The sequence below is a fragment of the Vicia villosa genome, linkage group LG4 (genome assembly GCF_029867415.1).
Source record: "Vicia villosa cultivar HV-30 ecotype Madison, WI linkage group LG4, Vvil1.0, whole genome shotgun sequence".
NCBI classification, from domain to species: domain Eukaryota; kingdom Viridiplantae; phylum Streptophyta; class Magnoliopsida; order Fabales; family Fabaceae; genus Vicia; species Vicia villosa.
Window position 1 is genome coordinate 180,744,150 of NC_081183.1, and position 247,808 is coordinate 180,991,957.

Genomic DNA, 247,808 nt, shown 5'->3' on the forward strand with positions numbered 1-247,808 from the left:
ATTCTGTGGTTTACTGACGATTGAATATGTTGAATGATGTGATATATATATGAACATGCTTGTTGTTGATAATGGTGATGATGGAATGAGTATAGTTGATGCTACTCATAGATTGGTAATGATGAAAGTATGTTATATATATGTTACATGCATTCATAAACATGAGTTGAATCCTATATGATGAGAGGATTCATCGAGGGGCAGAATTCCCATTGTGTGGAATTCGTGCCGGCAGGGCCGTTTCTGAATTGATGATAGATCGGTCGGTGGATGATTCCACTGGTGATAATTGGTACCACATGCATAGTGTCAGTTTCATACATGTGCATGATTTGTTATAATAGGATCGTATATGTTATGTGATGATTGTCTGTTTATCTGGGGATATATGAATGGTGATTGTCTGAATATGAAACGATTGGGTGAATGATATAACTATGATATGTTATTATTTATGATGCGATAACATTGGTTAACTGTGATGAGACTCACCCTTACTTGTTGTCATTTTTCAGATTGAGGATAGCGGCGCGACTTGGTGAGGATTAGCTCATAAGTCGGTTGTTAGTTATAGTGTCGGTGTCATGCTCTGGTAGATGTAACACTGGGAACGCGTTGTCTTTGAGTTGGTTATAACTCTATTTGGTTGTTAATTAAGTCAGATACATTATGAGGAATGTTGACTCTGTGTGTTTTCAATTCCGCTGTGTAAAACATGATTTATTTAATGTGTTCTAACTTCAGTTGTTTTCAGTGAATGCATGACTATACTGACGTGGTGTTTTATTATTTATGAATTGTGATACCCCTTGCATGCTTACTCTGATTTAATAATTATTATTTGCCGCGGGTTATTAGAGGGGTGTTACAATAGTGGTATCAGAGCATAGTCGGTCGTTGTGACCAGAGTCTTGTGTCAGTCTTTTGTGTATGCGACTAATACGGGTTATTGTCGATACTTTTGTTCTGACTGGGTTATTTGTGGTTAAGCAGAACAATGGCTGGAAGAGGAAGAAACGATGATGCACTCGCTGAGGCTCTGGGCATGATTGCTGGTGTGCTTGGAGGAGGGACTGTAGGAGCAGGGATTGGTGCTGATAGGCAACTGGGGAATTTTCAGAGAAACAATCCTCCAATGTTCAAAGGCACGCATGATCCAGAGGGTGCTCAGAAATGGCTCAAGGAGGTCGAGAGGATTTTCCGAGTCATTGACTGTGCTGAGAACCTTAAGGTGAGGTTTGGCACTCACATGTTATCTGAGGAAGCTGACGACTGGTGGTTGTCAACTAAGGCTGAGCTGGATGCTGGTGATACGGCAATTACCTGGACTGTATTCAGGAGAGAATTTCTGAGGAGGTATTTTCCTGAGGATGTCAGGGGAAGAAAAGAAGTTGAATTTCTGGCACTGGTGCAAGGCAATATGTCGGTGCCGGAGTATGCTGCCAAGTTTGTGGAATTGGCAAGGTACTATGTGCACTATAATGAGGACGAAGCCAGTGAGTTCTCGAAATGTGTCAAATTTGAGAATGGTCTTCGTGACGAGATCAAGCAAGGTATCAGGTACCAGAGAATCCGGAAGTTTGTTGACCTGGTGGATTGTAGCAGGATTTTTGAGGAAGATAATATCAAGCTGAAGTCATCTCACTCTCGCGAGTTGGTTGACAGAAAGGGTAAGAAGCCTATGGATAGAGGTAAGCCATATGGTAGGGGTAAACCTGTGGATTGGAAGAAACCCAGTGGGGGAGATTCCAGTGCCCGTATCAGGTGTTACAATTGTGGCGAGATGGGACATCGTAGGAATGAATGCAAGGTTGATCAGAGGAAGTGTTACAAGTGTGACCAAGTGGGTCATATTGCGGCTGACTGCAAGAAAAGGATTGTGACTTGTTTCAACTGTGGAGAAGAAGGTCACATCAGTCCTAATTGTCCTAAGCCAAAGAAGAACCAGTCAGGAGGAAAGGTTTTTGCTTTGACCGGATCAGAAACTACTCCAGAGGACAGGTTGATTAAAGGTACGTGTTTCATTCATGGCACACCTTTAGTTGCAATTATTGATACTGGGGCAACTCATTCTTTTATTTTTTTGGATTGTGCTATGAGATTGAATCTAGAGATATCTGATATAAATGGAAGTATGGTTATTGACACTCCTGCGTCGGGTTCAGTAACTACTTCGTCTGCATGCTTGAATTGTCCGGTTGACATTTTTGGTAGAGAATTCGGGATGGACCTAGTGTGCCTTCCGTTGAAAGAACTTGATGTAATCCTGGGAATGAACTGGTTGGAGTTCAACCGCGTTCATATCAACTGTTTTACAAAGACGGTAATTTTTCCTGAAGAGATTAGTCATGGTAATCTGGAGATGACCGCTAGGCAGGTGAATGAGGCTATCGGTGATGGTGCAGCAGTGTTTATGTTGTTTGCATTGATGAATGTGAAAGGGAAAGTGGCGAGTGGCGAATTGCCTGTGGTGTGTGAGTTTCCAGAAGTCTTTCCAGAAGATGTGAATGAATTACCACCGGAAAGAGAAGTGGAGTTTTCTATTGAATTGGTTCCGGGAACTAGTCCAGTGTCGATGGCACCGTACCGTATGTCGCCGTCTGAATTGGCTGAACTGAAGAAGCAGTTAGAGGAATTGCTTGAGAAGAAATTTATTCGTCCTAGTGTTTCGCCGTGGGGTGCGCCTGTGTTATTGGTAAAGAAGAAAGAGGGTTCAATGAGGTTGTGTGTAGATTACAGACAATTGAACAAGGTTACTATCAAGAATCGGTATCCATTACCGAGAATCGATGATTTGATGGATCAACTGGTTGGAGCACGTGTATTTAGTAAGATTGATCTGAGGTCTGGGTATCATCAGATACGTGTGAAAGATGACGATATTCAGAAGACTGCTTTTAGAACGAGGTATGGACATTATGAGTATTCTGTAATGCCGTTTGGGGTTACTAATGCACCTGGTGTTTTTATGGAATATATGAACAGGATCTTTCATCCTTACCTCGATAAGTTCGTGGTGGTATTTATAGATGATATTCTGATATATTCTAAGAATGAGGAAGAACACTCAGAGCATCTCAGAACCGTGTTAGAATTGTTGAAAGAAAAGCAACTTTTTGCCAAACTGTCGAAGTGCGAATTCTGGTTGGAAGAAGTCAGTTTTCTTGGACATGTGATCTCTAAGAATGGTATTGCTGTGGATCCTACAAAGATAGAAGCTGTATCTCAGTGGGAAGCTCCGAAGTCAGTATCAGAGATTCGTAGTTTTCTTGGTCTTGCAGGTTATTACAGAAAGTTCATTGAGGGATTTTCAAAGTTAGCATTGCCGTTAACTAAACTGACCAGGAAGGGACAAGCCTTTATTTGGGATGCCAAGTGTGAAGAAGGATTCCAAGAGCTTAAGAGGAGATTGACTAGTGCTCCTATATTGATTTTGCCGATTCCGACAGAATCATTTGTGGTCTATTGTGACGCATCACTGATGGGTTTAGGTGGTGTATTGATGCAGAATCAACAAGTGGTCGCTTATGCGTCGAGACAACTCAAAGTGCATGAAAGGAATTATCCGACTCATGATTTGGAGTTGGCAGCTGTGGTGTTTGTTTTGAAGTTGTGGCGACACTATTTGTATGGTTCGAGATTTGAGGTGTTCAGTGATCACAAGAGCTTGAAGTACCTCTTTGATCAGAAAGAGCTGAATATGAGACAGAGAAGGTGGTTAGAATTTCTGAAGGATTACGATTTTGGTTTGAATTATCATCCGGGTAAGGCAAACGTCGTGGCTGATGCATTGAGTAGGAAGACTTTGCATATGTCTATGTTAATGGTGAAGGAATTGGATTTGATTGAACAGTTCAGAGACTTGAGTTTAGTGTGTGAAGGTACTCCTACTAGTGTTAAATTGGGTATGCTGAAGTTGACTAGTGGTATTCTTGAAGAAATCAGAGAAGGTCAGAAAGCTGATGTTGGATTGATTGATAAGTTGACTTTGGTTAATCAAGGCAAGACTAATGAATTCAGAGTCGACGAGAATGGTATACTAAGGTTTGGTGACAGAGTTTGTGTTCCTGATGTTGATGAACTCCGAAAGCGTATTTTGGAAGAAGGACACCGTAGTGGGTTGAGTATTCATCCTGGTGCTACTAAAATGTATCATGATTTGAAAAAGTTGTTTTGGTGGCCGGGAATGAAGAGAGAAATTGCTGAATTTGTGTATTCTTGTTTGACTTGCCAGAAGTCGAAGATTGAGCATCAGAAACCATCTGGGTTTATGCAACCGATGTTTATTCCTGAGTGGAAATGGGATAGCATATCCATGGATTTTGTTTCGGGTTTGCCGAGAACTGTCAGAAATTGTGAAGCTATCTGGGTTGTGGTAGATAGGTTGACGAAGTCTGCACATTTTATACCGGTAAGAATGGATTATCCGATGGAGAAGCTAGCTCAGTTGTATATTGAGAAGATAGTTAGTCTTCATGGTATTCCTTCGAGTATTGTGTCGGACAGAGATCCGAGGTTTACATCTAAATTCTGGGAAGGTTTGCAGAAAGCTTTGGGTACTAAGCTGAGATTGAGTTCTGCTTATCATCCGCAGACTGATGGACAGACTGAGAGGACGATTCAGTCGTTAGAGGATTTATTACGTGCTTGTGTGTTGGAAAAAGGAGGTACTTGGGATAGTTATCTGCCTTTGATTGAATTTACCTACAATAACAGTTATCATTCGAGTATTGGCATGGCTCCGTTTGAGGCTTTGTATGGTAGGAGATGTAGGACGCCGTTGTGTTGGTACGAATCTGGTGAGAGTGTTGTGATTGGTCCAGAAATTGTACAACAGACTACAGAGAAGATTAGAATGATTCAAGAGAAGATGAAAGCTTCTCAGAGTCGACAAAAGAGTTATCATGACCAGAGGAGGAAGACACTTGAGTTTCGAGAGGGAGACCATGTGTTTATGAGAGTTACTCCTATGACAGGGATTGGTCGGGCATTGAAGTCGAAGAAGTTGACTCCGCGTTTTATTGGACCATTCCAAATCTCTGAAAGGGTGGGAGAAGTGGCTTATCGTATCGCTTTACCGCCGATGCTTGCGAATTTGCATGATGTGTTTCATGTATCTCAGTTGAGGAAATACATTTCAGATCCGTCCCATGTGATCCAAGTAGATGATGTACAGGTGAAAGATAACTTGACGGTTGAGACTTTACCTGTGAGGATTGAGGATCGAAGGCTGAAGCAATTGCGAGGCAAGGAAATAGCTTTGGTCAGAGTAGCTTGGGGAGGACCAGCTAAGGGAAATGTTACCTGGGAGCTTGAGAGTCAGATGAAGGACTCTTATCCAGAACTTTTTACCTGAGGTATGTTTTCGAGGACGAAAACTCTTTTAGTGGGGGAGAGTTGTAACACCCGTATAATTTTAATATTAATTTAATTGGATTATTGAATTAATAATTAGAATTATTAGGGATTTTGTGAAAATAATGATTAAATGATGGTTTATGGCATTTGGGTCATATGAGTAATTAGTAAAAGAGGGAGGGTGGTTTTATAATCCTTTTTACTAAAATATTATTATTTTCATAATTGGGATTTGGGAAGAAGAAAGAACGTGAAAGAGCAAAGGGACTGAGAACACGAAGAGCTGAAGGAGATCTGTAGAGGGAGAGACCAAAGATCAAGGACAAGTATCTGAGGTAAGGGGGGACTCTCCATTTAATCTCTATTATCGTGTTATGAGTAGTAATGTTGATTAGGGATATTGTTTGGTTGATTGATTCTAATTTCTGAAATATTCATCTGTGTTCATTATTTGGGTTTGAACTGTAATCCCTAACAATTGATAGATTTAGGGTATGATGAATAGAATTGGTTAGAGAATCATATGCTATTGTTTGTGGATGAATTCGTACACTGTTAGATGCATTTTTTCTGGTTTTTGGACTCAATTTCGTAGACTGGTATGAGTGGGAACAAATGGGTTTTTGGACTGTGTCGAATTCTGCAGGTTACTGGGCATTTTCTGGTGTTTCGCGTATGAAACAATGCCATACGCGTATGGCATGAGGCTGATACGCGTATGGGGGACACTCCCAAGGGGCTATACGCGTATGATACGCAGTTGCCCTGTCCCAAGAACCATGTACTGGTGTGTTGCGTATGAGAGCGTATGAGGATGCTCATACGCGTATGGGAATAATTAAAGAGGAAAATTATTCTGGTGATACGCGTATGGCAAGGCTGATACGCGTATGGAATTTTGGAAAGAGGAAAATGACTCTGGTGATACGCGTATGGAGAGCTGATACGCGTATGGGATGGTTTACAGGCTATTTTGTGCTCTGGTAAATTGCGTATGATACGCGTATGAGGCAGGGTGATACGCGTATGGACGCGTATGGACCATATGATACGCGTATGGCGTGCTGTGTGTGAAATTTCTGTTTTGTGATTTTTCTGGAAAGTTCGATGATGTGTAACTTTCTGTTGGTATGTTTATTTGTGTACTGTTTAGTACTGTGTAAACCTTGTGATGTGATTCTGTGGTTTACTGACGATTGAATATGTTGAATGATGTGATATATATATGAACATGCTTGTTGTTGATAATGGTGATGATGGAATGAGTATAGTTGATGCTACTCATAGATTGGTAATGATGAAAGTATGTTATATATATGTTACATGCATTCATAAACATGAGTTGAATCCTATATGATGAGAGGATTCATCGAGGGGCAGAATTCCCATTGTGTGGAATTCGTGCCGGCAGGGCCGTTTCTGAATTGATGATAGATCGGTCGGTGGATGATTCCACTGGTGATAATTGGTACCACATGCATAGTGTCAGTTTCATACATGTGCATGATTTGTTATAATAGGATCGTATATGTTATGTGATGATTGTCTGTTTATCTGGGGATATATGAATGGTGATTGTCTGAATATGAAACGATTGGGTGAATGATATAACTATGATATGTTATTATTTATGATGCGATAACATTGGTTAACTGTGATGAGACTCACCCTTACTTGTTGTCATTTTTCAGATTGAGGATAGCGGCGCGACTTGGTGAGGATTAGCTCATAAGTCGGTTGTTAGTTATAGTGTCGGTGTCATGCTCTGGTAGATGTAACACTGGGAACGCGTTGTCTTTGAGTTGGTTATAACTCTATTTGGTTGTTAATTAAGTCAGATACATTATGAGGAATGTTGACTCTGTGTGTTTTCAATTCCGCTGTGTAAAACATGATTTATTTAATGTGTTCTAACTTCAGTTGTTTTCAGTGAATGCATGACTATACTGACGTGGTGTTTTATTATTTATGAATTGTGATACCCCTTGCATGCTTACTCTGATTTAATAATTATTATTTGCCGCGGGTTATTAGAGGGGTGTTACATGTATAAATCTAAAGCTTAATTACTAAAGGAATGCATGCAAATGAAAGAAAAGAAACACGGGGAAAATAAGGTTTTTAAATAGTTGTGCTCGCTTAGGCCCCGCGACCTAATGCCTACGTATCCTTTTCAGGAATCAGAGCGCCGTAGTTCGGCTCTTTAGTTTTTGTTTGCTTTTGTGTTTTTTAGTGGACGAAATTACATTCGCACTCCGCTGCTCGACCTCTAGAGTCTTAAGCTGGGAATGGAGCGGAAGTAACGTGTCCGATTAAGAGAAAGAATGCCCTGAAGGCAAGAGAAAGAATGCCTCGGAGGCAAGAGAGAGAAGAAAGATTTTGAGCGTTTCGAGGAAATCCCTTAAGCAAGGGAAACTCGAGTTACTCTTTGGTTGGTGTTTTTTAGAAGTTGGGAACTTACGCCTGAATGGTACCCTTAAGCAAGGTGTTACGACTGGCTTTAAAATTTTAAGCTATTAACCTAAAATACAGAGTCGCCACCTATGTTTTTATTTTATACTAAGATAAGGGTAAACATGGGAGAAAAACCTAATGTTAGAGAAATTGGGTAAGTTGAGAAATTAGGGTCAAGGGAAGGTGTTAGGCACCCTTAACCCTTCCTTAAGGTTTATAGTGTCTCTAAGATTTGTAAGAGTATTAATGTAAGGTTTATAAAAATTATGGTTAAAGGTATGCAATAGGGTAGAGAATAAAATCTCAAACCTACTTAATTTTAGGGGAAAGGGACTCGTTTCGGTTGCCCGAATGCCTACGTACCTCCTTAATGGAGGATCAGAGTCAACGTAGTTCGTAGTTATTTGTTGGTGTTTTTTATGGGATTGTACACCATTATTTGTATGTTGAAATGTGTTTTTACGTAGTTCGCAGTTACCGTAGTTCGTAGTTGTAAGAATAAATTTTGTGTACAATCCCTTGTTTTTGTATTTTTTTGTATGATAATTAATTAATGTATTTGTTGAATTAGAATAATTATGTTGAATGTGTTAAATAAATTCACACATTCTTAGCGACATGCATTCGATTATCACTCAAGGCGTTAAACAATTGCGCATGATCTTTTAGGGGGTTTTGGATATTTGACCGGTGCGACATAGAAAGTCGACCAATTTGAAGACGGGATGAAATAGATATTCACCCATCATTTATCCGTTAAAGAGAGAACTGGAATCGAGATTTATGTACAATTAGGAATGATTTAATCTGAGAGTAACTAATCTAATAAAATATATTTTTTGGTTTATTTTAATTATTATTGTTTTTTTTTTGAATAATTAAAAGATAAACTAACTGAAATAAATAAATTAAATTACAAGTTAGGGGATGTAAAAAAATAATGGAGGTTGTTTTAGCATGATAATCCAACTAGGACCCGAGTCCAAAGTGAGAAAAAAAAAACCCAATAGTTCTTAATTAATAATAATAATAATAATAATGAAAATTTAAATAACTTAGGAATAATATAAAAAAATAGGAACATGAATAAAGACGTCACCCACTATATTGTTTCTTTGCTACATAATCAAAAGGATGATCATGTGGCCTTTCAAATTTATTACCATTAGCCAATCAATTTGTGACATGTGTCTTTCATTTTATTTATATAAAACAAATACAAACGAAATGCATCAATATAGAGTAACACACAAACGTATACATATAAAACACAACAAAAGAAAAGTCAAAGTACCTCTCACAAACAATACTCACATGAGAAGCACATCCTTATACTCATGAAACAACACAACATTAAATCTCTTTGTCCTCTCATTCATATTAGAAAACAGTAAAAAAAAAATTGACAATAAAGACCTTTTCTAAAGCAACAAAATATATAATAATAATAATAATAATAATAAAACCATTTATAAAAGACAAATCGCGGAAGAATTATCGAAAAAATATGGCGACAGAAGTGGTTGTATGTTCGTCGGAGCGGGATCAGCGATTGGTGGCCATCGATGGTGAGAGGTTTGTCGTACTCAGAATTGCATCGGTGTTTGTCAAAGTTCCACTTTTCTTTGCTTTTTCCTTCTAACTTTGTTCCTGTAAAACAAAATATAACAAACACAAAGAAACAGATAGTGATAGCGGTGTTAGTGAGGAAAGTGTTTTGACAGGTTATGAGTGTTATACGTGAGAGAGATAATAAAAATATTTACAAGTGTTTCTTTGGAGAAAAAAAAATGTGCAATGTGTGTACGTTAATAGTGTAATGTCGCCCCCCTAAGAGTTAGAAATTGTTAAGATTTATAGTGGAATAATAGATTAATTATAAATGGAAAAAATTAAGTCTCGATCAAAAAATTAAATCAAATATATTTTGACTTTAATACCTTTTCAATTCAAATTAAATTTTTCCTAAAGTGTTTTGCTGTTTCCTAAGAATGAAAAATTGCTAAAAATAAGAAACTAACTTTAAAACTTTCATTTTTTGATTTTTGAGATATAAATGCATAAAATTATGATTTAGATGATAAAAAGATATTTTTTAAAAAAGCTAAATAATAAAAAACGAAAATTATCATTTAAATAATAAAAAAGTACAATTTTGTGATTTTTTAATATAAATGAGAATAAAGTTAGTAACACATAAAAAGTGAGAAAAAAGAAAAAGTCAAAATATATGATTCGAACCCGTGACCTTGGACATTAATAAGTTCTGAAATACGCTTTCTTGCCAATTATGCTATTCAATTTATTCAAAATAAAATTGCACTATAAAATATGTAAAGTATCAAGCTAAACTTATTTACTCAGGCTATACAAATAATTTAAAGTAAATGTTACATATATTTTTTTTTAAATAAAAATTACTGTTAGAATGTTAGTGAAATTGAATAAAACTTATAAGACCAAAGTTAAAAATAATTTAAATGTTAGAATTAAGACGGGTAAATTTTGGGGTATGACACAAGGGAGATCCAAGCACTCGAACATTCCCTTAAGCAAGGGATGTTCAAGCTTCCATTCCCTTTTTAAGAATTCTCACTTTGATTATTAGTGTTTTAAGTGTTTTCTTTGTATTTTTTAAGGGAAATTAAGTCAAGTATTTGTTAAGTGTTTTAAAGTTGAAAAGGAAAAGAAACTAGCCTAAGTATGAAGGGAATTTCTACCTAAGATTATCGTGGTTTCTACCTAAGGTTAGGAATTAAAGAAACATGGAAGTTAAAGTCACAATTAGAAACAAAAGTGAAGAATGATACAATGGTACAAAGTTACATACAAGCATGAAGTAACAAGTCAAAATATAGTAAAATGAAGTAAAATACTATTATTTTTATGTTGATTTTTATGAGAGAAAATGTATTACAAATCAAGTAAAAAGACTAGAATAATTAGCCTAAAATCTAATATTTTTTATGGTTATTTTTATATGTACAAAATTAGCACTAAGGTCTAAAAATGTAGGAGGAAAATTAGTATTTTTATCACCTAAAAGAAATGGCAAAAAAATCTAATTAAAATCTAAAAGAAACAATTAAAAACAAATAAGGAAACAGGGGGTGAGAATTGAATTAAGGTGGTGAATAGCAATTAGGCGCATGGCCCAGCCCAAGGGCGTTTTGTAGAGTTTTTGTTACAGCCAAAAAACCTGAGTGTGATGCTGGGCTAAAGGGGGGTACGGATAAGCACATAGCATAGGCGCTGGGCCCAGCAGTGGGTTTTTTGTTCATATTGAAAAAGGGAGGTACGGGCCAGATAAGGGATAAACAGAAGCAATTCGTGGCCCAAGTTCAGTGATCCATATGGTTTTATTTGCTATTATTCAGAATAATAATAATACAAACAATTAATTAAAAGGAATAAAAGGATAAATGAAATTGGATTGGGAAATTAGGGTTCAAAGAGTGACCTTTGAAATCTTCGGAACTCCGACTTCTTCTTCTCGCGGCGGCGTGGCTCTCCGATTGCTCTCTCTCACTCCTTTCGCTTTCGATCTCCACTCTCAACAATCTTATCTCTGAATTTCATTCATTTTCTTCACTTTGAACTCCCTGCTTCGCCTTCGTCCTCTTCGCGATACATGGAGGATTGATGAGGAAGCCGTGCGATGAAGATGCAGGGTTTGATAAAGATTTGCGGCCGTCTTGCTATGATGATTAAAGGTCCGATGCTGAGCAGTGATGATGATGATGAAGATTCTTGCCAATGGAGAATGAATTGTAGGTTGTGTGATGATGATTCGGTGTGGCGCAAAGAAGCAAGTTTCTGCAGATCGACCCGTGAAGGTGATTGTTGCAAACGCGAAGGAGCTTTTGTGATTTTTCTGGATTTTCTTTCTACGAAGATTGAGAGGATTCAAGATGATTGGAGAAGTGAAGATGGTGTTGATTGTGATTGAGGATGAAGGTCGATGGATGGGAGAAAAGAAGTTGCAGAGAGAATGAAGTGAAGAGAGCGATGAAGGTGAAGTGAATTGTGGAAAATGGTGGAGAGTGTGAATGGTGGAGAGGTTCAAAGGATGAAGAATGGTTCTGATTTATAGAGATTGCAAGGTTAGTTCCCTTCTCCATTTCTGATTTTCTGTTAGTGAATCTGTTGGATAATTCTGTTATAAAACTGTTTTAGGTTGTTATTGGCTGTAACTGATTTTTGGTAGTTAGGAGTTTGTAACTGAATGCTGTTTTGGGAATTAGGTGGTTATGACAGTTATATGGTTGGTTACTTGGCAGTTAGGTTAGTTGAAAGTTAAAGCTAGTTCTGTTAGTTATGGCTCTGTTATAGGGTTTGAAAAATTAGTTAATTCTGTTAGTGAATTATAACTGAATCGGTTAAGTGGTTGAAGGTTACAAAGCTGAGCAATTATTTATCAATCAATTGAAAAACAGTCAGGGAATTATAAATTCGAACTGAAGCTGAGTTAGTAAAAATGGTTAAAAACTGAAAGGTTCACTTGGTAAGGTGTTTAACTGGGTTGGTAGAATTGTAAGCTGCAGTAGGTATTGGGTTTGTTAGAAGTAGGTTGAAAGTGAACCGATACGTAGAGTTGTTTTCATTTCGATTTTGTTTTGGATGTGGGGCTGGCTGTTTGTGGTTCATGGATGTTGGTTGTGGTTCTGAATGGTAATTGTGTAAGGACTGTTTTCTTTTTGTATTGAACTAAAACATGATCATGATGAATGCAGCTTAGTATGTTAGTTTTGGATTATGTCAGGAAGTTTATGACACTTTTCTTCTGAATTTTCTCTCTGCAGGTTTGGGTAGTATTGTGGCGGGAAAACAACCATAGAATCGAGGAGTTGATGTGCTGAATACTTGGAAGCTTTCCATTTACGGAGCATGGCTTGGAATAGATATTAAGAACACTTATATTTAGTATAAGCTTGCTGTATAACTTTCCATGTAGTATAATGCATATATGGGATGTATTTGATGTAAGGACATTGATTTGTAATGGCACTGTAGTGTCATCCTTGAACTTGTAATTAACAATCTGAACTTATTTTTTCAATATGCCATTGAATGAAGAAAACCCTGTTAGAATGATAACCAAAGATATGGAATCAACATGGCCTTAGTCAGAAGTCGACCTTCATGGTTGACAAAGTCTTTGCAAATAGATTTGAAAGGTCTTCTCTCTTCAACATGTATAAATAACCATAAGAATCTGAATCTCCCAAGACTTGTCATAGGCTAACCTCTTTGTCTAAGTGAACTCACTAAGCATTACACCATAACATATAATTCAAGCAATGCACTAAATAATTATATCCAAACTTCGTAGGATAGATTCTCTTGATTATTAGACAAATATGGAAATAAACCATGATAAAACTAATGCCTTTAATCCACTCCCCTTGACTTGATGGACCAATATTATTCAAAATGAATGAATGCATGATTTGTTAGATGTTAGTGAATGAATGCATGATTTGTTAGATGAATTTAATGGAGGTATGCAAATGAATTGAAAAGCATAAGCCAGATAGATGTAAATTAGGATGGGCAAATTTTGGGGTGCAACACTGGACAAGCATGCGTGCAGTTGAGGGGACGCCTACTTAGGTAACTGTGCTAATCACTTCTTTTGTCATTATTATCTCTCCTCACGTCACGTAACATTAAATGCTATCCATCATTTCTTTTTATTTCTTTTATATTCTTCAAACGTTTCTTTTTCCCTCTTATATTTAACTCTCTTGCATTCAGTTTCTTTTTCGCTCTCTCTCTCTCTCTCTCTCTCTCTCTCTCTCTCTCTCTCTTGTATTCATATCATAAACCCTAGCGGTTTTCACTATCTGCAACTTCACCATGAATCCTTCGTCAAGCTCATCAAACCAAGCAACAGATCGTAAACAAAAGAGAAAGGCAACCGAGGAATCTGAAAACGAATAAAAAGGACAAGGATCACCTACGATCCTCTCAAGGTGAATCCTTTTGAAGCTATGATGTATAGAAACTACTCTAGACGTGTGTATGAACCCCTTGAAGGCATCCCTCAATCACCTCTCTTTTCACAGACCTCCACCACCTCATCCTCTTCACTCAACTCCCTGCGACCACCATCATCACCATCTGATATCCCATCCTCCTCAACCCATCTCACAGATATCTCCTCACCTCTCTTTGCAACCCCTCTCTCTCACCCCTTTCCCACCAGAACACCCAACCCATATAGCTGTGTGTTTCCTGATTCCAGATTCACCATCAACCCTCCAACACCTACCCCTCACAACTATCTAGAGCTTTTACACTCAGATGTAAATAGCTAGTTGGAGATTCTGGGTGCTGCTCACCGTAACCATCTGGATGAGCCTGCTACCTGCAACCTCTGGGAAGCTTTTCGCCAAAATTTTCTGGTTAGGGCTATGGATGTCCAAAGAAGGATCATGGCTGAAGCACCTGGTGCTCGTGGTCTTCTCTTGGAAGTTGGTGAAAGCAGCTATCACCATCTCATCAGGAACAGAAGAGTTCTTGAAGAGAGGATACCTGCAGATGAGATGGAAGAAGAAAATCCCTGCAGAGACATCATGGTATGGAGACCAAGGAATCCAGTTCTAACTGGAGATTTTCAATGGATGTTTAACTGGTTCAGAATGAACCCTTCTGAAAGTGCTCCTCACATGGTTTTTCCATAAGTGGTTTATCCTGCAGAAGTTGCTGGTCCAACTCCTCCAACAAACCTAGCAGCTATTCTTCAGGCGTTGGAAGTTGGAGCTTCTGAGTTGCCTGAACCAGAATATGCTGAGGCTGCTTCTGAGTCAAACTCAGATGTTGAGATGGAAGATGCACAAGCTGAAGACCTTCCAGAAGATCGCCCTGCTGTGATTGCTGTCCCTGTTGGCAAAAGTTCTGGCGCTTCTTCGTCTAGAGGACCTTCAGTTCTGATGGAGACCTTGGAAGCTCTACATCAGAATCAAGCTATGCTGGCTTCTCGTTTGGACACGCAAGAAGCAACCAATGCTGAGTTTCGCTCCTTCATGGCAAGGCAAACTGCAAGCACTGAAAGGATTCATGACGTTCTGGCGCGGATTTTGTCTAGGCTAGGGTCTTAGGCTTTGTGTTAGAACAAGATTTGTTCTGATCAATTATCTTAGTTTTGATGATAACAATAATATGAATTTTGCTTAAGATAATATGGTACTCTAATCCAATGCAATTTCCTTTTCAGGAAATATATAAAGAGTATGCATAATTCAGCGCTCAGAAGCTTTGTCTCAAAGGGTTCAGCATGCAACATCAGAACATGGTCTGGCAAGACATCAGAAGATGGTCGAAGCAGAATCAAAACATGGGTCTATGGAAGCATCAGAAGAACATGAGATCAGAAGCACTGAAGTTCTGATGGTATCACGCACAGAAGCACTTCAAGGTCAGAAGATCAGAAGATGCTTTGCACCAAGCTGTTTGACTCTGATGATATTCAAACGTTGTATTCACAAACATCAGATCAGAAGGAAGTACAAGTGGCAGGCTACGCTGACTGACAAAAGGAACGTTGGAAGCTATTAAAGGCAACGTCAGTAGACACAGCGTGAACAAGGCTCGAGGTAGTTGACAAAAGCGTGAAACATTAAATGCAATGCTGTACGGAACACGCAAAGCATTAAATGCTCCCAACGGTCATCTTCTCAAACGCCTATAAGTATGAAGTTCTGTTGAGAAGCAAGGTTACGAATTCTACACCTATTCTGTGAACATCAACTTGCTGAAACGCTGTTCAAATCAAAGCTCAGAATCTTCATCTTCATCAAAGCTCACTACATTGCTGTTGTAATATATTAGTGAGATTAAGCTTAAACGTTAAGAGAAATATCACAGTTTGTGATTATAGCTTTCAAGAAGCAATTGTAATACTCTTAGAATTGATTACATTAAGTTGTAAGGAACTAGAGTGATCGTGTGGATCAGATTACTCTAGGAAGTCTTAGAGGTTATCTAAGCAGGTTGTAACTAGAGTGATCGTGTGGATCAGAATACTCTAGAAAGTCTTAGAGGGTATCTAAGCAGTTGTTCCTGGAGTGATCAGTGTGTGATCAGAAGACTCTAGAAGACTTAGTTGCTGACTAAGTGGAGAACCATTGTAATCCGTGCGATTAGTGGATTAAATCCTCAGTTGAGGTAAATCATCTCTGCGGGGGTGGACTGGAGTAGTTTAGTTAACAACGAACCAGGATAAAAATAACTGTGCAATTTATTTTTATCTGTCAAGTTTTTAAAGCTACACTTATTCAAACCCCCCCTTTCTAAGTGTTTTTCTATCCTTCAATTGGCATCAGAGCGCCGGTTCTAAGGTGCAAGCACTTAACCGTGTTTAGAAAAGATTCAGGAAGAGAAAAACGCTTCAGTAAAAGATGGCTGATGAAACTGCAAAGTCTACATCTACATCTGGCTCTGCTGAGCAACACAACGGTAACAATGGTTATACTAGACCGCCGGTATTTGATGGTGAAAACTTTGAATACTGGAAAGATAAACTGGAAAGTTACTTTCTTGGTCTAGATGGTGATCTATGGGATCTTCTGATGGATGGTTACAAACATCCAGTAAATGCCAGTGGCGTAAAGCTGACAAGGCAAGAAATGAGTGATGATCAGAAGAAGCTTTTCAGGAATCATCATAAATGCAGAACTGTCTTGCTGAATGCTATCTCTCATGCTGAGTATGAGAAGATATCTAACAGGGAAACGGCCTATGACATATATGAGTCATTGAAAATGACTCATGAAGGAAATGCTCAAGTCAAGGAGACTAAAGCTCTTGCTTTAATCCAGAAGTATGAAGCCTTCAAGATGGAGGATGATGAAGACATTGAAAAGATGTTTTCAAGATTTCAAACTCTTACTACTGGATTGAGAGTTCTTGACAAGGGATACACAAAGGCTGATCACGTAAAGAAGATCATCAGAAGCTTACCCAGAAGATGGGGTCCTATGGTGACTGCATTTAAGATTGCGAAAAATCTAAATGAAGTCTCTTTGGAAGAGCTGATCAGTGCCCTGAGGAGTCATGAAATTGAACTGGATGCAAACGAACCTCAAAAGAAAGGTAAGTCTATTGCATTAAAATCCAATATCAAGAAATGCACTAACGCTTTTCAGGCTAGAGAAGAAGATCCTGAAGAATCAGAATCTGAAGAAGAAAATGAACTGTCCTTGATCTCCAGAAGGCTAAATCAACTCTGGAAGAACAAACAAAGGAAGTTCAGAGGCGTCAGAAGTTCAAAGAAATTTGAACGTGGAGAATCTTCTGATGACAGAAGATTTGACAAGAAGAAGGTCATGTGCTATGAATGCAATGAGCCAGGACACTTCAAGAATGAATGTCCAAAACTTCAGAAGGAAAATCCCAAGAAGAAGTTTCATAAGAAGAAAGGTCTTATGGCAACCTGGGATGAATCAGAAGATGATTCAGACTCTGAAGATGAGCAGGCTAACTGTGCGCTGATGGCGACAGAAGATGACGGATCAGAATCTACATCAGAATCAGATTCTGAAGAGGTATTTTCTGAACTTACTAGAGATGAGTTAGTTTCCGGGTTAACTGAACTTCTGGAATTCAAGTCTCAGATTAGTCTCAAATACAAAGAGCTGAAAAAGCTATTTGAATTTGAAACAAAGAAGCTTGAGTTGGAGAATTCTGAATTAAAAGAAAAACTTTTAAAATTATCCAATAATGTTGGATCTCCTTCTGATTCAGAAAAATCCACTCCTAGTCTAAACCATATTCTGAAAGAATATAATTTAAGTTTCAGGAAGTTCTTATCTAGAAGTATTGGCAGAAGTCAGCTAGCTTCTATGATATATGCTGTGTCTGGAAACAAAAGAGTTGGCATTGGTTTTGAGGGTGAAACCCCATACAAACTTGAACCTGTTGATGAAATGAAATTCACATACAAGCCATTGTATGATCAGTTCAAGTATGGCCACTCCCATGATATTAGGCACTGATCGGTCACCATTTCTAGTAAGTTTCCGCACCTTTTCCGACTAAAAGTCATAATCTTGGTAATACTATGTGGCATTGTTATAGGTTTTGTTAGCAAGTTTCTTGTTTGTTGATTGTGTGATGTTGTTGCATGATTAGTGTGTTCTGAGTATTATTCAAGTACCGTTTTATGCGTTGGTTGTTAGTTTGTGTGTGGTCAGGTTAATGCACGGGAGAGGTCGAAGTTATGGCGCGCACGAGCGAGAAAAGAAGCCAAAAGAGCCAAAACTGAGGTCAACACGGGCACCCGTGTGTGTGCACACGGCCGTGTCAAAAGATGGCTGGAAAGTTGGTTTTGGATAGAAAAACAGAGGTTTCACACGGGCACCCGTGTTCCTGCACACGGTCCGTGTGAAAAGCTGCGCAGAAAGTAAATTTGTGGTGCTGAAGCAGTTGACCAACACGGGCACCCGTGTTCCTGCACACGGTCCGTGTTGGTAGGCGCGGGCAGATTTCCAACTTTTGATATTTTGAAAGCCTTGAACTCATTAAGGGTATTTTGGACCTTTCGGAGACGGGGGATGACTGCCAACACTACTAAAACCTAACAGGAAGAAGGAATCAGGCATCTTGGATCATTGAGCATAGAGAATTACAGAGAAAGAAGAGTCAAGGGTTTTGGAAGAGATCTTCAAGAGCACTCGCGATTGGAGATCATATCAACCGATAATTTCTTGTAATGACTTCAATTACTCTTGTTATTTTCTTAAACATTATGAGTAGCTAAACTATTTTATGCTAGGGTGATGTCCCTAAATCTTTTCATGTAATGACTTGTTAAAACCGTTGTGATGAATTTGATGTTTTTATAATTTGAGTTTATGATTCAAAGATTTTCATGCTTCATTGTATTGGAAAATATTTTGTTGATCTATGATTAGGGTTAGGCTTGACACACCACTCTAATGCGTTTTGAATCAAAACATTACCGGTAAATCGCTTAGGAATAAGGATTTCACCATAGTGATCATCCATTCTAGAACACGATGCATAATGCCTTAATACTAAAATCAATTATTGAGGAATTGAAATTGACTTTTAAGTATTAAGAAGTTCTCCACTACGGAATTAGGGAAAACTATTTTATGGAATTGATACTCAATTGTGGTCACATCTTTTCATGAACAACGGTGTTTTCAAGGAGTTACATAAGATTTATACATCAACCTTAGCATGCTATCTCATTTGTGAACCAAATCATCATTTACTTATCGTTTTTAATTATAAACAGTTAGTAGTTTTATCAAGCAAATCAAAAACCAACAATAGCTTTTGTTCAATTGAAATTTAGTACTGGCTTATACTTTATTCGCAGTCCTTGTGATCGATACTTGGATTCAACTCCATTTTAATAACTACATCGGTAGCAAAAGTAGTACACTTGCTATTCACCGATCAAGTTTTTGGCGCCGTTGCCGGGGACTGCCAAACTATAAGCCGAACTTTAAGTCAATTGAAATTTTGTTGCTCTGCGACCAAAATTTTATTTTTATCTGATAATTTTAATTTCGTTGCAGTTTTGTATCTGTTCTAACTGTTGTCTAACTGTTTATGCGAGGTCAGACCTCAGCTAAATTTTCCTTTGACACAGAACCAGAAAGAGCTCTGCACGAGAGACGCCGCAAGGCAAGAATTGAAAGACTGGCAGCACCAAGTGCAAGTCTTAGTGTTCCACATCAGGAAAGCAACGAAGAAGTGTCTGTGCATTCGGAGCACAGCGACTCTGATTTTGACAGGGAGGTAGTTCAGGAACCAGTTAACATGGCTGGAAATCAACCTCCTGCGGAGAGATTGTTAGGGGACTATGGAGGGGCAAATGCTCACCCCAACCGGATGACTATTGTTAATCAACCTGTGAATGTGGCACATTTTCAATTGCATCCATCCACCATTCGCCAGTTAGAGAGCAAGCCGTTCTCCGGAAGAATAAATGAGGATGCAAATAAGCATCTTCAGAGATTTCTCACAACGACAACTTCGTTGAAGATCGAAGGTCATTCAGAGGAGGCCAAGAGACTTGTTATGTTCCCGTTTACACTTACTGATGACGCAGAGGAGTGGTTTTACTCACTGCCGGCTGCAAGTATCACGACATGGCAAGAAATGGAAACGGCATTCCTCAATGAATATTTTCCTGCGTCGGTGTTCATCCGAAAAAGATACGATATTGTAAACTTCAAACAAAAAGAGGGGGAATCATTGGGGGACGCATACAAGAGGTTCAAAAGGTGTTTGACTGCATGTCCTACTCATAACTTGGACCCTACCGAGCAAATGCAGAATTTCGTGAATGGGTTGCGACTTAAGACAAAGCAGCTTATTGATACAGCTGCTGGTGGTTCAACCAATTTTGCTACAGCTACAGTTATGAAAAGGATTATAGAGGCGATTGCTGCTAATGAGCATCTTGAGTTGTATGATCGAACCATGAGCCAACCGGAGGGCAAGATTGATTTAAAGTTGCCAGAGCAGGTTGTTAAGATGGAGGATCAAATTGCTGCAGAGGTAGAGAGAAGGTTAAAAAAGATGAATATTGGAACTCAGACAGTAGCACAGGTGGAACCAGTTAAAGCGGTTCTTTGTGAAATATGTGGTGGACCGCACTTTGCTATGCATTGTGTGGCAACTCAAGAACAGGTTGAGCAGATTCATATGTTGAGGCAAAACAATCCTTATGCCAACACATATAATCCGGGGTGGAAAAATCATCCGAATTTCTCTTGGAAAGACCAGCAAGGAAACGTCCAGAAGCCGGTTCAAGGACAACAATCATATCAGCCTCAGACTCAACAATACCAACCACAGGGACAACAATATCGTCCGCAACAACAACCATACCAGCAACCTCAACAACAATACCAACCACAGGGTCCAAGAAAGGCGGAGTGGGAAATTTCCATTGAAAAGATGGCCGCTCAAAGCTCCCAATTCCAAGAAGAGACCCGTAGCAATTTAAGGAACACCGGAGCCTCAATCAAGAACCTTGAAGTACAAATGAGTCAAATTGCTCAACACCTTGCAATTCCGCAAGCACCAGGAGCCCTCCCAAGCGCAACTGCTACCAATCCTAAAGACAATCAAAAAATCAATGCCGTCACTACACGGAGAGGGAAACCATGTGAAGTGGTGGAAAAGGATTCGGAGAGTGAAAATCAATTGCTTGAGGTGGAGCTGGACATAAGAGAGAATGAACAAGTGGAAGAAGAAGTGGTAACACCAGCACCAGTTACGAAAGAAAAAGTATTAACACCAACACCAGAAGTCAAGCTGCCTTACCCTCAAAGAAACAAGAAAAAGGGGCAGCAAGAAAAGAATTTTGAGAAGTTCCTAGAATTATTCAAAAAGCTGGAGCTGAACATTCCGTTGTTGGAGGCACTTGAGCAAATGCCCACCTATGCCAAATTCATGAAGGACATCATCGCAAAAAAGCGAACCATTGCAGACCATCCCATTATTCTAACAGAAACTTGTAGTGCTATTTTGCAGGGCATGAAGATACCAGTGAAAAAGAAGGATAGAGGAGCAGTTACTATCCCTTGCACTATCGGAGATAGATCTTTCAAGAGAGCTCTGATTGATCTGGGGGCAAGTATCAGTCTCATGCCTCTATCCATCTACAAAAAGTTGGGAATTGGTGCAATCCAAGACACTCGGATGACTCTCCAATTTGCAGATCATTCGGTCAAGCGACCTTACGGAGTAGTCCAAGACGTCCTTGTGAAAGTGGATAAGTTTGTGTTTCCGGTAGATTTTGTAATTCTTGAAATGCCAGAAGACGAAGAGATGCCGATAATATTGGGACGACCATTCTTGGAAACGGGGAGAGTCATGATAGATATGGATGGGGGCACTCTGACTTTGAAGGTTTATGATGAAGAGTTAAAAATCAATGTTCATAATACCATGAAGCATAAAGAGGATATTGGCACTAGTAGCAATATACAAGTGCTCCAACAAGTGGTAGAAAGTGATCATGTGGAGAGTGCATTGCAATTACCTCTCGAAAGAGTTTTGAGCATGTCAATCTTTGGAGAAAATGAAGAAGCCAATGATAATGACTTGGAGGTGGTATCAATGTTGGAAACTCAACCTATCTTTAAAGGTTCTCGAACACATAGGTGGGAAGATCTAAGGCAACCGATAGCATTGGGTTGCAATGAAGAAAAGCCAAAAAGTTCAGAATTGAAACAGCTTTCGGAGAATCTTAAATATGTTTTCCTCGATTCTGAAGAAAAATGTCCCGCCATCATTAGCTCGAGCTTGAAAAATATACAAGAAGACAAGTTAATTGAAGTTCTGAAAAAGTTCAAGGGAGCTATGGGTTGGAAGATTGAAGACCTCAAGGGAATAAGTCCTACGATGTGCATGCACAAAATTCTCATGGAAGAAGATCACAAACCGGTGGTGCAGCCTCAAAGGAGATTGAACCCAGTTATGAAGGAGGTAGTGAGAAAGGAAGTTGTGAAGCTGTTAGATGCAGGTCTTATTTACCCGATATCAGACAGTTCATGGGTGAGCCCTGTTCATGTGGTACCTAAAAAAGGAGGTACAACGGTGATAGCTAATGAAAAGAATGAGTTGATTCCTACCAGAACGGTCACTGGGTGGCGAGTGTGCATAGACTACAGAAGACTAAATCTGGCCACAAGAAAAGATCACTTTCCATTGCCATTCATTGACCAAATGTTAGAAAGATTGGCCGGGCATGACTATTATTGTTTTCTGGATGGGTACTCTGGATACAACCAAATTGCGGTTGCACCGGAGGATCAAGAGAAGACAGCCTTTACTTGCCCATACGGTATCTTCGCCTATAGAAGGATGTCGTTCGGGTTGTGTAATGCCCCAGCGACTTTCCAAAGGTGCATGACTTCTATTTTTGCTGATATGCTTGAAAAGCATATGGAAGTCTTCATGGATGACTTCTCGGTTTTTGGTTCCTCATTTGATAATTGTTTGGCTAACCTTTCACTTGTTTTGCAGCGATGTCAAGAAAGTAATCTGATCCTAAACTGGGAGAAGTGCCATTTCATGGTACGAGAAGGCATTGTTCTTGGTCACAAGATCTCCCACAGGGGAATCGAAGTTGATCAAGCTAAGGTGGAGGTTATCTCAAAATTACCACCACCTGTGAATGAGAAAGGTATTCGAAGTTTCCTTGGCCATGCGGGATTCTACCGCAGGTTCATAAGGGATTTTTCAAAGATAGCCAAACCGCTGACCACTTTGCTGGTTAAAGACAGGACTTTTGTATTCGATCAAGAGTGTGCCGATGCATTTGAGACACTGAAAAATAAACTAGTGTCGGCACCCATTGTGATTGCCCCTGATTGGTCTCTACCCTTTGAGATCATGTGCGATGCTAGCGACATTGCAGTGGGGGCTGTACTTGGGCAGCGGAGAGAAAAATTGCTTCATGTTATTTATTATGCCAGTCACGTCTTGAACCCTGCACAGATCAATTATGCAACCACCGAGAAGGAGTTGCTAACTGTTGTGTATGCCTTTGATAAATTCAGGCAATATCTGTTGGGTTCAAAAGTGATTGTTTACACTGACCATGCTGCTTTAAAATATCTCTTTGCCAAGCAGGATTCGAAACCCAGACTTCTGAGGTGGATTTTACTTCTCCAAGAGTTCGATGTAGAGATTCGCAACAAGAAAGGGTGTGAAAACACTGTTGCAGACCACCTTTCGCGAATGTCACCCATTGAAGAGACAGAAGAGCGGCGTCCAATAAAGGATGAGTTTGCTGATGAACACATCCTAGCTGTTATTGGAGTGCCTTGGTTTGCTGATTACGCAAACTACCTTGTTGGCGGTATAATACCTGATGATTTTGATTCTAACCGCAAGAAAAAGTTTGTTCATGATTGCAGGTTCTATCTATGGGACGACCCATACCTATACAAGAGAGGGCTGATAAGACGATGTGTGCCTGAGGAGGAGCAAAAGGATGTGTTGAGAGCATGTCATGACTCGGAATATGGAGGGCATTTTAGTGGGGATCGTACTGCCTCCAAAGTCTTGCAGTCAGGATTGTACTGGCCATCATTGTTCAAAGATTCCCAGGAAATGGTAAAAGAATGTGATAAGTGTCAGCGTACTGGGAACATTTCAAAAAGAAATCAAATGCCCCAGAATTTCATGTTAGAGGTGGAGCTATTCGATGTTTGGGGAATTGACTTCATGGGTCCGTTTCCACCATCATTCGGGAAGAATTACATCTTAGTTGCAGTGGACTATGTCTCAAAATGGGTGGAGGCGGTAGCTTTACCAACTAATGATGCAAAGGTGGTAGTCAAGTTCTTGAGGGAGAACATATTTGCTAGGTTTGGAGTACCGAGAGCACTTATTAGTGATGAAGGAACGCACTTCCTAAATCACCTCATGGAGAAACTCCTGCAGAAATATAATGTGAAGCATCGGATAGCCACCCCTTATCACCCTCAAACAAGTGGTCAGGTAGAGGTGTCTAATAGACAGCTCAAACAAATTCTCGAGAAGACAGTGAGTTCATCGCGAAAGGATTGGGCAACAAAGTTAGATGATGCGTTATGGGCTTACCGAACGGCATTCAAAACACCCATCGGGATGTCACCATACCAACTTGTCTACGGAAAGGCATGTCACTTGCCTTTAGAGCTTGAACACAAGGCATTTTGGGCAACTAAATTGCTGAACATGGACTTGTCTCTAGCAGGAAATTCTAGAATCTTACAGTTGCATGAATTAGAAGAGTTCCGGAATCGTGCGTACGAAAATGCCAAGGTTTACAAGGAACAAACCAAGAAGTGGCACGATAGGAGGATTCAGAAAAAAGAGTTTTGGGAAGGACAGCTGGTCCTTCTGTACAATTCCCGTTTGAAGCTTTTTCCGGGAAAATTGAGATCCAAATGGTCGGGACCATTTGTGGTTCATAAGGTGTTTCCTTACGGTGCAGTTGAAATAAAAAATCAAGCTAATGGAGACATCTTTAAAGTTAATGGGCAGAGATTAAAGCCATATTTCCAAGGTCAACCAGTTGGACAGGTTGATGTCATTCGTCTTGCTTAGTAGGACGATGGACCGTCGAGCCATGCGACGTTAAACGCAGCGCTCCGTGGGAGGCAACCCACGTTTGTTTCCGTTAACTTTCATTTTCTTTGTTTTATTTCGTTTCTTTTGTAGGTGGTAGAGTTTGGACCGGTAGACGCAACTAGAGTAAAAAGGCACGGAGAGTGTCCATTTTGGTGCATTGAAAGCCATCAACACGGGCGCCCGTGTGCAGTAACACGGCCCGTGTTGAAAACTGCCTGAAAAGAAGAAATAAAAAATTTAAAAAAGTGGATTCAGCACTTGCAACACGGGCACCCGTGTGCAGCAACACGGCCCGTGTTGCCCTCAGCACGCCCCAAAATTTCAATCCAGCTTTTTCACACGGCCGCCCGTGCGCAGGGACACGGACCGTGTGAGCTGTGCGGGGCAGAATTTTTCAAATTTTTTTAAAACCCCATGTGGGGCCCATCTCCATTATAACCAATCTTCTTCTTCTTTCCATTCATTCTTTCACTTTTCTTTCTCATCCTCCATTAAACCCTAGCCTCCACCTTCACTAAACTCATCATACCACCATCAACCACCCATCAAAACACCATAGTGCTTTCACAAAAGTTGTTCTACTCTCCATCCTCTTCACTTCTATCGGTTCAGAATTTCGATTTCGTGCAATTTTATTTTTCCGAATTTTTCCTTGTGTTATTTGTGTGTTTTTGTTAACTTTTTCTTGCAGAGCTATTACAATGCCTCCCCGAAAGACAACCACACGCCGTAATGTTCGGGATGATTTTGCCGAACCCTCCCAACCGAGGCAGCGGGTCCGTCGCGCTCCAAGTCGGGCAACCGTTCGTAGAGGGGACCAAGAAGAGAATGCCCATGGCATTACGTTTGCACTTCCTGAACACAAAGCTAGGTATGATATTTTAGTGCAACGTAAATTGCTACCGACTAGATATATTTGTGATGATACTCTTACCAAGTTAGGCCTCAAAGATGAAGTCTACCGGATGTTTCACAACATCGGTATGTTGCCTTTTATGCTGTTTGAGGCACCGACTTATGAGGGCCTAACTTTGGAATTCCTGAGCACTGTAGATTTCAAATTGAGACACAAATGGAATGGCTCCGAAATGGAGTACTTTGGTGATTTAGAGTTTTATATGTTTGGGCATAAGCATGTGTTGTCTGTGGAAGAGGTAGGGGAGGCACTGAAATTACCGTCCTCTGGACCAGGCGCCCCCCCTGAAACTTTTCCTGCTTGTGAATTCTGGAAAGCCATTACAGGTGCAGCTGGGTACAATCCAAGCAAGGCTAAGGCCTCGGGGATTCATAACCCTTGTTTCCGTTATGCTCAGAAAGGTTTGGCTTTCACCTTGTTTGGGAGGGGGGATAGTACAGGGGTCTGTGCGAAAAGAGAGCTATTTTTGTTGCATAACATGATTGAGGTAAGTCAGGTGAATGTCGCTGCTTTTGCTGCTAACCACCTGAAGCAAGTTGGTAATGCTTCTTGTGGAGAGATTTCAGTTGGGGGAATGATCTCTCAATTGGCTGAGCACCTGGATTATGGCCACTTGTTGAATGATGAGCCTTCTTTACCGGGTAAGAAAATTGATTTGCAAACTCTTGTAAATCAGAGGATGATTATAGTCAAGCCTGGGTATTTCTCACTAACTGTCCATGGACAGCATGTTTTGGCATTACCTGCACCTGATTCTGTTTCTATTGCAAATCGTGCTAACTGGCTATATGTAGCTACAGGTGAGTTTTTGGGTGAAAGCCCTCCACATGACCATAATTTTGCAGGTGATGACATGGAAGATGACCTCCCCGCCCAGGATCGCCCTGTCCCGCCCCCTAGACAGTTTTTCCAGCACACTGTTGGATCATCTTCCATGACTCGGGATCAATGGGGGTGGGTACAAACGGAGATTGACGCTCTCCGCACCGAGCAAACACGACAGGGTGTAGAGTTGTTCAGGCAAGGAGCTGTGGTGGATGATGTCCAGGAGATGATGCGACGCCTCATGTTGCAATTTCCTCAGGATCCTCCTCCTCCACCGCCTTATCAGTGAGATTGGTAATCTCCGTCGCACTGGAATTAAAACATTGAGACAATGTTTAGTTCAAGTGTGGGGGAGGATCTATTTTGCTTTGCTTTCTGTTTCTTTTTGAATTCATAGTTTAGTTTGTTTAATTTGAATTTTTTTTTCTTTTGTCTTCCGTTTTTATGTTTATTTCGAGTTTGCAGTGCTGCCATTGTGTTACCAGGTTGGATACAAGTTGGAGGGGGGCGAATGACTAGATAGTGGTTGAACAACACATCTCACACTTGATCTCTACAGGCACCACGGAAGTTGACACAATCATAGAAAAGAAGGTTGGACGCAATGAGGAAAACACTGAACCAAGAGAGAGTATGGTGAACTTTGGAGGAAAGGAAATTGCAGAACACTTAGAGCACTGTGAAGCATGCAAGCTTAACCTACCCAGTGAGATGTCAGAGCCAAATTTATAACATCCTTATGAGAGTTCAGTCAGGTATGGCACTATTCACTTTGATTTTGCGTATTTTCTCATAACACAAGCACACTATGAAAGCACACATTGAGGCAAGTTTTTTCTCCGTAACCCCGAGCCTTTCTAACCATCCCGTATGCATGTTATCCATCGTTAACCCCATTTGAGCCATAATAGTTGTTTTGTTCATTGTGTTAGTCTGTTTATCACCCGTTATCTCATTGTTCATGTCATCGCTCGGTATTCATGATTAATCACTTGAAAGACACTAAAAGGATCTAAGTGTGGGGTTGTGAACCATCGAAAAAAAGGGGGGCAAGAAGAAGAAAAAAAAAAGAATATCTCATAAAAAAAAGAGAGAAAAAGATGAATATGGATCTTGTGAAAACCAACAAAAAGAGGTTTAAATTTCAAAGCAGAATAAGATATTTGCCCCGGTCCACTTGTAATCTGAAAAAGGTTCAAACCCCATTCTTATGATTCATATGCTAATGAGTAGAGAAGTGAATCTTATGTAATGCCGAGCACCTAAACCATTTGTACCTCGTTCCTTGTTTACCCACCAAACCAAAGCCACGTTACATCCCTAAGACCTCATAAAGTGTGTGTAATCTCTGTGTGTAGTGATTTGAGAATTTATTCAAAGTTGAAAGTAATATGCATGCCTTGATTCTATGAGTGTAGACACTTTAACCCGGAGAGATTTTGTGAGAATGTGAAAAGCTTGCAGGTGAAAAGCGTGCTCGAAAGTGGGAATGCCATTGATAGTCTGAAGAAGGAAACTTTACACTCGATTGCTAAGTGTAGGAATCTTGCGAAAAACCTGGTTGTGTTGTGGAGAAAAGAGTCTCGTCGGTGACCTTTGTTTTGACTCGATACATCACTTGAGGACAAGCAATGAGATAAGTGTGGGGTTGTGATCGGTCACCATTTCTAGTAAGTTTCCGCACCTTTTCCGACTAAAAGTCATAATCTTGGTAATACTATGTGGCATTGTTATAGGTTTTGTTAGCAAGTTTCTTGTTTGTTGATTGTGTGATGTTGTTGCATGATTAGTGTGTTCTGAGTATTATTCAAGTACCGTTTTATGCGTTGGTTGTTAGTTTGTGTGTGGTCAGGTTAATGCACGGGAGAGGTCGAAGTTATGGCGCGCACGAGCGAGAAAAGAAGCCAAAAGAGCCAAAACTGAGGTCAACACGGGCACCCGTGTGTGTGCACACGGCCGTGTCAAAAGATGGCTGGAAAGTTGGTTTTGGATAGAAAAACAGAGGTTTCACACGGGCACCCGTGTTCCTGCACACGGTCCGTGTGAAAAGCTGCGCAGAAAGTAAATTTGTGGTGCTGAAGCAGTTGACCAACACGGGCACCCGTGTTCCTGCACACGGTCCGTGTTGGTAGGCGCGGGCAGATTTCCAACTTTTGATATTTTGAAAGCCTTGAACTCATTAAGGGTATTTTGGACCTTTCGGAGACGGGGGATGACTGCCAACACTACTAAAACCTAACAGGAAGAAGGAATCAGGCATCTTGGATCATTGAGCATAGAGAATTACAGAGAAAGAAGAGTCAAGGGTTTTGGAAGAGATCTTCAAGAGCACTCGCGATTGGAGATCATATCAACCGATAATTTCTTGTAATGACTTCAATTACTCTTGTTATTTTCTTAAACATTATGAGTAGCTAAACTATTTTATGCTAGGGTGATGTCCCTAAATCTTTTCATGTAATGACTTGTTAAAACCGTTGTGATGAATTTGATGTTTTTATAATTTGAGTTTATGATTCAAAGATTTTCATGCTTCATTGTATTGGAAAATATTTTGTTGATCTATGATTAGGGTTAGGCTTGACACACCACTCTAATGCGTTTTGAATCAAAACATTACCGGTAAATCGCTTAGGAATAAGGATTTCACCATAGTGATCATCCATTCTAGAACACGATGCATAATGCCTTAATACTAAAATCAATTATTGAGGAATTGAAATTGACTTTTAAGTATTAAGAAGTTTTCCACTACGGAATTAGGGAAAACTATTTTATGGAATTGATACTCAATTGTGGTCACATCTTTTCATGAACAACGGTGTTTTCAAGGAGTTACATAAGATTTATACATCAACCTTAGCATGCTTTCTCATTTGTGAACCAAATCATCATTTACTTATCGTTTTTAATTATAAACAGTTAGTAGTTTTATCAAGCAAATCAAAAACCAACAATAGCTTTTGTTCAATTGAAATTTAGTACTGGCTTATACTTTATTCGCAGTCCTTGTGATCGATACATGGATTCAACTCCATTTTAATAACTACATCGGTAGCAAAAGTAGTACACTTGCTATTCACCGATCAAGTTTTTGGCGCCGTTGCCGGGGACTGCCAAACTATAAGCCGAACTTTAAGTCAATTGAAATTTTGTTGCTCTGCGACCAAAATTTTATTTTTATCTGATAATTTTAATTTCGTTGCAGTTTTGTATCTGTTCTAACTGTTGTCTAACTGTTTATGCGAGGTCAGACCTCAGCTAAATTTTCCTTTGACACAGAACCAGAAAGAGCTCTGCACGAGAGACGCCGCAAGGCAAGAATTGAAAGACTGGCAGCACCAAGTGCAAGTCTTAGTGTTCCACATCAGGAAAGCGACGACGAAGTGTCTGTGCATTCGGAGCACAGCGACTCTGATTTTGACAGGGAGGTAGTTCAGGAACCAGTTAACATGGCTGGAAATCAACCTCCTGCGGAGAGATTGTTAGGGGACTATGGAGGGGCAAATGCTCACCCCAACCGGATGACTATTGTTAATCAACCTGTGAATGTGGCACATTTTCAATTGCATCCATCCACCATTCGCCAGTTAGAGAGCAAGCCGTTCTCCGGAAGAATAAATGAGGATGCAAATAAGCATCTTCAGAGATTTCTCACAACGACAACTTCGTTGAAGATCGAAGGTCATTCAGAGGAGGCCAAGAGACTTGTTATGTTCCCGTTTACACTTACTGATGACGCAGAGGAGTGGTTTTACTCACTGCCGGCTGCAAGTATCACGACATGGCAAGAAATGGAAACGGCATTCCTCAATGAATATTTTCCTGCGTCGGTGTTCATCCGAAAAAGATACGATATTGTAAACTTCAAACAAAAAGAGGGGGAATCATTGGGGGACGCATACAAGAGGTTCAAAAGGTGTTTGACTGCATGTCCTACTCATAACTTGGACCCTACCGAGCAAATGCAGAATTTCGTGAATGGGTTGCGACTTAAGACAAAGCAGCTTATTGATACAGCTGCTGGTGGTTCAACCAATTTTGCTACAGCTACAGTTATGAAAAGGATTATAGAGGCGATTGCTGCTAATGAGCATCTTGAGTTGTATGATCGAACCATGAGCCAACCGGAGGGCAAGATTGATTTAAAGTTGCCAGAGCAGGTTGTTAAGATGGAGGATCAAATTGCTGCAGAGGTAGAGAGAAGGTTAAAAAAGATGAATATTGGAACTCAGACAGTAGCACAGGTGGAACCAGTTAAAGCGGTTCTTTGTGAAATATGTGGTGGACCGCACTTTGCTATGCATTGTGTGGCAACTCAAGAACAGGTTGAGCAGATTCATATGTTGAGGCAAAACAATCCTTATGCCAACACATATAATCCGGGGTGGAAAAATCATCCGAATTTCTCTTGGAAAGACCAGCAAGGAAACGTCCAGAAGCCGGTTCAAGGACAACAATCATATCAGCCTCAGACTCAACAATACCAACCACAGGGACAACAATATCGTCCGCAACAGAACTTGAGAAAATCTAACAAGAAAGGACCCAAGAAGATGTGGGTACCAAAGAAAAAGACTATTTCTTTTGCAGATTCTCTTGGCGACAAAGAAGATAAAAGTCAACATGTCATGTCACCTGGACTCAAGTTGGTCTCAACACTTGAAGGGAAGAAGGACTGTCTTCCAAGTTCTGGTACTTAAATCTGTTGAAGAAACTATGTCTGTAGGAGATCAGAAAAGAAAGTTTATTAGTCTTGAAACCATTTGTTTTGTTTGTTTCTAAAGCACAAAAGTGTTTCCTTCTTGGATATTCTGAACGCTCCAAAGGCTACAGAGTATACAATACTGAAACATTGGTTGTAGAAGAATCAATCAATATCAGATTTGATGATAAGCTTGGTCTTGAAAAACCAAAGCAGTTTGAGAATTTTGCAGATTTTGATATTGATATATCAAAAGCAGTAGAACCAAGAAGCAATGCTGCAGAAGCTGGCAGTCTCAGAAGCAATGGATCAGAAGATCAAGTTGCTGCATCTTTAGAGAATCTCAGGATTTCTGAAGAGCCAACAGTCAGAAGATCACCTAGACTTGCCTCAGCTCATTTAGAAGATGTGATTCTTGGGAAGAAAGATGATCCTATCAGAACCAGATCATTTCTTAAGAATGACGATCAGAAGCAGTGATCGGAATCAGAAGGCGTAAAGCCTATTGAATATTTCACACCTGTCATCCATTATCTGATGATGCACACGTGTCTGTATGATGTGTACAAAGAGTGCAGTTGAAAAGACGTCGACCTAGGTAACTGCTCTAAATCATTTCTTTTACCACGATCTCTCTCCTCACGTCACTCGTCATTTAATGAAAATGATTTCTTTTGATTCTGAAACTTTTCATTTTGTTTATTTATTCTTTTTCATTCTCTATTTTATATTCGTCTCTTTATATTCATTTCAAATCATATCATATATTTTTTTCGCTCCCTTGTCTCTCTTTATTCTTGCATTCTCTCGTTTGATAAGTTCTTAGCCGTTTTCTAAAACCCTAATCGAAAACCCAGTTTTCTCTTCTTGTTCGTCTTTCGTTCATTCTGCATCCATGGCTGCCTTCTCATCCCAAAATGTTGATACATCTGTTCCTCACCATCTCCAAGAAGAAATGTTGCAACTTACTATTGTTGTTGCATGCTCTATTCCCAAGGACAAATTAGAAGTTCTATGTGAACTTATTGTTGATTTTGACAACCTTGAAGAACATGAATTTCATCTTAAAGAAGACATCATCTTTCAAGGATGGACCTCGTTGTTTGCTGAGTTCGTTGGCCCAGTTTATCCGGATCTTGTCAAGGAGTTCTGGGCACATGCTGTGGTTGCTCCAAAATCTATACTTTCTTTCGTCCATGGAAAGTTTGTTGTTATTACTGAAAACATCCTAAGAGTGATGTTTGATCTGAAAAACCCTGAAGGGGCTTTTGAGTTTGATCAAAGGGCAGATTTGGGAGATGTTCTATCCACTCTCTATCCAAATGTCAAGAAAACAAAAAGCGTCAAGGATTTGAGAGATGTCTACAAAATTTGGACAAAGATCCTTCTTGGGTGCTTCTACCATAGGAAAGGAACACATGCCGCGGATTTCATCAATAATGAGCAAAGGTATATTCTTTATTGCATTGCCACTAAGAAGAAGGTTGATGCGATCTACATCATCTTCAACCATTTGTGGAAAGCAGTAAAGGATTCCAGAAACGCTTTCAGAGAAAAAGGTGGAACAATCATTCCTTTTGGAAGGATTATTTCAAATCTTTTGGTGCATTCAAAGATTGTTGAAAGCTTGGAATCTGAAGGTATTGTGAAAGACCTTGCTGTCACATCTGGGGCTTGTCTGAATGCATTTACTTTGAAGAAGATGAAAGTAATTAAGGCTATCAGTAAGACTCCCAAACCTTTCGCTGATACAAGAATCAGAAGAGCACCTGTTCTTGCTGAATTTGAAACTTTCTTCAACTGTGAGGTACCTGTAGTCAAAACTAGGTATCTGTTATCACAAGAAGAAAATAAATCTCTCAAAAATCAAGAGAAGGGTGCTCCAATGAAAATAAATAAGAAGAAGGAAGAAAGGACTAAAAGAAAGCATGATTATCCTTCTGCTGTCTCTAAGAAACAAGATGTTTCTAAAGAGGTCATTGCAAAGGTTGCTAAGTCTGTTTCTGATGAGTTTGAGAAGAAAGGGAAAGAAGCTGTTGAGAAGAAGAAAACAAGAAAAAGGAAGATGATTCTTCAAGAGTCTGATGAAGAAAATGTCTCTCAAGAGGGTGAGAATCAACCAGAAGTTCTGGCATATGTCAGAAGGAAAGAAATCTCTAGCGGCAAAGCAAAGATTATTGAAGAGCCGAAGAGTAAGAAGCAGAAGAAGACTGAGGATGTGGCCAAAGCTTTTCTGAGAGGTTCCAAAGGTATATGCATTTCTGAACCTGATTCTGTTCCTGCTGTTCGTTCAGAAGTTGCACCAATAGAGGTTGTCCCTACACCTGAACCAGAAAAAGCCACATCAGAATCACCTGTTTTTGTCCATGTTCTTACACCTCCATCTTCTCCTATAACCATTCCTTCCTCTCCACCTACCATCAATCCTGTTCTGGATATACCACCCATTCAAACTCTCTTTCCACCACACACAAATATCTCCATCTCTCAACCACCTCCCCATGCCAACTATGAATCTTTTCCTTCCACCACTCTAAATAACCATAGTGACTCTATTCTTCCAACCTCTGCATCACATGAACAGCTGCTCCGTGATTGCAACTACACTCCCAAGCCTCGTCTTGAAGCTGAAGTGGTAGTATTAGATTCTGATACTGAAGCAGAATCTTCTTATAGGTTGAATAGAGAACCTCAACCGTACTTCTTTCCCAATCCTGCCTTTTCAAAAACCCAATTAAAATCCCAACCCACCTACCCTATTGGTGAATTTTTTGAAAAAGTAAAGAGGAATCTCAGAAGTATATTTGATACTCTCAAAATTGCTGAAAGTTCTGGCTTGAATGATGTTGCTATGCGGAACTTCTGGAGGATCTTACGCAGAAAATCAGATGCTCTGTTTTTAGAACTTCAGGAAGCCTGTATAGAAGCTGCCCCACGGCCTCGTGGAATTCTGAGGAATTATGAAGACTTCTGGTTTGCTAGTCTCAAAGGAATACATCTGTTGGAAGAGAAGCCCTTCTTGGATGAGATGGAACAATTAAGACTGGCTGCTGAAATGGAAGCGAATCCATGCAGGGATATTGTTATCTTTATTCCTGATTATCATGTTCTGCTCGGAGACTTCAAGACTCTCTTTAACTATCTGAGGGAAAACCCTTCTGAGAAAGACCCAAGCTTGGTCATTCCAGAAGTTGTTGACCCACCAGAAGTTGAAGGTCCTTCTGCTCCCAGGAATCTAGCTGACATTCTTCAGGCACTTGAGAATGGAGACTCGGAAATTCCTGCTGCAGAATATGGAGATGCTTCTATGCAAGACGCAGATGCTGAATATCATGTTGCTGAATCAGATCCTGTTGAGGAAATCCCTGCAAATGATCTATCCATGGAAGCTACAGATCAAGTTGTTATTCCTGTGGTTGAAAGCGGTGAAGCTTCTTCTGATGAATCTTCTCGTCTTGCAAGGACTCTGGAAGAAATTCAGAAGAGACAGGATGAGCAAAGCTCACTCAATGCTAAGTATAGCGCTTTCATGGTGAGGCAAGAAGGACACAACAATGAGGTTCAAGAGATGCTGGCCAAGATCTTGTCAAGGCTAGGGCCATCTTAGATTGAGTCTGCGTTGTTTCTTTCTTTTCGTTGCATCTGTTTTGTTTTTGTGCATCTGATCTTACTTATCTTCATGTACTTCTGTACCTGCTGTTTGAACTTCAATGAAATCATCTTCTTCCTCCGTGTGTTTCGTTCTGTTTGTCTCTGAATCTTTTCTGTTTTTGATGATATGACAAAAAGGGGGAGAAATATGTGATAAATGATTTGATTTAATCAGTTGCATTTACTAACAAGAACTGCAAGTTAGTTCTATATGGTTTAAGTGTTTTGCAGGTATAAAGAAGTGAAGAGAATCTTCAAAGCAAACACAAGAAGCAAAACCATAAGAAGTGTTATTCTGTAAAAAGAATAAGCTAATGGAAACTGAAGCAAGCTGAGTGCTGTCAAGCTTCAGAAATCAGAAGCAAGAAAGAAGAATGAATCAGAAGCACTGATAATAGAATTTGATCCATATTTGTCTATTTGCTCTGACAAAATTCTATTTGCTCTGATACATTATTTTAGCCTATATGGCTCTGATACATATCATGTGTTCTAATATACATTTTATGTTCTGACTCGTTCATGCTGACTTTTGTCGTTTAGTTTTTGTTCTGTAACATTTCAGGATGTAGAGATGCTCTGATGATGCTCTGGTACATTCAACAATGTTCTGATACAAATCTAGCATGAAGTGATGTTGGTAGAAATTCAAAGCTCTGAAGCTATCCGAGGGAAGCAGAAATCAGAAGCTGTGAATGTTCTAAAGATCCAGAAAAACTCAAGTTCTGAAGCTGTCCTAAATGGAAGCAGAAATCAGAAGCTGTGAATGTTCTGAAGATCAAAGAAACTCAAGTTCTGAAGCTGTCCTAAATGGAAGCAGAAATCAGAAGCTGTGAATGTTCTGAAGATCAAAGAAATTCAAGTTCTGAAGCTGTCCTAGATGGAAGCAGGAATCAGAAGCTGTGAGTGTTCTAAGGATCTAAAGAAATTCTAGTTCTGAAGCTGTCCAATGGAAGCAGAAGTCAGAAGCTATGAATTCTCTGAAGACAGAAGCTTATGTAATCGTCTCTACCGAAATAATCAGGGAAGTCTTTTATTAAAGTTCTTCGAGTATTTATTTCAGGGGGAGATTATTTATCTCAGGGGGAGATTGTTAATCTCAGGGGGAGACATATTCATATGCTTATGCTATAGCTGTGTAATTTGTCTTTTGCCGTCTGCTCTTTCTGATCGCAAATTCATATCATTTATATATGTTTTTGTCATCATCAAAAAGGGGGAGATTGTTAGAACAAGATTTGTTCTGATCAATTATCTTAGTTTTGATGATAACAATAATATGAATTTTGCTTAAGATAATATGGTACTCTAATCCAATGCAATTTCCTTTTCAGGAAATATATAAAGAGTATGCATAATTCAGCGCCCAGAAGCTTTGTCTCAAAGGGTTCAGCATGCAACATCAGAACATGGTCTGGCAAGACATCAGAAGATGGTCGAAGCAGAATCAGAACATGGGTCTATGGAAGCATCAGAAGAACATGAGATCAGAAGCATTGAAGTTCTGATGGTATCACGCATAGAAGCACTTCAAGGTCATAAGATCAGAAGATGCTTTGCACCAAGCTGTTTGACTCTGATGATATTCAAACGTTGTATTCACAAACATCAGATCAGAAGGAAGTACAAGTGGCAGGCTACGCTGACTGACAAAAGGAACGTTGGAAGCTATTAAAGGCAACGTCAGTAGACACAGCGTGAACAAGGCTCGAGGTAGTTGACAAAAGCGTGAAACATTAAATGCAATGCTGTACGGAACACGCAAAGCATTAAATGCTCCCAACGGTCATCTTCTCAAACGCCTATAAGTATGAAGTTCTGTTGAGAAGCAAGGTTACGAATTCTACACCTATTCTGTGAACATCAACTTGCTGAAACGCTGTTCAAATCAAAGCTCAGAATCTTCATCTTCATCAAAGCTCACTACATTGCTGTTGTAATATATTAGTGAGATTAAGCTTAAACGTTAAGAGAAATATCACAGTTTGTGATTATAGCTTTCAAGAAGCAATTGTAATACTCTTAGAATTGATTACATTAAGTTGTAAGGAACTAGAGTGATCGTGTGGATCAGAATACTCTAGGAAGTCTTAGAGGTTATCTAAGCAGGTTGTAACTAGAGTGATCGTGTGGATCAGAATACTCTAGAAAGTCTTAGAGGGTATCTAAGCAGTTGTTCCTGGAGTGATCAGTGTGTGATCAGAAGACTCTGGAAGACTTAGTTGCTGACTAAGTGGAGAACCATTGTAATCCGTGCGATTAGTGGATTAAATCCTCAGTTGAGGTAAATCATCTCTGCGGGGGTGGACTGGAGTAGTTTAGTTAACAACGAACCAGGATAAAAATAACTGTGCAATTTATTTTTATCTGTCAAGTTTTTAAAGCTACACTTATTCAAACCCCCCCTTTCTAAGTGTTTTTCTATCCTTCACTTTGGTCTTTGTAGTTTTCTTTCCTTGTTGCATCTGCTTGTTCTGCATATTTTTTGTACTTTCTCCTTCAAATCAATGAAAAGTTTAATTATGTTTCATTCCTTTTGTCTCTTGCTTTACATCTGAATCTTTTATATTCTTTTTGATGTTATGACAAAAAGGGGGAGAAAATGGTGATAAATGATCTGATTAATATTATCAGTTACCGGGAAGAAAGTCCCTACACCACTAACAGAATTTGCAAGATTTGTGTTTCTAAGTGTTTTGTAGGATTGAAGACAATCTAAAAGGCTCAACACCAGAAGCAAAATCATGAGGGGAAGAAACTCTAAAGAATCAAGCTTTTGGATTCTTGAAGCAGGCTGAGTGCTAAGAAGCTTCATAATCAGAAGCAAGAAGCAAGAAGGAAGAATGCTATAATATTCTGATGCTAGAATGTTCCTTCCTTTCTAATGCTTTATATGTTCTGATGCATATTTTTATATGCTCTGAAACAATTTATGTGTGTTCTGACAAATTGATATATTTAATGAAACACATTGTATATGATCAGAAGCAGTCCATATGCTTTGATACATATTTCATGTTCTGATTCATTCATGATGACTTTTGTCGTATAGATTTGTTCTATAACATTTCAGGATGTAGAGATGCTCTGATGATGCTCTAGTACATTCAACAATGTTCTGATACAATCTAGCATGAAGTGATGCAAGAAGAAATTCAAGCTCTGAAGCTATCCGAGGGAAGCAGAAGTCAGAAGCGGTGAATGTTCTAAAAGATCTAGGAAATTCAAGTTCTGAAGCTGTCTGATGGAAGCAGGAATCAGAAGCTGTGAATGTTCTGAAGATCAAAGAAATTCAAGTTCTGAAGCTGTCCTAATGGAAGCAGGAATCAGAAACTGTGAATGTTCTGAAGATCAAAGAAATTCAAGTTCTGAAGTTGTCCGATGGAAGCAGGAATCAGAAGCTGTGAGTGTTCTAGGGATCTAAAGAAATTCAAGCCCTGAAGCTGTCCTACGGAAGCAAGAATCAGAAGCTATGAATGTTCTGAAGACATAAGCTTATGTGAACGTCTCTAATGAAATAATCAGGGAAGTCTTTTATTATTAAAATTCTTCGAGTATCTAATTCAGGGGGAGATTATCTATCTCAGGGGGAGATTATCAATCTCAGGGGGAGACATATTCACACGTTGTCTATATGCTTATGCTATAGCTGTGTAATTGTTCTTTTCCGTCTGTTCTGTTTCTGATTGCAAATTCATATCATTTATTTATGTTTTTGTCATCATCAAAAAGGGGGAGATTGTTAGAACAAGATTTGTTCTGATCAATATTCTTAGTTTTGATGATAACAAGGATATGAATTTTGCATAAGATAATGTTGTACTCTAATACATTTCAATTTCCCTTTCAGGAAATATATAAAGAGTATGCACAAATCAGCGCTCAGAAGCTTTGACTCAGAAGGTTCAGCATGCAACATCAGAACATGGTCTGGAAAGACATCAGAAGATGGTCAAGCAGAATCAGAACATGGGTCTATGGAAGCATCAGAAGGAACTAGAGATCAGAAGCAGAAGCACTGAAGTCATGGTATCACGCTCAGAAGCACTTCAAGGTCAGAAGACAAGAAGATGCTCTGCACCAAGCTGTTTGACTCTGATAATATTCAAACGTTGTATACACAAACATCAGATCAGAAGCAAGTACAAGATGGCAGGCTACGCTGACTGACAAAAGGAACGTTAGAAGCTATTAAAGGCAACGTCAGTAGACACAGCGTGAACAAGGCTCGAGGTAGTTGACAAAAGAGTGAAACATTAAATGCAATGCTGTACGGAATACGCAAAGCATTAAATGCTCCCAACGGTCATCTTCTCAAACGCCTATAAATATGAAGTTCTGATGAGAAGTAAGGTTAACGAAATTCTGACTAATTTCTGTGAATACAAACTTGCTGAAACGCTGTTCAAATCAAAGCTCACAGACTTCATCTTCATCAAAGCTCACTACATTGCTGTTGTAATATATTAGTGAGATTAAGCTTAAACTGTAAGAGAAATATCACAGTTGTGATTATCGCTTTTAAGAAGCACTTGTAATACTCTTAACTGATTACATTAATTTGTAAGGAACTAGAGTGATCGTGTTGATCAGGAAACTCTAGGAAGTCTTAGCTTGTGTCTAAGCAGTTGTAACTAGAGTGATCACGTGGTGGTCAGGATACTCTAGAAAGTCTTAGAGTGTGTCTAAGCATTTGTTCCTAGAGTGATCAAGTTGTGATCAGAGTACTCTAGAAGACTTAGTCGTGGGCTAAGTGGAAAGCCATTGTAATCTGTTGCGATTAGTGGATTAAATCCTCAGGTGAGGTAAATCATTCCGTGGGGGTGGACTGGAGTAGTTTAGTTAACAACGAACCAGGATAAAAATAATTGTGCAAATTGTTTTTATCGTTCAAGTTTTTAGACTACACTTATTCAAACCCCCCCTTTCTAAGTGTTTTTCTATCCTTCATATTTGACTCAATCAACTCCTGAGATATTATAAAGTAAGAATGGATCGATTTTCATAGAAAAAGCACTCTGAATTGTACCATGCATGAACACTATTTATATCTTTTTTTTTCTTGAATTCATATTCTTTATTATGTGAATTTTTGGTTGAAGCTAACATGTCTAACGCGTTCATGAGGTTAATTAGATCAGGTTTGACCCATAATATCGAAGCTTTAACGTGAGGATCGATTGACACCATGGCAAGGGCATAAACGAAGCTCACCTTCGTTTTCATTGTTTCATGGCGTTTCAGGCCAAAATAAATACACTATCAGGTTCCTGGGACCTTAAATAGGGGATCTGGGTGTTTCCCTTGTTTGTTTATTTCGTGTTTTGCAGGTTCCGAGGTTCAAGGTATGGCCATGGCGAATGGAAGCAAAATCCGCAGGAAATATCGTGGGTGATTCCGCAAGAGAATCCGTAGGTAATCCAAGGAAGAAGATGAATAGTAACGAGGACCTCTTGACTTGCGGCGTGGCATCGTTTAACTGGTGGATTGACCACCGTCCTCTCTCTCCTCCACGCGTGTGCATCCGTATTGGTGGGTCAAAGGTCTTCGATCCTCTCTTCGCATGTGATTGGTTGGCCAAGCATCCAGGGGGTCCACGTTTGACTCTCTTATTCTAAATAAATTTTGTTTTAATATATCACTTGATTCTTGTTAATGTTATTGAATGATAATGCAGCGCACTTGGTAAAGGAAATTTCTCACAATCGAGGCAACCTGGGTTCGATCCCAGTCTGGGACATTTATTTTTCTTGATAATTATTCGTGGATCCGGTGTTACTCCCCCAAGCGGAGTATCATGCGACCTCAGATACTCACCATCCAATCACATCCAGATGCAGATCTAACGCCCAGGGAGATGCAGCACACCATGGACGCTGCCTGGATATATACGCAGGATAGAAGCCCGTCCAGGTTTTGTTTTCTTGTTTTATTTCTTTATTTTTTTTCTTTTTTGTTAATGAACCCTTTTTTTAGCATTAAGTCTAATTAACTAACTAATTAGGATTAATTTTTAGTTTAGTAATTAAGACTAATTTAGGTTAATGATTTATTTTAGTTTAGTAATTTAATTTAGGTTATTAATTTTAGGTTAATTAAATTAGGGTAATTATATAATGAATTTAATTTTTTAATTTGGTTTTAGATTAATAAAATAATTAGGGTTTAGGCTAATTTATTATTTTTAGGATTTAATAATAATGATTAATTTTGGGTTTTATCACTAACCTTGCCCCCGAATCCTAAATCACATATTTGGTAGGTGTTGTCCGTCAACTAGGATTTTATCCTTAGGTGTTTAGCCATAAGGCTTTTAACCCTGATTTTTCTAAATTCATTTTTGCGCGCAAATTCTCTTCTCATCTCGAAATTCATTGAGTGCCGCATGTATGATTTATTTAATTGTTTAATTACGCTATTTAATTATTTAATTTCTGTCATTATTTAAATTATGCCTTTATTTAATTTTGCTTTATTTAATTTCTGCTTTGATTTTTGCCTTTATTTTTGCCTTTTTATTTTCGCGCTCCTTTCTTCCTCTATAATGTAACTGCTCACAGGTTGTAATAGTTTAATTAGGATTTTTTTAATTCCGCCTTTATTTGTCTGTATTAACAGGTGTTTCTTGTAATAGCGTAGGACCATTAAAACTGCTTTATTTATCTGCCATGGTTAGTAAAATAGGGAGTGCAACCATGAATTGATCATAGATCACTAACTTTTACAAGATAAATACCACTGAATTGAACCACGTGATTGTGCACCCACGCACCTTTAGGGTAATCCTTCTTGTTGCCTGTTGCCTTATATTGTTTCCTTGTTGCCTTAATTATTGTTGCCTTTAAATAGTCAAGTCCCTCGATTCCGAGGATACCTAAAGCAATGTTGCCTGTTTCCTTCAAAGTTATTGAAACTCCCTCGAGGTTGCCTTATAAAGAATAATTGTCCCAATTGCTAAGGTATCCTCGCATGATGCCTAAAATATTAAATGACTATTATATCCTCCCCTTAGACTACCTGCCCTCTTTATGGCATGGGACAGTCTTATGGCGAACCATTATTCTCGATGACCCTAAACATCCAATTGAAAGACTTCCTGCCCTCTTATGGTATGGATAGACCCTTTCGCCTGAAAAGCGAAAAGAACAATTTTTCTAACTTAGGGTAGTTGCTACTAATTGCTTGCTCTAAATTCAAAATCTTTTTCCCACTCTTTTCAAAATCAAATTCAAAAAGACTACGCTTATTTACAAGCTAAAGTTCTTCTCCAAAGTCTTTTCTTATTCACACCTTACTTTTCAAACAATTCAAACAAAGTAAGCTAAGCAATTAAGAGCCCATGGAAAACCATGGATGCAAAGGGTGCTTTTTAAACCTTCCCTTTGTATAACTTACCCCCCGAACTCAAAATCTTTCGAAAGGTCTTTTTCTGTTCTTTTAGCCCTTTCCTAAAATTGGATAAAATAAAAGTCGGTGGCAACATTTATATCCTAGTGTGGACACTAAGCAAGTATGGTTTCAGAAACATGTCCATAGTTGTTGGAGAAATTGGTTGGCCTACTGACAGAGACAAAAGCGCAACTAGTCAACTAGCCCAACAATTTCATCAAGGACTCGTGACCCGTCTTACTACAGGAAAGGGGACACCTAATAGACCTGGGCCTATGGATGTGTATTTGTTTAGTCTATTAGACGAAGATAACAAAACTATTAAGCTAACTAGCTTTAAAGTGGGTAATTTTGACCGTCGTTGGGGATTATTTCGCAACTACGGGCAACCGAAATACCAACTTAACATTGTGTCAGGGGAAATGGGTTAGTAGCCGCTACTTAGTTAAAATACCAGGACAAAAAATGGTGTATTTTGAAACCTTCGGCAAACCCCAACAGTGATAAAGTTGCACGGAGTGTGTCCAAAGCTTGTCAAATTGGAGACTGCAATAGTATTGGATATGAAATTTCCTGTGGCGGTTTAGATATTTGTGGAAACATCTCCTACGCATTTAATAGTTTCTATCAGGTGAATGACCAGATCTCCGGAAATTGTGATATTTCTGGCCTATATGAAACCACAGACAAAGATCGTTCAACAAAAAATTGCATATTCCAAATCATGATCGATTTGGAATCTGATCGAAAAACTAGGCCTTTTAGAATAATAATGTTTGTACTTCTGTTTTTTACTCTTGTCTAATATGAAACACACAATAAAACTGAGGTATTCAGAACAAAATAGCTAACCATCTCTTTACAATGGATAGATTTGATACTATAACAAAAGAATTTTTAGTCACCAATGCCCTCGGTAGTATTTACACTAACTTATTTTTCATAAAATGAATTTCCTTCCTACAAACACAATCCAAAAAGTTATTTTGTTTCTACTAATCCTTTAAGTTCTAACATCAAACGGAAGGGAAAAAACCCGCAAAAATAACTTCTTTGCTTACTTTATAACCATGGAGGGAGGAAAACTTAGAGTATGTGTTTTTCTTATTTTAATTTATATAATATTATCGATCTCTAGAGTTGGTGGATTTTGTAATAATTAGGGAACTGGGTCCACATACCCTTTACTATCAACTACCATTGTAAAAATGTTAAGACACAATGGTATTACAAAAGACTGTAGTATTATCTAGTATGGAACTTCCAGTGGAGTTTAGATGTCAGTGGAAACATCTCCTACGCATTTAGTAGCTTATATATGGTCAATGATCATATATTTTGCAATTGTGATTTTTTAACATGTCGTAAAGTTATTTAACCGTGATGTAAATTAAAACAACAACAAAAATAAAATATCTTTAGTAGACTTTGTTCAACATGGGTTTAAAAGCATAAATGTAGAGATAAACTTTTTCAAAAATAAAAGTTAAAACACTTTCATATTTCATTATGTAAGAGACTAAAACTAAAACTACATTAATAAAAAAAACAACATTGAAATACACATGTGTGCACGCACGCACACATGTATATTAGGTAACTATACCCTAAATAGTTGTTGGAAATTTTTTTAAATCTTTCCATATTCTTTTGTAGATGGTTTCATATGTTGAGTCTTGAATATAAATTCAATATTAATAAAAACTTATACGATTTATATCAAATTTTCCCTCTAAAATAATTAAAAATTCTTGTGTTATATAAAAAATCTAGTTTATTTTTAAAAAAAATAATTATATGATATATTTTATATAAACTTAATATTGAGTATTTCATTTTTATCCAACAAAGAATATATTCTCTTTTTAATCTTTCTTATCTTAAAAAGTGTTCTGATTCTCAATGAACCAGTCAAATTGAAAACATATTGTTTTAATATATGAACCAATCAAAATACTTCAAAGAGTGTTGTCACCTTAACCTTATATATTTAAACTAAATTTCCTCTTCATTCCTCACTTCTTATTCATCATACTAAGCATTCTCTTGCTTTTCTGCTTTAAGTTCTCAAGTCTCTAACATCAAAAAGAAGGAGAAAAAAACCGCAAAAATAAGCTTCTATCTGGTTTAGCTATTACTGATTTTTATTTTTCTTATCTGTTTACTTTATAACCATGGAGGGAGAAAAAATAGAGTCTGTGTTTTTCTTATATAATTTTATATAATATTATTGATATCTATAGTTGGTCGATTTGGTGTTAATTGGGGAACTGAGTCCACACACCCTTTACCATCATCTGCCATTGTGAAAATGTTAAAACACAAGTCAAACTTTTTGATTTTGATCATATCATTCTTGATGCACTCAAGAATTCATCTATTGATGTAATGGATGGTAAACCCAATTCCATGCTGAAAACTTTTGCTACTAGTCCAGAAGTAGCTGCAAATTTTGTTTCCAAGAATATTTCAAGTCACTTGTTTGCTAGAGTAGATATTAGGTAAACCATTTTCTTGAGATTTTATTTCTTGTAAAATGTGATGATTACAAAAAATGTTGGCTATTGTTTCACAAATATTCATGTCTATATTTTCTTACATTATTTTTTGCAAATATTCTAGGTACATTGCAGTGGGAAATTAATCTTTACTGTACCTTTACAAAAAATGTTGGCTATTGTTTCACAAATATTCATGTCTATATTTTCTTACATTATTTTTTGCAAATATTCTAGGTACATTGCAGTGGGAAATTAATCTTTACTGTACCTTTACAACAGTGCCTACTAATCTACCACACTTCCAGCTCTCCAAAATATCCAAATGGCTCTGGTAAAGGCTCGTTTAGGAGAGAGGGTCAGAGTTATTGTGCCTTTAAATGCTTATGTTTTTCAGAGTTCATTAGATAATCCTTCTGACGGCAAGTCTAATACAGAAATCCATGAACTCATGGTTGATCTTGTCCAATTTTTATATCAAAACAACGGTCCATTTATAGTGAACATATACCCTTTAAAGAGTGTTTATTAAAACCCCACTTTTCCGATCGACTTTGCATTTTGAGACGGTTTGAATGATCCTTCAATTGACAAAGGGATGATCTATGAAAATCTCTTAGATGCCAACATTTATACCCTAGTGTGGACACTAAGCAAGTATGGTTTCAGAAACATGTCCATAGTTGTTGGAGAAATTGGTTGGCCTACTGACAGAGACAAAAGCGCAACTAGTCAACTAGCCCAACAATTTCATCAAGGACTTGTGACCCGTCTTACTACAGGAAAGGGGACACCTATTAGACCTGGGCCTATGGATGTGTATTTGTTTAGTCTATTAGACGAAGATAACAAAACTATTAAGCTAACTAGCTTTAAAGTGGGTAATTTTGACCGTCGTTGGGGATTATTTCGCAACTACGGGCAACCGAAATACCAACTTAACATTGTGTCAGGGGAAATGGGTTAGTAGCCGCTACTTAGTTAAAATACCAGGACAAAAAAATTGTATTTTGAAACCTTCGGCAAACCCCAACAGTGATAAAGTTGCACGGAGTGTGTCCAAAGCTTGTCAAATTGGAGACTGCAATAGTCTTGGATATGAAATTTCCTGTGGCGGTTTAGATATTTGTGGAAACATCTCCTACGCATTTAATAGTTTCTATCAGGTGAATGACCAGATCTCCGGAAATTGTGATATTTCTGGCCTATATGAAACCACAGACAAAGATCGTTCAACAAAAAATTGCATATTCCAAATCATGATCGATTTGGAATCTGATCGAAAAACTAGGCCTTTTAGAATAATAATGTTTGTACTTCTGTTTTTTACTCTTGTCTAATATGAAACACACAATAAAACTGAGGTATTCAGAACAAAATAGCTAACCATCTCTTTACAATGGATAGATTTGATACTATAACAAAAGAATTTTTAGTCACCAATACCCTCGGTAGTATTTACACTAACTTATTTTTCATAAAATGAATTTCCTTCCTACAAACACAATCCAAAAAGTTATTTTGTTTCTACTAATCCTTTAAGTTCTAACATCAAACGGAAGGGAAAAAACCCGCAAAAATAACTTCTTTGCTTACTTTATAACCATGGAGGGAGGAAAACTTAGAGTATGTGTTTTTCTTATTTTAATTTATATAATATTATCGATCTCTAGAGTTGGTGGATTTTGTGATAATTAGGGAACTGGGTCCACATACCCTTTACTATCAACTACCATTGTAAAAATGTTAAGACACAATGGTATTACAAAAGACTGTAGTATTATCTAGTATGGAACTTCCAGTGGAGTTTAGATGTCAGTGGAAACATCTCCTACGCATTTAGTAGCTTATATATGGTCAATGATCATATATTTTGCAATTGTGATTTTTTAACATGTCGTAAAGTTATTTAACCGTGATGTAAATTAAAACAACAACAAAAATAAAATATCTTTAGTAGACTTTGTTCAACATGGGTTTAAAAGCATAAATGTAGAGATAAACTTTTTCAAAAATAAAAGTTAAAACACTTTCATATTTCATTATGTAAGAGACTAAAACTAAAACTACATTAATAAAAAAAACAACATTGAAATACACATGTGTGCACGCACGCACACATGTATATTAGGTAACTATACCCTAAATAGTTGTTGGAAATTTTTTTAAATCTTTCCATATTCTTTTGTAGATGGTTTCATATGTTGAGTCTTGAATATAAATTCAATATTAATAAAAACTTATACGATTTATATCAAATTTTCCCTCTAAAATAATTAAAAATTCTTGTGTTATATAAAAAATCTAGTTTATTTTTAAAAAAAATAATTATATGATATATTTTATATAAACTTAATATTGAGTATTTCATTTTTATCCAACAAAGAATATATTCTCTTTTTAATCTTTCTTATCTTAAAAAGTGTTCTGATTCTCAATGAACCAGTCAAATTGAAAACATATTGTTTTAATATATGAACCAATCAAAATACTTCAAAGAGTGTTGTCACCTTAACCTTATATATTTAAACTAAATTTCCTCTTCATTCCTCACTTCTTATTCATCATACTAAGCATTCTCTTGCTTTTCTGCTTTAAGTTCTCAAGTCTCTAACATCAAAAAGAAGGAGAAAAAAACCGCAAAAATAAGCTTCTATCTGGTTTAGCTATTACTGATTTTTATTTTTCTTATCTGTTTACTTTATAACCATGGAGGGAGAAAAAATAGAGTCTGTGTTTTTCTTATATAATTTTATATAATATTATTGATATCTATAGTTGGTCGATTTGGTGTTAATTGGGGAACTGAGTCCACACACCCTTTACCATCATCTGCCATTGTGAAAATGTTAAAACACAAGTCAAACTTTTTGATTTTGATCATATCATTCTTGATGCACTCAAGAATTCATCTATTGATGTAATGGATGGTAAACCCAATTCCATGCTGAAAACTTTTGCTACTAGTCCAGAAGTAGCTGCAAATTTTGTTTCCAAGAATATTTCAAGTCACTTGTTTGCTAGAGTAGATATTAGGTAAACCATTTTCTTGAGATTTTATTTCTTGTAAAATGTGATGATTACAAAAAATGTTGGCTATTGTTTCACAAATATTCATGTCTATATTTTCTTACATTATTTTTTGCAAATATTCTAGGTACATTGCAGTGGGAAATTAATCTTTACTGTACCTTTACAAAAAATGTTGGCTATTGTTTCACAAATATTCATGTCTATATTTTCTTACATTATTTTTTGCAAATATTCTAGGTACATTGCAGTGGGAAATTAATCTTTACTGTACCTTTACAACAGTGCCTACTAATCTACCACACTTCCAGCTCTCCAAAATATCCAAATGGCTCTGGTAAAGGCTCGTTTAGGAGAGAGGGTCAGAGTTATTGTGCCTTTAAATGCTTATGTTTTTCAGAGTTCATTAGATAATCCTTCTGACGGCAAGTCTAATACAGAAATCCATGAACTCATGGTTGATCTTGTCCAATTTTTATATCAAAACAACGGTCCATTTATAGTGAACATATACCCTTTAAAGAGTGTTTATTAAAACCCCACTTTTCCGATCGACTTTGCATTTTGAGACGGTTTGAATGATCCTTCAATTGACAAAGGGATGATCTATGAAAATCTCTTAGATGCCAACATTTATACCCTAGTGTGGACACTAAGCAAGTATGGTTTCAGAAACATGTCCATAGTTGTTGGAGAAATTGGTTGGCCTACTGACAGAGACAAAAGCGCAACTAGTCAACTAGCCCAACAATTTCATCAAGGACTTGTGACCCGTCTTACTACAGGAAAGGGGACACCTATTAGACCTGGGCCTATGGATGTGTATTTGTTTAGTCTATTAGACGAAGATAACAAAACTATTAAGCTAACTAGCTTTAAAGTGGGTAATTTTGACCGTCGTTGGGGATTATTTCGCAACTACGGGCAACCGAAATACCAACTTAACATTGTGTCAGGGGAAATGGGTTAGTAGCCGCTACTTAGTTAAAATACCAGGACAAAAAAATTGTATTTTGAAACCTTCGGCAAACCCCAACAGTGATAAAGTTGCACGGAGTGTGTCCAAAGCTTGTCAAATTGGAGACTGCAATAGTCTTGGATATGAAATTTCCTGTGGCGGTTTAGATATTTGTGGAAACATCTCCTACGCATTTAATAGTTTCTATCAGGTGAATGACCAGATCTCCGGAAATTGTGATATTTCTGGCCTATATGAAACCACAGACAAAGATCGTTCAACAAAAAATTGCATATTCCAAATCATGATCGATTTGGAATCTGATCGAAAAACTAGGCCTTTTAGAATAATAATGTTTGTACTTCTGTTTTTTACTCTTGTCTAATATGAAACACACAATAAAACTGAGGTATTCAGAACAAAATAGCTAACCATCTCTTTACAATGGATAGATTTGATACTATAACAAAAGAATTTTTAGTCACCAATGCCCTCGGTAGTATTTACACTAACTTATTTTTCATAAAATGAATTTCCTTCCTACAAACACAATCCAAAAAGTTATTTTGTTTCTACTAATCCTTTAAGTTCTAACATCAAACGGAAGGGAAAAAACCCGCAAAAATAACTTCTTTGCTTACTTTATAACCATGGAGGGAGGAAAACTTAGAGTATGTGTTTTTCTTATTTTAATTTATATAATATTATCGATCTCTAGAGTTGGTGGATTTTGTGATAATTAGGGAACTGGGTCCACATACCCTTTACTATCAACTACCATTGTAAAAATGTTAAGACACAATGGTATTACAAAAGACTGTAGTATTATCTAGTATGGAACTTCCAGTGGAGTTTAGATGTCAGTGGAAACATCTCCTACGCATTTAGTAGCTTATATATGGTCAATGATCATATATTTTGCAATTGTGATTTTTTAACATGTCGTAAAGTTATTTAACCGTGATGTAAATTAAAACAACAACAAAAATAAAATATCTTTAGTAGACTTTGTTCAACATGGGTTTAAAAGCATAAATGTAGAGATAAACTTTTTCAAAAATAAAAGTTAAAACACTTTCATATTTCATTATGTAAGAGACTAAAACTAAAACTACATTAATAAAAAAAACAACATTGAAATACACATGTGTGCACGCACGCACACATGTATATTAGGTAACTATACCCTAAATAGTTGTTGGAAATTTTTTTAAATCTTTCCATATTCTTTTGTAGATGGTTTCATATGTTGAGTCTTGAATATAAATTCAATATTAATAAAAATTTATACGATTAATATCAAATTTTCCCTCTAAAATAATTAAAAATTCTTGTGTTATATAAAAAATCTAGTTTATTTTTTGAAAAAATAATTATATGATATATTTTATATATACTTAATATTGAGTATTTCATTTTTATCCAACAAAGAATATATTCTCTTTTTAATCTTTCTTATCTTAACAAGTGTTCTGATTCTCTATGAACCAGTCAAATTGAAAACATATTGTTATAATATATGAACCAATCAAAATACTTCAAAGAGTGTTGTCACCTTAACCTTATATATTTAAACTAAATTTCCTCTTCATTCCTCACTTCTTATTCATCATACTAAGCATTCTCTTGCTTTTCTGCTTTAAGTTTTCAAGTCTCTAACATCAAAAAGAAGTAGAAAAAAACCGCAAAAATAAGCTACTATCTGGTCTATTACTGATTTTTATTTTTCTTATATGTTTACTTTATAACCATGGAGGGAGAAAAAATAGAGTATGTGTTTTTCTTATATAATTTTATATAATATTATCGATATCTATAGTTGGTCGATTTGGTGTTAATTGGGGAACTGAGTCCACACACCCTTTACCATCATCTGCCATTGTGAAAATGTTAAAATATAAGTCAAACTTTTTTATTTTGATCATATCATTCTTGATGCGCTCAAGAATTCATCTATTGATGTAATGGATGGTAAACCCAATTCCATGCTGAAAACTTTTGCTACTAGTCCAGAAGTAGCTGCAAATTTTGTTTCCAAGAATATTTCAAGTCACTTGTTTGCTAGAGTAGATATTAGGTAAACCATTTTCTTGAGATTTTATTTCTTGTAAAATGTGATGATTACAAAAAATGTTGGCTATTGTTTCACAAATATTCATGTCTATATTTTCTTACATTATTTTTTGCAAATATTCTAGGTACATTGCAGTGGGAAATTAATCTTTACTGTACCTTTACAACAGTGCCTACTAATCTACCACACTTCCTGCTCTCCAAAATTTCCAAATGGCTCTGGTAAAGGCTCGCTTAGGAGAGAGGGTCAGAGTTATTGTGCCTTTAAATGCTTATGTTTTTCAGAGTTCATTAGATAATCCTTCTGACGGCAAGTCTAATACAGAAATCCATGAACTCATGGTTGATCTTGTCCAATTTTTATATCAAAACAACGGTCCATTTATAGTGAACATATACCCTTTAAAGAGCGTTTATCAAAACCCCACTTTTCCGATCGACTTTGCTTTTTGAGACGGTTTGAATGATCCTTCAATTGACAAAGGGATGATCTATGAAAATCTCTTAGATGCCAACATTTATACCCTAGTGTGGACACTGAGCAAGTATGGTTTCAGAAACATGTGCATAGTTGTTGGAGAAATTGGTTGGCCTAAGCGCAACTAGTCAACTAGCCCAACAATTTCATCAAGGACTCATGACCCATCTTATTACGGGAAAAGGGACACCTATGAGACCTGGGCCTATGGATGTGTATTTGTTTAGTCTATTAGACGAGGATAACAAAATATTAAGCCAACTATTTTGACCGTTGTTGGGGATTATTTCGCAATTACGGGCAACTGAAATACCAACTTAACACTGGGTCAGGGGAAATGGGTTAATAGCCGCTACTTAGGTAAAATACCAGGACAAAAATGGTGTATTTTGAAACCTTTGGCAAACCCCATCAGTGATAAAGTTGCACGGAGTGTGTCCAAAGCTTTTCAAATTGGAGACTGCAATAGTCTTGGATATGAAATTTCCTGTGGTGGTTTAGATGTTTGCAGAAACATCTCTTACGCATTTAATAGTTTCTATCAGGTGAATGACCAGATCTCCAGAAATTGTGATATTTCTGACCTATATGAAACCACTGACAAAGATCGTTCAACAAAAAATTGCAAATTCCAAATCATGATCGGTTTGGAATCTGATGGAAAAACTACGCCTTTTAGAATAAATTCTGAGTTTTGTTGGGGAAAATGGAAATATAGACTATAAAATAAAATGGACAATGTAGGGAGTTGTTACCCTAAGAAAAATTCTAAAGGCAAAGCAAGACACGTGCCCTCAGTAGAAGGGTTTCTCGTTCTAACCAGAAATTGGTAAGAGAAAGAATGAAGTAAAGTTCGACAAAGAATGATGTCGAAACCGTGTGGGTTCGAAGCAGAAGTAAAATTCGAACAAAAGGTTCCCATTCTTAGAATATTTTCAGACAAATCCTTCGATGATGGGTGACGTTTTAGATTGAAGACGGTTACCAGAAACAAATGAAGCGCGAGAATTCAAATGTTCAAAGTTTGAAATGTTAAAGAGACGGTTACCAAGCCAAAATCATGGGTCAAAGGCGCCAAATTCAAAGAAAGATCCTTCGAAGAAGTTACTTCCAGTTTAGATCTTAGCCGTAGATTATTCTAGGTAGTTATTTTATGTAAAGCCTATAAATAGGCCAGAATAATGTAGAAAATGTGTGTTCACTATTACAATCAAACTGCTTGCTTACACTCTGCCTATTTTCCGCCCTTCAAGAAACAAGAGTCGCTGAGAGTTCTGATGTATATGAATCACCATCTTTATTTTCAATGCAATCCTTTTACTTTTTAATTGCACGCTACGAAGCTTTTATTTGAATTGTGTTCTTTAACCAGCATTTACTTTGTCTCTTGATCTTCGTTTCAACCAAGTAAACCGAAATTGGTTGTTGCTATCAGAGAACATCTTTTGAACGGACGATATCTAGTGGTCACGAGTTACCCTAGAAGGTCAGGTCCATAACGCTTACACTCTTACTAAAAATCTGTAAGTTTAGGTTTGTCCCGTCGGTCACGAGTCACCTGTCGGTCGAATCTAACAGTTAGTGTGGAAAAATATTGTATTTGTTATCAGCCTTAGAAAAACGTTTCTTAGGCGAACCCTTCGACGAGATAGATACAATCCCAAAGAACTTTAGCACGTGGTCTTAAGATCAACTGGTCGATCTTGCAAGTAACCCTTAGTTTCGAGGCTTTGGGAGGACCAGCGGTTGTTTACCAATTTCCACAATAAACAAAATGGCACGCCTAGTGGGACCATTGTGCTAACTTTTTTGTTTTGTTGTATGTATGAAACTTAAGAGTGGGAAACAATATCAGAATCCACCCAAAAAGGTTAGGTCTAGGATGGCAAACCCTCCTGACCTAAATAATGTTGATGAAGCTCTTTCTCATTCTCTGGAATCTTCAAATATGGTGATCACTTCAGTTGACCCAGCGACTGGTGCAGCGACAGAGGCACCAGTTCTGAGAACAGGGACAGTAGATACCCCAGTAATACCACCAGGAGGGACTGGAGCAAGAGGAACTCCTTTTTCACCATTTCGACCTAACTTGCCTCATTTTGGGACCCTTGACCCCATGTATGGAATGCCGTATTCCTTAATGGTTGGAAGTCAGTCGACATCGAGTCCTATTTTAGTGTCGGAAACACAAGGATCCACACCAAGTACCAAAAACAGGGCAAACCAAAATAAAGTTGTGCCTTTGTCGAACACGTCTGTGGCTGTGCTTAGGCAACAAATGGATGATAGCAATCATGAGTTAGTAAACATGTTAACTAACCAAATGGGAATTGTTTTTAATCCTATAGTGCAGGAATCAACAAAGTCGAATAAACAGGTGGTCGATCAACTCACTCGACAATGCAACTTCATGGGGGCACCTCAAACAACCGGTCGACAAGCCCATAGGTAAGTTGTTATGCATACGCCTGCAGGAGAAGATCCATTGGATGAGGAAATGGTACAACAGAATCAGGTTCCTAGACTGCGACCAAATCAAGGTGGAGTTCGAGGAAGATATCAACAAGTCATGATGGTGGGTCGACAACAGGATGCTGATCAATTTGTCGAACAATATCAACAAGAAGAAGCATCCATGGAGAATAATCTAACCACGATGATAGAAAGGATTGTGGCTAGAAATGGAATGAATACTCCACTACAAAGGCCAACATACTCTTCCCCATTGGCTGAATACATTGTGCAGACAAAAAATCCTAGGGGCTGGAAAATACCTAAGTACACCAAATTTGGAGGAGAAATTGGAGAATCGACAATCGAGCATATAGCCATATATCTTACTGAATTAGGATACATGGAGAATAACGAAAGTCTCAGGGTCAAACATTTTCCACCATCTCTTACGAAGGCAGCGTTCACATGGTTCACCATGTTACCCCCAAACTCTGTTAACTCATGGCCAAAATTGGAAAAACCTTTCCATGGACTGTTTTATGAGGGCCATTCGAAAATTAGTTTGGTCGAACTGTCGAACATCAAAAGGAGGTTCACATAGACCATCGACGACTACCTAGATAGATTTAGGTCACTCAAAATGTTTCACACAGGTACCCGAACATGAACTGGTTCAGATGGTTGCAGGAGGTTTAGATTATTCCATTTGGAAGAAAATAGACCTAACTTTTGTCAAAAGTATGTCACAGTTAGCTGATAGGGTTCGACACCTTGAACGCCTACGACTAGAAAAAGTCAGGCATACTAAATCCAAGGCTAAGAAAGAAAAGGTAGCCTATGTCAATTATGATGATATGAACCCCATATATGAAGCTGATTACATTTCAACGACAGAGGTGGAGATTGATCTGGCCGAAATGAAACCAGGGCCAGCCTACGATGTAAATCGTTGTTTCCGTCGAAAGGAAAGAATGTCTCTGTCGATAACAATTCGAAATTCACTGCGAAAACTTATACTTTTGATATTAGTAAATGCGAGGAAATTTTTGATGTCTTAGTTAAAGATGGTTAAATTTTAGTACCCCCTAATGCTAAATTACCACCCTTAGAACAGAGACAAAAGAGAGGTTTTTGCAAGTATCACAATTATCTTGGGCATTCAACCTCTCAATGTTTTCTTTTCAGGGATCTAGTCCAGAAATCACTTCAAGAAGGTCGACTGAAATTTACTGCCAGAAGTATGAAAATCGACGCTGACCCACTCAAACAAGAGGAAGCTTTGTTTGCTGAAGCTGTCAACATCAACATGGTGGAGCTGTCTGAGATACCTGATGATATGCTGGAAGAAAGCATTGGGGAAACTCCCCAAGTTCGACTTTTTGATGTGTATCCCAGAATGGATGAGGATTTGCTGGACTTCTTGTTTCGATGCAAGAACCAAGATTCCCAAGTGGGATTGTGCCCTAGGTGCAGCACTTTAACTAACATAGTTGCTGCAGAAAATTTCCAAAAGCTACAATTGGAGCGAGGCAGGGCCCAATGGAAAAGGAGGGACCCTAGAAAGTGTCTCAAAGCAGACCAATAAGATATATGCCTCCAGCTACTACACCTAAGGGTACCTTAATAAAGCCTCAGATGTCGACAAAGAAGCGTGAGGTTGTCGAAGCTGAGAGAGACAGGAAGGGAAAAGCTCTAATGAACTATCACCTAGAGATTCACTCTGAGAGAAAGAGTCACATATCTGAGAATTACATGGGTAAAAACCCCATGAGTCGAACTCAATGGAGGCGTTTCCAAAGGAGGAAACAAGCTGAGAGACAAGCTGCTGCTGCTACCAGACAGAGATCAGATTTACAAAAAGAAGCAGTATAAGGTGAAGGTCGATTCAGATGTTAAGCAACAAATCAAGGAATTTGTTGGTAAACCTGTGGCCAAGGATCCAGACGAAGCAACAGATGACTTTACTTCTGACTCAGGAGAAAGTCTCGACATCCTGGTCAACGTGGTGTCGATTTTGCCTCAAGAATTCAATGTCCCGACCGAAGCTGAGGACGTTGATGAAACTGCTGCTGCAGAAATGGCCTTACATAGGCCTACATGTTACTTTGTGATGAACAATGGCTCCATAGAGAACCAAGATGCGTTTTTTGAATGCCCTGACATGGCAATGAGAGGCCATTTGAAACCTTTACTGATAAGAGCTAAAGTAGAGGATGTGGCTATGAACAGAGTGTTAGTCGATTATGGTGCGACAGTAAACATTATACCACATCATACTCTGAAGAAAATTAGGATGTTCGACACTAACATCAGATCCCATAATGTGGTCCTTTCGGACTATGAAGGAAACACCGAAAATACATTGGGTGTCATTCAACTGAACATCATTTTCGGTTCAGTAACTCGACCAACCATCTTCATGGTCATCAGAGGAAAGCCCAGTTACAACCTGCTGGTTGGGAGAGAGTGGCTATATGGCGTGGGAGTTGTACCTTCACCAACGGTTAATCATCTGGAGGGGAGATGGTATTGTCGAGAATATTGAGGCTGACCAGAGCTATTTCATGGTTGATGTTAACAATGTTGGTAAAAAACAATTCGACATGAAGTTGGCCAACAAAGCCCCTTGCCAGCCAGCTGAAGATGTATACCCACATCTGAGTGAAGCATTTGTCTCCTTGAAGTTACATGAGACCTATGACTTTATTTGGGACGTGGATTCTTTAGAGGATCCATATGTGTCAGACCCTGCGCCATCAGGCTGGGGAAACACAAATGATGATGTCTGAGCTAGAAGCTCTAAAAAGGATTTTGGCATACATTGTTGAAAACAAAATCAATTCGGCTTTAGAAGCTTAAACCAACATGGTAAACGAAGCAAATAAAATTTAAACCACAGAAGATAGTGTCATACCCCAAAATTTAAGGGCTATGGGGTTTAACATATCTATTGTTAAACCCACGATCTTATAAAACTTTTAACTAAATTTAGGTGTGTAATTAGCAGGCATTTGGACCCAAATATTTGGGCCCATCTATTTCATTCTAAGGGTTCTTCGTCATTTTTTATTCTTACTACAATTTAGTTTTAATTATTTCCTCATCTTATTATCAGTTATATTTTATTACTAATATTAGTAGAATTATTATTAATCTTTTTTTTAGTAATTAATTAGGGGTTAATTAGATATTAGTTATAGGATTGTTAATAAAATTATTATTAGTTTATTTTATTAAATATAATTATTTTTAGTCATTAGTATTATTAACTAGTTATACTATTATTAGTTATAAATAGCTTATTAGAATTAAGTGATATAATTATTAGAAATTATTAGGAAATATACCAAAAAAAATAAAAGAGAGAAAGTTGCTCAAAATATTCACAGTGGCCAAACCGATATGAAAAAAAATCTCCAAAGTCCAATTTCAAAAAAGTATTAAAATGGTAACTTTTGATTTAAATCAATTGACACTAAAGTCTTTGATTTGATTTTTCTGTACCTATATAGAAAAAATCAAAGCAAATATTTTTTATATTAATTTTATCATAAATCTTGATTCCTATTTTAATTATTTACCTTTTTTAATTTAACCTATTTTTCTTCAATATAAATGGGACCATTTTCTTACATACGGGGAAGGGGGATTGGCCGCTGGAAAAGGACTTCCAAGAACACTAACAGGATTTGTATCGTATCTCAAAATTCAAGAAAAAGACCAGAGTCGTTTTTGAGTTGGAGATCGATGTAAGGTGTTTTGGAGATTTAGGCATATTCCTGGAGCATTATCAATCGTATCCCAATCGCAAACAAAGCCAGAAGCCTCAAGAATCGGCACTGTTAAATCGCGGTTTGCATCAAAAGGAGTTTACTTCGATTCCATATATATGCGAACTCTTAGCACGATTTGACTGTGCACATATGTTTATAATCATGTTTCTCTTCTTTCTGGATCATTTAATCGAAGTTTGAACGCAGGACAAATCATATGCGATTGCTAGGTTTTTGAAGCTTTAAATTGGGGATATTAGGATAGAAGCGAAATTAGCCCAAATTAATGGTTCCATTAGATTCAGTGAACAATTTCTAATCGATTTGTGTTTTTATCTTGGATTTATTTGACTTATATGATGAGATTCATGATGGCAGGGTCTATGTTGTTTTCACGTTTCTGCAGAAAAGAGCAAAGGAGGAGGAAGGGTGCGCAAGTTCTTTTTTTTAAAATTCATGAGTCAGTTTTGTATATCATTCTTTGCATATATATTTGTATCAGCGAATAAGCACTGGTCTAGTGGAAAGAGGAGTATACAACTTGCCAAGTATAGTGACGTGGGTTTGATTCCCACTTCAACCATTTATTTTATGAATTCTAATGAATTGATAGATCCTGTGCACGCTTCCTATAAATCCCATCGTGTGCCCTCTAAATCTCGGCCCTCAGATCTCTCCAATCTCAGATCCAGCGCGCCACAGTATGAAGCCCTATCATGGACATTCAAAGGCTCACCACACAGGATCACATCCAGGTTTTACTTATTAACATTTTTATTTTCGATTATTTCGATTAATTTATTTAATTAGCTTTAATTATTATAATCACAAAAACCCTATAAAAGCTACCAATATATTAGGGTTTGTCCAATCTCATTGTCCATTTGGCAAAGAAAACATTAACCCTTAATTAATTCTCTTCTCGACCCGACTAAATCTATTAGTCGCATTAGACGAGATAAAAAATATGAAATTTAAAATACACTTCATTTGCTGCCCGTGACGATCCAAACTATCGATCAGAGCAACCAGCGATACATTATTTAATCTGTTAACTATAATGATCAAACCTATTGATCATCGCAACTAACGGTGACATATTAAATCAGGGTTGTGCGCCCAAATCTAAAACATTCAAAACACTTCAAATCAAACTACGGATTTCATTCCTTCGATCAGGCAATTCAAAATGCCTTGCAAAACACAAACTCAAAACTACGATAGGCCATTCAAAAAGCCTTCAAACAACCTCATACTAATTCAAAGGCGTACAACCCTGTGCCCGAACTACGTTGACTCTGATTCTCCATAAGGAGATACGTAGGCACTTGGAAACAAGGCGAGTCCCCCTCCTAAAACTCTTAATTCATTTAAAATCTCAATTTTTACCCTTTTCACTTCCTTAGCTATTAACCTCGTAAATTTTGCCATAAACCTTCATTTTACAATGCAACCCTTAGGAAAGGGTCGAGGGTGCCTAACACCTTCCCTCGACCTGATTATAATAATCTTACCCCGATCTCTAAACTGCGCAGGGTTTCCTATTCGCCCTTCATAATAGGTGGCGACTCTAAAACCTTCAATTTTAGGGCAGGTTGCTACAGATAGTTCGACCATGAAAATAAAAGTATCGAAAGGAGCCACTTTAGAAGACGTCGATAATTAGAGTTTCGACTGTATATATGACGACGAACCTTTGGGGTTCGAAAGAGACCCTATGGCGCCAGAAAAAATGCAACCACAAGATCCTTTAGAAGAAATCGATCTTGGCAAAGAGGGAGATAAAAGACCCACATTCATCAGCGCCAACATAGACCAAGAACTCAGATCGAAGGTAATTTTATTATTGAAAGAGTTTAAAGATTGATTTGCCTGGGACTATAATGAAATGCCTGGTTTGAGCAAGGAATTGGTTGAATTAAGATTGTCAATACAAGATGGAAAGAAACCAGTGAAACAAATACGTCGACGTTTTGCTCCAGCATTAATGTCGAAGATAAAAGAAGAGGTAGAACGACTTCTTAAAAGCAAGTTCATAAGAACTGCAAGGTACGTTGAATGGTTGGCCAATATAGTGCCAGTTATGAAAAGGAATGGGAAGCTAAGAGTTTGCATTGATTTTAGAGATCTAAATATTGCGACCCTAAAAGATGAATATGCCATGCCGATAGTAGAAATGTTAATCGTCTAGGCAGTAGGATTTGAATATTGAAGTATGTTAGATGGTTATCCTAGTTATAACCAAGTTTTCATTGCAGAAGAAGATGTGCCGAAGATAGCATTTCGGTGCCCGGGGGCATTAGGAACATATGAATGGGTGGTTATGACATTCGGCCTGAAGAATGTCGGAGCCACGTACCAAAGGGTAATGAATTCTATGTTTCATGACTTTATCGAAGATTTTATGCAAGTATATATCGACGATATTGTCATAAAGTCGACTTGCAGGTCGACACATTTATAACATCTTAGGAAATCTTTCAAAAGAATTAGGAAACATGGATTAAAAATGAATCCATTAAAATGTGCTTTTTGCGTGCAGGCAGGAGATTTCCTAGGTTTTGTGGTTCATAAAAAGGGTATTGTTTCCTCTCGGTTATAAGAATTCTTAGGCTTAATGAAGTCCTTTGTTGAACTTAATGACAAGCCATCACATAATTCACATACACCTAATCATGAATAAAACTTAGCCTAAACATATCGTTATTTTGCGTATTTTCATGAACTCCTTGCATATCTAGCACTCCTTGCATATCTTGAACTCCTTGGATATAACAAAAAACGTTACTGACTAATTACACAACACTGCATATCAATAAAAGTAATTCAGTACAATTGAAAATTCTGAGTTAAATGGTCTAAAGTTCAATAACTTACCAAAAATTTATCAGGTTTGATGTTGTATATTACTTCCTTTAGTCTTCAAATGAGCTCTCTATGACCTGCCAAAACACCCCCCACAAAGTCAAGTAAGCTCTCTATGAAAGTCAGTAGCCATCAAGATTTAAAGTCAGTAGCCATCCAACTATTTTATTGTAAAAAAGCAGTAGTTCAAACACATTAAACACACATAAAGCAGATAAATTTCAGGTTATAAAGCAGTGCAAGCAGTAATAAGTTTATGTGTTTAATGTGTTACAACTTACAACTACTGAAGCACTTAAGAAGTAACAAATTAAGCTAAGACTAACCACCTGAGTTGCATAAGTTCGTCAAAAATATGTCTTCTCTTGATTTATCTGAAAATATGATAAGAAATAACACATTAAACTCTAAATCATCAATGGAGAGAACGAAAAGCAAAATCACTACTCTAAATACACAGTTTTAACATGAACGATGGGTGCTGACAACCGAATGTTGAAGGTTGAGGCTTGTGGTTGAATGATTGTCGTGATTTTGAAAGCTGATTTCGTGATTTTGGACTTTAAAGGTTGAGGTTGAGAGGTTTGTGATTTCGTGAAATTAGAAAGAGAAAGCTTGAGATTATTGTGAGTTGTGACAATGTTAGGTTGAGGAAGAAAAGGTGTGGATGGAGGTGGCGACGACGGCGTGTGGATGGTGGTGGAGACGACGGCTAGGGTTTGAAGCCATGGATGGAGAATTGGAGATGAACGGCGCTGTGTTGTATTGTGTTTAGGGTTAGGGAAAGTTTTGTGTTAATTGACAAAGCAGAGTTAATGGATTGGGCTGTTGGGCCTATCATTTTACATATTAATGGGTCACTCATATTAATTATTATTAAATAATAATAATAAAAAAAACAACTTTGGTCGGTGCGGGTGTCATACCCCAAAATTTGCCTTCCATATTCCATTTACAATGATGCAAAGTTCAAAGTTCAGTTCCAAAGATTATTCATTCAAAAGTCCAGATGATCCAAAGTCAACTGGTTTGACCTAAAAGTCAACCATAATCAGAGCATAGTCAAAGCCTCCCAATTTTGGTCAACATCAAGTATGTGAAGCATAACCATCATTTGATCAAAGATTGATCATGATTCCATTAATAGAAACTCAGAGATGAACGAATACAAAAAGTTTCAAATTAGGGTTTCTTAGGAGAAAGTCAACCCAACTTTGACTGGGCATAACTTTCACATGGAATATCAAATATTCCCCACTCAAAGCCTATTTTGAAGGAAATTGGATTCCCTACAACTTTGTCTCTCACAAGCCAGGTCTAGAAATGATTCATTTGAGAGATATAGTGCAAAAGATTACAGGTCATTTTCAGGCATACTTCAAAAGCAGTTTTTTTCCAAAGAGGATATGATCAAGATAAAAGCTCCAAATGAAAAATATGTTCCAAAGTGGCTTGTAGAGGACCTCTTGAGGTTTCCAAAAAGTATCAGAACTCAGTCATAGCTTAAAAATTGAGTGAGATATGCTTGATCAAAGTTGGTTGATTTCGGAGGACCAAATATGGAAAAAAGAAGGTTCAAATTGAGAAACCTTGTAAATGGGCCTACGATTTTATGATACAAACTTGGTCCACAAGTCACTAGCATGCCCAGAATAAAATGCCACGAAATTAAAACATATTATTTTATTTTTTAGGAGTTTTATTTCATTTTTAAATGATTAAATTAAATGGAAAATCAAATAATTTGGTAAAAGATGTATTTTGATTGATTTCAATCAACATTTATGACCAAATATGTCTAATTTTCGTGCATAAGTTAAGTGGAGAAGATTCATACAGATTGGGCCAAATATAGTAGCTTAAGATTCAAGAAATAAAATCCAATTTTCAAAGAAGGTAAGATTTGATTCAAGTGAGTATTTGTGGAGTTTTTTAACCTAATACATTCACTATAAGTAAGGGAGGGTGGGCACACGAATAGGGGTTGGAAATTCTGCAGAGAGAACCATACTCACGAGCAAGAAAATCCACCTAAAATCAAGATTCGGTTTTGAGGATTCAAGGCATTCCAAAGAGGTTTGAAGATAGCCACACGTTCCTGGGAGTTTCCTGAATCAATTGGGATTATTACGCGTCATCAAAACCCCCAGAACAACCTCCAATTGGCCGAGGTAAGCAACTCTGAAACTTGGATCGATTCGAGTAATTTACGCATTTTTATCGGTTTTTAATTGTATATTCTATATATTCTGAGTGCTGTGAACGATTCTGGGTTAGTTAATTGAAGCTTATGTGCTTAGAACGAGTGGCGCCATTAGAGACCGCGTTAGGGTTCTTAAGCTCGATTTAGGGCTTTCGTGTAAGAGTAAAATTAGGCTAAAATTATACCATGGTTAGACTCGTGAGAGGGAGACGATGAAGGTGAGGGGGTCGCGCCACATTTATAACTGCACAGGGGCTATTCGTTATTATTGGTGTTGCATTTGCTACGAACAAATTCCTAGCTAAGTCGTAGCAAAATATGCAGGCTTTTACAGGTATGTTGGGGAAGAAGATGAGGTGTTATCCTCCGGTTGGCCCATTTGAACTTTCGCGCGCGAGATTGACCCAGGGTTTTTTGTTTCCTATATTACTTTATGGACGCAGTTCATAAACAGAATTGTGTGTTTGGTTGGTTGGTAGTGAAGCGCGCATATGAGGGGGAGGTCGTGGGTTCGAGCCTCCCCTCTAACATATTTTTTTCTGAAATTTCAATCTTGATTCCATGAGCGCATGTCCATAGGCTGTACCATACACCCCACGATCTGGCCATAGAATTCCCACTAATCTTAGATCCTACGCCGCAGAACTAACCCTCATACCATACACCCTAATAGCTGCAACACTAAATCCTAATCCTAACAAACTAAAATAATTTTAATTAAATATTTGTTTTAATTAATTCTTTTAATATATTATTTCTATATTAATAACTATTTTTATAAATAAAAATTAATATGTGATATTTATATTAAAATACCGATTTGTTGTTCGTGCCGATTAAATCGATTAATCGCTATGGGCAATAATAACTTTAATTAAAATGTTTATTTAATTAAAATACAATTAACTTCCATTTAGTTAAATGGTTTCAACCATCCTCATTGGTTGCGATGATTAACTATTGAATTTCCTCATTTCAAATTCCTTATTCTTTTTAATCGAATTAATCGGTTGCGAGGGATAACGATACAAATTAATTATCTAAAAATATCTTAATTCGTTATTAGTAATAATCAAATTAATTGATTAAAATTGGTAACGATACAATTTCAAACCTGTTAACTATGGCGATCGAATCTTTTGATTGTTGCGGTTAATAGTGCAAAATTAAATCAGGGTTGTACGCCCAAACTTCAAAACACTCTCCAAACATCTTTCAAACTTCAATTTCAAAATACGGATTTTTATCCTCATCCAAACAATTTCAAATACATTCATAATCAATTCTAAAGGCGTACAATCCTGCCCGAACTACGTAGACTCTGATCCTCCATAAGGAGGTACGTAGGCACTTGGCAACAAGGCGAGTCCCCTTCCTCAAAAATCTCAATTTTCCCCCTATTCACTCCCTTAGCTATTAAACCTCTATAATTTTGCTATAAACCTTTATCTTTAAATGTTAGCCCTTAGGAAAGGGTTGAGGGTGCCTAACACCTTCCCTCGACCTGAATATAGTATCTTACCCTGATCTCTTAACTGCGCGAGGTTTCCTATTCGCCTTGGTAGAATAGGTGGCGACTCTCTAAGTTATAAAGTTTAGGGCAGGTTGCTACAGCTGGCGACTCTGCTGGGGAAAACTATAATGGTGAATACTAAGCTCCTATAGGTTTTGGCAGGGTTTAGGTTTGGCAAGTTTTTTTTTAGGCTTTGGCAAACTTGCCATTTTTAGGGTTTGGGGGAGGTTCATCTTTTAATAAATATTAAATCATTTTTTAAATCATTTTTTTATTTTTATTTGTTTTTGTTTTCCTGGAATGTTCATTTGCCTGCCTTAAAATGTTTGATTATATATTATATGCATTGCTGGTATTTTCTATGTTGTGTTAAACCCTAAGTGTGGGAGTTAACTTTGAGATCAATAGGGGAGTATGAATCGCCTACGAGTCTCATTGATAACTCCACTCGGAGTGGGTTGAGTATTCGGAAATGTCCAAAACGAGGCTTGACTTTGTTGAGGGCAGGACTGGATACTTGGCTGATCTCTCCGAGAACCTACCCCAAAAATTCGAACCTCATGGATAAAATGAGTTGTTCTAAAATCCGAAGAGACAAAAAGTTTCGGAGGTTACGAACGACCCCATGAGACCTTCTAGAACCCCCCTATAAAAAGGTTGGCTCCCAAGAGCCGCTACGTCGAACCTATGAACTTATGTGATTATGTGCAATATGTATATATATGTGCTGATCATTATTTTTTTTTATTATTTTTTCTTTTTCCATTCATCATACATCAGGGGCATTCTTGCATCATATTTTATTCAAAAAAGAAAGAAAGAAAAAAGGATATCATACATATCATGCATGGCATACACATCATTTTCATGACATTAAGAGAAGATTCATCTTCTATCTCCAGAACAAGGGACCATTGGGAAGGATAGCCTAACATCCCGACCATCTTATCAAACAAGATTTCAGCAAAAGAAATCAAGGGATCAGCAAAAACAACAGGGTGGCCAACGCCCCTGGAGGTCCAAGCCAAAACGATCATTCACTCCGTTGTACATGCCATTGTCTCAAGCTTTGCAACGTCTGCTCAGTCAGAACTTGATAACTCTGCTGCCTCCATATTCAGCTCCGGCTAACCCCGCTCTCGGGTACAAGCATCATGCTAGGTGCGCTTATCATTCAGATAGTCCTGGTCATGATACAGAGGATTGTGGTCCATTGAAGCACAAGATCCAAGATTTGATTGAAGAACGGCTCGTTGAGTTCGAAGATCCTCACAAGTCTAATGCCATAGGTGGATAGAAGGAGGATTTCTCAAATCATTAGTTTTGTTTTCATTCGCAATTTCTTTCCGTTTGTTTAAACATTAGTCTTATGACATATGCTATGTACTTTACAACAATCATTAATGCATTGCTTACGTTTGTCTTGATTCATTCCTAGTGTTCTCACTATATTCAAAACTGTGTTTTTACTTGGTTTTCTCCTTTGTGGTATTCAACTCTCGATTAAAGTCGTACACCTTTAGAGGGAGAATGGCGAAAACGATACCACAATTTCATACACTACGCTTTCGAACATACCGTGTTGACGATGTACAGGCATTTGTTCAATTCCTAAATAATGGAGATATAAGGATGTTAATCCATCGTTAACCCCTTTGAGCCTAAAGAAGTAGGAGTTTTCCTTCATATAAAATAAAACCCTTCATATATAACCTGGGGTAGGGTAGTTGCTCAGTTAACTTGATTATCCCAAATTGTTCCTTTGAACATAACCACTGATGGTTCTCCGTCATAATTAAGCCTGGCAGTCAATGTCCGCAAAAAAAAAAAAAGAGAAAGCAATGCAAGGGTCTGCTAAGTCAAAACCTATTAAGGAGACTTAGATAAAATTGGGGCATCCCGCTGACTGTAGTTTTAAAACGAACAGTTCAGGCAAAAGTTAGGGATAACAAAGTCAAAAAGAGGTCACTATGTACCTTCGACAAAAGGAAAGATATTACAAAAAAGGAGAATGACTGCCTTTGCAGATAAACCTTTGGTTTTTGAACCATCATAAATGTCAAAGTCATAATTCCCCAAGTTCTTTTGTAGACTAAATGCATAGTTAACTAAGCATAGGACCGGAGGACATCACGAAGATTGGGATGGGTACAAATAAACTTTGAGCCTCTATCTTTTGTTTCTTTAAACCGTGAACCAGGCCACGTTACAACCCTTAAAAGTCATAACTGAAACATGGTTTGTTCGAAAGCATATCGTTACTAAAGGTATCCTAACTCCTTAAGGTCTACTATAACTCTTGAGTTGATATCACTTTCTTACAAAAAAAAAAAAAAGACTTCGTTTTATTCAAAAAAATGTTTTTAAACTCTCAAGACAAACATATGAATTCGCATCTTATGAATTTCATTACAAAGTACATTTGTCTATGTGGATTCAGATGTTTAAACATCAGGGAGAAGTTGCAGGGGGCATGGCTAATGACTAAAAATCCTACTGACTGATGAAGTAGCTTTTAAAAGCTTGTCAAAAAAAAAAAACATCTCTTACGCATGACTGGGATGGCTAACGTGTACACATGGCATAACTCGCCATCATCCCATTTACATGGGGCAATCTAATCAAGATCCATAGAATCTCTCAAAGATGCTGGATAGCCCACGGGGCAAGCCCATTATCTGGGGGCACGTTACAAAGGTCACTCAGTATCAGATGGTGTCAATACCACTCTCACATCCTTTCCAGGAACCTTTATAGGATATTTCTCATTCTATCCATGCAGTCTTCTTTAAGACATGTTCAAACACTCCTTACCCTTTCTAGGAACCTTTTTCAGACAGTCTTTTAAAGACCCGCCTTCTTATCCTTTCTATTTTCAAACCCTTTCAGACAGTCTTCTCTAAGACATATTCATTTCCAAGAACCTTTTCTAGGTAGTCTTCTGTAAGACATCTCTTAACTTTTTTTTAGTTAGTCTTTTAAGACATATTCAAACTTCTCTGACGCTTCCAAGAACCTTGTCAAACTTTGTTTAAAGTACATAGTCTTTTCTAAGACAATTCACCATTCTTTCTAGAGTGATCTTCTTCAAGATGTTTTTCCTAAGTTTTGTTTAAAACCCCACATTCCGTAAAACGGTCTTTATCCTTCATAGGAATGTTTTAACCCTCTGCACAAACACATCCCTTTGAGCTTTGTTTAAAGCGCGATCATATTTAAGACAATCTCCCATTTCTTTCCAAGGACCTCTTCAGGTAGTCTTATAGAAGGCATCATCTCATCCTAAGTACTTAGCAAATCATTGTCCGTCAGGATGCAACCTAAACGCATGACTCATTCTGAAAAGCATCTGCTTCACATTCAAATCAACACTTAGCATCAAGGAGACCTCAAAATTGGTCTAATCAAAGACGATCATTCCTAATAAAGACTCTTGAATGGGGAAACCACATCCAGAGGGTTTTCCTAAAATAGGGGCATACAATCAAGAATCCTATTGACTAGGGGCATTCTTTTTCAAGAATTCAAACACTGGGGCAATGCATATCAGGCAAGACATGGTGAAACTCGAGTTCTCTCTAAAGGTTCCTCCTTCAGATTAAAGGGCACGTCTCTCAAAATTTATGATATTCGGGAGGTCACACTGGCACCATACAAAGAGCATTATTGCATAATTGATCTTCCCACGCTTGTACTATTTACATCCCGCAGTGTGGGATAGGCATACATGCATAATTCTCATTTATTTTGAGAATCTCATTACATGACACATGCATCATGACATTGCATAAAACTAACACTGCCTTTTCAGGTCACTTCATAATCAAGAGGATGTTATCATCACATTACAGCGCCAATACGATCGTATCAACGATTCAATCTCAACATATACAAGTCTAATACCTCATTCCAAGTCTTTCTTCAAAGACAATCCAGAAACAACCAAAGAATTTCTTACCTCTCCAGGTAGTCTTGTCCAAGACAATTATCCTAATCTTTCCAAGCAGTCTTGTTTAAGACATATCCTAACCTTTCTAGGTAGTTTTGTTTAAAATATTACATAGCCTTTATAGGAACCTTTCTAGGTAGTTTTGTTTAAAATGCTTCGTATCCTTTGTAGGAATCTTTCTAGGTAGTTTTGTTTAAAACATTCCACGCCCTCTATAGGAATCTTTCTAGATAGTTTTGTTTAAAACGTATCGTATCCTTTATAGTAATCTTTCTAGATAGTTCTGTTTAAAACATGTTGCGTCCTTTATAGGAACCTTTATAGGTAGTTTTGCTTAAAAACATCCCGTATCCTTTATAGGAATCTTTATAGGTAGTTTTGTTTAAAACGTATCATTCCCTTTATAGGAACCTCTATAGGTAGTTTTGTTTAAAACGTTTCATATCCTTTATAGGAACCTTTCTAGGCAGTTTTGCTTAAAATATCTCACATCCTCTATAGGAACCTTTCTAGGCAGTCTTGTTTAAAACGCTTTCAAATCCTCCATAGAAACCTTTTTAGATAGTTTTGTTTAAAACATACTATGTCCTTTCTAGGAGCCTTTCCAGGTAAGTCTTGTTTAAGATATCCCGTATCCTGTCTAAGAGCCTCTCCAGGTCAGTCTTGTCTAAGACATATCACACCCTTTCCAAATACTTTTATAGGTTAGTCTTGTTTAAGATGTATCATACCTTTTTAGGTAATCTTTTCAAAACATGTATCCAATCCCTCCTCATCCTCTCTAGGAGCCTTTCTAGGTTGGTCTTGTTTGAGACATATCTAAGTTAACCTTCTAGTCTTGTTTAAGGCATATTATATCATTCCCAGTAACCTCTCTAGGATAGTCTTGTTTAAGACGTTTCATACCCTTTTTAGGAACCTTTCTAGGCAATCTTGTTTAAGACGTATCATAATCTTTCTAGGCAATCTTGTTTAAGACATATCATAATCTTTCTAGGCGATCTTGTTTAAGACGTGTTATAACCTGTATAGGTAATCTTGTTCAAAACATTCCCATGTCCTTTCCAAGGACCTTTTTAGGTTAGTCCTCTTTAAGACATTCCATATCCTTTCTATAAAAAGAACCTCGCTATGTGAATCTTGTTTAAGGTGTCTCATATTTTTTAGGAGTCTTTCTAGGTGAGTCTTGTTTAAGATATATCATGCCTTTATAGGTAGCGTTCTTTTAAATGTTTATCCAATCTTTTCTAATACACACTTAGTTCTTTTAAAGAACTCTTCAGTTAATCTTCTCCAAGACATTCTTCCTAAGCATTGTTCAAAGCCTAAGCTTCTTCGCAACAACCTTCGATATACCCTATTCAGGTACCTCTTCAGGTAGTCTTAGGTAAGACATTACTTCTCTCTCCTCATATACAATCAAATGATCCCGGTCTGAAAAGCATATGCTTTAGACAAATATCCTGCCAGGTAAATGGGTGGCATCTATAAGCCCATCTCCCAAGCAAATTTCAGGGCACTTCAGTGTCCAATCATCTTCTACCTCTTCAGGTTCAAGAAGATTGACCAGGGGCAGCTGTCATACCCCAAAATTTGCCTTCCATATTCCATTTACAATGATGCAAAGTTCAAGGTTCAGTTCCAAAGATTATTCATTCAAAAGTCCAGATGATCCACAATCAACTGGTTTGACCTAAAAGTCAACCATAATCAGAGCATAGTCAAAGCCTCCCAATTTTGGTCAACATCAAGTATGTGAAGCATAACCATCATTTGATCAAAGATTGATCATGATTCCATTAATAGAAACTTAGAGATGAACGAATACAAAAAGGTTCAAATTAGGGTTTCTTAGGAGAAAGTCAACCTAACTTTGACTGGGCATAACTTTCACATGGAATATCAAAAATTCCCCACTCAAAGCCTATTTTGAAGGAAATTGGATTCCCTACAACTTTGTCTCTCACAAGCCAGGTCTAGAAATGATTCATTTGAGAGATATAGTGCAAAAGATTACAGGTCATTTTCAGGCATCCTTCAAAAGCAGTTTTTTTCCAAAGAGGATATGATCAAGATAAAAGCTCCAAATGAAAAATATGTTCCAAAGTGGCTTGTAGAGGACCTCTTGAGGTTTCCAAAAAGTATCAGAACTCAGTCATAGCTTAAAAATTGAGTGAGATATGCTTGATCAAAGTTGGTTGATTTCGGAGGACCAAATATGGAAAAAAGAAGGTTCAAATTGAGAAACCTTGTAAATGGGCCTACGATTTTATGATACAAACTTGGTCCACAAGTCACTAGCATGCCCAGAATAAAATGCCACGAAATTAAAACATATTATTTTATTTTTTAGGAGTTTTATTTCATTTTTAAATGATTAAATTAAATGGAAAATCAAATAATTTGGTAAAAGATGTATTTTGATTGATTTCAATCAACATTTATGACCAAATATGTCTAATTTTCGTGCATAAGTTAAGTGGAGAAGATTCATACAGATTGGGCCAAATATAGTAGCTTAAGATTCAAGAAATAAAATCCAATTTTCAAAGAAGGTAAGATTTGATTCAAGTGAGTATTTGTGGAGTTTTTTAACCTAATACATTCACTATAAGTAAGGGAGGGTGGGCACACGAATAGGGGTTGGAAATTCTGCAGAGAGAACCATACTCACGAGCAAGAAAATCCACCTAAAATCAAGATTCGGTTTTGAGGATTCAAGGCATTCCAAAGAGGTTTGAAGATAGCCACACGTTCCTGGGAGTTTCCTGAATCAATTGGGATCATTACGCGTCATCAAAACCCCCAGAACAACCTCCAATTGGCCGAGGTAAGCAACTCTGAAACTTGGATCGATTCGAGTAATTTACGCATTTTTATCGGTTTTTAATTGTATATTCTATATATTCTGAGTGCTGTGAACGATTCTGGGTTAGTTAATTGAAGCTTATGTGCTTAGAACGAGTGGCGCCATTAGAGACCGCGTTAGGGTTCTTAAGCTCGATTTAGGGCTTTCGTGTAAGAGTAAAATTAGGCTAAAATTATACCATGGTTAGACTCGTGAGAGGGAGACGATGAAGGTGAGGGGGTCGCGCCACATTTATAACTGCACAGGGGCTATTCGTTATTATTGGTGTTGCATTTGCTACGAACAAATTCCTAGCTAAGTCGTAGCAAAATATGCAGGCTTTTACAGGTATGTTGGGGAAGAAGATGAGGTGTTATCCTCCGGTTGGCCCATTTGAACTTTCGCGCGCGAGATTGACCCAGGGTTTTTTGTTTCCTATATTACTTTATGGACGCAGTTCATAAACAGAATTTTGTGTTTGGTTGGTTGGTAGTGAAGCGCGCATATGAGGGGGAGGTCGTGGGTTAGAGCCTCCCCTCTAACATATATTTTTTCTGAAATTTCAATCTTGATTCCATGAGCGCATGTCCATAGGCTGTACCATACACCCCACGATCTGGCCATAGAATTCCCACTAATCTTAGATCCTACGCCCCAGAACTAACCCTCATACCATACACCCTAATAGCTGCCACACTAAATCCTAATCCTAACAAACTAAAATAATTTTAATTAAATATTTGTTTTAACTAATTCTTTTAATATATTATTTCTATATTAATAACTATTTTTATAAATAAAAGTTAATATGTGATATTTATATTAAAATACCGATTTGTTGTTCGTGCCGATTAAATGATTAATCGCTATGGGCAATAATAACTTTAATTAAAATGTTTATTTAATTAAAATACAATTAACTTCCATTTAGTTAAATGGTTTCAACCATCCTCATTGGTTGCGATGATTAACTATTGAATTTCCTCATTTCAAATTCCTTATTCTTTTTAATCGAATTAATCGGTTGCGAGGGATAACGATACAAATTAATTATCTAAAAATATCTTAATTCGTTATTAGTAATAATCAAATTAATTGATTAAAATTGGTAACGATACAATTTCAAACCTGTTAACTATGGCGATCGAATCTATTGATCGTTGCGGTTAATAGTGCAAAATTAAATCAGGGTTGTACGCCCAAACTTCAAAACACTCTCCAAACATCTTTCAAACTTCAATTTCAAAATACGGATTTTTATCCTCATCCAAACAATTTCAAATACATTCATAATCAATTCTAAAGGCGTACAATCCTGCCCGAACTACGTAGACTCTGATCCTCCATAAGGAGGTACGTAGGCACTTGGCAACAAGGCGAGTCCCCTTCCTCAAAAATCTCAATTTTCCCCCTATTCACTCCCTTAGCTATTAAACCTCTATAATTTTGCTATAAACCTTTATCTTTAAATGTTAGCCTTTGGGAAAGGGTTAAGGGTGCCTAACACCTTCCCTCGACCTGAATATAGTATCTTACCCTGATCTCTTAACTGCGCGAGGTTTCCTATTCGCCTTGGTAGAATAGGTGGCGACTCTCTAAGTTATAATTTTTAGGCAGGTTGCTACAGCGGGGTCCGACGGGCCCAAATAATCCATCTGAACTCGGGCATGTTTACCCTACTCTAACCACCCATTTCATCCGCCCAACACGCAGACCCGTTACAACCCGACCCGGCGCTTAGTTTTTCATTCGGTTCAGTCGGGTATTGTCGGGTGGTGTTGTGTTGTCCACCCGGAGGTTGGAAGATGCCCTCTGATGGTGGATAAAGTTTAATAATGATTGGGCTTGCAAGGGAGATGATGACATTGCAAAGAGAGATTCTTTTTCATTTGTTATCTTTATATCTTAGAAGGAAGATAGATAAAATATTATATCACAAATGTGAAGAAAGGTCTCTCCTTGATCTTGGATAGGGTTTTGATGTAAACAAATACAACAACAAAATAAAAAAAAACAATGATAACAAATGAAAATAAATAAATAAATAAAGACTATGATCAATCATGAAGCAAATGGCAAAGAACTTAGGTTAAATATTTTGATCTTTAAAATATCATCATTTATCTCTTATATCACTTAAAAGCTTAGAAAGTATCACTCAAATATAAACTAATGTGATTTTAAAGTAAAAACAATCAAAACCATTGAAGCAAGATTTTTAAAAGTGTGATTTTTTTATTAAAAAAAAACAGAGCGATAAACGACTACCATAAAGTTGTAATTGAATACCACCGTTGTGTAATCGACTACCACTTGAACATATGCATTTTTCTATGTATTAGTAGTAGTACATAGTTCCTTTCCAAAGTATTGTCTTGTTTTATAGATGTTTCTATGTGTGTATAAATGTTGTTTTACAACAGAAACCAAATTGACAAAACAACTTTAAAAACCAGATTTACAAGAATCAACGTATCACTTTCATAATATTCTCATTTTTCTAAACATTAACATTGTCCGAGCATTTAAGTAGTATATAGTTGAAAGGTGATATTGATTAGAACCAACAATCCAAATTTGAATCTAATTATTGTATATCTTACATAAGTTCTTCACGTATCATTAAAAGTGAGTGTTATGTGTTTTATTAGTGTTTGGTAAAGATCATCAATAGTATTTGGTGATTGTGGAAAAAAAGTTTTTTGAGCCAGAATGATTCAAACTCCACTATAGTATTTGGTGTTTGTTGTAAACAAGGAAGTAATGTGTCTTCTTGGTTGGGAGATAGGTGGTCTTTAGAGTGTTTGGTGTGAGACTTGTAAAAAGTATTTAATCACAGTATAAATTGTCTGTTTGGTTCAAATGAGGGAGAGGGGAGGGGAGGGATTTTAAAAGAGGGAAGGGGATGGGAGGTGACAGATTTTTTTTAATCAGATAAGTATTTGGTTCAAAATAAGATAGGGGAGGGGAAGGGAGGGTTTTTAATTAAAAACATGTTTGGTTCAGGAGGGGAGAGGTTTTATTCAGAAATTACATTTTTACCCTTATGATCTTATATAAGTGATATAATATTCAAATATGAAAAAATTCATATATATTTTTTTGGTAATATTTTTTTTAATATTGAGGGACTAAAACGTTATAATTTATCATAACGTTAATAAATTGAGTACACTTGATTCAAATTATAACTCTCCGACACAAATGAAACTATATGCTAATAACAATTTTTAAATAGTGATGAATCATCAAACAAAACAAATACATAAAATAAGTTATTGTTAAAACTAATAATTTAAATTTTTTAATAAAATAAATAAAAAAAATAAAATAAAGTGAATTATTTAAAATTTGATATAAAAGAAAATATAATAGAATAAATAACAAAATTAGAAGAAAAAATGAACATAAATAAACATTAAAATAATTATAAAAATAATGCAATGATTATGATTTGTATTAAGTAAAAAAATTTGAAGGTGGATAATAGTTATAATAAGTTGATGGAAATAATCGAGAAAAATCACATAGAAGAGAAGCATTAACACAAAAGAAAAATAAATAATTTTGAAATATTAAAATTAAACTGAAGATATTTTAGTAAATTTAATGATTTTTTACGTATTAAAATTCAGATCCCCTCCCCTCCAAATCCCCCCAATTCGAAGGAACGCAAAAAGTGAGGTTTGGGGGGATTTTGCCCCCCCCCCCCCTCCCCTCCCTTCCCCTCCTTAAATTTGAACCAAACATAATTAATTAAAATTTTCCCCTCCCCTGCTCTCCCTCCATTTACTTCGAACCAAACACACCCTAAAGAGATAGTGAGATTTGATGCACCCTTAAGTTGGCAATGAAACCAGAATAAATATGTCATTTTACATTTTTGCCTTTAATTTTTAGCACATAACTTAATATAATTTGAACAAGTTAAATTCGGACAAAATACTAGTTTCAAAAATTAGCACATAAATTCAAAAAATTCAGACAGCCTAATTAACTCTCCCATCCCCTCTTAAATTACACTTAATATTTACTCCCTCTGTTCCAAAATAAGTGTTTTTTAGCCATAAAAAATTGTCTCACAATAATAGTCTATTTACTTTCTCAATGTAAGTAATCTTGTTTAAAGCGGACTTCGAGAAAGCCTATGATTCGGTGGACTGGAATTTCTTATTAACAGTAGTGGAGAATATGGGATTTCACGAGAAGTGGCAGAGGTGGATATCAGAATGTCTAAGGACAGCATCAGTTTCAGTGCTCGTTAATGGAAGCCCTACCAAGGAATTCAAGATGGGTCGTGGGTTGAGACAAGGAGACCCGCTAGCTCCATTCCTATTCTTAATAGTAGCTGAAGGCTTTAGTCAATTAATGAAGAAAGCTGTGGATACAGGGAGATTCTTTGGATACAAATTCGACGGCGGCGAAAAACGATTCTTTCATCTACAATACGCAGATGATACTATGATCATTAGTGAGAAAAGATGGTCTAATATTCGAACGCTAAAGGCGATACTGCTGCTGTTTGAAACAATGTCCGGGCTAAAAGTAAATTTTCAAAAAAGTTCAATAACAGGGATTAATGTATCACAAGACTGGATTATAGAGGCGGCAAACATTTTACATTGTAAGGTAGGAGCAGTCCCATTCACGTATCTCGGGCTTCCAATTGGGGCAAATCCTAATCGAAAAGATACTTGGAAGCAAGTGATAAACACTGTGAGGTCAAGGCTGAGCAGGTGGAAGAACAAAAATCTATCTATCGGTGGTCGGGTCGTCTTATTAAAATTTGTTCTGTCTGCTGTCCCGGTTTACTATCTTTCCTTTTTCAAGGCTCCTTCAGGTATTATTTCAAAACTCGAGTCTATTTTTTCTCAGTTTCTTTGGGGGGGCAGCGAGGAAGAGAGGAAAATTTCTTGGGTGAAATGGGAGCTGGTGTGCCGACCAATCGAAAAGGGAGGCCTGGGGATTAGAAACCTTAGGCAGTTCAATTCCGCTCTTTTAGGTAAATAGGAGTGGAAAACGGTAAATGAGAGGAAAGGGATATGGTTTAATGCACTAGTTAACAGTTATGGCATGAGTAATGGGTGTGGTGTCGTTTTTTTTATCTCCCCGTTTCACTTGGGAGGACGGCACGCTAGACCCTTCACGCGAAATTTGGAAGGAGAATGCGCCCGTGGTGGGAGGAATTTTGTTTCAGTTCTTCCTACGATATCACACGAACTTTCTTATTGTCCTACGAGTAGGAAAGGGAAAAAAAGATCTCAACTAAACCCTAAGAGTTTGCTAAGTGTGGGGATTTCACCTAGACTAGAAATTCTGGAGTCCGGGGGGTCGGTTATACATAGGGAAGTGTTTAAACACCCTACATATCTGTAGTACTCTACAGGAACCTTCTCTGTGTCATTGTGATTGTGTTTATTGCTAATGATTGGGAAAGTTTCTCCTTTGTATTAGGAGAGAGATTTGAATTGATTAAAGAAAGACAGACAGACAGACAAACTGACTATTTTTGGTATTTTATTAGCTCGCTGAGATTCCTTGTGAACCTCATGCCTACATATCCCTAGTGGAAGTCAGAGCTTAATGTAGTTCGGGGAACTAACTAGGGAAATTAATTGTTTTTGGGTGCCTTGCTTGAAGCTCAAGGTTGAAGCTTTGAATTAAATCTCTGTTTACAGTAAAGAGGCATGAAATCATCTTTACAGAGAGGTATTTGTACTATTCTACCACAAACATTTTGAAAGAGTGACAGAATAACTGGATTCATTTCATTAAGAGAGTGACCTTACTTGTGTGTTTGCAAGTATGCTAGTATCTCTTGAATGAAAGAAAGATGCTCGTCCAAATTAGGGAAAATGTACAAGTCTGGGGATGTGCCAGAGCATGTCTTTCAGAGTCCTAAATGGGAGACTTTGATTGAAATTGAAATTGAAATTAAAATTTTGAAATGGTTGTTTGATTGAATGTGGTAGAGTAGTAAAAATATCTCTCTATAGAGATAAGCTATGTCTATCTACTGTATAAAAGATTTGACTTTATCTGGCTTGCATGAGGCCCAAGCTTGAGGCTTTTTAATTGGTTTATTGACTTATTGAAATGATAACTCTACTGAGGAGAATTTAAACTAAGGAGTTTTTGGTGTTCTGTACAAAGCCCAGAATTGAGGCTGACTCTAGCTAGGGAAAACATTATTTTCTGCCTTGTACAAAGCCCAAGGTTGTGGCTGACTCTTAAATAAACTGAGTATGGATGACTCTATGGGGAAAAGATCCTAGGTGTTAGGAATCTTTGACACATGAAAATATGGTTTAATATGCCTTGTACAAAGCCCAAGGTTGTGGCTACTGAATGATGAAGAACTCATTGGGGAGACTCTATTATCTGCCTTGTACAATGCCCAAGGTTGAGGCTGACTCTTGATAGGGGAGTTTTATTATTTGGTGCCTTGTATGAAGCCCAAGGTTGAGGCTAACTATTTTTGTTAGTTTTGACTCTACTGGAGAGTTTATTTGTTAAAAGACTGTTTTTCTTTGGAAGCTAACCCTTTCCAGGGATTTTGACTCAGCTGGAGAAAATTGTTTGTTAAAAGACTGATTTTATTATGTTTTTGGAGACTGACCCTTTCCAGGGATTTTGACTCTTTTGGGGAAATTATCTCCTAAGAGAATGAATCTTTGGATTTGAAGGACTGATTTTCGAGGCTAACCCTTTCCAGGGGTTTTTGTTGAAATGATGGAATATGTTGGAGGCTAACCCTTTCCAGGGGTTTTGACTTTTTATTGACTGAAGTTGGAGGCTAACCCTTTCCAGGGGTTTTTATTAAAATGATGGCAGAAAGATTATCTAGTGGAGACTTCTTGTTTAAAGCCCAAGATGAAGGCTGACTCTTGCTGAGGATAAACAAACATGGATCCTAGACTCTGCTAAGGAAGATTGATGAAGATAAGGGTGACAGAGACTGTCCATGTCTCTCATTCCAAAAATGTACTCAATATGAAATTGAGACAAACTTAGCTTGTTAAAAGTCTGGTTTAAATTGGAAGAAACTCACCAGGATAGGCTAAAAGGTGACTAAAGACCTGTTCCTATGTTTATAAGAAACCTGATGGGTCCTTGTATACAAGCTCAAGAGGAAGCTGGAAATGCTTTTAAGAAGCCAGTGGTTCCTTGTACAAAGCCCAAGAGGAGGCTAATCGAGGGTCCTTGTTATAGCACAAGAGAAAGCTATGTAGTTTTGAACTTATTTTGGCTCTAAGCAAATGGGTAAGAGGTTTCACCGAGAATAATTCCTCTTTGGGTGGATGTGTCCTATTTTTTTGGATTCTAAAGTTTTTGCCAAGATGTTTCACCGGGAATAATTCATCTTGGGGGTTTGAACTACAGATCTCTAATTAGGAAAGAGCCTTCACCGGGAAGACATTCTCAATCCTAGGCCATATTCCTATAATATATATATATATATATATATATATATATATATATATATATATATATAGTTTAACTATCCTAGGGTTTGCACTCAAACGTAGTCCTAAACAAATATATGCACAGTTTATATTTGACAGTAATTTAAACAAAGACTGTAAATTGAAAGCTTGTAAAGCCTAACCTGGATGGAGTGGAGCCTTTGAAGAAATATGTACAAAGCCCACCAGTAATTTTTATTGTTTTGATAACAGTTGAATATTTATGATAAACAGTTAAGGGTTTTGAAAACAGAAGAAGTGAAGATGGACAAAGGTCACATAGGTATCTGAAGAGTTTCACCGGGAATAATGCCCTTCAAATACCAGAAGAATGTTTTGAAAACAGAAAGAAGATTTTGAAAATACAGTTTTTTTGAAAACAAACTATGAAAAGAAAGAAGGTGTTGGGTCTTACACTCTATTAGAGGCCCACTTGAAAATGATTTACTGTTTATGAGAAACAGTTGAAAATGATTGAAATGATATATAAGGTTTTGTTGTTTGAAAACCCTTAATCATTTGTCTGATCGGAGATTGAAAACAGTTTTTGCAAATTGACAAAAGTCAACTTAATTAAGGCAAAGATGAAATCTATACCTAATTAAGACCTAAATAATTAGGGTTTTATCATAAAATTATTCACAAAGTAATTAGGTTAAAACAAAATGAAAATATATATTTTAAAGTATTTAAGAAAACATTTAAAACATACTATTTTAAACCTAATAAAAATATTTGGAATAAATAATGTTTTTTATGATTTTTTTGATTATTCACAAAATAGATATATTAAATAACAAGTGTGTGAAAAATGAAGTGAAAATGATTTAATTTGATAGGTTAATTAATTGTGTGAAGTTGTGAGAAAAGTGAAGGAAATAAGTGATAAAAAATAATGTTTTGTCACCTAGAGGGATTGAACTAACGCCCTCCAAGTCACTAACCCAAAATAACACCACTGGGCCAACGCGCGCTTGGTGTTATTGTCACACATCCAGTTCATTATATTTTCAAACAAGTGGTAAATCATGGAAAAATAAAAGAAACAAAAAGTCTGGGGCAAGGGGGATTCGAACCCCAGACTTGAGGCATGAGGAGACTAAGAGCGCATGTGTGGCCACCGGGGCAAGTTATTCAGTCGTTTATGAAACACCTATCATTAAATATAAAATAAACTCTACCCTGAGATTTGAAATTTGCGCGCCACCACCATTGTCATCTTCTTCCTCAAGCTCCAACGATTTGAATTTCTGAACTCTCTCAATTCTCAACCATTTGCAACGATATAAAGACCAAACTTGCTCTAAATTCACTCACGATTCTAGATATGTAACTATTATGAATTTATATTAACTATATCTACTGAATTATCTAAAATACGTGAAGAACCCTAAAATTTGGAATTCAAATTAAATGACTATACTGAAGCATAAATGACTGATGATAGAGGGTTTTTAATCCTCTTATGATGCTGAATAGAATGGTGTTGAGTTTTAGCCAGAAAGATACACGGATCAAAGAGATGGAGTTGAGAAACATACCTCTAAAAATGAAGGTCGTGAGGATGTTAGAGAGCACCTGGGATTGTATGAATGATCCCAAAAGCTTCCTTGTGACTCAGTGATGCTAACTGAATGCTTATTGTGACTTCAATTCTCCTGAATTGCTCTATGGACCTCCCTTGATTTGAGCTTCAAGTGGACATGGAGAGTGATGAATCTTGAGTTACAGATGAGCTGCAGCCATCTGAACAGCTTCACTATGACCAGAGGAACGTGTCTGGATGCTTGGCTTTGTTGGAAACCTCCTGAATTGCTCTATGGACCTCCAACTGCAACAGCTCCAAAGTGAGAGCAACAATGGCGTTCCTCCACTTACAGAAGTGATCCAGGTGCTTGGATCACCTCAAATGAACCCCTTTGAGATGTTAGAATGCTTACTTTCCAAAGATAAGCTTTGGTTTGAAGAAAACGATTCTTCTTGCCAAAGAACTTTGAAAAACCATAAGCATGAGAAGAGAAAGAGAAAGCAAGGAATATGGTTGCTTTGGTGTGTTTTTCTACTAAGGTATGCTCTCCTATTTATAGGCAAATGATTCAGTACTGATTGAGAGAGTGAGCTTGCTTAGTGAAGTGAATTTGGTTTCTTAGCCATGAAGAAATTTCAAAGAATATCCAAGTGTGATCATTGCATTTTCGAGCCAGCTCCCTATCCATTGATTCTATCTGATCTTAGGGAACATTTCAGATACAAAGTGAGCTCTAATTGGTTGGTGAGAAGATTCCTTGGGTGATTCATCAATTTGCCATAAATTCTCAAATGTAATCATTACATAATCACATGTTCTTGTTTTAGGAATCTTCCTCAATTATCATGGCATGGTGAAAATGAATGCATGGCATGTTTTCAGATGTGTTATGGGTCGTGTAGCATCCATAATTGAGGTCATGTGCACAAAATTGCAAAGTTCAAAAATGATGGATGACCTATAATTTCACTTCATGAGGCCAACTTTGAACAAGCATAACTCCTAGCTCAAAATGAATTTGGAGAAGGTTGAACACAATTTGGAAAGCCCTAAACATCTAATTCAAATCATTAGTTTGGAGTTTCTTCAGAATCCTTTGGCAAATTTGTGAAAAATGAGGCCAAAGTTGGAAGAAAACTAGGTTAAAACACTTAGAAATTTTTTTAAGTGTTTATGACCTAAAACTCCAAAATTTCCAAAACTCTTAAATGATTGATCTTTTGAAAAAAGTTCCTATGTAAGATGTTGTTTTATTTTGCAAGATCTACAACTTTCATGTTGGAAGTTTTTTGAGTTGTGTAGGTGAAATTTTGAGTTCCCATAATGCCCTCAAAAACCCTAATTCCCGACTTTTTGCTCCTTGGTGAATCTTTTTGAATTTCTTTGGTAAAATGACTTTAATATCCATATATTGATGATATTTATCCTTGAAAGTCATGGTTTGACCAAAAATCTTAAAAGTCAAAGGTGATCCCATACAGTTGACTTTTTCCAGATAAGGTGAGATTTTGGAATTTTGTGTAGAATCAAGATCTTCTCCTCAAATGAGTGATGTAAATGGATTATATTGAGGTAGTAGAGGTTCTTGAATCATGTCTTGAGTTTTGGATCCATGCCCTGATTAAAAGTCAACTATCCTGGTGAATTAGGTCAAAAACCCTAATTGTCGACCATATGAAGATAATGACTGTAGACTTTGAATTGAGGTGTGATGTCCAGTGGATCTTGTCATATGAGCTATTTGAAGATGATTGATGTCTTTGAATGATCCCCTAGGGCTTTTTAGGGTTTCCCAAAGGTGATCCCTGATTTTAGTCCTTGATAGGCTAAAAAGAACCTAGTCTGGTGACCTGAGTAAACCTGTACTCAGATGACTGGGTGTCTAATCAATCATAGGTGAAAAAAATAAAACTCTTGAGTCTTATGATTGTATTAGAGACTAATTCTTCTATTGATTGATCCTTTGCCTGAGCTTTCTTGTCTTTGAACATCCTTGATTGAATGCCAGGCTGCTCTGGGTACTTGGTTTGACTTGATGAAAATCCTGAAGATATGTCATCTTAGGGGGGTCAAAATTAGGGTATGACAATGGGGTCATAAGTCCGAGTCTTAATGGTGCGTCAATATGGTGGATAGATATATGTAATTTGGATATAGGTGGGTGGGTATCAGCTAGGGAATATTCGGTGAAAGAGGTGTACAAAAGCTTGGAGGTAGAAGATCAACAAGCGCGTAGCCTACCATGGTGCAAAATATGGAATAAGGCTATACCATCAAAAGTATCGTGCATGGTGTGGAGAGTGTTACAAAATAGAATCCCTACCAAAGACAATTTATTCAAAAGGGGAGTGTTAACAAATAGCCAAATGGGCTGTGTCGGGGAGTGCGGGAGAGAGGAATCGGTATCTCATATCTTTTTTGAGTGTCCTAAACTTGCAGGTATGTGGAAGTTGTTGTGCAACTGGATAGGAGTGGTTTCAAACTTTCAAAATGCAGGATGGCAACATCTTGAACAATTCGAAGGACTCCTTGGATCACAAAGAAATTTAACCATGAAAATGAGAGTGATATGGGCAGCAGGCGTGTGGTGCATTTGGAGAGGCAGGAATAACAAAGTGTTTCGGGGCGAGGAAATTCAAATGCAAAAGCTGGTTGAAGAGGCGAAGATTTGGAGATGGCTCAAACTTAAATCAAATTCTATAGCCGACGATATAGTCGCGTGGTGTAATAATCCTAAGGCGTGTATCGGGATTCTTGATGGTTGAGAAACTGGGTCTGGGCAGAGTTGGAGTGGGCCTTATCATTGGGCGTCGATCGCGGATATGCAGTAGTTTGTCTAATCTCATCAGATCGATTTATGCAGGTCAGCTCCAGTATAGCAGTCTGAATTCTGACAAGGTAGCTTTTGGTGTTCTGTAATGGTTATTGTCATACGGCATAGTTTTGGTTTCAATTGGTGAGTCAAGTGGTGCTGGTGCGTTTTCGGTTAGTCTATTATGGTGGTTGATGAGGCCTCTTGTTTTGTTCTGCGGCGCGGTTGGTGGAACTAAGCAAGATGTGATTTCAACTGTATACTGGCTTTTCTGGTCCGTAGTCGAGCGCTTAGGCGGTTGCCAAGGTCGCAGTCTGGTGAGAGCTGCCTAGGAATTCATTCGCTCTTTGAGGATTATGCTACTGCTGTTTCGGTGTCGGACTGATATAGGGGAATGTATTTTCTGTATTTTATTCATCCTCCGTAAGTGAGGGGAGTTTATTGTTAGTATCTTTTTCAGGCTCAGGCTTTTAGTATCAGTTATGTAATTTCTGGTTTAGGAGTTTGGGTACTTTGCTGTCAAGAACAATTGTGCTCTGGCCTTGATTGTATGTGGCATATCTTGTGCCTTTTATTTCAGTTTAATGTTATTTTGCTATTTCAAAAAAAAACTAACTCTTACCAACTTTATCATTTATCTACACTCTTTTTAAGTCATGACAATATATAACAATCAATAATAATTAATAGTAATTTTGTAAAAATGATATCTTTATTAACTCAATCATTACTTTTCTTAATCTATATATAACAATCTTAAATGACATTTATTTTAACATTTATTTTGAGTCAGAGGGAGTATAAGAAAAAAATGGAGTTTGCAATGCTCTTCATGCTAAGATGTGTGGCATGTACCTAGGGTTGAATATGACTTATAAGAAGCACATTTCTCATCTCATTGTACAAACTACAAAGCGACTCGAGGATTTGGTATACAAGGTTATAGGTAATTGCAAGTGTAGTAGGATGATTTCTACTTTAGTGTGGGACATTTGAAACTTGTTGGCTTTGGATTGGAGGGAAAACAATCGTTGTTCTGATTGACTAACAAATTTTATCCTCAAATTTTATCCTCTCTGAAGTTATATTTCTAAATTGTGCTTATGCAGAAACTCCTTTTAGAACGCTTCATAAAGTGCTTTTTGATAATATCTCCTAAACTTATGTCTAGGAATGTCCTTTAACATATTTGATGTCATAAAATATTCTTTAAATAATATTGATAGACTCGTACACTATTTCTTTTGAATGAATTGAATATTCTTTTAATTGATATCTCCATCTCAAATTAGATTTATTTTGTCAATTTTTCTTAAGTTATTTATCCCATTAGAATATTAGTGCTAGTAAATGTAAGAGATATAAGTAGTTAAATTCGAATAGTATGCAAAGTTACTACTTGAATAATATAGAACTCATCAATTACACTGTACTTATATGATTGAGATAAGAGATACTAAATGTGTCTAAATGTATGTAGAAGTTTTTTACACTTTTAGTGCTAGTTATTAAACTTACCCTCGAGAAGTGCTTTAGTGTCACCCAACTAATGGCAGATTAAATATAACTACAATTTCACCTCAGTTTGATCCATCTGGATATTACTGGAACTCAATCACCTTTTGTGATGATGGAAACACAGGCCATGAGAAGTGTTCCCTGAGCTCCAACAGCAATAATATAGTATACACTAGAAAGTAGTACCTGATACATATAGTCAGATTAGAAAACTTATCAGCAAAAAACAAAAATTCTCTCTAGAGATATTGATCTTCAGTCACATTTTCTGAATTATGCATGGCTCCAACTAAAAACAAAGACTAATAATCAAGTCACAACCTCTGTAAGGCCACTGGAACTTCTTAATTTAACTCCAGTTGCTGGCCACCTCCTTCGATAAATATCCAAAATGTTGTCAACAAGGAGCTATTTTCTGTATAAAGAACTCCATTAAGTTTTCATATGCTATTGCTGGTTAGACAACAGTTAATCAGTTCAGTGACTATTGTTGTGAAGCCTGCTAATAACATAGGGAGGAACAACAGACATTTTTATACAAAACCCTCTGATTCTCTCCACCCTGAATAAATGTGTTGAATGGATTCCCATGTGTTTCGAACCATCCACAACTGCCTCCCTGCAGGTACTGAGACCTCAAATCTCTCATCTTACATCTGTCTTTTTCTCAATATCCTCTATCAAACAGTTTGCACTTGAGACGGCATCTTTTGATGAACTTCTAAGCTTATCAACTTCTTTGGGGTCCTTCAGCAAATCAGAAAATGCTTTGGCTTTTTGAATTATAGATTTCCTACGTGCATATGCATCCTCTCTGACTTCACCGTATGTATTGGGCAAGTTGGAAGAATGTGGAACAGACGACATCATGTGGCAAAGTTTTCGAGCCATTTCAGTCATACCTTGTTTCTTTAGTTCAACATTCAATTTTTGAAATGTAAGATATTGCGGAACTATACCTCTTCTAATCATGCTCTCGAATTCTGCAAAAGCCTCTTCCAACCTATGCATTTTGCATAGCAAATGAGTTAACATGGTACTCGTAGCCAAGTCCATGTCATGTCCTTTATGCCTCATTTCCTTGCTAACTTGAACTGCCAACTCTAACTTCTCCTCTTCGCATAACATCTTCAACACAAGATGGTAAGTTAGACGATCCGGGCTATGTCCAGATTCAATCATCTTGGTATACAGGTTCATCCCTTCATCAACTTTTCCACATCTTGAAAAGTACCTAAAAAAGTAATTATAGGTAGTGGGGATTGGAAGGAAACCTCTACTTATCATCTTTTTTAGAATCTTACTAGCACCGTCAAGATCTCCGGCCTTACAAAAACCCTTCACCAGAGAATTGTAAGTTGAGAGAGTAGGACCTATTTTCAAAATATGAAAACGCTCAATCATACCCAAAGCCTCTTTAAATCTCCCATCTTCTGTCAATGCATCGATTATGGGGTTATATACAATTGCATTTGGTTCAACTCCCTCTTTGGTCATTTCACCAATCATCTCAAGCGCCTTTTCAACACGGCGCAGCCGACAATATCCTTCCACAAGGGTACCATATGTCACAACACTCGGTCTCACATTCTCCTTCTTCATCTCTTCCCAAAGTCTCTCAGCATGTTTGAGTTTCCTTGCTCGAAACCATCCATTTAACAATATGTTATAAATCCGAATTGAAGGAACCCAACCCAGGTCTGTCTCCTTTCTCCTAAAGAAATACTCTGAAGCTTTCCTAACTGACCCTTTTTTGCAAAGTGAATCAATCAATATCCCAAATAAACTCATTTCTGATCCTGAATCCACAATTGACTTCTTATCTTTTGCAAACTCAAATGTCCTAATAGCTGCCTTGTGCATACCTACAAAAAAGGAGAATAATTGGCAAAACTACACTATCACTTGCTATTAACAAAACTCAAATTAATTATTGAACGGTTTGAAAATTCTAAAATTGCATGGTTTTAGCACCCTACCGTAAACAATGACTTGTTTTGTTATTTTTGAGGCGAAAACAAAATATTCTCATAATTTAATGTTACATCAATACTGTAAGCCTCGTTTGGAGAAACAGCCTCATTAAACGCTTATAATATAAGTGCTTATATATAAACTATTTCTATAACAAAATATAAAATAAAGTCAAATTGTTCGTATTAACTATAAACCATGTTCAAAAGGGTGAAAAATGGGCATCCTCGCCCTGATTAGGCCTGTCCAGCAAAGTAACGGGGAGGGACGGGGATATTTGAGGGTGCAAGCCTACAACTTTGGTCCGTCCAGCAAAAAATGAGGACGGGCGGAGCGGGCATACTGGCCTTGCACCCCTAAAGGCGAAAAATTATTAAAAATTGTGTTAATGCAAATGCTCGCAAAAAAAAAAATGGGACGGACATATTAGAAGTTGCAGGCATAAAACTTTAACTCGTCCTGCCAAAATATGCAGGCAAAACAGGCATGTCCAGCAGGCTAAACCCGTTTTGCCACCCCTATTCACAATCTATTTTGAAGAGCTTAATAAGCTGAAAGCAATTTATGGACTTTGCATAAGTTTTTTTTATAAGCTCTAACAAACAATCTCAAAAGTTTTTATGTCAATAAATAAGCTCAAATAATATGATACAAACCGATACTAACTCAAAAATATTCACATACCACAGTTAATAATTGATTTCCATTGACAAATCCAAACATCTATAAACTCACTTTTTGTATGAACCTTTATATGATTAGCTTATTTGAGTTTATTAACTAACCTATGCAATTAGGAAGAGCTTATAAAAATAGCTCTTGATATATCCATAAGCATTTTTAAGCTTATTTTTCATAAGCTCTCCAAGATAGCTTACAAAACCTCAAATTCATGTAAAATCTCAAATTCATGTAAAATCAAAGTACGCAAACTCTAAACCCTAATTCAAATACACACTTCAATTTGGGCAATAAAAATCCTAAATTGAAAACCGAAACCAAAAAAAGGTTTATACTTTACACTACCTGCCCGAGCGTAGCGTCGAATCATGATAGTAAATGTACCAACAGAAACCAATTTCTCATCTTCTCCACCGTCTCTATCAATGCGATCAAGAACAAGATTCCAAGCGGAGTCAAACTCCCTCATTTTCGCAAGAGCATTAACCACTGAGTCAAATAAATCTGAATCGGGTCTGAAGCCGGGTTGATTCTGAATTATAGATTTCCTACGTGCATGTGCATCATCTCTGACTTCACCATATGTATTTGGCAAGTTGGAAGAATGTGGAACAGACGACATCATGTGGCAAAGTTTTCGAGCCATTTCAGTCATACATTGTTTCTTTAGTTCAACATTCAATTTTTGAAATGAAAGATACTGCGGAACTATACCTCTTCTAATCATGCTCTCGAATTCTGCAAAAGCCTCTTCCAACCTATGCATTTTGCATAGCAAATGAGTTAACATGGTACTCGTAGCCAAGTCCATGTCATGTCCTTTATGCCTCATTTCCTTGCTAACTTGAACTGCCAACCCTAACTTCTCCTCTTCGCATAACATCTTCAACACAAGATGGTAAGTTAGACGATCCGGGCTATGTCCAGATTCAATCATCTTGGTATACAGGTTCATCCCTTCATCAACTTTTCCACATCTTGAAAAGTACCTAAAAAAGTAATTATAGGTAGTGGGGATTGGAAGGAAACCTCTACTTATCATCTTTTTTAGAATCTTACTAGCACCTTCAAGATCTCCTGCCTTACAAAATCCCTTCACCAGAGAATTGTAAGTTGAGATAGTAGGACCTATTTTCAAAATATGAAAACGCTCAAACATACCCAAAGCCTCTTTAAATCTCCCATCTTCTGCCAATGCATCGATTATGGGGTTATATACAATTGCATTTGGTTCAACTCCCTCTTTGGTCATTTCACCAATCATCTCAAGCGCCTTTTCAACACGGCGCAGCCGACAATATCCTTCCACAAGGGTACCGTATGTCACAACACTCGGTCTCACATTCTCCTTCTTCATCTCTTCCCAAAGTCTCTCAGCATGCTTGAGCTTCCTTGCTCGAAACCATCCATTTAACAATATGTTATAAATCCGAATGAAGGAACCCAATCCAGGTCTGTCTCCTTTCTCCTAAAGAAATACTCTGAAGCTTCCCTAACAGACCCTTCTTTGCAAAGTGAATCAATCAATATCCCAAATAAACTCATTTCTGATTCTGAATCCAAAATTGAATTCTTATCTTTTGCAAACTCAAACGTCCTAATAGCAGCCTTGTGCATACCTACAAAAAAGAAAGAGAATCATTGGCAAAACTACACTATCAGTTGCTATAAACAAAACTAAAATTAATTATTGAACTGTTTGAAAATTCTAAAATTGCATGGTTGTGTCAACCAACTGTAAACAATGGCTTGTTTTGTTGTTTTTGAGGCGAAAACAAAATTATTCTCGTAATTTAATGTTAAATCAATACTGTAAGCCTTGTTTGGATAAACAGCCTCATTAAACACTTATATAAACTATTTCTACAACAAAATATAAAATAAAGTCAAATTGTTTTCGTATCAACTATAAATCGTGTTCACAAGGGGGAAAACGGGCATCCCCGCCCCGCAAAAGCCTGCAAAGTAACGGGGAAGGGCGGAGATATTTGAGGGTGCGGCTCTAAGACGTGGGCCTGCCCCGCGAAAAAATGAGGACGGGGTGGAGCGGGCATGCGGACCTTGCACCCCTAAAGGCCAAAAATTGACAAATAGTGGCACTATAGCAATGTTGCATAGAGGAATTTGAACAACCCACTATTTTCGCAATCCACAATTGACAACACCAGTGATCTCCTCCATGCTGTCTATGCGACATGAAACCAAAGAATGCCAGTGGCATTTAGGGAAAGGACTAGCTAGAAATATGAAATAAAATGGAAACATATCATTTAAGCAACAATCATACGCTAAATATATGAAACATATTATAACAAAATATATTAGCATTTACTCACTTTTGCCTCATTGTGACAATGGCGGCAATCAAAAATCTCATTGCAACAGGGGGCCCTGATTCGACATCTTCTCCTGTAGTGTTGGCATCTGCAAATGAAGTATAACTTTATATATAAAACGAGAGCAAGAAATTCAATAATTTGAAGAGTAGAAATGAGCATGTAAGCAAGAAATTACCCATGTTCCATATATCCTTTATCTTGTAAATCATTTGTGTTTATAGATTGACTTGATTCTTCTCCGGGCAAGGATTCTGGATTTGAATTTGGAGGATAGACATCTTCTGTCATAGGTTTGGTGTCATTGCATTCAAAGTGCAAAGGCTCAGAGTGCAACACTGCCACCTCACCCATGATACAAGCTCTCCTCAAATAAGAGTATCAACTATATCTAGAAATAGGCAGTAAGCTTAATGACCTGCAAGTAGGAACATATTAGAGTGATTATAGTTAGCATAGAGCTACTCTTGTAAAACTGCCAGCTGTAGCTTATCTGTTAGTGACTGCCAGCTGTAGGTTATCTGTAAGGTGACCTGCTATAACAGGTCACACTAGGTGCTACTATAAATGCATCTTGTAAAGCTTTGTTGTAACTAACTTTTCACACAATGAAAAACAGTTACACTGTTATGAAGAGTTCAGTCTCTAGTTTCAATATGGTATCAGATTAGCTTCGTTCGTTCCATGGCATCTTCGTCTTCATCGGGATCGCCTCACTCTTCCGCTAACGTCGTTTCTCCGCCGTCTTCTCCGGTAGCCATGTCTACTTCCGACGATCTTCGTCGTTTTCAATTTTCGCTCAAAATCGCACACAAATTGGATGAAAAGAACTTTCATCTGTGGCGACAACAAGTAGAACCCTACATCAACGCGCACAACCTCACGGATCTGGTGGTTTGCACTCGGATTCCTCCTCAATTTCTCACCGACGACGACCGTCGCACCGGTAGATCAACGCTGACTACTCATTTTGGCTTCAGAAAGATCAACTTCTTCTTTCATGGCTTCAATCGACTCTTTCGAGTGAGATCCTCTCTCGTGTTCTTGGATGCACTCATTCGCATCAGCTTTGGGATCGTCTCTTCAATTACTTTCAGCGTCAAACACGTGCTCGAGTTCGTCAGCTTCGTGTTGAATTACGTGCCCTAACTCTTGATAATCAATCTATTTCTGATTATCTTCTTCGCATTCGTACGATTGTGGATGCCTTGGCTTCAATTGGAGATCCTGTGCCAAGTACTCACCACATTGATGTGATCCTTGAAGGTCTTCCTAGTGATTATGCTTCTGTTGTGTCTGTAGTTGAAAGTAAGTTTGGAGAAATGGATCTGGATGAAGTAGAGATTCTCTTACTTGCACATGAACTCAGACTCAACAAATTTAAGAAGCAATCAACACCTGATCTTGTTTCTCTCAATTTGACTCATGCTCCACAACAGACTCCTCCTACTGAAGCTACCACTGGTGATAGTACTGAGTCCTCCCCTGCTTCTCATGCTCCTCAGAACACTGAGCCTGATTACTCCACCTTTAGAGGTGGCAGATCAAATAGAGGTCGTGGTGGCAGAGGAAGAGGTGGTAGACACTCTAATGTTCAGTGTCAAGTGTGCTCTAAGGTTGGTCACTCTGCTCTCAATTGCTGGCACAGGTACAATCAGCAGTTTCAGCCTTCCACCTACAGTGGTGCTCCCTACACAGCTACACCTTGGCATCAACCTCAAGTTGCCTTTACTCAAGTCCCTGCTCATGTCTGGACTAATCCTAAAACTTCTAAAGGCATATTTAGTCACCCCATCAAGCCAGGTAAACACCAAATGCATTGTTGATTTCTTGTAAACTTCTGCAGACCAATTGTAATCAGCAACACAAAATTGTATTATGTAGCTCCAATCACCACTACTCCAAGAGAGGAACACATCAAAAAAGTGTATACAAAAGAATTCCATATATTTCGAGGTAGCACTGGGGTTCTTCACAGCTTCTAGCAATAACTACAATTAGCATTGAACGATCACTTGATTCCTTGAAGAACTCACATAACCAAATCCAAATATAGTGGAGCCAACCAATAGAAACTTCGACCTATTTTGAAAGCAATAAATCACTCAATCAAATGCATCTAAGATAATAAAATATAGTATTTGTGTTGATTTTGTTATCTACAAAGGGCTGACCTACCTTAAAATGATGTTCAACATTGATTCCTCCAAAACCGAAACTTACCAAAACCAAATATATAATTTCCTCCATATCATGTGCACCATGATAAATTCCTTGGGGACACTTATAACACTTTTCTTATTAATAACTAAGTCACTTGAAAGCGAACTATGTTCACTAACAAATTGAACATTCATACTACTTAGGTTAAAATATCCTTATCTCATAGAAGGTTTGCAGCAGGGTAGGTTTGCAGCAGGGTTGTTTTCCAACGTAGACAAAAAGACGGTTGCTAATACAAGAGAGTGATTGTATGCAAGCCAAACTAGCTTCAAAGCCATTCTTTTTGGTTCATCAAAATTCTGCCACCATTAGAACTCAAACCTTCTCTTCTTTGAACATTCACTTATACAGTCAACAACTTTCTCTCATCCAACACAGTTGGACAGAGTGGACTAACCATAAATTAAAAATTGTCTTTACATTTGAAATGGTGTGAAGTAGACTGAAAATCTAATAAATAGACAGAAAAAGTTATTACAACAAAAGTATATGAGCTACAAAGAAAGAACTCAACATAGCAACCAAACAAACTCAAATATCTCTTATTAAAAGCAAAAAGCTTGATACATAACATGGAGTTGATCATAACATTAATAACTAATAATGATCATATTATTTTAATTAACACTTAAATATTAGAACTTAAACTCATTCAATTTTGGCTCTTAGAGTTTGAGTCTCTAGAAGCATAGTACTTAGCTATAAACTCAGAAGCCTTCCTATCTATATCAGGATCTCCAATCCAAGTACCTTTGTCTTCATCACTAATAAAAACCCTATTTTCTCTTCCACTTTCTTCCAACTTATCATAAGTGGTTCTACTAGAAAAACACCACTTAAACAATGTTGTAACTGAATTTGAAGGTGATTTCTTAGCTCCCCCCATGTTTAGTGTGGACTCTTGGTATTAGTTACTAACTAAACACTCTATTTAAGCTCTCTTATAAGCTATAATGCTCACAACAAACTCTATTTAAGCTCTCTTTAATGCATTAAACACTCTACTTAAGCTCTATTTATAGTTTTCATTTACTAAACACAAATAGCAAGCAAAGTGATATGTAGACATTTTAGTTGAAACATTTAAAAAGAAAATAAGCCAAAACAAGGCAATTAAACATCCATATTTTAAAATAGATTTTCATTTCTCAAAATGGAGTGATTTTGATTATGAAGATTTTAGTTGAATGAAAAGCAAAAACAGCAAAAACAGCAAATAAGCATATTAAACTAGAATAGGATACTATACATTGTATGTGAAACTTGCAAAAGTTGCACAATCAATGTATAATCAACCTAAACCTAAAAGACAAATATACTTGATCTAAATAACTTGTTCTGTGTCTGTGTATTCTACCATTCTTTGCCCAGAGAACAGAATTAATGAGTCAAACAAACTGACAATCAATCACATGAAAGAATATATCCTCATACCTTTATTTTATTTCAGAACTTCTCACAACCGACTGACCGGTCACGATGCTGCATCCGTAGATTCCGACCGCCGCTGCTCCATTGCACGATTTCAATCGGAGAAGAGAATGCATTTTACAACTACTGAAAAAGGCAGAGAAATAATCGATTGAAGAAGGAGAAGAGGTCTGTGTTTTCTCTCTCTTTGTGTCAATGCTATTTTATTTTATTTTTTATGTTATAATTAAACCTGCCACGTGTCATTAATCAATTGGTTGAGCCTGAATGTTGAAAAGTCAAACAAGTTACAATTGTTTCTTTTATTTTTGTCATGATGCTGATGGTGCAAAACGGGCTGCGCCCCATTTGAGGTATTTCTATGACTTCTTCTTTATTATTACACCCCACGTGTGCTGATACTACCCGCATGTGATTTAATCTTTGGGCCAGATTGTTGTTGGGCCTTTATTTTTCAGATTTAACCCCATGTTTTTCAGTGCACTAATGGTTTCATTTGTTTGATTACACAAAAAAGGAAAACATCAAATGTTTTTACTATTTAGATTTATCAGATTTCTTCTCATATTAATATATAAAAATCCAAAAATATGGTTATTTGTTTAGTTTAATGTTTATTCTCTTTTTAAAATTTGGTTTTGTCTTTATTCAAATTTCTTCTTTTATTCAAGTTTTTATCAATAATTATTTATAACTTTACTATTTTCTCGTATGTTATTACTAACATTTTTATTTTGATTGCGAGGTACCACTTCATACTAAGGACTCTCGCACTTTATGGACATTTATAATTTGTAATTTTAATTAATTTAGGTCTGTAATAGTTAATTAGGTAAATTTACTTTTTCGCACCTCCTATTATGTAACTACCCCAAAGCCCTGTAATAGCGTAGGAACCTTTACTTTTCCGCAATTTATTTTCTGTAAATATATTAACTGCTAGTAATTAGGATTGTATGGCAAAACTAATAAATCAAACGCTAGCTCACTAACTTCAAGATAATATAATTGAAATTAACACACCCTTTTATTGCTCACACACTCACCTTTAGGGTTTCCCCTCTCAGTTGCCTTTCGGAAAATAATAATCAAGTCCCTTGAATGTAGGGGTACCTATTAGCAAAAGTCCCTCGAGTAAAAATCATTGTAAAGATCATAAGTCCCTCGATGACCCACGATGTTGCCTCGGTAATATGATCTAGTCCCTCGAACGGTTGCCTACTAAACAATGATTGTCCCTTCGAATATAGCTAAAGGTACCTCTACCTGTTGCCTTCAATGACCTCAACGACCCTTCGATGACCCGCACGTCCAATATAACAAGGATTTCCTACTTCTATATAGTATGGATGATCCTGGGAATTGTAAAAAATATAAAAAAGGACCAAGTAATTAGGGTAGTTCTCTTAACCTGCTTGGCTTAACAAAAGACGTATTTTCACTACTATTTCAAAAAAACTAAGGCTACGCATTTACGCTAAAGTCCTTATGTTTCTTTTCAATTCAAAACAAACAAACATGAGCTAAGCAAGTTAAGAGCCCGTAGATAACTACGGATGAAAAGGGTGCTTACACCTTCCCTTTTCATAACTTACCCCCCGAGCCCGTTTTCTTCAAATAAGGTCTTTTTCTGTACTTTTTACCTTTCCTAACATTGGACAAAATAAAAGTCGGTGGCGACTCATGCTCACCGCAACATTGTTGCATATTAAAAATAAAAGTCAGATCACCGAGTTACAGAACTGGCGACTCTGCTGGGGATACTTAAAAAAGAGGGGTTACCTTAGAGTTTTAGTTCACTTCTATTTTTGTAAATTGTTTGTTTTGTGTGCTTTATTTTAAAGGGTTGTTTGGGCATTCTCTTGTGTGAAAGATCCTACACCCGGATCTAGTGTACCTTAGGTATGTGGCATTAGACCAGGGAGGTTGTACGACATGTATCGTTATGGCTGAACTGGTGGCCACTGTTAGTGCGACGCTTTGGTTTGTCCTGATGGCCCTTGAATATGATCGAGGAGACATTTGGCTACCGCGCGGTGTCATAAACACTAATTCGCCCTTAGAACCCTAGTTGAACTTGACTTTGGCCTATAGGAAGTAGCGAGATAGCTGGCTTTGGATTCTTGACTGAAGTCGGTTGATACTCGATGCTACACTCATTGAGATTGGACTCTAGGGATGCTTTTGGCTGGCCGATCGAGTGCCATGTTGAGACAATGCCCGCGAGAAAGATCAGGGATATGAGCACCATAGAACCCGGTTACTCTTTTAGGACAGGTTGAACTAACTAAACTTCAGTGGGGAGGGTACTTAACTATGAACTCCATGCTATCCTTTAAACCTAAGGATGCTTGTGTGACTTGTTTGTATTCATTATCTAACTGTTTGGTTTCCTTGTAGGATTTGTTTATACCCTAACAACTTGATTTCCTTGCAGGATTTGCTTATACCCTAACAACTTGATTTCCTTGCAGGATTTGTCTATACCCTAATAATTTGATTTCCTTGCAGGACTTGTGTATATCTTTTATTTAACAATTCTGACCTCTTTCAGGTTTTTTTTATATCTAACGACTTGAAATTTCTTGTCGGACTTACATATGGTCATTACCTCTTACTTCTAGGGCTATTGTTGTTCGCCACCCTATACTTCTAGGGCTATTTGTGTGATTTGCACTTTCATCTATAGCATACACATGACATTACCTCATCATATGGCATCTTCAACTAACCTTTTTTCAAGGATCCTAGGGATTTATGGCGCACAATTTTAGGTGCTATTATAGGAGGATTATCAAGAACAAAATTCCTATCAAGGGGCAAGAGGATTTATTTTCCTTTAGCCAGAGAATGTTCAAACTCAAGAGTACAATAAACTTCCGTCAAAGGGCAAGAGGATTTATTTTCCTTTAGCCAGATGCCTTCAAACTCAAGGGTACAGTTCCTATTAAGGGGCAAGAGGAGTTATCTTCCTTTAGTCATATGCCTTTAAACTCAAAAGTACCGTACCCCGAATCAGAGGCTATGACCCACTGGATATGGTGAGCTTGATTCTTATAGAAGGACGTCCAAAGATAAAAAGTCAAAGTTCTTCAAGCGAAGCTGCAACCAAGGTTTCCAAAGGACAAGCTTCTCACTTTCTTACTACTTTATTCTTACTATCCATGAAGTTGTACACTTACAACTCCTATGTGGCTTCGTCGGAATCCTCTCCCTAGAAGTAATCTGCGGTTTCAGATGCAAACGCCTGGTTTGTTTTCCACACTGGGAACTTGGCCATTCATTTGATGATTGTCGGTCGTTTAGAGACAAGGTTCAAGACCTGATTGCTGTAATGGTTGTCACATTCACACATACATGCCAGATTTGAAGTTCTTCTTTGACTCAATGGATGTTCTGAAGCGATAAGTCCATACGGAGAAACTCTCCTCAACTTTGACAATCTCTATATCATCATGCATGTTCATGCATAGTCTTTCTTGTTTTGATTCAATACTGTTTATATGTCATACTTGTTTGTTTTTGAACTATAATAATGATGCATTGAATATGTTTGTCTTGAAAAAACCCATTCGCTCTCGCTCTAACATGTTTTTACTTACTGGTGATACCAAACTCTCGGTGCTAAAGCATGGTAACTCCGAAGGGAGAATGACGAGCATATAATACTCATAATCTCAAATGGTGTGCTTTCGAGTAAAACCTTGTTGATGATGTACAGACATTGTTTCAAATCCCCAAATGCTGGAGATATAAGGAAGTTAATCTATTGTCAACCCCTTTGAGCCTTGAAGTAGGAGTTTCTTTTCTATTTGAAAAAACCCTCACATTTATCCCAGGGGCAGGGTAGTGTTCAGTTAACCTGATTGAGCGTTCAAAATTTATCAGGAGGTTGAGGACAGTAAAAAACTAAATGGTTATCCCTCTCAATAGAAGGTCAAAATATGACGATACAACAACGGTTATCCCTCATCAACCAATAAATGAGGTAGTCACAATCTTTCCAACGAATTGAAGACGTCCCAGGATCATACGACTTGTTCAAAAAAAATGAATCGAAAAAAAAAAAAAGAGAAAAGAAAGCCCGCTAAGTCAACATCTTGAAAACAAATGACTTAGGCAAAATTTAGGGCATCCCGCTAGACTTCAAACCTGGAATTTAAAAGAATTTGTCTAGACAAAAGTTTGGGGAAAATGAAAAGCCTGAAAAGAAAGGATTGTGAATAAAAAAAAAGATCCTCAACAAAAGGGCAAAGTCTTGTGACTATAAATTCAAGATTGTATGATCAGACGTCGACAATAAAAGGTAAGTGGATGTCATGTCCAAACACCTCATTGATTCCTCAATCGTCTTAAACTCCTCTTGAAGGATGAATGCTCGCGTCAAGTTAACTGAACTTAGATTGGAGAACATCACGAAGGGGGTGGGCACCAATAAAATTTTGAGCTTAAAAATCTTTTTTTCTAAAACCGTGAACCTGGCCACGTTACAACCCTCAAAAGCCCTAATTGAAACAAGGTTAATTCGAAAGCATACTGTAACGAGAAAACGGTAAATTGACTCCTAGAAGTTTTGCTAAAACGATTGAGTTGGTATCACACTACCTTTCATAAAAAAAATCGATGTTTTGACATCTGTTCAAAAAAATTCTTCTTTAAAACTTCAAGACAAACATGAACTTTGCATTAGAATTATATTTCTCATACTAAACATTCTTTGCATATGAACAAGTACTTGACACCAGAAAAGCTTCCATCATGAGCTGCTGATGAAAAGTTTAATCCTCTCAAGGGACAAGTTGTCTTCAGAACTCCGTTGAGTTCGAGCGAGAATATCTTAAATATTGATCACCCTCAGGGGCACAAAAAAAAGTTGAATACCCTTTTGAGTAAGAATTCATATATCTAGGGCAATCAAGTCAAGACTCGAAGACTCTCTCAGAAGTGTTGATCAATCAGGGGCATCGTTCCTAAACTCATGATACTGGGGCAGGTTGTTTGTGGTAGCACAAAACTCAGAAAGTCCTCCCGACCGACAAAGTTACTTCAAAGGCGCATCAAAAGCAGAAATGTTTGTGTGCGCAAGGTATTTTCATATGCTTTTCATGGTAAAGATGCTTTGTTTGTTCCTTTGCTTCAGCTTATAGAACAGAATATTTAATCTTACCCTTAAAGGTTGAAGCTTTTACTCTGTTGTCACTAATAGAGATCATGAACATCATTTTGTATGAACAAGGTTATGTCGTGTGCTATTAATGTTAAAGATGCTTTGTTTTAATCCATAGCTTGATCTTATACTTTAAAGGTGCCATCTTTATTACATGCATTGCCACAGCTTCCCGTCTATGACATTATTTTTTAATGCTTTGCCCATGGTTCATTTCACCCAGGATGTCAAGACCTCCCATTTTTGTTAATGACTTGGAAATAGGATGCCAGGTTTGGAAAATGGGTATCCGAGTCACTGATTTATGGACTGTCAAAGAGAGGAATGGCAAGTTACATGTGGAGCTAATCATTCAAGATGCAAAGGTGGTTAAAAGATATCCATGCACAACGCATTATGACTTTTCATGATTACTTTGTTTTCACACATTTCATTATTCTGCATGCATTTTTAACGAACAATCACTTTATCAGGGTCAACAGATTCAAGTTGTTACACGTCCGAGAGAATACAACCATTGGATGCAAGTGTTGACCGAACATGATACATATACACTGTATAATGGTGAACCTCTGAAAAATGATATCCAATTGGAGGCATGTGATAACCCAATTAAACTCATGTTCAACCAAGCAACCACACTTTATAAAAATCCGCAACACAACATCCCTCCTCACAAATTTGATTTCAAGCCTATACCTGATTTTATTTCTGGAAGTTTCAAGCATGATATGTTGTATGGTAAGTTAACATGAGTTCTTTTTATATTCTACCACCATCTTACTTGATTGGAGGCTGTCATACCCCAAAATTTGCCCATACATTTTTTTCATCAATACACAAAGTCCTAGAACACCTTCATACCTTAAAAATTGAGAGAAATAGGCCTTGTCAAAGTTGAACGATTTTGGAGAGAAAAATGTGAAGAAACTTGAATATTTTTGCAAATGGGCCCAATGTTTTGTGACCCAAACTTGTTCCTCAAAGCACTAAGACTCTCCAAACCCAACCCTAAGATTATTTGATTTTTATTCTATTTTTATTGAATTTTTATTCATTTAAAATATAATTTCAATCAAATAATTAAGAGAAAATATAAGAGATGTGATTTATTTTATTTCCAATCAATTTTAACCACCCAAATATCATATTCTTTTATTCAAATTCATTTTAATGGAAATTGGGAAGAAAAGATTATATTTTGGCCAAGTTTAGAAGGTTTTGAAACCATATCCAAATCAACTTTCAAATCTTTGATTCAAGAAGATTTACTTGAATTTTGTTAACCTAATGGCTTATACTATAAGTACAGAATACATTCACAAGGTTTAAGGGGACGTTTTTGCAGCCAAGAGAACCACATTCAAACTCATAAAAAATCAAGAACAATTCAAGATCAATTCTGGTGTTAGACGAGATTTCAAGAAGGTTTAAGGATCCTAAATCATTCTCTGAGGATTCCTGAAGCTCTCCAGATCGCTACCTTCAACCCACGCGTCCGAATTCACGAGCGGTCAGCCCCGGTTTGTTCATATTTTTCTTATCTCGATTACACTTATTCGTGAATCATATACAAATTCTAATCATATATGTGTGTTCATATTAGTGATTGCAAGCTTTCTGCATAATTAATTGGATTTTGGTTACAATTTGAGAAATCCACCATGATTAGGGTTTAAGGTATCGATTTAGGAATTCTGTCTCTGGGCGTGAATCGACTGTGATAAGGATACTATTAGGCTCGAGACATCAAGCTTGATTGATTCATGGTTTCCGTTTGCGTTATCATGGCTTGTATGAGTTTTTTAAGATGACAGGTGCTATAGCTATGGAGGTTTTGCCGTAGGTAGAAGGTCCTGCCTAAGACGACGGAAGAGCGAGGAAGATGACCTCGTGGCTTCCGCTGATTGGAGCAATTTGAATCTGGGGTCCAGCGCGCGCGTTTCAGGCTATAGGCATACGTTTCCTTTTATTTTGTTTAGTGACCAGTGCTTTAACAACGAATAGACATTGCCCCAGTGGAAAAGCATGCGCGTCCTAAGGTTGCCATACGCAAGGACCAGGGTTCGAGCCTGGTTTCTTGCAAAGGGTTTTGTTTATTTTCTTCTTCTTGTAACTTTGCAGATCAGGTGCGTGTGACCAACGGATGTTTACGGTGCACCATCGACCACCACTATCAGATCCTGTCCCAGATCAATCCAACGCATCCCGCAGCACAGACATACCATGCTCCATCCACCACCTACTACATAGGATCGTAGCTGAGTTTCTTAACCTTTTTTTTTAGTTTTATTTTATTCAATAATTATGTTTCTATGCTTTGTTTATTTATTTTATTTAATAAATTTTCTTTTGAATATTCTTTTAAAAAACACTTCTTTTGAATTTCTTTTTTATAAAATCATTAATAATTTTATTTTTATAAATAAATAGTTTGATTTAATGGTTAAGGTTAATTCTTGTTTGATTAAATAAATAAGTGGTTAATTTAGTTAATTTGATTTCGTTAATATTTTTTCTAATTATATTAATATTACTTATCAGGTTAGATAATTTAATCAAAAACTTTATTTTTCACCGATTTAATTAATTAGGTTGAAAATCAATAATTAATTAATTGGGTACTTATATATTCTATCAATCATGGTTAATGTGTGCCCTAGTCAGAGTTCGCGAGGTTTATCATTAAATCATGCCTACACTGAAAATATATTTATTTTTCTGTGCCTTTTCAGGGTTGTCTTTCCAGGTGCCTTCCGACTACGCGCCACGTCAAAAGAACGGAGCTAAGTTCTAAATCCTTCTTTTATTATTATTGCTATTTATTTTATGTGATTAGGGTTTAATTTCCTCGTCAATAGAACTCCTCCTACACTTACACTTTTGCCAATTCTCTGATGATCAGGTTCAATGCTTAAAGCTCGAGGCGAACCTTTGCCTATCAACCTGCCGATCGAAGCTAAGTATTTAATTTAATTTTTTCTGTTTCTTTTTATTTTTAGGGTTTGCCCTTTTAACCCTTTTTGAACTGTGCATACATTCACCTATTATTTGTCTTTGCCATTTTTTAGGGTTACCTCTGAGGCTTCCTCCGACCGTCAACCATGTCAGATCAAATTCAAATACAAAGCTAAGTGTTTGCTTATATACTTTATTATTTTAATTTCTTTTTACCTTCTTATTTTAGGGTTAATTTCATTTGCCTCTGAACTGATAAATGCACTCACCCTATTTTTGTTTACTTTTTACCTTTTCAGGGTTTGTCAACTTGTCAAAGCTACGACATCGGTAACCCTAAACCCTGTCCACAATTATTACTTATGTCAAACCCTATTAGGGATCCGCTGGTTTCATTGTCCCCTCCCCCATTATCACTGTTAATATTAATTGTTGTGGTTAGTAGCATCACTTAAATTTACAAGATAATATAACTGAACATAATCACATGATTGGTGCACACACGCACACTTTTGGGGTAACCTCTCTGTTGCCTGTTGCCTGTTGCCTTGTTGCCTGTTGCATGTTGCCTTGTGTTATTTTGCAGAATAGCCAGTCCCTCGAATACGAGGATACCTTAGCCAGTTGCCTCGATTAAGATCATGGTCCCTAATGATGCTGCCTTCGATATGCATGATCTCGACCCTCGGAAGTTGCCTACGAAAAAGGCTAAGGTATCCTCTGGCTGCCTACGAAAAAGGCTATTCTGGTCCTTCCCTTAGACTACCTGCCCTTCTATGGCATGGGACAGTCTTATGGCAAAGGATGCTTCGACGACCCTTCAACCTCCAAACGAAAGGCTTCCTGCCCTCTTATGGCAAGGATAGACCCTTTCATTCTGAAAGGCTAAAAAGGGACCTATCATCTGAGTTTAAGGTAATTGCCCCTAATTGCTTTGCAATGCTCAAACTTTCATTATATTCTTTCTCATAATTTTTCAAAAGGGCTACGCTCATTTACGAGCTAAAGTCCCTATCTCTTTCATCTACATTTTCTGAACAAACGAGCAAGCAAAGCAATTAAGAGCCCATGGAAAACCATGGATGCAAAGGGTGCCTTACACCTTCCCTTTGCATAAATTACCCCCCGAACTTAGATTTCATAAAAGGTTTTTTTCTGTTTCTTTTTGCCTTTCTGATTTAGTTTGGATAAAATAAAAGTCGGTGGCGACTCATGCTTAACCGTACATTTTTCGATCATAAAAGTCAGTTCACCGTATTACAGAACTGGCGACTCTGCTGGGGATTTCGATTAAGAGGGGTTACCTTAAAAGTTTAGGATCACTTAATTGTATTCTATTGTTCGTTTTGCTTGCTTTATTTTTCAGGGTTGTTTTGGGAATTAACTGAAGGACGAATCCTACACCCGGATTCAAGTACATCTAAGATAGGAAGTGGCATAGTCATGGCGACCTCCTTCATGTATGTGGGGGATTGGTCAATATGAGAGTTCACGCTTAAGTTAGGCCTCTATGGGTGTTTGCATGCTTCTCTTGTATGAGGGAGGTTCGTGCGGATGTCCGTGGGTGAGTCGGAGCTTAAGGACCTTTAGTTACCTTTAACCCATCTTGACTTTTAGGAACGTAGTGGGGGGACTACTCTTGATGTATGTTGAGAGCATAGTCGCTACCCGATACTACAGCTCAGATAGGTTCTTTCTCAAAGTATCATTGCATGGTATGTATGTATCATGTTCGAGGGTGCTTTAGGAGGGCTGACAATTCTGAGTCACTTGGTAGAACCCGTTGCTGAAATCTCCTTATCCATAGAAATATCCTTGGGAAGGACACCCGATCAGACTCCATGCAAGCCTTAAGCCAAAAATTGTGTGACTTGTGTGACTTGTTCGTGTTTACTACTAACCTTCATTTCCTCGCAGGTTTTATTGAAAGGACTTGTTTGTCCTTACTATCTCACACCATGACTAATGAACTGCATTTGCATAACATCATGACATCATGACATCATAAGCATAAGATGATCAACTAACCCTTTCAAGGATCTTAGGAATTTAGGGCGCACAATTTCAGGTGCTCTTATCAAAGACTGAATTCCCATCTAGGGCAAGAGGATTTATTTTCCTCTGGCCACGTACCTTCCAATCCAGAGACTCGATACCTATCAAGGGGCAAGAGGATTTATTTTCCTCTAGCCATGTACCTTCAAATTCAGAAATATCCCGAATCAGAGGCGATGACCCACTGGATATGGTGAGCTTGATTCCCATAGAAGAACATCCAAAAAAATCAGAGTTCTTCAAACGAAGAAGCGATCGAATCATGTTCCAATGTTGCTAACTAAATTTCCAAAGATCCTTGGAAGTATTGCATCTGCATTTATAACATTGCATCACAGGTTTCCACCACAGGTTTCTTACCACCTCGCTGTTTATTTCAGCATCATGAATCTCGAGCAATCAGTCAAAGACCTTCAAGCTCAGAACGCCCAGTTTCAAGATCTGATCCTGAACCTGTCCAAGGGGCAAGATGAACTGAAAGCACTCCTGACCAAGAAGAAGAAGAAGGGTAAGAAGACTCTGGGGAAAAAGCTTAGACCGATCTTGCAACTCAGGGATGCTGAACCCTCTGAAGACAGTGATGAGGATGAGCAAGATGATGATGCTAGTATCAAAAGTGATGCAAAAAGTAACCATGATTCTGCCAAACCCTCTGAAGAAGAAGAGGACTATCACCATGAGGATGAACATCCTGATGACAAATACAAGATGTTAGAAGAGCGTCTGAGAAGCGTGGAAATTCAGAAGGTACCTGGGCTGGATTTTGAAGAGCTTGGACTCGTTCCTGGGGTCGTTATTCCTCCAAAATTCAAAACTCCCGCCTTTGCTAAGTATGATGGAGTCTCTTGTCCTAAACTACACTTGAGGTCTTATGTAAGGAAGATTCAGCCTCACACTGCTGATAAGCGGCTCTGGATCCATTTCTTTCAGGAAAGCTTATCTGGAACTCAACTCGAATGGTACTATCAACTGGAAAGTACCAACATTCATACCTGGGAAGATTTGGTTGTTGCTTTCTATAAGCAATACCAATATAATTCTGATCTCGCACCAACTCGCATGCAACTACAAAGCATGTCCATGGGACCTAAGGAAAGTTTCAAGGAGTATGCTCAGAAATGGAGAGATCTAGCTGGAAGAGTCAAACCTTCCTTGACTGACAGAGAGTTGGTAGATACGTTCATGAATACACTGACTGGCCCTTTCTATAGTCATTTGTTGGGAAGTTCATCATCTGGATTCACCGAGCTTATACTGATTGGGGAACGGGTTGAAAGCGGCATCCGAAGCGGTAAAATTCAAGTGGCTACATATTCTAATACCGTAAAGAAAGTGCACAATGAGAGGAATGAATCCAATACTGTGGGATCAATCCTAGCCTCTAATCAAGTGCTGGTACGACAAAAGGGCAACCAGCGTAAACAAGGCGCATCTAAAAGACAATTCACAAAGATCAACATAACTTTGGCTGAAGCGTTACAACAGTTGCTGAAAGCAGGGTTGATTACTTTAAAGGATCCTCCTCTGAAGCCTAATACCGCGTCTCACCAATATAACCCTAATGCAAGGTGCGCTTATCACTCCGACAGCATTGGACATGACACTAATGATTGTTGGCCGCTGAAAAACAAAATCCAGGATATGATTGACGCTGGAGAAATTGAGTTCGACTCTCCTGCAACCATGCCTAATCACAACAAGAATGCTAATACTGTGGATGGCTAGAAGGGTGGACTTTAAGATCATTAGTTTTACTTTCATTTGCAATTCCTTTTTCTGTTTGTTTAAACATTTGACTTATGATAGACATTATTTGTTTTAATAATCATCATCAGTGCATTGCATATGTTTGTCTTGAGTAATTTATCTCGCTATCACTCTTTTTAAATTATGTCTTTACTTTGCATATGTTTTGTGATACTCGACTCCTACTAAAAGTTGTATGCCTTTTGAGGGAGGATGACGAAAACAATACCGTAACCTTATACAATATGCTTTTGAACGGACTATGTTGACGATGTACAGGCATTGTTTCAATTCCTAAACAGTGGAGATATAAGGATGTTAATCCCTCGTCAACCCCTTTGAGCCTAAGAAGTAGAAGTTTTTTCCTTGTACTAATTAAAACCATTGATTATAACCTGGGGCAGGGTAGTTCTCAGTTAATTTGGCTGTGCATTCTATTTTAAGAGAATCATTCAGTACACCTTTCGATAAAGGCTTCAATCACAAGCGTTCATCCGCACACATCAAAGAAGTGTTGGAGATGACAATCAAAAGACAATGATGGTTCGTCAATCATCAAACAAGACAGTCAATATCTTCAAAAGAAAAAATGAAAAATATATATACAAAGAAAAAGCCTGCTAAGTCAAAAATCAAAAGACGACTTAGGCAAAATCAAGGCATCCCGCTGACTGTAATCTCAGAAATAAACAGTTCAGGCAAAAGTTAGGGATATCAAAAAGATGAAAAAAGAGAAGTCAATGTACAACACAATGTTGTGACTACCAAAGGAAGAAGCGACTGCCATTTCAAAAGCTTTCCTTGCTTGTGAACCATCATCATTATCAAAGGTGCAAATCCAAAAGTCTCTTGGAACCTGAATGCACAAGTTAAATTAACTGAGTTTAGGATCGAAGATCATCACGAAGAGGGGTGGGTACAATCAATTTTTGAGCCTTTATCCTTCGTTTCTTAAACCGTGAACCAAGCCACGTTACAACCCTTAAAAGTCCTAACTGAAGCATGGTTAGTTCGAAAGCATACTGTCACAAAAAAGGTATCCTGACTCCTTAAGGTTTACCACAAATGCTGAGTTGACACTTCGTTTTTTACAAACATCACGTTTTTATAAACATCATGCTTTTACATATCCAATTTTAATGTTTTTCAACAAACTCAAGACAGACATATGCATTGCATCTCATGAATTAATTATTAAACATATTCTGCTACATAATTTCAAATGTTAGCATCAGATAGAACTAGCACAGGGTATGACTAATGACTCAAAGTTATCCCAACCAACAAAGATTACTCCAAAGAAGCAATGTATCCTACATATACAAGGGGCATGACGCAGTTTATCCAATCAATCTGGGGCAATCAAGTCAAGAATCGAAGAATCTCTCAAATTCTAAACAGTCAAGGGCATACACCCAAGTGGGCCCGAAGCTACTTCCCGATCAGTCAGGGGCATCATACGATTACTAGGGGCATGTCGCCCATAGTGCACATCTCATAAAGTCCTCGCAAGGCGAATCTTCCCAAAGTTCCTACTAGCAGGGGCAAATCTATGCAAGTCCAGTTCGACATCTTGATTAATACTCAGTGACGTGTCCTAATCAAATCCAGGGATGGTAGTTGCTATAATACTGGGGGAAATATTCAAGGCATCCATGCCTTCCCGCAATTCCGATTTCACAAAATCATATCCCCACAGAGCAATCTTCAAGAAGATATCTTCAAACATACTCGTCCTGACAAAGACATAGCTCCTCAACAAAGTTTACATTTTCAACACTGCTGGTTCTCCAACACTTTGTTCTTCTCCAACATGGTTTATTAATATTTCTTATCCCCAGTCAGGGTACATCAAGTTACTGATCATCCCCAAGCAGAAATCATAAATCCCCAGCTACACATCTTCAAAACAAGATCAAATATCCAATCCACAAGGATACATAGATTTGTTTTCTCAGAACAACATCAGTCATACATCATATACATCACATACATATTCATACTTTGCATACATTACTTTATGATAAACATACAGGAGAAACTCGTCATACAATACATGCATCATGACATTGCATATTTCTAACTTTGTTTTCAGGTTCCGCCTCGACAAACATTCCTTTCAAATATAATCGAGATGAAGATTCGTTCTGACAAGCCTTTTTTATATTCCAAAACTTCATCAAAATAACTTATCAACTGCAACGTACAAGCATTCTCAATCAGATATGGTTTAATGAATAACTCGTTCTGACATCCTTCATCAGATATGGTCTAATGTATGACCCGTTCCGGTATTCTCAGTCAGATATGGTTAAATGTATGACTCGTTCTGACATCCTTCATCAGATATGGTCTAATGTATGACCCGTTCCGGTATTCTCAGTCAGATATGGTTAAATGTATGACTCGTTCTGGCATTATCCTTCAGATATGGTTTAATGAATAACTCGTTCTGACATCCTTCATCAGATATGGTCTAATGTATGACCCGTTCCGGTATTCTCAGTCAGATATGGTTAAATGTATGACTCGTTCTGGTATTATCCTTCAGATATGGTTTAATGAATAACTCGTTCTGACATCCTTCATCAGATATGGTCTAATGTATGACCCGTTCCGGTATTCTCAGTCAGATATGGTTAAATGTATGACTCGTTCTGGCATTATCCTTCAGATATGGTTTAATGAATAACTCGTTCTGACATCCTTCATCAGATATGGTCTAATGCATGACTCGTTCTGACACCCTCCAACAAATACGATCTAATATTCTCCTGTAGATATGGTTTAAAGCATGACTCGTTCTGACGTCCTCTATCATATATGGTCTAATGTATGACCCGTTATGGTATTCTATTTACAAGATCTAAATCTATCATCACAAACAAGGTAGATGCGGTCAACTGTCAAAGTCTAAATCCTGTTACTACGAACAGAAATGACACGATTAACATTCAACAACCACTTCTCAACACTTCAAGTTCAGATATAATCTAACGTATGATTCATTCTGACTTTCAAAACTTATCGAGACAAATGGCATCTTCAAACCCATCACAATCAAATCCCAAGAATCTGGATGGCATCTCCAAGCCCATCTCTGACAAAAATCCCTACTTCAGCTAGGGCAAATTTCTTGGTATTCTAGTGTTCAATCATCTTCCACCTTCAGATACCGACTGGCATACAAACCACTCTACATGTTCAGGTTTAAGATAATTGAACAGGGGCAGCTGTCATACCCCAAAATTTGCCCATACATTTTTTTCATCAATACACAAAGTCCTAGAACACCTTCATACCTCAAAAATTGAGAGAAATAGGCCTTGTCAAAGTTGAACGATTTTGGAGAGAAAAATGTGAAGAAACTTGAATATTTTTGCAAATGGGCCCAATGTTTTGTGACCCAAACTTGTTCCTCAAAGCACTAAGACTCTCCAAACCCAACCCTAAGATTATTTGATTTTTATTCTATTTTTATTGAATTTTTATTCATTTAAAATATAATTTCAATCAAATAATTAAGAGAAAATATAAGAGATGTGATTTATTTTATTTCCAATCAATTTTAACCACCCAAATATCATATTCTTTTATTCAAATTCATTTTAATGGAAATTGGGAAGAAAAGATTATATTTTGGCCAAGTTTAGAAGGTTTTGAAACCATATCCAAATCAACTTTCAAATCTTTGATTCAAGAAGATTTACTTGAATTTTGTTAACCTAATGGCTTATACTATAAGTACAGAATACATTCACAAGGTTTAAGGGGACGTTTTTGCAGCCAAGAGAACCACATTCAAACTCATAAAAAATCAAGAACAATTCAAGATCAATTCTGGTGTTAGACGAGATTTCAAGAAGGTTTAAGGATCCTAAATCATTCTCTGAGGATTCCTGAAGCTCTCCAGATCGCTACCTTCAACCCACGCGTCCGAATTCACGAGCGGTCAGCCCCGGTTTGTTCATATTTTTCTTATCTCGATTACACTTATTCGTGAATCATATACAAATTCTAATCATATATGTGTGTTCATATTAGTGATTGCAAGCTTTCTGCATAATTAATTGGATTTTGGTTACAATTTGAGAAATCCACCATGATTAGGGTTTAAGGTATCGATTTAGGAATTCTGTCTCTGGGCGTGAATCGACTGTGATAAGGATACTATTAGGCTCGAGACATCAAGCTTGATTGATTCATGGTTTCCGTTTGCGTTATCATGGCTTGTATGAGTTTTTTAAGATGACAGGTGCTATAGCTATGGAGGTTTTGCCGTAGGTAGAAGGTCCTGCCTAAGACGACGGAAGAGCGAGGAAGATGACCTCGTGGCTTCCGCTGATTGGAGCAATTTGAATCTGGGGTCCAGCGCGCGCGTTTCAGGCTATAGGCATACGTTTCCTTTTATTTTGTTTAGTGACCAGTGCTTTAACAACGAATAGACATTGCCCCAGTGGAAAAGCATGCGCGTCCTAAGGTTGCCATACGCAAGGACCAGGGTTCGAGCCTGGTTTCTTGCAAAGGGTTTTGTTTATTTTCTTCTTCTTGTAACTTTGCAGATCAGGTGCGTGTGACCAACGGATGTTTACGGTGCACCATCGACCACCACTATCAGATCCTGTCCCAGATCAATCCAACGCATCCCGCAGCACAGACATACCATGCTCCATCCACCACCTACTACATAGGATCGTAGCTGAGTTTCTTAACCTTTTTTTTTAGTTTTATTTTATTCAATAATTATGTTTCTATGCTTTGTTTATTTATTTTATTTAATAAATTTTCTTTTGAATATTCTTTTAAAAAACACTTCTTTTGAATTTCTTTTTTATAAAATCATTAATAATTTTATTTTTATAAATAAATAGTTTGATTTAATGGTTAAGGTTAATTCTTGTTTGATTAAATAAATAAGTGGTTAATTTAGTTAATTTGATTTCGTTAATATTTTTTCTAATTATATTAATATTACTTATCAGGTTAGATAATTTAATCAAAAACTTTATTTTTCACCGATTTAATTAATTAGGTTGAAAATCAATAATTAATTAATTGGGTACTTATATATTCTATCAATCATGGTTAATGTGTGCCCTAGTCAGAGTTCGCGAGGTTTATCATTAAATCATGCCTACACTGAAAATATATTTATTTTTCTGTGCCTTTTCAGGGTTGTCTTTCCAGGTGCCTTCCGACTACGCGCCACGTCAAAAGAACGGAGCTAAGTTCTAAATCCTTCTTTTATTATTATTGCTATTTATTTTATGTGATTAGGGTTTAATTTCCTCGTCAATAGAACTCCTCCTACACTTACACTTTTGCCAATTCTCTGATGATCAGGTTCAATGCTTAAAGCTCGAGGCGAACCTTTGCCTATCAACCTGCCGATCGAAGCTAAGTATTTAATTTAATTTTTTCTGTTTCTTTTTATTTTTAGGGTTTGCCCTTTTAACCCTTTTTGAACTGTGCATACATTCACCTATTATTTGTCTTTGCCATTTTTTAGGGTTACCTCTGAGGCTTCCTCCGACCGTCAACCATGTCAGATCAAATTCAAATACAAAGCTAAGTGTTTGCTTATATACTTTATTATTTTAATTTCTTTTTACCTTCTTATTTTAGGGTTAATTTCATTTGCCTCTGAACTGATAAATGCACTCACCCTATTTTTGTTTACTTTTTACCTTTTCAGGGTTTGTCAACTTGTCAAAGCTACGACATCGGTAACCCTAAACCCTGTCCACAATTATTACTTATGTCAAACCCTATTAGGGATCCGCTGGTTTCATTGTCCCCTCCCCCATTATCACTGTTAATATTAATTGTTGTGGTTAGTAGCATCACTTAAATTTACAAGATAATATAACTGAACATAATCACATGATTGGTGCACACACGCACACTTTTGGGGTAACCTCTCTGTTGCCTGTTGCCTGTTGCCTTGTTGCCTGTTGCATGTTGCCTTGTGTTATTTTGCAGAATAGCCAGTCCCTCGAATACGAGGATACCTTAGCCAGTTGCCTCGATTAAGATCATGGTCCCTAATGATGCTGCCTTCGATATGCATGATCTCGACCCTCGGAAGTTGCCTACGAAAAAGGCTAAGGTATCCTCTGGCTGCCTACGAAAAAGGCTATTCTGGTCCTTCCCTTAGACTACCTGCCCTTCTATGGCATGGGACAGTCTTATGGCAAAGGATGCTTCGACGACCCTTCAACCTCCAAACGAAAGGCTTCCTGCCCTCTTATGGCAAGGATAGACCCTTTCATTCTGAAAGGCTAAAAAGGGACCTATCATCTGAGTTTAAGGTAATTGCCCCTAATTGCTTTGCAATGCTCAAACTTTCATTATATTCTTTCTCATAATTTTTCAAAAGGGCTACGCTCATTTACGAGCTAAAGTCCCTATCTCTTTCATCTACATTTTCTGAACAAACGAGCAAGCAAAGCAATTAAGAGCCCATGGAAAACCATGGATGCAAAGGGTGCCTTACACCTTCCCTTTGCATAAATTACCCCCCGAACTTAGATTTCATAAAAGGTTTTTTTCTGTTTCTTTTTGCCTTTCTGATTTAGTTTGGATAAAATAAAAGTCGGTGGCGACTCATGCTTAACCGTACATTTTTCGATCATAAAAGTCAGTTCACCGTATTACAGAACTGGCGACTCTGCTGGGGATTTCGATTAAGAGGGGTTACCTTAAAAGTTTAGGATCACTTAATTGTATTCTATTGTTCGTTTTGCTTGCTTTATTTTTCAGGGTTGTTTTGGGAATTAACTGAAGGACGAATCCTACACCCGGATTCAAGTACATCTAAGATAGGAAGTGGCATAGTCATGGCGACCTCCTTCATGTATGTGGGGGATTGGTCAATATGAGAGTTCACGCTTAAGTTAGGCCTCTATGGGTGTTTGCATGCTTCTCTTGTATGAGGGAGGTTCGTGCGGATGTCCGTGGGTGAGTCGGAGCTTAAGGACCTTTAGTTACCTTTAACCCATCTTGACTTTTAGGAACGTAGTGGGGGGACTACTCTTGATGTATGTTGAGAGCATAGTCGCTACCCGATACTACAGCTCAGATAGGTTCTTTCTCAAAGTATCATTGCATGGTATGTATGTATCATGTTCGAGGGTGCTTTAGGAGGGCTGACAATTCTGAGTCACTTGGTAGAACCCGTTGCTGAAATCTCCTTATCCATAGAAATATCCTTGGGAAGGACACCCGATCAGACTCCATGCAAGCCTTAAGCCAAAAATTGTGTGACTTGTGTGACTTGTTCGTGTTTACTACTAACCTTCATTTCCTCGCAGGTTTTATTGAAAGGACTTGTTTGTCCTTACTATCTCACACCATGACTAATGAACTGCATTTGCATAACATCATGACATCATGACATCATAAGCATAAGATGATCAACTAACCCTTTCAAGGATCTTAGGAATTTAGGGCGCACAATTTCAGGTGCTCTTATCAAAGACTGAATTCCCATCTAGGGCAAGAGGATTTATTTTCCTCTGGCCACGTACCTTCCAATCCAGAGACTCGATACCTATCAAGGGGCAAGAGGATTTATTTTCCTCTAGCCATGTACCTTCAAATTCAGAAATATCCCGAATCAGAGGCGATGACCCACTGGATATGGTGAGCTTGATTCCCATAGAAGAACATCCAAAAAAATCAGAGTTCTTCAAACGAAGAAGCGATCGAATCATGTTCCAATGTTGCTAACTAAATTTCCAAAGATCCTTGGAAGTATTGCATCTGCATTTATAACATTGCATCACAGGTTTCCACCACAGGTTTCTTACCACCTCGCTGTTTATTTCAGCATCATGAATCTCGAGCAATCAGTCAAAGACCTTCAAGCTCAGAACGCCCAGTTTCAAGATCTGATCCTGAACCTGTCCAAGGGGCAAGATGAACTGAAAGCACTCCTGACCAAGAAGAAGAAGAAGGGTAAGAAGACTCTGGGGAAAAAGCTTAGACCGATCTTGCAACTCAGGGATGCTGAACCCTCTGAAGACAGTGATGAGGATGAGCAAGATGATGATGCTAGTATCAAAAGTGATGCAAAAAGTAACCATGATTCTGCCAAACCCTCTGAAGAAGAAGAGGACTATCACCATGAGGATGAACATCCTGATGACAAATACAAGATGTTAGAAGAGCGTCTGAGAAGCGTGGAAATTCAGAAGGTACCTGGGCTGGATTTTGAAGAGCTTGGACTCGTTCCTGGGGTCGTTATTCCTCCAAAATTCAAAACTCCCGCCTTTGCTAAGTATGATGGAGTCTCTTGTCCTAAACTACACTTGAGGTCTTATGTAAGGAAGATTCAGCCTCACACTGCTGATAAGCGGCTCTGGATCCATTTCTTTCAGGAAAGCTTATCTGGAACTCAACTCGAATGGTACTATCAACTGGAAAGTACCAACATTCATACCTGGGAAGATTTGGTTGTTGCTTTCTATAAGCAATACCAATATAATTCTGATCTCGCACCAACTCGCATGCAACTACAAAGCATGTCCATGGGACCTAAGGAAAGTTTCAAGGAGTATGCTCAGAAATGGAGAGATCTAGCTGGAAGAGTCAAACCTTCCTTGACTGACAGAGAGTTGGTAGATACGTTCATGAATACACTGACTGGCCCTTTCTATAGTCATTTGTTGGGAAGTTCATCATCTGGATTCACCGAGCTTATACTGATTGGGGAACGGGTTGAAAGCGGCATCCGAAGCGGTAAAATTCAAGTGGCTACATATTCTAATACCGTAAAGAAAGTGCATAATGAGAGGAATGAATCCAATACTGTGGGATCAATCCTAGCCTCTAATCAAGTGCTGGTACGACAAAAGGGCAACCAGCGTAAACAAGGCGCATCTAAAAGACAATTCACAAAGATCAACATAACTTTGGCTGAAGCGTTACAACAGTTGCTGAAAGCAGGGTTGATTACTTTAAAGGATCCTCCTCTGAAGCCTAATACCGCGTCTCACCAATATAACCCTAATGCAAGGTGCGCTTATCACTCCGACAGCATTGGACATGACACTAATGATTGTTGGCCGCTGAAAAACAAAATCCAGGATATGATTGACGCTGGAGAAATTGAGTTCGACTCTCCTGCAACCATGCCTAATCACAACAAGAATGCTAATACTGTGGATGGCTAGAAGGGTGGACTTTAAGATCATTAGTTTTACTTTCATTTGCAATTCCTTTTTCTGTTTGTTTAAACATTTGACTTATGATAGACATTATTTGTTTTAATAATCATCATCAGTGCATTGCATATGTTTGTCTTGAGTAATTTATCTCGCTATCACTCTTTTTAAATTATGTCTTTACTTTGCATATGTTTTGTGATACTCGACTCCTACTAAAAGTTGTATGCCTTTTGAGGGAGGATGACGAAAACAATACCGTAACCTTATACAATATGCTTTTGAACGGACTATGTTGACGATGTACAGGCATTGTTTCAATTCCTAAACAGTGGAGATATAAGGATGTTAATCCCTCGTCAACCCCTTTGAGCCTAAGAAGTAGAAGTTTTTTCCTTGTACTAATTAAAACCATTGATTATAACCTGGGGCAGGGTAGTTCTCAGTTAATTTGGCTGTGCATTCTATTTTAAGAGAATCATTCAGTACACCTTTCGATAAAGGCTTCAATCACAAGCGTTCATCCGCACACATCAAAGAAGTGTTGGAGATGACAATCAAAAGACAATGATGGTTCGTCAATCATCAAACAAGACAGTCAATATCTTCAAAAGAAAAAATGAAAAATATATATACAAAGAAAAAGCCTGCTAAGTCAAAAATCAAAAGACGACTTAGGCAAAATCAAGGCATCCCGCTGACTGTAATCTCAGAAATAAACAGTTCAGGCAAAAGTTAGGGATATCAAAAAGATGAAAAAAGAGAAGTCAATGTAAAACACAATGTTGTGACTACCAAAGGAAGAAGCGACTGCCATTTCAAAAGCTTTCCTTGCTTGTGAACCATCATCATTATCAAAGGTGCAAATCCAAAAGTCTCTTGGAACCTGAATGCACAAGTTAAATTAACTGAGTTTAGGATCGAAGATCATCACGAAGAGGGGTGGGTACAATCAATTTTTGAGCCTTTATCCTTCGTTTCTTAAACCGTGAACCAAGCCACGTTACAACCCTTAAAAGTCCTAACTGAAGCATGGTTAGTTCGAAAGCATACTGTCACAAAAAAGGTATCCTGACTCCTTAAGGTTTACCACAAATGCTGAGTTGACACTTCGTTTTTTACAAACATCACGTTTTTATAAACATCATGCTTTTACATATCCAATTTTAATGTTTTTCAACAAACTCAAGACAGACATATGCATTGCATCTCATGAATTAATTATTAAACATATTCTGCTACATAATTTCAAATGTTAGCATCAGATAGAACTAGCACAGGGTATGACTAATGACTCAAAGTTATCCCAACCAACAAAGATTACTCCAAAGAAGCAATGTATCCTACATATACAAGGGGCATGACGCAGTTTATCCAATCAATCTGGGGCAATCAAGTCAAGAATCGAAGAATCTCTCAAATTCTAAACAGTCAAGGGCATACACCCAAGTGGGCCCGAAGCTACTTCCCGATCAGTCAGGGGCATCATACGATTACTAGGGGCATGTCGCCCATAGTGCACATCTCATAAAGTCCTCGCAAGGCGAATCTTCCCAAAGTTCCTACTAGCAGGGGCAAATCTATGCAAGTCCAGTTCGACATCTTGATTAATACTCAGTGACGTGTCCTAATCAAATCCAGGGATGGTAGTTGCTATAATACTGGGGGAAATATTCAAGGCATCCATGCCTTCCCGCAATTCCGATTTCACAAAATCATATCCCCACAGAGCAATCTTCAAGAAGATATCTTCAAACATACTCGTCCTGACAAAGACATAACTCCTCAACAAAGTTTACATTTTCAACACTGCTGGTTCTCCAACACTTTGTTCTTCTCCAACATGGTTTATTAATATTTCTTATCCCCAGTCAGGGTACATCAAGTTACTGATCATCCCCAAGCAGAAATCATAAATCCCCAGCTACACATCTTCAAAACAAGATCAAATATCCAATCCACAAGGATACATAGATTTGTTTTCTCAGAACAACATCAGTCATACATCATATACATCACATACATATTCATACTTTGCATACATTACTTTATGATAAACATACAGGAGAAACTCGTCATACAATACATGCATCATGACATTGCATATTTCTAACTTTGTTTTCAGGTTCCGCCTCGACAAACATTCCTTTCAAATATAATCGAGATGAAGATTCGTTCTGACAAACCTTTTTTATATTCCAAAACTTCATCAAAATAACTTATCAACTGCAACGTACAAGCATTCTCAGTCAGATATGGTTTAATGAATAACTCGTTCTGACATCCTTCATCAGATATGGTCTAATGTATGACCCGTTCCGGTATTCTCAGTCAGATATGGTTAAATGTATGACTCGTTCTGACATCCTTCATCAGATATGGTCTAATGTATGACCCGTTCCGGTATTCTCAGTCAGATATGGTTAAATGTATGACTCGTTCTGGCATTATCCTTCAGATATGGTTTAATGAATAACTCGTTCTGACATCCTTCATCAGATATGGTCTAATGTATGACCCGTTCCGGTATTCTCAGTCAGATATGGTTAAATGTATGACTCGTTCTGGTATTATCCTTCAGATATGGTTTAATGAATAACTCGTTCTGACATCCTTCATCAGATATGGTCTGATGTATGACCCGTTCCGGTATTCTCAGTCAGATATGGTTAAATGTATGACTCGTTCTGGCATTATCCTTCAGATATGGTTTAATGAATAACTCGTTCTGACATCCTTCATCAGATATGGTCTAATGCATGACTCGTTCTGACACCCTCCAACAAATACGATCTAATATTCTCCTGTAGATATGGTTTAAAGCATGACTCGTTCTGACGTCCTCTATCATATATGGTCTAATGTATGACCCGTTATGGTATTCTATTTACAAGATCTAAATCTATCATCACAAACAAGGTAGATGCGGTCAACTGTCAAAGTCTAAATCCTGTTACTACGAACAGAAATGACACGATTAACATTCAACAACCACTTCTCAACACTTCAAGTTCAGATATAATCTAACGTATGATTCATTCTGACTTTCAAAACTTATCGAGACAAATGGCATCTTCAAACCCATCACAATCAAATCCCAAGAATCTGGATGGCATCTCCAAGCCCATCTCTGACAAAAATCCCTACTTCAGCTAGGGCAAATTTCTTGGTATTCTAGTGTTCAATCATCTTCCACCTTCAGATACCGACTGGCATACAAACCACTCTACATGTTCAGGTTTAAGATAATTGAACAGGGGCAGCTGTCATACCCCAAAATTTGCCCATACATTTTTTTCATCAATACACAAAGTCCTAGAACACCTTCATACCTCAAAAATTGAGAGAAATAGGCCTTGTCAAAGTTGAACGATTTTGGAGAGAAAAATGTGAAGAAACTTGAATATTTTTGCAAATGGGCCCAATGTTTTGTGACCCAAACTTGTTCCTCAAAGCACTAAGACTCTCCAAACCCAACCCTAAGATTATTTGATTTTTATTCTATTTTTATTGAATTTTTATTCATTTAAAATATAATTTCAATCAAATAATTAAGAGAAAATATAAGAGATGTGATTTATTTTATTTCCAATCAATTTTAACCACCCAAATATCATATTCTTTTATTCAAATTCATTTTAATGGAAATTGGGAAGAAAAGATTATATTTTGGCCAAGTTTAGAAGGTTTTGAAACCATATCCAAATCAACTTTCAAATCTTTGATTCAAGAAGATTTACTTGAATTTTGTTAACCTAATGGCTTATACTATAAGTACAGAATACATTCACAAGGTTTAAGGGGACGTTTTTGCAGCCAAGAGAACCACATTCAAACTCATAAAAAATCAAGAACAATTCAAGATCAATTCTGGTGTTAGACGAGATTTCAAGAAGGTTTAAGGATCCTAAATCATTCTCTGAGGATTCCTGAAGCTCTCCAGATCGCTACCTTCAACCCACGCGTCCGAATTCACGAGCGGTCAGCCCCGGTTTGTTCATATTTTTCTTATCTCGATTACACTTATTCGTGAATCATATACAAATTCGAATCATATATGTGTGTTCATATTAGTGATTGCAAGCTTTCTGCATAATTAATTGGATTTTGGTTACAATTTGAGAAATCCACCATGATTAGGGTTTAAGGTATCGATTTAGGAATTCTGTCTCTGGGCGTGAATCGACTGTGATAAGGATACTATTAGGCTCGAGACATCAAGCTTGATTGATTCATGGTTTCCGTTTGCGTTATCATGGCTTGTATGAGTTTTTTAAGATGACAGGTGCTATAGCTATGGAGGTTTTGCCGTAGGTAGAAGGTCCTGCCTAAGACGACGGAAGAGCGAGGAAGATGACCTCGTGGCTTCCGCTGATTGGAGCAATTTGAATCTGGGGTCCAGCGCACGCGTTTCAGGCTATAGGCATACGTTTCCTTTTATTTTGTTTAGTGACCAGTGCTTTAACAACGAATAGACATTGCCCCAGTGGAAAAGCATGCGCGTCCTAAGGTTGCCATACGCAAGGACCAGGGTTCGAGCCTGGTTTCTTGCAAAGGGTTTTGTTTATTTTCTTCTTCTTGTAACTTTGCAGATCAGGTGCGTGTGACCAACGGATGTTTACGGTGCACCATCGACCACCACTATCAGATCCTGTCCCAGATCAATCCAACGCATCCCGCAGCACAGACATACCATGCTCCATCCACCACCTACTACATAGGATCGTAGCTGAGTTTCTTAACCTTTTTTTTTTAGTTTTATTTTATTCAATAATTATGTTTCTATGCTTTGTTTATTTATTTTATTTAATAAATTTTCTTTTGAATATTCTTTTAAAAAACACTTCTTTTGAATTTCTTTTTTATAAAATCATTAATAATTTTATTTTTATAAATAAATAGTTTGATTTAATGGTTAAGGTTAATTCTTGTTTGATTAAATAAATAAGTGGTTAATTTAGTTAATTTGATTTCGTTAATATTTTTTCTAATTATATTAATATTACTTATCAGGTTAGATAATTTAATCAAAAACTTTATTTTTCACCGATTTAATTAATTAGGTTGAAAATCAATAATTAATTAATTGGGTACTTATATATTCTATCAATCATGGTTAATGTGTGCCCTAGTCAGAGTTCGCGAGGTTTATCATTAAATCATGCCTACACTGAAAATATATTTATTTTTCTGTGCCTTTTCAGGGTTGTCTTTCCAGGTGCCTTCCGACTACGCGCCACGTCAAAAGAACGAAGCTAAGTTCTAAATCCTTCTTTTATTATTATTGCTATTTATTTTATGTGATTAGGGTTTAATTTCCTCGTCAATAGAACTCCTCCTACACTTACACTTTTGCCAATTCTCTGATGATCAGGTTCAATGCTTAAAGCTCGAGGCGAACCTTTGCCTATCAACCTGCCGATCGAAGCTAAGTATTTAATTTAATTTTTTCTGTTTCTTTTTATTTTTAGGGTTTGCCCTTTTAACCCTTTTTGAACTGTGCATACATTCACCTATTATTTGTCTTTGCCATTTTTTAGGGTTACCTCTGAGGCTTCCTCCGACCGTCAACCATGTCAGATCAAATTCAAATACAAAGCTAAGTGTTTGCTTATATACTTTATTATTTTAATTTCTTTTTACCTTCTTATTTTAGGGTTAATTTCATTTGCCTCTGAACTGATAAATGCACTCACCCTATTTTTGTTTACTTTTTACCTTTTCAGGGTTTGTCAACTTGTCAAAGCTACGACATCGGTAACCCTAAACCCTGTCCACAATTATTACTTATGTCAAACCCTATTAGGGATCCGCTGGTTTCATTGTCCCCTCCCCCATTATCACTGTTAATATTAATTGTTGTGGTTAGTAGCATCACTTAAATTTACAAGATAATATAACTGAACATAATCACATGATTGGTGCACACACGCACACTTTTGGGGTAACCTCTCTGTTGCCTGTTGCCTTGTTGCCTGTTGCATGTTGCCTTGTGTTATTTTGTAGAATAGCCAGTCCCTCGAATACGAGGATACCTTAGCCAGTTGCCTCGATTAAGATCATGGTCCCTAATGATGCTGCCTTCGATATGCATGATCTCGACCCTCGGAAGTTGCCTACGAAAAAGGCTAAGGTATCCTCTGGCTGCCTACGAAAAAGGCTATTCTGGTCCTTCCCTTAGACTACCTGCCCTTCTATGGCATGGGACAGTCTTATGGCAAAGGATGCTTCGACGACCCTTCAACCTCCAAACGAAAGGCTTCCTGCCCTCTTATGGCAAGGATAGACCCTTTCATTCTGAAAGGCTAAAAAGGGACCTATCATCTGAGTTTAAGGTAATTGCCCCTAATTGCTTTGCAATGCTCAAACTTTCATTATATTCTTTCTCATAATTTTTCAAAAGGGCTACGCTCATTTACGAGCTAAAGTCCCTATCTCTTTCATCTACATTTTCTGAACAAACGAGCAAGCAAAGCAATTAAGAGCCCATGGAAAACCATGGATGCAAAGGGTGCCTTACACCTTCCCTTTGCATAAATTACCCCCCGAACTTAGATTTCATAAAAGGTTTTTTTCTGTTTCTTTTTGCCTTTCTGATTTAGTTTGGATAAAATAAAAGTCGGTGGCGACTCATGCTTAACCGTACATTTTTCGATCATAAAAGTCAGTTCACCGTATTACAGAGGCCATCTCACAACTTTGTTAATTTTCTATTTTACTAGATGTCATCGGAATCTTCAATGAAGTGACTCGAAAACAAACTGTCGGCAACAACAAAAAGGCTTGTGCTAACATTTTACTTAGTGACTACCACGATAATGTCATTGAAGCTGCTCTCTGGGATTCTTTTGCTTCAAAGCTATTTGACTTCCTCAACTCAAATTCACATGCCACTCCTATCATTATTGTGCTAACCCATGGTTGGTGCAAAAGAAGTGGTGGTAAGCAATTGTATTTTCTAACTTCAGCTTTATCCATCTGTTAAAAGTTTTGAAACAACTTAAATTTCTGCTTTTATACATTGGTGAACATCATTTTGTGTGTAGTCGTTATTTAACCAGCTTAAATTGTGCTTTTATACAGCAAAATCCACTTTTTCTAATGCATGGAATGGAAGTAAACTTCTCATCAACTATGATCATCCACAAGTGCACGATTACAGAACTAAGTATTTTACCTTTTTCTATCCATCTGCCTCTTGCAATAATTCTAATATTTATTAGTGTATACATTCATAACACGCAAAATATTTCAGGTTAGGCGATTATAAACCATGCCCACGGGCTTCTCAAAGTGTGTCGCAAACATCTGAATATGATAAGTTTTGGACCAACTCTTTGGAATTCAAGAGCATCTCTGAGATTAAAGGAAAAAATCAGGTTTCTTTGTTTATTTCTTGCCATTACTATGATAAACTATCCAGAACTGCTATTTCCTCAGTGTTACCATTTTCCTTTGTTCATAACAAGGATTGTTTCGCAACAACCATGGGCACAACTATGAGGTTCAAGATGGCGTCGTTCGGATGGTACTATAATTGCTGTTCAGGATGCAGCAGGGAAATAAAAGATCCTGAACTACCGTTTCAGTGCAAATGTGGTGGCCCCAATATAGTTGAAGTCACAAAGTAATTTAATAATCTTCATTCTCTACTTTCATTCTTAATTATATGTATGCAGCTACTTATTTTCTATGATGTTGTCTCTATTGTTTTTTCGTAGATACAAGCTGGAAATTGAAGTTGAACACGGCGGCGTTGATTGTACCTTCATGTTTTGGGACAAAGATTGTGTTCCAATCGTTGGGATGACTGCTGATAAATTAAGGGCTATAACGAAAGAGGTGAGTATTATAATTTTATTGCTACTCTTACGAAGCAATGAAAATGTTATGAATTGTTTCTATTTTTTATTTAGGCTGGTGAAGATCACCCACAGATATACCCTACTTACCTTGATGTTCTTCTGGAGAAAAAGCTCACTTTCCGTGTGAAGTACACCACCAACTTTGGTCAGTGCTCCATAGTCCAGATTAATCCTGATAAACAAGTTTACAAAAGGATCGATGAATTCTTGAACCCAAATGAGGTAACAATTATATCTGCTGCACATGTAAATATATTAATATGCAACAATTGAGAGTCAACACTAATACATATTTAATTGCAGCACACTTCAAATGTCTGCGTTACACAAAATACCGATAAGGCTAACATGAAAACTCCGACTGTGGCTGTTGCGGATAATTCAAAGGTTCCTGAATTGCCCGCTGAAAATGTTGTGGCTGCTCAATCTAATCCGGCGCTGCCTATATCTCCAATTAACCTGAATTCGGTTTGCTCCTTTTTGAATTTTTTGGACAAAATATAATTTTGCAATTATAACTAGCTGCCTTTTAAGTTTTCGTGGTATTCTTAGCATGCTGTTTTTGACTAACAGAAACTTGCTACTGAAGTTACGATGTCTGGAACTAGCTCTACAAACACGCCAATGAAGCGGGATGCTGCTTCCATAGTGTTAGAAGATGCCTCTCCGATCAAGTATCTAACACCTCAGAATTCTGCCACCAAAGTAAAACACATGAAGACGGAGTGAAGTGGAACATCAAATGTTGCTACAAACAAGATCTGGGAAGACTTTTTGCAAATCACTATGATATGCAGACTTTTGTATTTTGCTTTTTCTAATTTTGGCCAAACATGTGTGTTGTGTCATTTAAAACTATTTTGTTCTCAGATGCCATGCATTATGAGATAGAGACAATTTATCGTCTTTTTTGAATTGGGATGCAATGTATCCAATTAATTTTAGCTTGTTGCAATTATGAAACATTGAACTATGTTGCTGTTACTCAAATGCTTTAACTTTGTTGATGTTACCTAAAATTCAATCTCTCAATTTTGTTTCACTATGTTACTTAATTGCAGCGGATTTATAGAACTACACTCAATGTTCGTTTTTTTTCCAATGTTGAATGCTCTATAAACTCAAGTCATTTCTCTTTAGTTTAATGTTTTTAACAACTGCTAATGGCAAGCAATCGCTGAAAAATCACTTTTAAGATACTTAACTTAACATATAATAAGAACATCATACATTGAAATTAGGAGAGTTTAAAGACCACTATAATAATTTAAGATTCTTAACTTAACGTATAAAAACAACATCATACATTGAAAATAGGATAATTTAAAACCCACTATAATACATCCCAATGAAATAAACAGCTTCTTGCGAAAAATTCAACCATTTGCAGTCATTGTTGTTAGACTTGAAAGAGGCAAAAGGATGTCGTGTGAACAACAACATAAAAAAAAGTATTCAAAAGCTGCATAAATTAAATGCAGGTCACTGTCAAGTAGACAAACAAGAACTACAACATTGAAAAATGGAACCGTCTTTCATATTTTAAGCATATCAGAAAAAAGATAAATCTAAACCTGCACAGTTTGCTTCCACCTATGAAATGCAGTCACTCAATTGCAGTAGGCAAACTTTGGTTCCCAATGTAAGCTATATGCATAGGTCTGCTAAAACAAAACATCATTTGCAACATGCTTATTTCATAAGTAATACCTAAATCCTTTAGAAGTAATTAATTCTAATTGGTTTGAAAAAAGTGAAATTGTGGCACCAACAGGGGTGATAGTAGGCCACTTTTAAAAAACACATATTCAATACCATTGCAATTCTTTTTTTTCCTCACCAAACATATATCATATTCCTTAATATTGGTCTTAACACATGAAGAATACCATTCATTCAGAAAAATTGAGTTTGACACGAAGCATGAATTGAAGGGGTAGTTTCTCAGGTACACACAATATTGTTATTAAAAGTAATTTATTCATGTTCCACTAAATCTTTAATGCATCTTATTTTGAATGTATAACAGAAAATAAGAGGTTAGTTTATGCTTAAGCTACTACAACATGCACAATAAAATCAATATATGACAGAAACTTTGAAGTTAGTTTATACTGATATAATAAAACTACTTTGTAATTGGTTGAATGATGTAAGCTCCTACAATATTTTTAAACTAACCTTTGAAGTTGGCCTCTACAGTGTATGAGTTTTTGATAATGTATGTTAGTTCAATTATAATCATGGTTCAGTGTGAGGAGAATTATTTGATGATATTCAATCGGTAACATTTGGTTTATTATTTCTAACATTTAGGTGAAACGGTATGGATCACTATCCTCAAATATCGCCTAAACGAGCGCGAGCACGGAGAATGCTCCCACGCAAACAAAAATACGTAAAACGTCTCAAGACCACAAAGAATACACCTAAAGCTAATAATGTCAATATTGGTGTTGGATCTTCTCTATTTCCATTTTCTACTACTACTCCAACATACACACCAAATGCATCATCTTTGAGAAAGCCTCTTGCTGATATTACAACATCCATAAATAGTAGAAAAACCGTCGAGCAAGTTGTGGCTGAAGGAGATATGCTTAGTGCAATGTTTGGAGGTTCCCTGCCTCGACCAAGTTATCATGGTTTTAGGAATCCGAAGACGTGTTTGAACATACAAGACGTAAGGACTAACCTTATGGATAGATTTGCAACGCATGATAATGAGGAATTTCCCGAAAATTATGTACAACCAAAACGTGGTCGTGGCCGTCCTAAGAAGATACAAATTGATACCAATTATACAATATACCCTCAAGGTCATGTCGAAACTGGATCATCAAGTACTGTTAACAGGTCTGCTGTCGTGGCATTCATAAGTATTTTAATTGTTTTAGTTAAATTTGTCATATAACATAATTATGCTTTATGATGTTGTATTTGACATCAATTATTCCACCTTACATAGTACTCCTCAAAGCCAACATGTTCTTGCTCCTCGTCGTGGACGTCCTCCAAAATCTTTTGGATTGCCAACATTCACAGTCAAACCCACATTAGAAGATCAAACAAGTGTGTTGCTAGAGACATCGAACAAACAAAACATCAATGAGATAACTTCTACGATGCATCTGTAAGTTATTGATACTACCTTATCATGAGTCATTACACTTCCTACATTATACAACCATATTTTTGTTGATCGAAATAGTGCACAACAGTCCCGCCAAAGTCAATTGCCGCCGACGTCACCTATTTTCAGAACAACAACTTTTACAACACATCTCAATGACGGCCAAAGTACTTATATTGATAAAACTCCCACCATTGTGCCCCATAAATCCACAATGCTTACCACTCCAAGTACCGTCTTCAACCCGGCTATGAATTTGGATTTTTAGAGTGAAGAAGAGGATGATTCTGATTACGATCCTGTTGCAGGTTTGCGACATACAATCAAGTTATTATTTATATACGCACATAGATTTGTTAACATATTTTTGATCATAATAATCTTGGCCTAACGGAAACTTATGTATACAGTTGTTGATTCTGATGAAGATTTCAGCACTGACGATGATAACATTAGTGGTTCTTACTCCATGCCCTATCCATCAAATGGTATGTTTCTATATTAATTAAAATTAATGCTTTATCTGAACTCATGTTCAAACATCCCTAACATTGATTCTCTACTTCTATTCATAGAGTATTATGATATCGGCGATCCACTTTTTGAATGTCGATATTGCTTCGCATTAATGTGGTATCAGGAGAGGATGGAGAAACACAAGCACTCGGTAAATCCTAAATATTCAATGTGTTGTGGTAATGGGAAAGTTGAGATATCTTTCTTAAAAACACCGCCTCCTGTACTAAACAAATTACTTTTTGATCACGATTCTATAATCAGCAGAAAGTTCAAACAGCAAATACGAGTTTACAATATAATGTTCGCATTCACATCTCCTGGTGCCAAGTTGGATAACAAGTACAACAATGGTTATGGACCTCCCATAGTACGTATTCAAGGCCAATCTTGTCACCGAATTGGTAGTCTGTTACCACCTGAGGGTCAAAAACCAAAGTTCGCACAACTATACATCTATGACACCGAAAATGAAGTAGAAAACATAATGGATGGTCTAAGGTACAATGCTTGTATTTTATTGGAAATTCACATTTGCAATCAATATTTGATAGTGACTAATGCTTTTCAACCTTTATTGTTAGGGATCGCACAAATATAGATCCTGAAATTGTTCAGCAACTGTCTTCGATGTTGTATGAACATAACACACATGCGAAAAGCTTCCAAATGGCAAAGGAAAGAATCAACATCGATAACATCCACAACTTAAAGTTGAGACTCATTTCTGATCGCAAAACTGATGGTAGGATATACAATCAGCCTACTGTGTCTGAAGTTGCGGCGTTGATTGTTGGTGATGTTGACACTGCAGAGGAAAGGGACATTATTATGGAAAAAAGAAGTGGAAAACTTAAAAGGATAGATGAGTTTCATGCAAGTTATCTAGCATTTCAATATCTATTGATTTTTACATATGGCGAGGATGGTTATAGACCTGATGTGGCTCATCGAGATTTGGAGATATTTGATGAGAACAAACGTAATCGTCTCACTATTAGAGAGTGGCTTGCATTTCGAATTCAATCGAGATCTAATGAGGCAAAAACTTTGTTATCATCAAGAAGATTATTTCAACAATTTCTTGTGGATGGGTACACCATGATGGAGTCTGAAAGATTAACATGGCTCCGTAACAACCAGTCAAAGTTAAGAGTTTCCAAATATAATAATCTCAATGAACAGGGTGATGAAAGTGCAGCGCTTGGGTCGAGCACAGGTAAAAGAGTTGCATTGCCATCATCCTACATTGGAAGTCGAAGATTCATGGATCAACTTTATTATGACGGCATGGCTATTTATAGCAAAGTCGGGTTTCCTGATTTGTTCATAACTTTTACCTGCAATCCTAATTGGCCTGAGATAAAAAGAGTATTAGGACCTCTTCACTTAAAACCTCAAGATAGACCAGATATCATTTCAAGGGTCTTCAAGTTGAAGTTTGATGAACTTCTATCAGATTTAACAAAGAAGGGTATCTTAGGGAAAGTTCTTGCGTGTAAGTTTTTCAACAACTATTATTTTTCTATTTCTCATAACACTTTGATTTATAATTGCATAACTTGAAAACTATCTTTTGTAGACATGTACACTATTGAGTTTCAAAAAAGAGGGTTGCCACATGCCCATATTTTAATCTTCTTGCATCCTTCGAACAAATACCCAGCACCTTCTGACATTGATAGAATTATTTCGGCTGAAATACCAGATCCGGTGTTGGAACCGAGGCTGTATGATTTGGTTAAGACTCATATGGTGCATGGTCCTTGTGGCCTAGCTAATCAAAATTCACAATGCATGAAAGACGGTAAGTGTTCAAAGTATTATCCGAAGAAGTTTCAAAGTACCACAGTAGTTGATCAAGATGGATATCCTATTTACAGAAGAAGAGATAATGGAAACACAATTGACAAAAATGGGATAATACTGCATAACGGTCATGTCGTTCCTCATAACCCAAATCTGTTGTTGAAGTATGGAGCACAGATCAATATGGAATGGTGCAACCAAAGTACTTCAATCAAATACTTATTCAAGTATATAAACAAGGGTTCTGATAGAATTTCGCCTGTTATAGTGCCATCTGATTCAACCAACAGACGTGGTGATAAAAACATTGATGAGATTAAACAATATCTAGACTGTAGATATGTTTCACCAAGTGAAGCATGCTGGCGAATTTTCTCATACTCAATACATGGAAGGAAACCTGTCGTAGAAAGATTGTTCTTTCACTTGGAAGGAGAACATTCTATTTACTACCGAGATTACGAGCAAATTGGAGATGTCTTAATTAAGCCAAGTGTTACGGAATTCATGTTTACGGCTTGGTTCGAGGCCAACAATAAATATGAAGAGGCAAGGTTGCTAACTTATGGACAATTTGTTTCAAAATTTGTATATGTCAAGAAATCAAGAACTTGGAAGCCACGGCAGCGGGGATACACAATTGGTCGACTTATGTGGGTTCTGCAATGTACAGGTGAGTTGTATTATCTACGGATGATGTTAACCGCGAAGAAAGGTCCCATAAGCTACGATGACATCAAAAATATAGATGGTTTCCAACATAAAACCTTCAGAGATGCTTGCTTCGCCATGGGATTTCTCCAAGATGATCGTGAGTTTATCGAAGCAATAAAAGAGGCACACCTTTGGGGTTCAGGACAATTTCTTAGAAAGCTGTTTGTCACAATGTTGTTGTCTGCATCGATGGATAGACCTGAGCATGTGTGGTCTAAAACTTGGCACTATCTATCTGACGGTGTTTTATACGACCAGCGGCGCCTGGCTAAAAATCCAGGTAACAATACTGACTTCAACTTTAACACTTTCGGTTGTAAATTTATATACATGAATTTAAATTTGTTGCATTGTTGCAGGACTAATACTCACGGATGAAGAAATCAAGCAACTTACATTGATGGAAATAGAGTCACTGTTGCAAAATAACAGAAGAACTTTGAAAGATTTCAAAACTATGCCATATCCAGATGATTATGTCATTGATACTCTTGGAAATCGGTTAGTTTATGAAGAAAGACAATATGATGTTGTTGCTCAAGCTGCACTGCATCAGAAACTATTTTCTTCTTTGACTGGCGAAAATTCTGCAGTTACATGTTAATAAAGACTTGAATATAACATTATATTATCGGCATTTATTAGGACTTGAAATTAAATGTTTTGATTATTACTATAGATGAACAAAAGGCAATATATTCAGAAATCATGGAAGCTGTTGATTCACAATGTGGAGGTGTTTTCTTCCTATATGGATATGGTGGAACAGATATACAATTCACAACTTTGTCACCCATATTGATTTTATTATGGTTACGGCAGTTGCCACACTAAATGAAACCTCTTTTTTTCACACTATAGTTATATAAGCATCTTCTTTGATTCCATCACTCCTAACTACTCACTTGCAGCCAAAAAAACATACACGACATCTGCACACAAACTTTTAATTCCATCACTCCTAACTACTCACTTGCAGCCTCACATAATCCAATCACCAAGAAAAAAATAATCCCTAACACATACCATCCCAATCATATGCAACTAATTAAGTATGATGTCATCCACCAAATGATTAATTATTTATTATATTTAACAGGTAAAACTTTCATGTGGAACACCCTATCCGACGCAATTCATTCAAAAGAATGTATTGTTCTAAATGTTGCATCGAGCAGGATTGCCAGCTTATTGTTACCAGGCGGACGAACAACACATTCCAAATTTAAGATTCATGTCCCAACTATTGAAACATCAATTTGCAACATAGACAAGAAAGATGAACTTGCTCAACTTTTGAGATTAACCGATCTTATCATATGGGATGAAGCCCCTATGGCCAATAAGTTTTGCTTTGAGGCACTTGACAAAAGTTTGAAAGATATAATGAGTCAAACTAATAACGGTTCAAATGCCATTTTTGGAGGAAAAGTAATTGTTTTTGGCGGTGATTTTAGAAAATCCTGCCTGTTGTACCTAGAGGTAGTCGATCTGATATTATTTACGCCACAATTAATGCTTCTTACATATGGGATTATTGTAAAGTATTGAAACTCACCAAGAATATGCGACTACGTAGTGGCAATTCTGCATCATCCATTGAAGAAGTTGAGCATTTCTCCAACTGGATACTCCAAATAGGTGATGGCAAAGTTGAAGAACCTAATGATGGATATACTGAAATTGAAATACCTCCAGAGTTCCTAATCTCTGACTTTAATGATCCAATTGAAGCAATTGTTTCAAGTACTTATCCAAATTTGGTTGACAACTACAAAGACTCTCATTTTCTTCAAAGTAGAGCTATCTTGGCTTCAACAATAGAGGTGGTTGATGAAATTAACGATTATGTCACACAACTTATTCCAGGTAACTTCTAATCATTTATTTAAGTCAAACATCTGCTATATGTTACTGAGTATTACTTTAAGTTTACATAAGTAGATGCAGAATATTCGTTTGAAATTTATTATAGGAATTTTATAGTATGTCATTTTTGCATGTACTGCTATACAAATATTCTGTTAGATAAATTCATTATGACAACAGAGAGGAATTATAAACACATTATAAACACATGATGACAGAATCTGGACAATTACCAGGATCTTGAACAATATAAACAAACATTAAAAGTCATCTGGACATAACTATACAATGCTCCAATACATTATACAAAATATAGGGAATTCATCAAAGATTTTAAGTTCATAACAAACAATATATTACATCTAACAATGGTGTTTTCGCTGCTACAAAATGCTAATTGCGTTAGCACATAACACGACTAATGTCACTAATACAAAACGCTTTAATTCATACCAATACATACTTAGACACGCATAAGCATTCATCTTTACAACCGTTTCATAATACACGTGCGTCAAAACATGATACTTAAATTGAAATCGAAACAAAGTACTTAAGAACTCCCTTCAACAGTACAACATTCAACGATTCAACAATTGCACGTACAACCTATAAGGAAACCTCGAAAGGGTGAAACCCAACTGATCACCTCTCCTAAGCCTTTTCCTCCTTGCAAATTGGTACCAACCACCTCCTATGTAAAGTTCCTCCTCACGGTTTTGAACTCCATTGCGGATGTTGCATTCATATACCTCCCCTGTATCAAAATCACACATCTCTATATGTGGGGAGATCAACCGAAAGAACCTACAAACTTCCCTTGGAAAAAACTGCACAACAGATTTACATACAGTTGAGAAAGTGTGACCATAATAGTTGTAATCAATAGGTTGAATAATCTATTTTTACTTACGAGAACACTTAGGCGCCCTATGTAGCCCGATCTCATCCTTATCTCCCAGTAGTACTCATCAATATCTTCATCATCTGATGAATCATCAGAACTGCAAAACAGAATAATGGAAGATCAGGAACCGTGAAATATGTATATTGAAACAAATGAGGTAAATGCCTTCATACGAAAATGGAAGCAATAAATAACCAAAGTATAGTATATATTCTTACCTGCTTCCAGAAGACCACATTCCAGGATTTCCAAAATAGTGATTCATTTTGCTTGAAAAAAATCGTCACTCCCCAAATCTCCTTTTATACTCGGACGATAGCTGTGGGAGGTGAGTGAACAGTTTGATAACAGTTTCACTTGAGTGCATATTTTAAACAAATTTTATAACCACTATAATACTCAATGCATTCAATCAAGGGAGTGAGTTGGTTGTCTTTTACGTTTCTAATACCCATGTAACTGCTCCAGCATGTAGAAGTTATTATGAGCATCTTCAATATCACGTGTGGAGTCTAGGGCAAAAAGTTGTAATGTATTGTTTTTTTTTTTGGGACCATATACTTTAACCGTTAGGGTAACGAAACTGGGCCTGAATATATTCTATAATTGTTTTTTTTTAATGTTTTTGAACATTTAACTCCTGAATTTTTGAGTGCTTTGAAAACCTTTGGCATGCCTAATCATTCTATCAAATTGAAAATTGGCACAACTATCATGTTGTTGAGAAATTTGGATCAATCAGAAGGCTTATGTAATGGCACGAGACTAACCGTTACAAGAATGGCCAATCATGTTATTGAAGCGCAAATTATTTTAGGGAAAAATGTTGGAAACATCATTTATATCCCAAGGATGTCATTGTCACCCTCTCAGTCACCATGACCGTTCAAGCTTGTCCGAAGACAGTTTCCTATCATTGTCTCTTTTGCCATGACTATTAACAAGTCTCAAGGGCAATCTTTGGACTTCGTTGGAATGTACTTGTCAAAAGAGGTTTTTAGTCATGGACAACTTTATGTCGCTTTCTCCAGAGTTAAAAGCAAGCAAGGATTGAAAATCTTAATTCATGACAAACTGAAACAAAGTTTACATGTCACTACAAATGTTGTATTCAAAGAAGTTTTTCAAAACATATAAGGTATACAATTCTTCAATATCCATATGCAATTTCTAATCCGGAATTTGTAGTATTTCTATATGTTGTTTTGACTATGTTTTTCACCTAATTTTTTAATGTATTAATTTCATCATTTATTTAACTTATTCATTCTGTCTACGTCATTTGTAAACTTATTGAATAATATTTATTTTTTTAAATATTTTATTTTTTTTCTACTAAATCATCTTCTTCGTGTTATTCGTAGAATGCATATATAAATATTTTATTTTTTTCTACTAAATCATCTTCTTCGTGTTATTCGTAGAATGCATATATAAGTTACTTATACCCGCGCGGACGCAGGGTGATTTACTAGTTTTGATTCAAAAGCCCTAATCTCATCTCTATACAAGGAGGTTCTTATCACAGCAAAGAGAGGCCACCAAACGGAAAAAACACAGAAAAAACACATATTCATTTCTGCCCAGAAACCTTCAATCACGTTACAACAAATCAACCTTACCTCATCCTCATCGATACCTCTCACACTCACCTTCAGTTACACAAAACCATAATTTTCACTCAATCAAACACTAAACCTTCCTCACTCTGATTCACCATAGGATCTGCACCATCCCTCAACGTTACAACCACAACCCCATTCACGCACCAACACAGACAACATACAACACACACAGCACACCACAACCGCAACACTCTCGACATCAACTCATTCACTATAACACATTCACCGCAACGCACAACAAACGCACGCTCAGAAGCAAACAGAAGTGGAAGAGAGACGAAGAGCAGAGTAACCGAAAGCAAAGGAGGAGAAAAAAATACCTGGTTACTCCTTTTTTTTCATTCTTGATATTACAATGTTTGCATTCCTTTAGCTTCCAACCTCATGTAATCAGTAACCATGAACCTTGTATTGAATCGTGGGATTAATTTGGTGCTAGGGTTCTTGCTTGATTGAAATGTGTTTTTTTGATTTTGTATGGTGAGGACATTGACGAGAGAGAAATCGATGAGAGCGGTTGAGAGTTTGATCTGAGAAAGAATAGAATCTGAGTCGAGAGAGCGAGATCGAGAGAAACGATTGCGTGTTGTTCGAATTTTTTGTTGTTGTCTGGTTTCTTTTTTTGTTTTAACGATGAAGATGAGTTCACAGAGAGAGTGAGAGGCGATAGAAGAGGAAGAGGAGATTCAGGGTTTTCAACCCGTTTCATTCAGTGAGAAAGGTTCGGATCCGGTTCGACCGGTCCAGCCCATTATTTTTTTCCTTTTATTTAATTATCCTTTTTTTTGTGTTGTGTTGCTAATGTTTTTGGGCCAGCAAACTCCCATTTGGATCACCCCCCACTGGCCCAATTCTCATATCTTTTTTATTTAATATCTCTTTTCTTTTTGTATATAAAAGATGATATGTAGTTTTTTTTAGTTAAAGTTAAATTTCATTTTTTATGAAAATAAACACAAAAAAAAATGTTTATTTATTTTATTTACTAGATTTAATCAACAAGAATATTTTCTTTAGATGTATGTGTAGGTTTGTTTTAACAAATCATCTCAAAAATGGTACAAAACATAGTTCTTTTTTATTGAATCGAATTTTGAGTCTTAATGGATGAATCAATGAGGGTTCGTACGTACTTGTACGAGTTGTCCTAAAAGTATTTGGGTGATGGTCGTTAAGCTTTTATTCGAATACTTGGATTCCATTAAAGGCTCCATAAAATTCGATTTAATTCACCTTTCTTTTTTTACAAAAACACTTTCTTTTAGTCAAATCATTTTAGTCTGTAATGGATAATGAAGAAGGGTTTGTACGTACTTGTACAAGTTGTTCTTTAAGCAATTAGGCGATGGCTGTTAAGCCATTGTTTAAGCGCGCCGCCTCCGTTAAAGACTTCATAAAACTCGATCTAGCAAATGCTTTTTCAAGTACTTTAAGCGATGGCTGTTACGCCTTTGTTGGAGTACTTGAATCCCTTTTAAATATCTTTCAATCTCAATTCACCTTATCTTTTATAAAACAATTTCAATCCGCTAAATCATATCTTTTTCTCGCCCTAGTGCAAATCCTTTTCATCACCTACGAGGGGGTTGTACGTACTTGTACAATTTTCTCTTTCAAGCATTTAGGCGATGACCGTTAAGCTTTTGTTTAAATGTTTGATTTATCTTAACAATAAACTTCAATTTACTCACACCTTTTAATTTTCAAACTCTTTTTCATAAACGAGATACTTAGTCAAATTCAAATGAAATTATACTTCTATATGCGAAGATCAAATGTTTTTCACTCGAATGCGATGATGGCCAAAATCTTGTTCTAATCTTGATTTAGTTATCCATTCTTGTAGTGATGCAAACAATCTCTTATCCATGTGCGCATAGTATTATTTGAATGCGATCGAGTACCTCTCGCTAAAATCAACCAACCAACTTTTCGTGGTTCTTTAGACCGAACTACGATTGCTCTGACTTTCCCATTGCACTAGGGAATACATAGGCACAAGATACAAACATCTTGGCGATCACAATAATAAAAAACCTTTTTTTGTTCCTTTCCAACCTAATAAAGAACGCAAGTAGATATAAACTAACAAATCGATCACAAGATTAACTAAATGGGTCCCATCGAGTACGATGGAGGTGAGGGGTGCTAATACCTTCCCCTTACTTAACCGACTCCCAAACCCGTTTATGGTTGTGATGACCATCTTATCCGTTTTCTTTTTATCTGTGGGTTTTATCGATATTTTCCCTTTCCTTTTGGAATAAATAAAGTTCGGTGGCGACTATGTTGTACTTCGAGCGCGTGATTACGCTCGAGTCACATTTTTACCGCTACACCCTCCCCCTTGCAGTTTAGTTGGTTTAACCTATCCTAGATAAAGATCAGGTTCTAGGGAGCTCATATCATCGACCTTTCTCGAAGGCATTATTTCAGTTCAGCAATCGAATCACCGACCAAAAATATCCTGAAAGTCCAGTCCATATGAGTGTAGCTTTGAGTATCAACCAACTTCGGTCGAAACCAAAGCTAGTCATCTCGCTACTGAAGGATAAAAAAACACTTAGAAAGGGGGGGTTTGCACAATGATTTTTATCCTGGTTCGTTGTTAACGAAACTCCAGTCCACCCGTTAGAGTGATTTACCTCACCTAAGGATTTAATCCACTAATCAACCTTGATTATAATGGTTTTCCACTTAGATACCTTCTAAGTCTTCTAGAGTATTCTGATCACACCTTGATAACTCTAGGAACCTTTTACAAATGAATGTAAAACAAATTCTTACAAAAGTATTACAATGCTTCTTAATAAGCTATAATCACAACTGTGATATTTCTCTTAAGTTCTAAGCTTAAATCTCATTAAGATATTACAATGAAGTGAGTTGAAGATGAAGTTTGATAGCTTTTTATTTCAGCAGAGTTTCAGCAAGTTTGAAAGATTGTTCGTAAATTGTTAACTTGGTAACATTGCTTCTGATCAGAACTTCACTATTTATAGGCGTTTTGAGAAGATGACCGTTGGGAGCATTTAATGCGCTGCATGATCCGTACAATATTGCATTTAATGTTTCACTCTTTTATCAACTACCTCGAGCCTTGCTTTTGCTGCATCTACTGACTTTGCCGTTAATAGCTTCTAATGTTCCTTTTGTCAGTCAGCGTAGCCTGCCATCTTATACTTGATTCTGATCTGATGTTTGTAGATACAACGTTTGAATATCATCAGAGTCCAACAGCTTGGTGCAGAACATCTTCTTGTCTTCTGACCTTGAAGTGCTTCTAGCGTGATACCATGAGAACTTCAGTGCTTCTTCTTCTGATCTCAAGTTCTTCTGATGCTTCAATAGACCATGTTCTGATTCTGCTTGACCATCTTCTGATGTCTTGCCAGAGCATGTTCTGATGTTGCATGCTGAACCTTCTGAGTCAGTGCTTCTTGCGCTGATTTTGTGCATACTCTTTATATGTTTCCTGAAATGGAAATTGCATATGATTAGAGTACCACATTATCTCATACAAAATTCATATACATTGTTATCATCAAAACTAAGAATATTGATCAGAACAATTCTTGTTCTAACAGCTACGTCCTATTGGCTAATGTCAAGTTCAACTAAGGTTCTAGGGACAAATTAGTTCTTAATGACACCATGCGGTAGCCAAATGTTTCCCCAGGCCGTATCCCAAAGAACATCAGGACAAACCAAAGTGTCGCACTAACGATGGCTACCATATCAACCATAGCGGTATACGCCGTACAGTTTCATTGGCCTCTTGCCATATACCTAAGGTACACTAGATCCGGGTGTAGGATCTTTCACACAAGGAAATACCCAAGTAAAACCCTTAAAAGTAAAGCAAACAAAACAAACAAGTATTAAAGTGAACTAAGCTCTAAGGTAACCCCTCTTTTAATTAATCCCCAGCAGATTCGTCAGTTCTGTAACTCGATGGGAGAACTGACTTTTAAAATGTCGCGGTTAAGCAAGAGTCGCCACCGACTTTTATTTTATCCAATTTTAGGAAAGGTAAAAAGAACAGAAAAAACCCTTTTTTAGAAGAAACGGGCTCGGGGGGTAAGTTATGAAAAGGGAAGGTGTAAGCACCATTTTCATCCACATTTCTCTGTGGGCTTTTAGTTTGCTTGGCTCATGTTTGCTTATTGTTTGTTTGAAAAACATATTTTTGAAGAGGAAAGGACTTTAGCTTAAAACCGTAGCCTTTGTTTTTTGAAAGAGGTGTGAAAAACAATTTCTTTGTTTTCAGCAAGCAAACTAGGAGCACTACCCTATACTTTGTCTTTTCTATGCTTTTTAAATTTCCTAGGACTAACCATAACATTCATGGGTAGGTAGTTCCTTTTTATTGGACGTGCGGGAAAATCGAAGGGTCATCGGAGGTCGTTGAAGGAAACACGTAAAGGTACCTTTAGCAAATTTGAAGGGACAAATAATCTCAATCGAGGGACTAGATCATGCATTCGTAGGCAGCAATTCGAGGGTCATCGAGGGACCATGATCTTGATGATTTTTTATCGAGGGACGTTTGCTTTAGATACCTCTATATTCGAGGGACACAGCCTTTATTCGTAAGGCAACCAAGAGGGGCGTACCCTAGAGGTGAGTGAGTGTGAGTGTGTTAGATTCGGATATTTAATCTTGAAGTTAGTGGGCTAGCGTTTAGTTATTATCTTGCCATACGCACCCTAATTACTTACAGTTAAATATATACAAAAAATAAAGTGCGGAATATAAAGTTCCTACGCTATTACATGGCTTCGGGGATGGGGAATACATGACCAAAAAACGGGGATGATTACAAACCAAAAAAATAGAAATTAAAAAAGACAGAATATACACGAAAAATATCCACTAAATAATCCGAGTCCTCAAAGAAGGTGGTTCCTCGCAATAAACAAAAAAAAATGTTAGTAATAAAGTAAAAAATATGAACAAATATGAATCAAGAATTAACTAAAAAATATTAAGTTCTAAGGAGAAATAAAAACATATATTTTTGGTATTGATATGAGGAATAAAATCTAATGAATTAAACAGAAAAAAATATTTTTGGTGTTTTTTAAATAAAAAGATAATAACTAAATTAATCTAAATAACATTAATTTAAATAAAATATCATAATAAAAATAAAAGGGAAAATGTTTTTCGAGATATATAAAAAAACTTAAGTGTACAAGAAATTAAATTAGTAACACAAAAAATGTAGAACCAAAATAAGTTTACAAGATAAAGACCATGGGAAGTGCATCTTGGTTAAATAAACTGGGCTCAGATCCACATTTGCTGGCCCAAAACAAATGAAAACAGCCTCAAAAGGGGAGATGTGAAACGCTGGGAGGCAGAGGTGCAAAATGGAAACCGTAATGGGCTTTGTAAAATAAAAGTAAAAAAACGGCTTACACCATAAACAAGAAACCGTTCCATACAAAACCTAATGATCTAAACCGCCCCAACTTCTTCATCGTCCCTCAACTCTCTGTTTCAAATATCATCATCTCTTGCCCATCTCACGAACAACAAAATATTAACTATCAAAACTCAAATCTTACAGCATCAGTAAAAAATTCCAATGATTCTAAAGTGTTGTGAAAAATGAAGCATTACCTTTGAAGGGAAACTGTGACGCGGTTGGTGGTGTTGAGTTCGTTGTATGAGTGAATCAATTTGATGCAGTTTGTTGGTGAAGACGATACTGAGCTGGCGCGGAAGAAGCGTGAAGGTCGAGCTTTCGCCGTGGATCATTGACAGAGATGTGTGCGTGACAGGGGGGTGGCTTCGTGTGATTGGGCGGTTCGGTCGGAGTAAGTTGTGGTGGATGGTCGCTATGTTACTGTTCACGGTGGTTGTTGGCGGCTAAGCTGTAGAGTTCGTGGTGGTTGCGCGTGAAGGCTGGTGGAAACCTTTTGCGGAGGGCTGCGCCGTTGGTTGCAGCGGCTGGATGCGGCTCCGCTGGTGTCCAATCGGAGGGAGAAAATTCGTGGCAAGGGTAGCGACGTCGTGGTGGTTGTATGGCTCGCAACTGCTTTTCCCCTTTTCACTTTTTTCTGCAAACAAACACAAAAAATAATCGTATAAGTTTGCTTTATATCAAAGGTTTTGACTTTAGTCTTGATTGTAATCTTTTAGGAATTCTGTTTATGAGTGGTGTTTGAAGATTTATGTGTGGCTGTTTAGGTTATGAAAATTATTGACAATAGTCAGTCAAGCATAGTTTCTAGAAAGATGATGTTACTGCGAAAGTTACATGAGTGAAATTATTAGAAAAATAATTATCAAAGGTTAGGAGATTATTAGGAAAAGATAAGAAGGAAAATTGGTAACGATAATTATTATAAGTTGTAATTATTAGATGAAACAAAAAGTTAGAAAAAGTTATTGATAAAATTAATTTTGTTAAAAGAGATTGGACTGGAGATATAGAAATTTTTGAGAGAAAACATATGTAGCTAATGAACGGTGAAAATTGTTAGATGTATTAAAATATATTAAAAAAAAGTTTTAAGAGATAACCATCATATTAGAATCATATGGTTAAAAACGAGTTAAAAAGAGCCCGTCAAACAAGTCTCATCATACGGCTTAACGATTTAAACAGAAAAAAAATGGGGCCTCATATGAAAATCATCGGCGAAGCAAAAATAGAGATTTTAAAAAGTAAAAAAAAAAGTTTGTAAAAAAAAGTGAATGGGAGAATCAGAAAATGTGAGAATGGTTAGGAAAAAAAATGTTGATGATTGTTTAGAAAATTGTTGAAAAATATGTGGATGGCTCTATTTATAGAGTGAAATTAGGTCAATACCGATCTTAAATAAGGAAATGATCCAACCCAGAGGCCCATGGATCTTTCTTGATGACTAAGATTAAGAACCTGGACGTACTTGTGTCCAGGTGCGTCCAAGTTCAAAAAAGATCTGGACGTACATGTGTCCAGGTGCGTCCAAGTTCAAAAAAGATCAAAAAAAAGTTAAATAAAATATAGAAATGCAGCAAGCGGGATTCGTACCCGTGACCTTCTGTTTGCAAGCCTTTCATTCTTACCAATTATGCTATGTTACTTGTTTGAAATAAAAATCCAATTGAAAGTATATGAGCATCGACCAACATTTAGCTATTTATTAAAATATAAGCAATTTAAGGGTAAACTACTATATTTTAAAATAGAATTTAAATCGAATATTTATAAAATTCAAGATATCAATGTAAATGAACCCGAGATTTTGTAAAACCTAATTTTTTTGGAAATAGTTTCAATTTTTTTTTATAAAAAGTGTGGGCAAATTTTGGGGTATGACAGTTGTCCCTGTTCAATCTTATTAAACTTGAAGATGTAGATTGGCCTGTGAGCCTGTCGGAATCTGAAGGTGGAAGAGGATTGAACACTAGAGTACCCAGAAATTTGCACTCGCTGGTGTAGAAGATATTATCATCGGAGATGAGTTTAAAGATGCCATCCAGATATTGACAGACTATTGTCGGGGATGGGCTTAAAGATGTCATATTCGGTAGATACTTAGGATGATTCGTACGTCAGACCGGATCCAGTGTATTGATGAGTGTCAGAATACATCTTCGTGTCGATTGTATCTGCCTTGTTCTTTTTGACTATATCTGCACGGTTCGAGGTGGCAAAATTATACCTGAAAGTCGACCGTATCCGCACCGTGACACCGTCTGAGGTGGCTGGATTACGTCTGGAGGTTGATTGTCTTCGCACCATCCGAGGTGACTGAATTAGATCTGAGAGTCGACCGTATCTGCACCGTCCGAGGTGGCTGAATTAGATCTGAGAGTCGACCGTATCCGCATCGTACGAGGTGGTTGGATTTCGTCTGGAGGTTGATCGTCTTTGCACCGTCCGAGGTGGTGAATTAGATCTAAGAGTCGATCGTATCCGCACCGTCCGAAGTGGCTGGATTACGTCTGGAGGTTGATCGTCTTCGCACCGTCCGAGGTGGCTGAATTAGATCTAAGAGTCGATCGTATCCGCACCGTCCGAGGTGGCTGGATTACGTCTGGAGGTTGATCGTCTTCGCACCGTCCGAGGTGGTTGAATTAGATCTGAGAGTCGACCATATCCGCACCGTCCGAGGTGGTTGGATTTCGTCTAAAGGTTGGTCGTCTTCGCACCGCCCGAGGTGGCTGAATTAGATCTGAATGTTGATCGTGTTTGCACCGTCCGAGGTGGCAGAATTAGATCTGAATATCGGAGACACTTAAACCGAATCATACTAAATTATAATCCTATAACTTCTCTCATAAAAATTTCCCGCCAAAACTATTAATTAATTATTTATTAATTCAATTAATTTAATATTTATTAAATAATTATTAATTATATCTAAATAACCATTCCACATTTATAGCAACTTCCATTATTTATAAACCACTAAAAAGTAGATACGTGATTTTCTTAACTTACTCCATATCTTGACCATTAATTCTTTTTAATCTAATGCTTAAGAATAATAGGGAATATATATATATATATATATATATATATATATATATATATATATATATATATATATATATATATATATATATATATATATATATATATATATATATATATATATATATATATATATATATATATATATATATATATATATGGGTTTTTCTAACCTATGCAACATTGCATAGGATAAGGGCAATTAATAAACTATTTATTTCCATATAAATTTTCATATTAATTATTTTTTTTTGAAAAGTAATCTTTTATATTTTCTCTCTCCTACCCAATTAATGGATGAACATAAATAAATATAAATATGACAATTTATATATAAAAAATGGTATATTAATTGTCTCTTATCCTATGCAAGGTTGCATAGGTTAGAAAAACCATATATATATATATATATATATATATATATATATATATATATATATATATATATATATATATATATATATATATATATATATATATATATATATATATATATATATATATATATATATATATATATATGGGGACGTATCAAATCAGAATTTTGACTAAGATTTACCTCATATTTTAAAATATTTAATTAATGTTTAAGTGAATAAGATATTGACTAGGTAAATGTTCGATTGGATTCTACAAATAACAAAAATATAAATATAAAAATTTATGAGTTCTCTTGTAAAAATCATACAATATAAAAATGCAAGATGAGTTCTTTGGCAAGTTTGCCAAGTGTCATCTTCTTAGAAATTTTATCATTTAAAAACTTGCTATTAATAGTAATATTAATATTAATATAATTAACTTTAATTATTTTATTATTATTTAATTAATTATTTCCTTAAATCCTAACCACTATTTTTTATTATTTATTATTGATCGGCTTAATCAAAATATTTCTTGGGAAGAGCATAAATTCAATTAAAAAAAAATTATTGGAAAGAACAATCGAATAAGTGGCTACCACATTATTTCTTTCTCCTAATGAGTCATTATGTATTCTTTTTTATCTCAATTATTTATATAATTTATCATACTTATTATATTTTTAATTAATTTTTTTTTAGTAAAAACATAAGATATTTAATTTTAAAATAATAGAAATTAAGAACTGTTTTGACAATTTTAAGTTGATACTCAATATGTTTTAAAATTATTTTATTTTTAGATTATTTTAAAAATAAGTAGTCAAATAATTTACATTTAATAATATGATTGAACATTGTATTTTTTACAAAATCATTGTGATATAATAAAGCTTCAAAATAAATACATTATTGAGTAAAGAAAGTATTTTATTTATAAACGTTATGTTAGTGGAGACATCTATATATTATTGTTATTAAATTTTTATACCATAAAAATCTACTACTAATCTACTACTAATAATATAAAAAAGTTAATACAGTAGTTAGGGTGTTTTAACAACTTTAAAATATAAATTAAGCAAAGTAAAGTTTTTCAAAAAAATTGCACATTCCAAGGCATAAGGGCTGCTACACCCATTCATTACAATGCATACAATTTGGATAAGGATTCTCTAACTTTCGTCTCTTTCTCTTTCCAACTCATCCTTAACCTCTCTAATAATTATTTTTTATCTTCCAAGACATTAAAAATTGGTAACCGAATTTTCCTTTTCATTAACTCTATTTTTTCTCTTGCTACTCCATTCTACACTTCCTCTTCATATCATCAACCAAATCTACCATTCATTCCTAAAGTTGTTAATTAGGTTTATTGTTTTGTTCCCTTTCTTATACTCTCTCTCACACAATTTTTTTGGTACTCAAGAATCATCCTTTTTCTTTTTTCTGAAAATAAGGTATGATAGTATCTACTTTTTTATCATGATATGGGTTGTTGTTGTTTTTCGGTTGTTGTTGTTTTTCCCTAAATGCAATTGAGTTTGTGTAAAAATTTGATTTTTAATTGATTTTGATGGATTTTTAGAATTCATTTTTATGTTGTATTTGATCACTTTCATTGTGGTATTTCCAAATGTTTGATTTTTATTTATTTTGGGAATAAAGTTTATCTAATTTTTTGTTTTCTGAAATTGAATTTGGAATTTGTGATATTCTTGGCTATTAGGTTTTGATATGGATTTTACAAATGGGTTTTGATATGGATTTTACAAATGAATTTTTTGTTTCCTAATTTCAACACTATTGAAAATAGGTATATGAAGAAGTGTAGAAAGCTATAAAGGAAAACAATATTTTCTCATTTGAAGAGAAAGTTGACTCAAAGGTAGAAAAAGATGGCAGTCGTGAGAGCTTTGATAAGACAAATATAACAGATAGAACAGCTGTAACAGAGAACATTGATAATGATAGGAGGTCACCATTTAAAGAACAACCACAGTTGAAGAAAAAGAACAAACTTTTGCTTGGAAAGTTTGGAAGCCTCCTCAAGAAAAAAGTGGTAGCAACCATAAACGGAGATAACATTTTCAACATTTGTGTGCATATCTTGAAATTTATAACAATGTTGGTAATTCACTGGATCTATCAATTGCTATCCTTGAATGTGCTAGGTTTCATTCGGATAGTGTGTATGAAATACCAAATGTGAGAATAATGGAAAGGTTTTGCTTCACTAATTTCCTCAGCAACATTGTTTTTCATGAATTTGGTGACCCTCAAGGCATGCTTATTACTGAGAACTGGATTAATAGGATTATTGTGGAATAAAATATGAGCCAAGGAGTGATAAGGATAAGATATACAATTTTGAGTTATTGTCGATTTATCATTTTTTAGTAACACTTATTTTACCATCATCGTATATAATGTGATATTTTCCAATATTTTTATGAAATTAAATATTGAAGAAGAAATACAGTTTTAAAAAATCCTATTTTTTGTTAACTGTTTGATTTTATTATTAAACCTCTTCAATATGAATAGAAATGATATATAATTATTAAAGATTAATTTTATAAATAATTTTATTATTTTATCATTTTTTACTACTAATTATTTAAATTCTCTAAATATAATGATCTATTAAAATATATCCAGCTTAATGTTTTTGGACTTCATTTTAGAAAATATATTTTATTTTATTTTTATTGGAACAATAATTATCAACTTCTCTAAATATAATTAGAGTTGAGTATGCTAGAAATGATAAAAATATTTATTTGGTTTTTAATTTTTGATGTTTGTATATTTGTGTGTTTAATATTATCTTTCTGTTGTTTTGAATTTATGTATATTCACATTTAGTAGTAGAAATTGATAGGATAATGTTTGATGGTAAAGTTATGCATATTTACTATTATCAGTAGCAAATGAATTTTTTATGGCTATAATTATTTTAATCACATGTGTAATTTTTTTTGGTTTGATTTTTCATGTCTGTTTTTGGGTCATTTTGGATCATCAGTTTAAAATATCCATATTAAATTGGTTGATGAATTCTAACAGGTTTGATATATTCTACCTAATACATGCTATCAAATTTCTACATCAATTTTTTATTTATTCCAACTATTTCTTTCATCTTATAATTTCTATACTTTGATTTTCAATAGTTTTGTGGTTTATTAACTCTTTATCTGATTGAATGATCATATATCCTTAAAGACGCATTCATTTTGATTTGTATGACAACATGTGCATGTTGATTCAATGTAACATGTTTAAGTATATTTAATGATTTTCATTTTTTGTTCAATGAAATATGTATTTTCAATGATTAAGATATGTATTAGTTAACATAATTCATTTAATTAAAATTATTAATATTTTCATGCTTAAACTTATGCTATGCAGCAATTGCAATGTAAAGAAATTTTGTCTCATATTTCTAGAAAATACATACTCTCAAAATTAAAATATTCTATTTACAATATATAGTCTTTTCATTTTAAATTATATATTTGCTTATGTATTTTAGTAATTGGTTAGACTAAGATATGTTTTCTACAAATGGTATGAACTGTATTGTACAGTAATAAAGATAATAGGGTTTTAATTTAGAAGTTACACATTTTCCATGGGCAAGGATGACGTGTTTTAGCTCAGTAGTTATTGTAAACTATGGTAATAAAAATCATTATTCAATTTGGAAAATGACATGGCTGTTGGTTAGAGGAACCTAATGTTGTTACTTCATTATTTGGTGAAATGGATGCTGGGATTATTTGTTCATTTTTCCTTTAGGAAGCCCGTTACACACATTTTGTTGTTGATTCTGAATTGTATGTGCTAAAGTCCAGTGGCTAAGCAAAGGGAAAATTACTTTAAGGATACAACACTACAAGTAACCTTCAATACTTCAATATAACATGTGTGATTCCAAAATGAACTAAAGAACTAATGAAACATTGAGTGGGGTTTGAATTACATATACTCTGCTACTGATTTTATAATTTGGATTCAAATGTCTCTAATGAAAAAATTAAGGACTGTGCTAAAATATTTTTATAAACAGTATAATTTTTATAAATAAAAAATAAATATTTTTATAATTAATGCCAATACAAAATGAATATTTATATATGAGAAAAATTATACTTTAAAATATTGGTTTTATTTTAATTTAATTTTTATTTAGTTGTGGATATTTATTAATTAAATAATAGTCAGTCAAAATAATTCTTATCTATTATGGACATTTCTTCGTTCCTTTTTTTTGTTAAGTTTGTTTTTCATTATTTTGAAATTAAAAAAATCAATTTTTTTTAGATTATTTGTTGTTTTTATTAAATAAAATTTAAATTTAGTTAAAAAAATTTAAAAAAAAAAATTGAAGAAATGGGGAGCTCCTTCCTTCCTCCTTTTATAGGAACGTTTTTATTTTATTTTATCTATTTGTTATTCATTTAATTTTAATTTTGTTAATAAATTTTAATTATTGATTAATAAATAATGGTAACTTTGGATTTGGCTTTTTGTTTTTTTATAAATAAAAAATAAAATAATAATCAAACTTTTTAGAACCCTGAGCCCCCTTTCCCGTTTTGGTATTTTGATTAATAAATTTGAAATGACCAAATTATTTTATATTTACAAAAAAAATTAAGTTAAATAAACTTTATTTTATGTATATTATTAATAACAATAACATTTTATCTATACAATAATAATTTTACTATAAATAAAATTTATAAATTATAATTATTTTTAAAATAATTTTTTTACTTAAAAAATATTTAACCCGTGCCTGGCACGGGTGTAAAAGTACTAGTAATAATATAAAGGAGTATTTATTTAATGCTATTTATTTGAAGTCCATCTTCTCTTTAGATTTCAACCGTTGTAAAACTAATTCTCATATATAAAAAAGATAAATGTCAACTTTTATTAATTTAAATTGTAGAATATTATTTTAGTTTGGCTTTTTTTCATCGTATCATATAATTATCTTACTATAATAAAATTTTATTTTATCATGTTGGTGGGAGATAATTTATTTTTAAAAATTTAAATTACTTATTATAAAAATTTATTAGACCTACGATCCTGTCTACATAGACCTAAGTCATGCCAAACTTTTTATATAAATAGAAAAGGCTTTTTTATAAGCCTATTTTAAAAAGATTAGCCACAACCTATATAAAAAGCTTTTTAAATCTATAAGCCCGATCTATTTACAGAAATATGAATAATTTTATTATTATTATATTGTAATTTAAACATTAAATTTAAATATAAAAATAAATCTTAGTAATCCTAAAAAATTATGAAAATAGAATGAAAAAAAAATCTTATAAACAATGTTATAAGTTGATTCCATAAATAGTAGGTTTAATTACACTTTTGGTCCTCGTGTTTTGACCAACTCACGAAATTAGTCCTTCTATTTTAAAACAGAACAAAGCAGTCCCTAAACAATGTTGTTGGTTGCAATGTTGGTCTTATTTCCCATTCCCCCTCCAAAAACGCTGATGTGTCCAAATTTTAGGTGATGTGGCAAGTGAATCCCTCCACAAGTACTTGACATGTCATTAAATTCATAATATGATATTAAATAAATACAAAGATTAAAATTCAGAAATTAAAACAAATAAAGTTAAAGAATAATTAATATTTAATTGAAAAAATACATAATCCCTAATATTAGAAAGTGGCATTGGCTAATATGCATAAGGATTTTCCTTATGCACCATGCATAAGTCAATCTAAGCCATTGGATCATGTTTTTAATCCAGTATTGAGTATTGAGTATTGAGTATTGAGTGGTGAGTATTGAATTTTGAGTTCTGAGTGTTGAGTATTGAGTAATAACAATTGATCTTTAGAATTTGATCTAATGATCCAAGGGTCCATAATAATCTATGCACGGTGCATAGATTTTTATCTATGCACGGTAACTGCACCCCTAGAAAGTCATAGCCACCACCCAACCACCTTAACCAGAAGATGAATCTTCATCTTCTCCAACCACCTGCAACCTTTAGAAATCCAGAATCACCTAAAACCTAAGCTAAACACTTCCAAACCTCCACCAACACATAGATCTGACCCCTCTTATTGTTAATACAACCTTTAAATCCTCAAAACAAACAATAAAAAGAAAACCCTAATCTTCAGATTTAGATGTTAGTGAGACCACATAGTAAAAAATCAAACACACATGAAAGACAAGGTTAACAAGAGTTTAGCTATTTTAGGATCTTTATTAACAGGAATTGCAGCTATTAGGTGTTTCTGTGTAGATTTTATTTCATTTTTTTGTGGCGGTTTGGCTACTGTTGTTAATAGTTTTGAGCATGGAGGACAAGTTGATATGGTGTTTGAAATGTATAGAAACTGTGGTGGATATTTTGAGCTTTTAGAAGATATGTTTAAAGAAAGTATTGAAGAGAGAAATTTGAATAAGAGAGAAAATGGGAAGGTGTTTGAAATGAAAATGGGTTTCTCATTGGGAAGAAGTGTAATGGAGATGAGAGAACTTGCTTCAAAATCCTTTCTTGTAGAAGGACGTGAGATGGATGAATTCGCCATCAAACTCTTCTTAAATAAACATATACTGCAACAATTTTGTTATTTTAAATTTATTTAAATAACAATGAAATTATTGATTAGGTTCTTGTTTTGATATGTGGTTTATAATTGTTGTTCTACACTTGAATAATATGTGGTGTATTTATTTGTAAGGGGCGTGACAGAGATATGCTTTCTGATGGTAATGGTAAAATTATAATTTTCAATTAAATGTTAATTATTATTTTAACTTTATTTGTTTTAATTTTTGAATTTTAATCTCTATATTTATTTAATATCATATTCTGATATTAATGACATGTCAGGTACTTGTGGAGGGGTTCATTTGCCACATCACCTAAAATTTGGACACATCAGCGTTTTTTAAGGGAAAATGGGGAATAAGACCAACATTGCAACCAACAACATAGTTTAGGACTGCTTTGTTCTGTTTTACAATGGAAGGACCAATTTCGTGAGTTTGTCAAAACACGGGGACCAAAAGTGTAATTAAGCCTAAATAGTATCACAAAGTTTATGCTACTAGGTAAATTCAAATAAGTCAATGCAAATAAACATTTAATCTAACTGATCTTTTAATTTGTTAGTCTATATAAAGTTGAGTTGAATGACTTATTTACAAATGTTTAAATAAAATAGACTTTTAAGTAGGCTAATAGGCCAATCAGACCTTCAAAAAGGTCAGACTCATGCCAAAAAATAAGCCTATAATATGCTAGAGGCCAAACTTAGACTTTAAATTTTTTAGCAGGCCAGGTATAGGTTTGACAAAGTGCCAGACCTATCTCGGTCAGCCTATTCCTGCCCCTACTTAGAGCATCTCCAATTAGAGGTGACAAAACGAGCCCGGCCAGCGGGTAAGTCTGTTTTACCCGCATTTTTTCGCGGGACGAGGTAAAGTTTTAGGCCCGCTCCCTTTAATGTGTCCAACCCATTTTTTTTTTTTGCGGGCATGAGTTTTTTTATACAATTTTATTATTTTTAGGCCTAAAAGGTTCAATGCCCGTTGGCGTTCTCCGCCCCGCCATCATTTTTTTGCGGGACGGGACAAAATTTTAGATTCGCACTCTCTAATATGCCCATCCCTTCCTGCCCCATTTTTTCGCGGACTTTTGCGGAACGAACCTAAACGGGGCAGACATGCTCGTTTGCCACCCCTATCTCCAATGTACCATTTTTTAAATTGATCTCTTAGCATATTGTAAGTGGTCTCATGTGCCACATCATTATTTAGCAATCTAATGTTTGATCTCTTAAATGACCCCACAAAATCTGATTTATTTTTCTTTTCCCTTCTTTTCTCATAAACAACTTGCTTTTTGTGTTACTTCAATAGGCAACTGACACCAATATATAAACAACAAGAACTCCACTTAGATCTCCTCCAATAATTAAAAATTTAAGAGACAGAACAAAGGCCTCCACCTAGAGGTAAATTCACTTGTATTTTCTGTTTACAACATTAAATTATTTACGTTTTTTAATTACCTTGTCAAAATTTCATCCAAGAATAAAAGTATATATAATTTAGCTTAAAAAACTCAAATTCTATTCTAATTATTTTACTTTTATCCATTACGTTTTCAATACTAAAGAATAATCAGATGTATTATTATTCAATCGTGTCCACCATGCAATTTGAATCATTTTGAAACAAAAAACTCATTTGTACATCTGGCTTATATTTTGGATGTCAGTTTAAAAAAACATCAAATTTAAATCGATTCAATTTAATGTTGTATACTTTAACAATTTTTTAATATCTAAACTTATAAACTCTAAATTTTTAATTAATAATAATAATTATATAAAACACAATAAAATAATAAATTTGATATAAATTCTAACATATGAGATATTAAAATTTAACAATGAAATTTATAAATAATGATTGAAGTATGTAAAATAGTAAAATAGAAAAGATTAATTTAAGTAGTCGTATTTAAAATTAACAATCAACTAATAATAAATTAAACTAGTACCAAAACAAGTTAATCATTTTTTTGGTGGCATGTTTAAACCAGCATTTTACAACCGTCATAATTGACTGACTAGAGAAGTTTAATGACTATATTTTTCAATACCCACCATATGTGTTTTGCGTCAAATAACAATACTTTTTTATCAACGACCTAACTAAGAAATAAACATACCACCAAACACCCTAAATTACCCTTCATGGCAAAAGTTATTACTCTTAAAAAAGCCCTTTATTGTAATTTGCTAAATCAAATTTTTACTCCCACCAATCACATTTCTCCATTCCTCCAAGTGACACTCCTCTTACAATATTCCTATAGAGTGTTTCCTAATATCCATTGGGTTTCACAGTTTAGTCTCTTAACCGGATAAACAATCTCCTCCACACATTTTGAATTTTGAATTTTGAATGTTGTGTACTTGTCTCTCTCTTCCTCTATTCTCTTCTCTCTTTCCCTCCCCAACCCTAGTCAAACAAATACTTTCCCATTCATCTTTATTCATCCCCCTGCTTTCCGCCGTCGCCCCCTTTCTCGTCTCTTTCTCTTTCTTTCTTTCCGTATTATCACTTTCACTCAAAACCCTTAGGCTATGTTTGGGAGTTAGGAGGGGAAGGGAGGGGAGGGCTTTGAAAAATAGGAAGAATTGAGTGAAAAGGATAAAAAGATTTTGTGTAGGAGGGTTTTGGAGGGTTTAAGTTTATTCATAATACCAAAAATCCCATAAAATGGGGGAACTCAAAAATTGTATTGAATGAGGGTTTTGAAGGGCTTACATAAATCTTCCAAATATCTTTTAGGTTGTTATAGCATTCCAAAAATTAAAAATATATTAATAATAATGACTCTTTTATCATTCTAAACAAAATCATTTTTTCAAAAAATGTCAAATATTTTCCTATATTTTTTTAAAATTTTATTTTTGGAAGCCTTCCCCTCCCCTACCCTCCAAACTCCCAAACATAGCCTAAATCTTCGTCTCCATAACTACGACCATCACCGCCTCCACGTTTTCATGGCCATCACCGCCTCCACGTTTTCATGACAACCTAAAATTTTGTCCTTTTCCTGGCGATTTCGTTTTCCTCAACGACTTCACGAATCAGTTGCACTGCTCAAGGATTTGTGGGTTTATCAGTTATATATTTCGTTTTCCTTCTCCTCCTTTTTGTATTCATAAAAAATTGCTAAATAACATATTTGTTGTTTTGTTTTTTTTTGTAGTTTTCTGACGAAAAAAGTGAAAAAAGTGGCGGAGGAGGGATGACAAACTTGATTTCTATATCTGATTTTACTGCAATCTTCAAGGCTAAGTGTAAAGTTTTGATTTTTAATCAGTTAGTGTATTTACACAGTTGGTGCATAGAAATTAATTTCTTTGTGAATTTATTGCGATTTTTAGTTGTTTTGATTGTAAAATAGTTTTGAAATTTACAATCAATTCCTTGCCTGGGTTGAATATGGTGTATATATTAGAGAGTTGTTAATTTTATTTTGATTGGAATTTTGAATCATAGCCTCTGCAATTTTGATTTTGATTTTGATTTGGTTTTGATTTGATTGTGATAAAAAATTTCAGGATGGTGATGTGTATGTGCAGTTCAGGCTATAGCTTAATTGTTTGTTTATGATGATTGACCTTTAATTGTTTTCTCCCTTTGCAACAACTATCTACTCCCTTTGCATGTGGGACCTTGTACCCTTAAGATCACACAATCTTGACATTCAGACCTAAGTGTTAAGTTTCAAAGTCACAGAAGCAAGTATTGCAGATTTCTTTGGCTTCTAAGGCATATAGGAAATATCATACAATTTGACTTTACTTTATCTTAATTTTATTATAAAAAATAGTTTTTAGATAAGCACTTATATGATTAACATGTACATTTTAAGTTCTTACTTATGATGTTCATCCAAACATGACCTAAGTTTGCTGCTGTTACTTTTTCAGGAATATTGACGATGTCGACAAAACCATGGATGAAATAAATGAACAGACTGAGAACATGAAGCAGATTCAAGAAGCATTTGTCGACAAAATCATGGATGAGATAAATGTTCATTCTTATAGCGTTGAATGCTTTCAATTTTCACTATTAGGTTCTTCACTATGGTTTTCTACTTTAGTAATGTCATCAGTTATTTTGTTTTCTCAAACTTGAAATCTTCATTGTAACTACTTTAGGAACCAAATCTGAACTCATTCGATGCTGGAATGAGACTAGGCTTCACATCAACTTGGAATACCCACAAGTTCAATAATACAAATCAAAGTAATTGTTATCCTTTTATTTTTTATGACAGTTCAAATTCTAATTCTCATTATGCTACCTGCTGAAATTTTGATTGTTTTGAAATTCTTGTGCTACAAACTTTTGTTCCTATCAACCTTCCTGACCATCTTCTCAACCAAAGTCCCTAACAAATGCTTCACAACACTCAGAGTATGATAACATGATAACTATTGGACAAATATCAGAGAGTTGAAGACTATATCTGAAATTATTGGACAACAAAAGATATTTTTATATATTTTTCCTCTTATTTTACTTTCAAAGTACTTTTATCAACACATCTGAAATATGTCAATGTTTTCAATACAAGAATCCCGCCATGCCTTTCCAATGCACTTGTGTTGGAAAGAATGTTACAGAAGTAACAAGGCGAGTTTTCATATGCCATCTTCATTTTCTTCATGCCTTTCTACATACTTAATATCCTTTATTTCACTTTCAAGTGGAATCATAAATATGATATTCAAAGTGCAACCTTTGCTGCAATCTGTCTATGCTGAAGGCATGACAAGTATTCTCTTGATTCTGTTATTAAAAAATTGTGCTTTTACTCAATTAGTAGTGTTTCTGACATAGTGATATTACATATTTATTGTATCAAAAGCTTTATTGAATGTTTGACACACTCACATACTTTATTTTATTTGAAGATTTAGAATTGAAATGGAAGTCCAGTACGAGGGTAATGCCTGCAGCTTCATGTTTTGGGACAAAGATTGTGTCCCGATTGTCGAAATGACGGCTGCCAAGTTGAGAGATATCATGAAGAAAGTAAGCACTCTCTTTGGTTGTAACTCTTATCTATGAAACATATTTTTATATCTTACTTTGACATGTAGACTGGTGAGGATCATACTCAAATCTACCCTATCAACCTTGATAATTAATTTATTTTCAAATGTAAATTTTGCTTTTTAAATTCTGAAATGTCCTAACACCATACACCATATTAGTTTAAACACATTCTCTTTGTGTTCTTTTTCCAATAAAGTCATCTCGCTATTGTACTAAATGTATTGTGGCAGTTGCATATTTTACACTAAACTCTATTACTGGGAAACAGATTCAACAACTTTGACGCACGAAAGTTACGGTGCCTTTGGAACAAACAGCCCCGTGAGATGAATCGCACGATTCACATCAAGTCATGTATTATTATTTTTAGGGTTAATGAACTTTTTCGTCCCTTTAAATATTTCAAATTTCGTTTTTAGTCCCTCCAAAATTTTCCTTCAAGAAATCGTCCCTTCAAAATTTTTCATCCGAACTATTGGTCCCTAACATCCAATTTCGTAGCTAATCGGTGGCTAAAGTCGTAGCTAATCTCTAGCAAATTTGACGTTAGGGACCAATAGTTTAGGCAAAAAAATTTGAAGGGACGATTTCTTAAAGGAAAATTTTTGAAGGACTAAAAACGAAATCAACAATATTTAGAGGGACTAAAAAGTTCATTAACCCTTATTTTTATTTCTTTCAGAAAAGCTAAAATAATCGTTTGAGAAGTAAATTCATTTGAAACCCATCATCGTCTTGCTTCGGTTTCCGCCGTTGCATTATTGCTTCAGGTTACCGCCATTCCGCAAAGATTCCAACTTTGAGGTATTTAACCTCTAAGTTTAATTGTATTTTCCAATTTTAAGCTTTTCCATTTCTTTCTGAATTTGTGTGCAAATAATTTGGGGAGCTCTCAAAGAACTGTTGTTTTGTAGGATCTCTGGTTTTTTACTTGATCACTGTGGATATTAAAATTTAAAGAAAACAATGAAAGAAGAAATGGTGGTTGTAGATGAAGCAACCCAGTAACAAGTCAATGAAGATGGAAAAAAAATCAGGCAGAGAAGAGATGGCGATGGGGGTGGCAATGACGTGCACGGAGGTGACGAAGTGGTGGCTGATTGAAGAGTTAATGCAATGGTTCTTTCATATTTTCATAATGTTCAAAAAGTGTAATTTAAACCAAGCGGTTGAGCTCCATTGGCAAGGAGCCCCGTCCAAGGACGTACTCGGGGAATACCGAGTTCGATTCCCAGGCGGAACAATCTTGTTTGGCCAGTGCGCATGCCTCTCCGCACGAGCCGGATTAGTGGCCCACCTGTGGTGGGTCGACACCGGTGCAAATAGCAAAAAAAAAAAAAATAAAAATATAATTTATGTGTTTTTTATTAAAAGAAAAAAATAGAAACGTGGCTGAATGTAGAGTGTTTGATTTATTCCAAGGTGAAGGTTGACATAAAGTCACGGTGTCTTCAGACGTTATAGAGTCAGGCAGTCATAAAGTGTACCTATTTTATATTAGGTATTTCAAACATGTTGAATTATAACCGGCTTTACATCAGAACCACATTCAACTAGATAGTTACTTATGTGCGCTTTTTATTCAATGTGTAACATTTTCTAAACGACTCAATAGGCCACGCTCGGTGCTCTTACTGTTTTAACTTTTATGAATTGTGTCCATAACTATTATTTTAAACAATTATTTAAGAAATAATATAAGCCTCACTCATAACTTTGATTTTACCATTTCAGTCCAAAAATGCCAACCTTCTGTATAATATTCCTCAAGAACATATTTTGATGTCTTCTTCAAGGTATAATGGTACATAATAAACAAGTATTCGTGCAACATTACATCTAACATGGCTGTTGTGATTAACGGTTAACATTATTTAATACATTCTATTTAATTATTCATTCTATTGTTAATCCAGATGAATAATTATCAGACAAAGTTATCATTCTATTGTTGTATTATTATAATTATAGGGTAATATATGTAATAAATTGTTATCAATTTTTATTTAGATCAAATTATTTAAGTTATCAATGAACTTTGTCTACGCGGATGTACTGGTTTTTAAAATAAAGAAATAGTGGATTAAGATGAAAAATTAAGAGAAACATGATATGAACTTTCTCATTTCACGAGTCACTATCACCACAGTACCTATTTTGTTGAAGTGATCCTGCTTAATTTTTTATTATCAGTAAATATTTAAGACAATATTTCTAAATATTTCATATTGGTGATTTATTACATATTTATTTTCAAATATTTACATTTATCAGTGATTTTATAATAATTATTATATATCAAAACAACAACCAAACCTTATCAAATGATTTTAAGATATGAATGAACTTACCCGTGCGGACGCACGGGTCTTCTACTAGTTTATTTTAATAGCAACATGCTCTTATAATCAACTACCTTACTAAGAAATCAACATACCACCAAACACCCTAATTTACCCTTAATATAAAATTTAATTACCCTTATAAAAGTCCTTTTTAGTAATTTGCTAAATAAAAATTTCATTCCAACCAATCAGCATTTCCCATATTGCCAAATGACACTCATTTTTTTCAAATTTTCCTTGGTACACACCCGGGTTAACCTATTGTCCGTTAATCACCTTTTACATTTCCTCAAGCTTTCACTACTATCCCTATTACTTTATTTCAAATTTCATGTCTCTCTCTCTTCATCTTCACTTCCCTCTCTCGTCATCTCTCTCTTCATCTTCACCTCTCCCCAACCCTAGCCGCCACCACAGTTTCTTCTTCCTTCCTTACAACCCTTCTCCATTCTCTCATATTTTGCACGAAAAACAGAGAAACCGCGGTTTGGTGCGTTGTTGTGTGAATCAAGAGTGAGCCGATGATGATTGTTGAAACACATTGGTTGTGTGAATTGAGAGGGAGTCGCTGATGATTGTTGAAACATTGTTCTTCATCCCTTCCGATTTCTTCCGTTTTACATCTTTACATTTGTTGAATGCTTACATATTTTTGGTAGTTTGGTTTCAACTGTTTTGATTTGTTGACAGGTTTGGAGTTTACCCCTTATTTTGCAGATTTGCTTACTTGGTTGTATTTTGTCAGATCCAATTTTTTGATGTGATGATGTTCATGTTCATATTTCAGATCCTGTTTTGATTTACAATTTGACGCTACTGCAGATATAAAGACATATTTCAGGAGGTGTATGAAGAAAGGAGGCAGCAACAGTTTGAAGAACACTCCATATGGGTTGTTTTGATGTTCGTAAGCTAGTCTTTTTATGCATTACATATACACATTGATGGTTGACATTTGAATGACTTCAGGTATGAGCATAGGCTAATTGATGATATGGTGGCATATGCACTCTAGAGTGAATGTGGATATGTCTGGGCTTGTAAGAATTTTCATGACGGCGTTCAAAGTGATTTACTTGCTCAAGTTAATATAGAGACCTTATCGTTTATATTGAAGCATGGTGATTGTATGTATGGTGTCAGTCAAAAGTAAGCTCCACCAACATTCCTAATTAGTTATTACTTAAATCTTGAAATTTGTATGTCTTGGATTGTTAGTTTCTGTTGCCGATTATCCTTGTGAATGTGATTTTTCTGGTGTGGTTGTTAATTTTGTTTTCTTTAGTTGAATATATTTGTGAAATGCAAAAGAAAACATTTGAAATTTGTGTAATGAATAATTATGAATGTGTGCAGGATTCGGCTCATTGTGCCTCATGAATTGTGTGCTGGTATGCATGCATTAGATTCTAATTCTTACTATAATATTTATCATCAACTTTGTATCTCTATATGCTCTTGGAGATCTTATGTTATGGTTGCAACAAAAAATTGCAGTTATCTTCTGATGGCAAGACATTAGAAGCTGAGGCAACTCATGGAACTATAACTCGGCATTTCTGGTTTCATCAAAACGGACAATCATCCAGTACAAACAGTATTGCTTCCATATTTGCATGTACACGAGGACTGAAACATAGGTACTATGTTGCTTGTTTCAAAATCTTATGCATTTTGATATTATTTTGAACTTTTCCCTTTTTTGAATATGTTATTGATATAGGTATGTTCTCATGTACCAGAGCCAAGCAGGTTAATAATGAAAAATTACTGGATTTTGCTAAGAAGTTGGAGACTGCATGTTTGAGACAGTAGAGTCGGGAAAGATGACCAAAGATCTCGCCCTTCTGATTCACGGGCCTAAGTGAAACTCCTTTAGTCTATTATTACTCATTTGAATATTCTGGCATTGCAATCATCTTATGAACTTTGTATTTCAAGTTTTAATTTAAATGTGTCATTCTTGTGTTCTGCTTAGCCGACCCCAGGGCCTTATTGCAGAAGATGTAAAGGTAGATTTGTTAATTTGTGTTAGTTGGTTAGGATTGTAGAATGAGTATATTAGTAAGTGGTTGGTTATGTTTGGTTTTGCTTATTGTTATGCTATTGGGGCCTTATTTTATGTTTAATTTTGTAGTTTGTTGTAGCTGGTGCAAACCTTATGCTTATTACACGTGACATTGAGAAGACATCGAAAACTCTTGTAGCTGAGCTTAAGAAGATGTCACAATAGGTGAATCATTTACTTCTTCTCCTTCTATGTATTTTCCTGTTTAAACATATTTATTTATTAGGTTTACTTGAAACTTTCCATTTCCTGCATATATAGTAGTGTGCTTCTTAGCAATTATTTGAATTGTATTTTTGTTAACACTTGAGTAATAATATTATGGCTTATTGGCTTTATATGTTTTTCCAGTAATCTCTATTTAATATTTGTCCTTCAATTAAAACCTTTTCATTATCATGTTTCATCATTTGAAGGCTATTCTATATCCAGGGTTTAAGGAAAGCTTTTCATTATCATGATTTACATCGAAAGTTAGATGGTGCTTTTACATTTACAAGGTTTACCGAGAAGCATCGTCGGCTTGCTAATGCTTTCATTAGACAGGATCCGTGTTTGTTGGAGAAATCTATGTCCATGATGCTAAAGGCCGTGACAGCCAGGACATTTATTCCTCTGTAGGTTTGGAAATTGAACTCATGCGACGGTAACGGCAAGTACAAAGGTAACAGCAAGGTGACATGGTGACATCATCCATGTTATTGACATTGGTACAAAACAGGTCGTTTTATTGGGAGGAGCTGCATGTTTGTCAGGTTTAGCAGGTAATGTGCAAATCACTTTTTCATATAAGCTATTGATGGAAACATGCCCCTGCTGTGAAAAATAATTAATACCCCTGATCTTGAAATTGCTTCATGTTATTGACATTGTTTCATAATTAAAGAACACATTCTTTATATGTTAACTCAGTTGCTTTAGTTGTTACATTTTAATCAATCGTTAGAATTGACCATTTATTTTCATATGATTTTGTCAACTCTGGAAACTCCAAGATTAATCATAGACATGAAACCTCTCAGTCAACTGCAGCGTATCAAAATTTGAAGTTGTTACAAACAAATTTTCACAGAATATGATTAGGGTGTCAGATAGGGTATGTTCTTATACGTCATCCCTAAAGCATTTATAGGTGATCCAGCTACTGATTCCCATTGGTAAATTTCACGTCTAAAGGAAATAACACTTGAATGGCTTATAAAAAAAACTTTGTTACATGCTATTGTTGATCAATAACCAACAACACACAAAGAAACCTAACATAACATTAAAGCTTCACTTTTTCATTTATTCTTGTAAGCAAAAACTATTCCATATCTCCTGCATAATATTAAATCTTTGGAATAGTGCAAATGGTGACAAATCCTTTGAGTCACATAGTTGTCTGTGCTTCATAATTTATGGTGTTTGTGTTGAGACTGTTTTAAAAAGTTTCAATAATTTAATGGACAGGTGACACTATCTGGGCTGCTGAATTTTGTTGATGGGCTATGGTCAATTTGTGGAGATGAGAGGGTTAGTGTTCACAATAAACCATAAAGAAATGCTTGATTCAGCATTGTTGCGTCCGGGTCGAATGGATGTTTATACGCACATGTCCTATTGTACTCCCTATGGTTTTAGAATGTGCCACTTATTCAACAGGTTGCTTAACAAGATGTTATGATTATGATCCTAAAATGGTTATTGGCGATAACACTGGAAAATGCACTGGTTTAGGTTGTTGCCAAGTGGATATTCCTCCACTTATGAGAAATATCACTATACAATCATCTCAATACCCAGATTCTACACCATCTGTGAAACATTATTGTAGCTATTGGTATGTTCCCTGGAAGGAACATGTTGTTTCTTCTTGTGGATCTTTCCCATCCCTGCTTGAAAATTGAAAGAGAGAAGAATTAAGGAAAAAAGCTTCAAACTAAAACAAAATTTGACTGTTGCGGCTGTCTCAGATGAGAACAGCATGGTGTATATGGAAAATTACGCACCTTTACACCTTCATTTAGGTCATAAATCAAATAAAAAGTAAGAACCCAAATAAAACAGAAAACTTAGAAAATCAAAAAGCTACGATTACCTTGCAAACAAAAAGTGAGGAAAGTGGGTGGTTGTGGTGAGTGATGAACGATGGCGGCGTCGGTGATGGGTGATAAGAATCTGCTTGGAGGCGAGAGAGTGAGTGGCGGTGGTGAGGGATGGATGGCGGCACCGATGATTACCTTAGCCAATTTAATCATGAAATATAAAATTACTAATGTTTTGTAGAATTATTTCCAAACAAATTTTTTATAGAACTAGTAAAAAAGTAAAATAGATCACATATCATCATATCATACTAAATTATAATCCTACAATTTCTTCCCTCCAAAATTTTCCCGCCAAAAACTATCATAAATTAATTTAATAAATAAAAAATTAATAAATTAACCATTCACTTTCAAAGTTTATAACCCTCACATCTTCTCTTTTCATGTGCAGCATTTGATCTTTATAATTTACTTCATGATCATACTATTCTTTTCATTGTTTTTCACTTTCTTTTATTTATATTTATTTGCAAATAATTGTATGTTTTATTATTGTTGTTTTTCTCTTATGATCATCTATCAACTTCAACCAAAGCATTTTATGTTAGAAGAATTTAGTTGGTTTTTCCTATTGTTTGTTGCAACGCTAACTATTTTTATGATTTTGTTTTTTTATATTTTCAATTTAGAAGGCTATGTGACACTTGAACATAAGGTTGTATTGTAGGATCAACTTTGGGTCCAGTAGCCAATTTGAAAAAGAGAAGTCTTTCTTTAAATTTTAATTTTAGGTTGTACTATTTATGTTGTTTTCATTCTTACATTTTTTTTTATATATAAATTTCTCTTATAATAATAATAATTATTATAGCATTTGTCTTTCTATAGAACTAACCCCTTATGCATCTATAAATGTGGTCATTGAGTAAATGATAAACATTTACGTTTGGCTTTATTTCAAGAGGCTTAGGGGTAATAATGCGGGGAATCATTTATTTAAAGTATGATTATGTGAGATAGTAAAATGTCTACATTTTTCTTTTATTTATTTTTTAAAATTTAATTTGCGAAGACATTTTCTTTTTAATTTAATTATTAATTGATTAATAAAAAGATTTGGAGAGGTGTAGAAGTAATAACGTGGAGAATTAATAATTTAAAGTATGATAATGTGAAATCTTATTAATTAAATTTGTTAATACTATGTAATAATTTATTAATATTATTATATTATTTTTATTATTATTATTATTATTATTATAATAATAATTATTATTATTATTATTATTATTTGATTGATTGGAGAGAGGAGGTTAAGAAGATAATAATATTCTAATTATTACAAGCCTTATTTATTTATTTTTTAAAATAGCTACATTCATTTCATCTTTTATGATGTTAGTATTATCATATCATACTAAATTATAATTATAAAAGTTCTTCCCACCAAAATTTCTTGCCAAAATATTTAATAAATATTAAATTAATTAATTTAATAAAAAAGTAAATATTACTTATTAATAAATTAATAAAAAACTCCACTCACTCATTTATTAAATTTTTTTCATTCAATTATTAATAAAAAACTCCACTCACTCATTTTATTTTGTTTTTTTTCTTATAGCTACCAGATTTAAAAGTTTATGTAGATTTCTATTTGTTGAGAGAGAAATGTTAGAAGATTAATTGAAATAAATAATTGTTTTGGATATTTTTTTATTTTTATTTTTTATTTATCTTTACTCTTAATTGTATTGATGTTTTCTAATTCTTAATTATGTGTTTTTTTGTAGGTACGAACTTTGATACATCACAATATATCAATATAATATTGAAGAAGTTGACTTATGATACATGAATGATAGAAGATGAATTAAAGTATATATTGTCACAAAGAGAAATGCTAGGAACACTCTCTTTTCAACACTCTCTCCAACACTCACTTTTTTATTGGTTGAAACATGTGTGGGTCCTACCACTTTATGTGGGATCCATTTCCAAAGTGAGGGCTCACACATGTTTTAACCAATAGCAAAGTGAGTGTTTGAGAGAGTGTTGAAAAGAGAGTGTTGCTAGCACTCCTCTTGTCACAAATATAGTTATATTTCTATTGTACTTTTGTTTGATTTTGAGGTATTACAAACTAATTTCTATTAACTCTCTCCATTTTTTTAATAAAAAAGAGAATTTCTATTGATTTTGGGATAAATAGGTTAATGTGACATGGTTATGTACGTGGCTAACTAATGTTGATGTTGGTAAGTTGTGAAATGGAATGATTCAATAAGATTCAATTCTTTCAAGTTTATTCTTTAATTGTAAACAAGATGTTGATAATTTGTAAATTGACTATTTTATTACAAAATAATTTTCATAAAAATTTAATTTTATTATATTTTTAAATTTAAAATAGGTGTAAATAATCTATAAAATATCAACTCTATACAATTTTATTATTACTACAAGTTTTATAGCACTAAAGTGTGCATGGCAACATATAAATACTTTATTATACTTATACATTAATTTTATATAATTTTCATTAACAATAAAAGTTAAATAGCCCAAAACCGTGCATAGCACGGGTAGGCGGCTATTACTAAATTATAATCCTAGAGTTATTCCCATCAAAATTTCCCGCCAAAAATTTTAATAAATAATAAATAAAATAAAAAATTAATTAATTAATTAAATGATTTAATGAATTAAAAGTTAATTAATTAAATGAATTAAAAGCTTCCACTACTTCAAAAACAATTTTTTAATTATTATAATCAATTTAAAAAATGGTTCAAAAAATTGGCCTATAATTTATGCATAAGAAACGTACTACCTTCCACAACTAATTCAAAAAATAATAAGAACATATTGTTAGTAAATTAAGTACTACCTTCCACGACTAGTTCAAAAATAATAAGAACATAGTGTTAAGTAAATTATTAATTATAACAACTATTATTGACTCTATTACTTGAAATTTCTCACTACATCAAACATTTATATGTACTAATAATAATAAATATAATAATTATTGGTTTTGTTCATAATTTATTTGTGTTTGTAAAATGTCCGTAACTATTAAATAAAAAATTCACTAATTAATTAATTAATTAAATTTATTTAGTGAATTAAAAATTAATTAATTAAATGAATTAAAAATTCTCACTACTTCAAAAACAGTTTCTTAATTATTAAAAGCAATCTAAAAATGGTTCAAAAAATTGGACTCTAATTTATGCATAAGAGACGTGTTAAAACTAACTTCCACATCTAATTCAAAAAATAATAAGAACATAGTGTTATTAAATTATTAACTAGACGTAAACCCGCACGATGTGCGGATAAGTTTTATTAAATTATTAATAATAAATAGTGTAGTTTAAGAACTGATCCTGAACCGGACTTTATCGGTGGTGATAAATAAATAAAAATTAATAATTTAAAATATAATAATATAAATTAGAAATAATTTAATAGTTTGTATATCATAAATAATAATAATGTATATTAAGAAAATGAGAAATAACTCATAGAGTAAAAATAGTCAAAATTAATTGAGTGAAAATAATAAAATTAATAGAGTAAAAAATATTTAACAAATGGACATTGTTATTATTGGTATAGAAAAAAAAAACATTGGTAATTTACAATCAATAATTTTAAAAACAAATGTAGATGTTATAGGTGGTATATCATAGTAAATTATGAGTTTGTAAAAGTAATAACTATTAATTTTTCTTTTTACCTTGTATTTTATTAATTTTAAATTATTTCAATTAATATTTGATTTATGATCCATTAAAAATCTATATTATTTTAAGTTAATTCACATATAAAACAAAAATAAAAAATAGAAATAATTTAATTGAATTAAAATGTAATTATTTGATCAAAGCCTATTCATGATAAAATGTAAGATTTGTACTCCATTATTTCTCAAAAGACTGGATACAGAAAAGTAAAAATATTAAAATAGAATATGAAAATTGAGAAAAAAATGAATGATTAGGTGTTCAATCAATTTTAATTAAAAAAAGAAGCAGGTGAAAGAAGTGATCTATATAGACTTGTAAATAAAATGAAAAAAAAAATGTTAAATAATAAATTAGAATAAGAAAATTGAGGAAAGGTGAATAATTAGGAGTTTAATCAATTTTGATTAAAAAAGAAGAAGGAGAAATAAGTGATCTATATAAACTTTTGAGTCTTGAAAACCAAAACAGGTTATAAATAAGAAAATTAATGGAAGTTAATTTTTGTAGAGAGGTGCATTGGAAGTTAATGAAGTGAGTGAAATTTTAATAAAGATATAAATATGAATAAAGAAATTTTTTAATTTAATTATTAATAAAATAATAAATAAATTCGTAAAAATAGAAGTGGGAGAGAAATTTTGAAGAAGACCTTATAGAATTATAAATAAATAAATAATTGAATTCTTGACAACAAAGACGTGGTTTAATTAATAAATATAATTGAATGGAATTGGCGTGTGCTTATGCAAGTGAAATAAGCTGTTTTTTGTTGTTGTAATAAAGAGTTATTACTTATTATTATTATTATTATTATTATTATTATTATTATTATTATTATTATTATTATTAAATTAAAAATAATTGATCGTGGGGTTAAATGGTTAAGAGAAGTATTTTCTTTAAGTGGGGAAGTTATTAGTTTTTTAAAAATGAATTATAGGTATTATTTATTTATTTATTTATTTTTATGGAGGAGGAGCATTAAGAGATATTTTTAATAATAAGTTATTAATTTATGTATTTATTTACAAACCCAAACTATATTGTAAATTATGAACAAAACCATCTCTTAATAGTGCTATTGTGTGGTTAGTGGATCTATATATCAAGTAATGTGTGGTTTAGTGGGATTGTGGATATGATGATTAAAGATTTTTTTAAACTTCCCAATAAGCACTATTGTAAGCAGAGATTTTATTAGGATTATAATGTTGTTGAATTTTTCAATTTTAATTAGTAATTGTTACATAATACTATTTGATTTATGAAAATGAAAAAAGAAAAAAATGTAATCAAGTAATGGATTAGTGAGGTTATTAAATAATTATTTTATATATCATTATTTTATTATTATTATTATTATTATTATTATTATTATTATTATTATTATTATTATTATTATTTCTTATAGATTTAGTCTTTTTAGTCTTTTTTTGTCTTTTTTTCAATTAACTTAATTTCAATGAATAATTGAGCATTTTAATTAGTAATAACTTTTTTGGAAAATATTTAATTAATAATTTACTAACACTATGTTTTTATTATTTTTTGAATTAGTTGTGGAAGGTAGTTTTAACACGTCTCTTATGCCTAAATTAGAGTTCAATTTTTTGAACCATTTTTTAAATTGATTACAATAATTAAGAAACTGTTTTTGAAGTAATGGGAGTTTTTAATTCATTTAATTAATTAATTTTTAATTTACTAAATAAATTTAATTAATTAAGTAGTTAATTTTTTATTTAATAGTTACGGACATTTTACAAACACAACTTATATTGTAAATTATTAACAAAACCATCTTCTAATAGTGCTATTGTGTGGTTAGTGGGATTGTGGACATGATTAAAGATTTTTCTATTTCTAAACTTCCCACTAAGCACTATTGTAAATAGAGGTTTTATTAGGATAATAATTTTGTTGAATTTTTCAATTTTAATTAGTAATGTTATATAATATTATTTGATTTATGAAAATAAAAAAGAAAAATGTAATGATCTAATGGATTAGTGAGGTTATTAAATAATTATTTTATGTATCATTATTTATTAATATTATTATTATTATTATTTCTTATAGATTTAATTGTATATTTAATTATTACTACTAAATGTCCTATTTTTTAGTCTTTTTTCAGTTAACTTAATGCTTCAAAATCTTCACCTAAAAAACACCTAAGAATTAACAAAAAAAAAAAAACTATAAAATTACAAAGAGAGGATAAAAAACATAAATTTGAATAGGAAGATATTTCTTCTAAAGCACCATCTCACATAAGACAATTTCTTCAATAACATTTGTTTTTATAAAAAATGCTTTATACAACTATAAAATGCAGTTGGTAATACTTCAAAATATATACTTATAAAAAAAGCATAATCAAGAACTAACAACTTATGTTGTTTCTCTATATGTTCATGAGAAAAAAAACTGCAGATTTAAGAGATACTTGTATTCATCTTCTAATCCACCATCACCTATAAATTTCCCCTACAAAAAATACAGCTAAGAATTAACAAACAGCAATGAAGTTGAAAAGAAAAAAAAATCATAGATAAGGAGAGAAATATATTTCTTCTAAACCACCATTTCATACAACACAAACACAATTTCCTTAATAATTTTTATAAGGCTGTTGCTGAAGGAGAAGTAGTAAATATATATTGTTGCTAGATAATGTGCATATGTGGAATTAAGAGGATAGGATCGTGAGTTAATGGTGTTAGTTACATTATTCGCACCAATCAAATAGCATTATAACTTCCCACTACATATTATGAGTTATTCATATAGACTTTTTTATTATCTTATTTTAATTAACTAATTAAATTAATAAATGGAAAAAATATTATTAAATTGATTAGGTATGATGAAATATTATTTTAATTAAAATAAATAATTATTAATATGATTGATAAAAATAGAACTTGGTATAAAATTTTATTGAATTAAAATTTAGTATTATATGAATAATGGAATAATAATTATTATATTTATTATTATTAGTAAATATAAATGTTTGATGTAGTGGGAAATTTATAATAATTAAGAAACTGTTTTTGAAGTAGTGGAAGTTTTTAATTCATTTAAGTAATTAATTTTTAATTCATTAAATCATTTAATTAATTAATTTTTTATTTTATTTATTATTAATATGATTGATAAAAATAGAACTTGGTATAAAATTTTATTGAATTAAAATTTAGTATTATATGAATAATGGAATAATAATTATTATATTTATTATTATTAGTAAATATAAATGTTTGATGTAGTGGGAAATTTATAATAATTAAGAAACTGTTTTTGAAGTAGTGGAAGTTTTTAATTCATTTAAGTAATTAATTTTTAATTCATTAAATCATTTAATTAATTAATTTTTTATTTTATTTATTATTTATTAAATGTTTTGGCGGAAAATTTTGGTGGGAAGAACTTCTAGGATTATAATTTAGTATGATATGATTATTATTATTATTATTATTATTATTATTATTATTATTATTATTATTATTATAAGTTTATTATTATTATTATTATTAAATTTTGCTAGAAATTCTCAATAATTAATGGAGTTCTGTTAAAAATATATAGTTAGTGGAATTAGTGAGGTTTTTCGATAGATAGTGATGGAGTTAGTGGAGTTATTTTATTTATTATTTATTATAGATTTTGGCGGGAAGTTTTGGTGGGAAGAACTTCTAGGATTATAATTTAGTATGATTAAATATTTTCCAAAGAAGTTATTACTAATTAAAATGCTCAAATATTCATTGAAATTAAGTTAATTGAAAAAAAACTAAAAAATAGGACATTTAGTAATAATATTAATTAAATATACAATTAAATCTATAAGAAATAATAATAATAATAATAATATTAATAATAAATAATGATATATAAAATAATTATTTAATAACCTCACTAATCCATTACTTGATTACATTTTTTTTTCTTTTTTCATTTTCATAAATCAAATAATATTAACATTATAATCCTAAAAAAATCTTTTTACTTTATGATTTATTTCTCATTTTTTTAATATACATTATTATTATTATTATTATTATTTATGATATACAAACTATTAAATTATTACTAATTTATATTATTATATTTTAAATTATTAATTTTTTTTATCTATCATCACCGGTAAAGTCAAGTTCAGGATCAGTTCTTAAACTACACTATTTATTATTAATAGTTTAATAAAACTTATCCGCACATCGTGCGGGTGTACGTCTAGTACTAAATTATAATCCTATAACTTCTTCCACCAAAATTTTCCGCCAAAATTTCTATCAATTAATTACAATAATAATTAATTAAAAGGCTAATTATTATTAATTATTAAATAAATAATAACAAAATAAATTGACCTTAAAAAAATAGTTTCCAAATTTAAAAATGACAAAAAAAATAGGATACACGTGCTTAATTAATATATTAATTAAATTGGAAAATTAAAAAAACAATAAATATGTTTCAATTAATTACTTAAATTAAATTATTATAACTTCCCCACTCTCATCATTTTTAGAAACCACTCTCCACTTTCCCGACTCAATCTCCATTGTCGCTGACTATTCTCCACTCTTTATACTTTGTATCACATTCATAATATTCAACTATCTTAATTCCTTTCTCCTTTTTCTTTTCTCATAATTCTTAAACTACATATTGAGACCTTCTTTTTGGTTAGAAGGTTAAACATTATTTATGTCAAGCATCTCTCACATGATAATTATCATCCATTTATCGAATTTAGTTTGTCTTTTTTTAATGGTTGTTGCATGAATCATTGTTTATATGGTTCAATTTCTTTTATGTTAAAGAGTTATACATTATTTATGTCGTCAAAGCATCTCTCACATGATAATTACCATCAACAATTTATTAAATTTGGTATTTTTTTTTACTTGCATCAATGATTCTGATAGGAAGATTCCTATCAAGACTATAAAATTAGGGTTTTCTAACTAAAAGGGGAATAACATTAAAAGTAAAGGAAATTAAAATAAAGATAACTTTGATTTCTTTGATAATTTTGTCTTCTCTCAATGAGTACATATATAGTAGTAGAATATAATAACTAAAGGCCCATTAACTAATTAAAACCCAAAGTGTCCTAAGAATATTCTAAAAACATAATAATATAAAGAGTGAAGACCCATTTTGGTCCCTCACAAAAACCACACAACCCAAATTAGTCCCTCACAAAAAAATAAGACTCGATTTAATCCCTTACAAAATTTAACCGGACCATATTAGTCCTTATGTTAATATTTTTACCAAATCTGTTTTTTTATACTTTTAAACCGTGACTGGACTGTCACGTTGGCTTTTATTTTTTATTTTTCATTTTTTAAAATACCAAATTAATTTTTAATTATAATTTCATTTTTAAACAACTCTGAATTAATAATATAAAAAAGCAAAAAAAAAAATTATATGGAATTGAACCTATGACCTTTAATCAATATCTTAAGTCCTTACCACTAGTCCAATGTATATTCATGACAAATAATTCTTATAATTTTTAGAAATATTAAATAATGTAGAATTTAAAACAAAACAAAAAAGTTAAAATTTGTACCAACTGGGTCTCAAATTCAAATTCGTTTAAGTTAAATAATAGTCACTTTACAACTATACAAGTAAAGTTAAATAATAATTCATAACAAATATTTACTTATTTCAAATAAAAAAAATAAATATTTACTAATTTTAAATAATACAAAAATTTAAAAATAAAACTAATAAAATAGAAATCTTAAATAAAATTAATCAAATAAAAATAAATAAATTAATACTTAATTGAATTACTATTAAATTAATTGATTACTATTTAGTTTGTATTAACTAAATAATTTTAAAAATTAATTGATTATTTAATTTAAATTTATTAAATATTTTAATAATTAGTTGAATTACTATTAAACTATTTAATTATTATTTAATTTGAATTAATTTGAAATAAATAACTATTTATTTGTGTGTTATTTAATTTCAATTGCATATAATTTAATTTATTTCTAATTGATTAAATATATTGAGGTTTTATATTTAATAAATTTTATTTTTAAATTGGTGTATTATTTGAAATTAGTAAATCAAAGAGGTTCGAAACCCCATTGATATAAATTTTATAATTTTTGTTTTAAATTCATAATTATTTAATATTATCAAAAATCTTGGAAATTATCTTTTATGAATGCATATTGGCCTAGTGGTAAAGACTTAAGATATTTTTTAATATTATTGAGTTCGATTCCTTATAAAAAAACAATTTGGTCTTTTTGATATTATTAAATCAGAATTGTTTAAAAATTAAATTAAAATTAAAAAAATTAATTTAATATTTAAAAAATGAAAATAAAAAATAAAAGCCAACGTGGTAGTCCAGTCATGGTTTAAAAATATTTAAAAAAACCTGATTTGATAAAAATATTAACAGAAGGACTAATATGGTCCGATTAAATTTTGTAAGGGATTAAATCGAGTCATTTTTTTTGTGAGGGACTAATTTGGGTTGTGTGATTTTTGTAAGGGATCAAATAGGGTTTATAGTAAAAAAAATTGAACTTCTGATTTGTTTATGACTCTTGCGTAATTCTATCGTTTTAGTTATATTTTCTTTTGTATTATATGTTGGGTTGAAATATTTCACTTTCACTTACCACTCTCATCATTCTCTCTACTCCATATTACATTCACATTATTAATGTAATGCATGTACAACTATTTTTAAATTTTTTTTATATTTTAGACCGATTGATTCAATTCAGAGTCGTTAAATTTGTTGGTTTGATTTCAATTGTATCTTAGTCTTCCTTAATTAATCCATATCATGCTTTAAAAAATTTATAATTTTTTAATCATAATCATCATTTTAATTAATAATAATTATCAATTAAATTAATAATAATTATCAAAATGGCTAAAAATTAGGACTCTATATTTTCCTATTTCATTTATTTTAACTTCAAAATTACATATATGTCTATATTTCACTTATTAATTAATTTAAAATAAAAAACAATTAACTTATATTTTAAATAAGAAACACAAGTATTATAAAAAAAATACATATATCATATATTTAAATTTATTTCTTGAAACACTAGAGATTATTAATAATAAATAATTTGATAGAACATATCTGTGCATAGCACGGGTGAATGTCTAGTATATTATTAATGCCCGTTACTCTCAATTAAAATAATAAATAAAATAGAAGAGAGGTAATTATGAAATTAGAATAAAAAATTCTAAATAACAAAGTAAAAAAATAAAGCCAAAATACCCTTTTTCATCATATGTGATGGAAACTGTGCATATGTGGCGTCTGACGTGGCTATGTTTTACACGCATGGCAGGTTGACGTGGCATATGTTGTCACCAAGTTCCTGAAAATTCTAAAAATTATTCCAAAAATTTGTCTTCACCATGGTTTGAACTCAAGACAATTTAGTTTTGATATGAGTGTACCACTAGGCTATGCTCATTTTGGTTGCTTTCTTTACTTTCTGCAGCTACTTATTAACTACTGCATTAGTTGATTTCTTTTACTTCTACATTAATAATAATAATAATAATAATAATAATAATAATATTATTATTATTATTAACTACTGCGTTAGTCATATTATTATTATTATGATTATTATTATTATTATTATTATTATTATTATTATTATTATTATTATTAGTATTACTATTAATATTATTAATATTACTATTAGTATTATTATTATGACTACTAGTATTTTTAGTATAAATACTATTATTATTATTAGTATTATTATTATTATTAATTTTATTATTATTTTTAATACTACTATTATTATTATTACTATTATTATTATTATCTCTATTATTATTATTATTATTATTATTATTATTATTAATATTAGTACTATTAATATCAGTACTACTATTATTATTATTATTATTATTATTATTATTATTATTATTATTACTATTACTATTATTATTATTATTACTATTATTATTAGTGTTATTATTTATATTATTACTACTATTACTATTAGTATTATTAGTATTAGTATTTTTAGTATTAGTACTATTATTATTATTAGTATTATAATTAATACTATTATTATTATTAGTATTATTATTAATACTATTATTTTATTATTACTACTATTATTATTAGTAATATTATTTTTGTTATTACTACTATTATTATTAATATTAGTGCTATTAGTATCAGTACTATTATTATTAGTACTACTGTATTATTTTATTATTACTACTATTGTTATTATTATTATTATTATTATTATTATTATTATTAATAATGTAGAAGCAAATAAAATCAACTAATGCAATAGTTAATAAGTAGCTGCCGAAAGAAAAGGAAGCAACCAAAATGAGCATAGATTAGTGGTACACCCATTTGTACCATGACTAAAGTGTCTTGAGTTCAAATCATTCTAAAGGCAAAATTAAGGGACGAAAATGGATCCCTAGATTAAGTTAAATGACAAAAAAGGATATTTTGTCAAAAATAAATTTATATACTTCATTAAGGTTGTTATTCTTTTGCATATCAAATTTTTATAATTAAGTATTAAAGCAATTTATAAACTTATAAAGATTTTATTTACTAACAAATGCATACATGGTCGTCACATGAAGAATTGTCAATGAGAAGAATTGTCAATGAAAAAGAGATATCTTTTTATAAATTTTATAGAGTTCATTCTGGCTCTGGATATAAAAAATTTGTAAATAAAAAAATTAATTGTTTTTATTAATTTCCATTGATTATTTCTGATTAATATAATAATAATTTTGCATGATAATGTATTATGTTAGATTAAAAAAATGTTTTTAATTAAATTTTAAAGTTCATAATGAAATTACTAAATTTTAAAATAATTTTAATCAAAAAATAATATTCTTTTAAAAATAAAATTTAATTTAATCTCAAGTTAAAAATAGTAAAGTTTAAAAATAAAATGAGTTTGTAGATACTATATATAATTATGAAATATTTAATTTAATCTCAAGTTTTAGAGGGAAAAAATAAGAGTCATTGTATAATGGTATAGAATATAAAAATATGTGGAAATAAAGAATTCCCCCATTAGTACCTCATTTTATTAAAGAAAGCTGGCTCACATAGTTAAATAATTAAAAAGATTACACACATTAATACGAGAATGAAACAACTACTCGTCCCAGTCCCAAACTCTCCATGAAACAACACATTACTACTGCTAAACCATCTCGTTACTCCCCGATACAATGAGTCAATAAGAATGAAGAATCATTCATTATTTCAATGTTGAAATTTCCAGTGTATATCATCCTTTGTAGCCAAGAGATGACAGCATTGAGAGCCACTGCCTTCAAATTAAATCAATTGAAATGAAATGAAAACTTCCATTTCATTATGAATAAAACCAATCTATAATTGAATGCCATTTGCTCAGCCTCTCGTCTGTCGCGTGTTGTATGACTTGCAGTTGAGGCATTTTTGAGCCACAAAATGGAACTTAACATGACAAGTTTTTCCGCAGTCATTGCACAGAATCCAAACCTGCATGTTAAGGGTAATGCGATTAGTCCTCGCCAATTAAACAAACCATAATTCTCTGCTTCTCAATACTGAAGGAGCAATGAAAACTGACCATTTTATTCTGATATGACTCTGGCATTGGCGTAGCAGCAATCTCCATGTCCAATTTCTCCCAAACCTTAGACATATCACAGACAGACTTGGAACAGAGAGGGCATGCATACCTGATATGATACACAGTCAAATACAAGAATAAGGGCAATATTAAAAGAGATATGGAGAAGTAAGGAGACCACAAGCTCTGTGAGCACTTACTGGTAATGTTCTCTCATTTCATTCAGACAGTTTTTATGGATTGTATGTCCACACGGCATAACAATGACATCATTTCTTGAATCAAACAAATACTGCACTCATCAATTTTGGCATTCATGAATCAGCCTCCAGCAATATTAGAAGTAGTTATAATGATATTTGAGATCCAATTTAAATTCAATGATATATTAATCATTACTTAGAAAGTTAAAAAGTTGTAAATGTCACCTCAAAACAAACGGGGCAATCATGATGCATTGCTCCTTCCACACAGGGGTGAATGTTTTTCAGCAGAGTTGAGTAGCAACAACCTATGCAAAACAAGTAGTAGTACATTTTAAAATTTTGGCACTGTTACATAATGTACTAAGCAAAAAGCAAAGGGAAAAACGTGATATACTTACCACACTTATTACAATGGAAGAAATTCTCATGTCCACCAGTTCTGTGCAACAATATATCAAAATCAATCAGTTTGAGTTTTGACACAAAGCCAAGGCAATAAATAAGAAAATTACAGTGCCCAAAGCTTCAAGATGGACTATGAAACCAAATATCAATTCATACCTGCAAATTCCACAGCCATTACAATGGTACTGCTGCTTAGATATCTGCATCATATAAAAGAAATAAGATAGTATACTAATTAAAAATTATATTTAGGGATCCCGGCCTATTCTAACAAGCAATCGTTTAAAATACAAAATAAAAACATGCGAACAACATCGATAGAAAAAAGAATCACATTTCCAGGATTAATACTCACATCATCGTCAAAGAGCTTGCATGTCTGACAGAAGTACTTGCCCATACAAACACCACAATTAGTACAGTTTTGCTGAACCTGAAAGTAGTAAAATAAGCACAATAAAATAACTTAGCTTCCGGCGTTCAAAGCAGATTGTATATGATAAATTTTAGATGTCATAAACGATTATTCATTGATTTATTGAACAAACAAATATTGGAGTTGTCAAAAAGTTTCAAGCAGCATATAGTCTGGTGCTCTAGTCAATATCTTAACCGACATTCACAAAGCAACTTTTTCCGCAAACCATTCGGAAGAATACATGTATTTTATGCATGTGCAGAATACAATGTTTCCACCTTTTAATTTTGTTATGCATGTGCCTACATGTATATAATCATATGCAGAGAGATCTTTCTTAATTATAGATAACAAAGATTCAACTTATCTCAAACTAATATTTACATCCTCCTTTATATATTCTATATCACTATATCACTAATAAAAATATTTAAAATATAGAAGAAATTCTAACTCACCTCTTGTTCAGTGCCACAAAGTGAACATATCACCTGAATATGTCAAAATTGTTTTGTTAGCATTAAGGACCACCTTTGGCAATGAAATAACATAAAAAGATGGATATTTCAATTGAGGATGTCTAATAAATAAGAATACCTGTTTGATTTGGTGTCGGGGCATGTCATGTCTAAGCTTTGAATCTATGTTGATATCATTCTGAAAAAAAACATGATAATAAAAGTAAGTTCCCCCAAAAATAAAAGAATACTGCAACCCAAGAATTGATCCTCTTGATAGATTCTGAAGTCATAAATAGAAGGCAACTACAACTAAAACTAGGCTATAACTAATATGGTGGTCAGTGATCATCTGTGCTGTTAAATAGTGGCAGAATTTGTACACATCCTTATTTTCCATAATACACTTTTTAGTTCAAAATATTATCAAATAATGGCACTATAGCAGTGTTGTATAGCAGAAATTGAACAAACTGCTATTTTCGTACGTAATCCAAGATTGACAACACCAATGATCAAATCCATACTGTCTATGCCACATTACACCAAAGAATGCCAGTGACATTTAGGGAAAGATTGGCTAGAAATATGAAATAAGATGGAAACATATCATTTAAGCAACAACCATATATAAAAGATGAAACATATTATGACAAAAAATATATTAGCATTTACTCACTTTTGCCTCATTGTGACAATGGCGGCAATCAAAAATCTCATTGCAACAGGGGGCCCTGATTCGACATCTTCTCCGGTAGTGTTGGCATCTGCAAATGCAGTATAATATTATATAAAAAAACAGAGCAAGAAATTCAATAATTTGAAGAGTATAAATGAGCATGTAAACAAGAAATTACCCATGTTCCATATATCCTTTATCTTGTAAATCATTTGTGTTTATAGATTGACTTGATTCTTCTCCGGGCAACGATTCCGGGTTTGAATTTGGAGGATAGACATCTTCTGTCATATGTTTGGTGTCATTGCATTCAAAGTGCAGAGGCTCAGAGTGCAACACTGCCACCTCACCCATGATACAAGGTCTCCTCAAATAAGAGTATCAACTATTTCTAGAAGTAGGCAGTAAGCTTAATGACCTGCATGTAGGAACAGATTTAGAAATAATCCTAAAATTTCTAAAGGCATATTTAGTCACCCCATCAAGCCAGCTAAACACCAAATGCATTGTTGATTTCTTGTATACTTCGGCAGACCAATTGTAACCAGCAAAACAAAATCGTATTATGAAGCTCCAATCACCACTACTCCAAGAGATGAACACATCAAAAAAGTGTATACAAGAATTCCACATATTATGAGGTAGCATTGAGGTTCTTCACAGCCTCCAGCAGTAAATACAATTAGCATTGAACGATCACTTGATTCCTTCAAGAACTCACAGAATCAAATCCAACTATAGTAGAGCCAACCAATAGAAACTTCGACCTATTTTGAAAGCAATAAATCACTCAATCAAATGCATCTAAGATAATAAAATATAGTATTTGTGTCGATTTTGTTTTCTACAAAGGGCGGACCTACCTTAAAATGACGTTCAACATTGATTCCTCTGATACCAAAACTTACCAAAACCAAATATATAATTTCCTCCGTATCATGTGCACCATGATAAATTCCTTGGGGACACTTATAACACTTTTCTTATTAATAACTATGTTCACTAATAAATTGACATTCACACTACTTAGGTTAAAATATCCTTATCTCATATAGAAGGTTTGCAGCAGGGTTGTTTTCCAACGTAGACAAAAAGACGGTTGGAAGCCAAGAGCAAAAACCGGCGCTAATACAAGAGAGTGATTGTATGCAAGCCAAACTAGCATCAAAGCCTTTCTTCTAGATGTCCGATGAAGAAATAAAATGGTTACTTTATATGAATTATGCAAAAAGGATATCCCACCCATACAAAGCTCCCACAACATCGAAATTAGCACCAAACTCTTACAGTTCAAGCTAGACGAAACAAGAGAGCATAGACAAAAGACATAGATGTCTATGATGCTGAGATTCTGTTTGATGCAATTGCAGAAATACAGACGGGCAAGGCAAGAAGGAACATTTTGGCTCCCTGCGTTTGGACATCGATCAAAATCTGAAACAAAATTGCTGGTACTTGTTTGGTATTTCTTCTCTCCAAGAATTAGAGACTCGTATCTTTGCTGGGTAACCATTCTATAACTATGTCTTTCCACTTCGAATGCCCTGTAAAAGACTTCTCTACCAAAACAATTTTTAATGGCAAGTTGTTAAAGGTTAATTGTTAGTATATATTCACACTCTTGCCTAGACTTGAACCCGGACCTCCAACTCCTCACCTCCAACTCCCTCAACTGTTTCAAGACAGTTGAACTACCCCTCCCACCCTACCTAAACTGATATAATCATTCATCTCCTCGAGTCACCAAAAGTTTAGCTCTCACATATCAATCAAGATTATTTTCCTCATTTATCTTTGTAACTGGAAAATCACGTGTACAAATATGTAATTACTTTAAAACACAAACCATTTTATGATAATCAGCCACTAGAGGCCGGGTCCCTGATGATAGAAACCAAACAAGGTATTAATTTTTGAATCATAGATCAACAGAAATTTTGCAAAAACCATCAGCTACTGTGAGACATCAAGATTTTACAACTTTATTTCTCTCTTATCCCAATTAACTGCAACATAGGAAAACACATCCCGACCGCAATTTAAAACCTAGAATTCTATATGATTCAACTCGGGACCCGTTGAATCAGAAGTCCTAGATTTTTCAAACATCACATAAAGCTGCCAATTAACATAGTTTCTTCTTAAGCCAACTCATCATAATCAAATGCTAGCTTAACCTAAGTTCTAATTTTCAAGGGTTACAATACCATGGATCACTAGCAAAGACACAAATTCATTGCCTCTAAACCAAAGACTTGGTACACGCTCATATCAGAAATCAAACAACTCTGAAACATTAGATACAAAGCAAGCACAAGATTCAAACAAACAAGAACCACAACAAATCAAAATATGCAAAAACTCCAATTAAACCTCATCAAAAAATCATCAAATCTAAATAATAATAATAATAAATCAATAAGATAAATTAAAAAATCACAGCTAAATTACCTAACAAGAGAACCGAATCGAAAGAAGCTGAGAGGATCACATAAAACATAATTATTATTCTAACAATCGCAAATAATCAAAATCACAAGGCAAATCGAAAGAGATAAACGATAAAGAGTAAAAACAATGAATAAACGGCAATTGAATTACGACAGAACAACAACGAACTTTCAACTCTGACGGAACGGAATCGGCGATTGATTGATGCTCGAATTATGGAGCTCCGATCTTCGGTGGATTGTTGAAGTGAGAGCAAATTGGAGAGAAATTTATATATATAGTTGAGAGAAAATGTTGAAATTCGAGAGGGTTCGAAAATGGAGTAGTGTGTGTGGTTTATACGGAAAAGAAAATGGAAACTGAAAGCAACCGCGTGATAATCATTGACAGCTAATGAAAATATCTGATAGATGACGTGTCGTCATGTGGGATCTTGATTTCTGTGCAAATATTGGATTAGATTAAACTAAAAGACATTGTTGGCTAGTGTGTCAGATAAAGTTTTTAAAATGAGGCCTGCTATGCTTACCCTCAATTTTTTTTCCTATCACCAGTGATTTAGTCCAATTTAAGATCAGTTCTGGTATCAAGGTTCTAGTTTTCTACGTAGTTGCAGGGATCGAATCGTGCATAGGGGTGGAAATAGGCTGGGCCGAGCTAGGCTTTGCCAAGCCTAGGCCTGGTCTGTCAAAAAAATCGAAGCCTAAGCCCGGTCTGTGGCCTGTCGTAGGCTTATTTTTAGGCCTGAGTCTGACCTTTTCGAAGTCCTAGTTAGCCTGTTAGCCTACATAAAAGCCTATTTGTTTTGACATACTAACTAAAATATTGTTTGAATAGACTAACTAACTAAAATACCAAGAGACCAAAAATTTATTTGCATTGACTATCTGTTAGCATAAGTTTTGGGAGACTATTTGTTTGAGATAACTTATGAAAACAATGTTTATTAGATATTTTCATCTTATTTTCACAAGTTCTTTAAGATAACCAAGTTTTATTTAAGTATTTTAATTCAAAGTACAAAACATAACATACTAATAATAAAAAAATTATTCATATTTATTTAAATAGGTCGGCCTGATAGGCCTAAAAGGCTTTTTTTTGGGCCTGAGGCCTAGCCTTTTTAACTAAATAGGCTTATAAAAAAGCCCAGGCCTTTTCTATTTATAAAAAATGTATGGCCTGACTTGAGCCTTTATAGGCCAGCCTGTAAGCCCCTGTTATCGGCCTGGCCTATTTCCACCCTTAGTGCATATCCTCAATTTTTCTACATTGTATTTACACCATAGCTTTTTTCAAAGTATGGTAAGCATTAGCACAAAACCCAAGACAAAAAGAAAATTATTTAAAAATAAACTTTTGGTGTAGTTTTAGCATTTCTGTTTTAAATTTTTAAGGTGACCTTTAGGTTAAGAACTTATTTAAATTCTTTTACGAAAAATACCATTAAATTTAATTATTGGTAGAGGTTAATCAAAAATAAAAATAAAATAAAATTATAGTAGTACTCCCTCGAAAAAAAATTGTCTCAAAATACATGTCATTTTATATTAACAGTGTAATTTTATATTTAATTTTCCAATTGTACCCTCTAATAAATACTCTTAATTTATTGTCTTCTCACATAATATTAATGTTATTTCGAATACATTAATAGTTAATAAAGATAGTTTGGTAAGGTCATCATTATCTATGTTTTTTAATCTGTGTGAAGTGAGTGATTACGACAAATAATTCAGTACAGAGGGAGTAATATAATTGTAAAAGACCTATACTAGACCATTTCTCATTAGGCGTCCGTGAAAGGGTATGTCGCCTAAACATGATTTTCAGTTACTAAATGGCTCATCTCGATGGAGAAAGTGAAATGCTAAAGTGGAAGGTGACTGCTAAATTGGAAAAATGACTCAAAGAAAGCAACGCTGACTTTTTGAGGACTGTATTCTAGCATGCAAAAGGAAATAGACTCTATCAAACACGTGAAACCACTTACACGCAATACTCTATTGTTTAGTTTCCAAAGAGTCGTAATGATGGAACTTCCAAAAAGACGTTTGAAGTATGAAGTATTAAATCCACAAATCCCTAAAGAACGTAAACATTTTCTTTTGCTCTTCCAAGCATAAAAGCAAGAGTGATCAACAACTGAGGTTAAAGTAAAAAACTCATGCCTTGTTGAGCTTAGGCACGGGCTTTAGAGGAAATTGTTATGGGTTGGCCATATCGACCTCTCTGACCATTCTGATGGACTGGTACTATTTCCATAATCTTCTTAGCACGAGCATTTTCCTTATGTCGTTAACGAAGATCTCCACTGCAAATGAGGGTGGATTACTGGTTTATTAGTCGAATTATTAGGTCATTGATCGAATCACATGAATAAACGAGATTTAATCGTATAATTTAGTTGAATAAATCGGATATCACAATTGAACAAACATATCTCTCTAACAAAACTATATAGTTATTAACTCAATCTCTAAGAAAATCATGACACCTACCAAATTTCGAAATATCATAATTTTACAAGTTCATTCTTTAAAGTCAAGGCAAAATACCTTTTTTTAATCCTATAACTTGTAGTCAGAGTTCATTTTAGTGTTTTAACTAAAAAAGACACCATTTGAGTCATTTAACTTTACAAACTGAAGCTTGGTCATTTTCATTTACTGCGTTAGTCAAAGTCTATTAAATCTCTATGTGGTAGTGATGTGGAACGTCATGTGTATTTGACCAACTTTAATGATGAAGTTAGCGTTGAAAAAATCCGTCGCTAAATATTATTTTTGAATTTTAATTATTATTGTCCATCTTCTTCCCTAAATTCAAAAATTCATAGCCAATCAACACATATCAATAGCAAATCAATATAGGTTAAGAAGAAAAATTAGATGAAAGGAGAAACAGCGTTAAATTAAACACAACAGTGGATCTTCCACATTCTCATTCCATACACACTATTTCCTATTTTTAGTACTTGTAATGAAGGGAAAAGAAAACAATTTTTCCTATTTTTGAATACTTGTAATGAAGGGAAAAGAAAACAAATTTTCCTATTTTTGAATACTTGTAATGAAGGGAAAAGAAAGGAGTGAAGACGACAACAATCTTTTAAAAATAATTATTAAAACAATGTCGTTTTGTTTAAAAAAATTATTTAATTTATCAATTTTCTAAAATTGTCGGTCGTTATTATACATATTTTTTAAATTTTAGTAATAATATAATTTATTTCAAGATAAGAAAGTTCTAGCTCCGCCCGCTGTGTTAAGTTGTGTTATATGACTGGATATGAGATACTAGTTTTGTTTCTAATTCAAACCGTCATCTATAATATAAGAAAATTTACTGTTCTGGTATTCACTAAAATACCCTTTGATTAACTTAGTCTAAAATAATATACTTGGGGTAAATAATGTCTTTTGGTGATTTAGTAAACCCATAATCAAAATGTGTGGTGGCCCACAACAACAACTCACACTTTCAGTATTGAATATTTGCTATTATAACCTTTTCCTCTTTCTAAAACTTCTTTTCTCTACACGATAATCCAAACAACCATTTCTCTTCTCTTGCCCAAGTTGTTCTTGGAACCCTAATTTTTTTTTATTTTTTTCTAACGAAAGTCTGCTTTCTTGATTCAAACATGTCACATTTCACACGCTGCTGTTTCTCTTCTTTTCCTTCAGACATAAACATACTTCTTTTCCGGCAAAGGATGCGATCGGTGGCCGTGATATCCGCCACTGCCACTGCAAAAGACAACGCATCAGTGTTCTGAAGCTGTCCGGTTGACACTATGTTTTTCATTTTCTCTACGAGGTAATCACTCATTCACACGTCTTTGATCTTTACCTTTCATGCTCATTAGGATCTGGTACTGTCTCTGTTATATTCATGAGGCTGCCTTGCACACCATGTGTTTGATTTATTGTTTATATACTATGGTTTTGCATTTTCAGAAAAAAAAGAAAGTAGATTTCAATTACTTGTGAAATTACATAGTCTCTTGGTCTACTATGCTTTTAGATTCCTCGAGTACTTGCAATGGTTACAAAGTATTTTCTGTTATGTACCATATCTTTTTTTTTTTGTTGCAGCAAGTAAGCAGTTTCTAGTGCTAATTCTTGGGTTTGATTGGGAGTTATCTTCTATGCAGTTCCACATTCTTCTCTTTCACTGGACCAATCAGTGCCTTTAATAATCCCGCTCCAAAAACATGTTAGTTTATATCTAATCTGGAAGGCTTGCAAGTTGCATTGACAGAAAAAGAACATGCACGTATCGAATGTTTGTTACATATAAGTTATTATTCGATTGCATCTTATTTAGAAGCATACTATGCGTACTTGTATCATAAATCTGCTGCTGTTATTGCCTGTATCTTAAAATTTCGTTTTTATTCATATTTGAATAGATCATCTGTTTAACCTTGATGATAGTTTTTCTGTTAATTATTAGTGTGATTCATGTGATTATTTTCAGCTAATTAAAAAGAATATAGACAGAAATCTTGAAACAAAAAAAAAGAGAATTAACCTTTTGCATGCGTACCCGAATTCCTTTCTTTTAATAACATCACCTTTTTGTTTGTTGTTTTTATCTTCTTTTTTTCTTAAACTGATTAATAAACTTGATTTTCAATTCACTTGTAAGATGATTGAAGAATGACTCTAACGAAACGGTATGTGCTGAGATTGTTCAAATCAATAAAGTACATTACTGCAAGTGTTGTAGATCGAAACAGTGGACAAATAGTAGCAACATCATCCACTGCGGAGCACGACATCAAGCAGTCCCTGGAGTGTGCCAGGTACTGCAATGCAAAAGCAACTGCTGTTGTAGGGGAGGTATTGGCCAGGCGTCTCAAGGTTGAGGGGCTTAAATTTATCATTTCTAAAATATAATATAAAATCTCTCTCTCTCTCTCTCTCTCTCTCTCTCTCTCTCTCATACATTTTAAATTTTAAATATAAATAATAAATCATAATTTTAAATTTTAAATTATAAATTAATTGTAAATTTCATATATAGTTTCAATAGTCAACTTTTTATACTCATGAAATTATGTGTTAAGATCCTTCATATAAATAATTTATAATAGGGAAGAAATAAAAAAAATACTAAATATAGATCCATTTTAAAAACTCTTCAATACTTTTAATTCATGAACGTTACATAATAAAAACATCGCTAAACTATTAATTTTCTAAACGTTATATGATGAATGAGTTATAAAAAACTTTATACAATTTAATAAATAAAATTGTATAGTTAAATTTTGTAAACAAAATCAATTTATAGTTTATTATAATACAAATTCATTTAATAAAATATTTTAAATTTTATTTTTGTATAGAAAAACCACATATGCCAATATATTAAATTATTTTTTATGAAAATTTATTAGATTATTCGTACAAGATTTTATAAAAATCTACGATTATATATTTTAATATTATTAAACTATTAATGTAAAATTTCATTAGTTTCAATTATCTACTTGAAATTTTTTTTATAATATGATGAATTTAGTTTTATAATTTATCATTATTACTATAAAAAATTATATTCATAATTTACTATAGTACAAATGTATTTATTAAAATGTTTTTAATTTTATAATATTTTAAGAAAAATAAATAAGTTAAACAATTTTATTATTATTTTTTTGTTGTAGTTTATTAGATTATTACTACAAGATTTTGATACAATTAATGAATATATTGTGTAACTGATATTCTTAACTTTTGATTTACATTTTTTAATATTTTGTAGCTGATATTCTTTTATTATTATGATCATTTATTTAAGCTCTGTTTGGTAAGACATATTTTCGAGCTTATGTCTTATGTTTTATGCCTTATAAGCTCATATGATAATTTAGACCTGTTTGGTTAGGGTCTTTTTATCACGAGCTTATAGCTTATTTTACTAGCTTTATAGCTTATTTTTCAGACGCTATTTCAAATAGTGTTTTAGCTTATGTCTTATAGCTTATTATTTTTTCTTCTTTTTTTATCCTTATTATTTTAATTAAAATCCATTTTTAACCCTTATAATTTATTTTAATTTAAAATAAAATAATTATATATTAAATATCTTTTATGTCATTTTACATTTATAAGTTAATTGAACCGCTAATTTAACCAAACACTTCAATGAGCTTATAAGCTCCCAGTCTCAACCATCCGTTATAAGCTATAAGTCATCAGTCATCAGCCATCAGTCATAAGCTATAAACTATCAGCTAGCTTATCAGCCAACCACTATTTTTACCAAACGGACCCTTACTCTATTAATATAAATTTTAATTAATAATTTTATTAGTCATTATTTGTTATTATGCAGTCAGTTATCATTCTGTATATAAATATTTGATATTGCATTATCATTGTGTTCTAAACACAATCCGTTGGTGATGCTCTTCAATTTTATATAATAAAAATTTTAGTTTCTCTTAACTTATACTCCTTAACATTAATTTTTGGGGTATAATAGAGACTCAAATTATTATATTATAAATATTTAAATTCTCATTTATATTGATACCAATTTTATTTGTCTTTTATTATAACTTTCTATCTAATTTATATTTTTTTATCTAATTATCTTTTATTGATTGATTTGAATCAGGAGAAGATCATAAATTTCTGATGCATCATTGTTGCTTTCTTGGAAATCCTGTGAAATGATCGTTCATGTGGCCACATAAGTAAATATCTTTAACTCTAATATATGCTTCAATAAAAATTATATTTTATTGATATAGTGTTTGTTAGTTTGTTAGTTTGTTATTTTATGAGTGTAATGTTTCAATTCGATATAGATGTAAGTATTGTAGAATAAGTATAATGATTTCTTAAATTTTTGTGATTATATTATATGTGTATTTTCTTTTTTATCTTATAGATCGCATAAGTGTATATTAAACAAAAATATATTATGTTTAGACAGAATGTTTAATGTAAAGTATAATATTAACTAAAATTTCTTAATCATCTATCACCTAAAAAATGTTAAATATAATATTTATTCTTCAAATATTTCTTTTATGACATTTTACAGAAGCGATGTAATTAACATTTGTGTATAAATTTTTTGGTATGTTTTGGTTCACGGTCTTATACACATTAATACATATTGAATGTCTTGAAGTGTCATTGATCGTTTTAATAATGAAATTAAATAAAAATAGAAATATGCATCTCAAAGACTCAAACATGTTATAGTATATCTACCACAACTAATTTTCTCTCATGGACAACTATATGTTGTCATATCAAGAACATCCACTCAAACATGTTATATTATATCTGCCACAACTAATTTTCTCTCATGGACAACTATATGTTTCCATATCAAGAGTTACTTCAAGGAAATAGTTGAAGATATTGGTGACTAACAATGAATATGGAGATATAGATACAATATTAAATGTAGTTTATAAAGAAGTATTAAATAATATTCTTTAGTTGATTAATATTTATTTTTTAAAATTTATATATTATAAATATCATACTAGATTTTTTACCTAACTTATTGTCTTTCACATTAAAAAATTAATAATATAATTGCAAACATAATCTAAATGGCCTAAAAGATAATTTTATATGCTTTCACATTAAAAAAAATTAATAGTATAATTGCAAATATAATCTTAATAGCCTACAAAATAATTTTTATATGCTTTCACATTATAAAAATTAATAGTATAATTTCAAACATAATCTAAATTTTCTACAAGATAATTTATATGCTTTCATATTAAAAAATTAATAGTATAATTGTAAACATAATCTAAATGGCCTACAAGATAATTTTATATGCTTTCACATTAAAAAATTAATAGTATAATTGCAAACATAATCTAAATGACTTTTAGAATAATTTTATATGCAAATAAAAAATTAAATATCAACTATTATAAAAAAATTGAAGTTTTATTTCAAATATATCCGTGCGAAGCACGGGCCGATGATCTAGTATAATTCAAGTTGAGTAATCTCAAACCTAATTAGGGTTGTATATAAATATTCATAGGTTGTATTCTTATTTGTACAATTCAAGTGAATAATATAATCCTTATTTTTTTTTTATTATTCTCTTTTTCTCTCCTCACTAAAAGTGCCTCACCCACTAACAAATTGGTATCCAGAGTTTCCGGTTATTGTTCCAGGGAACGTGAATCAATTGTTGTAAAGATGAATGATACTAATGGCATCACGAATTCTCTTCCAACTCTTGACGGCAAGAATCAAATCCGATAGAAGAAATAGATGCAATCCTTGTTTGGCTTCCATAAAACCCTAGAAGTGGTTACCGGCGGCGTACTTGTGTTGGCTGCAGATGCAATCGAAGCACGGAAAACAACCCACAACGAAGTCAAGAAGAAAGATTGTAAGGCTGCGTATTGCATTCAGACGACGGTAGATTCAACAAACTTCGACAGGATTTCCATTGTTGAATCGGCGAAGGAGACATGGGATATTCTGGTGAAGTATTATGAGAGAGGTGAGAAAATCAAAGTTGTCAAGTTGCAGACCTTGCGTCGATAATATGAGTTGTTGTCGATAGGAGAAGATGAAAAGATTCCAAAATATGTGTAAAAAGTTTAGAAACTCGTCCACCTCATGAAGGATTGTGGTGAAACCCTAACTGATAAGGTGATAGTTGAGAAGATAATGCGTATGTTGACTTCTCACTTTAATCACGTTATCGTAGCTATTCAAGAATCTAACAAAGTCGAAGACCTAAAACTGCAGATGCAATCGAAGCACGGAAAACATCCCACAGCGAAGTCAAGAAGAAAGATTGTAAGGCTGCGTATTGCATTCAGACGGCGGTAGATTCAACAAACTTCGACAGGATTTCTCATGTTGAATCGGCGAAGGAGACATGGGATATTCTGGTGAAGTATTATGAGAGAGGTGAGAAAATCAAGGTTGTCAAGTTGCAGACCTTGCGCCGATAATATGAGTTGTTGTCGATGGGAGAAGATGAAAAGATTCTAGAATATGTGTAAAAAATTTAGAAACCCGTCCATCTCATGAAGGACTATGGTGAAACCCTAACTGATAAGGTGATAGTTGAGAAGATAATGCGTATGTTGAACTCTCACTTTAATCACGTTATCGTAGCTATTCAAGAATCCAACAAAGTCGAAGACCTAGAATTGGAGGATCTAGTTGGTTTGTTGGAGGCGCGTGAGATTAGGATTGTTGAAAGGAAAGAAGTTCAGAATTCGAGATAGGCACTGCAGGTTTGGTCGTGGAAAAAGGATGGTGGTTCCAAAAAATTCAAAGGCAAATTCGACAAGACTCAAGGCAAGAAGTCTTGGTCGAACCCTCACAAGCATCATGTTGATGATAGAGCTTCTGAATCCTCAAAAAGAGGAAGAGGGAACTATCGAAAGGACAAAGAAGATAAAAAAGGTGTGCAGTGCTATAATTGTGAAAAATGGGGTCACATGTCCAAACATTGTTGGTATAGGAAAAATAATGGATCAACAAAAGGCAAGAACGAAGGAGCGAACCTTGCACGCCAAGATTCAGATGATTCTGAAGGTGGTATGGTGGTTATGGCTGCAGTTGCAGATAACCACGTCGAATCCAAAATGTGGTTTCTCGACTCAGGCTGCTCGAATCACATGACTGATCACAAGGCATGGTTAGTTGATTTTGACGAGTCAAAGAAGAGCAAGGTAAAACTTGCTGATAACAATTCGTTGCAAGTAGAAGGTACGAGCAACATAGTTCTTCAATTGAGCAATGGAGAAAAGACTATGATCAAAGATGTGTTCTATGTACCTGGAATGAAGTGCAACTTGCTAATTGTTTGACAATTGGTCGAAAGAGGCTTCTCAGTTGTCATAAAGATGGAGTTTGTAAATTATTCGACACCCAGAACAATTTGGTCTTAAAGTCTCCGTTGTCGTAGAACATGACGTTTAAGACTATGATCAGTTCGATAGAAGTTCAATATCTCAAAACTGTTGTCGACCACAAGGATAATTGTTATGGCATTTGAGGTTTGGACATTTGAATTTTCGATCACTTAATCAACTGATTACTCAAGATATTATTACTAGTATTCCAAGCCTTGAGATGCCTGACAAACTCTATGAAGGTTGTCTGGTTGGAAAGCAATCAAGAAATTATTTTTTTCGACTATTCCAATGAGATCGTCCTGCATACTCGAAGTGGTATATTCATATGTATGCGGACTGTTCGAAGAACATACTCTTAGTAGAAACAAATTTTTTTTTTCCGTTTGTTGATGAGTTTAGTCGAAAGTTGTGGATCTATGTGATCAAACAAAAGGATGAAGTATTCGAAATCTGTACGAGGTTCAAGATACTTGTTGAAAATTAGAGTGAAAAGATGATCAAAGTTTTGCAAACAGATGGAGGTGGCGAATACACATCCAAGGTGTTTGAAATTTTATGTGCAAAACATGGTGTTGATCATGAGGTAACTGCTCCTTATATGCCTCAACACAATGGAATTGCAGAAATAAGAAACAGAACCATATTGGATATGGAGAGATGCATGCTAAAGTAGAAGATTTTTCCAAAATCTTTATGGGGTGAAGCTGTTTCGACTGCAGTTTATATCCTGAACAGGTGCCCTACCAAGATGTTGAAGAAAAAGGTTCTTGAAGAAGTGTGAAGTGGTAAACGACCATCCGTGAATCAACTGAATGTGTTTAGCTCTATGTGTTACAAGCATGTTCCTGATGCAAGAAGAAGGAGGCTTGATGACAAGAGTGAACTTATGATCCTGGTAGGATATCACAAGACTAGTGTATACACGTTATTCAATCCAATAGATGAGAAGATTGTGTTAAGTCGAGATATTGAGATTAATGAAAATTCTGTCTGGAATTGGAATTCTAGTAATTTAGTTAGCAAGCCATTGATGAGATCTGATTTTGACGAAGAAACTGTTGAAGTCGAAGTTGAAGGAATTGCTGAGAATCCAGTTGAAGATGCACTCAAGGTCGAAGTAGTTGCTAACATTCCCGACACAGTCAAATTCGAAGAGGATGTAGCTGGCACAAGCCAAAGACCTCAAAGAATTAGAGTTCGTCCAATAAGACTTCATGATAATGAAGTGATGAGTGATGACGAAGTCACACCAGATGGAGAATTAGTTCATTTTGCTTTACTTGCAAATGCTGAACCAATACACTATAACGAAGCTTTGAAAATTAATTAGTGGAAGTTAGCTATGGTCGAAGAGTTACAGGCAATAGAAAGAAACAACACATGAGAGTTAGTCAAATTGCCAGCATATACAAAGGTTATCGATGTAAAGTGGGTGTTCAAATTGAAACACAATGTTTATGGGTGTATAGCAAGATATAAAGCAAGGCTAGTAGCTCGAGGGTTTCTTCAAAGAGAAGGACTCGACTACTCTGGAGTATTTGCTCCAATAGCAAGACTAGAGTCTGTTCGACTAGTGGTATTGACATGCAACCTAGTTTGATTGACATTTCATTTAGATGTAAAATCAGCATTTCTGAATGGTCCCTTAGACGAAGAGGTCTATGTCACACAACCTCCAAAGATTATGATTCTGAAAGAAGCGAGTAAAGTATATAAGTTGCACAAAGCGCTCTATGGCCTCAAGCAGACACCTAGGGCATGAAACAAGAAGATCGACTCATACTTAGTCGAATTGGGATTTGTAAAATGCAAATATGAGTATGGTGTCTATGTTCAGGTGGTAGCAAAAGATATAACAATCATCTGCTTGTATGTTAATGACTTGTTAGTAACTAGAAATAGCTTGGAGAACTTGTTGAAGTTCAAAGAGCTGATGATGAAAGAATTTGAAATGTCGGATTTGGAAAAATTGTCTTATTTCCTAGGCATGGAATTTCAAGTGTCAAAGTAAGGTATGGTGCTACATCAAACGAAATTGGAGAAGCATGGAGAGGAAGACAAAGTTGATTTCACTTTGTTCAAACAAATTATTGGATCTCTGAGATATGTATGCATTAGTCGACCTGATATAAGTTTCGTTGTCGGATTAGTAAACAGATATATGAATGAACCAAGGGTGTCACATATAAAAAAAATAAGTTGTTTTTCCGCTCTTTCTCTCTTCGATCTCTCTCGCTTCAAACTCTCCGAACATCGATCTTACATTTTTTTATAACAAAATAAGTTAACATTTTTTTTGGTGGTATGTATAAACCAGCATTTTACAACCGTCATAATTGACTAAAGAAGTCTAATGCCTATATTTTTCAATACCAACCATCTCTGTTTTGCGTCAAATAACAATATTTAATTTATTTTATAGCAACATGCTCTTATAATTACTCTTATGTAGTTCTACTACAGTACTACTATACTATTTTATAAATAATAATCACTTGCAGTTTTTGTCCTAACATACATTGACGCAGCCTTCACTGCAACTTGCAAGTCAATTCAATCATTAGATTTGCAATACCACTTCTCACTAAAGCAATGAAACCCCCTTATATTTCTACTACATAATTTGTGATCCAATTCAAAGCCATTCAAAGCAATGCATCCATTACTAAAGTTTGCTGCATTAGCCCTGTTTGTAGAAGCAGTTACATCTGATCATCAACCCCAACAAGCCCTACCAGGCTGCAAATCCACTTGTGGAGACATACAAATTCCATATCCATTTGGCATAGGAAACTCAACAACACAAAATCACACACCATGTTACATGAATTCCAAATTTATACTCACTTGTAAAAACAACTCCAAATTGATCCGTGGTACCAATATTCCAGTCCTAGACATAAATCCACTAGGCCAAATGGTGTTTTCGTTTTCCGTCTCGTATTTTTGCACTAATAATAGTAGTAAGAGTACTGCAAATTCTCCTTTTCTTAGAGTTCCTTCTTTGACAATTTCAAGTACAGAAAACAAATTCATAACCGTCGGTTGCGACAGTTATGGATATCTTAATAGTAATTTCAAGGGTGCCACTTATTCAACAGGTTGCTTAACAAGATGTTATGATTATGATCCTAAAATGGTTATTGGCAATAACACTGGAAAATGCACTGGTTTAGGCTGTTGCCAAGTGGATATTCCTCCACTTATGAGAAATATCACTATCCAATCATCTCAATTCCCAGATTCTACACCATCTGTGAAACATTATTGTAGCTATTCCTTCATTGCAAAACAAGGATCTTACAGTTTTTCTGTAGATGATTTGAATAATCTACCTAAGAAAAGATTTCCCATGGTTGTTAATTGGGCTGTGTCAAGTGAGTCATGTCAAATAGCCCAGACAAAAGCTAATTATGCATGCAAGGAAAATAGTGAGTGTGTCGATAACGATCTGGATTATGACGGTTATAGATGCAACTGTTCCAAAGGTTTTGAAGGAAATCCATACCTTCCTGGAGGCTGCTCAGGTAACAAACAGACAGATCATTATTGTATGTATACTACTGTTTTTTCTTTTTGTAGTTTAATTAATTCATTGATTATGCTTCATACTTTTAAAGTTTTATTAGTACTTTGTTAATCCTAAATTTATGTTGATTCATAATATTACGACTCGGTTTACACTAATACTACTGAACTGTACCACATGGTGCTACCGCGCCCGCACCCCAAGTCGCCTCCTCACAACAAATCGTTAGGCCTAAGACACGTTTGGGCCAAACGCAAGGGCAGAGACTTCTCTGGCCCCTGCCTCTCTTCAATATATATGTGCCATAAACAAGTAAGATATTGATAACCATGGTTTTACGGTTTTTCAGACATAGACGAATGCGCAACAGAATATCATGGATGCAAAAGTAAAGCAAATTGTAATAACACTTTTGGGAATTACACTTGTTTCTGTCCTGAGGGGGAAATCGGAGATGGAACGGAGGGAGGAGGATGCCAACTAGAACATAATGAAAATGCCAATAGAATAGTACTACCTACTGTCCTTGGTAAGTACCAAAGCACATCTAAATTTATTTTATGTTCATTTTTTTTCCTTCCAAATCTTATGTATGCTCTTTAAGTATAAACATGCTACTGATATTAGTTTGGGTTCAATATATTTTGGATACAGGAGCAGGAGCAGTATTTATTGTTCTATTTGTGATGATAATTTTCTATTCAATAAACCAAAAAAGGAAACTTACCAAATTGAAAGAGAAATTCTATAAGCAAAATGGAGGTTCTATTTTGGAACAGAAACTTAGTCAAAGACAAGACTCATCATCATCTCAAATAGCTCATATTTTCAAAGAAAATGAACTAAAGAAAGCCACAAACAACTTTGATGAGAGTTTAATCATAGGTAGAGGAGGTTTTGGCACAGTTTTCAAAGGGGAACTAGAAGATAAGAGAATTGTTGCTATAAAAAAATCCAAAACTATAGACGAAAGCCAAATTGAACAATTCATCAATGAGGTTGATGTTGTCTCTCAAATAAATCACAGAAATGTGGTCAAACTCTTGGGGTGTTGTCTAGAAACAGAAGTTCCTTTGTTGGTTTATGAATTTGTTTCCAATGGTACCCTTTCTGAACTTATACATAAAGAAATAGGTAAGGTGAATAATGTATCGTGGAAAACTCGTCTTAAGATCGCGGCCGAGGTAGCTGGAGCTTTGTCATATCTACATTCAGCCGCCTCAATACCGATTATCCACAGAGATGTCAAGTGTGATAACATTCTCTTGGATGGAACCAACACTGCGAAAGTATCTGATTTTGGAGCTTCAAGATTGGTTCCACTCGACCAAATGGAAGTAGCCACAATGGTGCAAGGAACTATTGGCTACTTAGACCCGGAGTATATGCAAACAAGCCAATTGACTGAGAAAAGCGATGTATATAGCTTTGGAGTAGTTCTCGTGGAGCTGCTAACGGGGGAGAAGCCTTTTAGTTTTGGGAGGGCAGAAGACAGAAGAAGTCTTGCTATGCACTTTCTGTCTTGCTTGAAAAAGGATAATGTGTTTGAAGTTATTCAAGATGGTTTGTTGAACGAAGAAAACGAACGAGAGATCAAGGAGGTAGCTGTTCTTGCAGCAAAGTGTTTGAGACTAAGAGGGGAGGAAAGACCAAGCATGAAGGAAGTGGCTATGGAATTGGAGGGAATGCAATTAATAGATAAGCAATCTTGGATCTATGAAGACGTAAATATAGAGGAGAGTCGCTACTTGCTTCATGAATCATCTTCTAGCCTTTATGAACTTGGTGATAGCAGCAAACAAGGAGATTATGGGTATGACAGCTTGAAAGATCATGTACTGATTGCCTTGGATGATGGAAGATGATTGGGATGTGACAAAATGGACTTTCATTTCATTATTTTAGATGTTTTTTGTATGCATATTTTTATTTCTCATAAATAATCTAATTCATTTCAATATGTAATCTATGATTTACATATTAAGTAAATGTAGACATGGAAGTGTTCCATACTTCAGTTTTAAGGAATAGTTATTTTTCAAGCATGTCGATTTTAAGTGACTTTTAGATCAAAATAATTGATAGGTTTTCCAGTAGAACCTTGTTAATAAAATCATGGTGATAGAATACAACAACAACTAAGTCTTATCCCATTAAGTGAGATCGATCACATGAATTAACTTTCGTCACAATGTTCAAATCATAGTTATATAGTGATAGAATGATAATTGTTTTATTTTTAAAACTCTGTATCCGGACTAAGACCGACTAATTCCAAATATGTAGTTTCCATTTGTTGCTTAACTAACCAATTTTGAAATATACCCGTGGATTAAAATAAACCATTGTAAAAAATTAACAATCGATGATGAGAAAGGTAATGCAGAAAGAATAAATAGGTAAACCTAACCAGATTCAATGGATCTGAAGTGGAGTGATACTCAAGTTATGCATCTGAGAGACGCCGCGACGGAGGAAATGTTGAACTGAAAAGGAAGTTTTTGAAAGATCAAACAAGATGAAAAAAGAGAAAATGATGCCGGATGCATAGTTCAGAGATAGTTCATTTGAGATATTGAATACGAGTTTCGAATGATGTTATGAACATAACTTAGGGGCTAAGAGAAATACAGAAACTATACTAAAAATGATAACAAACTCTAAAACTAACTTCTTCATTCATTTCATTTTGATGATCATTACATTCACCAACCATCTATTTATAACATAAACATAACCTAATCTAGATCCTTCTAAAGGATGATGACTCACTACTATTAATTATAATGGGCTTATAGACTTGGGCCTAATTCATTACATTCCACCGATCTTGAAAAAACAACCTTGTCCTCAAGGTTGTAAATATAATGTTAAAGTTGCTTCCAAGATCCCACTGCCTAAACTGAAGAATTATAACAGCAAATTTATCTTGAGACAACCCATTCAAAAAGATCTTTCTTGTCACCAATTCATGAGGCAATGCAGAATTTGGAATGAACACATTAAAAGCATAAATGGTGCCAAAGACAACTACAAATCCAACCCACTGTCATTATGGTAGCAATTGTTAGAGCACCAAAGGTGAGAATCGTGTAAGAAATAAAAAATTGACCTGCTCTACCATATGGACTTATGTCAGTTCCTGCAGGATATAGAATGAATATTGAGCAGCCAAGGGTTACTAAGAAGGCCAACGAATAATCATTTCCTTGATATCTCTTCTGCATTATCAGAGTCCCATACCTCATTCTTTTGGCTATACTTGCAGTAGATCTTACAGCTAATAATAGCATCACAAGTTGACAACTAGTGGCACACCTATCAAAGAGTTAAGATTGGTTTACTTTTCCTCTATCCCATGGAATCTTCAAAGGGTATTGCAAATATTTGGGCAAAACATCCATAACAGTCCCAAAATCAGTATCAATGCTAAGAACTAAAGCACCATTGGCAATTAGTTGATCCAATTTAGCAATAGAAATTCTATTAGCTGGAAGGAAAACAATGGAAGGGATTCCAACAGATGCACAAAAAGAAGATAAAGCAGCAGAAGTGTCACTGGTAGAAACATATCCAACAGCAACAACATGGCAATTTATTTTTCTAGCAAGAACATTCATACCTAGATCCTTGAAACTACCAGAATGGATAGTACCACAATTATTAAACCACCAATTGTTCATGCCTAGAAACTGTTTGTCAAAACGTTTAGCCCAGAAAAGATTGGAGTTACCTTTAAAAGCGCTAACGATGTCATCATCGTCGACCTCAGGTAGAACCCAATCTATTTTGCTCCCTATACCAGAACCATAAGGCCACGCGGTTTTACCGATGCAAGAATCAAAGAGGATATGCCGGTAAGTGCCAAAGAATTGCGTGAGAGCTTCGAAGAAGTCATGGTGCACATCGCGGAGGTCATTGACGCCGGAAAGGTTTGTTGCTTGCAGAGGTATTTTATCGAACACATAGTGGGCACATGTGAGAATCCAATTTCATTATATTTTCTTGCAAGAATGAGTTTACTGATTCTTGTGAAATTCATTGTATTACTTTTTGATGGTGTTAGGACTCGCTGTGGTATTGACGGTGTAGGTCGACCGGTGTCCGGCGGTTCTGGCTCCGGACGATTTGGTTTACAAACCATCATATTTGGTGGCGTGGGTGGTGGTCCATGTCGTAGCAAGGTGACATCCGGTAGAGAAATGGTGACCAAAGGTTTCAGCAAGGATGATTCCGGCGAAGATGAATCAGGTAGCTTCGGCGGACCTGGATCGAAAGGTGTGTTGGAAATTGACCCATCTGCAATATCATTAGGAATCATATCAATGATTTTAGCAGTGGTCGGAGGTACTACGGAAAAAAACCGGTGAATTTGTTGCTGCTTCACAGTGGGTGTCGGGTAAGCAACTCTTTGGTCATCAACAACAAGTTCTGCATCAGAGATGAAATCTTCAAGAATAGAAGTTTCTTTTATGGGTTTCGTTGATTCCAAATCTGGCTTTGTGAAAACAGAGTTCGAAAATTCCGATTATGGCTCCCCTGCTTCATCTGACTCTGGCATAACCTCTCTAAATTCAGGTTTGAAACACCATAGAATAGCGGTAGTAAAGGCTTCCTAGCTTGCTAACCGATGCTTTTGAGACCATTGCAACCACCAATGGAGAGCTCGACCTCTCAATCTTGAAACAACTCTGGCTAGTTTTTCTGAGTCTGATATTCTATTTGCAACAAAATATTTTTCCGTACAAAGAATCCACCAATAGCAATCCTCATCTCCATTGTATATTGAAATATTGAAATTGTTTTTCTGAATGGTTGATTGTGGCTGGAAAGGTGGGTTGTTGTTAGTGAGAATGGGATGTTCATATGTTTGTGGATTCAACAAAGTATGGGTGTTGATAGTTGTAGGATCATATGAATAGTGATGATAGAAATTGGATGGAGGAGAATTCATGGCAATGAAAGCACCATTTGTTATGAACATAACTGAGGGGCTAAGAGAAATACAGAAATTATACTAAAAATGATAACAAACTCTAAAACTAACTTCTTCCTTCATTTCATTTTGATGATCATTACATTCACCAACCATCTATTTATAATATAAACATAACCTAATCTAGATTCTTCTAAAGGATGATGACTCACTACTATTAATTATAATGGGCTTATAGACTTGGGCCTAATTCATTACAAATGGCGCCATTTTTTCGATGCTGTCAAAAACGAATTGAAATGTTATAAATGAGCTGGCTTTTTTTTTGGGTGTCGAAATACTGTAAATGAGAATTTCTGACCATCGGTTATTCCAGAGAAATAACTTGCCAACCCTCCTTTTTTTTATACTACTTATTCAAAAAATCTACTTCTTTCTGGAAAAAAAAATTACTGTTGCCAAAATCATCAAAAAGTATATTTTCGGTATCTCATTTTGGTTGATACCAGAAATTCTTTGTATTTTACAAAATTCCGATATCTATTTACCGGAATTTTCAAATTTTCCGATGCAATTTAAAAAATTAAGTCCCAATATTACTGGAAATTTCAAATTTTCGATATTTTTCAAATACCGGAAATTTCAAATTTCCAGTAATATTGGTGATGTGCACTCTTATACCAGAAAATTTACTCATCAAACGGAAATTTTCATACATGTGGTGGTGATGTGCACTCTTATACAATATTTTCATGATAGTTTTCTTTTTTCATGTATGGAAATTTTCAAATTTTCGATATCAATTTTAACTTCTTCACATACCGTATATTTGAAAAATTCGGTACCGGAGATTTTAATTTTCTGGTATGTAACATCATGCACCAGAAAATTGGTAAAATCAACAAAATTTCTAATATTTATATGAAATTTCAAAAATCCAATATTTTACGAAAATAATTTGGTAAAAACGCCTTGTTTAAAAAGGTGAGAGGTATAAAATGGGGAGTGGCAATCATTTACATGACACATCCACTTTTAGTATACACCCCACTCCTATATTTTAATTAATTATAATTGGCTGGTGTCCCCTTATAATTATTTTTCCAATTTATTAGGATGTTTTGTATAAATATCCAGTAAAAGTCTATAGTTTGGAAAATTTACATGTAATTTTTTTAGTATAAAGCTTTATCATAAAATTATGAATAACTTTAAAACGTCACGATGTCATAAAAAAAAAGGACAAAATCATGTCAGAGGTCCTCTGAGTTATATTTTTGTATTAAGTTGGTCTTAAATTTTTTTCCAGTAATTTGGTCCTTTTAAGTTATTAAATTAAATGTCTGCAGTTAAATATATAAATCATCTTCCAAAATATATGAAAAGTAAGATCTTAATTTAACAAAATACATCAACCAATATCTTAATTGTATGTTCCACTTGTGGGCAGTTTTGATTTGGTAACTTAAAAGGCCAACAAGTTGTAAAAAAAAAAAACTTAAGAACCAATCTATTAAAAAAAAAAAAAAACGTAAAAGACCTCTTATGTAATTTTGTTAAAGAAACTTATATGTTCTTTTAAATTGCGTGAATACCACATTGTAAAAAATATTTAGAAATTTAATATGTTGTGTGATTTACATAACCATGGATTGGATAACAAGTTAACAAGTCATCTTATTGTCCGTAACTTAGATTGTGACGAGAAGAAAATTGCTGATAAGATGACAATGAACATGGTTCAGCCTAAAAATATACTTTGAAATGAAGGAGATCTGAATGTGTATAAAATATTAAACAAGTTAAAAATATTTGGAGGCCCTAGTAATTTTTCCTTCGCTACTACTAGTATACATAGTAGAAACATCCTCCTCAAATTGAGTATTTTCTATCAAAGTTTCTAAAAACTCCATCTTCATGTATTTACTTTTCTTCCCTTTGTAGGACTCACTAAAATTTATACATTTGTAATTGATGAACTTCAATCTTTTAGGTTTCACTCTCAACAATTCAAAACCATATATATCTCTTTGATAGCTATTGAAGACACAATCTATAACTTTACAATCAAGTTAAATTGCTTTAATTTGTTCAATAAACAATGTTTTGATGACATTCAAAATAAAGTAGGTTACAGTCTTCCTCAATTTGAACCTCCGTAAGTATTTTGAATTTTATTTCAGCAAATAAATATTTGCCAATCAGGTAAACTACTTTGGCACCAGCCTTACCCTTAGAAACTCCACGACAACAGAGTGGTCAAATGTGTTTTTATTCATTGTCTTCTTCAAAGCTCATCAAAGATCTTTGAAACAACCTTCTAGCATCCATCATGCTTTGACCTCAAATCCTATACCTTGTTCTTTTTATGAAAGTCTTCACTAGCTGATGATAAATGAACAACAACATTAGAACCAATTCTGCTAGAGAACCAGAATTGATCGAAGATTTGAGGTTGCAAGATATGGTGGTGGACTTGAGCTCCAATACACTGAGAGAGAGAGAGAGAGAGAGGCGGACCTGTAAGATTATCACTCCAACACTTAAGTCAGTATGTGAATAAGGCAAGTGAATAAAGTTTGAATTATACCTGGAAAATAAGGCGCTTACTCTTTATATAATGGAGCGGTTATAACTACTCCATGGTCTCCCGACGTATGGATCTTGACTTCATATTGTTTGCAAACTATCATAGTATAAACTCCTACCCTGCGAGTGACTTGGTAGATTTTTGTATTCTTTGGGCCGTGGTTGTTGGCCTTTTGGCCGACCTAGAGTAGTTTTCCTCAAACCTTTGCCTTTGCTTTGTAGTGCGAGGGCTTTGTTGTATTTTTCCTTTCGTGCCTACTATAGTCGACTTGAATGGAAATCCAAAAGGTGACGTTGGTGTCATTGGGAAATGGCGCTTTAAATGTGGCTCACGCCACGCTTCAGACGTGTTTTTATAGGTTCTATCACAATGATCTTTGGAAATTGAAGTACTCGAGTGCTTTCTTGAGGTGATCTGGGCTGCTAATAGTGCTTATTATATCTCTTTTGGTAAGTCACCACATGATCACTTGAGGAGTCAGTTTTATAGTTTTTTGACAACCTTCAAAATAAAGTAGATTACAATCTTCCTAAATCTAAATCTCCATAAGTGTTTTGCAGTCTATTTATTCAAATAAATACATGTCAATCAGGTAAGCTACTTCGGCATCATCCTTACCCCAAAAAACTCCATGACAACTCAGTGGTCAAATTTACTAATAATTAATCCTAAATATATTTTTTTAAATTTTTTTATAGTCAGATAAGTTCAAAACTTTCATTTTAAAATAATAATAATAAATAATAATTCAAATAATAATAATAATAATATTATTAATAATAATAATTAAAAAATTTAATAACTTTATCAATTATTTATTCACGACATTGTCTGATCATTTTTTTTTCTCAGTTATTATGTGTGAACTATATTTTATGGTATTTACCTATAATTTATTATTATATAAAATTCACTCTCATTCATAGAAAATCAAAAGAATCTATAATAATAACTTTTACTTTGATTTTTCTAGCTTATTGTGTATTAGAGTGATTGGAGGAGGAAAAAAAATAAAAATCAAACATTACTTTTGATTCAAATCCAATTTTTCTTTTATGACTTTTTTTAAAAATCAAAATCAAAATTCAGTCTGACAACCTAAAAACCGCCTAAACTGCTGTTGTTTCAATTTTTCCTATTTAAATCCTGATTCTTCTACATGTCGATTTTCAGGTCTGAACAATTTTGATTACCATGATCATTTACTTTTGTTACAATTTACCGCTTGAACAAAAACACATATAATCCTTGATATATTAAAATAGAATACACATTTAAGCGCCAAATTATTTTAAGTAAAATCCTTAATATATTAAAATAGAATACACATTTAAGCGCCAAATTTTAAGTAAAATTCTGCCTAAACAATTGTTAAGCACATTATTTTCTTCTCTCTTTTCAACAAATATTGATATATTAATATTAGTTAGTATTTAATATTAATTACTCCGCCACTAATTTCTATGTACTTCAACTATTTAATCAACAAAAATCCTTTAAAAAATTATGACATGCAATAGGTTTTTAGAATTTGTCCCGTGCATTGCACGAGATGAAATTAGGGGTGTTCAAAACCAAACCAGTCCAATAGAAAACCGCAAAACCGAACCAAATCAAACCGAAACCGCAAAAAACACTTTTGGTTCGGATGTGTTTGAGCCATTTTTTAACAAACCGCACGGTTCGGTTTGTGGTTTGTATTTTACAAACCGAACCAAACCAAACCGTATTATGTTACAACCTCCAAACTTTAATTAACTTATATTCAACTCAAACTCAAACCTTTTATGCTTTAGTCTTACAATTACGAATGATTTTCTCTTCTTCACACTTAATGTTTCAGTTTAAGTCTTTTCAAATCTCTCTTAACGGTATTGCACCTTCATCTCATCTTCTTTTCTAAATACATATCACATATTCTTTTATAGTCTTTCATCTCTTAAGTTCTTTTTTTTTTTTCCATCTTATTATTTTTATTCTACTGTTCTCTCTTCCAATTACGTTTTTAATATTCCTCTTATTATCTAATCACATTTCTTCTACTCTTTCTTTTTCATCTTCTCTAATATTTCATTTCCTCTTTTTTTTCTATTTCATTATAATGTTTTTGATATTATTTTATACTACTATTTATATTTTTTATTCCACTTTTATCTAATATTATTTTTGTGTATTAAATGGAAAGTTGTTACCCAAATATAATGAATTTTGTTGTTATTTGATAACGCATAAAAGAATAAATACAAAGTTATGATGTTATCAATATGTATATATGTATATGTATGGCTTAATAAATTTTTTGTAAAAAAAACCGAGTCAACCGAACTAATTCAAACCGCATTGGTTTGGTTTTGTTTGGTTCGGTTTTATTTATAAAAATCAACCGAACCACACACTTTTTTTTCTTGCGGTTCGGATGATTTTTTACGTTAAAGCCGCCCAAACCGCACTGCGAACACCCCCAGATAAAATTACTAGTTGTAACAAAAAAAACACATATAATTAAATTCTATAATTAGTACTCGAATTTAAATTCCAATAAATCTTATTTAAAACTTTAGTATCAAGAATTATTTATTTCAATTCAAGATCTACTTATACAATATAATATCATACGTTACCATTATGGAAATCAATAAATACACAATTAAGTCTGTGATTTCATTAATCGATAAAAAAAATAATTTTACGATGCATAAAATAAATAAATAGAAGATAATTGAGTACATGATAATGTAAAAAAAAAACACACTATAAATATGAAGTTATGATGAGAAGCAAGGTTACCAATTCTGAACGAACTTATTCTGAAAAACTTGCTGAAACGCTGTTCAACTCAAAGCTCAGAAACTTCATCTTCATCAAAGCTCACTACATTGCTGTTGTAATATATTAGTGAGATTAAGCTTAAACTTTAATAGAAATATCACTGTTGTGATTATAGCTTTTCAGAAGCATTTGTAATACTCTTAGAATTGATTACATTAATTTGTAAGGAACTAGAGTGATCAAGTGTTGATCAGGATACTCTAGGAAGTCTTAGCTTGTGTCTAAGCAGTTGTAACTAGAGTGATCACGTGGTGGTCAGGATACTCTAGAAAGTCTTAGCTTGTGTCTAAGCATTTGTTCCTAGAGTGATCAGGTTGTGATCAGGATACTCTAGAAGACTTAGTCGTGGGCTAAGTGGAAAAACATTGTAATCTGTTGAGATTAGTGGATTAAATCCTCAGGTGAGGTAAATAACTCTGTGGGGGTGGACTGAAGTAGTTTAGTTAACAACGAACCAGGATAAAAATAACTGTGCAAATTGTTTTTATCGTTCAAGTTTTTAAACTACACTTATTCAAACCCCCCATTTCTAAGTGTTTTTCTATCCTTCAACAACCTCCAAACTTTAATTAACTTATATTCAACTCAAACTCAAATCTTTTATGCTTTAGTCTTACAATTACAAATGATTTTCTCTTCCTCACACTTAAGGTTTCAGTTTAAGTCTTCTCAAATCTCTCTTAACGGTATTGCACTTTCATCTCATCTTCTTTTCTAAATACATATCACATATTCTTTTATAGTCTTTCATCTCTTAAGTTCTTTTTTTTGTCCTTCTTATTATTTTTATTCTATTGTTCTCTTTTCCAATTACGTTTTTAATATTCCTCTTATTATCTAATCACATCTCTTCTACTTTTTCTTTTTCATCTTCTCTAATATTTCATTTCCTCTTTTTTTTCTATTTCATTATAATGTTTTTGATATTATTTTATACTACTGTTTATATTTTTTATTCCACTTTTATCTAATATTATTTTTGTGTATTAAATGGAAAGTTGTTACCCAAATATAATGAATTTTGTTGTTATTTGATAACGCATAAAAGAATAAATACAAAGTTATGATGTTATCAATATGTATATATGTACATGAATGGCTTAATAAATTTTTTGTAAAAAAAACCGAACCAATCCAAACCGCATTGGTTTGGTTCGGTTTTATTTATAAAAATCAACCGAACCACACACTTTTTTCTCTTGCGGTTCGGATGATTTTTTACGTTAAAACCGCCCAAATCGCACCACGAACACCCTAGATAAAATTACTAGTTGTAACAAAAAAAACACATATAATTAAATTCTATAATTAGTACTCGAATTTAAATTCCAATAAATCTTATTTAAAACTTTAGTATCAAGAATTATTTATTTCAATTTAAGATCTACTTATACAATATAATATCATACGTTACCATTATGGAAATCAATAAATACACAATTAAGTCTGTGATTTCATTAATTGATAAAAAAAAAATTTACAATGCATAAAATAAATAAAATAGAAGATAATTGAGTACATGATAATGTAAAAAAAAAAAAAACACACTATGACTGAATTAGTTGATAAATATAAGTATAAAATATTTGATTCTTATTTATATAGCGCCAATCACCACTGGACCAATTAACCATTAAATTCAATAAACTATTTAGTGTGTATATATATTTGACCTATTAAACACCATGAATAGTACCATAAATATAGGAGAACTTTGAAATATTGTGTTTCAAATAAGATTTTTTCTTTACCCACCTCCCTATGGGGTCACCCCCAGCGAAAACCCCATTTTACCCCGCTTCGGAAATGCATTTCCGAAATATTTTTTTTTTTAAAAATTTTTCCAGACTTCGGAAATGCATTTCCGAAAAAATCCCAAAAATTGAGATTTTGACTAATTCGGATATGCATCTCCGAACCAACAAAAAAAATCTAAAAAAATCTCAAATATTAATTTTAGGATATTAATTAATTTAATTATCATAAATTTGATATAATTTATGAGTAATTAATAATAATAATTATATATTTTGATATAATTTATGAATTATGAATAATAATTATTATATATTTCTATTTTGATTCATATTTTAAAATTTAAAATAATTTTAATTAAAAAAATTAAAATAATTTCACTTACAAAATGAGTTATAATTTTTTATTTATATATTTATATATTTATAATAATTATTATATATTTATATATTTACAAAAATAATTAAAAAAATGAGTGTTTTAATTTATATATTTATATAATAATTATAATAATTAATATATATTTATAAAAATTATTATATATTTATATAATAATTATTATATATTCATTATAAATATATTTATACATTTATATAATAATTATAAAAATTAAAACAATGAGTGTTTTAATTTATATATATATATATATATATATATATATATATATATATATATATATATATATATATATATATATATATATATTATATTTATATTTATATTATATTTAATTTTAAATAATTCAAAATTTACTTATGAAATTAAGATGTTTTTGATTTATATAAGTTAGTAAAATAATTTTTAACTTTAAAATTGTTTAGGAAATTTTATACCTATTAATTGTATTGATTCACCTTGATTTTATACCTATTAATTGTATTGATTCACCTTGATTTTAATTTTTTAATAATTATGGAATTCTTTCGGAAGTGTATAACCGAAACAATCCAAGACCAATTTGGTCTTGGAATATTTTGGAAGTGTATATCCGAAGACACCCCCCTCCCAAAAAAATTCGGAAGTGTATATCCGAAGACACCCCCCTCCCAAAAAAAAAGGTGTTTTCGGAAATGCATTTCCGAAAACCCAAAAAAGGGGGTGTTTTCGGAAATGCATCTCCGAAAACACCTTTTTTTCGTATTTTCGGAAGTGCATTTACGAAATAAGACAAATTTTGAAAAAGTTTCGGAAATGCATTTCCGAAGTGAGGGTATTTTGGGTTTTTCACCGGAGGTGACCAAGAAAAGAGGGAGGTGGGTAAAGAAATTTTCTCAAATAAAACCCTAATATCTTGAACCAGGCTACTGAAGCTTCACCCACAAAAAGTGTGAAAAAGAATGGCGGAAGCATCAGATCTAGCTGATGATTGTTGGGAATCTATTTTGAAAATCCTCAAGGACGATGAAAGCAACAAACACAATTGCCACATCAACTCACTCTCCCTCGTTTCAAAGAAGTTTCTCTCCATCACCGGTCGTCTTCAATTCTCTCTCAATGTCAAAAATCCAACAAACACACGCCTTTTTCCCCATGGCTTACACCAAGGCTATGTTTGGGAGTTTGGAGGGGAAGGGAGGGGAGGGCTTTGGAAAATAGGAAGAATTGGGTGAAAAGGTTAAAAGGATTTTGGGTTGGAGGGTTTTGGAGGGTTTGAGTTTATTAATAACACCAAAAACCCCATAAAATGGGGGAACTCAAAAATTGTATTGAAGGAGGGTTTTGGAGGGTTTTGAAGGGTTTAAATAAATTTTCCAAATATCTTTTAGGTTGTTATAGTATTGTGAAAATTAAAAATTTAGTCATGATAATGACTCTTTTATCATTCTAAACAAAATTATTTTTTTAAAAAATGTCAAATATTTTCCTATATTTTTTTAAAATTTCATTTTTGGAAGTCTTCCCCTCCCCTCCCCTCCAAACTCCCAAACATAGCCCAAAGGTTCCCCAATCTCTCGTCTCTACACTTCTCGGATTTCCGCTATGACCTCAATAAATCTCTCCATCAACTCTCTCGATTTCCATTGAACATCATCTCACTCCATCTCTCCCACCATCCCATTATTCCGGTACATGGATTGAGAGCATTTTCTCAAAATAATAAAGCTCTCACGTCTCTTAAATGTTTAGTGGATTCATTCAATAATAATGACTTGTTCCTCATCGCCGAATGTTTCCCTTTTCTCCAAGAACTCGACCTAAGTCCAAGGTTCAAAATTTGCAATAACTTACATGATGGGATAGAGACTCTTTCGATGAAACTTTTCAAACTCCGCAAGATTAATCTCTCTTACCATTCATACATGAATGACCGATTGCTTTATTGCTTGTTCAAGAATTGTAAGCTTCTCCAAGATGTTATTATATTAGGCTGTTATTCCATAACCATTGCCGATCTTACTTCAGCTCTCGTTGAAGCACCAACACTGAGGTCTTTATCCTTTACCCATGATTCACGTCATTTTGCAAATTTGTTTGCACTAGTTACCAACCATCCTTCACTTACTTATATCATAATGGATTACACATATCCTTTGACAACCAGGGTGGAAAATTCTAACACTTCCATGGATTTTGCGGTAACTCCTCAATTAAAGTCTCTATGTTTGTCGTACAATACGTGGTTAAGTGATGAAAACATCCTAGTCTTTGCTTCCATTTTTCCCAATTTGCAACTACTTGATTTAAGTCATTGCAATAAGATATCTGAAAGTATTTGTCATGTTTTAAACATGTGTTGCAAAATTCGGCATTTGAACTTAGCCAATTGTTCAAATGTGAAGCTACTTGGAATGAACTTTGAAGCTCCTAATTTGGAGTCGTTAAACTTGTCACATTGTTCAAATGTGAAGCAATTGGGAATCAACTTTAAAGCTCCTAAATTGGAGTGGTTAAACTTGTCGCATACCAATGTTAATAATGAAACACTCCATCTGATCTCAAAAAGTTGTCCTAGACTTTTGCATCTTTTACTTGAAGATTGTTTTTGTCACAAAAATAGGAGTGAACCATGTGGTAGAAAATTGCACACAATTGAGAGAGATCAATTTGAAGAAATGCAGTAGAGTGAATTCTAAGGTTGTTTACCAAATGACGATTTCAAGGCCATCGTTGAGAAAGATAATTGATCCATTGGGTTCTTGTTTTAATATGAAAGATGGGGAAGTTTTATCGATCCACAGCACGAAATCATATAGTAGAAAACAGTATACATATCAATTTGAAGGACTGCATTCAAGTGAACTCTATGGTTGTTGTTCCAATGATATTTTCAAGGCCATCCTTGAGAAAGATAGTTGATCCATCGGATTATTGTTTAAACGTTAAAGAGGGAAAACTTTCGTGGATTCATAGTGCTAGTATTATGAAACAATTCTAATTCTCACTTCAAAAAAATGTGTATAACGCTCATGCATCAGTTTGTTCATAATAATTGTTAAGTTTTTGTGTTATGCAATTTCAAATTGTATTCGTTCATTGCTTTGTTATGAATTATATTTTCTTTGATAAGATTATGTCTCTTAGTTTACTGTATTCGCTTCATTCCAAAAAACAATATGCTTAATAAAGGTATATGGTCTAGAATATTCTAATGACATATAGTTGCAGGGCAAGTGAGATCATATTCTTGAGATGAAAGCAACCACTGGACTTTGTGTGAGATTAGCGTGTGTTCATTGTTCAATTGGTACTGTACTAGTTCGGTTCAATATATATATCGCAACGGTTCATTCTGGGCATGACTAGTAAAATCGGTTTGATTTTGTGTCTAGAACCGGTTCACTAATCAAATCGGTTTGATTTTGTGTCTAGAACCGATTCACGGGTTAAAAGAACCACTCTGGCTTGGTTCTTACTTCTTAGTTAAACTAGAATTAACATTCTAAAATACCATTTGATGACTAATTCAATTTAAAAATTTTACTTATTGTTTGGAAATCCATTGATTGTTTTAGGAAAAAGAATTTTATCGTGTTTAATTGAAATGATATGAGTATTAAATTGGTACCATAATTTAGTAATGAGTAATTTTTTTTTAAAATTGGCGACCCTTCCTCTCTTGGTGTAGTAATTCATCATCAGGTGGACCGTGGACGGAACCGTTGTTAACTCGGCGATGGAGGGCCTCCCCAGGATGCAGTTGTAGCGGGACTCACATTTGATTACCCTGGTGGTTTCTCTTTTGCCGAGTGTCACGAGGAGCTCGACATACCCCCAAGGTTTGGAGGTAGAGCCGTTGAAGCCTTGAAGGTCGGCGCCCACGTAAGGAGTTAGGTGGGATTCGTCGAGCTGGAGTGTCTTGAACAACTGTGAGTACATTATTTCGCATGAGCTGCCTTCGTCGACCAGGATTCGACGGACATTGAAGATCGCCATTTTTGCTCGGATATAAACTCTATTTTCTATCCAATTGTTTCAACTGTGAGTACAATTTCATCGACCAGGATTCGACGGACATATGTGAGTACAAGAAAATAATTAACCAATTTTCTAAGAACAAACTCTATTTTCTATCCAATTGTTTCACAATCTCTCTCTATATCTCTATATATGAATCACTCATGTCTCAAGTGTTTAGAAATATTTCTCAACCCCCCTTAGATATCTTAAAGGATTTCCTAAACTCCAAAAACACACTCTTAAGAATTTACTATTGCTTCTCTAAGATTATCACCAGAATTCTCAAACTTTTCCCTATATCTTCAACTTTAAAGTTCTGAAGGTTGTGAATAGGGGTGCAAAACAAGATCCCCGTTTTGCCCGCACTTTTTTGCAGAGCGGCCAGAGATTTTAGGCTTGCAACTTAAAATATGTCTGCCTCTCCCCATCCCGTTTTTACGAGCTTTTGTGGGCACGTGCATTTTCATACAGTTTTACATTTTTAGGCCTAATTGATGCAAAGCCCACAGACATTCCCCGCCCCGCCCTAATTGTTTGCACGGCGGACCAAAGTTTTAGGCTCACACCCTTAAATAATGCCCGCCCTGTCCCACTACATTTCTTTTGTGGGCTTTTGCGATATGGACTTCAACGAGACAAACATGCATGTTTGCCACCCCTAGTTGTGAATACACGAATGATGAAGATTTAACATATAATTAGCAGACCCAAAACGCATTCCATTAACTAACGATCGACCCACTGATACCCAAAAATTGTCTGGACTAGATCTAATATTCGCCAGACTAAATTATCAGCCGTAACGAACCCGACAACAATTGACCTACGCCCATCGCCGCTCGTCGTCCCAAAAATTGTCTGGACTATTTCATATTTTTTATTTTTAAAATTCAAACTTGTATTTTCGCAATAGAAATTAAATATTTATATTTTTTATCATGTATACAAATAACATTTAAAATAATATTTAGTAATTTTATTAAAATACTACTAAAAACTTTAAAAATGTCTCAGATACAGACATTTATTGGTGAATAATATGAAGTGACAAATGTTTGAAAAAGGCAACCATGGTGATTTCCTAATGAAGTTGGAAGAGAGTCATGCCACACCATTTTTTGTTGGATAAAGGCACATCATTAGATAAGTCATACCAAAATTATTCAGTCTTTATAATCTAAAAAGGTTATAATGTGGACATCACAGACTGCATACACGATGTGGTGTTAATCATAATGTCATTCATTATACATTGCTAACTTGTGTATCATTCAAAATCATGGCTAGATTCAATGTTTTGTTATTATACATTTTTTGTATGATTCAAAGTCATGGCTATTATTGATTTATTGTGGATGATCTAATTATTATTTGTAGACACAGTTTATAAAACACAATCCACTCCTTGCTTTAATTTCAAACTATGTAAATTTGAGTGAAATAATTGGATCTCTCATAGTTTGTTATATATCATATCAAAATTAATGTGGAATATGCGAAATACATTCTAAATTATTGACTAATTCAATCTGAATAACATGATTTGTAATATACCAATGGATATTACCCAACACTAAAAAATTTGGAAATTTCTTTGTAACCTTCTATAGGGAGAACCTCCAACAAAAATCCCATAATACCTCTATTTTGAAGATTCATCTCCGAAGTTTTTTTTTTCTAAAATTTTTCAGAATTCGGAGACGTGTCTCCGAAAATATTAATTGGGGGGTTTTTTCGGAGATGGATCTCCGAAAACACCAATTTTCACATTTTTTTGGTGTTTCGGAAATGCATATCCGAAATATGCAGAAACCTATTTTTTTTTGTTTTCTAAACAATGTTTAGTCCCGTATTCTATATTAAACGACAATGCTTAATGTAAACAGTACTTGATATAAACTAAATATAACTCGAATACAAAAAAGTCAAGACTAAAAAATAAATAGGCAACATCTATTGAGTATGCCTAACCCTAACTCCCTGGGACCTCCTCTGCCTGGTATATGCCGCCGCACCGCCCGCGTCACCGACAACCCTCTCCACGATGGCAACCGCCTCTGGACCGCCGTGCGCGATGATACCTCGGTCCAATGCATCCCTCCCAAGCATCTCTATCCGCTGACATATCGGTAGGAGATCAGTGACATGGTCATCCTCATCCTGCTGGTTCTCCAAGATCTCCTCATATGCTGGCATAGGAGCTCCGGGATCGTCGGGTGTCATCAGAGGATGTGACACCCGATAGAACCATGTCACGTACCCCTCTACACAATGCCATTTCTGGGTGGCCTCCATACGTCGATACTCCTCCGGGACCAAATGATGCCCCCAGTCCTCAAATATAGCAGTGAGGTCCACTCAGGTAATTGTGTCTGGAGCAGCTTCAAACGGTGATCTCGGTATCATCTGCACACGTGCAAACTGCCTCATGCACCGCTCCGGTAGATACATCACCATGGTGTTGGCCCCGCATGCCAACCATCCAGAGTATAACGTGATGTCGTCAAATGGGACAACAACAATGTAGTCGGTGAATGGCGTCCAACGGATAACATCGTGAGCAGTGTGGTCCAGGTACCCGCGATATGGTCCCAGTGCGTTATTCCCCCTTTGGAGAACGTATCAGGCGGCCCTGAGCATTGCGTTATCGTACGCATGATCAATGGCGAAGCCGTGGATGCGGGGGAAGTAGGAGATGATCCAGCCCTGAAACATAAATACGATAATATGGTAAAAATAAATACGAACCATAAATAAATGTGAAATAATTAAAAAGAAATGTACCGTCAGGAGTGTGCAAGATCCAGTCAACGGCCTGGTTCTCCAGTTGGAGGCTTCATTCAACTTCTGGTATAGTTATACCTGAATAGCTGACCCCCAATTCCACTGGTTAATGGTACTCAGGTCGATAAAGTAGCGGAGATATGTCATGTCAACCTAGGTTGCACTCTTGTCCACAAAGAGTGCAGTGCCTACCAAGAACATGAACCAGCACCTCAAAGTGCAGGCACGGTGATACTCTGTAAAAAGCTCGTCACCCTCCTGCTCGGACTCTGTTGCCACCACCAAGTGGCTCTCATACAACTCTCTCAAGTTGGAGAACCGGATATGGGCCCTATTCGTTGTTTGACACTCAAAATCAGCCATGTTTGGGTCCATACCCAGATAGTCGTATTTTAAACTGGTAAACGTTGGGAAAAACTTCAAAATAATTCAGTTCAGAGAAATTTCCGTAGATGCATATCCAGAACGTCTTAGCACTAAAAGTCTCCGTAGATATAGTTCCGGAAGGTTCTGCTATATTTTAAAACTGCATGATCACATCCCCATTGTTGTATTTCTTCTTCCACACTCACTTTCACCAACCTAAAAAAATCCTACATCATCAATATTATTTTTCACTTCAAAACTCCAACTTTTTCATGCAACAAATCAAAGGGAGCAAGAGAAGATTGAATTTCAGGTAAAGATTCAACTTTGTCCATTATATTGCACACATTAATCATCAAGATTTTGTAAAAAAAAAAGTAACGTTTCTTCCGGAGGTACAACTACATGACACTGCCTTCTCGACTGGTATAGACAAAGGGTGCTCCGAAGAAAATGAAGTCTACACCGAATGATAACTCGACTACACGGTCTCCTTCTTATTGTGAGCATGTTGATAAAACTTCTCCTGACTCACCGACTCCTAAATCTCAAAAAAAGTTTCATGAAAGGAGCCCACGTAAGCAAACCGCCTCCGACCCCGATTCCACCGAAAATTCCATTCATCGACGAGATGCCGGTTTTTATACACAAATACATCGAGCGGATCGTCAATGTTAAGGGGGACGAGAATTGCGTTTACCGGGCGGGGCTTTGCTTGGTAAGTGAGAGGATAGTCATGCAATTGTCCGTCATCAACTTTTCCAAGAGTTGAAGACACATAAAAAATTGTACACGCGGTTGTATGGAAAGAGAAAATTTTTTGAAGCGGTTTATGAATCTCTTGTTCCTTGCTTGAGCGGTCCAGTACCAGTGTCAAAATGGATGAGCTTCCCGGATATGGGTCATCTTATTGCATGTGCATATGATAAGGTGTGCATTGACTTGACGCGATACTGATTTTTGGAAACCTTTTTCCCACTCCGCACTGCACCACCTCGAAATTCAAATGATCGCATCATGTGTATTGGATGACTTGCAAAATCAAGTCATTTTTTTACAAGTTTACTTGAAACCGGGATGCCTCATACCACCTACATCAGCGTAATGGGTGATTTATTCAACCGCAAATGCTGAGACGTGGCCGGATCATTTTATTGAAAGGATGCACAAATTCGAAAGATTGAACAACACTAAAAACGAATCGAATGCGGAAAAGTCAAAGAGGGAACCACCAATAGATTTAGCTGGCAACATTTGTTTTGATTCGTTTTGAATTTTTGAAGTGTAATATACTCACTTTTTAACATTGCAATATACTCACTTTCTATATTTATGGGGTCGTTAAGTTTGTAGTTCTGGTTCTGGCTTAAAAATGTATCAGCAAAAGTCCTGGATACGTATCTAGGTTCTTAAGTTTGCAGTTCCAGAGAATGTTCCGGAGAGATACCTCCGGAACTAATAAATATGGGGTCATTCCACGGATATAGATACATAAAGAAGTTTGACAGAAAATTGTTGGTCCATATTCACCTAGGTTTTCTATAAACTTAGGGTTTCTTATGTTGTTTTTCACACAAACACAAAAATGTCTCAATATGATATCAACATCCATTGGTATGCCGTAAGTGTCTCCTGCTCCGATGACAAAACACCAGGGCGGACGTTCAAACTCAACGATTATACCTCGCTCGACGATATCATTGACGAAATCCACTATCGCCTACCTTACGGAGACAAACAAAAGGTTGTGAAGCTCGAGTATCGTTCACATTCAGTTGACAACGAATGGAACGTCGTTTACAACAACTTTGAGCTTAAGAACAGAAAGGATGTTTTGGTGATGTGGCGAACGTATTTCGGTTTCGAAAAAAAAATCACATTCAAGTTGGTAGTAACGGTACGATTTATCTACTAAAATTGAAGTGATTTTGGATGAGATCGAACTGTTTCTAATTTTGTTGTCGTCTCTATAGTAGAGATAAACTAGTTAGTGTTGCTAGAGTGTGATATTGCAAAAATACTTCTGTTAATTGCATAATACATCTTCCTAGGTTTAGATTAAAAGATACTGTTCATAAACTTGACTGTATATCATGTTTACTTAAACTGATTACTTGGACCAAAGAAACATCCACTTAACAACAAATTTTTTGTAAAAGCTTCTTTCAACTCAATCAAATTCTTTGTATTATTATAGAGTATAAACATTAGGTATGCGATAGCATACATAAGTTACATAGAGCAAATTCCAGCAATAAAGTTCCTATCACTAATTATAAACTCTAAACACTTTTTACAATTACAAATAAAGAGTCCTAAAACCAGAACCCCCACAATTCCTCACTCACTTAGCAACAAAGAAAACCAATTTCAAGAAAACAATACATACTAAAAATCTGTACACACATAAATAAACACATAATTTCTTCTTCAATTCAGTTAGGACTTTTCTGATTCCAAATAGTAGAAAGTGGTTTATCATTACTCCAATTCCTTAGCTTAAGCATCACATAAACAATCATCCCAACCAAAAATCCAAGAGCAGCACTTGACCCAACCAAAGAAACAGCAGTGCAAATAAGTGCCACAAATGAATCTTCTTTACTATTCATATCTCTAGCACACATAGCAAGTTCAATCCCAGCAAACAAAAGCAACACACCTAATATCCCAACAGGAAACATCTTCAATATGTGTGCCAATGATGTTCCTAACACCAATCCCAATACCAATTTCGCAGCACCAAGAAGTGCCACACATCCGCCACTCCTTCCACCAAATTTATACTGTCCTGCTAATCCACCAGCACCATGACAAGTCGGCATAGCGCCGAACCATGAACCAACCAAATTCATTAACCCAACTGTCACTGAAATTGAAGTTACTGAAAATTCCTTTTCCGGAAAAAGATCGGTTGACAATTTACAAACCGCTATCACAGAATTCAAAACTGACAATGGAAGTTGCGGAATTGCACCCTTGATAAAACCTTTCTTCCATGCTTGTTTACTGAATTTCATTACTTCTATTGAAGAGGGTCCAAATTTAATTTCATGTACAACTTCATGTCTTCTTATAAACACCAAAACAATTCCCAACACAAAGACTAAAAAAGCAGAAGGGAGTGAAAAAACAATCTTTCTCAATCTATTCATCTTACTTTTTCTTCCTCTTTCACTTTCATCATTTCTTTGTCCATCCAAACCACCATCTTCCGGAGCACCGCAACAACCGCGATTCTTTTCGCCGGCTCCATTCACAATAACAATAAAACAAGCACAAACAATGGCTAAAACCAACCCATCTAAACCAAACCATGGTCTTGGACCTAAGGCTTTGGACTTTGGAAGATCTTGCACTTTTCTAACATATTTAACAGCTGTTAAAGCAAATGACAAACCTTGTGCTAGTTGAATTCCTCTCACAACAGATAAAGGAATTAACTTGTACACTAGCTGCATCAGTCCCGTGATCCCGAGAACCAACAACACGCCGCCGGTTAAGATTCCGGCTGTCATTATCTCTGGTACGTTGAATTCTTTGTCCGATAAGGCCGCGGCGGCGATTGACTTCATGGGCTGGACAGGCATAGGGATCCCATAAATGACACCAGTTAAGATGTTGTAGACACCTGTAATATTAGAATTTTTTTGGTTATTGTAATGTAAAGTTTTTTAATGTCTCTGCCGATCATACTTATCACTGACACTTTTGAAAAAAGTTGTATTCAGTTAATGTCTGAGATTGATCGACACTTGTGATTATATTTAATTTATTTATCTTTTTAAATAATATCAACTTGTCCGTATCAGTGTCGTGTTTCATGTGTCCGTGATCATATAATCATATTAAACTAAAGAATCTCTTGTAATATCAATAATAGTGATTCAATAACATACCATTGAAAATCAATGTGGTGCCAAGGTTGAGATCCTTAGCAAGAGTGAGAGCCAAGATTATGGGAATATAAGTGCCAAGGTCACCCATGGCACCATTAAGTTCAGCCCACTTAGAACGGAAAATCAAGTTGCTTTTCAGTTTCTGAACTCCATATTTGGCTGAGAAACTTGTGTGTGAAGGGTTAGTTGGAAGTGTTGGAGTGATTTCAGGAGCTTCTGGATCTGAAATTGGAATTGAAGAAGGAGGGTTTTGGTGTGCCATAATGAAAATATTAGGATAGAATTAGTGGCTAAAAGAGAGGTTTATTATAACCAATCAATGGAAGGAAAAGAATATGAATTGGAAATGTTATTTGTTGCCTTATTTATAGGAGTTCTAAAGTCAATGTTGCTAAGAACTTGTATTTTTTGCCAAGTTAAAATAAAAAATAGAAAGGAAAACGTAGCAAACTAAACCATTGACAAAAATAACTTGTCATTTTAAATTAACATGTAGCTAACAAACAAAAATGCCAAACTATTTATATATTTCACATTTTAATGATTGAGTCATCATTTCTTTTAAACAATTTTTCTCTTGCTCTTTTATAAATTTTACCATGTATCTTTCCAACATAATAACGAAGTTGACACTTTATATTATTCTTTTTAATATAACATCGTATGCACAATTTTAATTAATTAACAAATAGCATACACCTAAGGGTCAACTATACCTACAATCTAATGGATATTTAGAAAAAAAATGTAGGATAAAAACTCGTAAAATAGATACGACAGTGGACATGAATAATTACTCATTAAAATAAATGGATATATGTGTTGATGCATAACATAGATACTGAGTGTTGACATGAATAATCAATTATTTATTAAAATAACATGTTTGTAAACTACCAATAATATCCTTCACTTTAAATTTTTTAACACTTTTTTTTTTCAAAAAGTTGTTCATTTATAAATTATCAACAATCTGTTTACAAATAAATGCTGCTGTTTACAAATTTTTTAACACTTACAATAAATTAAAATAGTAAAAATATAATCTCTCAATTAATTCATCTTACTTCAACCAAATACTACCAAATGTCAAATTCTTATTTAATACTTTTTCAACTTTCACTTTTTTTCTCCACTTCTCACTCTTTCACTCACTATTTCTCTTTTCTATATCTTTTCACTTTAATTTTAATTTTTCTCTCTCTCCATTTTCTCCTTCCCTTTTAATTTTCTAACATAAATAAATAAATAAATTGATTTTTTTTAATTGAATGAAGAGAAACACATAAAAGTTTAGTCATTCGAAAATATAATTATTTTATGATTATTAAAAAATTATTCATAATTATTAAAAAAATTATTTTTAAATGTTAAATTTTTTTATTTTTTTAACATACCACTATCAACGAAATACCAATTTTATTTTAATAAAAAATTGTATTTATTTGAGACATATTTTTTATTTTAAAATGTTAAATTTTTTATTTTTCTCACATGCCACTATCAATAAAATATATATTTTATTTTAACTACCAAATGTCTTTATTTGAAACACAAATTTTTTAATTTTAAATGTCGAAATTTCTATTTTTCTCACGGGTCACAATAAGTTAAATACATATTTTATTTTAATTAACTATTGCTTTTATTTGAGATATAAATTTTTTATTTTCAAATGTCAAAATTTCTATTTTTCTTACAGGTCACTATCAGTAAAATAAATATTTTATTTTAATTAACAATTGTCTTTCTTTAAGACACAAAATTTTTATTTTCAATGTCAATTTTTTTATTTTTTTCACGGGCCACTATCAACAAAATACCTATTTTATTTTTAATAACAATTCTCTTTATTTGATAAACAAAATTCTTATTTTTCAAATGTCAAAATTGAATTCATATTATTATTTATATTATAAGTAAATAACTCATTTCAAATTTACATATATATTTAAAAAAAATCTATATCGTATCAAATAAATTTACCCGTGCGGACGCCCTGGTATCTTAATATTCATCTTTACTTATTTATATATTTTAATTTATATTATCATATATATATATATATATATATATATATATATATATATATATATATATATATATATATATATATATATATATATATATATATATATATCACTTTAAAGATATACATCCATATTAAACTATTGCACATTTTAATATAAATATAAGTTTTATTAATTTTATTATTCAACAAAAAAATCTTTGAATTTTATTGATAGTTTTGTTAAAAATTTAAAATGCTATAATATTTTTTAATTGATAAATTTATTTTTATTAGAAATATAGATAATGTATATGTATGAGTATAAAAGTTGATATCCACGCTGATATGAATAAATTTTTGTTCTTTTGAGTTCATCAAACATTTATTCAAAAGAACTCAAAAGAATATTTATTCAAACATCTTATTGATATCCACACTGATATGAACTCAAAAGAACAAAAATTTATTCAAATATTGTATTCAAACACTACCTATTTGACACCCCTACATATAGTTAGAAAATTATTGATGAATGAATCTGCATATATTAAGGCCAATTTACGGCGGTAAGAAACCATGTTTGATGATGTTTACATTTGTAAGAGAGGCTTCGTGTATAAGTGTTATGCTAGTTAAGTTATGCTATATCCCTTTCCCATTAGGGTATAAGTATTTATAAAGGCCCCTTAGGCCTAGGGTTCAGGAATCCATAAAAGATGATAAACACTCCCCTAAGATTGACGGAGACTATTGACTCCCTTCTTTTCAGGGGGCGTGGTATGACTTTGTTCGAGTGGATAGTGTCTTGATAACGGTATTGTACACGTCTTTTCTATTTGTCTTCCTGATGGTTGCTCAATAACTGTTTATTCTTTTGACACTAAGGTTAGATAAATGGCACTAGGGAATTATCCAGGCTCAGGCGAACGTTTGCCTAGTTATGTTCTCAAGAGATCTTCTTGAGATTTCACTATAAAATTAAGGTTTTAGAAGTTATTCTCATGAACCTTTGATACAAGCAAATGGAAAAATTTTAAAAGCGCTTATCCCCTTAACCAAAAAAGAGCTTTCCATAGGCTGAACTCATGAATTGAGTAGAGATTTTACATATTGATCTCAATAACCAAACATAACTTTTCTAAGTTGAGTTCTATAATCAAACAGAGATTTTACAAATAGTTGATCTTAAGAATCAAACTCAATTCATCAAAAGTATTTCACTCTTGAAGATAACAACAGTGGCACGACACAAGTACAACTATTTCCTCACTAGGAAACTTTGGTGAAAGAAAATATTTAAAGAGAGAAAAGTGATATACATTTTAAGAAATTAGGAAAACTCCTAATTATGTGTGAGGAATGTCTCTTTAACCTGGTTTGATTTTGATGAATACAAATGCATATCAAAGAAGAAAATGTTAAAGAGTTTTGAAGTTTAGTATAAATCAAAGATGAAGTTTTCATGAAGAATAGACATTGGAAATCAAAGATAAGAATTGACTTGAACATCAAGTCAAAGGTATACATTACAATTCATTCTATATCACTTTAAATGCTCATAAATCCCTCTAAAATTTCAATTATAATCTTCTTAAACATCATGCATGTAAACAAGTGAAGTCTAGGCACAACAATGTTGTATTATTTATTTAAAAAATTTAGTGGTAATCGATTACAGGTATGTCGTAATGGATTACGAGCTTGTGATATTTGAATTTTCCGAATGTTAACTATTGGTAATCTATTACAGCCTATTGGTAATTGATTACCACTTGAAAAATTCCAACTTTTCATCAAACAACATGAGTGTAAAGCAAGACAAAGCTTCATGAAACCATTTCAAACTTATGCATCCATTCATAGAGATTTTTAATGGTGTATATAAGACTTTATAATCTAGAAAACAAACTACCTCTTTTATAAAATCATTTTCATACAATTCAAACATTCATTTAAAGTATTCATACAATTTCAAGTTTTGAAACTTTACATATTTCAAAATGTTTCATTAAAGATTCTGAAAACTTAAGTAATGTCAGTTTGAATTGTGATATAAATAAAGAGAAGATAAAATATTCAAGAATTGAACTTAGAATTCAAGTAAACAACGAAACTTCTTCAAATTCATTTACAAAATTTTGTATGTAACTTAGTCATCAATTCAAAGTTGAGGTGATAAGTAGTTTTAGTAGAGAAAGTAGTGTTCTTTCTTCTAGTATATGAGTTAAAAGGTTTTAAAGTAGGCTTTGAGAAGATGCATATAAGAATCTAAACATAGTTGAAAATCCTCTAAGAAAAAAAGGAGACTAGATATACCCTTAATTTGGTTAACTTGGTAAGGGAAACTAATATAAATCCTTTTGTATTATTTACTTAATGTATTTTAAATTATGCACTTTATATTCTTCCTAAGTAACATTCATATCATTTGCTTTTGATACTTTAACAAGTTAAAAAACTTAGCTAAAAATAAGAAAAATTTAGCAATCATAATTCACCCCCTCTTAAATTGCATCTCATAATTATATTTTGGTGTGAAATGAAGTGAGAAGGGATCTCCTTCATATAGGAAAAAATGTCTCAAATAAAAACAATCCATGGTCTAATCAATTTGGCTAATCGATTAAGTGGATCTAATAATCAATTATTATGACCCAGAAAGGAAGATTTTGATATAGAGCCGTTACAAATTATTAAGAGACAGTCTTAATCTATTATAAACTCAATTAGGCATCATTTAATCGATTATGTATATAATATAATCGATTAGACAACTTAAAAAATTCTCTCAATCAAGCAGACAATCCCCTAATTAAAAACAGAATAACTTATTTTCATATTTTTAAACTTTTCTACACAGTTGTAACCGATTATATCTCAGCAGTAACCGGTTATACACCTTCGACAAAATAACTTATTTTCAAATTTTTAAACTTTTCTACACAACTGTAATCAATTACATATCTCCAATCAATTACATATCCCCATTAACCGATTACCACACTTTTCACATAAGATGGTTAATCTGCTATTAGTTAGCTAAGCTTATGTTAGTTATAAGTTTTGTTGTTAGCTATAACAAACTCATTTGAACTATTGCTGTATATGTGTAATCTTAGCCCCATTTTGTGACCTATTTTTCTTTTATTTCAATAATGAGTTGGCGTATTTTTGATTGACCATTTTGTAATAAAAAATTAATTAATTAAAATTATAAAAAATAAAAATGGTTTGTGGATAGAAAATAACTTCCATGTTACTATAGAAAATAAATCTAATATGGCTTCACTTTATGTCATCTTGATTGAATTTCTCAAAGGGTAAAAAAAGAATCAAAATAATTTTATATAAGATACTTTAGATACATATAATGTGTACTGTGTACTTCTGGAATATATCATTGAATCTTCTGACTGGAATATGAAAACAATAAAGTATAAATGTAAGGATTTTAAATATGTGAACTAGCATGACATCATCAGTAATATCGTGCTATACAACATACACGAATATAATATCTAATAAATTTGATTTTTTTTTAATAAGCAATTTTTTTTTAATAAATAATTTATCTCTAACGTGTTTTGAACCTGAAATTTTAAGAAGACCACACTCGATAACCTAAACATTTCACCGTTAAACCGCACACGCACACATAAATTGCATTATTATAGTCGTCTATAAGCATTTTAATCCTTGTTGATATTTTAAGATAGACCATACATTTTCCATTAAACATTTGAACTAAATTCTTTTAAGTTACAAAGCAAGAAATATCCTTTTTAACTTACACCATTAATTAATTACTTAAAGAATCAAAATACATTTTTAGGTAGTTTTAATTACAAAATTCCCATCTCAAAACGTTATTATTTTGAATAGCACATATTCCTCTTCTCCTATTAAATTACTTACCAATAGTCCTAACCATAAAAGTTAAGGCTTGGATGAAATTTAGTTTTAATTTTTAAAAAATATTTTATAAATTATTTATAAAAAATTGTTTTAAAGAAAAAATAAAATAAAATATATTTAATAATTTTTATTTTAAAAGCTAATTCAAAATTATAAAGGACAAAACTTATGTACAATTTTTTAAGTGTGGTTCTTATTATTTTTCAATGAAAATATGATAAATATACTTAAATATCATTTTGTGAGTGAAAATAGGAGAAATTTATATATGTGTAATAGAAAATTATACACTTGTTATATTTTCATTGAAAAAGAGTAAGAATCACACCTAAAGAATTGTACATAAATTTTGTCCTATTATAAATTTGTCATCAATAGAAAATATATTACTTTTTCACTTTTCTTCTCAATTTTCAAAAATTAAAAACTAAAATTTATATTACCTATTCAAATTTTTAAATTTTAAAACTCTTAAATAAAAAATAATTTTAAAAATAATTTTGTTAATTTAAATTATGAATCAAATTTTATTATTTTAAATTTTAAAAATTGAAAAATAATTTTACAAAACCAAACAAACCTGTCCTAAATTTCTACATTTAAAATGAATGCGATTTATTCTATTGATCGAAAACTCAATTTGAAGCTCCACTTGAATTAAGCATGACATAGTCTTATACAACTTATCAAAAAAGTCAACTATAAAAAGAAACAGTTGTCACTGAAAGAGATCTTTTGCAACTGAATAAATTAGATTTGTTTCCTGTCTAAATGATTGATAATCATTTTATTATTTGAACATTGATAAATTTTTCAAGTGGAGATATAGGGTTTTCTAGTAGAGATATAGCATCTGTTTGTTTTAGGTTTAAAAAATAGATATATATATTTTTCTAAAATGAATTTATAAAATTATTTTTATAATATTATAATATTTATATTTGTATGTTTTTTTAAATTGAAAGATTAATTTTAACATCCTTTAACATAAACATACATTATTGCAAATTAAAAGATATTCGAAATTGTAATTTTTTCCAAAAGTTATATATCAAAATTCTAAATTAAATAATTTTTGAAGATTTTGATATTTAAAAAAAATTTAATAAACTTATAAAATATCTAAAACTACATTTTAAAAATAACTATTCAAACCAAAATTTTATTAGATGATAAAAATTTCTATATGTAATTTTTTTTACACGAAATTATATAACATTACAAAAAAATATTTTTAAAAAAACCAAAACAACCACTCCTAATATAAATTTTTTATTCCAACTAAAAATTTGGAAATAGGCCGTACACTCTCAAATTTAATTTTTTTTATGAAGTTTTTTCTTAGATAAATGATGCATTATAGGTAACAATAGAACTAGGAGCGGCAAAATGGACCCGGCTCGCAGAGAAAGTCCGTTTTGCCTGCATTTTTTCGCGGGACGGATAAGGTTTTACCTCCGCTCTCTTTAATGTGTCCGTCCTACTGCGTTCCGTTTTTTTCGGGCTTTTGCGAGCATGAATTTTTTCATACAATTTTAAGCCTAAAAGATTCAATGCCCACGGGCTTTCTCGGCTCCGTTCTCATTTTTTTGCGGGACGGGACAATGTTTTAGACCCGCACTCTCAAATGTGTCCGCCCCGCCCTATTTTTTTGCAGAATTTTGTCGGACGAACCTAAACAGGACGAGTATGTTCTTTTGCCACCCCTAAATGGAACCATCTAAGATGCATATCTTTTAGAGAAACTAGGGTTCCAAACTTCCAATTGCACTTTCATCTTTTTATTAGCAACGTGATTAGATTAATTATTTGTATTTGATAATATATTACCCCTCTCCAAACAAATTAGCCTTAATTAGGAATAATGGAATTAAAGTTAGACAAAGACGCATGGATGTGTCAAAGTTCATCATCGTGTCATCATTATATGCAAGAAACTATATTCGAATATGAAAGCACGATATTGATAGGAGGAGGAAGAGGAGGAAGTAATTCACGGTGTTCATTTATTGAAGTGCCTTCCAAAATGGCTGACACAGATTGAAAGATAAACTACCATTTATGTGAAAGCAACGTATATAGAAATTAAGTTGACATTTTTTTTATGTGATAAATTTAGACATTTGTCTTATATGATCAATTTTGTAAACAGTCCGAAACATCTATTTTAATAGATAAATATCAATAGAAAAATATTTTTTTTCCCATTAACTTTGCTTCGGAGTTTATTACATAATCTTTTAATTTTTAATAAGTTTAAATTAATTTCTTAAATTTTAAAACAGAATTACGTTAGTTTATTTTGTTAAATCTATTAGTAAAAGTCAAAATTAGGATTTAGTTGGCATACATGCGGTGCTGATATAAATAAAATATTATATTTATTTCAAAATAACAAAAAAAATTACTCAAACCCAAAAAATTCAATGATCATGATTTATCATTCATTTTCATCCACTTCAATACATTTCTTCATCTTAACCCATAAAACTCAATCACCCCAACTAAAAAAAATTATTTAACTATTTATTTTGTTAACTAAATGTGCTAATGTATTATTAATGTATAATCATAGCATAACTTGTTGTGCGGTTAATTTTGATTTTAATATAATTTTGCTTTTAATTCAACGAACAACACAAAAGCATATTTAGGCCAGAATAAAAAATTGAGAAGTTTAATATGTCATATCAGTACCGTCGTCGTGGTTGCCACAAACCAAAACATCCAAAACAACACCGTCGACTTTATCTTCATCTGCCTTTTCCATAATCCATATCAGTTGAAGTTGGATTGCTTCTTCCCCCAACATAAAAACCATAACTCGATCCGAGTAACTGCGGAATGTAAACAACTCTTACTAGCTTCGTATTGAGAGATGCTGGTGCGTTCCATACCACCCTAATGGTGGAGACCACAAATCCGACAGATTTGTTAGACTCAATTTACAAGGACATCCTGGATATCAGGTATGTTGGGAGATGTATAAGACAATTTTCGTTTTAGTTATTGTTGTTGATTTCGACTTCAGTTTTGCATGTTGATTTCGATTTTAATTTCGATTTTAGTTGTTGTTATTGTTGATTTCAATTTTAGTTGTTGTTGATTTCAGTTTTAGTTGATGTAGAAGATGATGAGGTTTTTATGTTGTTGTTGACAAAAGAATCATGTTTTAGGACGATGAATGTGTTAATGGAATGTCTGAATTTAATCAAATTTCTGGATTTTTCTGGGTTGATGAATCTCATGAATGTGAGTCTTTGGGATTTTTATGGGTTTGGAAATTTTGGATCTTTTGGATTTATAAAAATGGGAAAAAGAAGGAGACAAGTCATGTCATCTGCCACGTTTACAGACCAAACGTCCGTTTGCAATAAATAGACGGAAAGGACCTACGTGCCCCAATTTTAAGAATTAAGGAATTGATTTGAACTTTATAAAAAATAAGAGACTAATGAATTCCGAGGCAAAGTTAAATGACAAAAAAGAATATTTTCCCATATCGATATTACTAAACATAATATATTATCTATTGTAATATATTAAAACCTAATCTTAAAATAATTGTCACAAAAAATAATAATCTTATTTTTTTATTAATATTATTGAAAAAAAACTCATATTAAACATTAAAATTTATGTAAATATCGGTATAGGGATTAAAATTAAATTATAATTGATTTATAGGAAATATATATATATATATATATATATATATATATATATATATATATATATATATATATATATATATATATATATATATATATATATATATATATATATATATATATACAGTGGCGGAGCCAGAAATTTTAGGGAGCTCGGGCAAAAAATTTGTACATTCTTTTTACTAATTTTACACCCTGTTTCTGCTAATTTTACCCTTAATTTTGTCTAAAAATTTTGTCCTTAATTTTGTCCAAAAATTTTACACCTGTTTTTACTAATTTTGCCCTTAATTTTGTCTAAAAATTACTAATTTTGCCCCTAGTGTTGTTTAAAAAATCAACTATTAGGTGGGGAGTATACAACGAAAGGACGGGTTGAGCCCGAGCGCATGCCCGGGCTCGCTGGGCTATAGCTCCGCCCCTATATATATATATATATATATATATATATATATATATATATATATATATATATATATATATATATATATATATATATAAGAGTTACACCACGAGTTACACTCGTTCAATAACTACATCTCGAAATAATATTTTTTAAATTCAACCGTTGGATTGAAACATAATATCATATAGATCATACCTATAAAGTTTGAGCTTAATCTATAATGATTTACTATATCATCAAGATATCCAAAGATTAACGTCAAAATGAGCTTTCCTATAACGTTAATTTTGATGTTATTCAATGACATAGTAAATCATTATAGATTAAGCTCAAACTTTATAGGAATGATCTATATGATATTATGTTTCAATCCAACGGTTGAATTTAAAAAATATTATTTCGAGATGTAGTTATTGAACGAGTGTAACTCGTGATGTAACTCTTCGGGTGTAATTTGATCTCTCCTCATATATATATATATATATATATATATATATATATATATATATATATATATATATATATATATATATATATATATATATATATATATAACTTTTATTATTTATTTTAAAATTTAATAGTTGAGATTCATTTTTATATCCTCACATAAAATTGTCATTTTGATATGATACACTCCCTCTTATAGTTTGTGCTTGATTTAAAGGTAGGCAATAGATCTTTGGCCATTAGAGCTTAGTCTGGTCTATTCTCATTTCTAATAATCATATTCAGTGACAAACTTGCGATAATGTGTATGAACAATTAGTTTGTTAGTGGAAGGCGTGGGTTAGTTGGGGACACAAATAGGGTCAGTGAGCAAGAAGATATTGAATTCAGTCATTGATCTTAATAGGAATAATAATTGCCATAAAAAGTGTTTCCTATGGTGTCCGTTGAAACATACAACATTTTGTGGTTGGTGATTAGACATATTGATGGATCAAAAAAGTATGTAATGGGAGTGAATATTTGCAGTAATGTTGACCATGTAGACTATAGACAGTGTATCATGAGTGGTTTTACTACTTTGCCATTTGATTATGGGATATAAGGTCCGTTTGTTTTTATGGAAAAAAATAGATTTTTTATTTTTATTTTTAAAAATTGATTTTTAAAATATTAGAATTTTTATATTTATTTTTTATAATTGAAAGACTAATTTTGATATCGTATAACATAAATATACATTTTTGAAGATCAAAATATAGTCGAAATTGTAATTTTTTCAAAAATTTGAACTTTAAAAATAATTATTATGAAAAACAATTTAAAATTGCTCCAAAATTAAATAATTTTTTGAAATTTTGATATTAATTTTTTTAATAAAATATCTAAAATAATATTTTAAAATTAATTATTTAAACTAAATTTTTATTTGAAATTTTTTATATAAAGGGTCCGTTTGGTAAGTCAAATTTTGAGCTTATAGCTTATAGCTTATAGCTTATAAGCTCATATGATAAGAAAAGACTCGTTTGGTAATGGTCTTTCTATAACGAGCTTATAGCTTATTTTACTAACTTATAGCTTATTTTCCAGACGCTATTTCAAATAGCGTTTTAGCTTATAGCTTATAGCTTATCGTTTTTTCTTCCAATTTTATCCTTATTATTTTAATTGAATTCCACTTTTATCCTTTATAATATATTTTAATATAAAATATATAATAATTATGTATTATATTAGGCCCAACCCAATTTAATTAATAATTTAAATAAACCTAATTTAATATATGTTTGCAATTTCGCATGGAATTGTTTTTCAAGTTTTGTAGTTTACTATTGTATGCGTACACCTCGATATGAAACAATAATTTTTACTTATAAAATTGAAACAAATTATTTTTAAAAATATTTAGAATATGAAAATTAATATAATAAGAGTATATAAAAAATTTAATAAATTTAAATTACTAAATTTTAAAATAATTTAAATATAGATTGTATTAAAAATCTTAGAAATGTCCTTTTATGTCATTTTACATTAATCAGCTAGTAAACCGCTAAATTTCCCAAACACTTTAATTAGCTTATCAGCTATCAGTCATCAGCCATCAGCTATAAGCTATAAGCTATAAGCTATCAGCCATCAGCCATCAGCCATAAGCTATCAGTCATCAGCTAGCTTATCAATCAACCGCTATTTTTACCAAACAGAGCCAAAATTTCTTCGTAAATTTTATTTGAAATTTTTATAAAACTTTTCTTTACTTATATGGTGCTGATATATGCGACTTTGAATGTCATTAAGTTTACTCAATAATGAGAATAACTTTATTGGTTTAGTAGAGTTGGGTCTATGGTTGATTTCAATTATGAAAAAACATGAGTGGTTTTAAAATTGATTTCACTTAAAATTATAATTTGTATCTTGCAAGTCTAAACATATTTTTTATATTAAAATTTATTGTCCGACTCACTTTTATATAAATATATCTAACTCATATATCAATTTACCTTCAACTTATTCTTAATCAGAGTTAATTTTACGAAATCAATTTATTCTCGCTAGGGTCTACGAATCAGACTGATGGGCCAATGAGGGCGTTGACTGACAATGAAGTCGTCAAATGAGAAGGTTCAACGAACAAAAATCTCATTATCGTCAAGAATGTTTTTTTTCTGCGAAATCAAAAAATTGAATCACTTCATTCTCATACTCTTTACTTAATCTATTGACTTTCATCTAACTACGATACATAATCACATACCTTTTAAAAATAAAATAAAAATCATACACAGTCAACAACGATTAGCATTCTATCTCAATAAAACAACAATAACACTAAGCGTTCAATCTCAACACAACTACAAATACTACAAAAACAACACAACATTATACTCTAAGTCTAAAAAACAACAACAACAACATTACTAGTACAATCATGAAAAAAAATTTACATACCGAAAACGTGATGAGATAATAAAAGAAATGTGTTGGTTTGAGGTTCGAGTTTGCTTCCTCCGTTGTTTACTTCATTCGACTTGGAGAAGATGAAAAATAGTGTTCCGTTTGTTAGGTGGAGAAAATAAAGAATGTTGTTTCTTTTGATCGCTAGGATGCAAAAAGTTTATGAAAAATGTAAAAGTGAATGAGACTTAACATTCTGCTTTTGAATTAAAATATTCTTTGGAGTTTATATCTCAGTCGATAGAAAATACCGAAAAAAGATGATTTATATTGTAATTAAAAAATTAAATAAAATAAGGACGTCATTTTGGTTGTAAATAAAACATGACGTTGCAGGAGCTGAGAATTGAAATTTAAAGTTTGAGCGACATTTCCTATCAATTTTACCAATAACCGAAGAAATAGGTAATCTATATTGTTATTAGAAAAATTAACTAAAACAAGGGTGCCATTTTAATTTTCAATAAAACACGAAATTTCAGGAGTTGAAAATTGAAGCTCAAACCGTAAATTTAATTTCCTATTAATTTTATAAAAAACTCAAAGAATTAAATTTAATTTAAAAAAATTAAAAGTCGTGTTCCAAATTATTTGACCTCAATTTTTAACAAATTTTTTGTTATAAACTATATTATTTATAATAGTGAAAGATTCAACCAAAGTTACTCAAATAATCTCGATGAGTTTCTTTATCTACTCATTTTTTTTTTTATATCACTATATAAAAGTAAAAATAAAGCAGCAAAGGTGATAGTATCTCATTCACATTATTTGGTATGCAAATACTATGGATTAATGGATTATCATGTCATAAACAAAAGAGGCATCGTTAAAAGGGATTGAAAAACACGATGACTCGATTATTAAACAAAAAATAATATTTTTATACGTAAAATATACATTGCACAGTATTTACTGTTCACAAATACGGTGACTTTATTAACCAACTTTACTTTATTATTAAAAATTATTTTTAATATTAGAATGTTTATTAACCAACTTCATGATTACATTAACTAATATTTTACATTTCATTAACCAATTTCGTTTTGCTATTAAATTATTTTTAATATCATGGTGTTTATTAACCAACTTCATCACCTTATTAACCAACGTTTTATATATCATTAACCAACTTTATTTTACTACTAAAAAATTATTTTTAATATATGGGCCGTTATTAATCAGACAATAAATTATATTAACCAACTTTTTACACTCAATTAATCAATTTGTGTTATCATTATTCATACATTGTTTATATTGTTGAGAATAATGCAAGTGTGAGTATGGATAATAGTCCCACATTGGAAATGCATATGGTGACTTGAGCATATATAAGTGGAAGAACTTACTCACCTATCACCTTAAGGTTTTAGGTGGAGAAGTGGTGTGTCTCACACAAAGGTGTGTTGCTCAAGCGGAATATTTCGGAATAAACGATGCTCTCGAACTCGACCCTCCTTACGCTAAAAAATGGTATCAGAGCCTTTGGTTTGAGAAAGAGTTCGACTTACTTGGTATCTCTACATGGTCGTTGATATGTGTTCCGCATGTGAGTTTACGCTACTATTTATGTTATTATTCACTATTTATGTCACTGTATATAGTATTTGTGAACAGTTAATTGAGCCTAGGTGTAGGATATAATGTAAGGATAGCAATAGCATACCGGTTATTAAAATGTGAAAATGTAAGTGATTTGCTACTTTTGTTTTCTAGCTACGTTTAAATCGTGTTAATTTTAATTGACAGGTTGATTACAGTTTTTGTCAATGGTTTAGTTTGCTACGTTTGCCATTGTATTTTTTATTTTAATTTAATTTAGCAAGAAGTTACAAGTTGTTGCCAATATTGACGTTAGAACTCATTTACATAAGCCAACAATCACATTCCCAATTCCCATTCGTTAGAACTCATTTACATAAGCCAACAAATCACATTGCCAATTCCCATTCTTTCCATCGTTTAGTTTAAAACCAAGACCAACGTAAACAAGATTCAATGTGAGATTAGAAATATAATAACATAAAATAATATATATTTGTGAAGACAAAACCGATGCATGTTAATAGTATAGAAGTGTCATCAACTATTTTAATTAGGAGTGTACATTAATTAAGTTAGACCAAGTGTGATCTAACCCGTCATCTAAATTGTTCAAATCATCGTCCAATACATGATTTAACAATCAAAATCAAATCAAACCGATCCGTTTATTTATGGGTCAAGTTGGGTTGAATTCGTAGTTGTGTTACAAATAAAAAATATTTTTTTGATTATTTTTTGAAAACTGACAAGATATTTTGCTACCTCAAGAAGTAAATAATTTATTTCTTTCTTTGGTCTCTTCAATTTCTTAGAAGTTGAAATGATAATAGATTATTGTTAATTAATTTTTTCTCTCTCTACTCTTTATTATTATTATTTTTTTGTTGATGACAAAAGAGAAAAAAAAAAGAGTATTTAAAGAGTATGATAAAAGTATTGTTAAATATTTTTATTAGCACCTGAATCCACTTAAAATAACTTACGTTATAATACTTAAATTTGTGTTGATTATTTTTAATCAAAATAAGTTTAAATAACTTGAATTGAATTTAGGGAGAGCTTACAAACCTCAACCAATGAACTATTAGACTCAGGGGGAGCTTGCAAACCTCAGACTCCAAAGTTGTCAAGTTAATTAAAATTGACCAATCACTGTTCTTAAATACATTTGTTTGTCATCATAAAAAAGTGGGAGATTGTTGGAACAAAATCTGTTCACACCATTAGGATTTTAATGATAACAAAGTACTTAAAGGACAATTGGGTATACTAACATTTGTTTAAGTATGCAGGATCATTAAGCTTTTAATAAACTTGGTTCTAACTCAGTTGAATAACTTATGAAGAGAAGCAGATATGACTAAGACTCTGATGGATTAGGATCTGGTTAACACTTGGAACCTCACCACTTGATTACTCAACTTCTGATGACATAGACACATAGTACTGCGCCTCTAGACAGTACTCTGTGTTAAAGCAGCTCCATCTTATGGAAAAGTCAAATAGGGGTTCTAGAACAAGGCTCAAGGTTGTTTCACACGACTTCTTTAGTCTACTCCAACATCCCTATGGTCGCCTTACTTGAAAAAGACACAATGGACACAGAGTTTATTCAGAAGTTGAAGATCCTAACTGTACCTACTTCCAACGTCTCTTTCTTTCAAACTACTTCTTCTGCAAATACACCTGTGCAATTTATCCGCCAACGACTATTTAGTTACCTCTATATAAGGAGCTGAAGATTCAAAGGAAGATACACTAATAGACAACAAGATTTTACAACAAAAAATGAGAACTGATTTGATCACCATACATAATTGATGTATTACACACAGACTTGAGATTTCCTACGCTTGTATATCTTAGAAATCTCAAGTAACAAAGTCTTTGTTTGTGTTGTGTTCTTTGTACCTCTGATTGTATATAAAAAACAATTTGTTTAGAATTTGTTAAGTCTCAGACATAGTGTTTGAGCAAGGAAGTCTTAAACAGAGTGTTTGAGCAAGGAAGTCTCGAGTTAGGTTGCTTGAGTAAGAAAGTCCTGAACTGGTGTGTTTAGGAAAGAAAGTCTCATTCAGGTTAGATTAAGCAATGAAGTCGTGCACTGATGTGTCTAAGCAGGTTGTAACCAGGTTCAGATTATAGTGAAAATTTGTGAGAAAAGGAGGACTAAATTATTCTTGTTATAGAGGAACCAGGATAATTTCCGTGTGTGTTTTTAGGGGTTGCTGTTGTGCTTTAAATGTTTTCGTTGCTATTTACTCTTGCTCAGAATCTGAACTTGGTCAGATTCAGAAATTGATGTTCTAAGAAGCAAAAGTTTACCGAATACACAATTCAATTCCCTTTTTTGTATATTTTTCTTACATTCAAAAACATATTTAATCCAAAAATATACTGAACCATATATATATATATATATATATATATATATATATATATATATATATATATATATATATATATATATATATATATATGACAACATAATTATTTATTTAGTCATTCATATATTATTAAAAAATGTATTTATAATTGTCAAAAAAAAATTATAATTTAACATATAAATATGAATTGTGCTTTATAATTTTTTTTTAAAGGAGAATATATATGATATTGCATTCTTAAATAAATTTAAAATATTATATTGTATAATTATAAGCAAGTGCATATATGTGTAATTATAATCTTTCTTCACACTAACAGACGCTTTTGCAAACTACTCTTTAGGCAACGGTTTTATTTTATTTTTCATTCACTTTAGGCAACGGTTTTAAACCATTACGTAAAGTCTAGAATTTTAGAAAAGAAAAAAAAACCACTTGAACACTTTAAATAAGTGTTCCGGTACGCAATTTCAAACTCCACTTTAAACAATTTGAAAATTACCGGAATTCTTTTTCTAAGTGTTTTGGTAAGGTTTTTTTTTTAACCGGAAGACTTTGAAAAGTGTTCTGATTTATATATTTCTGGATATTTTAAATTTTTTTCTACAATGTGAGAAAAAAATGATTTTTTAAAAAATAAATACTATTTATACGAGGGTATTTCGGTCCAAATTTTTTCATGTAGGGGTATGAGTATAATTATAGCGGTATAAAATAAAATTTCCTATATTTTCATTGAATTACACTATGATACTTAAGGACTATTTATATTAGCTAAGAGCAAGTGGGCTTGACCCACAACAGAAAAATATTTGTTGATAAAAAGGAAAAACAATTAAATAGAGTAATTTATGGTTTAACATTTCCCATATTAATCCACATTAATTTTGAAATGATATATAACAAAATATGAGAAATCCAATTATTTCCTCAAATTTACAAAGTTTAAAATTAAAGGAGTGAGTAGATTGTGTTTTATAAAGTCAGTAAGCAATTTTTTTTTTAGCTAAAATTAAATTTACAACTTTGAATCATCCATAATTATATACATGACTTTGAATCATATACCCAAATGTATAACAGCAAAACATTGAATCTAGACATGATTTTGAATCATACACAAGTTATTATGAGATTATGATTAGTACCAACATCATTATGCAAGACTATGATATTATAGCCTTTTTAGAGTAAAAAGATTGAATAATTTTGGCATACTAGTATCTAATAATGTGCCTTTATCCAACAAAAAATGGTGTGGCATGACTCTCTTCCAACTTCATTAGGAAATCACCATGGTTGCCTTTTTCAAACATTTGTCACTACACATAATCCACCAATAATGGTTGTGTTTGATTCCAAATGAAGGCTTCACTACAAGAAAATATAAGATTTGCTACCATAATTTTACTACGGAATAAAATGGTAGTTAATCTCAAACTAATAAGTTGTTATATGACTTCATTTAATATTTTATTAGTTTAGTTTTAGTTATTATATCAAAATTTTAATTTTATTTGGAAAGAAAAAAGTCACAGATCAAAGTTTGCGTTCAGCTTCTCCCAAAAATAAAACACACTGCGTTTTCTACCGATCTATCTCTCGATTCTAGGTTTTGCTCTCTCTCGATCTCTCTCCCGATCTCGTTTCCCTCTCAATTTGGATCTCGCTTCCGATCTCGATTTCTCTCTCTCTTTGGATCTCGTTCTCACTCTCGATAACACGTTCTCGTCGAGGTATGCATCCATTGTCTCTTGCTTCGATTTCCACGTTTCTGATTTCCACGTTTCTGATTTCCACGTTCTCGTCGAGGTGTTTTTCTTTGCAAATTCATGAATCTCTTATTTTACCCTCTTCTATCTATTATCAGGTTTCCTGATTATTTGTTTTTTAATTGTATTGAAATGCTAGTTATACTTTTAATCTGTTTTATGATTATTTGTTTTAGGTTTTCTAACTTGATTTTAACAGTATTGATTTTGACAATACTTGATTTTGAAAGTTATCTAACTTGATTAAAGAAACTTTGGGGCAAAATCTCTTCATTTTGGGTAAGCAACTTTGTTTTTTCTCTTTGTTCTTGTTATTATTGTTGGTGTTGATTATTTACCAAAAAATGCAAATACTGTATTTACACCACAAAGTAGAGAAGAAATTGAGCCACCTGTTTAATTGATTCATGAAATTCCTATACAAAGCGAGCCATCTAAAACTGATGCATAAACTACTCAGTTTCTGGATAATAGTTGTTCCTGTCATGATTTACAATACCTTAGTTTATATCATATTGTATAAACTACATCCATGTGCACATGTTTATGCTGTTCGATAAATGCTGCCTTTTAATACCTTAGAATGCCTTAGTTTTAAAAAATTTAGAGGCTCTTGAGGAATTTACTCCTAATAAATCATCTTATATTTAGCTAAACCTTTAACCCAAAGAAATGGATTTAAATGGTCTGTCATTAAACATGACTTATAATAATAGGATATCATTATGGTGTTTGATCAATGTAGTCAAGTCTATGAAATGGGCCAAGGTTTTGGTGGATGGTGTTTGCGTCGTTAAATTTGGTTCGATATTTTATCAACAAGGTATTATTGGAAAATTATGGTCTAATCAAATATTATCATGCAGGTACCTTGGACACAAGTGAGCAAGTCAAGGCCATTGTTGTTAATCGCTGACTTTGTCGACAGAAACCGTAAGCTTTTCTCAGGGATCAGTGCATTTTTCCTTAGCCTGGTAAGACCGATCCCATTGCATGGTTTCCTTATTTCTTTATTTTAATTTCTTTAATTTGTACAAAATTCGTATTCGCATCATGACAATTCGGATTTGGGTGTTTCTGCTTTTACTCACTATACTTTTGCTTTCTTTGACTGGATTAGTTTATATCATAAATTGGATGCTTCTACTATTTATAAATCTATACTCCATATAACATTAACATTGTTTTTGCGCATAAAGTCACAAAACCAAACCCACTGTGATTGTTAAAAAAAGTGGTTATTAATATTACCGCTTTTTTTTCAAGCTAGGTGAATTTAATTTCGGAGACATTAAGTGTGAAAGCCAGTGAAACTACTTACTTGATTTTTGTTGGCTTTATTGAAATTTATACTTGTTTAGTAATTTTACCAAACAATATATAGAAAATAAAGTACTAGAGGTGTTTCAAAGTCTAAAACTACACCAAAGCATCCAAATGAAACTATTCAGAAGAAAATGACACTTCTTTCTTGTACACTATTCTTCAAAGTAATCATTATACTTTGATGCTGTCCTTTTCTTTACCAAAAAAGGTAAATAATTCACATGTTTTTGTGAAGAGTACAACAAGACTAACAATTTCAATATACAAAGTGAAAAGTAAAACTTGCATAGATGGAAAAGTATCAAAACTATTATAGAAGTGAATATATTATACTCTACTGCCTAGAAAATGATTGACAAAGTTTTAGTTTCATTTTCATATATTTGCATGAAAGTTAGAGACAAGATAAAATCATATACCACAAAGTAGAGAAGAAAGGGATAACTGCTATTTGTTTCATTAGTTTTCAATTTACTAATCAAAAGTTAAAAATATCCTCTTTGTAAAATGAGTTTAGAAAATAGTTTAAATATTTGTACTTAGATGCTTATATTCGTGTATATTTATCTATTTACTTTAGGATTTAATCCTCTTAGTAAACATTTGATGGGAAAATGATACGAAATGCAAAAGATTTTTCCTTATTTGATACCAATTCCCCAATGGAAGAAGTGGACATAAATGATATATATATATATATGTCAACAAAAGTTCCATTTACTAATCAATTCATAAATGAGAATGATTCTAGTGAAAATGAAGAATTCTTAGATGAAGATGAAGATGAAGAATCATATGATTTAGATTCAAATAGTAGCTTGTAACTTTTTTCTATTTCAAATAAGAGGGTTAATTGTTATTGTTTATTGCTATTATACATATACAGCTCCTTATTGTTTGCTCTTTTTCAAATAATAGGGTTAATTGCATGGTGAAAATGAACAGAGAAGTTCTGAGAGTAATCTATGGCTGTTGCCTAATACTAAGATGTTTGATGCTAACAAATCTTTAGTTCTGAGAATAATCTATTTTGCTAATTAAATTTTGTGTGGAGTTTTGAAATTTGTATTGGCATTTACTTATTGATTGCTATGATGTGAATATATGAAGGAATATTTTAACCATTGTGATGTTTTGAATACTGTAGTAAGTTTCAACTGTGGGTGACTGAGTTTTTGAAAATATGCATTGATATTACTGCTATTATAGATATCTTAGTATGACAATCCGAGGTAGAGGAGGTACGTAGACGGAGTCAAGAGAGTGGTCGCAATCAACTTCACTCTTCACCTTTGCGAGGTATATTAATGGGACGAAATCCGGTTCTTTAATACAATTCTAATTTTAGTGTAAGATTACTATATTAATGGGATCAGATTTATTGCATTATATTTTTAATACAACTCTATGCATATAGGTGTGCATATTGACCGGAACAAAAGGCAAAGGTTAGGGATGGTTGATGCATTAAAGCATAAGCATAAATTCACTTATGATTTTGAAGATCTCTATGATGATATTGAAGATGAAGAGACGCAATTAATCAAGAAGAGAAATTATCAACGACAATTACTCAAGCGCCAAAAAATTGATGCATATAATGTAAAAGAAGGTAAAGGAGTGAGTTTTGAAATTTCCAACAATATGGGACAATCTAGTAGAAGAATTATATACAATCAAGGGAGAGAGCGTAATGACCGACCAGAACCTTCTCAGTCTTGCACTAGTCCAGCACCACCACCTCCACGTGCACAATTCTGCAGAGGTATTTCTCTACTGCGACTTGTTTATCATTAATGTCATAAAGTTGCACCATGACAATACATTCATCATGTATACTTTTTCGGTGTAGACTAAATATTATTTGTTTAGTGCTAAAGTTGTTTCCAGTAGCACTATCTAATTTAATATATCTACATTGCTGGACCTGTCTTAGGTATCTCTTCCACAAAACTTGAACCACATTGGTCAAGTCACTAAGATGTGTCTTTAAAGGGAAAAAGAATCTTGAAATTCTATAAACAGTTCTCTTCTGTTTAATTTCCAACAGTATATAATAGCCAGAGCTTGATAGAGAATTTGAGAGCATATTTAACTGAGTTTTCATCAAATTTAACAGAGGTTATCCCTCAAGTTTCTTGCCTTTTCTTCAGCAGAAAATTGTTATATACTTGAACTTTGTCGTGTTAGAAACTATATTTCATTCAAAGATGTGTTTGTGTCCGATGTTTGTGGTCGACACTAAGGGTCATGGTCCCAAAGGAATGAAGGCAGAGGTATGGGACGGTTTGGTTGACATTTGATTGAAACCAGAGTGGAAGAAGAAATCCGATGCAAATCGTTGTAACAGGGCTGCCTTACCTGATGCAGTGTTGCACACATGAGGTTCTATTAACTTAGGTGAACATAAGAAAAGGATGGTAAGTTCTGATGAGATTTTATGTGTTTATAGTTGTCCTATTTATCATCTTAAAATGTTTCGAAGCAATATCTATTTCAATTCTTTAAACGCATATTTGCCATGAGCTGCCAATTTAGAATATTTTGGATGTCTTTAAGTTTTCGGAGTCCTTGAAAATTATTTGGAACTCTTCTGATTGTAATCAGCATTCAGTCTTATGAAGCATTGGTGTATTATGATATGATTTTCATTAGTGGTTCTCTGGATCTCTGATCTGCTACTAAATTTAGTTTATTTGTCATGCTGACTGAGGGAGAAGGAACTGAAGTTATTCAAAGTTGATGACTTGTTATTGTATTCAAGTGTTTCCTTGATCTCAGTATTAGGTTAGTTAATGGTATTTCCACTTATGATCAATAGTACTTCATACAGCTCGTTAAGTAGATAAACTATTGTCCCTATGTCAAATAAGCTTGCCTTCAAGCTGAGTTATATATGTGAGAATGGTAGGGTTAAAACTATTAGTTGCTTCTCATACTGTAATTAGCATTCAATCTTCATATTTTGATATGTTCTCACTATTAAGTGACCTTAATTTGGCAATACTGACTAGTTAGGCAGAACCCATAATATAATGTTCTTCTTTTGTGTTACTTTTTTGTTTGCTAAATCTTAAATAAATTAATATGTTGGATTTAGGTTTGAATGGAAATAAATGTGTAAGCACTTTTTGATACTTGATATATTCCTTTGTTTATGTTTAGGCTGTGGACTCTATAATGTAAATTGTGGTTTATGAATACTGTAAGCAGTATTGTTTGTTTTAGAGAGATATTGTCTAAATATAACACATGATTGGATCTTTTTAAATGTGAATTGCAGGAGGAGGAGTTGAAACATACAGTTTCGTTTAGAGACGTGTATGCTCGAGTTCATAAGAAAAAAGATGGAGAATATGTCTTTCAACGGTCGAAGTTATTTGTTGTAAGTTATTAAAATTTAAAAATTAAATGTGTAATGTTTAACATGAATGTAGGTTACATAATTAATATATTCTTCGTATGCGTTTTTAGGAGTCATATGACACGGCTATAGTGGAAAAGTATGGAGAAAACACATTTGGCGCCGATGTTGGAGCCAATCCTTTCATTGATTCAATCCATGCCAAAAGCACCCATGCAAAGTGAAGTACCTGAAAAAACTCATGGAGATACAAGGTGAAAGAATGTTTTCCAATCTATTTCGAAAACCGGAGTTAATATGGAACCTGAGTTGTGATTTCTGAATTGGAAATAAAATAGAATATTATGTTGTGATTTCTGAATTGGAAATAAAATAGAATATTATTGTAATGTATAATGTTTTAGTGTTGTTAAATATATTAAAAACTTGATTTTTGAATATTATTGTGATGTATATTGTTTAAGTGTTGTTAAATATATTTAAAAAATTAATTTTTTGGGTTATTTAATTATTAGTGTATTTTTTTAATATTATTGTGATGTATATTGTTTAAGTGTTGTTAAATATATTAAAAAAATTAATTTTTTGGGCTATTTAATTATTAGTGTATTTTCATTTTAGTAATAAAGTAAAAATTATATTATATTTAAAAATTAAATTAATTAATTTAAATAAATATTAATAATTTTAATACTTTTAAAAATTAATTTTTACAAATAGTATAATTAGTTTTTATTTAAATAATTATAAAAAGTATGAATTAGTCTAATTAAGATTTATTTAAAAAAGAAAATAAAAAAAGTTGTAAAATTGTTTTAAATATTTAGCTTGAGATTTGTTATGATATTTTCGCAGTCATATTGTAGCTGTTTAGTTGGGAAGTATAAATTCAACTTCAAAATTTTGCTACTGCTTTGTTGTGGTTTAGCTAGGAATAATTTAATATCAGCTTGAATTTTGCTAGAATTTTTTTGCCAAGATAATTAGCCACTCAATCCATGCTAGGGCATATATTGTAGTTAATCCCCAACAAATCTCCAACTATTTTTGTTTGATAGAGATTAGCTACGAATTAGCTAGTGTATTTGCCCTAGCTAATTTAAGATTTTCTTGTTGTGCTTCCCAAGGGTTTCATGTTTCTTTGGTTATCTTTGGCACCATTGTAAATAGAGTAGGCTAAACATATATAGATATTAGATGCAAATTAAAACATGACACATTTTAAAATCCTTAATACTCTTTTAATCAAAATTACTATTGGATCAATACCAATTACAAAGAAAAATTCTTTAAAAGATTTAGGGGATACAAATGAGTTGAAAATAATACTAACACATAACTTAATTAAGAGATTTGAGCTGCTACCACTGTGTGAGTTTGTGAAATAATATTTTATAGTTTTACTTTAGAATTGAAGGAGAGTAAAATAATGTTATTAATTATTTTTAATAATATTTAAAAATTAGGGTTAAGTATGTTTATATCCCTATAAATTATCAAATTTTATTTTTGATCCCTATTTTAAAAATGACATGTTTTGGTCGCTACAAAATTATTATGCGCATAGTTTTAGTCTCTACTTTAAACTAATGTGTATTTTTTAATGATTATTTTACAAACATATTTAGAATATTATAAAAAAATTCCTTAAAAAAAAAAACTCAAAATCTGATTTCTAAATCTATATTTGTATTACTTTTATCATTATCTTTTGAAATTTAAAAAATCATATTTAATTTTTCTCATTTTAAAAACTCTATAATTTGAAGAAGAAATATTTTATAGTATTCTAAACAAGTAGGAAAAAATTTATTCAAAAATTTAAAAGTTTAAGGATAATTAAACAGTTTTAAAAATTTTAGAAAATAGCATAGACTAAAATTGAATATAAAAATTTTGTAGAGACTGAAATATATCATTTTTATAGAAACTAAAATAAAAATTTTGAGATATTTATAGAGACAAAAAACATATTTAACACTAAAAGTTATTTCTTAAAATTACAGGGTGAAATTCTAGCACCTCTTATAATTTCAAACATGATTTTTTTTGTAAAGAATTATTAATATTATTCCTAAAAGTTTGAAAGTTGAAAGGATTATTTTGTTAGCTAAAGTTAAATGGCACTTAGGTTTTGTTTGAATAAATAATTTAATCTTAACTTATTCTACAAGTCCTTATTAACTTTTAGTATAAGTCCTTGTTAAAATAAATGCTTATGTATGAGATTGTATAATCTATTTCTATAACCAAAAATAGATAAAAAAAAAAAATTCATATGCTATAAGCTATTTTTATAAGTTAATTTGAAAATTTTATGAAAATAAATTAAATTTTTTCAAAGAAAAGTGTCATATTATCATAAATTATGCTCATAAAGCCCTTGTTATAAGTTATGAAAAATAAAGACAATTTCTTTATAGATGCCCAAGACTTCTTAGTATTCTGTGGCGAAATTTAATAAATATCTCTATATTTTGGAAGTGCATCTCCGAATGCACTTTTTTCTGAAAAAAAAGTGATTTCGGATGTGCACATCCGAAAAAATTATTTTTTAAGAAAAAAAAGGTGCATTCAGATATGCACTTCCGAAATATCATCTACGCATAAACAACTCCCTTTTTGCTCTGAATACCTAGTGATTTCACAAATATAAGCAGCAAACAATGATTCACAATATCATCATCACTGCATATCATAACCTTTTCAACCTATTCGCACAAATTAGAACCTCCATACTCACCCAACCAACTGAAATCCACCAATTTGTGGATCCACCTCTCCGTTAGTAACTTTTTTGCATTGTTAGATGTTTGCTACCACAAAATTCAAAATTCTTGCTTCTATGTTTGATTTAGACTGTAATTGAGATTTGGGGTTTAATTCCGGATCATTGAATTTGAGATTGTTGTTTGTTGATTTTGAGAGTTTGGGTGGTTGGTTCAGTGTTTGAAAGAAGAAGAAGAAGCCATGGCCATGGAGGGTTTTTGTTTTCGGAGATACATATCCGAAAACACTAAAAAATTAGTGTTTTCGGATATGCATCTTTGAAATAATTGAAAATGTGAAAATGAGTGATTTCGGAGATTCATCTTCGAAATCTAAGGGTATTTTGGGGTTTTCAACAGTGATCTTCACCTCATGGGTCTATAAAGAAATTGTCAAAATAAATAAATTCAAACATATTTTTAAAAGGTAATAAAAATGCAAGGTACTTTCACTTCCTATGTCAGTAAAGGGAATGCAACCTTTATCTCAAAAGAAAAGTTGAAAAGCCTTAATAAATACGGTGGGTCAGTCCATTAAAACATGCTGATTCATCGGGCCGAAGCGGGCTGGGCCAGACCGACCCATATGACAGCTCTAGCTCTAGCCTCTAAGTGTGACGTGTACTCCAAAAACTACTCTTTTTTTATTTTATATTTAAGCATGATCGTTTTTATGATGTGTAAGACGAACCCAGAAAAAAATTTGATATTCTTAAATCATGATTAAGTATGATTTTATAAATTTTTATCATAATTTTATCGTAATATAATAAATTCTCGGTTTATTTTCACATAATTAAATTGTGATTAACTTATACATAATTTCTCTCTCATTTATTTATATTATATAAAGTTAATGTATATTCTCTCTATTTTTTATTATAAATCGTATTAAAAAAAGTTTATATTTGAATATAAATCGCTTTATAATTTTAATAAATAATTAATTATATTTTTTAATTTTCATATAATAATTTTTTTAATATGTATTAATAATAAAAAAAACGAAAGTAGTACCATTCTATTGTTGTGTATGATGCATGGTAATCAAAACCGGACCGAACCGGTCGGTTGAACCGGTCGAACCGGTAACCGGACTCATGTCCGGTCCGATTTACCCTCAAAACCGTCCTGCAGTGGAACCGGAAATAAAGCCGAAAAACCGGACCAAAACCGGGAAAACCGGCGGTTTAGTCGGTTGCACAGATTGAACCACGTTTCTTAATTTTTGTTAAAGGAAAAAAACGAAATGGTAATGGTTGGGTCAAAAACTAAAGAAAACGTTGTAATGGAATTGAATCTCATTGAAAGCAGAAAATATGAGAGAAATATGCAGAGAAAGAAGATGAAAACAGTGAGCGGCGCTGCAAACAAGAAAGATGGTTTAGACTTTCAGCTGTATTATTAGGGTTTTGTTAACACATATAAGTTGGGCCTAGACTTAAAGTGACCCAAAAAAAAATCTTACTAAAAAGCAATAGACAGTTTCCATTAATAAAATTGTTTGTTTATTTAAGCTTTTAGATTTTTCTAATCAAATAATCTTTTAACATTTTAAAATAATTTTATAAAAACTAAAAAAATAAAATGATTATTATACATTAAATAATTATAAGTATTAATATTAAAAATTAAGAAATTATTGCGGGAAATTTATATTATATTAATGTAAAATATAAATATTATATTTATTTTTTTGCGTAATATATCATTTATAAAATAAAATATTAATATATAATTATTAACGGTTGGACCTTGGTTGAACCCCGGTCTAACCCCCAAACCTTAAACCCATAAGTATACCGGTTTAACACCCGGTCCGGTTTTAATTACCTTGGTATGATGTCACTTTATGATATCACTTAAAGGCCAGCATATCAATGTTTATAAGAGTAATAGAAACTTTATCCATTGACTCACTAAGAATGACGAGCCCCAAGTCTACGTCCAAAAAGACAAATAGAAATGTTTTTAAAAATTCGAATGGTTTAGAAAACACTTGAAAACATGATAATGTTATATTTTTTGAAAATAAATTTAACAAAAATATTCAAAGTCTTCGTCGTACATAAACATCTAACTTAGTTGTCATTACTTAATAGCCATGTGAGAGTCTCGTTCTGTAGTAATGAAAATTGATGCCTTGGCATTTAATTTTAAATAGACAAGCAATATTCTTAAACGATGGTACTACTACAAACCAAGCCCCAATGTAAAACCGGCCTACCCGATGAATAGTTGAACCAGTCAACATGGAAATTGAATCAGAATTGATTATTGGGCTCGTTTGTTTTAGTTTTAAAAAAATAGATTTTTTTTTGTATTTTTTAAAATAGATTTTTCAAAATATTACAAATTTTTTTATTTTCGTTTTTTTTAAAATAAAACACTAATTTTGACATCCTAGAACATAAACATGGATTAATGAAGACCAAAACTTACTCAAAATCACAATTTTTTCAAAAAGTTGTATTTCAAAAATAATTTTTATGAAAATTTATTTGAAATAGCTTCAAAATTAAGTGATTTTTTGAAATTTTGATATCCAATTTCTTTTTCCATAGATAGATGAAATACCTAAAATCACATTTTAAGAATAACTATTCAAACAAAATTTTCATTTGAAGCTTTTATAAAAAGTTTCTTAGTAAATTTTTTTCACAAAATTTTGTAACACTATAAAAATCATTTTTAAAAAAAGCCAAAACAAACGGGCCTCATATAATTAAAGGAAATTTCTTTATTAACCTCTCAACTTTTTTGGACACCCGCGGCAAAAATACCAAAATGCCTTTATATTTCGGAAATACAACTCCGAAATCACTTTTTTTTTGAAAAAAATTTATTTCAGAAGTGCACTTCCGAAAACACAAAAAAAAGGTATTTTCGGAGATGCATTTCCGAAATCACATTTTTTTTTGGAGAAGAGTGTCTTCAGAGATGTATTTCCGAATTCACCCCCTTGAAATATTTCGGAGATGCACTTCCAAAATATTGTCTGATACATAAAATATACATTAAAGTGAATCATATTTGGGATATTAATATTCCAAATATCTATTTAATATAATAAAGTAAAAGGAATATTAATTATTTTATAATATAATATATACAGTAACATTTAATTGATCGATTAATTTACCAATGATATATTTGGGATATTAAGATTCTTTTATTTTACATGTATTTTTGGTTTTTAGTTGAATATACGGTTTATCACCTTTATTTTATTTAGTTTGTGTTTTAATTTGTGTGTTAATATATATTAACATTTAATTGATCGATTAATTTATCAATGACATATTTGGAATATTAATATTATTTTATTTTACGATGTATTTTTGGTTGAATGTACGATTTATCACCTTTATCTTATTTAGTTTGTGTTTTAATTTCGATTAATTTACCAATGACATATTTGGAATATTAATATTCATCACCTTTATTTTATTTAGTTTGTGTTTTAACTTTGATTAATTTATCAATGATATATTTAGAATATTAATATTCTTTTATTTTATAATGTATTTTTGTTTTTTGATACGGTTTATCATCTTTATAAACCGTACATTCAACCAAAAACTAAAAATACATTGGTAAATATGTCATTGGTGTAAGTATTGGTGTAAAAAATGGTTGTAAGAATAGCATTACTCAATAAGAGTAATAGAAACATTCTCCATTGACTCACTAAGAATGACAATCCCCAAGTCTACGTCCAAAAAGACAAATAGAAACGTTGTCCCGCTAACATTTAATTATATTTCTTTTTGAAAAAATTGAATGGCTTAGAAAACACTTTGAAAACATGATAATGTTCTATTTTTGAAAATAAATTTAACAAAAATATTCAAAGTCTTCGTCATGCATACAAATCTAACTTAGTTGTCAATACAACTACCAACCATACACCGATTTAAAACTGTCCTACCGTTCGAATAGTTGAACCGGTCAAAATGAAAAACAGATAGATAATTTGAATGGTAGAATATTTCAATCAAACAGTTGGTTTTAAATAATATTTATTCAATATAAAAATATTAAGAGAGTGTAACATATATATGGAAAAAAAGAAGATAAAAAAAGTTTAATAAACACAAACAATAAATTTAGTTTACATATTTTAAAACTTTTTTAGATGGTGTTGTTTTTTAGAACTTTTTAAGGAACTAGTAATTGAGTTCAACTCAATTTAATACTTATATACCATTTTAGAGATTGATTATGTGACACAATTATTCAATTTTATACAAATCATTCATGTGATTCAACTATGACTTAATACGTGATCTTATCACAATGATGGTCCCTCCCTCACTAAAAAAAGGACATATCCTTAATTATCAATACAAAAATGTTTAAAGGGGATAAAAAACTTTTTAAGACCATTAAAAATAAAATAAAAAAACATATAAGTAACGTGTCATTTAAAAAAAAATTGACAAGTAATTAATTTATAATAAAAAAATATAAAAAATACAATTAAAACTGTTGAAATTTTAAATAAGGGAATTAATTTTGTGACTAAGGTAAAATATGAAGAGCAAAATTATAATTAAAATCTATAATGACATTTAAAAAAATTAATGATACTTTTTATTCTAAAAAAACATAGATATCATAAGACAAATAGACAAAATTGTATATTCAAGTTTATTCAATATTCAGATAAGTAATTTTCAATACATAATAAGGAGAGTATAAAAAAACATATTTAACTAATCAGATGCCCTTTTGTTCTAGATTGTCCATAAGGCTCGTACTTCAAGACCCAATAGCCAGCACTATTAGGAAAGGCACAAAGAACAGGTACAACGTCACTCATGCATGAATAACATACTTCTGACCTCCTGTCAACTTCCCATCGTCAAATCTAATCAGAGAATGTCCCACACGAAACACGAGATTAAGTGGAAACACTTTTAATTGTCTTCCATATATAAAGATCCGAGTATTTTATTCATTCTCACACTTTATTCATGCATGAAGATCCTAGTATTTTATTCACTCTCACACTTTTATTACTTCTCATTTTTCGAATGACTTGGGCATTGAAGTGTTAACCTTACATGCCTATCTCGTTTCTTCGTATAGAAAGTACACTCCACCGCACCTAAAACATATTTCCCTCTGTCATCAACTATTTCTTGTTCCTGCACGAAACAATGATGTTGTAAGTGGGAATCTTACCTCTAATTCCCAAATAATTCCACAAGAAACCACCGTCTCTTCACCTCTATTCAAAAAACATATGACCTCTTTCTCGTTCAAATCATTGATCTCCCCCATGCACGAATCCTTAATCAAACTCGTGAAACAATGGCAACATTGAAAGTTACTCGATCAACAACTCAACACAACACCGTCACTGCAACCACTATAATAATCAATGTTCTTGCTTTCACGAGGGAGACTTTGCTTCCTTCTACGGTAGAGGACGATCTTGTCCTGGTGACTACACTTTGTGATCCCACACCATAAAATACAACCCCTCTAACAATCGGCCAAGGCACATTCCAAGTTCTCTCGAATTTTCCTGTATTTTCAACAACCACTCCAAGGCCAGACCTCGAAGGAACCTCCATTGCAATCTTTTATTCTTGAACAAGAGATGCTTCAAAGACACCAATATTTGCAAGCCAGTCTATGTATGTAAGGGCTACCTATCTGCTCGACATTGTCTATAAACCGAGTGCAACAACAAAATTCACACTTAATAGCTACAAGAGTACTTAGAATCAAAAAAATTTAAGTATGGTCCACCAAAGGACCATCTTGTACGCAAGGATGCCATGCACAAAAATCAATAAGTTGAACAAGAACCAGTCCGTGTTGATACCCTCTCCCCGCGTAGAGCGTTACATATATCCTCATATTGTACTCGATATCGAGAACATCATACCATTCTTTTTTTGACACCCTCTCACCTAAGTAGTAGTAAAAGTAAAGGAACAAACAATTGACTAAATTATTGGATAATTAAAAGAGAAATGCTCCTTTGACACTACATTATACACCCACACCGTATTTTATACAATAAATACCTACTAATAATTTTTTAAATAATTTTTTATCATATTTTGATATACGTGCAACACTAAAGTATCTGTATGCATATGGTGTAATTGGCCTAAGGTGTACAAAATTGGTGTAAACATAGCAATGCTCTATTTAAAAATGGACTGAGACCATATTGCAAGTTACACGGGAATCTAGGGCTAGAAAGGGTATCCAACTTAATCAATCTCTTAACTAGGGCTAAACCCTAAATCAATTATGAAGAACTCCTGACAAAGATGGTAAAGAAATTTTGGAGAGCAAAAAACTTCCTTTACCAAATAGGGGTTTCTTATCGTGGCTTCCTTGAAGTAGGTATCTGCCCAATCTTGTAGAGTTTTCTCCCTTCAAGTCTTTAGGAGAGTAAACAAAGAAAAAATGACTTGAGGTCCCCTGTCTCCATTGTCCTAATGACAATTGTCGTCTCACTCTAGTCTCCGACCGTTTCCTACCTGGATCGACAAAATGAGGTATTATCGTTTCCATAAGTGACATGGACACAACATTGATGAATGTGTCCATTTGAAGGACGCAATCGAAGAACTAATTAAGAACGGGAGGCTCACTCGATACACCCAAGAAGGTGGTAGAAAAAAAGATCAAGAAAGAAAGAAAGAACACAACAATCGAGACGAGTCGTGAAAAAAGAAACAATTCCCCCGTCACAAAAATGAATCTCTTAAGAAAACCATAGAGTAGTGAGTGTGGCCAAAGGGAAGAAGGATAGCAGCAATGAAGATGAAGAAGACTGAAAGGGGCAACGTCAGTGCATTACTTCCATTAATAGAGGTCCTCCTAGGTCAAGGGACTCATACAAAGGCACCACTAAAAGAAGAATTCATGGGCTAATGACAATCAACAACTGAATTCTCTTGTGTCACATTTCGAGTTCCTAGGCAAGAATTGTTCATCTTATAATTACTTCCAACACAAAAAAGAACTACCATGAGTATAAGCACGGGATTGGGATTTCAACCATCACCTTACTTCACCATATATGGGGTCACAATCAAAAGCACGATGATGCGCTCTGATATAAGTCTGAGCCTTGTGTTCTTGCTTGAAATCATCTACAATAGTAGGATTCGTCAAGGGCTCAGTAGGAAACGTGAAACCTCTAACAAACTCCCTAAGAGTGAGGCTATGAGCCACCCTTT

At 33.9% G+C, this 247,808-nt stretch overlaps 10 protein-coding genes, 4 long non-coding RNA genes and 2 pseudogenes across 21 annotated transcripts; 12 read left to right on the forward strand and 4 right to left on the reverse strand.

Annotated features, from left to right (window-relative positions):
• Positions 1-53,947: 53,947 nt before the first annotated feature.
• LOC131598439 (uncharacterized) lies at positions 53,948-55,489 on the forward strand. Its single transcript, XM_058871039.1, has 3 exons — positions 53,948-54,328; positions 54,558-54,955; positions 55,090-55,489. Exons 1-3 carry the CDS (start codon positions 53,948-53,950, stop codon positions 55,487-55,489), a joined length of 1,179 nt encoding a protein of 392 aa, XP_058727022.1.
• A 19,757-nt stretch (positions 55,490-75,246) lies between these two features.
• On the forward strand, positions 75,247-82,814 carry LOC131598440 (uncharacterized). Its single transcript, XM_058871040.1, has 2 exons — positions 75,247-75,895; positions 82,489-82,814. The coding sequence occupies exons 1-2, from the start codon at positions 75,247-75,249 to the stop codon at positions 82,812-82,814; spliced, it is 975 nt and encodes a 324-aa protein (XP_058727023.1).
• Positions 82,815-83,639: 825 nt separating this feature from the next.
• Positions 83,640-178,437, reverse strand: LOC131596226 (pentatricopeptide repeat-containing protein At5g11310, mitochondrial-like; annotated as a pseudogene).
• LOC131598441 (uncharacterized) lies at positions 98,416-122,711 on the forward strand. The gene is made up of 9 exons (XM_058871041.1): positions 98,416-98,556; positions 98,665-98,932; positions 120,840-121,058; positions 121,201-121,285; positions 121,373-121,744; positions 121,839-121,959; positions 122,034-122,204; positions 122,286-122,450; positions 122,556-122,711. Exons 1-9 carry the CDS (start codon positions 98,416-98,418, stop codon positions 122,709-122,711), a joined length of 1,698 nt encoding a protein of 565 aa, XP_058727024.1.
• On the forward strand, positions 124,309-130,034 carry LOC131598443 (uncharacterized). The gene is made up of 10 exons (XM_058871042.1): positions 124,309-124,838; positions 124,951-125,115; positions 125,194-125,282; positions 125,526-125,603; positions 125,691-126,132; positions 126,216-127,129; positions 127,214-128,434; positions 128,514-128,753; positions 129,254-129,601; positions 129,700-130,034. The coding sequence occupies exons 1-10, from the start codon at positions 124,309-124,311 to the stop codon at positions 130,032-130,034; spliced, it is 4,362 nt and encodes a 1,453-aa protein (XP_058727025.1).
• Positions 130,265-133,236, reverse strand: LOC131596228 (uncharacterized). Its single transcript, XM_058868833.1, has 4 exons — positions 132,876-133,236; positions 131,149-131,249; positions 130,937-131,027; positions 130,265-130,853 (listed from the first exon to the last, which is right to left on the reverse strand). The coding sequence occupies exons 2-4, from the start codon at positions 131,193-131,195 to the stop codon at positions 130,605-130,607; spliced, it is 387 nt and encodes a 128-aa protein (XP_058724816.1). The 5' UTR covers positions 131,196-131,249; positions 132,876-133,236; the 3' UTR covers positions 130,265-130,604.
• On the forward strand, positions 142,559-143,629 carry LOC131596230 (uncharacterized). Its single transcript, XR_009282182.1, has 2 exons — positions 142,559-142,853; positions 143,210-143,629. It is a non-coding gene; the product is annotated as an uncharacterized LOC131596230 (long non-coding RNA).
• Positions 156,912-159,246, forward strand: LOC131596229 (uncharacterized). Its single transcript, XR_009282181.1, has 5 exons — positions 156,912-157,040; positions 157,143-157,412; positions 157,538-157,633; positions 157,901-158,232; positions 158,921-159,246. It is a non-coding gene; the product is annotated as an uncharacterized LOC131596229 (long non-coding RNA).
• LOC131596227 (probable E3 ubiquitin-protein ligase RZFP34) lies at positions 172,354-177,542 on the reverse strand. The gene is made up of 12 exons (XM_058868832.1): positions 175,948-177,542; positions 175,263-175,851; positions 175,085-175,172; positions 174,545-174,604; positions 174,406-174,438; positions 173,885-173,962; positions 173,686-173,729; positions 173,523-173,563; positions 173,347-173,429; positions 173,119-173,210; positions 172,916-173,027; positions 172,354-172,824 (listed from the first exon to the last, which is right to left on the reverse strand). Exons 2-12 carry the CDS (start codon positions 175,436-175,438, stop codon positions 172,714-172,716), a joined length of 918 nt encoding a protein of 305 aa, XP_058724815.1. The 5' UTR covers positions 175,439-175,851; positions 175,948-177,542; the 3' UTR covers positions 172,354-172,713.
• A 2,632-nt stretch (positions 178,438-181,069) lies between the features above and the next one.
• On the forward strand, positions 181,070-181,969 carry LOC131596231 (uncharacterized). The gene is made up of 2 exons (XR_009282183.1): positions 181,070-181,357; positions 181,636-181,969. It is a non-coding gene; the product is annotated as an uncharacterized LOC131596231 (long non-coding RNA).
• Positions 181,970-182,202: 233 nt separating this feature from the next.
• Positions 182,203-182,442, forward strand: LOC131598444 (uncharacterized). Its single transcript, XM_058871043.1, has one exon. It carries the CDS (start codon positions 182,203-182,205, stop codon positions 182,440-182,442), a length of 240 nt encoding a protein of 79 aa, XP_058727026.1.
• Positions 182,443-185,814: 3,372 nt separating this feature from the next.
• On the forward strand, positions 185,815-187,376 carry LOC131598445 (uncharacterized). The gene is made up of 3 exons (XM_058871044.1): positions 185,815-186,049; positions 186,301-186,479; positions 186,798-187,376. Exons 1-3 carry the CDS (start codon positions 185,815-185,817, stop codon positions 187,374-187,376), a joined length of 993 nt encoding a protein of 330 aa, XP_058727027.1.
• A 2,538-nt stretch (positions 187,377-189,914) lies between these two features.
• Positions 189,915-193,106, forward strand: LOC131596232 (putative wall-associated receptor kinase-like 16). Its single transcript, XM_058868834.1, has 3 exons — positions 189,915-190,951; positions 191,303-191,482; positions 191,608-193,106. Exons 1-3 carry the CDS (start codon positions 190,078-190,080, stop codon positions 192,816-192,818), a joined length of 2,265 nt encoding a protein of 754 aa, XP_058724817.1. The 5' UTR covers positions 189,915-190,077; the 3' UTR covers positions 192,819-193,106.
• Positions 193,107-194,849: 1,743 nt separating this feature from the next.
• On the forward strand, positions 194,850-206,360 carry LOC131598446 (uncharacterized; annotated as a pseudogene).
• A 6,403-nt stretch (positions 206,361-212,763) lies between these two features.
• LOC131596235 (molybdate transporter 1-like) lies at positions 212,764-214,857 on the reverse strand. Its single transcript, XM_058868836.1, has 2 exons — positions 214,511-214,857; positions 212,764-214,242 (listed from the first exon to the last, which is right to left on the reverse strand). The coding sequence occupies exons 1-2, from the start codon at positions 214,770-214,772 to the stop codon at positions 213,047-213,049; spliced, it is 1,458 nt and encodes a 485-aa protein (XP_058724819.1). The 5' UTR covers positions 214,773-214,857; the 3' UTR covers positions 212,764-213,046.
• An 18,013-nt stretch (positions 214,858-232,870) lies between these two features.
• On the forward strand, positions 232,871-238,300 carry LOC131596236 (uncharacterized). 8 transcript variants are annotated; one of them, XR_009282187.1, is made up of 8 exons: positions 232,871-233,100; positions 233,313-233,415; positions 234,003-234,110; positions 235,672-235,761; positions 235,880-236,882; positions 237,183-237,249; positions 237,746-237,847; positions 237,937-238,300. It is a non-coding gene; the product is annotated as an uncharacterized LOC131596236 (long non-coding RNA). The 8 variants fall into 8 exon arrangements; XR_009282188.1 differs by lacking the exon at positions 237,183-237,249 and having other exon boundaries at positions 232,872-233,100; positions 235,880-236,227; positions 236,399-236,882; XR_009282191.1 differs by lacking the exon at positions 237,183-237,249 and having other exon boundaries at positions 232,873-233,100; positions 235,880-236,227; positions 236,709-236,882.
• Positions 238,301-247,808: the final 9,508 nt, after the last annotated feature.

Bases quoted from the DNA above. Each gene is read 5' to 3' on its own strand.
- LOC131598439 (XM_058871039.1), top strand. From the start codon at position 53,948: ATGGTACAACAGAATCAGGTTCCTAGACTGCGACCAAATCAAGGTGGA. The intron at 54,329-54,557 runs GTCAAACATTTT...TGTTTCACACAG, and splicing joins AGAATAACGAAAGTCTCAGG to GTACCCGAACATGAACTGGT. The intron at 54,956-55,089 runs GTCTTAGTTAAA...TTTTCTTTTCAG, and splicing joins AATGCGAGGAAATTTTTGAT to GGATCTAGTCCAGAAATCAC.
- LOC131598440 (XM_058871040.1), top strand. From the start codon at position 75,247: ATGGGATTTCACGAGAAGTGGCAGAGGTGGATATCAGAATGTCTAAGG. The intron at 75,896-82,488 runs GTATTATTTCAA...CTAAACTTGCAG, and splicing joins CTTTTTCAAGGCTCCTTCAG to GTATGTGGAAGTTGTTGTGC.
- LOC131598441 (XM_058871041.1), top strand. From the start codon at position 98,416: ATGTCAAGACCTCCCATTTTTGTTAATGACTTGGAAATAGGATGCCAG. The intron at 121,960-122,033 runs GTGAGTATTATA...TTTTTTATTTAG, and splicing joins TAAGGGCTATAACGAAAGAG to GCTGGTGAAGATCACCCACA. The intron at 122,205-122,285 runs GTAACAATTATA...ATTTAATTGCAG, and splicing joins AATTCTTGAACCCAAATGAG to CACACTTCAAATGTCTGCGT.
- LOC131598443 (XM_058871042.1), top strand. From the start codon at position 124,309: ATGGATCACTATCCTCAAATATCGCCTAAACGAGCGCGAGCACGGAGA. The intron at 125,116-125,193 runs GTAAGTTATTGA...TGATCGAAATAG, and splicing joins ATAACTTCTACGATGCATCT to TGCACAACAGTCCCGCCAAA. The intron at 125,604-125,690 runs GTATGTTTCTAT...TTCTATTCATAG, and splicing joins CATGCCCTATCCATCAAATG to AGTATTATGATATCGGCGAT.
- LOC131596228 (XM_058868833.1), bottom strand. From the start codon at position 131,195: ATGAATCACTATTTTGGAAATCCTGGAATGTGGTCTTCTGGAAGCAG. The intron at 131,028-131,148 runs GTAAGAATATAT...TCTGTTTTGCAG, and splicing joins ATGTGGTCTTCTGGAAGCAG to TTCTGATGATTCATCAGATG. The intron at 130,854-130,936 runs GTAAGTAAAAAT...TCTGTTGTGCAG, and splicing joins TAGGGCGCCTAAGTGTTCTC to TTTTTTCCAAGGGAAGTTTG.
- LOC131596227 (XM_058868832.1), bottom strand. From the start codon at position 175,438: ATGGGTGAGGTGGCAGTGTTGCACTCTGAGCCTCTGCACTTTGAATGC. The intron at 175,173-175,262 runs GTAATTTCTTGT...CTGCATTTGCAG, and splicing joins AAAGGATATATGGAACATGG to ATGCCAACACTACCGGAGAA. The intron at 173,564-173,685 runs GTATGAATTGAT...ATTGTTGCACAG, and splicing joins AATGGCTGTGGAATTTGCAG to AACTGGTGGACATGAGAATT.
- LOC131598444 (XM_058871043.1), top strand. From the start codon at position 182,203: ATGACTCTAACGAAACGGTATGTGCTGAGATTGTTCAAATCAATAAAG.
- LOC131598445 (XM_058871044.1), top strand. From the start codon at position 185,815: ATGCAATCCTTGTTTGGCTTCCATAAAACCCTAGAAGTGGTTACCGGC. The intron at 186,050-186,300 runs GTGAGAAAATCA...CTAAAACTGCAG, and splicing joins GGTGAAGTATTATGAGAGAG to ATGCAATCGAAGCACGGAAA. The intron at 186,480-186,797 runs GTTGTCAAGTTG...TAGGCACTGCAG, and splicing joins AGAGAGGTGAGAAAATCAAG to GTTTGGTCGTGGAAAAAGGA.
- LOC131596232 (XM_058868834.1), top strand. From the start codon at position 190,078: ATGCATCCATTACTAAAGTTTGCTGCATTAGCCCTGTTTGTAGAAGCA. The intron at 190,952-191,302 runs GTAACAAACAGA...ACGGTTTTTCAG, and splicing joins CCTTCCTGGAGGCTGCTCAG to ACATAGACGAATGCGCAACA. The intron at 191,483-191,607 runs GTAAGTACCAAA...TTTTGGATACAG, and splicing joins AGTACTACCTACTGTCCTTG to GAGCAGGAGCAGTATTTATT.
- LOC131596235 (XM_058868836.1), bottom strand. From the start codon at position 214,772: ATGGCACACCAAAACCCTCCTTCTTCAATTCCAATTTCAGATCCAGAA. The intron at 214,243-214,510 runs GTATGTTATTGA...CTAATATTACAG, and splicing joins CACCACATTGATTTTCAATG to GTGTCTACAACATCTTAACT.